The sequence below is a fragment of the Lycorma delicatula genome, chromosome 1 (assembly GCF_047948215.1).
Source record: "Lycorma delicatula isolate Av1 chromosome 1, ASM4794821v1, whole genome shotgun sequence".
In the NCBI taxonomy this organism is placed as follows: Eukaryota; Metazoa; Arthropoda; class Insecta; order Hemiptera; family Fulgoridae; genus Lycorma; species Lycorma delicatula.
Window position 1 is genome coordinate 103,063,468 of NC_134455.1, and position 288,358 is coordinate 103,351,825.

Here is a 288,358-nt window from a genome sequence, read left to right on the forward strand (position 1 = left end):
TTTTTCATGATGATGATTTTTTTGTCTATAATTGTTGACAGTGAAAGTGATAATTTTTTTACAATGAAATGAAGCAAAAAACTTACATGCAATGAAAATTTCACACTCACACCAACATTTTTATGACACTCAGCTATTAACAGCGACTAGCATAACTCTTATGAAATTGTTATATTAGAGTCCTGAGCAATTTTTAATTAGAATATCAACAGGTATATTTTGTTTCACTGACATATATATTTTTCTACTTATGACAACCAAATAATACTATACAAATTATTTTTAAAATAAAATTTCTTACTTTAACTTAAAAAAGATTAAATTAAATAAGAAATCAATACTCCAACGCTGCTCAAAAAATTTCATTTTAAATGCGCTCATCTGAATATTAATTTCAGTAAAATGGAGAAAATTATATTAATTTTTTAAACAAATCAAATTATTTAGGCTAAATGTAATGTAAAAATTTTATATTAACTTAACTTCTTAATCGTATTTTATTACAATAAATTAAAATATAATACCAACAAAAATTATTTTCTTTTAATATTTAATATTAAAAGTTACATTTTTGAGCAAAATAAAACAAATATATTAATTATTACTTAATATTTGATTTAAGTGTTATTTTCTACCATTCCTAGCATTATCTCTCTAACATTCATAGTTGATGTGTTTTGGAGGACCTCCATTCTTAACTACTTCTAGCATAGTGCTAAAAGTAGGAAGGGCAGAAAATAACCCTCAAAACTAATTTTGATACTCCTAGCAGAAATATAAAATATTGTGAAAGTATTACTCAATATATTTATGAATTTTACATTACTTTAATTAGTTCACATTTTATTTTTCTACACTTTGAAAAAGTTTACTAATTATCATTAAAAAAAAATAGGGTATATTATATATAAAATAAATATTATTTCATTGAACACTTCAGAATGAAAAAGATGACAAATGCAGCATGAAAAATAACAAAAAGCAAAAGCATAGAAAAATAATTATTGAAAAATACATTGAATCTAAAACAATGAAGCTATAAAAAAAAATTAATTTTTTTAACTGGTAAAAAAGTGAAATGCCAAAGTCTATTACACATTTATCACATAATATATGGTGTAAATAATTTATTTTAAACAAGCAAATAATTTTTATTACGTATTATAAATACAATCATATTTAAAAATAGGTAAATAGAAAAATTGTTATTTAAATCTTGTGCTTGAGAAAAAAGAATTAAAATTTTAAAAAACAGATAGCAATATAGAAATTCATCAAACTGAATGTAGGAATACACAAGAATTTTACTGTAACATAATAGAATTTACAATCAAATTTTATATAGAAACAAATACTGACAGAGAAAAACAATCTAAAACTTTATTTATCAAGATAAATCATATAGATCAGCAATCGTTATCAATTTATTGTGCTTCTCAAAGTTTAATGAATGAAAATATACTGTTAAAAGCTACATTCAGAAAGGATATTTTAAAAATTTCCAATTTGAAAAATATTGTTTGCACATAAATACATCATAGGCCAACGACGAATTTTTTTTCCAGATCATATTTAATGAGATTCTTTACCCTTAAAAAACAGAAATAAAAGAAGTTGACAAATAAGTGTTAATAAAGATGACAAATTTAAGATGAGGTCACAATTGAATAAATAAACAAAGGAAATGTATCATTTTTTAAAGAATTTATAAACTGTCATTTTTTTTAGTGAATAATTTAATGAAAGGTAGAAAAAATAAATTTCTGATATAAATCATACTAATAAGAGTTATGACGACTACAGGTGGAAGAAAAATATTTTAATACTTGAATAAAACAAACTGTAACAAACATAAAGATAAAATAATGGTAATAATTTACCACATAAATTCTTATCATTATGTAACAAACAAATGATGGAATATAACTGCTGTAATAATCTGAACAAGAAATGAGGACACTTAATAAATTTAGGTAAATGATGCACAGAAGGCAAGATTCTTTGTCAGCTGTTTCCTTCCATTGTTGAAATGATCAAATCACACTAGTTCAGTGCGCCAAAAATTAATTAAGAGTGCATTGACAAGCTGCTAAAAAGAAGCTTTCAGTGAATTTGGTAAAATGGAGAAAAAAAAAGTTCATGTAGTCATACAATTCTACATTGCAATCTGTTCATTTGTTCTTGGTGCACTGTCATTTAAAACTGTTCATACATGGGTTGTAAGTTCAAATGTGGTCAAATGGGCTGCATGCTTGACCAGGCTGACACTGATAAATACTGGAGTGGACATCCTAATGAAGTGACAACCAAAGAAATGATCACAAAAATTTGTAAAATTGTTTTGGCAGATCTCAGACCTGATGGGTGTATGCTCATACTCTATCAAAAAATTGTTCTCCTGGACACTTCATCCCAGAGTTTAGAGCATTTTAAACAAAACTACAAGAATTTTTTTTTCCATTTCATAACTGTTAATAAAATCTTTGTTCGTCATTACATATACGAGTCAATAATCAAAATAGTGGACACCAGGAGGCAAAATATATTGAAGAAGGTAAAGTTCCTTCTGAAAAGGTCATGGCCAGTTTTTTTTTTGGTTGTGAAAGACATAATTTTTTCATCTACTATCTTATAAAAAATAAAACAATCAATGGGCTAGTATTATGCCATTTTGTTACAATAATTGATTGACGAGATCATGAAAACCAAACCACAACTGGCAAAAAAAGAAGTGCTGTTTCACTACCAGTTCACACTTCAGCCTAATTGGATGTTAGAACTGCATGTGGTTAAAATTATCCTACTTATCAGAATTGTCTCTCTATCAATTCCACCTACTCCCAGACCTAAAAAACTGGCTGAGAAAAAAATTTTTGTTGTAAAAGTAATCAATTGACTGCAGTCTTCTAGATTTGGATAAATCGTTTTATACAATTTTTTAATGGCCCTGAACATCATTCAGAATCATTTTCAAGCTAAAAGATTGTATTGAAAAATAAATATAATTCAATCTAAAAAATGATTGTTTCCTTTTTCATTTAATTTACTTATCAAACCAGCCACAAAGGTTTCACCAGTTAAGTAAGGTAAATGAGGTAAATCATTTGTAAAATAGTTTATTAAAAAGTTTGATTTAAAAAATTTTTCTAAGACTGTGTGTATAGTAAACTAATGTTCGAGTACAATGATCTGCTCTACAAATTATTCAATTAAAATATGTTATTACATCACAGTTGACTACATCAATATATAGCATCAAAGTTAGCATATAATTAATAATGATTTTATTAAATATTTCCAAATCAAATTTGAATAAAAATGTCAAATTCAAAAGTTTATTTGACAGATATGAATAAATAATATGATTAAAATATTTAGTCTTTTTTAATATTAATAAATACAACACACATTATAGCCTACTAAAATAATGTTAAAATTCAAAACATATCATTGACAAAAAAAGAAGAAAAAAATAAAACTTGAACTATCTGTTAATACTCATTATAATTGGCACATCAATCAATTTTTGAGAATGTTTTTTCTTAAATTTAAATATACACCTCAAACACCATTTGCACAAATCCAAGTAAAAAAACAAAATCACCTGGTTCAAATTAAATTCAGATATGTAATGTATAGATTTTTTTTGTAATTTATACAATAAATAAATAACTGGATAGATAGTTAAACAATAAATAACATATATGTATATAAAAAGTACCAAACAAGCAAGAGATTCTTAATAATAAGATTCTTTCATAATATAAAAAGAAAATAATCATGTGCAATGGATCATGAACTTAGTTCAATTAAATAAAAACACATGGAAAATTTGAAATCATTTAAAATTTTTACTATTGTGATAAAACTTGATGTTGAATTGACTGTTAAATAATATATTTATTCAACAGTTAAAGTAAAAACAAATTAGTCTGTAAGAGGCTATAGAGATCTTATATATATGATTATATCAGAACAATTTCTACCATAAACATATTACAAATGTTTGAAATTAAGTTCTCTGATTCACTCATATTATTTCTACATTAAAATTTAAGTAGAATCTAATTTAGTTTCTACAGTCAATAGATGAAGTACTGGAAATGATGACCCTGTTCCATATTGTTTGTAAATTCAAACATATGAAAAAAATTAACTTGAAATAGAAACCTTATTTAATAATAAAACAGTTTAAATAGGAAAAAATTCCTCTGTTACTATTAATATTTGAAGCTAATTATAAGTTACAAGGATCTTTTGTTTGCACTTTTGGAACAAACTTTATAATTTTTGCTTCTTTATAAAGATTGTATAAATAATAACCATCTATATCTTAAGTGATGTCATGTATTAAATTTATTTTGAGAAAATTTATTAAGTTTACTTTAAGTGTATTAACTAAACTTTATTCTGTATTTACTATGTTATAAAACTAAACATAGTAAACATTAAATTTGGATTTGTATGTTTTTGAATAATTTAGGCCTACAAAAACAGCAGATATTAGGGGGAAGGGGTGCTCATGTTTTTCTAAGCACATAAAAACAATTTTCTCATCAACTGATAGCTTATATCCATTACAGTATTACTTGCTAGATAAAGGCTAGCTCTCTACATGTTAAGACAAACTTTGGATAAATGACTGCTATAAATTCATCATTAAGTATTCACTTCATGATTTTAAATGTTTTTCTAAGCTACTTTACACCTCAAAAAAAGGAAGTATTGCAAAGCTTTATGATAGAGAAACATGGATAGTAGGACAATTAGAAAGAAAAATAATACAAGTCCTTGAAAAGTAGCGTTACAAAAGGGAATTGAAGATTAGATGGGTCAATGAAATATGAAATGAAAATCTTAGAATCTATATTATGAGTAGAAAAGGAGAAAAATTTGAGGTAGAATCTTGTAGATATGAAACAAGCAATTTGGTTGTATACTAAGACACCTAGTTTTGGTGGTAGTACAGGACAAAAATTGGAATAATGTAAAACAAATAAGTGAGGTTCTATGATGTAATAATTATGCTAATGTTAAAAGAAATAACATACAAAAAAGGAATCAAGAATACCCATCATATTGGTCAACTCTACTCTATTTTAATTAGAATTTAACAAGTAAATGATTTACATAATGGCAAAATAATTCTCAATCATAAACAAAGGAAAGTAAACAAAAATTTCTAAAAAAAGTAACTAGGTTTAATGCGATGGAATAGTACGATGTGGTAAAATATTACAGAATGATTCTAAAGAATTTTGCAGACTAAAAATATAAGCTAGATATTATGTTTAGAAAAAACTGCATACAAAATTACACTTAAGAATAAGTTGCCTGATGAAGAATAGTGTACTCATTAATATGGAGGTTATGCTAAATTTATTGTTAAAAATTACTTATACCTTCTAGGAATGGTTGTTCCAGAATTTATATAAATGCTGTGAAGAGAACCAAAATTAAATATCTGTTTAAATGAGTAAAATTCCTGGTTGGATAGCATTATCATGGTTAAAGCTATATTAATAGATGTTTTGTTAAGTGACACAGAATCCACTTCAAATCCAAATATAGGTTCTGTAATTTTTACTTGGATCTGATTGATCATGTTATCGATATATGGTTTTTGGCATTTAATCAATAGCCCTGTTTAGAAATGGGTGGCCTACTGAGAGAACAACTCAAAACCATAATTGGACTGTCATGATAAAACATTATATTGTTATAGAATTATTCCAGATTCTAAGGTTCAATTTTCAATGTATGCAAACACAAAATTAAATAAACTATAAAATATATCACAGATTTAACTTATTTCCTTAACTACAACTGAAATATTAAAGTAACCATCAGAAAAAACCTACAAAGAAACAGGAATTGTCTAATCTGAACAAGCAGTTTAAAATCAATATAACACATCATATAAATACATTATCTTTAAATGAAGTTCATAATATGAATACAGAAAGCCATTTAAGATTCAACTGTTATTCTTTAAATATGAATTTACAGAATATACTTGCTTGTTTGGTATAAGTAACAACCTATATAACAAAACTAAATGAGCAAATATAATCAACTTTATAAATATTATAATAATAAACTAAGTGTAAAACATGTAGTATAAACATGATTAATTACAATACAAAAAAAAAAATCTAACATCAGTTATTTTAATATACCATTAACGCGAGGAAGCATACAGAATACTGATACTAATTCATAATTTTTTTATTTTTCTAAATTATTTTTAATACTGTATTATATATATAATCTTTTTCTATCTAACTTTCACACTAATTAAAGGATAGTTAATCAAATAATTTGTTATAGACAGATAATATCAGACAATCTAAACTCACAAATCATTATAAAAATGCCATGTAATTAATTTTAGTAAATTTATACAAAGTAATTATTAATTATAGAATTTTGAAACAAATTAATATAAATGAGCATTTACTTTTATAATAATTAAAAAAAGATAAATAAATACAAATAGTAAAGTGAGATGATAAACTAGAAAGAATATTAATTACATAATCATATATTTTAGTATTTAATCTGATAAGATGGTATATATTTTAATATAATCAAGATTTAACATACCATCTAATTTATAGAATAAATAAATCAATTTATAGGTCTCAAGGTATAAATGTGCCTCTCATTAAATAACATGAAATAATAATTATTCCAAGTACATTGTTCATGGTTTTATCTTTTAGATATAATTCTCAAAATTTAACCAAATCTTTTAACAAATATCACACAGTTACTGTATTAAATAATAATATAAAAATGCTTTCAGAACTTTAAACTATATAAAATCTAATTTAAAAAATTATTTTTTAATCTAGTAGAATTATCATATAATTAAAAAATTAATGCATAAATAGGGTCTTTACCAAAAAAATTTTAAAATGTATTTTTCCCACTTTAAAATGTATACATTTTAAAATAGGGGAAAAATTGTTTATACATTTTATAAAATTTACTTTAGCATCATTCATGAAACTTGTGTAATAGTATAAACACTAGTAAACAATACACCTAATTCTTAAGTTAAAAATTATCAATGAAATAATTTTCAGATGAAGTTTGGTTGATAAAAATATCAATGTAAAAGGTCATAGGATGCCTGTCTGACAGATATCAATATAATTTGGGATTTTTCAAAATTTTAAGGTATTCAAAAATTTAAGCTGTATTTATAAATTATGGGTATCTTTACAATTCTTACAAGTAAGAATGATGAAATAATTATTTTGTTTTTGAATCTTTAAATTTCCTATTGCTGTTTTGTCAATTTTAACTATAATTTAGAAAATGTAAGTTAATTTTAACACCTAAAGGTTAGGACAATAAAAAACCATCTATTTTATCAATTTATCCACTTATCACTTTTGCTATGACAAGAAATTTAGAGTTTTTCTTAACTGAAGGTAGCTGGACTGTAGTGCTGCTATTAATGTCAGCCCTACAACTGATTTTATTATATAAGTAGATTAAATAAACTTATTAACTTTAATTTAAAAAATTGGAATATAATAAATGTATTAACATTCATACGATCTTTGTTAGTAAAACAATGATCAAGATATGTGGGGTGGGAAGGAAAAATATTTACCTGATTTTAATTACTTATTTATACAGCAACAACAGGCTTATGCCCACTTACAGTTACTGATGGATGATAATGAATTTTGTAGGGTGCGAAAAATGGCATGCCTGACTGGGATTCCAGATGAAAGGCCATCATGCTTCCACTCAGCCACAGAGTTCGGCAGAGATCTTCTATTATAAGGTCTTATTAAATCTTCTATAACAAGAAAATAATTCCACTAAGTAAAAATGATAAATTATTGGTTTTGGCATTTTTGGTTTTGATTAAATAATAAAACTACTGAATTTTTACCTTACTTGTATTTTAATACTTAATTTTTAAAGTATAAAACAAATTAATCATTATCTTAAATGCAATTTTTTTTTGAAAATTTGTATAAAAGTGATCAAATAAATGGTAAATAACAGAGAAAGCATGAACAAAAAAGGAAGAACAAAAAATGACTGCAACATATTTATCTACCTTCACGAAAACAATGAATATAAATTGTTCAAAATTATTCTTCAATTTTTATTAATAGTTAAATGTTAATTTAGTAGAATCAATAGTAACAGTTTTATTTGATAAAAACAATTAAATGAATAAAAACTATTAAAATAATTTATCCTGAAAGCAAATATATGGAATAATACATTATATTCTCTTTTGTCAATATTAGAGCAATCATAAAAAAAAGATTAAAGCAAGTTAAAAAAAATTGAAAAACAGCATGGTCAAAAAATTCCAGTTTTGTAGCAGAGAACCTAATTAATACTTGATTGGAGAAAATTCATACTGATCAATCCTATCCATTTATAAACATTATTTCAGACCTGAAAACTAACCTCATAACATTGCATTTATATGATTTAAAATACATCAATTGGTAGTTGCCATAGTTTTTGAACCATTAAACACTACTAAATATACTCAATGCCATGAAACAAAAGTTTTAATGTTGTTTTAGTATTTTGAAAGTAAAGAAGTTCAATTAACAGTGTTGTATCAGTCAGGGCCAGTAGGAATGGGAGAAAATGGTAGATGAGTCAAGCTTATGGTTTTCTGCAAGGCAGTATAATCTCAAAAACTAAACATAACATACTGTCCTGTAACCTTTCAATAAAAAAATTCTAACTGTAAAACATTGTATGCTACTTTTATTCATGAAGCAAATCAAATAAAATATTTTTGGTAAAGTAGACATTTTTATATACACTTTTGAATGAATTACCAAACTGAAAGAATTTTGTTTCACCAATTTAATAAAAAGAAGCAAGAAACAAATAATCAGACTATACAAACACATATATAAAAAAAATAGATAATGCATATAATCATTTATCCTCATATATATAATACACATTTGAAAAAATTATTTAGAATGGCAGTCAAGTAAACATATCTAATTTCTTGTTGTGATAGTATAACTGATCCTTACAAGTTAGTATTATATAACTGTTAAATTAAAAATACAGCATATACATAAATATATATATGTATCAGTCATTTATTACTTTCAAACAATAATTTTATTTGAAAAATGAAAACAATAAAATAATGCTTGTTAAAGAAAGAAAAATTAAGAATGAATTATTTTCAAACCAAAAGTCAGCTAAGGTATGGTATGCTCTCTTCACATTCACAATTACCTAAGGATACTGCAATAATTTTCTTCAATTTACTTGACTAATTTGATGAGCAAAGCATGCCACCAAAATAATCACCACCATCATAACTGGCATGGCTACGACAGTTATCACCATACAGGTATACAGCGTACCATACGCTGTATACCTTCAGTCAATTCATTGCTGAGAAAAGGCAATGAATTGTTTTGGAATCTTTCCACTTTAACACCTGTAGTACCATTCTAAATCATGATATCTACTGTTATACGGATGTCTGCTCAATCTGAATCATGGCCTACATAATTGTTTTCTACTGTTTGTTCATTTTATTAGTGATCTGGAACATTTACCAAGGGTTGGCCATTCTCGGTTAATCTCAAAAATAAGTAATGGATAATTCAAGGAAGAAATATTTGATATGTCACCACATACATCAGCCAGAAAGGTATAAAAAATGATAGAAGCTGCAGAAGAATAATAAAATGTTAAAGGATGAAACTACAGTCTATGCTGCTACAATTCTGAGAAAACTTACTGTGGTATAATCACTAGTAAGGAATGTTAGGTAGTCTTTTAAGATGTTTATGTTGACCATTCCAGAAAGAAGAAGGAGAAAGGTATAAAAAATGATAGAAGCTGCAGAAGAATAATAAAATGTTGAAGGATGAAACTACAGTCTATGCTGCTACAATTCTGAGAAAACTTACTGTGGTACAATCACTAGTAAGGAATGTTAGGTAGTCTTTTAAGATGTTTATGTTGACCATTCCAGAAAGAAGAAGGAGAATTAAGCTTCATATCAGATAGTAAAATTCTAATGCACAGATTAAACATGAGCAACGTAGGACCCAGAGCTGCGCAAATAACAATGGTTGTAATGTTGAAAAGAAATGTATGTTAAAAAAAGGTTGATACAACAGTTCTTCATCACTGTTATCATAAAAATGTTTGTCTACTGCTGCATTAAAAATGTATCACTATAAAAAAGAAAAACCAATTAGTGATGCAGTTAGGTTGTGACATCAAGTGGAGCAGTCTGACCTGTTACACACACATATAAATCGTCAGAGAAGAGATTAAAAAAGGATCTTCTAATTCCTTTTTATAAATTATTTTTTAATAGTACTAAAACAATTTAAAAATTTGGTGAATCAACCTAATCATTCTTCAGCAAGAATATAGCAATAAAACTTTAAAATTTAAAGTTTGTAATTATTCATATATAGCTATCACAACACAATTATTTGTTTTTTGTTTCAATTTATTATAAAAGTTGATTCAACAAGCACTACTTAATGTAATACTAAGATTGTATAAATCCTGACAGCACATAAACTAGCAAAAGATAAAATTGTATTTTTTAATAGCATATATAAGCGACCTGGGTTCTATACTATAAACAATTCAAAATTTCATAAAAAAAGTACAACAACGAATGTGCTACAATCACGGAATGTAATATAAACAAAACTTTATTTTTAAACTGAAATATATAATTTTTTAATAATACAGTTAAAATGCATTCAGTCAAAAACATTTATAGAAGTATGGATATTTAAAATAACTGAAATTTGAAAATAACTTATATATATATATAAATTTTATAATTTTTTGTATATTAATTTTACGAATAATCATTAATTATTCAATTGAACCAGTTATGAAATTAGCACATTCTCAAAATTTTTATTATATTACACATAATAAATTGATTAAACTTTATACACCAAAAAATCATTTAAATTAAATTATTCCTCCATATTGGAGATTTTTGAGGTTTTTCAATTAACTGTTTATCATTTTTTCTGTAAATAAACATTTCTCCTGCAATTTAGTTGCAATAACAAATCTGAAAATTGTAAATTAAATTATGACTATAAATAATATGAAATAAGGATATTAAAATATTACTCCTCATTTAATCTTTATCAAGTCTTTTCTGATAGAAAATAAGTTTAATTATATTACACACACACACACACACATATATATATATATATATATATATGTGTGTGTGTGTGTGTTTATATGTATAAATTAAGGTTATTGCAGTCAATCTGGGCTCCACTAGTATTTTACGTGCACTAAATTTAATAAAAATAGCAGTATAAAAATTATACTCAATTATCTTCAACTTTTAATTCATAACCATGATTTGACAGGAATTACAACACTGATATTATTAATCAGATTAACTCATCATACCTATAAAGAAATTTACAATGTGAACAACATTTTTAAAATCAATAGTAATCAAGATTTGTATAAAAATTAATAGAACGTAAAATGTGTAAATTCCACTGAAGTACTTTGAATAATTAGGTGTACCAAATTGATTTTTGGTATTATATGGTAGTTTTAATTAAATATATTTTAAAGTTGTTAGAAATATAAATATTGAATTATAATTTTTTTAAACTTTGGAAATTTGATGTCAGAATATAAGACTGTAAAAACTTCAAATAAATGAAGTATTTAATTATAGACAAAATTTTCAAAAAAATAAGAAAAACTGAAAATTATATATATATATATATAAGTTTAGGATCAGTGTAATGCCTGGTACAATTTATGCAATGGTAACTAAGATACAAAAAAAAGGTGTGTACAACTGTTTCAAAACTTAACAGTCCCTCAGTCTCTCATGTTTAACTATTAAAATAAGTTTACTAAAAAAAATGTATAAAAAAAGTGATAGCATATAAAGTAACTTACTACAGTTACATATATTGAAAAAAATAACAAAAGATTTTCCTAAGGACTCTTTTAGGAAATATTAGAATAAATTATTTGCATGTTTTCTTATGGTCTGCTCTACCTACACAAATCAATAAGGCTATTTACATTCTTATTAATGTCAAAGTTGTAGTCTCTTATTTTATTTAGTACTAAGAGTTAGAGGGAAAACCAATAAAAATATAACTGAATGAAAAATATATAATAATAATCAACCTTAAATGATCTATATGGATAGAGTAGATTATGTTTTTAACAATATTATTTAAAAAAAGAACAAAACGTTTGTGTGCTGCTAGGAAAACTAACAAAAAATAAAAGCAATTTTATAAATTTGTTAACAGTTACAATCTATATAATATTTATAAAAAAAAACTAATATGAATTTATAAATACAAAATACCAGTATCAAATTTATAAAATTATAAGAAACTATCAATGTATACGACAATCTGCTCACAATCAGTGACTAATTATCATTTAACACAGTAAACTTCATGTGACATTTATACTTATGAGTCACTAATGGCTTAGTAAAACAACATACCATAATCAAGTTCAGGATTTGGTTTGGGGCTAAAATGACAGTTGTAACCTGGACATGAAGCTAGCTTCCAGCTGTTGTGCATCAGCTGTTCACCTCTTCCACCTTTGAATTTGCCTTCAAATAATGATCTGCTATAGGTATTGGCCTTGTTCGAGAATTCTGTTTCTTCTAAGACAAAGAAAAAGTATGTTATAAAACTAAAAGAATGTGCAGTAATATGCTAATATACAGTAATTGCAATATGCTAATCATTTATTAAATTTATTTATTTAATGTAAATGTTTTTCTTAATAAAAAAAGAAGATATAAGGATACATAGATTATGACTGTATGAGGTCTGTTCAGAAAATAACCGAACATTTTTAAATACACACCAATGGAGATATTTAGTGATGAGGAGATACTTTTTTGATAGCATTGCTTCTAAGCTCCTCTGTAACCATGTATTCTTGAATTGTTGATATCTCGTTTTGTTTTCATGTTATTGTTATTTCAGTGCAATATGTTTTAGTGTTCATAGTGATGTTTGTAATGTGCAATTTTTCATTACAACATAAAATTTTGCGTACTTTCACAGAGACGTTTCAACTTTTGAAACAAGCTTACGGAGATCTGGTCTGGGTTGTATGCAATGTTATGAATGGTTTTTACGATTTAAAAGTGGTTGTTAGTCAATCAAAGATGACCCTCAAGCAGGAAGGCCTTTGACTTCAACTGATGACACCCATGTTCAAAAAATCAATGACCTGGTTCAAATCACTGACTGAGTGTTGGAGAACTTGCAGAAGAGATTAGCATCTCAATTGTATCATGCCATGACATTTTGACTGAAAAATTGAACATGCATAAAGTTATAGCAAAGTTTGTTTCACGTTTGATGCCGGAACAGCAGAAAGAACATCGAGTGCATATTTGTCGCCAACATCTTGAACAAGTCGATGAAGATGAAACAGTCATGTAAAGGATCATAATGGAAGATGAAAGCTGGGTTTACGGCAACAACATCAAGAAAAAAGTTCAATCATCACAATGATTTGGCAAAGGATCTCCACGTCCCAAGAGAGCACGTAAGTCTCAATCCAATATCAAGGTGATGCTCCTCGTTTTCTTTGATTTTAATGGAATTGTGCATTTTAGATTCTTGCCTAAGGTGAACCGTGAACTGTGTGTCAAGGCGTTTTACAACCGTTACGTGAAAAAATCTGCATAGTTGAGAAAACTCAAGACTCATGGTTCTTTCACCAAGTCAATGCGCCCGCACACTCAGCTTTCTTGATTTGTCAGTTTTGTGCCAAAAATCAGATGAGTGTCCTCCCTCAGCCACACTACTCACAAATCTCAAGGAGACCTGGTTCCTTGCGATGTTTTCTTATTTTTGAAATTAAAATCAGTGATGAAAGGATGCCATTTTGAGACTATTGATGACATCAAAGCAAATTCATCATGGAACTTAAAGGCCACTTCAAGTGAAGCTAGACAACACTGCTTCATGAAGTGGAAACACCGCTGGGAAAAGTGTGTGAGTAGTGGTGGAGAGTACTTTAAAGGGAAAAAGGACCAATAATCTGTAAAATTAACAATAGAGATTAAAAAAAAAAAAAAGTTCGGTTATTTTCTGAACAGATCTCATATATGGTGCCATAACCAAATGATAATAGGTGACTTAACATAAGCCGCCTAACAACTCCTATTGACTTGGCAATAGTTACCAGAAGGCTAATAATAACAACAACCTCTCTCTCTACCAATTAAATAAAAATTAATAAAATCTAACCTACTGAAAAGCTGAAGTATCATATTAGAACAGAACAATATAGAACAACTTAACTTATCATAATCATTGATAATTAACATTATTAATGTGTAAAACAAAAATCAAACTACATCTATGGACTTAAAATAACAATAAGATTAGAACTGTTTTATGCTAACCATTACATATTTTTAAATACTGTCATTCGCAAAAGAGAAAAATTATTTTTATGAAACCACAATAAAAAAAAATTATGGACCTGGCAAATGACTGCTTTAAACTAAATACGTTCAGTAATCTTTGATGAATGGTTTGTGCAGTTTATGCAGAACTTAGGATCAATACCAGCCATTCAAAAATGGTTAAAAAATCTTTAACTGATAACTAAATAGTTCTGTTCAACTCTGGCTGAACAAAGTGGTTAGTCTCAGGGTTCATTAATTCAAAAATTTGGGAATGAAACTTGTTTTTGTAAAATTTGTTCCTTGTTTTTGAGAAAAGAATAAAAAAATTTTTTGAATGTTTTTCATAAATTAAGGGAATGAGTTTTAAAATTTGTCTTCAGTGATTTGCACTAATTTACAGTTGATTCAAAATTTATGGCTGCAGATAAAGCATGATGCTACGGTTTCAAACTAAAATCAAACAAGGATCAAGGCAGTGAAAAAAGCTGGATTTACCAAAACCCAAGGAAAACCACAAAGGTTTGATTTATTACTGAGACTAGCTGATTTGTTTTTTGATGTTGATAGAACTGTGAACAGAGAATTTGTTCCTCCAATTCAAATTTTAAATTAAAAACTTTATTTGAAGTGTTGAAATATGATACTGATTAAGGAAATGACCAAGCATAGGTAGCAGCAATGGATCCTTCACAATAACACTGCTAACATGTCTGTCTATCTGTGTGTGTGTGTATTGCATTTTGGAAGGGAAAATACAAGGATTCTCCCTCATCCTCCCTTATTCACTTGATCTCACTTAATGCAATTTTTATGTTCCCTTGTATGTAATGTTAAATAAAAGGTTTGTTCATATACAATGAAAAATGCTGACATAAATACTTAACTAATGGCATAAATACTTGACTTGCATAAATATTTACAATTTTAAAGTAGGGGAAAACATTGGGATATGAGTATAAATTCAAAAGGAACAAAAGAAAAGCACTTTGAAGGACCAAAGTGGTATTATAAAACTTATTAAATATAAAAAAAGAATTCTGGGAGTTTTTACATCTACCCTTGTTAAGTGTTATTAATATATATACATCTCGAATAGCAGTATAATCAAATGCAGTAAACAATTCATATATTTTTATTACCTACCTTCCTTCTACACGGAAAACAGCTTTTCTTTTCTGGCTCTGGTACAGCATCAAGTATAAGATCTGCTGAACGCGTGTTACCTGGACCAAATACATTCAACTCTTTATAACACTCTGTTTCAATCATCTAAAAAAAAAAAAGATTATGATGCTGTAAATATTTGAAACATAAATTATTAAATAGCACTTAAAAATAAATCTAACACTTAGAAATCCATATCCATAAAACACTTATTTCTTACATGATTAGCAGGTAATGTTAGCAGGTATATTAGCATTAGCAGGTAAGAAAAACATTACTTGCCAAGTTCTTGCTAAATCTGAAGAATGTGTATTTTCTATCGTTACACATAAAAAATGGTTTGATGAAAAATTCTGTAAAGCAATGGATCTTAATGGCCAAGGTTTTTTATACCTTTAAGAGCAAGTTCCCCAGGATTAGTAAGATAAAAATCAGACTAGGAATATTTGTTAGACCACAGATACATAAGCTAATGAAGGATTTACACTTTGAATGAATCTGAAAAAGCCGCATGGATGTCATTTCAAAACATTGTTAAATCACTCCTGGACAAAAAGAAGGCTGAGGATTGTATATAATTAATGGGTGAACTTGAAAAATAAAAAACTGGGATACAATGTCTCTCTCTAAAAACTACACATGTAGCAATCATATTTAGACTTTTTTCCAGCTAACCTGGGTGATGTCACTTTCACTAGGATATGCCAATGATGGAAACTCACTAACAGGTAAAAGAGAGCTTGACTATGATTGCCGATTACTGCTGGAGACTGAAAAGGGACATCCCAGAGGCTGAATACAGGACAAATTTAAGAAAATATTATGTAAGATAATATTATACTACACACTATGTAATTCCTCAAAAGATTAGATTTTCTTTAAATCCATAGTAAAAAATCATGCCTTCCATTCAATCTTGGTTTGCAGATCTAAAACAGTTAAAAAAAATACTATAAGACACATCCTTCTAGAATGCAAGTAAACAGAAAATCATCCTAGACCAGTATAATTAATAGTTGCATAATGTTTAAAGAAAGAATCAATAAAAAATAAAACTTCTTAATTCTAAACTTAGATGATTCAATTTTTACTAATTAAAAATAATTCAGACATTTATAATCACTTACTAATGCTTAATTATCTTATTATTAAAAAAAAAGAAAAAAATGAACACAAAAATAAAACATTAATTCTACCTTAGCCTATGTTGAGAATGAGAAGAGAGCAGGGTTACTTAATAGGCCTGCCCATCTATTAAACTTTCAATAGCAACTACTGAACTATCATACAGCACATTCTATCTAATGGGAGTTTTATTTTTAATAATTAAAAAAATCAAACCGATATTGATTTTTTTTAGGTTAATTCAAAATAAATTTCACTAATAAGTGAATTTAAAAAAAATTTTAATTTTAATTTACCTTCTTTTGAACACATCTGATTGTGCAAAAAATCTAACCTAAAGAACTAAAACTAATTGTGCAAAAACTAAACCTAATCTCTCTTAAGTTACAGGTATGCACATGTATAAAACCTACAACTAAACAATGAAATGATATCTTACCTCGGTCTGCCATGGAATAGATACAGAACCCGTATTAAACTTGCTGTAGAATGTATCGTCAGTTGCATCTAAATTAACACCTTTAACAGTTGAAAACTGTTCTATGTCTAGGACATCCTTGGCATATACAGCATGGGGCTGTAACAAACAGAATTTATCTCTAAAAAAATATATTTCAATTGAATAATCAATTTGCACGATTGGGGAATGTATGCCAGAACTGGTACACAATTATTTTTTTATTTGACATTTTATTTACACAAATGGGAAGCTATCATTGGTCATAAAATCTAAGATAATTATAAAACAGATATTGGTAAGGTGATACAGTATTTAAATATTTCAAATGTAATCAATTATTTAGATTAATATAAATTTAGTTTCCTTGGAGAGGAGGGTAATTTGATACTTTTATCGAGATTTTTTTCTAATAAAACCATTTATCAAATTAATTCCAAACATGTTTTTATCAAAAGCCCTTTCATCATACTTCGTATATATTGGATAGCCATCACAACTGTGTCAGCTGCCAATCAACTGAATTATGCTGGCACCTTCTATTAGCCATGTGGGTAACTGCTTTTTATATAAGAATTAGTAAGGTTAGCGACTTGATTTTTTTTACCCAGCAATGCATAAAATGCCTAACTAGTAACTGAATAAAAAACCCTACTAGAACTGTCTTGTTTGTATTACTAGAAAATTTAAAAATAGTTGGCAAATGCTGTGCTCTTAAAAGGTATGCACAGTGGTTTGTGCTACAGTTGCACCTATCAATAAAATGAAAACAGATTATACTATAAAGAGGAAATAAAAAATAAAAGATGATACAAATTATTCTTTTAAAAACCAAATGAAGTTATTTTTTATCAGTTCAACACACATATAGTACAACTAAAAAGGCTCTCAATGAAATTTTCTTTAAACAAAATATTTTCATGAACATTAAACACAAATTGCAATTGCCTACTTTTTTTACATGATTGGTACATTTTGTAAAATTATACTTTCAACTTATGAGTTTCTTATACTCAAATTTCATATGAAAATCTTTTAAAAACCAAATTTAACATCTAGCTAGCAGCACAAACAATTGCGTGTTTGCCACTAGATTGAAAGTTGAGTTTTCTATCAACAGCTAGGGGTCTGGGAATAATGAGTTAATTTTAATAAATAAAGGGATTAAATTTTAAATAAACACAATATTGTGGTCATAGATGATTCTATTTATATTACATATGCCATAAATATTGTTGCTTAATATCAAAATAAAAATACTGCACGGCATTTGTGATTGATGGGATTAACATAATGTAAAAAGAAACTTAATATCTTAAGTATTATATATTTTGGAGAAAAAGTTAACCTATGTCGATAGGTTAATAATCATTTTATAGTTATATAACTATAATATAGTTAGAATTATTTCATAAATTTATGTTTAAATTCAATTCTGTTAGAAACTAAATCACCTTTAATATAAAACAAATAGTGGAGAAATGTCAGATCTGTAATATAGCTGAAAATTTCTGCTTTCTATCTACCTAGAAAATTTTATAAAATGTAAAGAGCTTTAACATGCAGGCTTACTCATGCATGCATTTATAAATTATTTATTGCAGTTATACTTATATCTACTTTATATGCATTTATTTTTTACTCATTAGTAATAAAATCTGACCAATTCATCTGATATTAATGACAATATTAAAAAAAATGCTTCTACATGAAGCGTATGGTAATTTTTCATCCCTTGAGAGAATTCAGAAAAAATCTCCCATTTTAGGTTACACTATAAAATTGTACAATTTTATTACAAAATCAACATTTATTTTCTGCCGAACTGAATTTTTAGATTCACACTTATGAAAAAAATTATAAGATATTTTTGTTAATCATATTTAGTTAACATTTAAGCAATATGTATCAATTCTGATAACATTTTTGTTTTTTTTACTTTTTAAAAATTTATGTTAGCTCTTGGTGGTCCATTAAGGTTGATCCACTCTTAAGCAAAAATATTTTTTGTATCATGTAAATGATCTTAAGAAACATCATTAAATACTGTAAAAGAATAACATTAACTGTTCTATTTTATACAACCAGTTCAAACTACTGTTGATGATGAGAAGAAGCTATTTTCAAAAATTCAATGGACTTAAATAGAATTTCTGTATTGGAAATAAACAGCCTGTTTATTTCCAATACAGAAACTTAATGGAGTCTCTCTCTGTCGTTTGACGTTTCCTTTTATTAGGGTAAATTTTCTAAGAATAAACCAATTCAAATGAAGTATAAAGGTTTTGGTAGGCCAACAACTACCTTTTTTTTTAATTTTAAATGTTTGATGGATCATTATAGTGAATGAACAGCATGGTCTCAGGAAAGGAAAGTCTGTATTAGAGGACATTAGCTTCTTTTGCAAGAAACTAAAATTGCTTCTTTTTAGAAGAAACTAAAAGTATAGAAGTGAGAAAAGAATAATTTCTGAATCTTATCTTATTCAATTAACTTTTTTTTGTCAACTGCAAACACATATTTCACAATGTATGAGAAATTTGAAGTTATAGGTGTCAGGTATATTATACCATTTTTTTTTATGGTGGGATCTTAGGTTACACAGTAACCTTTAAAATACAGAGCTGTTAAAGATGAAAAGTTAGTACAAGTTTCTAAGAGAAACTAAATATTTCATAATTCTGCTATAAGATGCTACTTTCTTTGAGCAATTTGAAGCACAGTACTTTCATTTACATATATTGATGATGCATCAATCATCCAAATTTACAATAAACCTGGAGTACCTAGTTAAAGTAGATGGATATGAAATAAAAAAAAGGAAAATTGTAAAGAATATTAAAATACATCCAAAACTAAAGTATATTTGTGAGTTCTGATGGTAATTTAAAATGAAATGCAATGTAATATGGATGTCGCATAAACTACTGCAATCATTGAAGAGAAAACAAGAATGCAATGCTGTCTATAACATGAACACTGATCACAAATTGAATCAATTTATGAAACTATTTCCTTCTATTATTTCAAACTAAAGATGCTGGTTCTAGGAACTAGTTAATCTCATTTTGTAATTTTTCTCTAAAAGTGGTTCAAATACCAGTTAATTTTTTTTTTTTTTTTTTTACTTAAATGTTAGCATCAATCTCAATTAGAAAAATCATTTATATATCTTCTTATAAAATTTGTTTAATATATTTGAACTAAAATATTCTTAATAAGAAGATATTTTAGTTCAAATATATTAAACAAATTTTATGAGTTAAAAGTAAAATAAAAAACACCAATTCAAGCAAAAGTAATGTATATTTAAAAATCAAAATATGATGTTTAAAGTAACAATGTTTTGTAATAATTTGTATACATTATTAAATTTCACTTTAACATTTTTTCTCCATTTTGCTAATAACATATTTCTTTATTTAGTTTTTTTTTTCATTTTCCTATTATCCAGTTTTACTGTTACCTAAATTCTGCTGAGTTCACGTATGAAGAAACATATACTACTTACTTTCATCACATGGATCTACCTTCTTTCTTCTACCTTTGCATGGATCTTCTTTCTTTGGTTTTACGTCATCACACACTTTGCCAAAATTATAATTTTCAAGTATACAGCATGCCTTCTTCTTACTTTTCTTTTCACCTACCTTCCTGGAAGGACAAGCCATCAATGGTTTGGTGCATGGTGGTTTGCAGTAGCCCAGATCATACGGTGGTATGGGAGGCTTTGTCAAATTGAGAGGAGGACAAACATTTTCAGTTTTTATTGGACATTTTATTAAATCGTCATTCTTCTTCTTACTTGCATAATTTCTAACATTTACAGCATATGGTCCTGTTCTACTTATGATGTCACTCTTCAGAGTTTGAAGAGATTTTACAAGAATTCGTAAACTGTGCATGATGAAATTTGTGTTTTTTGTAAAATGTACTAAATAAAATTTAACTTGTTAATGTCTTGAAAATGATTTTATGATTAAAGAATTGAAAGTATGGTTAATTTCCTAGCAACCAGACACTACAATATTAAATTGTTTTTATTTCATTATTGTAGAAATAAATTTTTCCTAGCAACGGAATGCAATATGAACATTGTACAGAGCAAAGATTGTTCTAGAGATAATTTGCTTTTTGTTGTTGAAGTGGTTATATTTATATTCAATTTATTAAAGATTTTACAGGGTCTGAAAAGAGGTTCATACAGAATGAATTTTTAATTCCTACGTTCTGTCTTTCCAACATTAGATAATAGAAAATTATAGACTAATTCAAACAAAATATTTTGTACAATATTTTTTATACAGCCAGTTGTAGATCTTTGTAATCGTATAATTTTTTACTGATTACTGCTTCTAGTAACAAGATATATACACTTTAAAAAATGTCTAACAAATTATTAAATTATAGTAATATCAAAATTACAAAAACAAATACATCATTTAATTTATAAAAACACTTCAAAAATACATGTTTCATAAATGATGTCAATCTTATAACTAGGTTTTTGAGTTGTAATCAATTAATTACATGAACTGGAAAACATTTTAAGAATTTATTCTGTTCAGATTGTTAATTCAAAATAAGAGAGGAAAGTAGAAATAGTTATAAATTTTACATCATTCTACTGAAAAAAAAATAATTTGGTAGCAAAAAAGTATTTCAAGTTGGGATAAATCAAACCTTCCTCCATCACTTATAAAATAACTTCATCCCAAGTGTACAAAAATGTCTAATGCATTACAAGAAAGATAAAATTTATTAAAAAAAGGGTTCACTGAATTTACATGCACCTATCTTTACTAAATTTTAACTGTTATTTAGAATTACTAATTTTAATAATTTAGACATGTCTTTGAAGTAGAACAAGCAATTTTTTCCAGAAAAAAGTATCAAGTAGCTGTAATGCTAATTGTTTATATACAAATAAAATAAATACATTTGAATTTATATATACCCTAAAATTTCATAAGTTAAATTTGTTACTTTAACACCTGTGTAGGATGTGAACATGACTACATTACTTAAATTTATATTTACACATATAATTTCTAGAAAGAATTCTTTTTTTATTTAGCTAAGTTGATTATGAAGCTAACAGAGCAGATTCATAGTTTAAATATAGTCAGATTATAGAATAAATTAGGTTTTAAGACACTGATGTTAAAAAGAATCAACACAGAATGTGCTGTTTTTCAATGATTTGTTAAGTGTTTCACTTGATACATTGTAGTGAATCTTTTGTTCTTTACATGCAAAATTGATAGTTCTCATGATAAGCTAATCAAAGATTCTGATCCAGAAATGAAAAATTGTAACGATGATGTATATACTTTAAGAAACAGATTCAAGAGTTGAATCATTTAGGTTAGTAATTATGATAATGGACGAAGCAGGAGCGATATAAAATGCCGAATAGCACAAGCGAAACGAGCCTTCAGTCAGAAATATAATTTGTTTACATCAAAAATTAATTTAAATGTCAGGAAAAGACTTTTGAAAGTATATGTTTGGATTGTCGCTTTATATGGAAGTGAAACTTGGATAATCGGAGTATCTGAGAAGAAAAGATTAGAAGCTTTTGAAATGTGATGCTATAGGAGAATGTTAAAAATCAGATGGGTGGATAAAGTGACAAATGAAGAGGTATTGCGGCAAATAGATGAAGAAAGAAGCATTTGGAAAAATATAGTTAAAAGAAGAGACAGACTTATAGGCCATATACTAAGACATCTTGGAATAGTCGCTTTAATATTGGAAGGACAGGTAGAAGGAAAAAATTGTGTAGGCAGGCCACGTTTGGAATATGTAAAACAAATTGTTAGGGATGTAGGATGTAGGGAGTATACCGAAATGAAACGACTAGCACTAGATAGGGAATCTTGGAGAGCTGCAACAAACCAGTCAAATGACTGGACAAAAAAAAAATTATGATACTCTTTTTTTATTATATTGTTTAGTATATTACATTGTATTCATATTATATCTTTAGTATATTACAATTATTTTTATTTATAAGATATCACAAATATTCATACAGGGTTCCCACTGAATTCTAAGTTTAGTTTTTCCTGACTTTTACTGACCAATTTAGTAAAAATTTCCTGACTCTCATAATGTTATGCTACTGCCATTTACTCTGCAAAATATATACACATTTTATTGCAGTCTCCACCATCCCCACAGCTGCCCAACTTGTCTTTTTTCTATTATTTATTATTACATTCGTTTTTAAATTTTAGTTTTTAATGATTTTTTACAATACATATTTAAAATTAGGCTATTTTTTGTGATAAATTGTTTCAGTAAATTACTTGCAAAGTACAAAAAAAAAAACAAACAAAACAATATTTAATAAGTTTTTTGCATAAAAATGATGATGGTAATTAACAGTAACACAGATAAGAAATAAAAACTAACTAAAAATAACTAACTAAAGCAATTTTAAAAATAACTGGCTTGCACCTAAGACTGCTTAAAAATTTTTCACAAAAACTAGCCTACATTATTTTGCAAAGTAAAAAGAAAAACAATATTTAATCACTTGGTTTGCAAAAAAATGCTAAGAAACATAGATTCCATTTAAACAAAGAATATATGTATGGTTACAACTTAAAGAAAAACTAAAATCACTGTGACTAAACGTAATACAGATAAGAAAACTAGAACAGAACACCTTATTTTGTACAGAAAACAAACATTATAACCATTTACTTGAAAAATATTTTGTCATTATTATTCTAATGTATACCAAAATATTAAAATAATAATGAGATGTATTTATTATTATGTAGGTATAAAACACAGGGTAACTTTCTTCTATATCTTTAAGTTACTGGTGGTTTGTCCTTTTCTAAAAGTTTAATTTTGGTAAATATTTGTTCTTCTTCTGCCAAGATTGTAGCTCTTAACTCTTTCCTTTCTTCCTCCAGTTTTTTAATTTCTGCTTGAATTTTCATTTTCAGGGCTCTATTCTGTTCTTCTTGAGAGAAGTTTTTTCTTTTTTCTAAAAGACATTCTTCATACCGTCTTCTAGAGCTTCTCACTGCAGTAAGCATTTTTTTGGTAATGAAAATATTCTCCTTGCTCCCAGCATCTACAATTGATAAAATCTTTTCACTGATAAATTATCGTTTCTTCGTACAAATTCTCCACAAGAAGAAATTTGTTAATGGAAAACCCACCTTTAGCTGTTGCATTTCCATGTGAAAAAAATTAGGCATAGTTTTAATATTCCCACAGGTTCACAAATTTTGGATTTTTTTGCTAAAATAGATAAAAATAATTTATCCAACTACCTCTTATCTTTCAATTCTTTACTGTCATCATTTTCAGTATCTGGTGAAATTATTTTGAACTAGCTAATCAGGGCTCCTTTAGCATCTACGTGTAGCGTAGAACAACATCGTTTTTTAGCTTTTTCGGCTACATTTTCAGTAAATTTATTAGCTTCATATAATGGTGCCAATACACACTTTGTTTAGTCACAACCAAGTTCAGGCTCATGAAGGATCACAGCTGGATCTAATGATGATAGACCTCTCACAACTTTATATTTTAAAGGACTTCAGTCCAACAAATCAACATTAGCTTTAAGTTTGGCACTTTCTACGAAACCCCAATTCATTACCTTCTGATGTTTTTATTTCTTTCACATATTTAGTAGTTTGAAATCCAAGATTAATTTTCTTTAATTCATGTAAATTTTCTAAGTTAGTAAGATCAGTGAATTATGTTTCAAAGAAGTGTTTGCAGCAACTATATTACTTAATTTTATTGTATGGTTAAGAAGCACTTTTGAGCAAGAGGATCTGGGCTCTGAAACTGCGTTAATACAAGGGGTTCACAGTCAGACGAAATCAATTTGTAAAATACCAATTTACATTTTAGGAATTTGTCTTCACAATACTCAACAACAATGGAGTATGGCTTAGATTGAAGTTTCTTTGATTTGTCAATAAATTTCTTCACATCATCCAAAATTAGCAAGGCTCGTTCTAAGCATTTCACATTATCTAACCATCTAGTCGTGCAGTATTTTAAAGGAAATTTATTATTTCCTGTGATTGAGGTAAATTCAGCACATTGGGCTATCATTAAACAAAAAGTAAAGATCTCTTAAAAAGGCTATGAATATTTCATTTGAGATTCAATCCCTGTTTTCATGGCTCCATTTACAACTTATACACCTCAAACACAAATATTCACTAGAAAAACAAAAATAGTAATGATTTATATCTGTCCTAAAATCTACAAATCAGCAGCCTTGATTCATCTTTGAAATTGCAAAAATGACAGAAAAAAGGTAAGAATGAAAATGAATTATATTAGTATTAGAGAATTCAAAACTTGTTTATTTACTTAAGTAAATTAACTACAAACTGTGCGAATAGAAAACAATAACATACAACTAGAGGTTAAAGATTAAACATACTTTAAACTTATTATCTATGTGATATTATGTTACAAACATATTTATGGATCCAAAGAGATTAAATAGTGAAGAAGATGAGCTCTTTGGAAAGTTTTTTTTTTATGGGCACATAATTAAGTGTCATCATCGCACCCAGATACGATATTTATATTGTAAATAAATAAATATTAAAAACTGACAATTAAACACTAAAACCCAGTAACATAAAAAACACAGCATAAATGGAAAATGCCAATTTTGTTAAAAGCAAAATAAAACCGCAATGAAATATTACATAAATAATCTAAATTAAAACAATGAAATTACCATCTGCTATACGCCAAGTGATATAAAAAGCTCAAATGCACTACAAAAAACTTAAATATTTGAATATAAGTAGATGACCTTAAGAAAATATAACATCATTTCATTATTCCCAAACATATTTCGCATGTTAGCCTCTAGTAAACTTGTGATACAATGTCATATAACAGACACAATCCACAAGGATGTGGTGAACAGTTAATTGGAAGTCAAAGCACGCACAAATAGGTGCATCTGCTTGAGTCATCCGATATCTATCATTAAGCCTAGTGTGCTCTGTTTGCAAACAGAAAATAATAACCTCCTTTTGACGGTTATTCCTGCACAGATCTAAAAAAATTGGGGCACCACCTCAATACTAATTGAAAGTGTTGAAAAAATTACTCTAGCTACTTTCAGGGTTACAAAACCAGCTTACCGGACTAATTGATTTAATAAAATTTCATTGTACATCACAATTTATAATAAATGCATGAACCTTATGCAGTATTTTTGAAATTACTGGTTAGTTAACAACAAAGTATAAAAAAAATTGCTTAACATGTTCACTGCTACATAATTTTTAGCACATATAATTCCATGTTGAAAGTTTTTTTTATGCTTTTTCTATAATAAAGTATAATTTTAATTTTTGTAGAAAGAGTATATTGCAACAAAGAAAATACATATATTACATATTTATTCTTTTGTCCTATAACTTCCTTTTTCCAAAAAAGTTATAAATGCTGCAAATAAATGAAAAATACCTATTACTATCAAATTCCTATAAGATGAATTTTCATTTCTCATGAAGTGTAAATAGTACAAATAATACATTTTAAGGACTGAAAAAAGTCCTTTTGTTCCTTGAAAGTTTTAAATAAATGACTCAATAAAAGATTTTTGCATTGTAATAGAAGTAAAGTTGAATTATTGTTGTATTGTTTACAGAAACATCTTGCTGCTGCAAATAAAATACTAATTTTTTGAAAAACCATGTTCACCTTTGTTATTAATATATACTAATTTTTATTTACTGCACAAAAAAACTATTTAAACTGAGTTCCATTTCCTACAAATATTGCAATTAAGGGAAGAGATGTCACCACACTGAATAAAGCAAAGACAAGTACTTACATCAACTCAGTCTGCCCTCACAACAAAAAATTGGTATTGTAGATTTCCTATGGCTGAATGTTCTTACAAGTGCAGCAGCCTAATGACGATGATGATTGATGATGACTATTAATATTTTCTTGACACATCAGAAAAAACTTTTATTGAAAATCTCACTAACCCAAAGTGAACAAGTAAATAAAATTTTTTGATGTGTGACCTTGCTTTTCAAAATAAATAAGGTTAAAATAAATAAATAAATTTACAATACCTTCTAACAAATATATCAAAATAACCATCATTCTCATTTTTACTAGATGTAATGTTAAAATCCTACACAGAAAATCTAAGTTGTAACAGTGCCTGGTGTATCTATTCATGATTACAAGACTTAACTTAAAAAAAGGAGGAAAATAATACTTTACTAATAGATAAGTATCAAATTAAATAGCTACAAAATATCACAAAACAACATAAAATGAATACAATATGTACAGAGTTTATCATAATAAAAAAAAGTTATAATTACACTATGGGATTGTGTTGAAAATATTCACATATTTTCAGTCAGGACAAAATTAAATATACTTCATTATAATAAAAACAAAAATAAATATAGTTTTAGACCTAAGTTATACTTCAAGAGAAAAAAAATGATATCTAAAAGAAAGCGATTTATAAACAGAAAATAATCTTTTAAGATATTATTAAAAAGACACAACACATAAATATTATATATGATTTTAAAACATCCGAGAAACTAAATTAGTTTAGTTAAATTCTAAAAACTAAATCTGAAAAACAACACAAACTATACATAAAAACCATAAAATGCATATTATGGAAAATAATGATATCTGATAGATAAATTTTAAGAAATTACAGAAAAGAACTTTAAATAGTTTTAAAAACAAATAAACCAAGTATACACACTCTTCCTGCATACTAAGTTGCCTTGATACAAGTGCTTACTGGGAGATGTCCTAATCAGGCCAATGAAAGGGTGTCAGAGGAGAAGGGGCTACCTGACGAGGAGGATCCCCAACCCAAGGTTTACATCCTGGACCTAACTGGAGATAAACGGACCCCCTTCACGACTCATGTTAGTGGGGTCTGCCCTGGGGCAAGGCTGAAGCTCAACAAGAGTGCTTTAGCCCCTGGTTCTGTCATTCGCAGCGTGGAGATACTTACCTAGTATACTAGGCTAGTAGAGATATTAGGTGAAGAACTCACTTCGGTTGGCGATACCTTTGTTTTGGCAGTGGGTGGTGAAGGAGAAGACATCGTCGACAGTCTTCTGCTGGGCCTTAATAAGATTTATGCTGTGGAGAATCGCCCGTTGACTTTCTCTAAAACTTAAGGGAAACTAGGGGCAATCGTTAAGAAGACATTGGAGTATTGGGCCAGACGATGATTGATTGACTGTACGCTGTACCTCACCAGAAAACCGGATAAGTCTGCTAGACATGATCAACCTAGAGCTACCACTTGGTTGTAAGACAGGAAGGAATTAGTTATGCTGATTTATTACACAAGGTTAAAACTTCTGTTGGGGATGCTATGGGTAAGAGTATACTCTCAGTACGCCAAAAAGAGGGTGAAGATATTGAAGTCCGGCTGGTTGAAGGACACAAGGCGAATGCCAACCTTAAGGAAAAGATTGCTGCTCAGACTCCAGACGTCAAGTTCATTGATAAAGGACTCTTAACCAGGAGAGTGATAGTGTATGTAAAAGATTTGGACGCTGAGGCGTCCGAAGAGGAAGTACTGTTGGCCGTGAATAAGAAATTGGGTGGTGACTCTACTGCGAGAGTTGCCTCATTGAGACCTGCCTTTGGCAGAACCCAGCAGGTGACAGTGATACTGTCGTCTGCTGAGGCAGCCAAATTGACTGCTGGTTCCTGTATCCTGGTGGGCTGGCAGTCCTGCTGAGTTGATTTGTGGAGGCCTTCTACCCATTGCTACCGATGCTGGGAGGGTGGCCACATCGCCTCCCAGTGCAAAGGGCCTGACAGAAGTAATAAATGCTATAATTGCAGTGGTCACGGTCATCAAAAAGTGAATTGCTGTGCGTCCTCCAGATGTGTTGCTTGTGGTATGGTCGATCATTGGATTGGGAGTAGGGACTGCCAGCACTCTCGCAAATGAAAATAATGCAGATCAACGCCAACAGGAGTACCATAGCTCACGATCTCATTTGGAGGTCATTGTTAGACCAAGATGTTGATTTCCTTACGGTGGCTGAACCCAATGTGAGAAGAGTGGCTGTGCTACTATGGGTAGTGAACATAGATTCGGATGCGGCGATTCTCAATGTGTTAGGTAGATATGCGACATCTCATATTACTAGATGTAATGGTAGAATTTGCGGACTTTAGCCTAGTCTCAGGCTACATCTCCCAAATTCTGGAAATGAGAGGTTTCAGCAATTTATTGATGACTTACAGGCCTGTATATGCAGTTCTAGGAAGCCTGTGGTACTTACTAGAGATTATAACTCCGAATGTCAAGAGTTAGGCAGTATGAGATCTACTCCAAGAGGCTACATACTTGCTGCCATGTTTAATGCGGCTGATCTTGTGATGCATAATACTTGGTCCTCGCCCACCTTCACTGGCAGGGGGCGAGGCTCAGTTGTGGATGTTACAGCATCCTCTGATGGGATTGCCCTTTGGATGAAGGACTGGCGGATTTCCGAGGAAGAGCTGGTGAGTGACCACTTGGCTATTATGTTCACGGTAGAATGTAGAAGGTCGGGAACCCCTGCCCATAGTCAAAGGTGGCGGCCCTCAGAATTTCAGGACAAATGTATTGTGGATAGGGTGTCTGATCGGTTGGATCCTGCTCGGGCGATCACACCTGAAGGGCTTATGGAGGTACTGTGTGATGAGTACAGTTGAGGTGGATGACCTGAGAGGCCGGCAAAGAGAAGAGTCCATTGGTGGACTGATGAGATTGCTACCAGGAGAGCAACTACAATTGCTGCTAGAAGGAAACTTCAGAAAGCAACGAGGAGAGCTTCTAATGATGTAGACGAGTTACTTGTTGCATACCAATAATAAGCAAGAACGTCCCTTTGTGCGGCCTTTAAGGAGACCAAGGCGAAAGCCTGGGCGATGTTGGTAGCAGATAATCCGTGGGGGTGTGTATAAAATTGTCATGAACAAGTATGGCGCTCCCATATCCCTTCTATCTTGAGAGACAACACTTTGGGGGTTGTCAAGGGGCTGTAACCAGTAGCTGAAGCCCCGTGGAATGAGATAGCCACGGAGCATGAGCAAAGATTCTCCATTGAGGAGCTGAGACTGGCGGCCAAGCGAATTAGTGCAGATAAGAGTCCGGGGTTGGACAAGGTCCCTGGATCGCTCGTTAAATTAATGGTGACAAGACATCCTTGGGTCATACTGGACGCCTATAATACAGCTTTGGAGAGCTGTCGCTTTCCTTCCTGTTGGAAGGAAGCACGGTTGGTCCTGGTGCCAAAGAAGAGAGACATGCTTGGGAGTGGTGTCTCATATCGTCTGATATGCTTGCTCAGCACCCTGGGTAAGCTGTTGGAGAGACTTATCGTTGATAAGCTCTGGTGCGAGGTGGAAGCGAAGGGTGGCTTTCCCCTGATCAATATGACTTTGTTAGGGGGAAGTCCACAATTGACATGTTGAAACGTATAACTGAATGGGCTAGAGATCGAAGTAGTGGCACTGGTCGTCAACAGAGGATCCTGTTAGTGGTCCTCCTAGATGTTAGGATCGCCTTTGGTAGTCTCGAGTGGCCGATGATTATTGATGTACTGGGAGAGGAGAATATAAGAAGGTATCTCCTTGGCATAATTAACAGTTACCTTGATTGCAGAAGGCTTAAAACCCCCACAGAAAATGGTGAGTTGGTTTTTGACGTGTTTGGTGGGGTTCCGCAGGGGTCGGTTCTCGGCCCACTCTTGTGGAACCTCACTTTTGAGACTTGAATTTGATGGGGACATTGAACTTGTTGCATATGCAGATGATTTGGCCCTCCTCGTGGCTGAACACACTGAAGCAAAAGTGGAGGAGGCAAAAGTGTGAAGCAAATGCGGTCTGGCGAATAAGTTGTTGGCTTGAGGTGAGAGGACTACAGTCAGCACCTAATAAAAGCTCCATGGTAGCGTTGGTCAGGAGAAGAAGTTTGTGAGAAATGCAAATTAATGTTGCTGGGACCAGTATTCCCACGTCGGGGTGCGTTAAGTACCTCGGCGTGTGGTTGGAGAGGAGCTGAAACTACAACGTCCACGTTCAGCAGACCTTGGCACGTGCTGAGACGTGCTGTTGTTGATAATCTCAGTAAGCTTATGCGTAACCACAGAGGTCCTCATGCTTCTAGACGACGTATAATACTGACAGTGGCTTCTTCTATCATATTTTATGCCGTCCCTGTGTGGGTAGAGGCTCTTGAAAAGAAAAGGAATGTAGATAAAATATCATCACTTCAAAGACGTGCTGCGTTGAACATTGTGGCTGCATACCGCACGGTTTCGCAAAATGCTATTGAGGTCATCTCCGGGATTCCCCTGGTGTGGCAGCATGCATTGGTGCTCTGGCGGTTTATCTTGGAATGACTAAGACCGAGGCTAAGGACTTACTTCTGGCCAAGCGGTAGGAGGCCTGGAACACCTCATCTACTGGTGTATAGACGCGTAAATTAATTCTGAGAATAGATGTATGGGTGCAGAGAGGACTGGGTGAGGTAGGTTTCTATATAACGCAGCTCTTTTCTGACATGGTGAATTTGAAGCCTACCTGCATCGATTTGGCAGGAGAGGGTCTCCTCTATGCAGGTAATGCGATCTTAAGGATACCGTTGAGCACACCATCTACCAAAGCCAGCGGTGGGATGTGGTCAGACAAGATGTCGGGTTAAGCTGGCTTTCCCTGAAAGAAACAGTTCCATACATGTTGACAGGAAGAACGGAATGGGACAAGGTAGTACACCTAGCAAATAGTTTCCTGAAAACTAAAGCGAGAGAAGCATGAGAATGGGATAGAGCCTGATTCAGGACCCAGATCAGTAAGAGGACTGAAGATAACCAGCAAGGAATCAGAGTTCCATACACAAGACCTGAGACTCAGACGAAGAAAGTGATGAAGGTGAAGGGGCGAAGGACAGCCTCTGTGGAGCCGTCGTGCATCTGCACTTGTGTGGATGGGCGATGGTGATGAAGGATGGGGACTCTGGACCCCTGGACCCTAATGGCACCTCCTGGGCCTGCACAATGTTTAAACTGCAGGATTGACTCCGGAGGAAGAGAAAAGGTGAGATACGAGTTTTAGTCGGTAGGGTGCAGGTACAATAGGCTCTTAATAATATCTAGCCGAACCCATGCGAGTCCGACACTCCCCCGCACCCTATTTATGGGGGGTGCGTAAATGGCATTTCTCAGACTCATCTATAACAAAAAAAAAAAAAAGTTGCCTTGATGATACTTAAAACACCAAAACTGCCTTGACATAACATGTGGAAGTTTGGAATGAGCATATCCACCTGTTCCACGTAAATCATAATACTAAAAGAGAAAGTAAATTTGAATTTGCATAAGCTCAGGAATTAATCTTTAATTAATGATATGACGAAAAAATAAGAGTGATACATCTTTAAATACATTTTTCCTAGTTAAAGAGATTTAATTTCAGATACTTCATAATTTCTTAACTTATATAAAGTATACCTACATCAGGTACAAAAGGAGGCTCCCACATTCCAGCTTCTAAGCGCTTCCAATTCAGGCACTTAAAGAAGTCCTGTTGTTTAACATCAAGTGCTCCAAAACGACCACTGTGGCAACCCAATCGTGTTTTTGGAGACTTTCTCAATAACTGAACAAAAAACAAAACTTGCATATATATATATATTTTTTTTTTTTTTGAAATTCAATTAATTCATTTAATATATTGACCACTGTGCTAATAGAATTTAATATTAAATGAAATATAAACCACCAAAACATAGTAAATAGATAAGTTAAACTTATATTAATTCCAAAAATCAATTTTCACAGGATCTGCATCTTCATAAATAAATATTTTAATGTAATTATAGAATTTAATAACAAGTGAAGATGTAGTGATCCTGTGAAAATTGACTCATAAATATGTTAAGTTTAATTGTATAAATTAAATTTCCACTTACCAACAATCTTCAAATATATTTCCAAGTACTTTCGGAGTCGCTACTTCATCATCAGGGATTTCTTATAAGATGTTAATTCAAAATTCATATGTCTTAAGTATAATTACATTTAAAATTGTTACGTTCATAATAGTTGGTCGTCAAGAAATAAAACATAATTTATACGTCAATAAGACTGTAACATCATGTCCATAAGATGTTTATGATTATATCTTAGAAAATTAAACGGTAAGTTTAATTTATCTATTTAGTGAGTTTTGGTAGTTAAAGCCACAATCAAAAGTGTATTTCTGTTGATCATAATGAGACTGGTAACATTTTTATCAATAAATTTAAATTATGAGGGATGGCTTAATGCAATGCATACTAGGATACAACAGGAGAACAAAATGTTCACAAAGCTACAAGTGCTGTCACCATAGTTTCATTCCTCTAATACTAACATTTCAAAACTTGTAGACCCATGCCCTCTCATTTTCTGTCAGCCACCATTGCTATAGTTGAGTATGTCTGTTCCCCAAAGCCGAAAAAGTGTAAGCAATCTCCATACTCGAGTCAAAAAATGTTGGCTACTGTTTTTTGGGACGAAAAGGGCATCACTTAGATTGATTTCATGGAAAGTGGATCAACAATTACAGCTGATGTGTACTGTGAAATGCTCACCACAGTGAGACATGTGACTCAAAAGTCGATGACGCAGGAAACTGTCGTCTGGTGTAATCCTCCTTCACGACATCACGCATCCTCACACCGCTGCCTTACCAAGAAGATTCAAGATTTTCATTGGTAACTTTTTGACCACATCCATATAATCCCAACCTTGCATCTAGTGACTACTTCCTATTTTTGCATTTGAAAATGTGGCTTGGTGGACAACTTCTTGAAAAAGACAAGGAACTCAAGACTGCCGTTGTCAACTGGTTCAATTCCGAGGCGACAAACTTCTATGCAGAGGGGTTAAAGAAACTGGTGCAGTTACGAAAAGTGCTTAGAACTGAATAGTGATTATGTGAAAAAGTGAAGCAGATATGTAGTAAAGTAAAACTGTGAGTAAGAACCTTTTCTCACGAATTAATTTTTTTTAATGACCAAACTGCCCTTACTTTATGAATATGCCTCGTATGATGAACTGTTCATCGTAGTACAGTAGTAGATGGGCAATAAAATTTTATGCATCAGAATCTGGTAAAGTGAATATTGAGAATGAACATTGCAGTGGATAACCAGTCTCTGTGACTGATGTGAAGCACTAAAAGGAGGTAGATGGACTGAACTGATTCAAAATAACTGTCACATCATATAAAAATACATCACCACTCAGACAGAAATATTGAAAAACTAAGTAGAAGACATTATTGCACAACTAGGTAACATAAAATCTGTTCACAATGGGTGTCATACAAACTCACAGAAGAGAACAAACAACGAAAGAAATGTTAACAGGCACTGAAATATTATCATAACAAGAAAGATGAGTTCTTTTCAATACTGTGACAGGAGACAAAACTTGGATTCATCATTACAACCCAATAGAAAAAATGCAGAGCATGTAATATTGGTACTATGGTTCACCACAATCAAAATTGAAAACAACTCCCTGCAAAAAAATTCTTTGCATTCTGGGATTCCAAATACATGTCCATGACTGACTGTTGATTCCTTGCAATACATAGAACACATTACGAGACACACATGTTGTGTTCAAGAATCCACAGAGCTGCTAATGCTGCAACATGATAAGGATTGGGCACACATTTTGTGCAACTGCCAAGGGTCTTGTGATGTTAAATTTTAACCTACTCCACATATTCCATACTTACTAGATTTGGCATCCTGCAATTTTTACTTCTTTCTACAATTATAGAGGAATATAAGGGTATTTATTACATCACATATTATAAACTGAGGGATGCAGTTAGGCTCTGGATCAAGGAAAGACCATCAGCATTCTTCATTGATGGAATGAGAAAACTTGTTTACTGTTAGCAGGAATGTGTAGCTATATGAGGTCAAACTATCCGAACTGTAGAGGTTTCCAGTATGATGGTGACTAGGTAAAAAATAAATTAAGCTTTTGTGGCAAATAAAATGCACTTTTTTTACCAAATTTGTTTCATTTGTGAGTTATTAATAACTGTGCATCATATTTCAGCCACTGCTCAGTCATACATGACTTTTTTCCTTTCAGAGCTCATTTCACAGCTCCTCTTCAGCCGAGTTATCTGAAACAATGTTGGCAGTTGTGTCTTTTTCAAAATTGCAGAAATCCCTTTATTAAATAAAAAAATAATATTTTTGATATGTATTTTTATGTATTTTAATAATAAAAACATATGTGTAAATATATTGCACAATTAAAATATATATACATATGTACATTTTGCAGTTACAAATACTGAAAAAATCTTCTTTATTAATTTAAAAATAAACAAAACTAATATAATGGGGAATATAATTTTTTTTCTTAAAAATGAATATTGAGGATTTCATTTTTTACAATATCTCTCAAATGAAGAGTACAGTGTTGATTGAAAACTAGAATCAAAGAGCAAATGGACAGTTTAAGTTTAGTTGTATATATGGCTGTCGATTTTCCGCTGGACAGGGCACTCGTAAAGATGGTGACTACTGAACAGAAAGCCTTCTGTATTTTTGCAGTTTGCTTAACATTAATTTGTAGCTACAGTTCAATGGGCATTCCACAGAAAGTTTAATTGTGATTTTCCAAGTGACAGTAACATTCGTTGAGGCATAATCTGTTTGAAATGACTGGATGTCGGCAAAAAGGCAAGAGTACAGAAAGAACAAGGTTGTCTGAGGAAAATGCTGAATGTGTTAAGGAGTCTTTCTACGCAGACCTAAAAGTTCTGATAGGAAGGCCAGTTGTGAACTAGGAAAGTCACTGATAATAATGAGTTATGTAATGCTTATATAAGTGTCCGTATCACTCACAGCTGTTTGGTTAACAGCTGTTACAGGCTTTGAAGCCTACAAACTACACTGTGCACAACAACTTTGCAATCGAAGATTATGACTTTCTTAATCGTATTGTGTTTAGTGATGAGTCAACATTTCATCTTATTGGAAAACTTCATATGTGGGGATCAAAAATCATCTTGAACTCCTACAATGTGAAACAGACACCTCAATATAACATTTTTTCTGCACAATATCCTGGTGACAAGTTTATGGGCCATTCTTTTTACTGAAGCAAACTTAATGAGAGTTGTTAATTTGAATATGCTGTGTACACGGCTCTTTCTTCAAATGCAAGATAGATCAGAGAATTTTATTCAGTAGTACAATGGTGTGCCTCCTCAATGGCATAACTGCACAGGATAGATTGAATGATGCTTTCCCCAACCACTGGCATAGACACAAGGATAGTGCTTGTTTGCAGTGGTCTCCAAGGTCAACTAATCTGAGGCCATGTGATTCTTTCCTTTAGAATTTTATAAAGGATCTTGTGTACGTGCCTCTGGTACCTAGTGATCTACTTGATTTAAGACACAGGATTGAAGCAGCTGTTGCTTGCATTACTCCAATCATGCTGGTTATACGAGGGTAAGTAAATTATTATCAGAAATTTATTTATATTTTTGTTTATGTTGGTAGTACTGTCGTGTTGCGTAGATGACGCATGCGTGGTTTAATTGTTGTTATGTTGGTGCAGGTTTGATGCTGTAGGTTAGTTCCATTATCGCTGCCCAGCCATTAGCCATGGCTGCTCCGCTTTCTGTTTGCACCAAAGAAAAGCAATGTTCAGTGATCCGTTTTTTGTTGTCAGAAGGTGTATCAGGGGCCGAAATTCATCGAAGACTTTCAGTACAGTATGGGAACAGTGTGTTGCTGCAACAGAGTGTCTACGAATGGATTGAAAAATTAAAAAATGGTCACACAAGTATTATGCACGACGAAGAAGCCGGATGATCGTTTACCACCATAAATGAGGAAAACATTTATGGTGGATGAAAACCATGTGCACGTGACATGGTTTTCTTAGACAGACGAGTAACTATTGATGAAGTGGCACATCGTCTGTAAATTAGTCACGGTTCTGCCTACGAAATCATCCACAACAGACTTGGGTTTCATAAAGTCTGTGCAAGATGTGTCCAAAACAACTCACACAGTTGCATAAACAAACACGCTTGGACATCTGCCAAAAACATTTGGATCGCTATGGTAACAAATGGGAATCTTCTTAGACAGAATCATCACTGGTGACAAAACATGGATCCACCATTATGAGCCGGAGAGTAAATGGCAGAGTATGGAATGGAAACATCCATATTTGCTCCGCAAAAAAAAGTTCAAGACCCAACCATCTGCAGGAAAACTGATGCTTACAGTCTTTTGGGACTCACAAGGCCCAGTAATGGAACGTTATGAGGAAAGGGGCAAAACAATAAACAGTGTGCATTACAGTGAGATGCTAACTGCCAAGCTGAAGCCTGCAATTCAAAGCAAACACCAAGGACTGCTGTCGAAAGGTGTTGTGTTGTTGCACAACAATGGCTGTCTACATACTGCTGCCCACACTGCTGTAACGCTCCAGAAACTCAACTTTAAGGTACTGGCTCATCCTCTGTATAGTCCAATCTTGCCCCTTTTGACTATCACTTGTTTAACCCACTCAAAAAGGCATTAATTGAAGTTGATTTACCTCTGATAAAAAGGTGAAAGAGGTGGTACATTTCTGGCTTGCAGCTCAACCGAAAACCTTCTTTTATGAGGGCATCAGGAAGCTTGTGCAACGATGGACCAAGTGCGTTGAAATGGAAGGGGAATATGTTGAAAAATGATGTACAAGTAAGTTTCCTATTTGTATAGCAATAAAATTTATAACTACATTACAGATAATAACTGACTTACTCTTGTAGTATGGGATGAACATCCTATTAGTTGGATGTGTGCTGCATATCAAAAGTGAGCACAGTGAAGAATCCAAGGGAAAAGCTATTACAGTTACTCTTTCATTTTATTTATGTCTATTAAATTAAATTCAAGTTAATTGATTTTTTTTTCTTCAGTCATTTGACTGGTTTGATGCAACTCTCCAAGATTTCCTATCTAGTGCTAGTTGTTTCATTTTGGTATACACCCTACATCTTTAACAACTTGTTTTACATTTTCCAAACATTGCCTGCTTCCACAATTTTTTCCTTCTACCTGTCCTTCCAATATTAAAGCGACTATTCCAGGATGCCTTAATATGCGACCTATAAGTCTTTCTCTTCTTTTAACTATATTTTTTCCAAATGCTTCTTTCTTCATCTGTTTGCTGCAACACCTCTTCATTTGTCACTTTATTCAACCATCTGATTTTTTACATTCTCCTATAGCACCACATTTTAAAATCTTCTATTCTTTTCTTCTCAGGTACTCTGATTGTCCAAGTTTCACTTCCATATGAAGCTACGCTTCAAACATATACTTTCAAAAATGTTTTCCTGACATTTAAATTAATTTTTGATTTAAACAAATTATATTTCTGACTGAAGGCTCATTCGCCTGTGCTATTCGGCATTTTATATAGTTCCTGCTTTGTCTATCTTTAGTAATTCTACTTCCCAAATAACAAAATTCTTCAACCTCCATAATCATTTCTCTTCCTATTTTTACATTCAGTGGTCCATCTTCATTATTTTTACTACATTTCATTACTTAGGTTTTGTTCTTTTTTATTTTCATTCGGTTGTTCTTGCGTAGGATTTCATCCATGCCATTCACTATTTCTTCTAAATATTTTTTATTCTCAGCCAGAATTACTATATAATCAGAAAATCGTAGCATCTTTATCTTTTCACCTTGTACTAAATTGTTTTTCCGGATCTAAATTGTTCTTTAACATCATTAACTGCTAGTTCTTTTGGTATTAAATAGCTTTTAAACTTCAATAATTATTTTTTTTACACTTTGTAGAAAATTTTTGTAATAAAGGGAACCCTACAACTTAAGAGGATTGAATTAATATCAGTGTCTTTAAATCTACACAGAAGGATATGCGTAATTAACTATGAAAAGATCTTCTGAAAGAACAATGTTTATGTGATTTAAAAGCAAATCATTAATATTTTTAATAGTTTTAACAAGGATTAAACTTAAAATTATTTCTCAATAATTTCACTTTAAAATTACACAATTCATTTTTTTTTATCAAAGCTCTTAGCAGTTTTTCACATGAAAGCCAATCTAGCATCTAAACCTTCATTAATTTATCACTCAGAGCTCTTTGAATGGACTAAATATTTAATATAACATGGTAAAAATCAAAACTGCTATTTAAATGTGGACGCATTTCCTAGTCAATTTCCATCGTGCTTAATATGTCAGTAACATAATCAATGAGAAAGTGCTGTGATGTAGCAGAACCATACTCTTCTTTCTTGATGCTTCTGACTTAAGCAGAAAGTTACAAAAGAATTGCATTTTTCATATCCCATATCTAAATAATAAACTCTTTTATCTGGAGAGCTTTTATTTGGAATTAAAAGGCAAAATTAAGAAGAACAAATATTTCAATCTTTGTCTGTTTAATCCAGAATTATAATAGTGTAAAGTTTTATTTTGGTAATAGCTGAAGTGATATATTCAACAGTTTGTGCTTTTCAGGGACTTTTCATAACTTTAAAGATTTGGAGAATCTCTACGATTCACGATTCGATCCTGAATGAAATGTGTTCTTTAAATGTTAATTGATAATTCAAATTTTGTAACTGAATCTAGTGCAACTTTCAAAACAGAGTTGTACCAATGATCACAGCTTGGGCATAAGTTACAGTTTTATAGTTACTATCCCACTAAGCCTACCAATTTAATCTTAATATTATCATGAAGTTGTAAACCTGGATTGGTTTTTCAGTTTTATATTCACTTTCTATTCTAAGCCATCTATCTTTGAAATGACTACAAACTTTTATGTTTTTCTGAGGTTCAAATAAGACTATCTAAAATGAGCTTGTATATATTACTGATATTTAGTAATGAAAATATGCTAACAGAAACTATAAATTAGGTGTACATCTTACAGTTATACTTCAATCAATTAAGAATTATACTTATAGTACAATAAAAAGTCAAGTAACAATTACTGAAATTACTACATAAAAAAATATTATTTAATAACATAACTATAATTAAAGAATTCTATTAAAGCCAAAAAGAAGTGGAGCTTAATAATGAGGGATCAGGACAGAGTGCATTGATTTGATAATAGACTTGATTATTTCATTAGGTAGTTATTGACTATTTTTAGCAGTTTTTTATTGTTTACTTTTTCATATAAGTAAGTAAATATTAATAACTGTAATAATAACTAACCAGCAGTTGTGAAATCCAACCTGCGATTTGATTTTTCATTACTTACAAGGCGAGCATTTAATGAAATTACAAATGTTTATAAAAGAGAAGTCAAGGCTTAATTATCAGACAAATAATTCTGTGAACAGGTGAATGTAAAAAAGTAAAAATCAAAACATTCCGATCAATTTTATGAAGCTAAGAAACAACAATAAATGAGTAGATGTAATGTGAGATTGCTTTCAAAATGGACATTGTTTGGTATCATTGATGTGTAAGAGTGTGAATGCATGTCAAATTGCAGATTCACGTTTGTTGCATGCTGATGTATGTTGATGTGTGTGTGTGGGGTAGTGGGGATTCCTTTGTGCGGGTCACTGCGCGGCGAGATATTGTGAAAGACGGATGTGTGTGGCATCTTAAGTGTATAATTAGCAGTAATAAGTCATTCATTACAATAAAATGTTATACAGTCCACTATTGTGTGTGTATTGATCATTTATCAAACAATCATTGTTCATTTAGTGAAAAAACAAAACAATTGGACAATATTATATAGCACGCTGGTGAGAGGAACTATTTTCATGGGAGTGTGGGATGCATGCCTATACTATTTTGTTGTGATTTTGAATTATATATTTTTGATGTGATAAAAAAAAATGTGATAGGAATTTATTGATCATGCTCCTTAAAGCCCAGATTTCACAACTATTTTTTTTCTATTTCTTCATTCCTAGTAAAACCAAGCCACTAGTTATGGCTTGATTTTGAAGCCACTAAAAACCAAGAAGAAGGAATTCATCTTTAAAAAGAGATAAATTAAAACCTATGTTAAAGTTGCAAAGTGGAATAAAGACCTATGGTTTCTTTTTTATAACAGCATGCCATGTTAAGTTGTTTTTAAACAAAGTTGTTATTGTATTACAGATCTGTCAAGAGAAAGTATTTTTCTCAGTTATCCTACAAAACAGTATTGTGGATTTTATTCCATTTTTGACCAAATGTTTAACTAACTTAAAAAAAAAAGAGAGAAGTTTTTCTTAATAATATATACACATGTACACCAAATAATATTGCAAACCATATTTCCAATAGTATGTAAAGAACAGTAAATAAATGTGATGCTCTAGAAATGTTCAGGCAACGTTTAAAATTTTTTTTTGAAAATGTTTTTATTCTACTGATACTGCAAAACACACTATTGAGGTGTACAGCTTTAAAACTCACTTACAAGGTTGAATATCACTTACATTTCACTGAGCTTAGCATGCTAATACGAAACAGTATATTTGGCTCAGTGAAGAAGGCAATGAGGAACAGCTTCACACTTTTGTTAGAGTATATCTACCATGGTGTGTTGGTTATTAAAGGGAATGGCTAAACCATTTTCAAAAGTAACTTATTTTTCTTATCAGATTGCCTATAACTGTCCAGTTACACTAAATTACACAAATCATACAAATAATGTTTTTAAGTACAGTAAATATTTTAAAACCTTCATTTCAATTTTCTTATATATTCTGCAATGGTTAACAGTAACTTAAATTTAAAAATCATCTTGCATCCATTCTTTTATCTTCCAGATTACTAGGGTAGATTATTTCAAGCTTGTGCAAGGGATTATGATGTTGAATTTTAGCTTGTAAAAAATGTCTGGCAAGACAGATTCAAATTCAAAACTTTCTAAATGAATGGCAAAGCTACCACCAACTTCATCACAGAAATTGGCATAGTTCATTGAATACAATTTTAAACTAATAATCAACATGCTAATTAATAATGAATATATTTTTTCTTCTTTAATATTATGTTGCTTTTCACTAGACTGAAAGCTCACAGTTCAGCAACAAGTCTACTCTAGTCTTAGGCTGACCAATCCTGAGACAGTACCTTTATTTGAATTCTACTGACGGCAAAAAAAAAAAAAATGTTAACAGGAATTAAAATCTTTTAACTGGTTTTAAACCAAGCTGGTTACTTTGGTAAAAAGTTTATTAATAAAAATCTACGAAGAAAGTGAAATACATTTTATTAAATTACCTGCTTGCAAAGAGCTCTAGCTTCTTCAGTAAATTTATGTGAATACTTCTCTTGGTCCTCTTTAACTCGCCTGTCCACTTCTTCTCGTTTCACCTATAATATGGAAAAATAAATTTAAATCATATACAATGAAAAAATATTCAACTAAGTAATTTCAAAAGTGGTTGGCAGGACTACATTCATATATATATATATATATACTAGCATCCCTGTTGCAGCTTTGCCTGCACTATGTGGTTACTTGCACTTTCCTATCACAGTTAAGGGATGTTTAGACTATAAGGGCTAAACACCCTTTTTGTCTGGACTTCCTGGTGTTGATTAAACTCATACTTATGAGAATAATAATGATAAATAATAATTAAAGCCTGTTCAATTTATAAAAACTATCACTGTATTGTAATTTCTTCAGAGTAACAGTTTGGTCAGTACAAGATCCACTAATTGGTTTTTAGATTTCCTATCACCGCTTTGTTTGCCAAATACATAATCAGAACTGCAAACATAAATTACCATCACAATTTTAAATTTCATAAAAGATTGATTCAATAGCAGTATCATAAAATGTAAAAAAAAATCTTTGTTTTTAACTCCTTAAAATATTAAAATTCAAAAAACCTGAAAATGGTCTTTAGATATCTAACTGAAGACTATTTGCAAGCCCAATTCGAGTGAATATCTCATTTATTATAGTTGGAAATAGAGAAAATTTGCAATTGTTCAAAATTTTTTTACCTTCACCTCTTTCAAGGTCGAATTTAAAAAAAATCTAGAAACTGGTTTTCAGATATTCAAATAATGATTACTCAACAAAAATGAAGTTGATATCTTCATTAGTTACAAAGAAATTAAAGCGTAAAATTTAATGTTACCTCATTTTAATCTTTAAATTTGGAATTTCAAACATCTATAAACTGGTTTTTAGATATTCACATGCCAAAAATATGTTAATTTCTTCATTTGTTACAGAAATTCAGGAAATAGCTAGGTTTCAAAAAAATTCAAATTCCATTCTAACCTTTAAACTTGGAATTTCAAAATCTAGAAATTGTATTTTAGATATTCACATGAACATTACAAACAACAAAAATAAAGTTGGTATCTTCATTTGTTAAGGAAAAAAAAATAAATTTCATTGTTACTCCATTTTAATCCTTACATTCAGAATTTCAAAAAATCCTTTCTTAGAGTGCATTTACACCATAAGAAGAACGTGTATACACATTTTCATCAATTTATCTTCAGTGGTTTTTGCTGGATATTCATTATGAATCGCTCACAAAATGTTTTATGTATATAGATCTCTATCATGTATAGAAAGGAAGAATTTTTATGATATCTTTACTGAATTTAAACTTTATGGTTTTTTGAAATTTTTTAACGTTTGAATGCTATCTATCACAGGCTGAAGAATTCTTTGTTGACTGAGGTCAAGTACAATTAATTTTGATAATTTTATTATTGGTGTTAGTATAAAGAGTGTATCATGAAGTTCTCCTGGGACTTTAATAACCTATTCTACTCGTGAAAATAATGGAAAAAGTTCTATTAACATAAAACCAATAAATTAAAACCTAAAACCAATAAATTGGGGGTAAAAACTCTTTTTTTTATGTTTGACGTACAACATTGTTAAATGTGTAAAATACAATTAAAATTTTTAAACAAAACTTTTAGAGAATTTAATTCTGAACAAAATGGTGTAAGATAAACTGAATAAAAAACAAAGAAAAGTTATAAAAAATTCAAATTTTATTTAGAAACAATACATTCCTACATTTGTCAGAAAAATACTTATTTAATATAAGCAAAAAACCAATTCTTTTTTGGTAATGTGAAAAATTTTTGAAAACAAAATTTACTGTTAAAAAATTAAAAAAAAAAAAACTGGAAATTACATAACTGAAAAATAAAAATTATTTAAATAACTTTTTTATTAATGAGAGAATTACGATAAATTATTTCAAAGTTAGCAATAAAATTAACACAGCTGATCAACAATGTACAATACTGTATTAGTATTTAAATCATTCTGTAAGGTACATTAAGTATATCAGGTATTGTGAACTGTGGTGTCGTTAGCAAAGGTTTTCGGTGAATTTTAGTTTGAACGATCAGTTTGCCATTGAAGTATTGTTGTACTTCTTTACAACAGAGGAATATGCTGATATGGAATTTATTTTGGATGTGTGTAGTGGTAATGCTACAGCTGCTGCAGTAGAATATGAAATATGTTTTCCGAATTGCACAATTCAGATCCCAAAACAATTAGTGAGATTTTTTGCAATCTTCAGGAAACAGGTTCGTTACCTAGTATTTGTTCCAGATATGAACAATCTGTCCAACATGACTTTATTATTGATGCAGTTCAGCGCAGTCCAGGCGTCAGTACACGATGTCTTTCTAAACGAATAAGTTTCAGATTCGATGTTTGGAGGACGCTTAAACAAAACAAGTTTTATTCTTATCATAAACAGTCAGTTCAACACCTACACTCAGAAGACACTCTGATTCGCTTGGAGTTCTGCAACTGGTGGAATGCAAAACGACAATTCTACAAGTATGTTTTATTTATCAACAAGGCAAATTTCACTTGAGATGGCTTCAACAACTTATACGATGACCATACATGGGCAGAAGTAAATCCTCATGATATAGTGGAAGGCAATTTTCAACACTAATTTAATGTTAATGTACAGTGCAGCCTTCTTTACAATCAGCTGTTTAGACCATTCATATTACCTGACCCCTTAAATGCTGAGGTCTACTTGCAATTTCTTCAAGAAAAATTTCTGCAGCTGCTTGAAGATGTTTTTCTAGCACTGAGATGCAAAGTATACTTCCAGCATGATGACACACCTTCCCACTTCTCTTGTGCAGTTTCACTCGTTTAAATCCCCTGAGAATGAATTCCCTGAGAAATGGATTGGTCATGGAGTTTCACATTTCTGGCCATCAACAAAGCCTAATCTAACACCTTTAGATTTTTGCGTTTGGGGATGAATGAAAAATATTGCATATAAAAACAAAATACATATTCATAAGGAATTAATTATCCACATTATGGATGTGGCTGAGCAACTTAACGACGACCTTGAAGAACTAAAAAGAACAACAAAAGCAATACGGAAGTGAACCAAGAAATGAGTTGAAAGTGGGGGTGGGGGCATTTTTGAACATTTATTATAAACTGGTATGTATAATGCACTTCAGTGTAGTATTTCTAAATAAAATTCAAATTTTTATAACTTTTCTTTCTTTTATTCAATTTATCTTAAACCATTTTGTTCAGAATTAAACTCTTTAAAAGTTTTGTTTAAAATTTCTATGTCTTTATTACCAACTTAACAAAGTTATTGTACGTTAAACATAAAAACAAGGTTTTTACCCCAATTTATTAGTTTTCACCCAAGATCTCTCAAAAACTACTGCAGTTATGGTTCTGTAATCTTTCTTTCATTTTTCCTGTTTAGCCTCCGGTAACTACCGTTTAGATAATTCTTCAGAGGATGAATGAGGATGATATGTATGAGTGTAAATGAAGTGTAGCCTTGTACATTCTCAGTTTGACCATTCCTGAGACATGTGGTTAATTGAAACCCAACCACCAAAGAACACCGGCGGTATCCACGATCTAGTATTCAAATCCGTGTAAAAATAACTGGCTTTACTAGGACTTGACCGCTGTAACTCTCGACTTCCAAATCATCTGATTTGGGAATTCGCGTTAACCACTAGACCAACCCGGTGGGTTATGATTCTGTAACCTAATTTATTCATCCTTTTCTGGTTGTAACTCACAAAGGAAGCATTTTAGGACATTTGTTTATATGAACTTATTCCATTATTTTCATGAGTACAATAGGTTATGAAAGTTCCTGGAGAACATCATGATACACTATGTATAAAATGTTAATCATAATGTATGTTTCTAAATTTGGAGTGATATAGATTTTATTTGCCAGTATAGTTAAGGTGTTGCAATATTACAGATAGACAGAAAATCAAACAGAGAGCCTACTGTTCTTTATTGACTTTATCAGTTGTTCTTCCTTAAAATTCACATTAATTGTTAAATATTTTAAGTTATCCATAAACATAAAATAAAATTATAGTCTAAGCACATAAACAGCAAATTTTAATAAGTAATTTATTTAAAATAATTCATTTTAATAAATACTAATAAATCTTTTGATTATCTTTTCCCATAATAAAATCAACTGGTTTTTAATGGGCCACCCAACCATTCTTATTCCTAGGAGCATTCTTTATTCTAATGAATAAATATGAAATATAAGTTACTTTATTTAATTTATTACAGAGATTGCTGGTACAGAAACGGGTACAATTAAAATATTGGAAAAATTAGTGACAGCTGAGTAAAAAAACCTGTATTATACAATATAGCTTTTAATCAGGCAGAATTAATACAGTTAATGTCTGAAATACTTTGCTCTTGGTACCAGCTACTAAGGAGGATCTTCTGGATCTCAAATGTATGATGGAAGGGCTTATACAGGAAAATAATGAATTGATGAGACTTACAAACCTGAAAAAGATGAATAAAGTATAAATTAGTTGATGTTGAACACAAAAGTAAGGGTAACCGTGTTATTCTTATGGTATTAGTTATATGAAATAGAAAATATAAAGGTGACTGAAATGTTTCTGTACACAGTATTTGAATATTAGAAATGAATATGGATAGATCACAGGTTCTTGGTGTTGGTGCATCAGGATACAAGAAACCAATTATAATATAATGCACATATCTAATGATGATGGCATTTTATATATTTTTAGTAATACTAACAATGTAAAGGGAACCAACTTCGTTCAATATCAAGATTTTTCTCAAGAAACAAGTGAACTGTCTTGAATAAAATAAAGAAAGATGTTTAAAAGTCCAGTTGGGAGAAGAAAACATGAGGGAGACTGGTAGCTGGATTTAAACTAAAATTTAACAATTATATTAAGTCTATAAAAATGACATGTTTATCTCTTGCTAACATAAATTCCATGTCATACTGCTGGTTTATCCCAGTTTAAGTGAATGGGTATGCTGGACATCAGTGGGAGCTGGATCTCACTATTTTAGCGGATATTTTAGAAGTGATTGAAAAAAATTCTCAGTTATATTAATAGGGAATTTAAACAGTAGAATATCAGTCTGGCTACGCTGGAAGAAATTTATTTGGGTAGGGGGGAATGGTATTGCATATTGTAAAATGTTTAAAGAATGCTTATATAAAAAGAAAAAGAGTTAAAATAAATCATTGAGCTATGCATATTTTAATCTTTTAATATTGAATGAGTGAAAAGAGGGAAGATATAGAATGAATACACATTGGGTAAAGGGAAAGAGTTTGTTAGCTATTGATTTAGGTTTTGTTTCTAATAATACAAGGCATAATATTCAGGATTTTAAAAATAGGAACAAATCTTTTTTTCAGATCATAAGCCCATAGTAATTTAATGATGGCTCATTTTGATAGAGAACTATTTTTAATAATGAACTCTATACTTTTCCACCTTAGTTAATATGAGATATATATATATATATATATAAAGATTATAAAATATTGTGAAATGGGAAAAGAGTAGGCAGCTGTTCCAAAAACCTATCTGATATATTCCAGTATGCTAAACATTCAAAGACACTTTAGAAGCAAGCTAAATATTTTAACTTTAATGATATATTTAAAAGTTTGGGCATAATGTTTAGGATCAGACTATGTAACTTTCTCCAAAATAACAACTTAACAAAAGTGGACTGAGGCTCCTTGAGGTGCACCTGGATACATCCAAAACAAACAGGAGAAATCTGTCTGGTGAACTGAATCTAAACAAACTTCACAGCTTCATTTATCACCAAATCACACCTTGCTAGATCACATTTAGAGTTGTAACTTGAGATGTAGTCCCACCACAGGTGACCCCTTGACAGTCAACTGTGAAAGATCTTTTAAGAAATACTCCACTGGCTGAACCATGCAACACTAGAGTTCAGAGAAGGCAGCATACGAATACAGTGGGCTGTCACTTACAAGATAACATGCAGTCGGAAGAATTGAAATGCCCCAAAACTACACACACAAACAAGAAAAATCCAAAATCAAACCAAAGTAAATCACCTACATTTCCACACAATGTAAACTCGCTTATGTAGACCAGTAGCCTAAAAATAATAAGATTGGCCTAATAGACAAACAAAATTCTCAGTATGGGTCTGCAGGAAATAAGAAACACAAACCAAGATGCCATGGAATCTCAAAGACTCTACAAAGGTGTACCTGGGAAGAGAGTGAAGAAAAATGTTCCAGTTTGGAACAGGCTATTTAGTCAGCTCAAAATAATAAACTCCATACAAGAATTCAAGTTACACTTCCCAAGAATCTCAACAATCGCTCTAAAAGCATCTAATAAAATCTACACTATAATAAACGCCCATGCACTCCGTAATAAAAATACTATCACTAGTAATAAAAATAACTCTCCAGAAGACCATAAAGAAACAGAAACATTTTGGGATCTACCGAGCTGACTATAAATAACATATCCAAAAACCATGTTAACAATTAATTGGAGACTTCAACGCTCAAATAGGCAAAGAAAGAAGATACGATGAAATCATCAGAAAATGGCCCACCCAAAAGAAAACAAACAAAAATGGACAGATTTCTGCAGAAACCACAATCTAATCTCAAAATCCACATATTTCATGAGGAAACATCAAAACTCAAAACCTGGAAACACCCAGACCACACTAAAGGAGAATGGCAACTATAACATGTCTTCATGGACAAACACCACCACAAAAAGATCTACAATGTAAAAGTCCTCCGCAACAAAACCAACGCAACAAAACCAAGCCACTATAAAAGAAAAACAGACCCTACCCAAATAATCAAGAATGAAAATTACCAAAAAGAAACTGAAAAAAAAACAATCATGGATAAACTTCAAGATCTAGTCAACAACCTTAAACAAATCGCAGAAGAATTAGCCCCAATAAAATCCTATAAAACCATCACTGGTGAAACAGTGAATATGAAGAAACAGTAGAAAAAATACATCAAGCATGGTTACTTCACTAATCCAAAAAATCAGAAACATCGTTTAAAATCTAGTAAAACAAAGAAACGAAACCACCTGAATCCTAAAGAGAATAAAAATGCAACCATAAAGACACACTGAAATCAACACAAGAAGAATTGAATAAAAAACAGTCAAGAGACTAGAACAAAACCTTCAAATATCAGCTCTAAAAATATGAACCCCCAACCCTAGTAATAAAGTATGAAAACAGTAAACTGGCCAAAACAACATGGAAATCCTAGTTAAATATTTAATCAAACTCCTAAATTGGGAAGAAACGACAGAATTCCTAAACTTCCAACACCACCAGAAAACATCTACCCTCCCACAATAAAAGAAGTCTAATACTGAAAAAGAAACAGACATGGTGATAACAATTGTAGATTTCAAGAAAGCTTATTACTGCATCCACAGAGAATCCCTTCTAAAAATTCTATAATACTTCAAACTACATATCAAATTAGTAAACATGATAAAACTGACCCTCACAATCACTAAGTCAAAGGTAAAATTCAGAGGTGAGCTCTTGGAACCATTTGAGATCAAAACAGGACTGTGCCAAGATGATGGGTTCTCACCACTATTATTCAACTGCGCTCTAGAAGTGGTAATGAGGAAATTGGTCAAAAAATGTTCCCAAATGTAAAAATAGGCCGAAAAATTAAAACAAACAGTCTTGGTTTCGCCGGCGACATGGCACTGCTAACAAATGACAACGACAAATCTAAATCACAAATATTAGAACTTCAAAACACTGCAAATAAAACTGGCCTCAAAATTTCATTCAAAAAGACAGAAATTATCCCCCAAAAACCAATGCGATTAAAAAAAAGTAAACATAAATGGTAATAAAATCAAAATAGAAACCCAATTTAAATACTTTGGAGAAACTGAACAAACAATTTAAACGAAAAAACCTCGATCCAAATAAAAAGTAACAAACTAGCTAAGGCTCAAATTTTAACCTGGTACACTTACAATAAAAAACATCTATCAATAAATGCAAATATAAGACACTACAACACAGTTATAAAAATTGGAAGAAACTGCATCAATAAAAAGTACCAGAAAGACGGGCAGTGGCGGATTGGATTGTGCCCAACAAAGTTGTGTATAAAGAGTTAGAGCCCATCACTGAAACCATATGTAAGAGGAGATTACAATTCTTTGGACATATCACGAGGATGCAAGATTCAAGATTTCTGAAACAGGTAGTACAGTACAATCTTGACTCGAAAAACACCAAGACAGGATGCAGATGGATCAGAGAAATAAGAGAGGATCTGAAGGAAATTGGCCTTGCACCAGTAGACACCATAGATAAGATAGAATTAAACAAGAAAATCAAGAACAAAAACAGTCGCTTCACACTCACAAAAAAATACTACTAACACGAACATTTTCAACTCTGGAAAGGGCACAAAGATCAAAACATATGAAAAAGTATGGGAGGATCGCACGGCTGAAACAGTTCCATTGAAGGGACTTGGATAATGGACTGACTAAAGTGATCCTATGCGGACATAAAATATAATAATAATTTAAAATTTATTTAGTATTAAAGTAAGGGATTGCAAATTTTAGTGAGCAATTATCTAGTGAAAAAGACTTTGTAACTCTACTGGCTGACCCCAAGAAAAAATTGGGGAATTGTAATGTACTGGCTGGGGTGTAGTCTTTGCAATTATCTAGTAGTGATTTAAGTTAGTGTTGCTGCTCATGTATTCCCTACATAGCAGACAAGAACGACTATGATTAGTGGTGACATCAGCTAAAGCAGTACAACCTCTGGCTTAGACACAAACTCTTAGAAATTTACAAGGAAGTTCCCAGTGAATTCTTAGATTCAGTTGTTGTTTAATTTAATTATGAAAACAGGGATTGTACAAATTTCCTATAAGAAATCTATTATACTTCTTTTGTATAAAAAGGGGTCCAGATGATGTGGGTAAGTATAAGGAGATTCATTTTTAAATGTTCTGTTGAAATTAAGATTCATGTTTATGAAATAAGGTTCATTTTGAAATAAAAACTGAAAAATATGAACAAACTTTATTACTTATGGATAAGAACTAAATTTATTTACTATTTTTCTACACAGCTGCCTTCAACTTCAATGAGTTTTTCTTGTTTCACAAGCTTCTTAATTCTTTCTTCAAGAAATTACATTGACAGTAACTCAAACCAAGCAGTAACACCATTTTTCAATTCGTCGACATTGTCAAACTTTTATGATGCAAGCAATCATTTAAAGTGATGAAAAAGAAATAATCGCTGGGAGCTTCAGGGTCTGATTTGCTACCTGAGGTTTGGAATGATCATGCAAAAACAAAATCCTGCAGTATAGCATCCCGCATAATTTATTTTTTATAGTACTACATCATATGTTTTTTATAAGATTTTTAAACATTTTTCAATATGTATCGGCATTCACAGTTGTTCCACGATCACTAAATTTGACAAGCAAGACATCTTTTTGTCCCAAAAAACAGTAACCATAAACTTCTTCATAAAATCTCTTGTTTAAACTTCTTCAGCCAAAGAGATAATGAATACCGTCATCGCAATGACTGCTGCTTTATCTCAATGTTTGAATAAGAAATCCAGGTCTGCAATTCATCACCTTCATTTTCATAATGCTACAAACATTCATGCTGTACAGCACGATTTTTCCCTGCATGTTCTGGTTAACATATTTGGTACCTATCTGGCAAAAAATTTTTAAAGCCCAAATTTTCATCAAAACTTAAAAATCAATGATCGTGAAACATCAAAGACAATTGTAACATGGTGAAGTGCAGGTTCTCAAATTTTTTTGCTAACTTTTTCTATCAAATCATCCATTATCACACTGGCTGGCAGCTATTTTTCACTGTGAACATTTGTTTGCCCTTCTTGAAATGAATAGCAGTAGTGTTTTACTTTAGTATCACTCATAATATTTGGCCCATAAATGCTACAAATTTTCCCTGAGAATTTCGGCCACAGAATTGATATTTCTATAAAAAATCAAACTACCTTGTACTTCACACTGCTGAGGATCATGAACTGTAGCAGTCATTATAAATGGGTGAACACAAAAAAAAATGACTAAACTATTGTTAACAGCTGACTATTGATTGACGTAACTCAGCTACACAATCACCACCTGTTTATACTGTGTATAAACAGTTGGTGATTCAAAAACAGACCTTATTTTAAAAACATGCCTCATATTTAAAAGGATGTCTTTGAATACAAAGTTGGTTTTCAACAAAATTGAATACAAAGTTGGTTTTCAACAAAATTGAATACAAAGTTGGTATGGCAACAATTGAGTAGTTTCTAAAATTGCATAAATGGAGGTAACAGTACTTCTGATGCAGAGAATAGAAACGAGTTTCGGCACAAACCGTATTCTATAAGTTTCTATCAATTTATAGCCATATTTCAATGTTTCTATGGAATATACAGCTTGGAGTGACCCAACTCCTTTCCAATATCTTCTGGACTGAGGCTAGACTATTTTCTCTATCGGTTGTTAATTGCCTTGTATCTAAATGATCTATATGATGGAATGGATGAAACTTTGGAACAGGAACTTAAATGCTCTATGCTGATAAATTTAAGTTAGTAGATGATATTAATGTTTAGATGTGCAAGAATGTGGAAGGCAACTGAAAGACGATGTGGTGAAAGAGGTAGTTAATAGTTATAAATATTTAGGGTACTTCTTAACGCCTTGATATTAATGGCCAAGTTTAAGGAAAAAGCAGTAGTGGTGGTTAACCATGCCATAAACAGCATGAGTAAAAATCCTTTTTAAAGAACGATGTGTCTAATTTGTTAAAAAGAGCCATAGTGTAGCTCTATTGTTTTATATGGAGTACAAGTTCAGGGGTATAACAGAAGGGAAAAGATAGAAAAGTTTGTAAAGATTTTTTTTTTTAAAAAGTGGTTGGGTTCTGAAGTGCACAAATTAAGTCTTGAATTTAGAGACTAAATCTAACCTTGCCTCTCATCTGGCAGTAAGAATGTACCTTGATTTATGTTTAATAGCATTAGCACTTCCAGATAACATTGCTAAAAATTTTGAGAAAACTGAAAGTAATTTCTTCAGTTAACAGTAATGTTAACTGGTGCTAGAACTGGAATGATATAACTAGGAATTCTGGATAAAATGTTGAGTTTGAATTAGAATATAACAATAACAGTAAATCTCTCACTAGTGTTGTGGTTGTTGGGGTGCACAACACTATAGAGAGATTTGGATCTTCAGAGATAATCATTCAGGCCTAACATTATTCCATCTACTCAAAATTAAACCTGGACTTAAGAATAGAAAGGTTTATTATAAATAATAATAACAGATTTTATGAATATTATTTTTTGAAACAAAGAAGGGCTATTTGGCATTGAATATTATCCCAACATGGGAAATGGTGAAGAGAATATACTACTCCATTTGTATCAACAGAGAGGAGGAGGACATTGTGCATGTTTGGGAGAACTGTGGGATAGCAGGGAGAATTTGGTATTATTGGTTTGGAAAGTATTATGGAGAACAAGAAAATCATTTTTTTTTTAATGAGGAAGATTGAGTAAATGGATAATTTTAGGGATGGATTAAAACGTTAAGTACAAGTAATGAGTAATATATATATATATATATATATATATATATATATTTTTATTGATAACAAATTTTATACATTTTTTTGATTAAAAAAAATCCAATGTGGTCACCACATAACTTCCTTGTACGTCTATTAAATACATATACACATTTTTGCTGTACTTCATTAAAATTTATTTCATTTTATTAACATCAAATATTTATACAATTATTAATTCAACAATCTTACCTAAAATATTAGGTTAGAGTAAAAGTCCCTTGATTACTCTTTAAATAAATTGTTTACCAAATAATCCAATAATAAAAACTGATTATTCTACACTGTAAGGTCAAAATTAATATTTGTAACCAGTATACAGGAGTTTACTAAACGGAATAGTTTAATTATTATTAACTTTTATTTATATGACGCACCATAAATCTGAAATACACACCACAAATCTTGTGTATATTATGCACAAGTAAAAAAAGTTTTCAACAATCACTTTAAATTTAATACAATTCAAAAATGTATTTTATTTTTCTGTCAAATAATTAAATAAAATGATTTTTTAAAAATAAATATACAATTTTTATAAAAATTTGTTAAGATAATCAAAATATAATACGATTCTAAACTGTAATTTTCAATTAATATTAAATAATCCGATACTTCACTAAATCTATTATTTTTATTTTACTTCTAATTTTATTTCACTAATAATTTTTTTCATTTTTTTTATTATCAATGAATTATTATTTATTGTAAAACTTTTTTTATAATCACAGGTTAATAATTATTAAATCAATATATTTAAATTAAAAAAAAAAAAAGTTAAAAAACAAAAGGAGATGAAGTCTGATTTGAACCAATGTGCGATCCAAATATTTCATAAAGTTTTTATTTTATTTCGATTGCAATCAAAAAGGGGGGGGGGGGGGTGCACAACTAGGTGTTACAACAGTGCTAAATCCAAAATTTCAACATCCTACAGCTAATAGTTTTTGAGTTGTGTGAGATACATACGCACATACATTAATACATATGTATGTATATACGTCACGCTGAAACTGGTCAAAATGGATTCAGTGATGGTCAAAATGGATATTTCCGTTGAAATATGAAAACTGAAATGTTTCGCTATCACAATACTTCCTTTACTTTGTACAAGGCAGTAAGAAACCACTTTCTTGTAAAATTTTGGTTTTCAGATCCCAATGAAAATATGCATTTTGACCATATCTGAATCCATTTTGACTAGTTCTTGCCTGACGTCTGTATGCATGTATGTATGTATGTACATACGTATGAATCTCGCATAATTCAAAAATGATTAAGGTAGGATGTTAACATTTTGCATTTAGGACTGTTGTAACATCTAGTTGTGCACCTCCCTTTTTGATTGCAATCGACTGAACCAAAAGTGTCCAAAAAAGCCCAAAATCCAAAAAAATTGGATTTTGACCTTTTTCTTAACTGCAGTAAGCTTTTCAATGATGTATCGTAAGTGGTACTTATTTTCATTGGTTCCAGAGTTATTGTGAAACAAAATTTTAATTAATGAAATATTTGGATCTTAGAAGGGGGGAAGGCACATCGGCTCAAATCAGACTTCATCTCCTTTTTTTAAAGTTTTTTTTTCAATTTAAATATAATGATTTATTAATAATTATTAACCTCTGTAAAAAAAGTTTTTTACGATAAAAAATAATTCAATAATAATAAAAAAAAATTAAAAAACTTCAGGTATTAATGAAATAAAATTTTATGTACTTTTCATTTTGAAAAAAATATGTATATGTAATTTAATAGCTGACAAGGAAGTCATGTGGTGCCCACATCAGATCTTTTATTAATACTGAAACATAAATATGCCATTAAAAAAAGAAATAAATTATTTCATTAATAATTATTAGAAGTGATATCCTTTTTATTTCTTGCCAACCTGGAGGTTACGCTCATAATGAGGTTTTTCCTTTTTTAATTCATTTTTCTTTTTATCTGATTATGTATTAATTTAATGTCAAAAGAGAGCACATCTGTAATTATCATCTTAATTCCAAAACTTCTAATTTTAGTTACTGTTAAGGATTATCCAGTGAGGGAATTTCATTTTTAAATACTACTGCTATAGCACCATCAACATAATGGTGTCAAGGTTGTTAATTTGTTTGGAAGACAGTAGTGCCATTTCTTTACATTTGTGTGTACTTACACTTCATAGTGTGTAAATCAAATCAAACAAATTCAGGGACCTGCTACATGTGAAATTCAGCCGTGAATCATTTCTTGATTGCAAGGAACACTAACTGGTTGAAATTCACAGTCAAATTTTTGATATGGAGCATATGTAATGAGTGATTCAATGCTAGAGAAGTGGTGGTGACGTTTTAATGAAAGCTGCAAAAATGTGTGTGAAGATAATGGAGTAGGTGACTGTTTTGATGTAAAATGATAAATTAGGTATGTGCAGTAGTAGAAGAGAAGATTAGAAAGCAGAAGCAATTCACTGTAACATAACTTTCTATGCATTTTTTAGAAAATTTCATATTCATGTCTTCATGAATTGTGTCTGAAAAATTTAACTATTGGAAACTGTTTACATGCTGGATGCTGAAGGTGATACAGAATAGCACAAAATGAAATGGGATAGTGGAATGGTATCGTCACAGAAGTTAACACCTGTTTAGCAAAATACAAAGTGAGATCATCTAATAAAACATAATTATAAAATATTTAAAAAGCTTTTTATACAAGTATGTGAAGAGAAAACATGATAAAACTTTCAATCAGATGGCATGCACACTTTATGAGCAGGTAGTTAAACATTTGATCTACATTGTGGAGAGAAAAGGCTTTAATGAATTGAATGTAAAATTATTTAATTTTTGCACCAAACAAGGAAGCACAAAAAAAAATTTAATCACTGATTCTGATATCTAAAATATTAGAAAACAATATGTTAACATAAATTCTAATTCACATTAATATAAATTAAAGATTTATCTACAATGAAAGAAAATGATTAAGACAAATAAGCTTAAATCTAGTGAATATTATTACAAAGAGTATTATGAATAAACATCTTACACATGCAATAATTCCAGTATAAATCAGAATGTAAGCACTCCTTAGATCTTGTTTGAGAAATATATCTAATTAATAAGTAAGCTATAAAAATAAAACAACAATGAAAAATTACTTCACATTTGATTTTTGTATAAAAGAAAAGAGAAAGATAACAAGGTAAATTAAAAGAGAATAACACTGATTAATCACAATTTTAAAATCTCAATTCCTTGAACTTTAAGAAAGTGGTCTCAAGTTTACCTTTTCTTTTCTGGCTCTAAAAGGTGCCTGCCCTTCAATCATTTCATATATTAGACATCCAAAACTGAACCAGTCAGGACTGAATGTGTATTTCTCATTGTCAATAACTTCAGGAGCTGAACATAAAACAGACATGCACACAATTCAGATAAATAATAAATATTCCAATTACAGTGTTGTAATTTCGTAATTCAGTATTTACATGGATGTAAAACAAGAAAATCATAACAACAGCTGATATAACAGTTGAGGAGAGTAATCTTTACAACAGTTGGAAACAGTAAGGAAAAGCAGTAATCCGTGCAAAACTATGGCATAAATATGCATAAGCAGTAGCTATGTGAAGAAATATGTTGAAAGGTATAATACAATAAATAAAAGAAGTAAGGGGCAAATAACATGATCATTATTAATGAAAAAATTTGGGGCTTAGTAAGAATCATTCTGTGTAATAAATAGAGGGAAAAACTGATAGATAAACATTAAAAAGAAAAAGTTTACATAGTGTATATTTTCTGTCGTACTTTCAGAAATGCTAACTTATTATTCATTCTTTTAGCGATTACAAGCTTATGCCCAATTACAAACACTTTACTATATTAATTTTTTTATTTTTTTACAAAGATGAGATGAATTTTTTAGTGTGATAAAAATGCCAAGCCTGGGATTTTTACACAGCAACTTCTATAAGAAATCATAGACATTACTTGTTCTGTCACGGGGAGTCAGTAAGGAAACAGAATCTCTAACAGAAAACTAGTTTTTTATAAGGATTAATTACATTTTGGGGAAAATGAAAAACTAATATTTAAAAAGAAAAAATGAATTACTAAAATGACTTGGCACATTTTTTTAATCTGTCTCGACTATTATATATAATGAGTAATATACAATCACAAACCAAAATAAAAATAACATCTAAAATCAGCCAAATCAGTGATAAGCAATGTAATATGAAGTCCCATAAAAATTATTAAAGGACGTCACTACACATAACATATGAGAATAATTAAAACATAGTCTTGCTGGAATCTACAAAAAATTGATACATCTAAAATGTAGTTGTCATCCTCAGACTTACAAATGAACAAAAATACCTTCAGACTTTCAGCACAATTGCTGACAAATATTCACTATTGATATAGTAATAGCACAATGAATCTGTAGCACTCTTTGTTCTAACATAAGCAAAGAGTGTCACGGACAAGATGGTAAATTACCTTGACCTTCCTCCTGAAGATCAATTCTTCAAAGAACTGCCTAAGAATTAGTCTGGGGCTTCATTTATTATCCAGAGGTTGCACTAAGAGCCCAGACTGCAGCTGAAATTGACAATCACTTAGGCAATCTTCTAACTCTTCATCTGATGAAAATCTAAATCTAATTTTCAAAAATGGCAAAGATCTTTTTCCAACTTTTTAAGCTATCATCATTAAAATGAACAAATTAGTGAATAATAGCTGAAAAGTAAAAAGAATGTATAAGGTAAATAAATAATTTCTTCTGAATGTGTAACTAATATTTTTTTCAGCCATTTGCCTGTTTTGACTTACTTTCTTTTCTTATTTAAAATCTTAACTTTAACTTAAATGTTTATTAAAAAGGTTCACACTATGAATATTAAATTTAAAATAGTTGGATCTCAAAAAATATTCAATTTGTATCTTTCAATTTTTTTTTTTATTCATTAAATATAGTAATCTTCCATTACAATTTTAATGCTTAATGGAAGCAAGCATATTATATTTCTACATTTTCAAATTAACTGGTTCCAGATGCCTTAATATGTAACCCAATACAACCTCTTATAAGATTTCTTCTATGTTCAAATTCATCAAAAGAGCCTCCTTTAATTTTGAGCTTTATTTGATCACATTTTACAATAACACTTCATCTCTGTCACTGTTATATACTTTTTTATAAAAGTATAAAGTTTTATAACTTAAACGGATGTAGTCAAAATAGGCATTTTTAAGAATGTCTTTCTCATTCTTCTTAAGTTCATGATTTACAAAAATTCATATCTTACCAGAAAAACTCCTTTTACAAATGTTGATGTCTTTTTAAATTAATTTACAGTAAAAAATTAATGAAATTAAGTCGGATGAAGAAATTAAAATATCAAAATTTTATTCTAAAAAGAACTGGATATTATTTACGTTTTAACTGAATAAAAGGACTTGAAGACATGAATTTAATAAAAAAAAAAAAAAACACCTAAATTTGAAAAAAAATCAATGTTTAATGTTTTCACTAAACTATTCATAAGGTAAGCAGAATACATATCTAACAACAGGAAAAATTAAGATAAGAAAATATTTACCATTAACTGAAAAGTGAAGGAAAAATTGTATTTTTTTTATTAAAAGAAAAGTATTAAAGACTAAAAGACAAATTATTTTCAATGAATTGTATTTATTTTTCAAAAGAAAAACATCAGATTCTAAAATAAAGAGCTTAGAAATTCATATGAATTTTTTTTTTTAGTTTTAAAGCATGAATCAAACCAGGCAGGTTTTTGCCTAAAAATGGCCTTAATAGTAATAACATTTTTTTTTGTAATTACAAAAAGTAAAAATTATACATGGTGTATATAATAAGACCAAGGATGAAACTGACATAAATGGATCCCCACAAAGGGAAATAAACAATAATTTTTTTTAATGTCATCAGTTCCAGCCATAATAACATGCAATCCTATAGCATTAAAAAACATATTTACCACTTACTCTTTTAATTAAAGATTAGAAAACCAGTTAAATGAGGCCATGTGAAAAATATAGAATAAAATAAATATTGTGTTAAAAATACAACAGAATAGAAAATAGAATAAGCAGTAAATAAGAATTTACTCAGTAACAGTCCAATTTTTTTTTTATACATACTACTAGTACCAAAGAGTTAAAAGGTAAAAAACAGACCTGTTACCTTAAACCCTTCATTTTTTTATTTTGGGCCCAAAATTTAAAAAAAAAAAAAAAAAAAAATTGTAAACGTAACTTCAGTAAACATAAGATTTGGTTATGTAACAAAATGAATTTTGAGTACACTAAGATGAAGTTCCATCTTTACTCTTTCCAAAATGCCTTTTTTGACCCTCTGTACAATGTAAAATAAGAATGCTACAGCTCAAGGAAAAAGTGACGAAAATGGCTGTTTTTATCTGTTTGCAACTTAGAAAATAGTCTATTACTCAAGAAATTTTTTTTAAATGTAAAAAAAATATTTTTTGGCCACTACAAGGTGGGTAGTTATCATATACCTCATATCATTAAAATCAAATCATAGTAATGCAATAAAATTTTTGAAAATTTGTTGAATTAAAATGGAATACCCCTTTGCACTCTTACGCAAAATGGAATGGTAGGACGACATCTGGTCACTCTGTACTCCATTTTTTGCTCTATTATAATGAATAACATAACTTGGTTTCTTCACTGGTTCACCTTTTCTGTTGGTCTTTCCTGTGTTAACTAATTTTGTGTCATCGGAATACACTGTTGTGAACATCAATACAAGGCCATTTGTCTTGCCACTTTATGGCTTTAATTTTTTTCTTTTCTAGACCGAAGATTTCCCCACGTTTTAATTTCAATTGTCTCATTTCTTTGGGGTACTTTTCTACTACTTCGCAAGGTACCACAGTATGCAATTTTCATGTTTAATAATTTTTCTGTCAGAGATATAACAGAATAAATATTGTCAGTGTGTATGGCCACTGACAATTGCAGAAATAAGCAATTATGCAATTTATTAATCAGAACCATAAGAATTTTTTTTACCATTAGGCCTAACCAGATACTGATTATTATTCAAACAAATAATCTTGACAACAAATAGGAAATAACCAAATTATTTGGCGTTCATAATTTATAAAAAAGCTTAAATTAAATAGTTAATGCATCTTTACCCCAGAGGTAGGAATCGCAACTAATTAAGGTGTCGTAACCACAGTGCGTTTCATACAGCCGGCGACTGAAAGGTAAATATTTACAAAAAACCTTTAAGATGGCTTATTTGTTGCTTTAACATTTTATAGAATTGAAAAAATCACGTTATAGAAAAAAAAAGCAGCCACACTGAGGTGAGTTTTCAGTCAAACCCAGCTGCACTAAATGCAAGGTAGGTTCCATTCTCCAGGGGCCAGGATAGCACTCGGTAAAATGCAATTAAAATAATTCTGTGGTGAACATGTTAATACTGCCATTGCATTGGTGTTGCTTTGTTTCGATGTTTGAATAAGTGAAATCCAGATTTCATCTCTGGAAAAAATGTGATCAAACAATTTATCACCTCCATTTTTATAACATCACAAAAATTCATGCACTAAAGCAAGCTGTTTTTCTTGTATGTGTTGGTTAACATCTTCGACACCCATTTGGCACACAATTTTTTATAGCCCAATTTTCCAGTCAAAGATCATAAAACATCAAAGACAATTATGACATGGTTAAGTGCTAGTTTTTCAAATATTTTCGTCAACTTTTTCAGTTGAATCTACAGTTATTATAGAAGCTCGGTCGTTATGTTCTTTATAATGCACGTTCATTCACTCTTCTCAAAATGAATGACACCACTGTCTCTTTAGTATCACTCATAATATTTGGCCTGTAAATGTCACAAATTTGCCATTGAATTTCAGCTGCAAGACTGTTTTTTTCCATCAAAAATCTTGAAGTACTTCACACCTGTTGAGCATGAATTTTAGCACTCATTATAAATGGATGAATATAAACAATTAAGAAAAAAATGACTAAACTACTATTGAAAACAGCTGACTATCGATTCACATAACTGAGCTATATAAGTGCTGATATTCAAGTGCCATCTGTTTACAACACACATATAGGGGGCAAATTCAAAATGGACCATACCTTAAAAACAAGTCTTGTACAATACCCTGAATATGACAAACGTTTTTTAAATCTTTTTAAAATAACTACTTTTACAAGTACAATAAACATGTAATAATTACCCATATATCCAACAGTTCCAACTCTGCCACGAACCATTTCATCTTCTGGTATTTCTACAGCAAGGCCAAGATCGGATATTCGGACATGACCCGTATCATCCAACAGAATATTCTCTGGTTTACAATCTCTGTACACAAGCCCTTGATAATGAAGATGTTCTAATCCACACAATACCTAAAACGTTTTTTTTTTTAAATTTCAATCTCAATCTTTGTTCACTTGGAATAAAGAAAAGTAATCTAAATGCAGTAATATTAAAGACAGCCCACCAGGCTAACTCATCATCGCAAATCGACTGATTTTGAAGTAGAGAGTTTTAAGGTTCAAATCCTAGTAAAGGAAGTTACTTTTAAATGAATTTGAATACTAGATCAGGATACTGATGTTCTTTGGAGGTTGGGTTTCAATTTACCATGCATCTAAAGAATGGTTCTGAGACTGTACAAGACTACATTTCACTTACATTCATACATATCATCCTCATTCATCCTCTGAAGTATGGTTGCTCAAGAGGCTAAATGGAAAAATGAAAGAAAAAAGAGAGAAAGTATTATTAAAGATCTTACATCATAAAAAAAATCCAACTTATATGTCAGCAGATATTTTTAAATCCAATCACTTTTAGGATTCAGAAGGAAAATTTCAAATTCTTTAGAAGTGTGTTTGATTACAAAAATAACAATCTAAATCAACCACATACAGCTTTAAGATGAATACTAAAATACAATCAGAAAGATGTTAATTTGTTACTTTATATAAAAGCAATAATTTGAAATCTGAAAGGTCATTCTATTGTAGAGAATCACTAAAAAAAAATCTGAAAGATCAGGAAATAATAATACACACCCCTTTTAACCAATACATACAATGAATGTAGCTTAAGAAACATTACACAGTTGGTGTCACTTAGGTTGACAACATGTGCTAAAATATTTAACTACTAATTTTCATAGACTTTTCATGGTGTTCTGAATGGTCACTAATAAGCAAATTATACAGAAATTCTAGTGGACGTTCCATAGGCATGAAATGGACTTTGTCATAACTATAGTACATGCCAGGCATCTCATTTTCCACTTCACAGCATTACAATATTGACAGTTGTATAACTCATAGTGCCGTTGTTTTCATAAGTCATATCAGGATCATAAGTCAAACCTGAGATAACCTTATTTTTCAATGAGGGGAAGCAACATAATGATAGTTTTCCAGGATTATTTTTCTCATATTGATCCTGTGCATCTGTGTACTTTGAATGAGACTGTCGGTATGTGGCTGCTGCTACTAGATGAATTTCCAGATATTTTTGTTGGTATTTATCAACTCTGCTCTGTTCACTTCTGGGTGTTTCTGTTGATATTGGCTACTGCTGTTTTATTTACTGTGGGATTACTTTGCACGCATTTTTTCAAAGCTTGCCTAATTTGTTTTTGTCTTGTAAAGTCTATATATCTAGCAAAACAGTTTTTAGAACTTTTTTTGGCCTTCAATGAAGCTAATAAGTTTGGATAGTCTATTTGAGAAGTAGGCACCTTAGGAAATATGCCCAGTAAAACATAATCTTTTCACTGGGTGAACAGCTGAACCAAATTTTGTGTAAAATTGATTATTGTGATACACTTGAAATAAAAATGCAGTTTACCAGTCTCTAACTCCCGTATGTAATTGGTGGAACTTGAATAATTTTCACTGTTTTCATCATGAGATGAATAAGAATCATTTCAATTATCAGCGAGATAAGTTATGATTGTTTCGCACACCTCTCTATTCAGTACTTTAGTATTGTACTCTACACAGTACTTTAGTATTATTCTCTGTAGATAGGAAAGAGAATAAAAGTAGCAGGTTCCATCTCCTTTCATCAGAATGACTTTATGGGGTATCAATCGATACTCCCATCGATTTGATGTACCCCACTGACATATTTAAATTATATCAAACTTAACATGACCCCCAGCACTGTTAAACATAACACTAATATTAAAAAGAAAAACAATGTATTGCAATTAATGAACACCTGATAAGCATCTTTTTTTTATTTAGTCTTTTATACTTTATTTTATTTATATTTAATTTTATTTCTAAATAATTTTTTTTCTGTTTATTTTGATCATTTTATTTTTTTTTAAATAGGAGTGGTAAGGATGTTTGGCTGGTGTTATTAATAATATCATGTTAATAATAACAGGTGATTTTAATATTCTTAAAGTGTATCATAATTTACAGCCCAGATAAACATGAGAGAATGAATAAAATTATAATATAAGGAATATTGTGATAAAACTGACTATATAATTTTGATATATGACTGATATAAACGAAGTATTTTGATATAAACTGAATCATTAATTTTAGAGGATTCAATGATATTTTTAAATTTACACCATCACATTTCACTCCCTTTTACCCAATCTCAACACAGATATTGTTTTTTTGATATTTATTTGAAAAAAATGTTTACTGAAGTTCAAACTGATATCTCAATTTGTTCTGAAAATTTTTGCAAAAAGGCCAAATTAAATTATTATTTCACCCCCTAGAAAAATTGAATTATGCAAATTCCAAAATTGGTTTTTAATATTCATCTCAGAAATATTCATGAGCTATAACTGATTGAATAAATTATTAATTTTAGAAGATATCTACAATTTTAAAAAATTTTTGTCTGATCACATTTCACCCTCTTTCGACCCCTGAGATGCAACATATCAAAAAATGCAGAAATTTATTTTTAGATATTTTTACACACCTCTAGTATATTAAATAAACATTCACTCAAAATTTTGTGTCTCAAAATAACTATAATAGTTTAGGATTGGTGTTGATGAGTGAATAAATCAGTCAGTAAGGATCTCTTCTTTTATATATAAGATATGTATATATAAATGATCACTATCAGGTAACTACAATATACTTTAGTTATGATTTTAGAAGTAATTCATAAGCAAATTTTTGTACTTTTGGGTAAGTTTATTGATGATATTAGTCTAAATAATAAATGTTCATCATATTTTCAATGTACAATTAAAAAAGCTCTTTAATTAAAAATTAAAGTAATGAGTTCAAAAAGTTATGCAAATTTCTAGAAAATAATTGATTAAATAAATAGTTATACATCTCAACTGCTGATTCGGGGTTACTAAATCATACTGATTAAATAATTAGTTTTCCTCATAATAATCCAACTGGCTCCCTCTCCCAATGAAGACAAAATAGATTATTGAAATGAATATGAGGCATAGTATCTATATGCATGAGTGTCTTTTTTATAAAAGGTGAAGAAAAGCTTTGCAACTGCTAGAAATGAATGAACCTATCAATATGTGCTTTCAAGATAACAATGAATAGTAAGGTTTAACAATGAACACTGTTAGTAAGAATATTAGTCCCTTTACAAGCTATTGTAGGTGAAAAGATGAAATTACATCTTTTATCATCAGAAATGGAGTATGGAGTATAATACAATTGCTAACAACTAAACAATGAAAAAGTTAAGACATCGCCATCAAATAGAGGCTTTCCTCCTTTTAGTAAGGGTAAAAATTAAAATTATAACAGTGATTTATCAAGAGATTATAGAAAGTGATTTACAAAGAGTAAAATTTTGAGGTCAATATTCTGTCACTGTTTTTTTAAATTTCTGAAAAAATTATAATAGACAGATTAAGTGAATAAACATAATATTCTAGATAGTGAGCAGTAGGTTTTAGAAAATTAAACTCCACTCTGATGGCATTAATATCTTTTGTAAAAAAAAAAAAAAAACTGTTAAGAGGTTTAAAGAATCAAAAAATTAAAGTTTCAGCATGAAGGATTTGACTGCATAAATTTTGATATTATGAGATAGGATTAAACAAATGTTAAAATTATAAACAACATAACGACCTGAAAAGCCATTTCAAATGAAGCTACCCAGGACTGCTTCGCAAAGTAGAAACACAGCTGGGGAAAAGTGTGTGAATAGAGGAGAGGAGTACTTTTAATGGGACAAGGACCAATTATTTGTAAAATTAATAATAAAGATTAATGAAATAAAGTTTGGTGATTTTCTGAACAGACCTCGTATTAAGTCTAAAGAGCGCTCTCTCTCTCTCTTTTTCTTGCTATCAATCCTCAAATGGTTTGCAGCAACTTTCCAGCCTTTACCTTGAGATTCACTTGTAGTACCTTGTGCTGTTAATGTCATACAATATTCAACTGATAATTTAAGCCTACTTCTGCTGCCGTGGTTATTCTGCCTAACAGTCTTTCAAAAATGATTTCCACAAAAATTATACCTAAATGTGTGACCATTAATGATTCGCCCTTTTATGAGCATGTTCAAAAAAGTATTTCTATCTGTTACACATTGTAATTACTTCACCATTAGTGATTCTATTACCATAATCTGATTTAAAGCATCCAACAATACCACTGCAGTCAAAAACTTAAAATTACCTTCTTTCTTAAAATTTCTGTCACTTCCATATAATGAAAAACTTAAAAAAAAAAAGTTTTAATAAACTATTTTCTCATAAAAGGTAGTCACAGAGACCTGACCATGTTTTTCTAAAGCACAGTCTACATCATGCATCTACCTTGAAAGAAACCAAACTGATTATGTGATTTTATTCTCATGTACCGTTACTTGTTTGTACATCTTTAGCAATTTTTAAACAAATGCTTCATCATCTATAGTGGGCATTCATTCACATTCATCTCTCTTTTACTTTATAACCTCCTCCTTCAATCCTTTTCCTTTCCAATCATATAATTAAGTTTTCTCCATTTCATGGTTTATTGTTATTATGGATGCAAATCATATTTGAATCCTTTCAATTTATGCTATTCAAAAAGCAGTTTTAGGTATTAATTTTGTTAAAATACAAAAAAAATGTTGATTTGATTAGTTTTATTCTAATTATTAAAATACCTGAGTCATATTGCAATTGTAAAACAAGTAAGTTAATTTGTTTATTACTGTTAAATTAATATTATTAATAATTCCACTTGCTTTGCAAGTTTTTTCCAGTGATCTTGGAAGCCTTCTTGTAGGGAATTATATAATTTCAGTAATTAGACACTGATCAACAGTAGGAATAGCGATTGGACAGCACTACTGCTGTACATTCATATGACTACGTAATGACAAACTATGAACTAACTATATTTAAACTGGAAAACTGAAGCAGCGTTTAACTAGATGGGATTAAAAAAAAATCTAGTCAAAGAGAATATTTATTTATTAATGGGAGATTTTATATGAATCTAAGTATATAAGTAGCTTGGAATACTTTTTATACGCAAAAGACAGTGGTAATTGCCAGAGATGGATGCCTTACCCTTGTCTCAAGTCTGCAGCACTTGAAAACAAGACAACTGGGGATAAATTTGGAATTGAAAGGTCTATCTTTGGCAGAATTAACGGCTATCACCTGATGTGATGTGGCAATGTTAGCAGATGTTAGATACCAGATGGTGTAAGAAAGCAGAAGAGTAGTACCTAGATGATCGCTGACTAAAAGATAAGAGTTCTTTTTTGGATGCTTGATGCGGGATCTGATGAAGAGGCTGTAGGAAATCTAGCTTAATTAAAAGGTCTGATATCTGCTTTGACTAAAACAGAGCATACATTTTTATCAAAGAATGAATAAAAGAACTATTTAACATATCAGATACCACAAAAGTCTGGCAAAGCAGAATATAGTGAGATGTATTGATAGCATTTCACTCAACATAAGTTCATCATACTGAGATAAAAAATATCTAAAGAAGACTTTAAATGTATATCTGCTACGTTGAAAGTTAATTGTTTAAATGAAAAGGAGTTTTTGATACCAAATTTTCAAGTGAAATTTAATGAAAAATTGAATGAGTAAAGGCAGTTTTTAATATCTCGTATTGTTAAGAATCTGCAGTCTGTTGAAATTTAAAAAGAGATTAAAAAAAACATTTTATTTAATATTACTTTTGACTCCACTGATTGGGGGTAACAACAAATCTTCTAAGAATATTTAAATAAAACTACATGCTTTGGAAATTTTTTAATTACTATGTCTTTACATATTTTTGCGCAAAAATGGTAGCAAGAATTGATTTTGTGAATATGTATTTTTAAAGTGCATTTCAAAGCACATTCTCCATCGTTACGCAGCTAAAACCTTATTTATTTACATTTTCAAACAACTAACCGCTCAATTAGAAATGAATTTTTGCATATGTAAGAAATGTCAAGCCTCAATGGGATTCAAATCCATGACCTACCAGATGAATTGCAGAAATGCTACCACTCTGCCACACAGGTCGGCAATATGTTAATTTAAGATTTATATTAATAAAAATGCCTACATCCTGTAAGTACAATAACTTATTCAATTTTATTTTTTAATGTAAAATTTATGAACACAAAAAAATGATATCAACCTTAACAGAAATTTTTATTATTTATGTAACATATAAATCTTTAACTGATGATGAACAATGTGCTTTGGAATGCTTTTTAGTAAATAGAAATCAACTGGAATTTCTACAGGTTTCATATTTAAAAAAGAGAGTTTTGCTATTTATAAATGACCATACAAATGGTCATAACAATGCGGTTTATTAAATGACCATACAATGTGGAGTATAATGATATTATACTTCATACATCAATGTTGATCTTTCCTTAAGAAATATTCTAAGTATTTGGACAATGTTAATCTGTGCAGTTTTTATTAATTATCATTTTCAATAATCTGTGTAATTTAACACTGGTTAATGATCACACTTCTTGAGCATATTCATTTTACATTACAACAGCAATCATACAGTCATATAAGTGCCAGTTTATGGAATTACAATTATAATTGTATAAACTAATGGTTAAATATATAACTGTAATATTAAATAATGCTTTGAAATATAAAATGTATTATTACATAATTATTAAAATGAAAATAAAGCGGGGTTATGTGTTTTTTCATATAAAAATTTAAAACATTTTTATGATTTTTAAAATTACTATTATTGGTAATTTATTTACTTTTACTGAACAACAGATGAAATGTAATTTCACTTTACAAAGATATTAAAAAATCCAAGGTGATTATCATTCATGATTTTTTTAGCTACAGTAAGCTATCCCCAAATTTTGTAATTTGTTTGCCGTCCAGCAAGCAAAACTATAGAATCACTTGTATAATATACAATTAAATATATAAAAATTTCAAGGCCATGTAAACATGATGGCAAAAACTTGTTTATCAATTTTGATGTGAAAATACCTAATAAAAAATTTACAAGTAGCCCTGTATAATGAGTAACAATTGTTTATACACAATGCTTTAGTTTACATCATTTGTAAAATACATTACAAGAAAACACTGAAAACAATTTAGATCATACTTAAATCTCATAAAAACCATGCTAAAAGTATACAAATGTAATATACCTCAGCAGAATAAAATCGAGCTCTCTGCATATCAAATCCTGGTTCTCCACCCATATTATATATATGGAATTTAAGGTCACCTCCATTCATGATTGTCAGAACAAGGCAAAGAGCATCCTTTGTCTCATATGCATAAGCCAGACTCACCTGCAGCAAAAGGGAAACAGGAATAAAAAATTACTTAACAAGAATACAATGAAATGTTCAGAAAAAATACAGCAATAAAAGCTTTTTACAGGTAAATATTAGTCTGCAACCAAGGTTAAAAATAACCATTACACAAGATGTTTATTTCTATATGCAATTAGCTTTTTCTGTATATCCAATTTTCAATTTCACAAAATTAATTTTCTATCAGCTGGTGAAAAAAACTGTTAGATGAAAATGTAGATGTAGCAGGAATTAGTGAAGTTCAGTGGGAAGAGGAAAACGACTTTAGGTTAGGTGATTTTAGAATAATTAACTCAGCTTCAAATAATGGGTAGGCAGGAGTAGCTTTTGTAATGAACAAGAAGATAGGGAAGAGAGTGGAGTATTTCAAAATTCATAGCGATAGAATCATTGTAATAAGGATAAAATCAAAACCTAAACAGACAACGATTGTTAACATCTATATGCCTACAAGCGCCCATGATGATGACGACGTAGTGTGTATACAAAGAAATTGATGAAGCAATTAAACACAAAAAAGGAGATGAAAATTTAATAATAGTTGGAGAATGGAATGCAAGCACTGGAAAAGGCAAGGAAGGAAATATAGTGGGCGAATATGGGCTGGGCAAAAGGAATGACCGACTTATAGAGTTTTGCACAAAGTATAATTTAGTAATTGCCAACACCCAGTTTAAAAATCATAATAGAATATACACTTGGAAAAAGCCAGGCGATACTGCAAGGTATCAGATAGATTATATCATGGTTAAACAAAGATTTAGAAATCGACTTGTTGACTGCAAAACTAACCCTGGAGCAGACATTGATAGCGACCATAATTTAGTGATAATGAAATGTAGATTGGGGTTTAAAAACCTGAAGAAAAGGTGTCAGATGAATTGGTGGAATTTAGAGAAGCTTGAGGAAGAGGAGGTAAATAAGATTTTTGAGGAGGACATCGCAAGACGTCTGATTAAAAAAGATAAGGTAGGAAATGTAGAAGAAGAATGGGAGAATGTTAAAAATGAAATTCCTAAATCAGCAGAAGCGAACTTAGGCGGAACAAAGAGAACTGGTAGAAAACCTTGGGTTTCAAACGATATATTGCAGCTGATGGATGAACATAGAAAATATAAGAATGCTAATGAGGAAGAAAGTAAAAGGAACTATCAACAATTAAGAAATACTATAAACAGAAAGTGCAAACTAGCGAAAGAAGAGTGGATTAAAGAAAAGTGTTCAGAGAAAGAGAATTGAACATTGGTAAAATAGACGGAGTATACAGGAAAGTTAAGGAAAATTTTGGGGTAAATAAATTAAAATCCAATAATGTGTTAAAAATAGATGGTACACCGCTTTATAATACGAAAGGTAAAGTCGATAGGTGGGTGGAATATATTGCAGAGTTATACGGAGGAAATGAATTAGAAAATGATGTTACAGAGGAAGAAGAGGAAATTGAAGAGGATGAAATGGGAGAAACAACAATACTGAGATCTGAATTTAAGAGAACATTAAAAGATCTGAATGGCAGAAAGTCTCCTGGAATAGATGGAATACCTGTAGAATTAATGCGCAGCACAGGTTATGGAAGCTATTGATAGATTATACACACTGGTGTGTAATATTATATATTACTGGTGTGTAATGTATATATATTTTTTTTATGGAAAAGGGCAAGTTCCGTCAGACTTCAAAAAAAGTGTTATAGTCATGATACCAAAGAAAGCAGGAGCAGATAAATGTGAAGAATATAGAACAATTAACTTAACTACTCATGCATCAGTAGAATTTTGTAGAGAAGAATTGAAAGGAGAGTGGAAGAAGTGTTAGGAGAAGACAAATTTGATTTCAGGAAAAGTATAGGTAAAGTAAATTGCAAGGGAAGCAATTTTAGGCCTCAGATTAATAGTAGAAAGAAGATTAAAGAAAAACAAACCAACATACTTGGCATTTATAGACCTAGAAAAGGCATTAACGTAAACTGGGATAAAATGTTCAGCATTTAAAAAAATTAGGGTTCAAATATAGAGATAGAAGAAAAATTGCTAACATTTACAGGAACCAAACAGCAACAGTAATAATTGAAGAACATAAGAAAGAAGCCATAATGAAGAAAGGGAGTCCGACAAGGATGTTCCCTATCCCCGTTACTTTTTACTCTTTACATAGAACTAGCAGTTAATTATGTTAAAGAACAATTTAGATTCGACGTAACAGTACAAGGTGAAAAGATAACGATTCTACGATCTGCTGATGATATAGTAATTCTAGCCGAGAGTAAAAAGGATTTAGAAGAAACAATGAATGGCATGGATGAAGTCCAACGCAAGAACTACCGCATGAAAATAAACAAGAACAAAACGAAAGTAATGAAATGTAGTAGAAATAATGAAGATGGACCACTGTGAAATGATGGACAATGTGAAAATAGGAGTAGAAAAGATTATGGTGGTAGAAGAATTTTGTTATTTGGGAAGTAGAATTACTGAAGATGGATGAAGCACGAGTGACATAAAATGCCAAATAGAACAGGCAAAACGAGCCTTCAATCAGAAATATAATTTGTTTACATCAAAAATTAATTTAAATGTCAGGAAAAGATTTTTGAAAGTATACGTTTGGAGTGTCACTTTATATGGAAGTTAAACTTGAACGATCGGAGTATCCGGGAAGAAAAGATTAGAAGCTTTTGAAATGCGGTGCTGTAGGAGAATGTTAAACATCAAATGGGTGTATACAGTGACTAATGGAGAGGTGTTGCAGTAAATAGATGAAGAAAGAAGCATTTGGAAAAATATAGCTAAAAGAAGAGACAGACTTATAGGCCATATATTAAGGCATCCTGGAAAAATCGCTTTAATATTGGAGGGACGGGTAGAAGGAAAAAAATTGTGTAGGCAGGCTACATTTTCAAATATGTAAAACAAATTGCTAGGGATGTAGGATGTAGGGGGTATACTGAAATAAAACGACTAGCACTAGATAGGGAATCTTGGAGAGCTGCATCAAACCAGTCAAATGATTGAAAACAAAAAAAAAGAAAGATGAAAATGCTATTTATACTGGAGACATAAAATGAATCAAAATCAAGTAATAAGCAACATCTTATTACAATCCAGCAGAGAAATTTGATGGTTTTAGATTGGTTATAATTGCAAGATTCACCACTTCACGTGGGTGATGGAGTTCTGCTCGACACACGTTGGCATTTCAGTCACCATACAATGGTAGAATGCAGCACAGCATGCTTTTGTCATACAGAAGTTTTTTTAAGTGCGATTCAATTGTTAAAATGCAAAATGTTGCATTTTAATATAAGGTGACAGGAGACAGTTCTATATTATGGATAAAAAACTTTACAGCCACCAGTTTTGTATTGAAAAGGAAACTGCCCATAGGGGTAAGGACAGGTTGCACATCAGAGAACAATCAGGCTGTTAGAAACCAGTTTCTGTTATTCAGCAACAAGACATACAGATTTCAAATTGAAGTATATAGGGAAACTTCTGCACTAGGAGCTGTACAAAATATTCTTACAAAATAATGATTAAGCAGCAGTTAAAGACAAGTGATTGAGAAAAGCTTGTAAAAATTTTGCTAAAGCCACGCACGAATTGTAACAATGACAATGTGATTGTAAGATGGCAAGTGCATTTTCAGTCATTTATGGGGACTTTTTCTTTTTTATCAAATTATAAATTTATATTACCAATTTAACATTTATTAGGTTTCTCTCTACACACACACACACACACACACGCACACACACACCACATTAAAAGGTTTTAGTAAGTGGGTGATCTCATGGTAGCATAAAAAATTATTTCTAAATATCTAATGGAATTTACAAGATAAATGCAAAATGACTAACTGCAATGTTTTGTTCCATCAATATAATAACATATTGAATATCTAGTGAGGAAGGAAATTTCAGTAAATGAGAAGCATGAAAAAAGGTTTAATTCCATCGATACGGAAAGAAAAGCATGAGTTCCAACAGTACAAGAAGAATGTGAAATGTTATGAAGATTGTAATAGCACCATCATCCAAGACCAATTTCCTAGACATCCTTGAACTGCCTCAATTGATCACATTAAGAAAAAGTTTAATACATCACAATGGAAAATGGAAGTGTATTAATTAGGAACATGAAACTAGGTTTACGTGATGATTAAAAGCTTAAAATATAATATTTGAGATTATTAGAAATCATGATTACTGAATCATGACCACAAAACTCAATGCTTACTTGGCAGATACTTGAAAGATATAGATAGATATAAGGGAAAAATTGTTTCATTACTTTGAATGAAAGGAGGCAAATCTGGAATGGCATGATTGGCATTCCAATGTAAAGGAGAAACCAAAAACAGTGCTGTTAGTAGAAAAAAGATATTGAGAGTTTCTGGAATATAATGGGAGACATCATATTGAAAAATTTCTGGAGTCTGGAGATGCTGTAATTATGTTCAGATATTAAGAAAACTTTACCATAGTCTGCATAAAAGTAATCTGGCTAGAACATCCTGACAATATTAATCTTCATGTTTTTCATATCACCGAAAGTGAATTTGAGAAAACTAGGTGAGAACCTTTTGTTTCCATCCTGTAATTCTGAATGGGCAAATAAACATTGTTATCTCTTCAGCTTTCATAAAGACCAGATGTGACACAAACACTGTAAGATCACAACTTCAATCCAGCATTGAGCTGTCCATAAGAGTTACAGGAAGTATACTTCTATCACAAGGTTATTTTTAATCTTTAGAACAATAGGAGGTACAAATAATGTAGCTATGTGAAAACTAAGTGAAAATTTTGATTTGTAAACTCATGTTGTTCAATCCTTTCATACTCGAAGAAGGCCTGTTTGTACTCCTTTCACACTCGAAGGCAGTGAAAGGTAAATCTACTTGAAAAGATAGTGTTAACTTTATGTAGCAATTACATAAAATTTATTATCGTTAACAGAATCACAAGTAAAAATCAATTAATCATTACCAAATAGGTATGTAATACGACTAGGTATATACTATTGCATAGAGGACATCATAGAAATTATACATATTGAGAAATGCTCACTTCATGGGAATAATGAAGTAGACATAAAAAACACTAACCACGAATTTGGAGTTGATCTTTTGTAAAATTTGTTTTTCAATAAGCACCATTGCTTCTCCTTTCCTTTTTTTTATTCGTTTCTTTTCTAATTTCTTACACGCATACATTTTACCAGTAGCTCGAACTTGACATGCACAGACTTCACCAAAACCTCCTTTACCAAGCACCCGGTACATACGGAACGTCTTATATGTCACAGGCTGGCTGTAAAAGATTTTAATTTATCAGTATAACATACACATAACATAATTAAAATTTTTTTTAACTCATTCACTATGATTGAACCTCTATCACCTTAATGAATGAAATAAGGTATTTATTACAATTCATATAAATCTCATGTAACATTTGCATTCTGTTTCAAAGCTTACAATTAATTTATTTATATAATGGTAACCTTGTTTATTCAGTGTTAAATATAATCTGATAAAACATTTATCACATTATAAAGAATCATCTGTGTTTGTGTATGTAAAAAAAAAATTAAAAACAAAATTAACATAGAAATCTGAAGCAGAGACCTCTAGATTATGAGAGTGCAATGCATGCTTTGCTTCTACCACTATTGTGACTGCAAATATACAATTAAGCTACTTGAATTCTTGAACTGCTCGAAAATCTTTAAATGAAGTTTACTCAGAAATGGAGTCAAGTTGGAATAGACTAATAATTTGGATTTAAAGGAGGAACTCCCTTCCTACCACCCACCAAAGAGAGACTAGATGGATCAAGAAAAATTTGATAAATCTTGATCAGAACAGCATCAAAAAGTACAATTCTTTCTACAAAGTAGAAAAAAATTGTTTAACTACATAGCAGTAAAAAATAGATTCTGTTATAAGCTGACTGCTAGCCCTTGTGAAGAAAATAAATGATGACGGTTCACAAATTATAAAAGGCACTTAAGTTTTTCTTGTTCCATCTAGTCATGCTGGGTGATACCTTTTTTCATTTCTAAAATAGCACACTTATCCACTCATGATATGATTATGTACTGACCAGAATAAAGTATCTATTTTCTATGCATGATTTGTGGGAAAAAGCTGCACAAAAAAAATTATTTAAAAATTCACTAAACATTATTACAAAATCTTGAATCTACAGTTTTTTGAAGACTATTTTTTATTATTATTAGTATTCTCATTATTATAAAACCACAAAAACATTAACTGAAATGATAAAATTTAAAAAAACTGACTTCAATAAGGAATAAACAATAATATAAATGAAAAATCTAGCAATCAATTGCTGAACTTTCAATACTCTCCCAGCAATAAACAGTAGATTAAACAGTAAAAAGTAAAAACATCTCTCTACAACTATATCTTTTAAGAGAGCTTTTTTGAAAATGTTCAGTTGTTACTTTGAATATTTCTGATATTATTTATAAATTTTTAGTAAGCACAAATGTAATCATGCATAAAATTTTCATAATGATAAATTCTCTGAGATACTAGAACCTATTTTACGCTTATAACCTTTTCTCAAACAGAGCATTATATGAATTTTTCAAAATTTTACTAGAAACTTTTTTTATCGTGTACTGCGTAAGCTACTAAATAAAATTTTATGACGGTAAGTTTAGTTTTTTAAAAATAAAAAGTATGAATTCTTTACGCAGGCAAATACAACATTTTTAAGCTTAGATATTCAATTTAGCTGTTTAAAAATTATAAAACTAATTTTTACTTATTTTTCTTAAAGATTCCTTTTTTATTAATCCATCTAAGTTTTGCCAGTAAAATATATAGACAGGAACATACTCTTTTTCACTCCTTTGAGAAGATTGAAAAATCCCTTTGTTGCAAGTAGCTTATTGCAAGTGGGAAACAAAGATTTCAGGTACAGTTTACTTTTTACAGCTTCAGAGAAGAGGTGGAAAAGGGTCAACCCACATCAAATCAACCAATTTAATTTGTAAAGGTTGCTGTCAAAACTTATTAATTTTTTATTTTTTTTTTACCTAAGTTTGTAATTACTAATTTGTGCTAGAGTTGAAACAGGTAATCATTAATTTTTTTAATGTTTTTTTTGAGCGGCCATTTTGTATTGGTGTGTCAGCCTATTTTTCATTTGACAAAGGTTTGTGTTAAATGCTGTAGCTTCTTGGTTTTTAAAGATATTCAGTTCAAACAAAAACTATGTTAAAGAGCATAAAATGTGCAATATTTTCTGCCCAGTATATATATTTAGGCCTACTTAACTGTAAATAAACAAAAAAATTGATAATGTTAATGTTTTCAAACTAAAAACCTTCTCTTTTAAAATTAAAAATATTAAAGATCAAACTAAGACTCACCTTCAATCTTTTTTCTGGATATAGTCTTTATAGTATATTACTTCCCTAAAAAGTTTCAGGCCTTAGAGTTACATCCTATTTTTAATGGTCTTCAAGTATTGTGATTTTTTTTTAAATCGGGTATTTTCAATCTGAACTATCTCAGAAGGTACACACATAAAAAAATTCAAAATTTTCAGGTAATATTCTTTCATTTGGTTGTAATAAGTGTTTAAAATTTCATCACTGAGACTTCATAAGCTTTTTAGTTACAGTTTTAAATACAGTTAAAATTACAGATATTTCACTGCTTGTAGTAAAAATTGAAATAACATATAAGTAATATTAAGAAATTCTTTGTTAACTTATAGTTCACAATCTAGAGTATATATATATATATATATACACACACATATCTGAATGCATTAGCAGTGGTGGGGAGTCTACAAGTTCAGACCTGAATGCATTAATTGGTACAGTATGCATTACTTGCAGAATTACTAGTATGCATTAATTATTAGTATGCATTAATTGGTTGTACAGTATCAAGCAGCTGCATTCAGGTCTGAACTTGTAAGAATACCCACCACTGCCAATGCATTCAGGTCTGGAAAAGCAGACTTCCCGCCAAACAATTAGGGTAGAGACCTTAAGGATTCACAGCTGCTTTATTGTGCAAATCAACTGTTGTAGAGTTAACTTGTGAAATATTAATGTTTTGTTTTTCAGGTTATGTGACATTTTTTATTATTACGGAGTGCTCTGTAGGATTATTAACTAGTGAATTGTGTCATATACCTGATTACCAGCCTTTTTCTAATATATAAATTAAGTGATTTGAAGGAGAGTGAACAATTATTATTGGAACTTTGATTATGAAATGAATTAGAAACTATTTGTAACTAACATAAAATTAAGTACCTATATATTTGGAAGAAATTGTAGTGATCCTCTAAGTATTCATATAAAGCCTATAAGAAGAGGTTTAAGAGAAATATTTTTTGAAAATTTACAAAAACAGCAAAATGTTCCTGTTAATTTAATCCCTGGTAATTCACTTTGTCCTAAATGTAAGAAAAAAATTTTTGGTGTACTTATAGAAGAAAAGACAAGTGACATCGACATAGATTACCAACCTGAAACAGACATTGAAAAATCCTTGGTTGGCGAAGGTAGTAGTTTAAATGTAACAAATACAGTTTGCAAAACATTTAATCTGTCCCTTGCATCCAAAATAATAAAACTGAGTAAAAGAAAACGTCAGACAGCAGTAAAAACTAAAACAGAAAAAATAAGTTCAGGTGTCAAAAGAAAATTGGCTTCTTTCAATGAGAGTTTGAAAAGAAGGGAAAAAGATAAAGGTGAAGATTTGTCAAATGAATATAAGAAACTGATTGAACAGTTAAAAGAAAAATGAAAATTATCTAAAAAAGAAAAAAATAAAGATCATCAGACTTTTACCAAGCTCTTGGTCTAAACAAAGAATATGCAAAGAATTTAATGTAATGTAATAAGTTCCGTTATCACGGAACTTATTGAAAACTCAAAATGTGTTGCCAGAAAAAAGAAGGCTAGCATCAAATTAAGTGATGAAGTTGTTACTGATTTCATTAAGTTTTATGAAGATGATGATAATAGTCGATTGTGCCCCAGAAAAAAGGAAAAAGTCACGAAGTTTACAAACAAAAAGGCAAATATTTTACTCTCTGAATGAGTTATTTGTCAGTTTAAACAAAAATACCATGATCATAAAATTGGTAGACCAGCTTCTTGCTGCTTAAGGTCTAAGTGGTGTGTGTTACCTGGATCAGCTGGTACACACAATGTATGTATATGTAAGTACCACAAAAATGTTAAAACTTATGCTTGCAGGGGCAAAAATGAATACAGATTACAAAGACTTAATTGATTTACTGGTTTGTGACTCTAAGTATAATGATTGTATGTTCGATAATTGTCATTTTGCCCAGGAAAATAATTTCTTCTTCAGCTTTTAAGGGCGAATCAATCTTCCTGATGACTTTACTTATAATATGCAGTGGATTAGTACTGATCAAGCTGAGCTAATAACTCTGGTTATGCTTATTGATGATTTTTTTGGGACTTAGTTGAAAAGCTGTTAATATTAAAGAAACTTTACTTCATTTCAAAAGTACAGTCAAAATACTTGAAAGAATACAAGGAAAATTTATCAAAACTTGTTTGTATAATGCTATGTGATTTCACAGAAAACTTCACATTTATTCTACAAGATGAAATTCAAAGTTTCATTGGTCTAATCCACAAGCAACCTTACATCCTTTTGTGTTTTACTACAGAAAAGATGAAGACAAGATTTACTACAAGAGCTTATGTGTTACAAATGACAACTTGTAGTACAACACTGCTACTGTACACATTTTCAAAAATACTTCATTGAAGAAGTTAAGAAAGTAGCACCAGAAGTAAGAAAAAAAAACTATTTTAGTGATGGAGCCAGTAGTCAATATAAAAACTTAAATAATATATATAATAAAATATAAAGACTTAATTTGATCTAGAAGTTGAGTGGAACTTTTTTGCTTCCTCACATGGCAAGAACACCTGTGATGGAATCAGTGGCTTCACAAAAAGAGCTGTGACCAAGGCTAGCATGCAGCGACCATACAGCAATCAAAATTTAATAGCTGAAAATATGTACAGATTTTGTCTTGATAATGTATCAGGCATAAATTTTATTTATGTAACATCAGAAGAAGTTCAATCAAACAGCATGAAATTACAGAAAAGGTTTGATAGTTGCATAAAAAATACCAAATACAAGGTCATATCGTACATTTGTACCTCTAAGTCAAACACAGATCAGATGTTCTATGTATTCAGAACCAGAAAAATTTAGTGATTGCAGCACTTCAGTACTTCCAGGCAGTGTATTTTCATTTGAAAAAAAAAAATGATACAGTAGCATGCATTTATGACAATAAATGGTAGATCAAGAGAATTCAGAAAACAGCACAGGAAGACAACGACCTCTTCATTCACTTCTTCCATTCACATGGTCCAAGAACCTTTTTCCAAGCCTCTAAAAATGACAAAGTGTGGGTTCCACAATCAGTAAGGTACTATGAAAACTTATGCCAACAGAATTCACAACTGTTAACAGGTCGTAGTTTCAACATAAGTGAAAAACTGTGTATAAAAATTAATCAACTTTTTATGACGATTTCTTAGGAGCAGCTATCAAATGACAATATATAACACACTGTGTCTTTTCTTTTGTTAAGATTGTAAACAGCAAAAGTATAACAATGTAAATAAAAATAATGTGTTTTTTAGATTTTTACTATATCTGCACTTAAAGGGGGGGTCCTGTAATTTTAGCTTAATTTAAAAATTTATAACTAAATAGCTAACAGACTCAGTGATGAAATTTTAAATACTTATACAACCAAATGAAAGAATGTTTCCTAAAAATTTTGGATTTTTTAGGTGTGTCCCTTTTGAGATATTTCAAATTAAAAATATCCGATTTTAGAAAAATCACTATATTTGAAGACCCATTAAAAAAAAGGATGTAACTCTATGGCCAGACACACCAATACAAAATGGCTACTCAAAAAATCTGAACATCTAAAATTATTAATGAATATACCTGTTTTCAATTCTCTGAACAAATTTAGGTAAAAAAATAAATAAATTTTGTCAGCAACCATCATTGGTTGATTTAATACGGATTGACTCAAAACTGTGATCTGATTTAATTCCCAAACAGGGATTATTGATTTAATTGTAAGAGGATTACTGTTCATTAGAATAATTTTTGCTTACTTTTTTAAATATTTCTAGGAACAATGGTGCCAACATTCATCAATCGAGTTTTCCAGAAAACAGATAGTTATTGATAAGTGAATTAGTAAGCTTTCGCATTCATATACATATGTATGGTGTTTGATAAAAAAACACATGGAGTTTTGTTTTTTCAGAAAATCTTTATTTATTCATCAATATTGATTTTGTCAAAGTACTCCTTTTAAGATATAATACATTTGTGCTAGTACTTTTCCAAACTTTGAAGCACTCTGGAATGTAATTTCCAGTTTAGCATTTAGCTCCTTCAGTGATTCTGTCTATCTCTTCAATGTTGGCAAAATATCATCTTTCATGGTTCTTTTCAGCCTGGGGAATAGGAAGAAGTCACAGGTGGCCAAGTGTGGTGAATACGGAGGCCGCATCATAACGTAGTTGTTTCTGGCCAAAAATTCAGAAACAAGCAGTGAAGTGTGACCAGGCGCATTATCATGGTGCGATGGCCATGAATTGTTTTGCTACAAATTTGGACATTTTCTTCATGTCGCTTCATGCAAACAGCATAAAACTTCCAGGTAGTAATCCATATTGACTGTTCATTAGTGATTGTCGATTGTTGATGTACTGGGATGTCACTCATCATCTTTTTGTTTTCACAGCCCTCTTGGAAATTTTTTTACATGCCTGTTTTATTCATTGAAGAATTGCCAAAAGCAACATTTAACATTTTCCAAATTGGTGCTGCACTTTAATCCATTCTTAAAGCAAAATTTAATGGAAATTCTTTATTCCATTTTTTCCACAAGTTAAAAATCACCAATCATACCAAAACATGTGAAACCTTTTCGACAGCCAGCAACAAATTAAGCATCCAATATTGCTGCCAATGTTAACATACGTTAGGGACAAGTGTACCAACACAAAAAAAAAACTGTGACAACTGAACTTATAGAGCCTGGGAAATTAAAAAATTCCATGTTCTTTTTTTTTTTATCAAACCTCATACAAACAAGATATTCATTTATACAGAACTTAGAAATTAAGATACACAATTATAATACATTCAGAAAAAACTAACAAAAATTAAAATGCATCAAATTTGGAAAAAAAGGATTTTTACAAAATTATTCTCCCCTGAATATAAAAAAAAACTACTATTATTATATTTTCAATTTGTTCTAACAATTATACCTCGATTTATTGCCTCCAACAAATATGTGCTGCTGAGGAACCATACCAAAGTGCAATTAGATATTTCCACTAGTATATATTAAAGAAAAACTTAATGATATATATACAGGTCTCCCCCCTGCCGGCTGTATGTATGGCATGTGAGGTCACTGGGTCGCAGTTTTTTTTTGCTGTTATGCGCCCATTTTCCTCTGTTGTGTGGAAAGGCGAAGCCCAGCCTTCCAATGTTGTCCGTGGGGTGTTATCTGTATGTTGGGTGATTACTGCTCTGTATTATTCGACTTAACAACGGTTGTTCGTGTGTGTCAATATTTGTTTTTGCCGCCTCCTGTCTGTGTCTATCAGTCGAACCAATCCTGGCTTTCTTCTTCTTTCATTTTGAGGATCTGCGTAACATACCAATGTTTTGTCAGCCAGTTTTTCTGGTTTCTTACCATGTGAGATACTATGTTTTGTGACATTAAATGATGTATATTCAAGGCGGTCTGAGGTTCTGCCCAGCTTGCGCAATCAAAGAATGTGTGTTCTAGGCTATCTAGCTCTCCACAGTATATACAATTTGGGATAGCCATCATGTGATCCGGTGGAGATTGGTGCTGAACTCATCATTTCCTGTTAGGAATCATGTCATGTAATACGATACTTTGCCATGTCGTCTGTCCAGCCACATGTCCATTCGAGGTATCAGGGTATGTGTCCATGGTCCCTTCATCGATACCAACCACTCCTCCTGCCATTCTTGTTTGAGTAACCTCTTAGCTGCTATTCTGTCCATACCTTCATATGAGCGTTTATGGTTTCTCGCTTGTAGGTGTACAGGTGGAGTGTTTGCCACGTTTGTCACCTCTTTCGAAATTGTTCTGTATCTAGATATTATATGTAGTGCTGTTCTCCTCTGCAGTGCTGATAGTTTTTGGATATTCCTCTTTACGTTTACTACTGAGAACCAGGCAGGCACAGCATACATTATTATAGCCATGATTGCTGACATTAACAGCTTCCTCTTAGATGTTCGGGGGCCTCTGGTTGTTTTCCTGAGCTTGGCCAGGGTGTGCGTGACCCACCCGGTCTTGTTGCAGACTTCCGAAAGGCGTTTTGTGAACTTGCCAGAGCATTCTTCCACACGCCTAGGTATTTGATATGTGGGGACTCTGCCACTTGCACTCCGTCTACCATGACGGAGAGTTGCCGTAGTCTCCTCCATCTGGCGATTGTTAAGTTTTGTGTGTCGCCAGTTAAAGTCCTTTCTGCCTCAGCCATTTGCTTACCTGCTGTATGGCTTGGGTGGCTGTTGCTTCCACTTTGCCCTCTGTGTATCCTGCGGTCATCATCATTAGGTCGTTTGCATAAGTAATGAGCGACACATTGGCCGGGAAGGCAAGTCGGAGGACCCTGTCAAAGGCTATGTCTCACAGCACTGGGCTAAGGACGGATCTCTGGGTCTCCCCTCTCTGCACATGGCAGCTCACGTCCCCTTCTTCAGTGTGAGTTAATAGCTCTCTGCCCCATAGAAAGTCAATTAAGACCGTTCTCAGGCCATTGTGAATGCCTTGTCTGAGGAGTTCTTCATCTATGACCTTCCAGGGAATGCTGCCAAATGTGTTCTTTCTAAGAGAACCAGGAGAGGGATCTTCCTGGTCCTCCACGTGCAGGTTCATTTGTCCGCTACCCACTGCGTCACTGGCATCTATAATCGATTTGCCCCTGACGAAACCATGTTATGAGGGGTATTGCCTGCCTGTCCTGAGTCATTCCCATAGATGTTCTGACAGCATTTTTTCGTACAAATTGCTCAATATCAGTAGCAGGCATATCGACCGATAGCTTTATTCCTGTCTTTCTGCCATTGGTTTTGGTATAAGTAATAGCACACCTTTCTTCCACCCCTCTGGCATCTTCCCCTCTCTGAGAATTTTGTTGAAGTGTCCAGTATAATTTGTGGGTGGCCCCTTTCCAGCACTTTCACTAGTGTTCCGGGTATTCCGTCTGGGCCTGGGCTCTGTTTGTGGATTATTTGCACCATAGCCTGTCTTAGTTCTACTGTGGTGAACTCTAGTAGGTCAGGGGTGACGAGTGTGTATGTTTCATCCCCATCCCCATCAGTGTCTTGATTGCTCTTTCTGCCTCTGCCTTTGTTAGGAAGAGGGTGTGATGCACTTCCTATCAAAGGGGGGGGGAACGAATCACTTCATGATAATCTTGTATGCCCACCCCCACATCGTCATCGAGTTCCCATATGCACCTCTGCCAAGCATTCCACTTTGATCGATTCCTTTATCTTCCCACAAAGCACCTTTTTTGCTGCCTTATATGCCATCTCTGCTTCCTGCTTCTTCTGGGTGGTTGCGTCTGGCTTGTTGTAGTTTCTGTTTGGTTCTTCGAGCTGCTTTACACAAATCCACTCTCCTCCGTCATCACTGTCAGTAGATCTTCTCGTGCTCTGCTTTCTGATCTCCTTATTCTTTCTTTCACAGTGTCAACGAAGAATTTTTTCCTGCTGCCCATTCAGAGTCCATCTTTTGCAGGAAGGCAGGCGGTTGTTGCTGTCCTCTGAGGTTTACTGTGAACAGTATCGCTAGGTGGTCACTGAGGAATACATGCTCTAGGATCTGCCATGTGGGGTTATTGCCAGAGTCCCTGTTATTGCTGTTATATCCAGAACTGAGCCTGAACCACATCCGGTGAAAGTGTGGGCTTACTTTAAGTTCACTTAATCTGACCCTGTGCAATTTTTCCTTTGAGAATTTATAAAGATTTTGTGTATGCGCCTCTGCAACTTACTGATTTGAGGCACAGGAATGAAGCAGCAATTTCTTTGCTTCCATTACTCCAGACACGCTGGTTAAAATATGGGAAGAACTCTCCTATCAGTTGGATGTGTGTTATGTGATGAAAGGTGCTCACATTGAACACTTGTAGTGAAAAACTGCAAGAGTTATTCTTTCACTTTATTTGTGATTCATTACTGTAAGTCAATGTTAACAGATATTAAATTTTAAACCCCAATATTGTTTTTTTACACACTGTATTTAAAAAAATCACTGTTAATAAAATGAAAACAAATGAAGATAACTATTTGAAACACTGCATATTCACACAAGATAAATTTTTTAATTTAAAATTCATCAGTCATGTAATCATGTTAACAATTATATACTATATAAATCAGCAAGATCAGTATTCATTATTACCTATATTATATATATATGTAAATATATTAAAAATAGTGTAAAGAATAAGAAACAAATATACATATAAAAAATATTAAAAACAAAACTAATTAACTATTAGAAAATTGAATCTGTTGTGCAAGTGTGCATGTGTATATATAATATATAACTAACAGTCAATAACAATCTCTCCTAAAATATCGAAAGAATAAAAAATTTCAATTGCAATTTAAAATTAAATAAGATAGTGCACTTAATTAATAATATAAAAAGATTCTACACAAAATACTGTCACAAAAAGTTTAAAAAGTAAAAATTAACCAGCTTGTTTTAACTGAAGTACTTTGCTAATACAAAAGAATTGCACTTAACTTCAGTATATAACATGAAGATGAGAAAAAGGATTAGAAAATTTATTACAAATAAGCTTTTGACAAAATAACAGCATACAGAGTGGCATATTTTTAAAGGTTAGTTTAGATTAAACTTTTGTATGCTTCCATAGAAAACATCTTTTAAATACATTAAAAACTAATTTATGAAATATAAAACTAACAAACAGTGAACTTTTGCTAAAGTGCATTAAACTACATAATATTACGTAATATGAACATAATAGGAAAATAATTTACATAATATGAAAAATTACTAATCATCAAGTACGATAAAATTTGATTTAAATGTCACAGAATGTTCATCATAAGATCCTCACACAAAAAAAATCTGATATACAAACATTACAGAAACCTATAAGAATAAATTCAACATATCTTAACATCAAACACTGATTTTTCAAACAGAATTACTCAAGTACAATAAAAACTCCGGCTTCAACACCATATAACCAAAATTGTAATAAATATCATTTATTTATGTGTTTTAATTCTAGTGAAATAATTATGTTTTTGAGTAAAACTAACAAGAATGTATTACATATATAACTCATTTACTGTTTAATATTACTAATTAAATATTAAGTGAATATGATTACTTTAACATATCTGGACCACGTTTTACATAAGATTCGTAATATTATTATTCAAACTAAAATTAAAAAAAAAAATTAAATGTAATGTTAATAAACAATTCAGATATTAATGACTGTCAACTCATTCAAGTTAAAATGTGTTTGTTTGTTTGTTTGTGTGTGTGTGTGTGTGTGTGTGTGTGTGTGTGTGTGTGTGTACACGCATGTGTATGATACACAATAACTCTTCCATCACATTAAATGACAGAATCACATACTATTAACTAATTTCACTTATTCATCATATTAGAATCAAAGGAAAAGCATAATTATTTTAATCATTCACAAGTAAAATAGAGTATTTACCTCATTAAATAACTTGAATAATAACAACAATGAACAATTTAATCATATTAATAATCTGCATAGAAATAAATCTGATAATTATTAGGAATTATATTTATATGCATAATGACTATGTGCTGTTATCTCATTACAATAATTGTGATAGGATGAAAGTGAATAACTTTGTTTTCAAGAGTAAATAACTGGTAAATGATACAGTATTTCGCTCTTTACTGAGGAAAAAACAATATGAGACTAGTTCATTACTTACAAAAAGGTTTCCTACCTTCTAACAATAACTAAGAAAATCTGCCTAATTCCTTATTTAACATAAATAAGAAACAATTATACTTAGAAAATAAAAAATCCTTTTGTTACAATCTAATAAATCAATAACTTGTAATAAGACAAAAAACTTTATTAATATTCAGTGGATTTCATTCATAATTTTAGTTCTTCAAAATTGACCCATTATATATATATAAAATAATTTTGTCACATAAGTTTAAGACAATCTAAAAGTCTGAGAATAATCTATTCAACAAATTCACTTAAACACAGCTCCTCACAAAGTAGATTTTAAATCCATAATTTAAATTTCAACATCCAGCTGAATGTGATTTAGCTGAACCATATAAAGATTAGTTCAATACTAGCTGTTCAGCCAGGCTTCACAGTCATGTATTGCTATGCTCTGCTCTTTGGGGTGTAAAATAAGATTTGGTTTTTGAAAACTGATTTATTTATTGTAATCACGAGGTTGCTTTCCCCTTGTTAGGTGACTAAACTGATCGACTTATTTGGGTGTAGGTCTGAATTTCTATGTTGCGTAAAACATAATTTGATTGATATGAGTGTAGCACTAATTTAGCTTTAAACTCGTTCATTTTCTGAGGCATTCACAGTTACGAATGGTGTTGTCAAATCTGTACTAGGCACAGGGTTCGCGCTTCCATGATGTCAGTTAGTTAGGTTGAGGGAATCATATTAGGTTAGATGTGAAGATGTCTGTTTGAAGCCTACGTGAAGGTGAAATTTCATATGTATTTACTGATGCAAATGTCTGCCGAGGCATTTACATCGGTGGCATCGTGACTGAGGCCTGGCTGATGACTGAGATGTAATCAGTTAGAGGGTCTAAAGACAAACTCCGGTTAAGCCCCTCAAGGTTTGGAATGGAGGTGGGGTATGGCAACTGATAACATCACAAGGTGGGTGTCTTCCCCCTATGGGGTTGGGATTGCTCTTTGGGGTGTAAAATGAGATTTGGTTTCTGAAAACTGATTTATTTAATGTAATCGTGTAAAAATACATTACTTTAATTTGTTAAAAAATTCACTAAAATTTTACAAAATAATTGTAACTGTTTTCCATACAACCCATGAGGTACAGCCAAATGTGCGTTGTTTTTTTTTATAGTCTTGAAAATGTTTTAAGACACAACTCACTTCTGTGTACCTCACATTAATTGCGTATTATGAAAAATTACTGTAATTATTTAATTTATGTGATTGTTTTCACTTATTAATATTATATTATTATATATAAATTATTTGATTTTATTATTTATTATTATTATTATTATTTGATTTATCAGTACTTTAATTATTTATTTTGATTCATTATTTCTATTTCATAAATTTAACATTAGCCCTTGTACTGCTAGCAAATACGCTGTTTGAATTTTTAAAATTGTTCACATCATTCCGGAGATATAAGTAGATTTCAGAAAAATAACAGATAACCGAATGATCCAACATATATCCTTTTTATGTAAATGTTAGCACTCAACGTGGTAAAAATTAAGCCATTTCAATTTTTTAAATTGGTCATAGAGTCTTGTAAATATAACTGAATTTTGGAGTAAGATAATATCCAGACAAAAACAACCGGATAATCAAGAGTATAAGATAAAAACATAAAAACCATCCTTGCAATAAATAGAAACTTTTTGCTAAATGAGATTTCTTTGTATACCTATAGGGTCCTTAATCTTGCATTTCAAAGATATCAACTCCTTTTTATATATATAGATTAATGACCATTGTTTTTTTACAAAAAAGATTATTTAGGGGCAAGTATGACTTTATCTACATGAAACTACGAAAAATTCTATATTCAACTCTATGCAAAAAATGAAATCAAAACACATTCTGTCAAGCTTAAATTTTCATTCCATCATTTTCCTACTACATGATGTTTCTTTTATATTTCAATATAGGACATTATTTTCTAAATACAACTCTATGCCTCAACATACTTATGTTGAACTAATATTTTTTTCAAACCGTTTATATATTACATATCAACGAAAGAGATGTGATGAACAAAATGTATCATAGTTTATTTTTATATAGTAGTCTTAATAGTGTTTTGTGTCTTACTGAATTCATCCTGTAGAATTATAAGTAGGATAAAAACAATATATCTTGTATTAAAATACGATCCCTATAGAAAAAAATTAAACCAAGTAACCCACTTTGTTAATTGATTTTTCTCAATTGAAAACACATAGAACTTTGACCACACTTGACTGGTCTTATTTATTATTTAACATGTATACACCTGACCACCAAGAAACATGTACTAACGAATCAGGATTTTTTGCTAGTGATCGGTACATTCCGGTGCCAAGCTAACGAGGACAAACACACACACACACACAAACAAAAAAAAATAGTCGGGTAGGATAATCCCTACAATGAATGCATAAGCGCACAAACCAGTTACATAAGAAGACAATGAAAAACACCCTATACCCTAAAAAGCGAACCAGCTCGCTATTTTTCGATTTAACAATTTTAAATCCTGAGTACCTCCTCAGTCACATCATTCCAATCCTTATTTTTATTTTTAAAAAAAGCTGAAAGAAAGATGCTTCAGTATAGCTAAAGCATAAAAAGAAGATGGCTGCTAAACTAAATAAAATTTGCACAAGGGAAGAAACTTTTCTTTTATGAGAAGTGTCTTTTTTAGCAACTTCTTTTTGACTTTTTAGACTCTTTTCATAAATCAATCATTGACCTCAATGATCACCAAAATGAAATATGATTGAAACTTTTAAATAATTTAAAAAAAACAATGTGCTGACTTACTGACAACAATGACTTTCATAAAAGCATAAGTACAATAAAGATTGATTAATAAGTAGAGAGTGTTTAATAAAATTAATGATTATTTATGGCAGATGTTTCAAATTCAATTTTTAAGCTAAATCAATTTCTTTTGTACCTTCTTTTTACAATATAAATAGTTCACTACATAAATATATGTGTTGCTTTAATAACTACCAAAATACTGAAAAGAAAACTGGATTTCTTATCAACATAAAAAGATAAAATTACATCACATATAGTCATTACTTTACATTTTAAGAAGAAATTATTTTCTAGTAAACCAACTTTTTTAATTTTATAAAACAAAATTTATATTAAAAAAAGAAGATTATTTCAAATCAACATTAACTGTAACTTAACATATTAACAAAAATTGCAAAAAACCATTTAGAAACTGAAGAACACAGAGTTAATGAGACATCTAGGTTTCAATTATAAAACAACCCAGAAGCTGTCTGACTCTGTAAATGAGGTTGTAGAAATGTTAATATGAAGATTGTCTGAATCTAGAAAGTACTTAGGCAATATAGAATTAAGGTAACTTAAGCAATCCGATGTTAACGTAAATGTATGATCAAAACTGATAAATGAATAAATATCAATTCATTCCTGTTATCATCTGAATACTAAATCTCAACCCATAATTCATGTTTTCACTATTCAAAAAGTAATAATAAAATATAAAATGTAGGAAGAAGAAAGTTATCTCAATTAATCACTACTTCTCATATTTTAAAATGTTTTTATTTCTTTGTTTACTATCCTTTAATTAGGCGCAAACTTAAAAAAGCTGAGTTTAAATAACTAAAAAAGTATCATTTTTAATTTTTCAGGGTGGTTTTTATTAAATTTTTGGTTTATATTTAATTTTTCAGTTTATTTAAAATGTGATTTTTTTTTAGGCAATGATAATGAAAAAATAATACTTCACATTGTCTGGTAGTCTAAAAAAAAATCTTCCCCTTACATTACCTGAAAAATTTACAATATGAACACCACAGGAACTTCGTTAAAAAAAAGAAACATGTATGTTGGATTGAGATTCTCCTTCTTTTTTGAAATTAGGTAAAAATAAACATAAACCTTAGGCTAGAGAACAAAACAGGATTTTCTAAACAATTTACTAGTAACCTACTTCTAAATTAGTTCATTTTTTGGATAATAAATACTTTTCTAAGAACTAATGATATTTATAAATTGGAAGAACATGATACACAATATTTTACTTTTATTTTAAGCCTGTACATAATATTTTAAAATTATAAAAAATGAAAAGTAGATACATAAATCAGTAGAGAAAAATGGAATGAAAGTACATTATACAAAATAAATTTACTTACATAAAAAATAATTTTAAATAAAAACTAAAATATTAATTAAAAACTCTTTTTCTATAAATATGAATATAAAAAAAAATACTTGTATATATAGAAAAATAATATTGTATTGCACTGCAAAAGATTCTCTTTATAAATTAATTAAAATATTGTAATATGAATATTGTCCACTGACATACTTTTTACATTAATTTATTACAAAAGAAAATATTTTTTACTTAAACCAATCACATTAATTTAATTATAACAATGGGCATCAATACTGAGACATATGTAACAATGCATAATTTTCAAAATATCTTATAATCCTTTGCATTAGTCTGTGACCATTCTTTGACAGATTCTTTTATTCTGTCATCATTCCTTAACAGGAACTCTTCAATATTTTGAACAAGCAACAGTCAAACAGTCACTGGAGCACTGGACTTCAAAACAAGTAACTAAAAACAAATTTCTACAATAAAAATCTTATACTGTAAATATTTCTATCCATCACTTGTTTTGAGTAGCATGGTACAAGTCATGGAGTTTCACAATAAGCCATGTTCCTAGTGGTATACAGTTGGCTCTCGATAATCTGACTTTCTTTAGCTCGACACGTTCAGCAATCTGACACTTTTTGTCTAACTGCTGTTGTTTTTGTCTAACTGCATGCCATCACAATTGATGACAACAGAAAGATGACACAGTAGTGAATATGATGTTTTAAGTGAGTAGGCCATGGTTACATGGATAAAGTATTCCATAAAATACAATTCAGTACTTCTATTGTCACCAACAACGTCATTAACTGTGTCTGCAGTTGAATGCATGGCGCCACCAGCTGGCAACCTGTATAGTACCAGGGTTTACAGCTGGCATTAAACTTCTTTCAATATCTTACTACAGATCTCAGTATCAAATGATTGTGCGCCATGTTTAATTGTCTTATTCATTTTAACACGTCTAGTTTTCCTTAAACATATCTGAACTTGGTTGTTTTTAGTTTTGAAAATGGCGAAACCAAAAAGATATAAGAACATCATGCTAAGTTTATCTCAAAATGCAGAAATTCTTAAAAGAATTGACAAAGGCAAAAAATTGGTGACAGCTTCACTGAACAGAATTGGGCGTGCAACAATTATGACTTGCAAAAAATCTAGTAAGAATAAAAAAATCCGTAAAAGATAATGTCAATGGTAAAAGTGATTGGAAAACATTAAAAATCTAACCATAAATGGAAGATGCACTTTATGCTTGGTTTATCCAGGAACATTCCAAACATACTCTTCTTTCTGGTGAAATCAAAGAAAAAGCTAAGCTTTCCTATAAAGAAATGATGAAGAATGAAGATTTCCATGCAAGTGAAGGGTGGTTCGACAAATTCAAGAAGCGCTATGGAATCCGTTTACTAATCACCACAGATAAGAAACTTTCTTGTGATTTTACTGCTGTCGAGCTGTATAAAAAATATTTATAAAGACAGTTCAAGAGTTTGGTCTTGGTACTGACCAGGTTTATAATGCTGATAAGACTAGGTTATTTTGGAGGCAGCTACTGAAAATAAACATTCATCCATTGACTGAAAAGAGTACTCCAGGCCACAAAATATAGAAAAACAGATTTATATTCATGCCTTGTTCAAATGCGAGTGGTACCCATAAACTTAAACTGCTTGTTATAGCGCAAAAATCCTAGGGCTTTTAAAAAGTAAAACTTCCTGTAAAATACAAAAATCAAAGCTAAGCATGGATGACCAGGGAGTACTTTTTGAATGATTTAATGAACAGTTCGTGTCATCAGTAAAAATATTCCTTAAACAAAGACAGTTACCATAAAATGCATTGTTATGTTTAGACAACTGTACAGAAAACTTAGAAAGTAAAGATGGATTTATTCATTGTCTTATTTCTTCTACCAAATATTATGGCTACCATTCAGCTGTTGGATCAAAATGTAATGCAGATGGTTAAAACAAATTCCAAAAAGAAATGTACAGTGTAATGAATAAATAAGAAAATACACCTACTTTAAAATGTTTGAGAGAAATAAGTCTTAAAGATGTTGTGTTTGATCCCATACAAACATGGGAAAATATTCCTGCCAAGAAAAAATAGTGTGCTCTTGGAAAACTTATGGCCAATCCTCTATTACATATATATGAAAAACACAAAAAAAAAACAGTGGAAAATGAACAAATACCAATGTAGTAGTGATTTCAGTCCTGATGCTGAAATAAACGACATTAGGGAGTTGCTAGTCAACTGTGTAGTCAGGATGTCTCAGAAGAACTGACACAAGATGACTGGGAGATAATCAAAGAAATGCTGGACCTGGACAAAGACAATGATGACAGCAAAAACGTGACACCTTCGCCATGGATTAGTACCGTAGGTCACAAAAATGCTTTGAGTGCATTTAATGTGTGCATCAAGTAGGCTGAAGAAAATTAAGTGGCAGCTGCCAATATTTTAATATTAAAACATTTACAAAAAAATAATTTTAAACTGTCCATTAAAGCAAAAAAAAACAAAAAACTATTGACCAGTACTTTTCTGTTAAGCAAGTAGAGTTAGTTGCATTTATTTTATTAATCAAATTACATCAGTTATTCACATTATTAAATGCATATGAAAGTACGTAATGTTTTCTATTGGTTATTACTTTGAAATTAGAGTGATTCCAGTAATCTGACACCAGGACTACCCAATATGTTGGTTTATCGAGAGCCTACTGTATAAAATTTTTATAAGTATAATCAGTTCTAGCATATCCTTTGAAAATATCTTAAATACCTTCCTTAGATCAGCAGATTTTTACTAAGTTTAGGATAGAACAGGTAAGATTTTATTCAATGAAAAATTTGTTTAGTATATATCAGAAAAAACATGGCGATGGCAGTTTGCTATTACACAAAAAGTATGGGTTTAAGATAATATTTATATAACAACAATCTTCACAAGCTGCAAATTAGTAAATTTTATAACAATTACATTTCTTTATATTAATTTTAAAATGTGACTTTAAAAAACCCAATCAGATAATAAAATTTGACTTTTATCAAACGCAATGATAAAGTAAATAATCATTCATGGCTATTTATAATGTTAACTTTAAGAAACAATAATTTAGCACAATGTGTAAGGATCAATTAATCATAATCAGGAAAATCTATTAGTGAATCATAATCAATCAGTTCTGATGTACACAATATTCTGTGATGCCCAGTGAGCATCACAGAATATCAATTTCAATAATTCTACTATAAAGTTAGCGGCAACATTCTATAGTTCTTAACTACACAGACTCAATAATTAACACAATAAGGTAGCAGTTCTGAGTGAGAAAGCATATACATTAAGAGAAGTTTTTAAATGCTGGATTTATAGATCAAGGAATTTTTTCTACTAAGTTCTAATCTTAATTTCCATGTTTTCCATATCACACATTTCAGAATTAAAAGTTTACAAGAAGAACAGATTCATTATTACAAAATCACTGTACTTATCATCTACATTTAAGACTGAGTACATTACTACCCAAAGGAAAAAGCATGTTCTACAAAACATATATGGTAAATATGTCAATCAACTAAATACTTGTAAATTAACACTCACCAAAACATAAAAACACAATTAAAAATGTGTTACAATTATAATTCACATGAAAACCATAATAAACAACTGCTACAAGTCGTTAAACAAACACAATATCATTGACAAAAACAATACAACCGAGCACAATTAATAGCTACTAAAGATAAAGAAACACAATAACCATTTAATTTTTAAGAGGTAGACTGAAAATGAGAGAGCTACTGGAAGCAGAAGATTGGATAAGTAAATAAAGTAAAACAAAAATAATTCATCACAGGAAAAAGAAAAGAACAAAAGAAATTGACATACTGAAAAATAGAAGGGACGACCTAGCATACCAAGATTTACCCTCAGAGGAAGAATAACAAAATTAATAATATTATATCAATGATATAATACTATTTTATTGTTGTTGTTATTGTAATTAATACAAAATTAATTTTGAAATTATACCCCAAAGAATCATAATAACCCACTCTCTTAAGTTTATGGTAATTTTTTTTTTTTTTTTTTTTGTCTTCAGTCATTTGACTGGTTTGATGCAGCTCTCCAAGATTCCCTATCTAGTGCTAGTCGTTTCATTTCAGTATACCCTCTACATCCTACATCCCCAACAATTTGTTTTACATACTCCAAACGTGGCCTGCCTACATAATTTTTCCCTTCTACCTGTCCTTCCAATATTAAAGCGACTATTCCAGGATGCCTTAGTATGTGGCCTATAAGTCTGTCTCTTCTTTTAACTATATTCTTCCAAATGCTTCTTTCTTCATCTATTTGCCGCAATACCTCTTCATTTGTCACTTTATCCACCCATCTGATTTTTAACATTCTCCTATAGCACCACATTTCAAAAGCTTCTAATCTTTTCTTCTCAGATACTCCGATTGTCCAAGTTTCACTTCCATATAAAGCGACACTCCAAACATACACTTTCAAAAATCTTTATGGTAAGAGTTTATGGTAAGTTTATGGTAAGAGCTCACAATTTTGACTAACATGACAACTACAATTTTATTATCAAAACTTTCACGAATTGTCAGGCTTCAATTAAAAAAAATCACTTCTCCATCTTTTTCCAATTTATCAGTGTATCAATTAACAATCTACAAAATGATGTTAAAACCTATAATTATTTAAGGACTGTATTATTTCATTTCAAAAACAATAATTATAACAAATTATTGTTTTATATAAAACAGAAACAGTAGAAAAATCAATTATAGTAAAATATAAAATTTTCTAGTAAAATATAAAATTGACACATTTATATTTGTACTTTGTGTGCTTAAAAAAAAAAATTTGCAAAAGATCACTGCACACTCCTTACATTTTGTTCTGATTTTTGCTGAATAAGATTATGCATATTTTCTTCTATTCTTGAAACTTACTGAACTTAGCAAGGAGACATCACCCTTTTGACACTGCAATAAGAATATGAGTACTGCAAATTTATGAGGGATAATTTTGTTTTATTAACCAGTTTTTTTTAAGAGAAATCCTATGCCTTGTTGAAGGCTGTTAAAATCAGTATTGGTAAGGACAAACTTGGTGAGGTCTGTTCTATGAGGAAGGGAAAGGATGACGACCTTAGGAACAGTGTATAAGATACCGGAGATTCTGCTAACATATTAAAGAATACACTAATATTCAAAGTACAGAGTACGACAGTTGCAGAACACAGTAAGGAAGGCAGACCTGTCCACCTGCATGTAAAGGATCTTAAGCAAGACTTGACTGCTGAAGACATAGTAGCAGACATTAGACTGCAGCTGAGAGATGTGGAGGCCAAAGACATAAAAATCACATCCATCAGACCAGCATACAGCAGCACCAATAATGCTATGGAACTGGTTCCTGCTAAGGCAGCCAATTTGCTTACCACTAAGGGACAAATAAAGATTGGATGGGTCCATTGCAGGGTCCAATATAAGACAGATGGGAAGAATTAGTACTGCTACTGGGGTACTGGCCACAAGGCAAGCAGTTGCACTGCCCCAGACAGAAGAAGAATGTGTTTTAATTGTGGGGAGTTGGGCCACAAAAAGGAAGGATGTAAGGAGGCAGTCATGTACGTGCTCTGTGGGGACAGTGCCACAGAGCGGGTAGCAGGACTTATCCTAAACAGGTATCGCGGAAGTTCTCCAAATCAATACTAACAGCAGCAGGGGCTCTCATGATGCAATCAATGAAATAGCTGTGCAGTTGAGCATAGACCTCCTCCTGATTGGATAATCTAACTGGCAGCTGATTACAGCTTGACATCACATATTGACACAACAAGTGATACTGTGATTGTCGACAGGTCTAACGTATATCATGTCACTAATAGCTACCGGAATGAAGGTTTTTCCTGGGCTGAGGTTGGGGATGTTACTTTCTTCAGTGTTTACGCTTTGCCCAACATCCCCATCAAGACTTTTACTGAACTGTTAGACAGGATGATAGCCATGGTCACAAAAAGAGGACCCAGGGTTGTCGTAGTGATGACTTTAATGTCAAGGACAATACCAAGAATAACTGGGATGGCAGCATCACCAAGACCAGAGGTGTTATTCTGGGGGATGTGATTAGTGGACTAAGATTCCACCCTGTCGATGAAGGAGAGATGCCAACCTTCGTTACAAAAGACTCGCTCCTGGCTAAACATCACCTTTTCAGAGAGACTTTTTTCCTGTTACGCCTACAGGTATTACTTCCAGAGGATTTCACGGAGAGACTTGTGACACTTTACTAGGCAAAGCAAAGGGTTGGAAGACCCTTTTGGAGGAAGAGTCACTAAATGATCATGGAGAAATCATGTTTGAGGATGGGAACCTGTGCCCGAGAGGAGAGCCTATAACCCCTATTCCTTCAGCTTGTTAGCACTTGATGAAGTCACAGTAGTCTGCAGATGTAGACTGAGAGGTCTGATGCAGGTGCCTCCCCCAAGGAAATAGCTGACATTACAAGAGAGACCTGTTTGAAGATATTAAATAAGAAAAGGGCTTCCTACTGACAGGGTGTATTGGTGGAGCCAAGAGATGGCCAAAGCTAGAACAGCTTGGTTAAAAGTCAGAAGACGACAACAAAGGGCAAATCACCGAGGGAAAGAAGAGGCCCAGCAAAGGCTGGAAGAACAATTAAAGAATACCAGAAAGGATTACAGGAGGGCGATTTGAGAGGCTAAGAGACAGAGGTGGAAGGAGCTGTGTAAGTTGCTGAGGATAATATCTGGGCAATGCTTATCACATTGTCACAGGAAAGCTCAGACGACGCCTTCCCATACTACTGGCTAAGCAGCTTTTTAGGGACTTTTTGTTCGGCTGCTGTTCGTGGACAGAGAACACTACAGGAGGAAGGAGATTGTGGTCAAGAATATCCCTCTCTTCACTCTGGATAAGCTGCACAAAGCACATGTAGGTATGAAATGTGGTAAAATCCCTGGACCCTGGGCCTGATAGGATACTGATTGAGCTGGTCAAGGCTGTGGTTGAGGTCGAACCCTGGGAAGTGCTGAATGTTTTCAACTTTACGCTGCCTGCCATGGGAGATCTTCTTTTGTGAGCTAAAGTCCTGGGATATCAGTCCCATCTCCGATGAACCATACAGACCTAACTTGATAGATAGGCCATAGGGGTCAGAGCTAACAGTGAAGTCAAGGTCTCCATGAGCTGCAGAGTTTCACAAAGCTCTGTCATGAGGCTATCATTTGGAATTTTGCAGATTGCCTATACAGACGACTTGGCCTTGACCATAGTCGGGAGAAGTAAGGCGGAGGTTATGGCTATGGGCAATGTTGCAAAAGAACTAGTGAAAACATGGCTTGTGAGAAATGGACTTCAACTTGCGGTCAAAAAGACTCAGACAACTGTACTCTTTGGAAGAAGGTGACTGTTGTCAATTTGGGTACTGTGTGGGCAACCTGTGTGTCCATATGTCTCAGGAGGTCAAATACCGGGGTATTTGGGTGGACAGACTTTAATCCCTTCTCCCAGGCTGAGACTCCATATAAGACCAAGAAAGCCCTTCAGGTGATGGGAAGGTTGCATGTATGGTGACTGCCATCCTATCAATTGAACCGATGGAGATTGGGTTGGGTGAGCACTGGGGAGATCCTTAGCGGCGATCCGGATGAACAGCTGATGCTTGGATGGCAAGGACCACCAAGCATCACCAAGCTCCACGTGGTCCCACAGGCTGATACAAATGGGCCCCTTTTACATCCGAGGAAGGCGTTTGTCAGCCATATGAATTTATTGCGGCCAATGTGATATACAGGATCACACAATTTTTAGCTGCAGCCAATGGGCCTTTCAAAGAGAGAGGTGTGTGGAATTTGGGACAGATAACTGCTGTCAACATTGTCACCAAGTTACTCCACAGTCCACATAATTGGTCATCCGTAATGAAAATGGTGACCTAAATCATGAAGATGAAGTCAGAAAGAGATACCAACATAGGCTGCAGTGCTAGTAGGTAGGTGTCCATGCTTGCGAGGTTAGCTGATGGCTGCAGGACTCCTGCGGCTAGTCCTTGATGATACACTGCAATGGAGTCAGTCATATATTCATGATGGTGAGGGGGAGGGATTTTAGTCGATAAGAGCCCAACACTACTGTATGTATGAGCATATGGTGGTTGGTAGAGCTTTCCCCAACTCAGATGAAAAAAAAAAATTAAAAATGGAAAAAATGTAATGAACATAATTCTACGTTTAAGATGTTTTCTAGTTTGATACTTTATCCTATAGTCAGAATTACTTATTGTATTGTATAAAGATTAAATAAAAATAAAAAAAGCAAAGTAGATTTTTTTTTTTTTTTTAAAGATGTTTCATTTAGCAAAGCAACTACACTATTTTAAAATTATTTCTGATTGAATTTTTAGCAGAAGTATATCTTTCTATTTTACTATACAAGAAAAACTTACAGAGGTTTGAATTACGAAACAGTAATTCCTGATGACTAAACAGCAACCATTCTAAAAGTGTGAGGTTAGAGAACTTCTTCAAGTGAGAACAAGCAAGAACAAAACCAACAGTTCAGCGCAACTCAAAGGAGAAACCAAAAAGGTTTAACAGTTGTAAATAAAAAATAAATTTTAAAGATATTTTAAAAAAGGCCGGATTAATCTAGAACAAAAGGGAATATAACATTTTTTCAATGAAAGAAAGCTGTAAAAGATTAGTCACAAAAAAGCAAGCACTAGAAAAATTACTATTCTAAAACAAAAAAAAAAAAAAAAAAACAAGAGAAAGGGAAAGGAAAATCTATACCTGTAAAAGGAAAACAGCTAAATCCTAGTGAAGTAACTTGAGAAGAAATGTTTTCATGAAAAATAAATTTTAATAAAATTAAGAGGAAAAAAGTCTAAAAAAAAACCTTTAGAGAAAACAGAATAATTAAAAGGAACAAGGCAAAAAATAGGAAAATCACAAGAAACACGTCAAAACTGTAATATAATAGAGGTATTTACATAAATTAAACGAGTAAAGGAAGTATAAAAAAATCTTATTTTTTATTTCTTCTCAAATTTCTTTTTTAACACTATTTTCATGTTTAATGCCTTCTAAAATATAGGAATTCACAAAATTTGGACTCATTTTTTTTCTTATTTTTGAAAGAATAATAAAAATGTAAAAATTGATATAACTTTAAAACTACTAAATAGAGGAAATTGATGAATTTGGGCTCATTTCAGAGCCCTTAAACAGTACTAAAAAACTGGGTATACCTAACATTATATCTTTCTCCTTCAAGTTATAAAACTAATAAACAAGTAAAAAATCATCAAAATAATTCTACTTGAATCAAACAATGGCCTCTCATTCTAAAAAGTAGCAGACACTTCATTATACCAAAAACATTCATTATAACACTAAAAACAAGTGGGAAAAGCTTCAAAGCTCTATCACAAATAGTTTTTGAGATATATATATATATATTAAATTTTACATTTGAAAAAGGGAAAGTCCAATCTTTGGAAAACAGCATTCATAGTTTTACTTATATTGTTGGTCAATACAAGATCACTTATACACTTTTAAATCACTTATTTTTTTATTTACTACAAACAACTTATATTTGCACTTGACTGTATCTACACTATATAAAACATAATTCTATAAATTACTAGGTTATTCTATGAATACATGGCACATGGAAATCCTAACTTTAGAAAATATTGTAAAAGGACAATTATAACAAACTAAAGAACAGGTTTTTTCCACTTATAAAATAAAGAAGAATCTAGAAGGAAATAAACGGCATTTTTTTTCTTAGAATAATGGATCCATTTAACAATTTGTTCATTGTAATATAAACAATGGGACCTCCAAAAGCTCTTGTTCGACCAAAAGGATTACCAGATCTGAATAGGAACTTATAGAAAAACGTAAAGGTGCAGACAATAAAAATTATTATGCTTCAGCAATTAAAGGGATGTGTCGGGTACTGGTTCAGCAAGCCAGGGGTATAAATACTACCAGGAACCAGCGAACAGAGTCAGTGTAGTTCTGCAAAGCCATGTTCAGCGCATTCATAATATCAGCGATATTAGTAAGCGTGGTAACAACAATGAAGAGTATATCACAAGTATTCCAGTTTGGACAGTGGGTGAATACAAGAAGTTATTCGGTAAGATACTGGTAAACATAGTGAAAGTGACAGTAATCTATTCATTCATAAAGAGTAGGGTAGTTCTTATACAAACAGTAAAAGCAATATTTGCAAAAAGTGGACTGCATGAATTTTGAACTGTTCTGTTGTGATGTTGTTGTTAATGCAATATTAGTTTCTATTAGTCATTAAAACATTTTTAATAGATTGAACTGTGTTTGGTATTTATTAGTTTAACTGCCATATTAAACAAATCTTGTCGTATGGAATTCTTTTTGAATTAATATTTTTGTGATATGTATGGTTATTATTATTATTACTATTGTTATTATAACTATTATTTTTATTATTTATTTTGTTTAAATTAAGTAATTGTTTTAAGAGTAATAAATTGTATTTATAATAAATTTTTAGTTAGCTCTATAAATTCTAAGAAGGTTTTCTAGTTTATGTTTTTAAAATTCTCCTGCTCCCTATGACCTTCAGCTTTTTTCTGTGTATTTCATATTTTTAAACACTTACGAGCTTTAGCTAGTCATAATCTCTTATCAAATTGTTAAGTTATTTTAGCTGTACTCACCTCAGCAGTTTTTTGAAAAGTGGCTAAGGTCTTTAAAAATCCAGTATTATACTAATATAAAACTTCATATAAACCAGTTTCTAACTGTAGTTTTGAAGTGAATACAGTTTTTAGACAATTGATCCAGATGACATTATTGGTGCTAATCTTTGATATAAAGGTAGAAAAATTCTACTTAAAACTTTCTGTTAGAGGAGTTTTTAATCTGTCTTTATGAAATTCAGGGATTTTATTTCTCATTATTGCTTTGAAAGAAACACCAAGAATCCTCTCCTACAGGATATTTTCCATGATCTGGTTGTTCATCAGTAGACTGACAGTGAGAAAGGGTGGCAAATGCCGCATTTTTTATGTCATCAATATTGCAATATTTTGAATACTTTCTATATAAGCAGTTAATTTTTTTATGACAGTTTCTGTCAAATTTCTGTGCATTCTTCCTCCCACTTTGCATTGGTACCTACGATATCTTTTACAATTTTCCTTAGGCTTGTTCTCTTTTTGCTGTATGACTCGGATATTCGCTTTTTCTTTATTTCAGTATCACCATCTTAACTAATGTTGTATAATGAAACCAACTATTTTGATGGTGACCATATTCTTTCAGCCGCCACCATCACCATGGCAGGAAAAAGAAATTGTAGTTACTGTCACATTTGTGTTTGTGGGTTTCATCCACACTATATTGTATGCTTCTGAATCATTAGTGAATTCTGTTTTCTTTTTTCACATATACAGCAGTATTTTGAAAATAATTCAAAATATATGACAAGAAGTCACAACTTCAGCATCCAACACCGTAATTAGATATAAAACTATGTTTTACATTTTTCATGCTATCATCTGATTTCCAATTAACTTTATTTTAAAAATACAAATATAAATAATTAATATTATATTTATAGCCATGAATATGTACCCACATTGCTTAAACAGGAATTCTTTTATTATTTACTTAAAAGAAAGAACTTAAACTTTCAAGAATATTTAAATCTAGTTACCTGCAGAAGAGAAAAATTCAATTGTGAAAATTTTTCACAACAGAATTCCTCAGGGGTGAGAAGCTGTCATTATTCTTAAAGAAAAGCTGTTTAAAATGTGGCAGGTCTACTTATGATATTTCCTGATTAAATAATAATAATTAGTATTATTTTTTAAATACATTTTTTGAAAAAAAAAAAGAACAACTTTTACATTCCCATGAGAACTCAATTCCTTTAGAAAGAAAAAAATCACTTCTGACAGATTTAGGCTCCTAAATGAACTAGCTAGCCCAACTATGGAGGATGTAAATGTTGGAATTATTTAGCTAACTTTAAATTCAAGCTAGACCTCTATTGGAGGTGTTCTTCCTTAAGACTGAAAACCCAAAAATATACTTACAAACATACGTTTCTAAAAGAAAGGAAGAATTTTATTAGGTAAATAATTAATACACTGTATAAATTTGAAGCTGTGTGAAAGAATAGACATGAAAATTTTGTAATGAAAGAAAATCCCATTGGATCTGAATCCAAGATCTTCCAGATGAAAGGTTCAGATGTCACCATTCTGCCATGGAATTTACAAAATATGTTCAATGATGATGGTGATTTGTACTAGCTTCATAAAGAGTTGTCAGTTGATCATAATCATCCAGCTTCATATGCATTTGTTATTTGTTTTGGATCAGGTACAGTTCTAATAAGTTTGTTTATTACTCACAATCACTCAGTAACATTTATTCTGTGTATATCTTGCAACAATTTCAATATACCTTTTTAAATATTTTTATGGTGACAAGTGGTTCAGTTTAAGTGTTCATTTTGATGATATCCATATTTGAGAAAGGACATAAATTCTTTGTAATATATAACTTTCCTTCAGTAATTAACAAGTATATTTATATGACACGATTACCTTTCAGGCTAGGAAAGCTCACAGTTGTCCAAAAAAAAAAAAAAAACCAGAATTCTATCAGTTTCAAATTCAAATATTATCAAAAACATTCATTGAAAATTTTATCACTTTTCAGCAGCAGTAAAAGTGCTAAAGCACACAATCATATAATTTTAGACAAATGCTTTATCCATTTAACACACTCACTTTTTACAAGTGAGGACTTAATTATCTAGGTTTAAGCATGTAGTAGCAATTTTTCAATTATATATATATAAATTAAAATAAATTTTAAAGACAGTAAGAGAACATGATTTTAACCATGTAATGTTTATGAATTATACCTGCATAGATTTACATTTTATAAAACACAAGAAGTCAAGGAAATAAAAAATACAGTTATAAAGTATTAAAAAAATATTAAACTTCATACAAACACACATTTATCACAAAATGTTTATTTTGGAATATTTATAATACTTAACTTTAATGGATGACATTTTGCTGATACTGATATTAATTTACATTTAACTGTACAAAATTAAATTCATGGCTAAAGAAATAAATGTCGCAAGAAACTGCCTCATGTACAGAAGTAATCTGATCAAGTTTGGTCAAAATCAGTCTAGTAGTTCAGGAGATATAAGATGAGAAACATCGAACACACATACAGATGAACATTTCCATCTGGTTTTTGTATTTTCTGGGTTCCTTAGGTGTCAAAACATAAAGAGCCGGTGAAAACTGCTTATGCTCAAAATGAGCTGATTACAATACTTTCCCTTCTACAGTTATAGTACTGCTACAGGCGGGAAAGTAAAACTGTAAAAATATCACTAATGGTACTTTTGGGAACTCCATAATCTGTTTTTTAAAATCATGAAGTATATAAGTACATTAAAAAAAAAAAACAACTATGCTTTACAGATGATGAGATCAAAAACCAAACAATGTAACTTACATGATGAGTACAAAATAAATTAATTAAAATAGTCATGATTTTTAACATTTATTTTGGATCTGATTGGGGGATATGCAAGGAAAATTAAATAATTTAAGCGACAAACTTGCTGATCAAAATAATGTGAAGGAACTATGTTCCTTCACAAACAGCAATGTAGCATTGCTGTTTAAAATATGTTTAATGAATTAACTACACAAGAATATTATTTATTTCATTGTGAAAGTTTATTGCTTATTTATAATATTATGGACAAAATTTGAAATCAATGCACCTTGACATTGGTAAGGAAAAATTAAAGTCAAAATAACTCTAGCTGTACTTATAAAGCTCATCACATTTTTTTTACTTTCTATAAGGATCGTAAAACAGTAAATGGAGAATATAGGTCTAATTTACACTTATCTAAGGTTAAGTTTTTTATCATTTCAAATGCATTGAAGAAGACAGAGTGAAAGTGGGATTCTAATGTTGAAAATCCATATCCCACTATAACCAACACAGTATACTAACAGAAATCAGCTGTAAAATGGTTCACATCAAATTTAGTCCAAATTTATCACAGTATAATTCCCAATTCTTGGTCTACTCAAACAAACTGGTATGTGAAAAACTGACTAATGAAAATTCAGCTACATGAATCACTTCAACATCAAAACAAAGAATTCTTTGCTACTGAAATGAGCTAGGTAAAAAATTTGAAAAACTTAAATAATTTTAAATTAGACTATATAAAGAAATAACTTAAATTTAATTCTTGATGTAATAAATAAATAACACAATTACTTACTGAGTTTGTCTTAAAAATCATTAAATGAGACTAAAACTGATTTTATAAACATGTACAACCACAAGCAATAAACTTAAAAATATTTAATTAATATATTTACTACATCATACCATTATCACATTATGTTACTTTCAATACTACAAAAAATGCATCCAGTTTATATGTTTCACCTTATTATAATTACATATATTTTTTATTCCAAAATGTAAAAAAATACCACTTATAGTAAACTGTAATAAATCAAGAATTCTACAAAAAAATTTCATGAACTAAATACATTACATATCTACTATTAACATTACTCTTGTGTTTCAAGCGTTTTACAATGTACAATGTACAAAGTGTTCAATCTGAATAATTAACTGAGTTTTACATAAAAAAAAAAAAACATTCTTTCTTACCAGTTGAAGGCTTATGCAGCATCTTTGAGTCTCTCACTCTCAATGTTAATATTTATTCAACAGTTCTTACATTCTGTAAAAAATACTGAATGAATGAAATGTGAGGTAAAGCCAAAGATAACAAACATTTTTACTTTAAATACGAAATTACTGTACTTCATGTACGATTATAATTCATAAAGTTCTTTCTATCTGGGAAGATTAAAATTTTACAATATCATTTTTTTAATATCAATGTAATAGGAAAAATTCTAAAAAAAATTAATTTATTTTTCACCTCTTTTTCTTCTTCAATTTATATAATCTAAAACCAATTATATTTTTAGAGAATTACTAAATCTAATTTTATAAGCGTATGTATTTTTGATATAAATCTAATTATACAATTCAAATGTAATTTTAATATATTGTTCAGCCATCATTTTAATATTTAAAAATGGAATACAATACATGTTGCTGTCCTATGGATTATTATAAGAGGTATAATAAGAATACCAAATCAAGACAAAAATAAAGTTTAGTCAGAAAAATTATATCTCACGATTCTTTGTTAACAGATTTTAAATATAATGTAGTAGCTGTTTAAAAAAGCAATTTCATTTCTATTCTTTTATAAATTTTTATATATTTTCTTTTACATGCTCTAAAAAAACCAATAATAATGATAGTAACTATACTCTCAATTTCAGTTTCTCATCAGTGGATATTGGATATTCATTTCCATTCTGGATATTATATTCAATTTTTTTTTTTAACGCAAAATCAAGCTTATAATTAATCAGCTTGATATATAAGCCAAAAAATAAAAATATGTCAAATTTTCAAGTCATACACAGTTCAATCTAATTGTAACTATTATTTTTTATTAAAAACTGTAAAACATTATTGTTCATTTATAGCTAGAAAACAATTTAATTTATTCCCAAAGTTAAGTATTATTGGTAAACATGTGGACTGTAAATATATTCTGGAATTGTATGTAAGAGATGGAAGAGAAAAAAGAGAAGCTTAAGAGTAGTAATAAAAATAAGAGTATTTGTTCTCTTACATTTGAAAGCTACTGCAAAGATTTTGTAAAACATCACAGAATGCACAATTAAAGGTCACAAAAACTGTGAAATTACTTCAATTGACAAATGAAAATTTTAAAGAAAGTCAAGGATAGCTACATCATTTCATTAAAAGCATAGAATATCAATAAAAAAAAAAAATATATATATATACATTTGTTTTCTAATCTTTGGTGGGTACCTACCTATTAAAAAAATTATTGCCTTTTTATAGATACAGTTTAATTTTAATGTGGCAAACAAGAAAAGCCGATCAAACCCTGGTCTAATCTGATTTGTGAGCAGATTCAACAATAAAAGCAGTCAGGGATAAAACATTCACTTACAAATTGCAGTTATGAAAAACAGTGACATACAGTCATGCTGAAAATACTTTATGATAGTAAAAAACTTGAGTGATTTTTTACTTTTAAAAAAATTATTAAAAAACAATTTGTGAGTGATGGACAATTTCCATGGATATCTAACAGATGGTTTAAAGCAAAAGCAAAAGAAAGTAAAACAGAGCAAACTTTATATTCTGCTGGAATGTCATCCTTACTTCAGACACTCACGATAGTTATTAATTTGGTCTTTTAAAACTTATTTTAATCATTTTTATTTGGAGTAGATATATTTCCAGAATTATTATGAAAATAATTAACACAGGTTAATTATTTTTTTGAGCAGGTGTTGAGAAGAGTCTTTTTAATGTAAGATGGCCACAGATACTGGTCATAGATTTAATTTTAGAGTTAAATTTTTTGGTAGATGTAACTTTTCTTGGTTTTTTTTCTAGCTCCAGAATCACCTTGAGATACAAATTTCCTAACATAAATTTTTTCTCTCATGTTGATATATAAATAATATATTACTCATCTAACAGGCTTATAAATCAATGATGCTTATTTTTAAACTAATTTAAATAACTAAGTAGTTGGCTGGAGTAGCAGCAGCTGGAAGACCAAAAATGGTCGAATAAAGAAATTAATTCAAATACAATATTTAAACAAACACAACTACAACCCATTAATATACCTGTATTTAAAGGTAATGTGTTAAGAGTGGCAGCACTATTTTATATATTTATTTATTTAATACATAATAGAGATGATTTAATTAATATTAAAAAAATTACACTATCTACATTCTTCTTTGAACGATGAAGCCTTAGCTATTATTAACACACAGATTAACCAACAAACAAAATTATAGCGATCCTAACAATTATAAACTATTTATTTATTCCATTCCAACAACAAGCTTTCACCTAATTACCAAATATGTGACACAGCTGGTGACAAGTTCTTCTTCTATTTTTTTTCTCATTAAGATAAGAAATGAAAACTTTGCACCGCAACAACATGCCACTCATGATCAGGCTTTGAACCTAGTATCTTCCAGATGATAAATGTACCTAAATATTTTATATATACTAAAATTTAATACTAGAATCATCATAGCACTGCAATATATTTGTTTTAAATAGTTTTTTAAATAGCATTGTAATCAAATAAATAATTTACATAAAAATACATCACATAATTAACCTTACATATACCACTGAAATTTATTTACAGTTTATTATTTATGGTACTTTATTATTTTTTTTGTTAATAAATTTTGAACTTTATAACAGTAAAGTTTTTCAAATTTTTGTTCGGAAGCCAGTATTTTTATATAAAATACCATAACCTATAGATGTTTTCACAGGACACAGGATATATATTAGAATAATGTATAATTTCATACTTGTTTAGTCGTGTTTCTGACTTCAGTTTACTTATGATGAAATGTTTTAAAAAGGTTTGAACAGTTAAAAAAACAAAAAAAGGAAGACTAGGAGAGAAAGTTAATGCAGTAAAACTGCAAGTTATACTGCAAGTATTTTTTCGGGTCTTTCAGAAATTAAAATTTTAAAAGTCAGTGTCAAATTAACTTGTCGGTAGTAACCTAACGTTATTAACCTAAAGTTATTAACCTTTAACTTAGCACAGATTTCTAAAAGTTTAATTTAACAATTTTCTAAAAATGTATAATTTTTAGTGCAGTTTTTCTTTAAAAAAATTAATTTTATTTTACACTTTGTTTCATTTTTACCAAAAATATCTTTACAAAAAATGCTGCCTGTATGAAAAAAAATTTCCAAGAAACAAAAAAAAGAGAAATCTCATTCTGGTAAAAATTTTAATTGATGAGAAGTTATGTAAAGAGACTGCTGCTGAGTGATCTCAAAGAGCTAAAAGCTTTTTGAAGTTTAACAATATTCTTCTTTTACAGTTTCTTGATAAATAAAAGAAAAGGACTTTACAGAAGCAACATATAAAAAACAAATGCCAAATTAGAATTTCTGGAATGCAGAAAAATAAAATTGTTTTTATCATAGGTTTTCAAACTAATTTACTTAACTTTTAACTTGTATATATCTTGGATAGTAGAACAACACTAAGCTATATTTATCATCACATTATAACAACTTAATATCAATCAATAACATCAATAAAAATAAAAATATTTTCAGACTGCATACGTAGGTAATGCCCTTATTTCACTGAAAGAATCATCCATTTCAGTTATTCAGAAAAACTAACAATTTCTGTTTAAAACCAAATGGGTACATCCCCAACAAAATAAAAAAAGAATCATCAAAACTAATCTATCATTTCAAAATGAGTAAAATGTTAAGATAAATAAAATACAGCAGGCTAAATTTAAAGATACTTGTCAATGGATTACTTTATTTATGGTTTTACTAAATATTCAGTTTACAGACAATTTTTCTGATTTATATAATTATTTTTTCTGAGTACCAAAAAGCATTACAACAGTTTATATTTTTGTATAATTATATGTACATATAATTAGCCTATGCTTTTACATTTTTTATAAACTAAAAATTCATGTTCTTATGGTTACAATACTACAATTTCTAATATTCATTGTAAATAACATAGTTTATAAAATTTTACTGCATTCAACCTCAGAACTAAATCAATCACTAGAGAAATTATTAAACAATATAAGACAAGATTTATATTATGAAACAGCTGTTGTTTTTTCAAATCACTTATTTTGAAACAAAACCACACCAACCTCTGAAAAATATGTTACAGTTTTACCCGTATGTTGGAGGACAGAGAGAGATCAGCTCTAGGAAGATTTAACATATAATTTTAACAGTTGATGTTTTGTGATGAGTACTCCACAAAAAACATTTTTACTTAACACACAACTAGCAGGCAATTTAGTTCACCTGATTATAGACAAATAAAATTACATTAATTAGATAAATATAATGTTACCTATTAAACAAACCTTCATGCAATTTCGAATTATTGTTCATAAGTTTCAATACTCAAAAAGTAAAGAAGATAAAAGAAAAAGTTCATGCTTATGCAACAATAATTGCAGTAATAAAGTACTTAGACAAAACAAATATTTTTACTTAATGTGGTTTCAATTTTAAAAACGACTTCACAAAATCATTCACATTAATATAACAATCTACATAAAATACTACAAACTCCAAGAATAAAATTAATGCAGACTACCAAAATGATTTTAATAAATTTGATATATAAAATGTTTAATGGAATTTGACAAAAATATTTAACAGTGAAAAAAAACTCAGAATAATTTTACAGAGATAATTACAGTTGCTACTGTTTTGTTAAATTTTTGCATTCCTATTCTCAAACATTCAAGCATACTGTTTGTTTTTGTCAGGTTATACTCATATTTGTTGTAGGTAAAGAGTATTATGGTCACTAAACTAAACAAAGAGCTAGTCAGAGACCAAACAGAAATGATGAATATGAATGTGTAGTATCATCTCTAACACTGAAATAACTTACAGAATAATAAGGATTATTAAAACATGAAAACTATATTCTAATCAAGTTAATTTTTTTATATGCTATCTTACAAAGAATAAAACACTTTTTATATTTAAGATTATGTTTTTTTAGAATGTCCACAATTAGCATGCAACAATCCATAAAATAAAATATTTTTCAATTTACAAAGTCATCACAGTTAACCAATTTATGACTTCAATAACGTTAAAATAATTGCATTGAACCAGTAAACTATTATGTACTCATTTCCAAAATTTATTCACAAAATGTTTCAAGAAACATTTTACATAGAGACTAACACATATACAAGATGTGGTGAGAAACACATTTTTGACATTTTGTTGTTTTTCTAATAAATTATTGGAGAAAAAAAACAGTATTGAAATTACTACAACTGAAAATATCTTAATCTGATTCCAATAAATAGTGTGATAATGATTACACTAGGCACATGATATCTTTGTTAATGTGTTTTAACATTTACAGCATAACAATAATAAGGAAGCAAGTGGTCATATTTTATTTTACAATCAGTTTTCCAAGAAGCTATAAAATTTCATTTCATTTCTAAAAACTACCTTTATAAAAAACTGAAGAAAAAATTAAAAAACTTGGCTGTTTTTTTATTATTGAATTTTAAATATAATTTCAGCCCTTGTAAAATCTGAAAAAATTCTAAAAATATGCCTATAACTATGTTTTCTCACTGTATTCATTCAACCTGGGCATTCTTTAACTAATGATTTTCCAGTTTTTGACCACTTTTCAAGTTTTCTATTTCATTTAGAAACAATTTTTTTAATTAAAAAATTGGTGTATTCATTCTGATAAAGTAACATTTTTAAAAAAATAGTATATTAATAAAAACTTATTGCAATGTAGATGTACTGAAATTAAAAAATAAAATGTGATTAAATATTTTACATATGTAAAATCAGTGGGATATATCTCTCATAAAAACATATTGCCTTATAAGAATTCCAGAATGGCAGTATGGTTTTAAAATTAGAACATGTTCACTGGAATACAGTTTACTCTCTGCAGTAATTATTCTAAATACCATATCAATAATTACTGAGTAATTGTTATTTCTAATTGCAATTCAAATTTTCTTATTCCGCTTCTGAAAAGAATAGTTTTTTATTAATTATTAAAAACAACTAGTATTCCCCACTGAAAGAGCTATTATCTGAAATGGCTTAGGTAGTCAATAGAACATATTCTAAAAAAATATTTTGGTGCATTTCACTCAGGTATAAATTTGGGTTAAGTTAAAAAGAGCTTGATTGAAAATTTACACTATTTAAGAAAAATTTCAATGCTGAAATGAAACTTTGCTACTTAACAGAAATACTGGCAAATAAAATAAACTTCATATATCTTTTTATCATTATTACGCTTCAAACTCATCAGCAAAGGTGCAGTGCAACAAGTAAAGATGCTATTCTGACAAAAGACTATTAAAATATAACACAATTATAAAGTCAAATATTTCTAGCAACTAATCACAAAAGATACAAAGAGAAACAATGATAACATATCACCTTTATACAACCAAAATTTCCAGACTTAATAGTTTTTAATTTGTATATTATACAGCAAACTAAGACAATTTAAAAAAACACAAACAGGCGGCAGTGCCAAAATTTTGATGTAAAAGTGACAGGGTTATAATACTAAACAATAAGTTTATTAAAAGAAATTTAAAATTGGTAGTTATTACCTTTCTAGCCACTTCCATTGGAGATAGCGATGAAAGTACATCGAATTCTCAAACTCTGAAAATGGTGTGCCAGCTAGATATGTCTTGACAGCAGCACTACAATCATTAAACAATTCTCGATTTCCTGATGTCAGCTGATCATGACACTGTTCAATAATTTCTGGACTAAGCATATCAACAGCTTCCGGTCCCTACATGCAATTAATATTTGAAAATCTGAATTAACAAAAACATAGTTAAATATTAAGGAGATACAAGTATGTAACAAAAACAAAGAACTTCCTCAGTATTATTAGAATTATAACACAACAATGTGATAACTCTCTTACAACCCCCAAAAAATTAAAATAATTGTAAATTCTGGATACAAAAATTAATTAAACTAAGTTCCTGAAATTACAATATTCAATTATAATGCTCAAATACAAGGTGCTACCCAAACGTTCGGGGAATTTTACCATAAAAATAAAATAGCTTACCATAACTTATAATTTCCACTGTTTCCTTCAAAGTAATCTCCTTGGGCATTGATACAGTAATCCCAGCGTTTTTCCCATGATTCCATGCATCCCTGGAAGTCTGCAGGTGTAAGTGTTCGAAGCACATTCTGCGTTTCTTCCTGAATCTCCTCAATTGTGTTAAAACGACGGCCTTTCAATTGAGATTTTATTTACGGAAAGAGAAAAAAGTCGTACGGGGCAAGGTCAGGCGAATAGGATAGGTAGGGAATCACTACCGTCTTTTTGGAAGCCAAGAAATTCTGAACAGATAGTGATGTGTGCGTGGGCACGTTGTCATGGTGCAGAACTCAGCTGTTGTTAACCCACAGATCTGAACGTTTGCGCCTAATGCTTTTACGTAACCGTCAAAACTTCACAATAGAACATCCCATTGACAGTTTGACCAAGAGGAACAAACTCCTTATGGATAATGCCTTTGATGTCAAAAAAACAATCATCATGGACTTCACGTTGCTGCGAACTTGACGTACTTTTTTTGGCTGCGGTGAACTTGGCGACAACTGCTGCTTAGTGTCAGGATCATACCCATACACCCATGTCTCATCACCGGTTATGATGTTGGAGATGAAGTTAGGGTCATCTCTTGCTGAATTTTTCAATTCACTACAGACAGCTACGTGATTTTGTTTCTGGTTGCTGTTTAACAGTCTCGATACGAATTTTGCAGCAATGCGTCTCATGTTCAAATTGTCCGACAAGATGCATTGCACGGACCGTATGACATTTGTATGATTGCACAAACATCATGGATCGTTTGTTTACGATTTGCACCAATAGCCTCTCGCACTTTTGCAATGTTTTCCGGTGTTGCCCCTGTTGATGGTCTTCCTGAACGCTCATCATCATCGACTGTCGTTCATCCATCTTTGAATCGTTTGTACCACAAAAAAAGTTTTACTTTTACTCATAGCATTACCACCAAATGCTTCCGCAAGCATGCGATAGGTTTCTGCACCAGTTTTTTTAAGCATGAAGCAAAATTTGATGCAAGTTCTTTGCTCTTTAAAATCTGCCATTTAGAACTTCGCCAAAGCAGTAAAACACAATGTTATACAACTGTATGAAAGTTAACAATGCAGCCTCTCACCGTCACAGCTGTTGGAACACTGATTCACAAAGAGTACTGTTAGTCACATCTAGCGGCAGCAGGTCGTACCAGCAATGGTTCGCGCGTGAAATTCAAATTCCCCGAACTTTTGGGTAGCACCTTGTACATACACGATGATGTATAAAGTATTTTTATATTTTTTTACATTTTTAATTATGATATGTTTCCTAGAACATTTGTTTGTTCCATGCAAACACATACAAAATTAAGATAAAATTGCTCTATATACAGCTGCTAAAAAAAAAAGAACAATAATCTACCACAACTGAGTAATCCTGCCCTACCTCTTTGTTTGTGGCCAACTTGAATTAACAGTATATGTGTAAAATAAATGAATCCATTTGTTATGCAGTATTCCAGAGATTAATATGTAATGTACATAATAAACCGCATAAGTTTTTAACTTTTCTCCAACAGTCTATTTTTTTTACAACTATCATTATCAGCCATTAAATAAATACCAACTGCATATACTGTGACTGCAACATTATTTAAAGTTAGTTAACTAAGAAACTGGTTTATTAAATGTTGCTTCCATACTGGGGATTTATCCTTACATTAAAACATTAAATTGTAGGTTGCTATTACCCGAGATGTTTCAGGTGTTACTTTTACAAAACAATTTTTATTTCTGTTAGCTATAATTTAGGTTCAGTTGTAGGAAACTTTTTTCTGCATAGTTAAGTTAGTATTATAATCATTTTTTTAATGTTACATACTACTACTTTTAGTGTATATTTTTTTTTAATATAAATAAAAAAAATAATAAATTTTATTCTTTATTAGTCAAAATGTCAACTCCAACCGGTTTTGCTGACACAGAGACATGCAGTATAAATACCTGCAATAGAAATCAAAGTCTGGAATGATTATGTTATAACAATTGTAACAATTTTAATATTTTAAGTTTAATAGTACTTTTAAAAGACAATGAGATTAATTTAGCCATGCTTTTTTACATTCAACAATTAAACAAACCAACTAAAAAAAAAAGATATATTGAAAAGAATTAATAAAAATAATATGACTGAAAAATCCCCACATGAATTTTTAGTAAATAATTGAAAGTAAAAAAGTTATTTTCATTAGAAAAAATTAGAAGAAAGCTACTTTAAAATATTTTTAATGAGATTCTCTGCCTCTAAGGTAGCTTTGGAGGTTCCACAAATATTGATTCCATTTTTAACCTACTGTACAGGCATATCTATGAGAAAATCCCATTTATTGTGCACCAGTTTTTCAGAATTGATTTAATAATCTTAAAGTAAGTTCGGCTAAATTATGCTTCTCAAGAAGTTTTCATCTAAAAACGTGAAAATTTTATATGTGATAGTAAGGGGATGAAGGTAAGTGCAAAAAATTTTAAGTGAACCTTTGACTTTTTGGCCAAAAATCATTAACTCTTACAAAATACTGTACAATTGCAGGACATGTATTTTACAATGTAAAATATTCTCAATGATACATTCAATGAATTATTTAATGCTACTGAAAAAAATTTTCTATGAATACTACCTAAATTATATTCTATAAATATGCGACTGAATTTTTGTTCTGATAATGTATGTATTATGTAAATTACAATATATATAAATATTACATGGTAACAAAGAATGACAACCCTTAAATAACGTTTCAACAGTTAAACAGAAAAATAAAACTTAGCAAATGCTCCTACCTCAAAATGATTATTTTTCAGTATGAGAATACCAGATCCTAAGCATTCGGTAGGACCCTATAAGGATTCAACTCACAAATTTAAAATGTAAAATGGAAATAGCACATTAGAAAAGGAATTGGAAAATCAAAAATTCTGACATAAAATACTTTTAGCTATTAAAATCATAACCAAAATGGCAGCCATTTAATGTTAATCACATAAAATTTCAAAGCTGGCTTACAGTAGTGATCTTATACTGGAAAATGTCTGTTTGAGGTAGGAACATATGCTAAACTTAAATTTTTTTAGAGTTTCATTGCTGCGCAGCCATTTAAGAGATTCTGTTTATTTTAGAGATGTTAGGACTTCAAACTAATTTATATAGTTGATCACTAAATTGGTTTCAACAGACATGCAAATCTTTTTTTCAGGGTTTATTATTAATCATGGAAAAAAGGTACTTGCGTATTAACGCCACCGCAGCTACAGCTTTATTTAAAAACAAAGTAGTCAATCGGATTTCGGTGGAAAATGGGCCGATATAGAGTTTAACATAGATTCAAAACAGTCTTTATTAATTTTAATAAATGGTTATTTATATTTATTTTATAAATATAATTTAACCAAACTTAACCTATGCTCGCTTCGCTTGCTAACCTTGACTAATTAACAGGAGTGTTTTGATTATTTAAATAATAAATAATTGCAATAATTACTGAATTTATTAAATAAATACTCAAAAAATTACGGTGTTAATTAGTCAAGGTTAGCGAGCGAAGCGAGTGTAGGTTAAGTTTGGTTAAATTATATTTATAAAATAAATAAATATAAATAACCATTTATTAAAATTAATAAAGAGACTGTTCATTTTCCACCGAAATCCGATTAAATAAAGCTGTAAAGTAAGTACCGAAAAAATTTCAATAAACATACTTTTCTTTTCCTTTTTTCTTTCAGAAAAAAGGATTTTCAGTGATTAACCTAAAAGAATTAAAATAATTTGTAGTGATTAAATTTAAATTACCTACTCATATAACTAATATTCATATCTACAAATTGATTAAATTATTATATTTCCAAAATTATTTCAGATAAATTTTACACCTCTTTACTTTTATAACCTTTTTTTATTCATAATATTGTTTTTGGACTACTAATTTGATTAATTTTTTTAATCTACTTTACAGACACTTTTATTTGATATCTCACTTTGAAAGTTAAAATGAATTGGTTTGACCAACTGGAGAAAATGTCATCTACAAATCCCCATTTTCTTTTTTTCAAATTGTTACATCCCAATGTTACTTGTTAGTTTAGGACAAATAATTTGATATCTAATTCATGAAAATTAGATATCTATAACTATTCAGAAGTCACAACGCATGCATAAAACCAACACAATACCCTCATCTTGAAGAAGTATGTTATAATTTATTAAAAATTATGTAAAAATAATATAGAATACTTATGTAAAATAATAATGGTTCAGCTCCAAATTAACATAAATGTTTTCCTTCTCATGAATAAAATATTCTACAAATTAAACCATTTAATTATCACCCAACATATTCTAAGGAAATTTTAATACAAGATCTATTGACTCATAGACTCATTCTAATTTCCTCGACTAACTCCCCGACCCTTCTGTCTCACAAAGTGATCACAAAGTGCAATCAGTAATGAATCCCTTACTTTTCACTAATTAATAACTTTCTGATTATATAATATTTTTCATCAACCTTCCTTAAAAGATAAACCTTCTTTTTACATGTTAATTTAACTACCATTGAGCTAAAAATCTTTGATACAATATATTTACTTATTACAGAGTCAAATTTTAAAAGATGATAAACCCAATATCATTTTAGAAGTAATTTAAAGCAGCACAGTGGCTGTTATTACACCATTCACTCATTAGTAATGTTACCAAGAGCAAAACAGCATTCAATTACTATCTTTAACTTATTTAAAAATCATTTGTGAACTCACTTGCACTAATTTCTTTTAATTATAAATATTTTATTTAAACCAATAAATAATAATAATAATTAAATAAGCAAATCAAACAAAAATTCAAAGAAATATTTTAAAAAGAAGCAAATTTATAAAAATAAAATAATAAATAAAATGAATTGAGAATTTATTTAAAGAATATATTAAATAAAGCTTTGTTATAATAATAAACCTATCAACCTTAACAGTATCACCTATTAAAACAAAACTTCCTGTTTATTATAGTTTTATGATTAATGAATAATTGTGTTGTTTTTAAGCTACAAATAGGAATAAGTAGATATGATAAATTTTATCACCATATTAGTCACTGCATTGCAAATTGAAGTAAAACTTGCATCATAAACACAACTTCATATTAAAAGATTCTAATTACTGCCACTTCATATCAAGATTTTAACAAAACTATTTCTTACAATGTTTTATGGATGTATAAAAAAAAACAATCAGGAAGATTTTACTGATTAATAAAAGTTACTTTATAATGAAATTATGAATGATTATGTCATGAACTTGCAATCATAACATTTACACTCTTGTAATAACTAATTATTTTTGATAACATACATACAACTTTACAATAAAAATTAATTACTACTTTTTAACAATTCTATAAAAAAAAAGCTACACTCAGCCATTACTTTTATTGTTATTATACTTTTTTAACTGTCAAGGTAATATAAATTAACTCACTTTACAAAAAACTTTTTTCTCTTTTTTCTCACACAGTTATTCCATATAGCAACTGTTCATACAGCCTTGAACCTAATACACTGACCACATTAATCAATGCATCATTTTATGTTTTATTTCAGTATTCCTAATATTAAGCTTAGTTTTGCCGAAGAAAAAGATAAAATTGTTTAATTTTCTATGATCTTACAACAAATCAAAATGAAATTATAACTTTGAAATAGAATAAAAGCTACAAAACTCAGAAACTGAACAAAATTATTGTTTGGTAAATACTTCTTTACATGAAAACTGATGAATTAAATTAATGAATAATATTTATTTAAAAATGAATAAGACAAAGTGTTACACATCATAAAAAGTGTAATTATTTCTTTAGTATCTTTGGGAGTTTATTGTTGTAACACCATGCCAGCTTATGTTGTAACTTTCTTCTCAACCAATGATGGGTGTAGATATCCATTAAAATATAAAAACTGTACCTTAAAGTAAAACTTGAAATGGACATTTTTGAATAAATCGTAAAAATATTGCTGTTTAGAAATCTTTGAAGAACAATATATTGTTATGCATTAAAAATAGTTAACTTCTCCAAGGATTATAATGGATGTTTATATTTTCATTTACTAAATTGATATTACTTACATCTCGTTGAATGTGACGTTGGAATAATGCTTCAGCAACATCTGCTCTATTTTCATCACTTTCGACTTCATAATGTTCCTGAAAGAACCAATTTATTATATCAATCAGCATACCAGTGACCATGTACAATTTTATTAACTTTTTATTTAATAAATTTTCTACAATATTAATAAGGAACATCTAAGACCATGAATGACGACAATCAAAGTTGTAAACTACCAAAAACAAACCACTAGTGCTAGCATTGTTTTGGGATCAATTAAAACACCTTTTTTGTCTGTCCGTCAAACAGAAAAGGTATGAGCACACACACACACACACTGCTTACACTCTTACATGTTAAATATACAGTGTTTGGAAAGTTGCTGTGAACTGGAATTATGGAAATGTAATGATGAAATTTTCTTAATTATTACTTTATACTTCATTATTTTATAGAAACGGATATTACAGTAATTAGAATAATTCATAAAAGGTGTTGAAAATGATATCCTCTAATATCATTATAACACTATACACATTTTAATTTGTTTTCAAACACTTCAACCAGCTGATGTACTGGAATATCTCATACATACTGCTGCATTAACCAAACAACTTGTAAATGAATTTGATTTTCTAGTCAAAATTTAATTGCAATACAATCCTGTGAAAAAAAAAATACTGGACTCAATTGTATAAATACTCATAAAGCATTAATGAGTTTAGAATGTATCTGTAAACAGAAAACAATGTAATGTAATGGCTCGGTTTCTTTGAATAAACACATGAACCTACATCAACAGAAGTATATGTCTGTATTTTTATTAATACATATTATATTTTTTACTACATTTTTTTCACCAAAGTTTACCAGTCACTCTATTATGTGCATCACAATGTAATTTCCCTGATGTAGTTGCAAAGCTTCAGTACATTTCAACCATATAATTTAATAAGATTATTGAACATTTTTGTATTTTTTAATATTAAAATATTTTTACAATGTCTTCGAATAAAGAAAAGAATGGTATTAATAATAAATTAAAAACCTAAAATTACACTTCATCTAAAGAAAAAAACAATTAGCACTTAAGACTTCCAGATTTAATGTCACTAAATCAATGATTGCAAATATTAAAAATGAGAACTATGTTAATGGTAATTAGAATGTAAAGAAAAAGGTACTTCCAGAAAACCAATATAAATGACAGATAATTACAAATTAGGTATGTCTATACCTAATTTTGTAACAAAGAAGTAATGCAAACTTTGAGTCAATTACAAGGGCAAGTCAAAAAGTAAGGTGAAATTGAAAAAAAACAATATGTTTATTTGTATTTACATAAATGATAGATGCATTATCTTCAACATAATCCCCTCCTACTTCTATGCAATTAGCCCATCTTTTAACAAGTTTTTGAATTCCTTCCTGGAAGAAAGTTTTCAGTCTGGTGTGCAGAAACGTTTTCAGCGCTTCTGTGGCCTCTTTTATCAGAATGAATTCTCGTAACTCTTTTTTTAATAGGGCAAAATGATGAAAATCACTTGGAGCCAGGTCCGGACTGAATGGAGGGTGGTCCAGCAGCTCAAAACCGAGATATTGAGTCAAAGGACAGTTTTTTTGGCCGTATGAGGTCAAACGTTATCCTGAAGCAAAATCATGCATTAAGAAAGTTTACCATGCCTTGGGACTTGATTTTTTGCTTTTACTGCATTTTTAAAAGTCAAAACTCAGATGTCTGCAGTAAAGGTGATATGATAATATTCTGGGATGTAGAAGGATTACTTTGGTTTACTTCCACACCTAAAGGTCAATCAGTAAACAGTGACAACTACTGTGAGTTACTGCATTTACTGCAATAAATGCAGTAACTCACATACTCGGTTTGATGTACAATAACTCTTTAAATTCCCAGTAAATGAATAAAAATTTCCAACTACATTTGTTAATTCTGAAAAAATTACATATGTAGCAATAATTGAACGTGAAGTTTAAGCAACATGATTTTTATTAAAAACTAATGTGGATTTTAAACAAAAGTGAATAAAGACCAAAACAACATCATTTCAGTATTGAAAAATATCTAGAAAGAAAATGAATAATCAAAGACAAACAAATATAAATGTATTATAAACTTACCATCACAATATTTTTTTAATATTCTTCATGTGCCTCTTCAGGCTTGTTTCATACAATTTCAACTGCATTGAAAATTCTTATCACTAAGTCGTCTTTTCTAATTACTTTTTGTAAACTTACCATTTTAAATGATGCTGCGGATAGTAATATATTGGCATAAGGTCAGCTGACCTTTAAGGCCAACTAATTTGTCCGTCTTCTCCAATTCAGTTCTTATATTCATACAATCCTAACTTCTGGTCAAAAATGAGCAGGACCTTTGTCATGGTGGAAATTATTTCTTGACTGATTAACAATAGAATATCTTCTAAAAGAGGGAGAGATTATAGTCTAAGAGATTTAAGTATGCATTTTTCAAAAATAAATAGTCCAATAATATCCTTGTCAATAATACCACCTCAAAAATTAACATAATATCTGTATTCAAACTACTTTCTATTGAGTAATTGTAATTTAAAAACTCCAATGATGATTATTTCACTAATTATTAACTCTCTTGAAAAATATTACTTCATCAGTAAATAAAACAGAACTTAATTTGTGATGGCTATCTTGAAACCAGTGACAGAAATTTAGATGTACTGGAAACTCTCCAGACAGTAAATTTTAAAGTTTCCAACAACTGGTATGGATAGAGATCTTTTCAAATAATAATGATAGAGATCTTTTCAAACTAACAATAATGAGACAAACTGATGGGATTTGAAATTCATCTAGTACTGAGCTCTGGGCTACATTAAATTTGCCAAATTAGATTCTGCTGTCCCCCACATGTTGTTCTAGACATTCTACAAAATATGAACGTGATGGAAAATAGCCAATAGCCAAAAGTATTTGAACACTAAAATACTGAAGCAAAGGTTTTTGGATTTAGAATCTTTCTATAAGGAAATCTTACTTGATAATCACAATGTGTAGCTAGTGCTCATCATGACAATATCAATAAATAAAAATTATGTCTGCATATTCGTCATTTGAAAACTGAAAAAGAGTTTTTAAAAAGTGATAATCGAACACTCAAGTTTCTTCAATTTTGAAGTCATACAATTCAAATACAATACAGAGATTTAAATTGTTGATCAGTTGTTAATACTGCTAATAAAATAAACCATTTATCAATTTACTTTTTAAAATGATTTCTAAATAAACTACTTTGACCTACTTAATTTCTCTTTTTATTTATTTTTAATAATTTAATCTGTTTCTAGATATTTTCCAAAACTGAAATGATTTCTATTTTGATTTAAAATCATAATGATTTTGAGTAAAATCAGGTAGTTCAGCTTGTATTATAAGTCTGTTCAAAAAATAATCATAGTTTTTTTAATTACGCGCCAATGAAGACATTCAGTGATATGCAGCTGGCAACATTGTATTCCTTATAACCTCCACTCTAACCAAATGTTCTTGGATTGTTGATATCTCATTTAGTTTTCGTGTTATTGCTGTTTGAATGCAACATGTTTAAGTGTTAGTAGATTTTTGTAAAGTGTGTTTTTCAGGAACAACTATACAACGTAAAATTTTGCGTAAAACTGGAGAAAACTTTCACAGAAACTTTTGAAACAAGCTTATGGAGATGATGCTCTGGGTTTTATGCAATGCTGTGAATGGTTTTCATGATTTAAAAGTGATTGTCAGTCAACTGAAGATGACCCTCGACCAAGAAGGCCTTCGATTTCAACTGACACACACGTTCAGAAAACCAACGATCTGGTGCATGGAAATCACCAATTGACTGTCAGCGACAGTCAATCAGTAGCTGATTGACTGTCAGAGGACTGAAAGAGATCTCGATTGGATCATGCCATGACAGTTTGATCGAAAAATTTAACATGAATCCAGTTACAACAAAGTTTGTTCCCCGTTCGATGACTGAACAACAGAAAGAACATCAAGTGGACAATTGCTGGCAACTCCTTGAACAAGCCGATGATGATGAAACATTTATGCAAAGAATCATAACGGGAGACAAAAGCTGGGGTTATGGCTATGATATTGAGACAAAAGTTCAATCATCAAAAATCATACATTACAAAAATTGCTACTAACACTTAAACATGTTGTACTCAAACAACAATAACACAAAGACTTAACAAGATATCAAGAATCCAAGAAAATTTGGTTACAGAGAAGGTTATGTGAAACACAATGCTGCCAACCACATGTCACTAAATATCTCCGTTGGCGTATAATGAAAAAAGTTTTTTGAACAGACCTCATATATATACACAACACTTCATACACGAGATAATGATCAAGAACTGATTCAAGAATTATAGAAAACAAGCAGCTACAATTAAGACTAATTTATAATGTTAAAAATATTTTATCACTAAAAAAACAAAATAAGCAAAATCCGACTGGAGTACATTACATATATAATCACAAAAATTGTATGTGTGCAATGATTTTGAATTTTAACTTGCCATAATTTTTAACCTAATAAATTAGAAGTTCATCTTAATATCAATACTCTCAAATGTGTAGGTGTATATATATATATACACACACACACACACACACACACACACACACGTGACTTGACAATATGTAAGTTAAATAACTTTTTTCATAACAAAATTGGTTTTTAAATAATAGTATAATGCGGATCATAAGAAAAACTGCATACTTACAATAGAATCAAGGAACACATTGTACTTGTGATAAGCTGGTTTAGAGGTTTCACAAAATTGTCTGAACAGCAGTCGCCCAATGGGCTGCTGATCCACAACATAACTATATCTCACATCTAAAAAAAAAAAAAATGTCAAAAAAAAATGTAATAAAAATTAACATAAAATGTTATGTTTAATAGATTATATGAACAACTTCATCATTAACAATCAAACTAAAACCAAAAGAAAATTTTCTTTAAATTCATACCTATTTTGTTTTTTAAATCGATACATTGTGATATGTGAGGGAACTGAAGGATCTTTTTCCATTTTTTACTTTTCCCTTTGTTACTATCTGCACCACCTGTAACAAATTAGCAAATGCAATTTCAAATTTTATAAACATAATAAAAAAATAAATTGATTCAAAAACCATTTAAAATTAAACAGCTTATTTCAATAATTATTTCATCACAAAATAATACTTGGATTCATATGTTTATAAAAGGTTAAACTAGTAATACTTCTTTGAATATTAAAATAATACAAAAAAAAATAGAACTTTTGAACTACTTATTTTGAAAGAAAATTATAATTGGATTTCAGTAATTTATAACCAAAGGAATATTAGAAGAAACAAATAAAATAAGTGAAAAAATTTTGAATTATGGGATTTTGTCAGAACAATTTTAAGTGTCTGACACTATTATGACCATGACTACACATCTATCTGAAAAATGTTGCTTTAATAACATTATTGCTCTCTAATTAACTGATAAAGCAGAGACAATTTTCTTAAAGATTAACTTAAAATTAAATTCTATATATTGTAGACATTATTACGATACCATATATCCCTGGCTGAAAAGAACACTGTTAGGTTTTTCAACACTTATCTGTAAACTTTCTTCTATGCTTCCAGTACAGTCAAAAAGTATTTTCTTCGTCAATACTTTATAGAGCTTACAAGAATGAATATAAGCTACATAAAATTTTACAATGAATCTGATTTCAAGCACAGGAATATGCCATCTTTTTCAACAATTATTTCTTTCTTTCTCTTGCACTGTACCTTCAAAAAATCTTTTTTACCCTAATCATTAGTAAAAATCATAAAGTCATACAAAAAGGCAGTACAAAGAAAAAACACAGTATGTTAGTTAATTTATTTCATATACATTTATTTCAGCATTTTTATAATTTGGTTAGCAATTATTTCATTTTTAACATCTTTCCAAATTTTTAAAACGATCAACTAATGTGACAACAAATAACCAACAAACTGGTGTCATCTTATGGTGCTCTTCAATTACTACTTGTGAACTCCATTTTGAATTCTATTTAATCTGCACTTTAGATTTAATACACATATAAGTTTGAATCATTTCATCTTAAATAAAGTTCAACATATGATTCTGTTTTATGATAACATTGGTTATTAGCTATCATTTAAGAAAACATTTTTTGAGATAAAACTTATTTCTTCTCATAAATTTAACCCTATATGAAATAGTATAATTATGAGGCCAATTTTTTTAAATAAATGGGAATTAAAATTATATTGGTTCAGCTTTCTGCAGTTTCATGGTAAATCATTAAAATTATCTTGCAACACATGATATACCAGTTAAAATAGTTATTTTTCATTTATGTTTTCTTTTTTCAACACTGTACACTGTAATATGCAGAAAATAAAACTCGAATAATTCCTTTCTGAAAAATAATGCCTTATAACTTACAACAGATCAACTAAATTGTAACTGTACCAAAATGAAGTAGGTGAAATAAAGAGTTTTAACATTTTCTTATTTTTGTATGTTTCAATCTGTTCTAGATTAAGGTTGCATTTTTAAATTATAGTTTTAGATTAATGGTTATCCATATAGATTATGGGATTTTCCACAAAGAAAAATATTAATACATTTTTTGTTGGACATAAAATAGCCATCACAACTGCATGAAATGTAAGAGATTGTCAAACAGCTAAAACAGGCAGAGTTAGTTCAAAAGTTAGGGAATGATCTGCGCATGCGTTGAAAGATACCCACTAAAATTTCAGACACTTTGGACGGTCAGTTGTTGTTTGATAATCATTTGAGTAAGTCATAGTGAGTGTTTTTGCGAAAATGGAAAAAATTGAATATCGTGCCGTGATTAAATACTAGCATTTGAAAGGCAATACGCCTATGCAAATTAAAACCGAGTTGGACACTGTTGACAGGGACTCTTCTCCTCATTTGCCACCCTAAAAAGATGGGCAGCTGAAATTAAACATGGTCATACCAGCTTGGTTGATGATGAGCGTTTGGGACCGCCAGAAACTGCAACCACCACCGATATGATCGAAAAAGTTCACCAATGGTACTGTACGACCGAAAATTATGGTTAGAGAGATAGCAAAGGCTATAATATTGAAAGAAGTTGCTGAAGATTGGATATGAATAGGCTATCCGCACGTTGGGTGCTGTGTTTGCTCACTTTGGGCCAAAAAACATATTTAAGTGAACATTTCCAAGGCACGGCTGGAACAGTTTAAGCAAAACGAGTCAGATTTTTTGCTCGATTTATAAATTTAGGTGAAAGGTGGATCCATTACTAAACTCCTGAGACGAAACAACAGTCAAAACAGTGGACTGCAAAGGGTGAACCAGCTTCAAAAAAGGCGAAGACGGTTTCATCAGCCAGAAAGGTGATGGTGACTGTTTTTTGGGATAGTAACGGAATCTTGTTTTTTAATTATCTTCAAAAAAGTTAAAACAATAATGGGACAGTATTACGCATCATTACTTGACAAGCTGAAGGCAGAAATTAAAAAAAAAACCAACCACATTTGAAGAAGAAAGTGCTTTTCCATCAGGGCAATGCGCCTACTCACACTTTGATGGTCGCCATGGCTAAAATTCACAAATTACTTTTTGAATTGGTTGACGACTTAACATATTCACCAGATCTGACCCCAAGCGACGTTTTCTTGTTTCTTAACCTTAAAGTTTCACTTGGAGGAAAGAGATTTTTCATCAGCCGAGAAGGTTATCGCATATGTAAATCCCTATTTTGCAGAGGAAGATGACAGCTACAATTTGGAAGGGTTAAAGAGATTAGAGTATCACTGGAAAAAATGTAACAACTTGAAAGGAAACTTTATTGAAGAATAAAACTATATTTGACAGAAAAAATATGTTTTTCTATGTTAGACTCAAAACTTTTCAGACAACCCTCGTATATCTTTATATATTTATTTATACCTATTATTAAATATACATATACTAATAAATAATAAATAATTTGTGGATAGGATCTAATTACAGGATATAAATGTTCTGTAAATAGAATCTAACCACACTAGAAAAAAAAAAAAAATTTTAACATTAGAAGAATCAATTCCTCCTCTTCTTCGACCCTGAACATTTGAACACTACTATCACAATCAATAAAGCACACAAAAATGAATTATTTTTCAAAAAGAATTTATTTATATTTCTATACTGATATTGTCTTCTTACGTAGTATCCCACAGATGCGACACATGCCAGCATTTCTTTCAATTCCCAAAACATACGTAAAGAGGATTTTTTGATACAGCCCAAGTTCAGTTAGCAATCTTTTCTTCATTTCATCTATCATTGTAAATTGTTGTCCTTTTACTTGTAATCTTCTTTTAATCAGTGGGAACAAGAAAAAGCCCCACAGTGCCATGTCTAGAGAATATAAAGGTTACAGCATCAGTATGGTGTTATTTTTAGCTAAATTATCACAAATTAATAGTGAAGTATGAGCTAAAGTGTTATCATGGTGCTAAATCCAAGAACTGTTTTATCCAAATGTGTGTATATTTTCTTTGGATTGCCTCACATAAATGGCATAAAACTGCTAAATAATACTGTTTGTTGACTGATCAACATTGTGGTAATAATTCATAATTGAAGATGCCATTGTAAAATAAAAAAGAACATTAAGGAGAAATTTAATATTTGATCAAACTTTGAGTGCTTTTTTCAATCTTGTTTCTTCAGAAAGATAAATTGGGATGACTGGACCATTGTTTCAATATCATAACCCACATTTTGTACCTTACAACTCACTTGAGTAGTTCTGAGTCATCAGTGATGTCAGTTAACAATTGTTCTTCGATGTTGATTTTGTTGAAAATTCTACAGTTTAAATTTTGTTGCTACTCATTTCATATCCCATAATGTCACTCAAAATTATTTACTGCATCCCATAAGAGATTTCCGCCTTTTCTGTAACTTATCTAATAGTGATTTGACAATTGTTGATCACAATATCCTTTCTTTTAACAATATTTTCATCAGTTCATGTGTTAGGATGTCATACCCTTTTTTATCTTCACAGCCTTCTTGAAACTGTTTCTACTCATAAACCCTTATCAACATAACAGCCTTGTCAATAGCCTTCTCCAAAATCTTACCACCTTACTACACTTTACTTTATTTTTAATGTAAAATTTAATGAAAATCCTTTGTTCCATCATTTTCATTATTAATAAAATACATCCAAATTACTCAGCTGCCAATTTTAACTATGCATCTAATGTGGCTGAAAATATTGATATCAATTACAAATGCTGTAGCCAATGTGTGGAAAAGACATAGCGTGCAGGATTAAAAACTTTTTTTATATTTTTTTACCACATCTCATATACAGTTACAATGAGAAATTAAATCAATAGAAATAACAACAGATATTTTGTGATATAAAAGGTGTCAATTGCTACAATCCATGATTTTTTTTTACTAAACATTTTTTAATAGATTCCCTTTTTATTTTTACTCTGTCAACTACCAAAATAAAACTTGTAGTTATGGCATTATTATTGAAATGTCAATTTTAACAATTTAGGATAAGTGTAAAAATATTACAAAAAGTGTAAAGTTCTTGATTTTCTTCTGCATGCAGGAGTCTGCTAACAGATTACAAAGAGTTAATCCATATGTTGATGAATTTAATATAGTTCTGAATGGATAACATTTTTTTGCAAAAACCTAATGCAAAATTCCAACTGTAACGGGTATTTAATGATTTTTCTCTGGGTGCAAAACAAAGAGTTATTATCAGCACCCAAACATTATATTTATATAGTAAACAAATAGATAATTAGAAATTAATTAAAAAACTAAACAACAGTAATATAAAAAATACACACCAAAAACCTGTCCTGTGGGACAGGTGGGAAAAATATGATATGTTTATAGCAGTAAGTACATCTTATGTAATTTAAAACCATTTAACATTTATTTTGTTACTCAAAGTGGTTGACGAGTAATGAAGCCATCAAAAATCACTAAAAACACTGTTCCTTCTGAACAATATATCCAAAAAATTCACACCATGTATTTTTTCAAATAATAATGTAACTCTACTACACAAAATATTTTGATATGTTTATAATGAAATAGCTTATATTCTACATAGTTGTTACCTAAAGTATGACTCATATACAAAAACTCATGTTTAAACACGAAAGTAAATAGACTTGCATGGACATGAATGTTTGCATAATCCTGAATGTAAACATTGTAGAAGGCTCAGTTACTGCTTTGATTTCAATGTGAAATGTTGTATAGTTGCTAGAATTAATTCTGTGGTTGATTTTATGTACACTTGTTTATAAAGTAATTTTATTAGCAGTCAACTTCTCTTTTATGTGATATCTTTTATTTTTTATTTTATTAACTACAGAAATTTTTATTTTAGCTATAGAGAAACTGGGATAAGATAAAATGAGGTGCAATTGGTAGTTTTATAATTTATACTAATTGTATTGTTATTGAACAACCCTTGCATTTTATAAAAATGGTTTATGGAGTGTTCAATTGCATTCACACTGAAACAGAGTCACAAATTGACTTCAATAGATCTTCAGTACTGCACTATATTTTAGAGTTTACTGAACAAATGACATTGATATCTTTAAGAAGTGGATGTACTGAAACAAAAAATATCTGTACTTTTCATAAAACCGAATATTTAGATAAATATTTTCATATTAATGGGAAACGTTGCTGTGACGCATTTAGCTGTCACACTAAAACGGTTAAGAAATCTCTTTGAGAAATATCTTTCACACTTTCTACAAGCAATCTATATTTAAAATAAATTTCAGGCAGAGCACTGTGTACAAAATGCTTAACCAAAATACAAAAACCACAAGATGGTACAGAAAGCGAACCAAAATGTCAAGATATATTTGAACCTCAATGTGTTATAGTCGAGTCAGTGAATAAAGCTCGTTCAGCACTTGGTATTTCATCCATTGAGGTTCAAAAATTAACAAGCAGTGCAAAGGAACCAATCTAAAAAAAATAAAGTTACAAAAATAGCCAAATCAGTTACCAGTAAATTAAAGATGCCTTTGATTTAAGTATTTCTACTGAAAAAACCAGTTTAGTACCACAAAATTATGCTGATTTAGGTAGGGAATATGAAAAATTAATCATTAAAATAAGAGATAAAATGAAAACAGAAACGACATCAACCCAGAAAAAATTAATATTTTAAGTTTATTACCAAGCAATTGGAGCATTCAAAATGAGTTTAATGTTAATCAGTATTTAGCCTGTCAATCCAAACAATTAGTTAAAACAAGTGGAATTTTGCCACAAATCAGCAAAAAGAAACCCAGTCATGTAATTGATGAAAATGTTATTAAATGTGTCCAAGATTTTTACCAGAATGATGAGCACAGCTGAATGATGCCAGGCAAGAAGGATTGTGTATCTGTAAGACATGCTGATGGGAAGAAAATTAATATTCAAATATGACTTATTTTATGTAACTTAAAAGAACTGTACACAGTCTTCAAAGATAAACATAATTTAAAGACCAGTTTTTCAAAATTTGCTAATTTAAGACCTAAATTTTGTGTTCTGGCTGGTGGGTCAGGTACTCACTCTGTGTGTGTCACCCACCAAAATGTAAAACCCATGTTATCTGTACTAAAAATGAAATTTGATTATAAAATTTTCCTTTTAATGGTATGTGATACAGAAAATGAAACATGCACGATGTCACAGCGTTAAAAATGTCCAGGCACTAATGAAGTGCTCAGATTACTGCAAAAGAGCTGGGATGATTTTGATTCTGAAATTATCTTCAAACATTGGGTTTCTGTTGACCATTGTGAACTAACTACACAAATTCTTCCATTTCAAAAGTACTTAGATAAACTTACTGAAAATGTAAATAATCTAAAAAGGCATCATTTTGTTTCAAAGAAACTGACTAATCTCTTCAACATTAAAAAGTAAAATTTGTTGGAGGGTGAATGTACTGTAATGGGAGACTTCTCTCAAAATTTTTCTTTTGTAATACAGGATAAGTCCAGTCATACCACTGGTCAAAACCATATGCTCCAATATTTCAACCATATATATAAACCATTTCTCATATATTTTGAAAAAGAAGGAAAGTTACAAAGCCAAAGCTACTGTGTGATTAGTGAGTACTACAAGCACAATACTACATTGTTGTTCTGCTTCTAAAAGCAAGTTATCAATAGCGTAAAAACACTGTTACCACAAGTTAAACAATTTTTTAATTTTTCTGATGGCTCCTCGGCCCAGTAAAAAAAAACTTCATAAATTTGTGCATAGATTTTGAAACTGCAGCTGAATGGCATTTTTTGCCTCATACCGTTGAAAAGGACCATGTGATGGTATTGGTGGAACTGTGAAAAGGACTGTGACTAAAGGAAGCCTTCAAAGGACAGTTAACAATCAAATTGTTACACCTTCTGAAATGTACAATTACTGCAAAGACAATATTAAAAATATAACATTAATTTTCTGCTCTAATAAAAATGGACACAAAATTACACCAAAGATGAATGTAGACTTATCAGTTCTACTCAATAAAAAAATGGCAGGAGCACTAAGTTAAGTTTGTTATCAAAAAGTGCAAGATTTATTCATAACTTCCATTAGCAGTAGTAAAATAAGGTAAAAATGAATTGAACTACTTGTTAATGTATTTGAATTGTTATCATTTTGTAATTGACTATTTATTAATTATCAATTTATTCATTCTGATGAAGTTAGTTGTACCTTTTATAATCTTAAAAAATACAAAACATCAGTATTTTTGTATACATTGTTTACGGTTAGAAGGAACATTGTTTTTAGTGGTTTAGTTGGCTTCATTACTCATCAACACCTTTGAGTACTAAAATAAATTTTACATGTTTTTTAAAGTACATAAAAAGACTTACTACTGTGAAAATTTCTGATTTTTGCCACCTGTCCCGCATGTGGTTTTAGACCAAAAAATGAGAAATTTTTAAAATCTTATGATTTGGCGGCCATTTTTTTTACTGAAGGACACTCGGTAATAGTCCAATTTTTTTATAAGTACTACTACTAACTAAGAGTTAAAAGGTAAAAAACAGCCCTATTACCCTGAACCCTTCATTATTTATTTTGGGCCCAAAATTTAAAGAAAAACAATTTGTAAACGTAACTTCAGTAAACATTACAAGATTTAGTTATTAACAGAATGGATTTTGAGTACACTAAGATGAAGTTCCATCTTTACTCTTTTCAAAAAAACCTTTTTGACCCCCTCTACAATATAAAATAAGAATGCTACAGCTCATGAAAAAAGTGACGAAAATGGCCGCTTTTACCTGTTAGTGAATTAGAAAATAGTCTATTACTCAACAAAAAATTTTTTTTTAAATATAAAAAATATTTTTTGGTCACTACAAGGTGGGTAGTTATCATATACCAAAATCATAAAAATAAAAAATACTGATACACTGATCATTTGTTGAATTAAAATGGAACTGAATTACAAGCTAGATAAAAACCTACTAATAATTAATATTCTCTCTCTCTTTTACAAATGAAAAATTATTATCTGCCTGTTTACAGGAAAAATAAAAAGATTTTTACACTGATACAGCTGGTAGCTAAGATACAGGGCCACAGAATTACATATAATAAAAATAATATTTCCTGAAATCAGATTTGAATGATATTTTATGAAACAACTAAGCAACAAAAAATAGATCCATTTAAGAAGTGATAAAAATTAGCACAAAAGAAAATAATTAAAGTAAATGAGCTGTACAGAAAAGCACAATAAAACTTTTAAGAAAAATGAAGAATTAGTAAAAAGGCGTGATTCTTCTGCTGTTAAAGAAAGAGGAAATGTTAATAGGTGTTAAGGAATAAATACACAGAGGAAAATAATTTCCTCTGTGAAATTTATTAATATTAATAATTCAATTATATTAAATTATTAATATAATTTGATGAAGATTCCAAAGATTGTAATAGGATCAGAAACTATTACAGCTCTAAAGATTTAACCAACGCACAGCAGTAGGAGCACACAATTTACAATCAGAACTATTATGCTAAGGATTGAATAAGCATAAATAAATACTAAGCCAGAATATACAAATCTTTCACAAAGAAAAAAATGATTAATTTACATTTCAAGAAAGTAATGAGGTTAAAAATCTGAAGAAAATACAAGGCAAATTTCATTAAAGTTAATCTTTTAGCATGTGGTAAATATTTTGAGATAAAATGCACAGTTCAGAAATGGATGGAAACATGCATCAAAGAAGGTAAGTAGATGATTTAAAAAATAACACTTAATTTATCATGTGAAGATGTGAAAAAAAAAAAAAAAAATATATATATATATATATATATATATATATCATAAAAGAAAATACACACTATTATAAATAACATAACAGCAAAAAAAAAAAAAAGAAATGAAATCCCATTCTGTTTCTAATACATTAAAATATACAACTGAACAGATGTTTCTGTTTTCAGTATATTTAATCTAATACCAATGATTACATATAAACATAAACAAAACTGCTCAGTCACACTAAATATTCATCCATAGTACGCATTATACAAGTGCTTTATACTCAATAGATTGAACTGATAACTATTGTTAGTAAACAAATATTTCTTTCGCCATTGATATTTCTATAGTGAAATCTAGGCACAAAGAAACAGTATAATACACTTTAACATATTCATTCATTATTCTCTCCTACTTGTTCTCAACTAATATCATTCCTGTACTTCAATTCTGGTTTAAGCCTAATATTAAAGGGATCCAGTTAATGTAATTTATTAGCTACCAGAATTTTAAATAGTCACTTAATTAAAAAATTATGTGTAATTTCAATCTATTTCAGACTTCAACTAAAATTTATTTCACTGTTTTTACTATTATGTGTATCAGAAATTCCTTTTAAATACAATAATATATATAATTCCTTTTTAATACAATAATGTATAAGAGAAAGCCACATTACTGTAACTGCTTAATGCCAGAGTTTAAAAAAATACATTTTCTTTAAAATTTTATATCAGAAATGAATTGTCCCTAAATACTTTTTATTAGATTCAAAAATTCATACATCAAAATACATAAGATGAAACTTTATTTCAAGTGAAGCAGTTCATAATAAAGCATTAAGAATAAATAACATGGATAACAAAATTATATGTAAAAACCACTCACAAAAAAAATAATTACTTAAAAAAATCTAAACCTAAACGATCATTTTTACTATTAAACAATCACCATTAGTATACTGATAAAAAAGTGTAAATAAAAAAAAGGAAGAAATAATGATAGCAAATATCAATTAACAAATAATCAGTACTTATGAAACAAAATAGATTATATCATGGTTAAGCAAAGATTTAGAAATCAACTCGTTGACTGCAAAACTTACCCTGAGCATACATTGATAGCGACCATCAGTGGTAATGAAATGTAGATTGGGGTTTAAAAGCCTGAAGAAAAGGTGTCAGATGATTGGTGGAATTTAGAGAAGCTTGAGGAAGAAGAGATAAAGAAGATTTTTAAGAAGGACATCGCAAGAGGTTTGAGTAAAAAAGATAAGGTAGAAAATGTAGAAGAAGAATGGGAGAATGTTAAAAAGAAAATTCTTTAATCAGCAGAAGTGAACTTAGGCGGAACAAAGAGAACTGGTAGAAAACTTTGGGTTTCAGACGATATATTACACCTGATGGATGAACGTAGAAAATATAAGAAAGCTAGTGACGAAGAAAGTAAAAGGAACTATCAACAATTAAGAAATACTATAAACAGGAAGTGCAAACTAATGAAAGAAGAGAAGATTAAAGAAAAGTGTTCAGAAGTGGAAAGAGAAATGAACATTGGTAAAATAGACGGAGCATACAGGAAAGTTAAGGAAAATTTTGGGGTACATAAATTAAAATTTAATAATGTGTTAAAGAAAGTTGGTAAACCGATTTATAATATGAAAGGTAAAGTCGATAGGTGGGTGGAATATATTGAAGAGTTATACGGAGGAAATGAATTAGAAAATGGTGTTATAGAGGAAGAAGAAGAAGTCGAAGAGGATGAAATGGGAGAAACAATACTGAGATCTGAATTTAAGAGAGCATTAAAAGATTTGAATGGCAGAAAGGCTCCTGGAATAGACGGAATACCTGTAGAATTACTGCCCAGTGCAGGTGAGGAAGCGATTTATAGATTATACACACTGGTGTGTAATATTTATAGAAAAGGGGAAGTTCCATCAGACTTCAAAAAAAGTGTTATAGTCATGATACCAAAGAAAGCAGGAGCAGATAAATGTGAAGAATACAGAAAAATTAGCTTAACTAGTCATGCATCAAAAATCTTAACTAGAATTCTGTATAGAAGAATTGAGAGGAGAGTGGAAGAAGTGTTAGGAGAAGACCAATTTGGTTTCAGGAAATGTATTGGGACAAGGGAAGCAATTTTAGGCCTCAGATTAATAGTAGAAGGAAGATTAAAGAAAAACAAACCGACATACTTGGCATTTATAGACCTTGAAAAGGCATTTGATAACGTAGACTGGAATAAAATGTTCAGCATTTAAAAAAAATTAGGGTTCAAATATAGAGATAGAAGAACAATTGCTAACATTTACAGGAACCAAACAGCAACAGTAATAATTGAAGAACATAAGAAAGAAGCCATAATAAGAAAAGGAGTCCGACAAGGATGTTCCCTATCCCCATTACTTTTTAATCTTTACATAGAACTAGCAGTTAATGATGTTAAAGAACAATTTAGATTCGAAGTAACAGTACAAGATGAAAAGATAAAGATGCTATGATCTGCTGATGATATATAATTCTAGCCGAGAGTAAAAAGGATTTAGACGAAACAATAAATGCCATGGATGAAGTCCAACGCAAGAACTACCGCATGAAAATAAACAAGAACAAAACGAAAGTAATGAAATGTAGTAGAAATAATGAAGATGGACCACTGAATGTGAAAATAGGAGTAGAAAAGATTATGGAGTTAGAAGAATTTTGTTATTTGGGAAGTAGAATTACTAAAGATGGACGAAGCACAAGTGACATAAAATGCCAAATAGAACAGGCAAAACGAGCCTTCAATCAGAAATATAATTTGTTTACATCAAAAATTAATTTAAATGTCAGGAAAAGATTTTTGAAAGTATACATTTGGAGTGTCGCTTTATATGGAAGTGAAACTTGAACGATCGGAGTATCTGAGAAGAAAAGATTAGAAGCTTTTGAAATGTGATGCTGTAGGAGAATGTTAAAAATCATTAGGGTGGATACAGTGACAAATGGAGAGATGTTGCAGTAAATAGATGAAGAAAGAAGCATTTGGAAAAATATAGCTAAAAGAAGAGACAGACTTATAGGCCACATATTAAGGCATCCTGGAATAGTCGCTTTAATATTAGAGGGACAGGTAGAAGGAAAAAATTGTATAGGCAAGCAATGTTTGGAATATGTAAAACAAATTTTTAGGGATATAGGATGTAGGGGGGGGGGGTATACCGAAATGAAATGACTAGCACTCGATAGGGAATCTTGGAGAGCTGCATTAAACCAGTCAAATGACTGAAGACAAAAAAAATGAAACAAAATAAAATATCTGTTGTAATACAAACAACTGTTGTTCTAGGCAATCCCAATAAAAGTATAAATTTAATAATTAATTACTGGAACATTTATGCTTCCAATTCAGATTGCCCACCATAACTTAATGCATGCCTCTTATATACTAGTAATTCAAATATATAAAATTTATTTAATCTATTAGAAAAAAAAAGATTATTAACACAGCATGAATCTTAACCCAAGCAAAAGAGATTTCTCTGCCCACTAACAAAATTTAAGAGATGGATAACAGTCTACTTTTTTACGATTGAAAACTTTCACGAAAGGATTCTTAACAAATTTGCAATTCAAAACATCTGTTAGATATTAATTTATTATAGTTTTTCAACAATTAAGGTTTGCTTCACCATTGTAAAAGTTTCCTATTATTTATATTTAATTCATGTGTTTCTGCACATTTTTTTTTTAAATATGTGTTCCAATAAATTAATCTTTTTATCAGTTTCCAGACAATTTTGGGCTATAGCCAACTTCTCTAATTTTCTATATTCATAAGACAGATTGTCCTTTATTCTAGTTTTAACCTCTTTAATTTTCCCCATGTACCCTAAATTAAAATTATTTTTACAAATCAATTTATTTACCCACTCTTTCAGTGGGTTTAGTTTATCTTCAGGATTTTTCAAGGCATAGGTCAACTTTCTAGATGTAGCCACTGTAACATTTCAAAGGGATTTTTAAAGACATTTTTATCTCGTTGCTCTATGGAAGGAAAGTTTCATCATGTATATGTACACTGTGCATAATAGGTGCCCAATACAATGTATTCAAATGGAAAAGCTTATGATAAAAAAATAATTGAAAATTATAAATTTATTTCAACTGATTTTACGGTATGATTAATGTAGTGGTACCGTTCTCAAGTATGAACAATATAATTATGTTTCTTTAAAGTTAAGAAGGAAGCTGATTATGATTTTGTATCGTTTTATTGAAATTTTCTATATTAAATGTTGAGATATGTTGGGGCCTTGGACTGTAATGTAATATATGTAAAATATTCAAATTATAAGGGTAACAATCCTCATTTCATATTTTCTAATTCTAAAGATCGCCTAAGCCTTCCCTACTAATATTAGTTTTGTTGTACTTCTGCTCTGTAAATAAACATATCTAAGCAAGCAGTGTAATATTCAACGTGTGGGTAATAAAATACTGTGTGTATAAATACTGTGTGGGTAATATTTATCAATGAAAAAGCCACAAACATGACCACAAATCTGTAATAGGAATCATTTCCTACAAGTTATCTGATTATAGAATTAAAATTGCTATGCAGAAGGTTTACAATAAAATCTTTACAGAATTTACAAATGATTAAAAAATGTTTAAAATATTCTGTACTTCAAACAAATTCATATTCAAACTAAACTGTTTTAATCAGAAAACTAATAAATGCTAAGTTTAATCAAAAAAGAATTATTTTTAGTATGGAGAAGTCAAAAAATGTCAGTTAAACCATCAGCATACTTTATTTAATTTGCTAATCCATAATGGCAACATAACAGATTAACACCCATTTAAAATTACTCTATATTAATCCCAATTCAAGTCAATAATATGAATATTATAGTGTAAGGAAAATGCCAAACCTGACCAACATTTGAACTCAAAACCTTCAGGATAAAACACAGAGACATAGTACTCTACCCTTAGGGGTTGGGAAATTAGTAAAATATACATCATGTTGAAAAAGATTCAATGAGAGGAAGTTTTGCACCAAGTAAAAAAAAATATACATAAACATATATATATGTTTATGTGCATTTTTTAAATATATATATATAAAAATAGAAGAAAAAATTTAATGCTGTGGTAACAAAGTAATTTTTAGTCACACTGTTGTTATTTTTTATTATTACTTTAATTTGAAACATCACAATACTCATTGTGTTTTAGGTCAGATTAATATAGGAATGCTGTTCTTTATACATATTTTATTTTTTAAATTAAATGTTTTTATTGCATAGCAAAATGACTCTCTACTAATGAACCTAACTACTAAATATAGTAGTTAGGTTCATAGAGAGATTCATAGTTAGGTTCATACTCAGACACACTAAATAAATAATAAATATTTATAAATAATCCATTATATCACATTGAAACACAGCACAGAAAAAATATTAATTAAATATTAGAATTTTAATTAATTTCAATAAATTAAGAGTCTTATTCTATTTCGATTAAATCACTTACTTTTAATAAAAATTTTTTAAAAAGTTAACACTTCTATAAACATTCAATTATGATAATGAATAGAGGAGTAAACATCAAATCAGAAAAGATAATTGTCAATCTAAAAAAAAAGCCTTTATAAAAGTCATGTAAACAAATAAACCGGTCTTCTATTATTACACACACACACACACACACACACACACACTGTGTGTGTAATACATACATATACACACACACTGTGTATGTGTGTGTGTATGTGAAGGTAAAATAAGAGAAGAATTACACACATGTGCGTAACAAGGTATAATAAAAAAATAGATAAAATTACAACTATATAAAGATTACATCCTAACTTACAAATCATTCATACAAAATACTCATTGATTAAAAAATAATTCCAAATTATAATTTTCACCATGGGAATGGAAAGAAATAGTAATAAAGAACAAGAGAATAATTTGTTGCAATCTGTTTCAAACAATAGTAAATTTCAAGTTATCTATGTATATTTCTAAAAGAAGTACTGAGGTTAATAACAGAATAAGACTGTGAACACTATATTAATTATACTTCAAACAAAAATTTTGACTGCTCAATTCAAAAATGTTTAAATGGTTATTTAATTAAACATCAACTATATTTTTTTTAACAGATCAGTAGTTAAAAAAATAAAATAAGCTGACCATATGAATAGCAAAATTAGGAAAAAATTCATGATATATGATAATATCATAAAATGGTGAATAAAATAGAAATTATCCTTTCCAAATTGTAGGCATATAAATGCCTGTTTGTGTGTGCATGTGCATGTGTGAGCACATGCATGCATGAGATATTCATCACATAATTTATACCTCTATTTCAGTAGGCATGTTTAATAGTATATGATCTCCCTACTAGTTTAATGTACTATTAATAACAGTCCAAACAGAACACGCCCATAAGTGTTCCCCTCAGGCCCATCACTGTCATATCATAAAAATTAAAAAAAAAATATATTACCATATAAATATATATATATTTATATAACAAAATTTTCCTTATCACTAACTTTCAGCAATTTAAAAGAACTTTAACTTTTGTGTTTAAAAGAAAAGTTTTTTCCTTAAAGATATAAACTGCATAACTACAATGGCTTCATGACAATAGGGAGATTAAACACTGCTACTATAATGACTACATTTACCAGATAGCAATCCATAAATCGTAACAGATGAAAACAAAAGTCATTCAATACTTACAATTACAACAAAACTGTTTTCAAATTAAATATCATGAAATTTTTTTTTTTTGAAGGGCAAATAGGAGAGGTTATTTTCATCTGGGAACCACAAATAACAGAATACTGCACAGCTTTAAATATGAAAAACTTTAAAGAGATTTTGAGGAAAGGTTATAAAAGATAAAAATGTAACAAACTTTCAAATTATAGTAAAGATTAAATTTTTTAAATACGTGAGACAAATATTCAAGTATGTCTTTACTGCATTACAATATGTGAAAGGAATTCATCGGATTTTTCAGGAAAAGAATAAAAAAAAAAGGTAACCAATTTGGAAAAGAAAATTGGGCAGTCAAAGAAAAGATGATTGTCAATCAACAGAATTGAGAAAATGGAAAAAACGTTTTACAAAAGTTTTACATAAGAAAGATTAATATTTATAAAGTATTGCAACTGTAAACATCTGATTTCAAGTTTTCATCTTACCTAACATTTTGGGGACTCCAGGTTTAAAAACGTTATTTAAATATTTTAGTATCTAAAGGTTTTAGCCATTAAAATATAAATTATTTTAATTTACGTTTAGTGCTACAGGACATAAAAGATACATCCCTTAGTATTTATCTTTAAATCAAGTTTTCCTTACATAACTCATTTACATAAAATATTTTTAATGATCATAATCGACTTTATGCATTCAAAGAACACATAAAAATATGTTTTACACTATTATGAATAAAACCAAATTAATAAAAACTGTCTCTTATCATGCTAACCAGACCAGTGAAGATATTTTCAAGGATATCTTTAGATAATTTACCACTGATGCCAACTTAAATAGGTTATAGCTTTCATATTCTGTCTGGTGGTTCATTAATTAATTTTTATTTTTTATTGAGTGAATATGAAATTTTTTAAGGTTAATTTTTCACCATTGTTACAAGCTTCAATAATATATCAATTATTTTCAAACTTGATATTGAGCTTATATTTCAATAGATTTTATACCACACTGTTTCATTATTATTTTTTAAGGTATTCAAATGTCCACTGTATCTGGTTTACATGACCTGTTTTTCTTTAAGAATATGTATTTAAAGCAATTTTACAATAGTTTTTCAAAGGTCAAACAAACATATCTTTTAAAACCAGATATAATGAATATTTTAGAGATAATATTTTGAAAATTATAATGTAAAAACTTCATCCCCTGCAAATAAGGCAATGTATATAGTGCTTAATTTTATAACAGAAGTACATTAAACTGTTCCTACTTCCAATTTTTCTTACAACTGTGGCACAAGTTAAGTGTTACAAGAGTTAAGAGTACAAGAGATATTAGTCAGGTTGATTTTTTCTGATGATTTTCACCATTCTTAGCTGGTAACAGAGTGAATTTGTAGGATTGAACATTTCCTGAACTTTAGTGGAGGATCAACTGCATCATGAGTTAAATGAGACAGATAAGAAAAATGTATTTATTATTCTGTTTGGGTGTTTCAAACAGATATACAATCAGCTTTTAATATTGCTTACATATTTACAGCATTGACTACACTTAAAGCAAGAAGTTTGTTTAAGTACTACCAAACTGTTTATTACATATACGCAATAAAAACTCCTAGTATATGTTATTCTCAAGATAAGGGGCAAAAGCACTCTTTCAGGAAGCTACAGCCTGTTTTAGGATGGTGACTCTTTAATCTGTAGAGTAAACAAATTCTTTTGGTGCATTCAAACCTGTGATTTGAAGTCTGTAATAATTGAAGTCAATAATGTAATTTCCTATTCTGGACAGACTTCTTCAATCTCCCTAATAATTACAGGTAGGATAAGTGTTTGCTTCTGATGTCATTTTAATTCTTCAGGAACAACATATTTAAATTTCAGAAAAATATTCAGAAAAAAAGATATAGGTACTAATTGGTCTGTTAAGAAATAGACTCAAATAAATTTACTGATGGCTTTCTGGGAAATAACATTACGGTTGACATAAAATATATGCTATAAACATTATTTTCATTACAGTAGGTATTACAAAAGGTATACTTTTCATATTTTATAATTTTCTTAGTGTAATAATTTTATTTTCAATAATCACATTGCTATTTTAGATAACATTTTATATATGTTTAAAAAGAAGTTATTATTACATTAAAACACTTATTCATTATTTTCACATAATGTATTAAAGCTTTCTTTACTTTTAAATAAGTTTTAGTTCTCAGGGTAACAATGATTTTTAATTTTAGAAAATGGGGAAAACATATCAGATTAGAGCAAAATTAAACATGTCCAAGACAAAAGTTTGACATTCACTAAAGAAGCTGTAAAATTAACTAATGAGAAAAAAATTAAATAGTATAATATGATTCCAACAAGAAGAATTAGGTTTAATCATGAAGCTAGTTTGCTATTTTGTTTATGAGTTATAGAGAACATGAGGAAAATCACATTTTTTTGTTAATGATCAAAAAAAGAAAAACAAATTTACTAAAGCCAAAGAAATTGACAAAACTAAAATATGATCTGATAGAGACAGTATACAGGGTTTGGCTTACTGATTAAGATATTTTAATGAAATGGATTTTCACAGGTAGTAATTAGTACTTGTGCTATACAAATGTGCTGTACAATACAATTACATTTCATGGTTTTTTCTGTTTTTTTTTTTAAGAAGTAAGATAAACATTCAGAATGTATAGATATAATAAATAAATGGCAAACTGTAGTAAACAGCTGATGAAGCTGAATTTTGCTACTACCCTCATACACGGTATAGTCACTTTGAAAATTTTATTACCAACAAAGCTTGAAAGACTTTAAATAAGATCTGCAGACTGACTATTGACTACAATAACTCTGATCAATTATGAGTACCAAAACACAGTCGCATTACTAATTAGATAGTAAGTATTAAATGATGCAGTACTGATACAAATATATTCTACAGAGATGAACATTTATTGTTCACAGATAAATACATATAAATCTCCAACTTTCTGAAAAATTTTGAATCTTTTGAATCTCAGAGATTTCTTAAGCATTTGCTTTGCACAATTTCTTAACCTTAATGCTTTGAATTTATCAAAGCGGATGGATTATGAGGCGATAAACCATATCTGACTGTTGGAAAATTATAATCCTTTCAAATAATATAACAGCAAAATACACTCAAACAGCTTTCATAAAACAACCATAAAGAAACTACAAGTTAATCTCAGATTTTTTTAAATTTCTACCAAGATCAACGTAAAGAGAATAGCTGATTTTAGACTATTTTTGGTTGTCATTCAGAAATAATGTGTAAAATTTGTAAAAAAAAACGAGTTTACCAATTTCACATTATTTCTGAATGAAGACCAAAAATTGTAAATAAAATGAACACAAAAGAACTTTCAATCAACAATAAGCTTTTGTTGGAACAAACAAAACATAATAAAGTGAGTCAGTGTGTTGCACTACCTAGTTTACATTATTTTACATTTTCTTTTACAAAACAGTTAAATATTTATGTAGAATAACAACCCTAATTGTGGTTAGGATTTGATCTTGAAAAAAAAATATATATATGTGTGTGTGTGATGCATTAACATTAATTTTTTTTAATGTCGCTTTCTTACGTATAAAAAAAAACCGCCAAAACCAAAAATACTTCATACCTTATAAACCAGTTATTTGTTTAATAAGTATTATAAATGTCACTAGTATCAGCTACGAAGCATATATACAAAAATTTATTAAGGCTTTTTAATCTAAAAAAAAAATTCCTATCTAATAACAGACACCTGATGCCATGTACCATAACACTTAACCTGTGTTTAATATAAAATTTAGCTTAATTTAATTTGTTGATATCAGATTTAATATAGCCTCAACAAAATCAATTAGATTAGAATAATATATTACACTAAACAGCAAATATTAAAGATGAAAATTTATTTCTATTCAATTCCTTAGAGAAAAAAAAACAACAGAAATCAGATGATGCAACAGAAATAAACTATTTTAAGTGGTTTTGGGTTTTTTTTATTTTAATACAAATAAGCTGGTTGTTTTCCTCGACACCATGCTGCTATACAATTACTGCCTATAGTCGGACAGGCAGATCTAAAACTGTACACTCATAAACATCCACAATAATTTTACATTGAAATATTAGTTTTACTTTATGATCAGTTTATCTAGTTTCAGACAAAGATTTGGCATCTTTCACTAATCTCAACTCCCTCATAATAATATATTTGATGAATATCCAGTATTATAATGATAAAATTATATATTCATCTTTTATTAAACTTACAATATCCAATATGATGTACACTGTAAGACGTGCTGGATACCAGCACGTGGGGTTTGACAACTAGATTCAACTGCATTGGATTATAATAAATAATAATTTTATGTAATTAGCAGCTGCTAGCCCTTCATTATACTTGAACTTATAATTAAAAATTACATCTGTGAATAGAGATTAGATAAAAACTAGATAACAAAATAAAAGAAACTAGTCCACTGGGCATCTCTACTGTTGTATGATGGGGATTTTGATTGGTTTTTTAGGGAGGTAAGGAGGCTCAGCTTTACCTCATAGGCACCAATCATTAGATTTATTGTTTGACTAAAAGAAAGTAATAGATTGGACAGCAGGCAGGCAGCTCTCCAGATCAAATTAAAAATGAATGCACTGAATCTACAGCTTCCAGCATCTGTGGAATGGACCATGCAGGACAAGACCGAAAATAAAGAATAAGAGATCAAGGATAAGGAAAAGGAATAAATGATCTATCCATGGAGGGAGGAACCGTAGCCTAACAAACAGCTTACCCAGAGAATAACTGAAGGCCTTTTCTAGGCAGCAAATGTCCATCACGTTCATCACTCCTGTGAAGATCGGGTTATCTTATACAGAATGGGAGCAACATATTATTGACCAACAACTGTGAATTGCCCAGTTTAAATAAATTATGTAAAAAAATTTATTTACCACTGTACATTAAAAAGCCATTAGAGAACAGATTTAGGTTTCTTTGGAAACAACCTCCTAGATCTTCAATTGTGAAGCATGTGGAGATATCAAAGATAACTACAAGACATTAACCACTCCCACCTTTTTTCTTGTGTGAGTAATACAAGAAAAAGCCTATGAAATACAATGAACCAAATGATAAACACTTCAGAAAGTCTAACAAATAACAGAAGTAAAGAAACAAATGCAGAATGGATGAAGTTGGATGAGACAGCAGAGTGACAGAGGATAAAAACCAAAAATTATTATTAAATATTGATACACTGTACACAAAAGAAGTACCAAAATCTTTTCTCTTTTTTTTATTTCAAAGTTGCACAACCGAAAATTTCACAAGTCTTACCAACAATCACAGTAAACTTCAGCAGCTCATATTGATTACTCCTGACGTAATACCATAAATTTAATTCCAAAAAACCAAATAAATCTTGATAAACATGGGCATTTGAAACTGATAAAAAATAACTATTTTTTTTTTTTTTTTAATACTGAAGAGTCTAAGATCTGGCTAATTCCCTTTCATCAGTGCAGCAGTGCTGATCATATTTCAATCCTTCTTGTTCAGCAGGACTGGAATAAGGAATAGATAATGAAGAATAAGAAGAAAAATACCAATATTTTTAACTAGATTTGGAACTGTAGTCCTGCATTTTAACAGAAAACTTGTAAAACATTTGATTGAAAATATAATGCTGGATATTCACTACCTGACTTATTATGATCAGGTGGTGTCTTGGTTAGCAAGGTGGTTTATAAATTTACTGGTCTGGGGTTTGATTCCTCAAACGGGAGGAATACCCTTAATTTCTAGATATTTCAACCTGTTATTCCAACTACCTCATTCTGCTTATAGATAAGCAGAAAAGCATATAAAAATGTCCAACAAGCTTATTTTTTCAATCAAAAACAACAAACTTTTTTTCTACATTTATTTAATAAATGAAGAGTTATTTTTCAGAATAGAAAATATACAGAATGATGCACTAATTTTGAAATTTCCAAAAATGTATTTAAGTATGTATTAGTGTAAAGTACCTTATCTATTCATACACACATACTAAAATTTGATTTTAAATCATATTAAACAATTTAAAGTAACACAATTAGCAATTACATTTTTTTCATGAAATGAATAATATTTAGAATTAAATATAGCATTTTTTTTACTGATTATCTTTATAAACATGATTACCTTTTTTCTGGCTGTTTAAGATGCAACTGAATTAAATAAATGAATTATTTCTGCACAAAATTTGGTCACTAATAATGAAGTTATAACTGGTAATAATAATAAATTCTAGTGGCATTAATATATTTAATGATACCCATACTCTGCCATGTGAAGAGACTGGAATGAAGTTCTTGGTCCATGTGAATGGAAGAAGTGCATTTTATTATGTGAATGGAAGAAGTGCAGCAAGTCATTTTTAATTTTTTGCCTTTATTTTCCCAATCCTCCATACATCATAAAAAATAATTTCATTGTTTTGAAATGAAAATATACGTTACTTGAGAATAAATGAAGTGTTCTAATAACTGACCATTGCACTTTGAATACATATAATATCTAATTTTTATAGGGCTGAGGTACAAATAATAAGATAAGATAAGATCTTGTTTTTGGAGTTTTTTATAAGCATCATATTACTTCTCCAGTTTCAAGCAGTTTGTACCTCGTTTGTCAAGATATAAAGAGGTAGCTATCCTTCAGATACTGTCGCAGCAAAACTTGAGCCAAGTAAAATTCCTACTTCATCTTCAAGTTCTAATAGTTGTTCGACAATCATTCATCATCATTTGTCGAACTTGCTCAATTTTTTCAGGATTTTTGGTGGTGGAAGGTTTTTTCACTTTTGACAGATGTTCAGCCATCTTGGAAATTCTGATATTACTCTTTAATTTGTGTATTACCCACAGCTTAATCACCAAAAGCTTCCTTATTCCCGCTAATTGTGTGTCACCAAGTTTCTGATAGAATTTAATACAGATTCTCTGCTAACCCATTCAGTAATTTTGAATGGCAATGAAAACATAATAAGAATAAGTTACATGTTTTTCTTTCAAAACTGCTAAGCAGCGACTGGCTGTAATGGCAGCAAAACGGTGAATCAATACGACGAATCAAGATCACATTCCACAAGGTCTCCCATGCCACAACTGGTTACCACAATAAAAAATAAGGTCAGACAGTTCTTGATCACCTTGTACTTTACCACCCACTGAAACAGTATTAATTAATTTATTACCATTCCCTTTTTCTATGTTTGGAAGTATGGCTTTTTTTAAGATATCTTCTATTATGCAAAGATTAAATCCCTGATTAATCTTACCAAGTAATCTGTTACAATAAATTCTTCAGAGTTTCTTCAGTGACTTTCAGCTAGAAAAAGGATTTTTTACTAATTTTCTCTTCTTTGCTAGCTATAACACACATTTCTTTCAAATTTCTAATTATATTTTCAAACTAATTACGTCTGTATAATAGGTATAACAATCAACAATCATCTATTCAACTGATTTTAGAAGTGATTTCAATGTTTTCATTTTACCTAGGTTTACATTTTCATTAAAGAATGATTCTAATTTTATTTTTATAATTTTTTTAAGGCTGACTGATGTTGTGCCTTATTTAATTTTAGTACTTTAGAAGCTGGAGATAAATGCAAAGATTCAAACATTCTCTGCACTAAATTCTTTTTCTGAACCACTTCTTTAATTCTAGTATGACATTTACGTAAATTTCATCTGTCCTTTTTTTTTCAGTATCAAATATCTCTTTTGCATCTGAGGCATAATAAGTGTAAGTTTCCATGGTGTTCTTCAGAGCAGCCCCAAATCAAGCTAATTCCTGCAATTTCATTGTTTTTTCAGAGCACAAAATGAAGTATTGTCATCAGCGCCAATTAACAATTAACTTAAAAACTAAAACCCACAGCAAATAAGGAAATTTAATATAAAAACACAGCAAACATGAAAAAAGCCTATGACATATGATAAAAAAGAAAAGTCTCAATGAAATATTATATTTATAATCTAAATGAAAACAATAAAATTACAATCTGCCATTTGGCAAATGGCATGACTTGGTGAAAGATAATATATAAAAATCAAATATCAATATAAATGGATGGCCCTAAGAAATCATAAAACAGTTGATAACATCATCTCACTGTTTCCTTACATATTTTGGAAGTTAGCCCCCTAGTTTAAACTTCCAGTGCAATGCCACAAAACAGACACAATCCACAAGGATGTGGTGTACAATCAGTTGCAGTGTACATAAACAGATGCATCAGTCTGAGTCATGAGAATCCATCAGTGAGCCTAGTGTGCCCTATTCGCAAACAGAAAATAATAACCTCCTCTCGATAGTTATTCCTGCATGAGGAGTCCAAGGTGATATAGTGTTCTTAACAGGACAAAGTTTATTTTTGATGGTATTTGCCACTCTGCCACTCATCATGGATCGCCTTCTTCAGAATACAAGCAAGACCATCAGAAACAACATGATCAGTGAAAGGAGGCTAGAAACAAGTCTCTTTTGCTGCACTCTCAGTGCGCTCATTGCCTGAAATTTGGATATGGCTGGGGGATCCAGCAAAAGCTAACAGCTGTGTTACGTTGAGTCATTTGAGAAATAACACACTGAATCTCACTGAGAAAGAGATCTGGAGTACATTTCACTAATTGCCTATAAGGCACTCATGGAATCTGAACAGATAAGTACATGTTCAAATGTGGGCTAATTATATTAAGGCCTTATTAACAGCACACAGCTCTGTAACAAAAACACCGACAATACTGTGAAGTCCAAACATGTACATCCTATTGCCACCAAAAGCACAACGAACAGAATTAAATGTTTTTAGAGCCATCCATATAGTAATACAATATTATAACATGTTTCTCGTTATATAACCAGATTTGCATTCTTTTTATGATACAGACAAAGAGTAAAGAATTTTCAAATCAGATACCTACCATTCCTGTGAGTTAAAATTTTTACCACTCTGAGCAAAAGTGTTGATTTATTCACTTTGAATTCAAAGCACTTTATCATGAAGAAAATTATTTTGATTCTGTTATGTTGTTAATTCTCTTAGAAAAAAAAGAACACGGTTGCTTAAAGTGACAACTCTGAAATTAATATTCATTTTTATTTATTATACGATGGATTCCGTTCTGATACACTGTACAACTCTACAGGGTTCTCTATGCTACAGGGTTAAACCTCAAAAAAAAGAAAAACGTTAAATCTCAACTTTCAATTTCTAAAAATGATATGACAACCAGAAAGAAAAATTCTTACATTCTATTACGTAAATACTTAAATATGGAAATTTGCATTTAAGAAGCACTAAAGCTGTTTAGATGATCAAAGGAAAACAAATTACTTAAAAAAAAATGATCGGACATTAATTCAAGTACATATAAAATAACTCTCTAAATATTAATGATCATTTCATAAAAGACATAAAATTACAAAAATGTACAAAATTTAGTAATAGGGATAATTTTCTCTTAGTATTACAGTGATGATATTACCATCACACAAATGATATTTCTATTTCATAATGGATTTCTCAGGTTGTATAGTTTTATTGGTAATAAAAGCTAATAAAATAATTCATTAATCATTTGAGAGATCCGAACAATATTTTCATAAATTATAGAATAAATAAAAAATAAGTTTAAAATTGTATCATATCTGTTACTAAGTTTCAAAATCTTCCACAACAATGCTTTCTGCAGTTAAGACTATCAACAAATTGTAATTATTGTTAATAGCAAGTCAACTTGCATTTGGTTAGTGTACAACACAGTTATTTATGTGCAAATAAAATCTTTACTTTTGAGATTTATTGTCCCCAATGAAGTTCATGCTCAAAATGATTAACCATATGACTAAAATACAATAACCATTAATATGAATCACATCTTCCATTAGTCAGAATTTTGCATATCGAATGAAGAGGAAAAATCTTTTAAAAAAATGTCTAACTCTCACTTATATGAATTTCTGTAGTAAAACAAAATTTACTAATTATTAAATTTTAAAAATAAAGTAAATTGATTATTTCAAAATGTGTTAATGATATTACAAATGCCAGTTTTAAATAGCTTTACTAGTAGCAGTGACTTGTTCATGTTGCTGACTGATTTGCTCCTGTCTCGCTTTAGATTTATTTAGATCATGTTCTGAACAGTTATGATTTTAACAGTTTCTTAAACCACTAACTCATGATTTAAAAACACTATCATTTTCAAAATTGCAACCGTGTAAAAACTGAAATTAATTTATAGATATATGTTTATTGTTCTTTAATATGTTTCTGTTTATCAGTGCAAGTTCTGAAGAAGAAAAAAAAATAGAATATGTAGCACAAATATTTACTAAATATATTTTAGTTAATGGGGGGAAATGCTAATTGAGACTAGTACTGCACCTCTTTCCTGAATTAATGACAATTTTTTATAAAACCCTGAGTAAAACAAATTGTTAGGGATGTAGGATGTAGGTGGTATACCGAAATGAAACGACTAGCACTAGATAGGGAATCTTGGAGAGCTGCATCAAATCAGTCAAATGACTGAAGACAAAAAATCCCTGTAGTATCAACTACTAAAATGATCCACTAATCACAATACAAAAATGTTTAAGAGAATTTTAATACAAACTTTACATCATCCTGAATACAATTAAATGTTCTTTTCAATTTGTTATGATAAATCAAAGAATTGGATTTTACTTTACAAGAAGGTGGAAAATAATTCAATTTTCTACAGTACACGACTGATTTTATAAAAAATAAATAAATAAAAACAAAAGCAAATGAATATACTTATCACTTAAACCAAAATATTTAAATTTCACCCAAGAATTACCACAATTGTAAATGATGAGCAAATTTCACTATTTAAGAAAAAAAAAATATTGAGCAACTTCTTTACACTACTAAACATTTAGCAATTTCATAATACATATTCAAATCTGACAGAATAAGTTACTGTATTAATCATTATACTAACTAAATAAATTATTTAATTAGAAAATAACCAAAACTTAATATCTAGTTTAAAAAATTAAATAATTATTGATAAAACTTATTCATAATTCAAAAAATAATTAATATTAATCCTCCTAATGGAAAAATTAGTAGTCTTTATATCTTGTGATATGAATATCTGCATAAGATTAAATAATATCAGAAAATTAACCAAATATAAGAAAATCTGATAACAATTTCCATACAATCCAGTGAAAGTATAATTTTTTACTTGTCCTCATAAGAACATAAGTAAATTTATGGATTTATTAAGACCATAAAACAATCTCACTTCCAATACTTTCACCTTTCTCCATTATAAGAGGATATGTAAAACATTATCAACACTTTTTGTTCTACAATTTATCTACACAAAGGTAGAGGTCCAACATATACACAATTTTTCTAAATAGTCACCTTCCTTATCAATGCACTTGGTGCAGCGGTTCACAAGCTTGCATATTCTTCCTCTTCCAAGAAGGTTTCAGTTGGTTGCGAAACCACTTTCGCACTGCTTCCTGCACATGTGTGTGGTAAGTCGACAACCTCAAAAAGCATCCTTGAGCGGTTCAAACAGACTGGGGGGACCAAGATCTGGGCTGTAGGGAGGGTATCCCAGTACCTCAAAATTCAACTTGTTGTTGGTTTGAACAGTATGGTGAGCTGTGTGCGGGCGGGTATTGTCATGTAACAACAAACTTTCTTTGACAGTAAATGTTAGTGAAGTCAAGTTCATCATGGATGATTTGATAGGCAGAACCATGATTGATGGTCAAAGATGTTACCTCATTGATTGTAACTTGCCTATTTGTCAGAATCATCTCAAACTTGCTGAATCTTGTCGTATATGGATGTTAATGGGTGTCTTCCTCCTCAAGTGACACACTCATCCAACCACTTTTAAACTTCTCAAGTCACAAAAAATCACTATTACATGATAAAGCACTGCCTTGTATTGTGATAAAAGTCTATGATGAATTTTTGCCCCTTTCACACTTTCTGACCAGAGAAATCTTATCACTGCCCATTATACCTCCTTAGTGCAAACTGCTAGTGAGGCATACATGTTTACACTGTAATAGCCAAAAGCAATGAGACATCAGGATCAAATTTTCACACACATGACTGAACTTGTATCAACTTTAAGTACGCATGCACAGAAGGCAATATGACAACCTTGAAGATTTTTTATGGTGAAAGTGTAATTTTTTACTTGTCCTCATAATAATATAAGTAAATTTATGGATTTACTAATGCTATAAAACAATCTCACCTCCAATCTTAAATAAAATTATGATATGATACAATTGCTATGATACAACATACACTGCTGCAAATAACTCCTTAAAATAAATAAGTGGTGGCTTTTAACAGAAAATCAGATCATATAGTGTTACCCTGAAATTTTATATACTACCACAATAAATGTAAAATAATATATGTATTTTACAAGCAATTTCATACAGTTTTTAACAGAAGAGTAACAACACAAAATGTTTTGACAATGTTAACATTTTACAAATTGTTTTAATAGTATTGCAACCCACACTTCTACAAAACAGAAAAACACAAAAAAAAAATAAGCAACAGCAATATTTTTAAGAGTGCAATAGTTACTTTTTAACTGTATACACATTCAACTCATTACCATTTTTATATTAGTGAGAAGATATGCTTTTTTTCAAAGCTTTATTTAATATTAAAAACAAATGGATTTAACAATCTAATATTAAAATAAAACATTTAACTGAAAAATACTGAAATATTAAAACTTACAGCACGGAGAAACATTTTGATGGAAATTGGCAAATTAACAACTCACACTGTTGATGCGTTTTTCTAGACATGATAGTATAGTATGTTGTAGCAATCCAATGTAATGTCATTGCCTAATATCTTTATGATAAATAATTATTCAATATACAAAAAGTGCAGATGAATTTTTCATAAGGACTAACAAGCACAGTAGGAAAAATATAATGATTTACCAGAAACTAAAATAAAATTTCCACTTAAAAGAAGTTAACTTACAAGGCAACTTTAAAGCAATTCTGCAGAACTTATCTCATGAAACATAGTTTGGCAAAACACCTAAGAAAATTTATATCGATGAGTAATTCATAACCTATATAACAAGCAACTGCTTCATGCAACACAATAATATTTTAATGCATGGCTATTAGACACTTACTTAATTTACAAAATAAATTGAATGCTGATATTTTCCCTCAAGACATTTAGGGCTAAAAATCACGAAGTAAAAAATTCTGATAAGCTGCTATTATAAATATTTCAAAACAAAAAAGAAACTCCAAAAACTTGAAAATGATTAAAACTGCATGAAAAATTTCTCTCTGCTCTATTCAACAAGTTACAGACAACACCCGAAACTTCATCACCTGCATCAGTACATTTTTAAAAAACTAATGAAGTATAAATGCTTAAAAACTAAAACAATCACAAAGTAGTACTAAATAATAATTAAATAGTTTTTATTACTTCAAATAACATTTTAACACATAATTCATCATGATGACAATTCAATTTTAAAATGAAACCTGCACTTATTAATGTAATAATTTTGGATAAAACTTCAATGAAAAATATTTTATTTTCTAAAATAACCTAACAGAAATTTATAAATTTTAATACAACGTGGGTAATAAAATTACAGTAAGATAGGGTAATTTCGACAAATAACAATTCAAAAAATTCACTAACTGCCTACTAAGGCCTAGGCTTTTAAATATGCCAGTATTGATTTCTCCAGGTCAACCAAAACTGAAGGATATATGAACACAGAAACTGTTATAAAAAATAGTATTACCTTCTCTTGCTTTTAGATAAACAGTGTTCGCAACAATATTCTCCAATTCCATGAGTTCCAGTTTGCTCGATTTCCCGTCTCCCGGGCCGATGTCGACCCTTTCCCATGTAAGATGTTTACTTCAATATAGAACGGACGGGGTGTGGTGGAGTGGGAAAATGGCGTTTTCTAGGCGATTTCAGTGCTAAATACCTCCCGAATACAATAAAAACTCAAAAACATTTTTTCTGGTTGCCTAAACCAAAAACAATACATACACTATGAATAACCGACAAAAAAATTAAACCATAACACCAATCACAAATTAATTAGCACAATGTCAACCGCTCAACTGACAGTTTGTCGTCCGCTATGATGCTAACCAATGCCCTTACAATAGTTAACATCAAGGTACATTTAATTTTTTTAAATTTGTAAACTTGTAGAATTCATTAATTTAAAAAAAACCGTAATCTATTCAATAAATGCAAAACATTTCTGTATAAGTATTTTAAGATATTCTAATAATGTAACAAATGTTCAAAAATCGTTATTTAAATGGGGCGTATTAACCCAGTCAACTCATGAAGATCTATTAGACGAAAGTTAAACTCATCTCAATTTTTTAATTGCTAAAAAATTTAATATTTCTAATAAGGAATTCTTCACCGGAAGAAAATTAAAAAAAATATATTCAACTTGTACAAATATCGATTTTCATGCAGCTGGGTAAAGTTAGCCGACATTTAATTTTCAAAAGAGGTTGTAGAAAGATATTATACCGGATATTCTGGGAAACTTTAAAAGCCTAATTTGTATTTAAGAATATCAATAAATAAAAAACTACAAGTGGTCTACCATTATTGTTTTGCTCATTAATGAATCATTCACTATAGTTACCGTTGTGATCCTCAAAAATAGGCAAAATCGTGAATTTTAAAGAAAAGCCATGGCAAATCTTCCCCGTGTGGATATAACTAAACCAAAATGGGATCAATCAACATACATCGGAAGAGCAAAACATTTTTTTGTTCTCACGAATCCCCTGAACATTCTGGCTACTTCTTCACAATTAAATCATGCGAAAGAGATTTATGACAATTACAGGTATGTATTTTTGATTTTTTTTTACATAAGTTATTAATTTGTTTAAAAAACATATAAAACGAATATATTGTTTTTTTTTTATTCAAAATATCCCAATTATTTAGTGATGATTTTTTCAAATGAGGGGAATTCCCCTTATTTTACATAATAAATTAATTACTGTATAAATTGCTAATATTAGTTTTGTCAAAGATCATTGAAAAAAAACAAATACTGATTTTAGTAACACTATCACTGAAAATGTCTGCCAGTATTACACGATTGTTGAAAGTTTGATAGCCCAAAGTATAAATAATTAAAAAATACAGAGAAAATAAGTGTATAATTAGTTATCATCATTAGTGTTGTGCTATTTAGCAAGTTCTTATACAGCATTGGTTCTCCATTACTTTATGTTTTCAGTTATCCTTTTTGTATGACCATAACTTCTTTCTACCTTAATATCATTGAGCTATTTCCATCTTCCTCTCCTTTCTTTAATACCTCATCATTACTAATGTCCACTTTATCTTTTCCATCCTCTTCCAGGTCCTCATTTCAAAAGCTTCTAATATTCTCTTATCTTCCTTGCATAAAGTCCATATCTCTGCCCTACATGATCCTTACACTCCATACAAAATATTTGGCAAGTCTTTTCCTCTGATGTTTGACAAGCTTCTCTTTTTATTGAAATGCTGGTTTTTATTTCCTTTGTGCATCTCATATTATCACAGATAATGCTTCCAAGATATTTAAAATATTTTACCTTCTAGGTTAACTAACATTCTAGGTTAAGATTCTTCCCCTTCTAGATTAACTAACATTCTTTTCTTATCCTTGCTAATCGTCATACATTTACTTTTCTTACTATTGATTTTCTTATCAAAGTCCTTGCATACTCTTATCTAAGTTCTCCAGAATTCCTATAAAATCTTGATATTTTCTTCTAGCAATACCATCTCATCAGCAAATCTGATGCATTCTACCCTCTTCCCACCAAAACACACACCTCCCTTAACTTTCATGCTCTTTCCTATGATCTCCTCAAGGTAAATTTTAAACAGTGTAGCTGTAAGACAGCATCCCTGTCTAACACCTATTCCAATCTTATCTTCCTCCATTAAGTCATTTCCTACTTCAACTTTTTTCCTGTTTAAGGTACAAATTACACTGGTCAACATTAAATTTGGAACTGAAAAGGGAGTAGGTGTTCTGCATAGTATTTTATATGCTAAATCTGAATATGTATTCTGAAACAACCAATCTTGTAACATTCTTAAATTATAACCCCTTAAGAATGTTCCATCCTTTGTGAAACAGACAATACAAATAAGTTAGTATGTCTTGTATGTTTCCTTATTGATAACTGATTTATATTGCGATACATGTTGTAGACCTATTTTAATACATAACAGTCGGAACGTCATTTCATGTCAAGGCAGAGATGTATAGACATGTCAGAGTAATTCAATGAGATGAAATTTTCTTCAGTATGAGTTCAACTCTTGGTATGACTTGTTTGTTCTTTAGTTATGGTAGTGGTTTTATCAAATACATATTATAAAGATTATTTCATAAGTGATACTTTAAATTTACTGAAAGATTTTTATGTCAGAACAACTTTTGGTATTATTTTATTGAGCTGTTAAGCTCTCTCTCTCTCTCTCTGTATGTGTGTGTGTGTGTAAAACTTTAAACTTCAGTGACAGGTTCCACAAAGATATATTGCAGATTGAACAATGTTATCAAGGCAGATGGGATGAATCTATGATGAGTACTGCTGGATGATAAAAACAGAAGACTTCATTGAACACAAATGGAAAATAAGAAAAAAGGAAATAAGATAAATGTAAATGTATACAAAATAGATGTAGGAATTTTAATTGATATTATTTTTATTCTATTATTTAAGAAGTTTCTTAATATTTTAAAGGGTCATGACTAAAAATCTGACGATGATAAAGAAAAACTGCTTTCATTTTAAGATTCGGCTAAAAAATATATTCTAATTCATCTACTTTTATTTCAGTTGCAAATTATTATTTTTTTTGTTGACCTGTTAGCCTTCTTCTTTCCTTCCAGTCAACACCCTTATTTTTTAGAATGGTCATTAGTTTATCTTACTACCCTGTCCAAAGCCTTTTCACGATCTCTGAAAACTATGTACATGTGTCTTCCTTTCTCAATGTATCTTTCACCAATAGTTTTCTGTAATCCAGTAGCATGTTGTGAACTCGTGAACTCCTTTCTTTCATAAAACGAAACTGTTCTTTAGCAGTTGATTTAGAAAGTCTGCTAGATATCCCCTCTTTCGTAACCCTCAGAAGCACTGTAGCTACATGGGACAACAAACTTATAGTTCTCTCACTTAAATTCCTCACATTTGGTTGCAATCTTTTTCTTCTCAATTGATATCTTCACAGTTGATAAGAAGTCTCTTGGCCATTTACCTTTCTCATAAATCTCGTTACACAAATATATAACTTCCTTCCTTTACTTTCTAAACTTTTTAGAATTTCTATCAGTGATTTATCAAGCCCACAGGCTTCTTTATTCACATTTCATTCTTAATGCACTTGCTTTTCCTTGAAAACATATATGTTGGCTTCTGTATATCATATTAAATTTTCCTTCTCTCTACAACTGTTATTTCATCACACTTGTTACTCATCCATTTCTCTCTTGCCTTCTCAACTTCCCTCCTTAACAAATTATTTAACTCCTATAACTTTTTCTCCCTTCACTACTGTGACTATTTTTCCATTTCCTTCTTTCTTCCATCTTTTGCACCATGCGTTCATTAACTAACTCTTTCTTTGTTCTATTATTTTCTTAAACCCTTACTGCTTCCTAGCACCCGTTTTCAGACTCTCTTTCATCCTGATACATTTTCCATCTGTCCACATTAAAATCCCTCTCTGTCAGTAATTCATGAATATTCCTTCTAATTCTCTACCTTGTGATTCCTTCTTGAAAGCTTCTATATTAAACTTTGCGGCTAACCTCTCATAACTCTTTGCAATTCCATGGGTACTTCCGCCCTGCCAGGTTATGGCCAGAGTTAAAATTTACTCCTGAATACACTTTTGTATTTTTAAGACAATTTATGTACCTGTTCTGTAGTAATATGTAGTCAATCTGGTACTTCTTTCCCTTAGAGGAGGAAGGGGTTCAAGTATATCTTCTTCTTTTTCGATTCTCAAAGAGCGTTTTCAACTATCAAACAGTTTTCTTTACAAACTTCTTCCATTTCAGCTTCCTTGCCTTCTCTGACCATTGCATTCCAATCACCCATTACAATAAAACCTCTCCTTTCTTTTTCCATGACTTCTAATAAATTATAGCATACTTCAATTTCTTCATTAGGGTGTTGGCTTGTTGGCATATAACCTTTATTTTCAAAGTCATGACTCTACTGTTTATATAATCCTTAATTATAAAATCCTGTTTATAAAACTTATTTATTTTATTCTTCAGTTTTCGTAACTACAAATGCAACATATCATATGGCTATATAATGTATAGATGGTGCATTACATTAATAACAGTTATTACTGTCATGTAATTACAATAATTATAGAAATATAAAGTCATAAAATTACTTCTTTGTACTCTGAATTATATCATCCTAATGATAGGTTTAAGTAAATTAAGAATTTATTTTCAATTGTCATTAATGCAATGTTTTTAAATGGCATTTCTCTTTCTTATAAGTTCTTTTATAAAATACATGTGTGTAATAAAAATAAGATTTATTACCAGATAAATACAATAGTATGAGCTACAAAATAAACTTCTTCATTGCCAAATGTTTATCTTTTTTATTTTATGTGAAAATGTTTATAAAAACCACTAATGTACCACCAATTTATATAATTAAACCAAGTATTCCTACCATGGTTTATCTTTACTATGGTTTCTCTATGCACAAATACAGACTATGTTGAAGAAATAAATATATTTTTTTTTATATATTATTAATTTAAGACTGAAAATGTCGGTGTCTTAATGATCTTATGTTGATGTACTTTATTTTTGTAAGTATAAATGTTTTAAGCTAATTGCAGTAAATACATTTAAGCATAAATCTTAGGCTTATCTTCAATTTTGTTTAAAATCAAATAAATATTCAAGTCAGTTATTATTTTTTTCTATTGTTATGTATATAATGATGTTATTTTGTAATAATATTATTTCAAAATACTGTATTCTTATAAATATTTTAATTGTCCTGAAAAATAGTAACACCATGTACTACTACTAACTAGTGGAGAAGGAGAACTACTGATTATTGTGTTTGAAGGAGACCATATTTTGAGGCAATCATAGAAAAAGAAGCAAAAGGTAAAAGTTAGGAAAAAAAGATATGGCTGCAGAAATTGTAGGATCTGGAGATTAAGAAAAATTATCGTTAATTTTTATGAGATCGTAAAATTAACAAATAAAGAGAAAGTGTTGAAGGATGGTAAGAAAGAGGAAATCTCATAGTTAAAGTTTACAAAGATGTTTAGAAAAAAGCAATACTGCAGTTAATTAAAAATTTAAATTAAGGATGGTATTAGATAAGAATGAGAGAAATTTTTATTAGGTGATAACAGTATTTTGATTAAATAGAACAAGAAATATGCTGAAGAATTTAGAAAATGGAGGAATTGATGAAATAAAAGTTTAAGAAAAGAGTTGAGAAGGATTTGGTGTATGAGACAACAATGATTGATTTGGAGAAAGCTATATGTAAAATAATGAGTTTTCTTTTGGAGTTAGTTATTTGCTTCACAGTGGAACACACAATAACACTGTCGCTAACCTTCCTATCTCAAAAAATATTAGAAACCCCTTAAGTATGTAAATGAATAATATATATATTCTATGTTGTGGTTCATTCAATATGTTCTTTTCAAATTTAGTGTGTTTGTTAATTTTATATCTTGGTTTTTATGAGCTATATATAACATTTGCATGTTGTGGTACATCTTAGAATGTGTATTGTTAAGCGACTGCAAATATTTTTTTTTGTGTGTGTTTTGCATTGTGCATGCATGTGTTCCTTGTATTTGTGTGTGAATGTGCATCCAGTCTGCCTGATTTAGTTTAATCATCGCGGTTTTAATTTGTATTCTCCCAAGTTGTCATGCTTTATTAATTTAGCCATTATATTTATATTGCATAAAATGATATAAAAAATGTTTAAAAATACAGAACACAATGAAAAAATATTATTTTTTTTATTGTAGTAAAATTAGTCAAATATAGTTTTAAATCATATCTTGTTGAATTAACAAATCAGCTATACATTTATTATTTTTATACATATTTATTTATTTTATTTTATTATAGACAACTTAAATGGTAATTGAAAATTGGTTAATGTTAATACTTCATGAGATTTTTATCTTTTAGAAATATTGTAGAATGATCAGTTTTATGCCATCATGTAGTAATATAATAACTATAAATACTAAAGACATCTTTGGTAATTGCAGTTTGTTATTGATTAAACAAATATTCATTAAATCAAACAATAGTACAAAACACTCTTTTCTTTTAGTTTTTGTGCTAGGGTTGTCTTGTATTTAATTTAACACTGTTCTACTTGTAAACTCAAATAATTGTAATCATTAATGAAATTCAACTTCTATTAGTTTTTTCTTTTAGACAAAATTTCTGTTCAACTAGGTTAAGTAAATTTCCTTTTCTTTGTAGAAAACAAGACAAATTGCAAACTTCTAAATAGTTCAATATCCACAATTCCCATTTACTTTCCAATTGTATGTTTCAGATGATTACCAAGATAGGCTCTAAGAGAGTCAAAATTTTTAAATAATTTTGAATTCAAAACCCTTTTTCCAGAAAAAAATATACATAAAAATAATTACTCGTAAGTGAAATATTTTTTTTAATATTAAAAAAATATTAACAATCCACATTCAACATTAAATTGAGTTACAATTCCAGAAGTAAAACGTCTGCTTTCTTTTGAGCAAATTTTATAACAACTTTAGTGGATTTAACTATGGTACTATCTTTAAACTCCCCCACTCATAATGGCTGCCAAATCCCTAAATCCCTGCTTCTTAAGCAGGATAGAATAAGTATTTAATACTGTAAACTTTAAATAATACAAATTTAATAAAAAAAAAAACATATTTAGTAAATACATAATTTAAAAAATTTTGTTCATAATATTTTATGTATCCTGTGAACACACCTTCACTGAGTGATGCTGCTGTTCTCGTCTTGTGGCATCTACTGTTGTCACAATATTGCACATCATGCTGTTGCCATGAATGCTGCTGTTACAGCATATGTTGTGGCATCTGCTGCTGTTTTTGAGTTAAGCAGATACATACTGTGAATTTGGAGTGTGTTAGATTTGATTAAAGTCTACTCAATTATATTGTTGCTCTGTGTTTTTATATTCGATTATGCTCAAGTATATTAAGTCATTTTTATGAGTACGTAGAATATAAAGATTGTTTTGAATTTTGATGGATTTGTTATTTCCAGTTAATGAGATAATTGACTCTTAGTTGTTCCAGACTGAACAGTTCAGTTTGTATATTCCAGAGGAATTGGTGTGTTTGGTGATTGTGTACTGTGTTTAATGCTTGCTTATTGTTCCAAAGATTAGAGAAATTTGTTTTTTATTTTGATTTGAATGTCAGTGGATTTGGTGTTATATCAATTTGTGTGTGTGTATTTTGTAGGGTTGAGTTTTTATATTTGGCATTCAAGTAATGTACATTTGTTGAATTGTCTGTGGATCATACAGTTCATAAGGTTATAAGGTTAGGTAATTTGATTTGTTCTGAATTAAATTCTCCAGTCATTGCTGGTTTTTTGATTACTTTGAAGTGTGTTTTTGTGACAGAGAGGTCAAGAAAACTAATTTTTGAAATTTGTTTGTATTCAATTTTTCTGTGAAAAATTTTCACAAAACGTTTTGTAATAAATTTAAAATTCTGAAAGACTATTAAATAATGACCCCTTGTCATTATTGAACTATAAATTTTTCCATCATAAGTTAAGTTTCCCAGCTGTCCAGACTTGTTTTTAAACAAGGTTTCTGTAACCTACTTTATGACCAGTATACAGGTAATATTTTACGAAGGCCAATTTCTCAGGTCTGAGAACTGATAGGGTTGTTTAGAAAGTTCATGGGCTGACCGTGAAAACATAAGATTATTCAGAAATTTATATTTTTCAACTTCTGCAACTACTGCAGGACACCTTACAATACCATACATTTAGAATAACTTTACAACAACTTTTATTACCCTCAGTGTAATGGGATTTGTCCAAGTCTGACCTCATCAAGTAAATCATCTTCTCTTCACTTTTTAAAGATGAAGTAATCATTGGAAGCCAATTATGACTTATGTGGAAGCACTTTGAATCACAGCTTGTAAAGTTTTGTAACAATTATCTGACATGTGTGCGTGTGCATGCACAGGTATATTATCATGGTAAAAAAGCACCCTCTTTTTGGCCAGATATAGACATATAACCTGAATAGCATTCTTTCAATTGGTCCAGCAATGAAATGTAATGTTTTCCAGTGATCGTCCTGCCTTTTTACAGTCTATGAGCACTACACCATGAGAATCCCAAAAAACCATAGCCATGACTTTTCCTGCAGATGGAACCACTTTTGCTTTCTTTGGTATACTCTAACATGCTCCCACATACTCTTTGGTCTCTGATGAACTCATGGTGTGATGGTGAATCCACCACTACTATTATAAAATATTGAAGAAACCAGAAGATTTGCATTTAGAAGTGTTCAGTTGATTGAATTTTTGAACAACTATTAATAAATGTGGCACCAATTGCTGTTTTGCAGTTTTTGGATGTTCTGAGCACTCATCAATGAATGTATGACCATGTTTAAATTAAGCAGTTCATTTTTTTCAGACGAAAATTTAGTGGAAGAATCATATAAAGTGAAATCTAGCTCTTTCTGTATGCCTGTAAAAGGATTAAACCTTTTAGAACAAAGTACTTTATAACTGCTTGAACTTCAAAGCTATCTATTTTTAACAAAATTTAAAGACTTCTTTGCTTAACTTGTTTGACACAAACTGATAAACACACATGTCAGAAACTTCACAGCATGCCATCTAAAGACTGAAATGTACAGGATGATGGTAGTTGATATATACATAGCACTGATAAACATAATTTTTGTTTCCTAACATGCAATACATGATTTTAATCTGTTTTTTGGTGCTGAAAATGAATATGAACTCAAAATCTATCGCCCACCATTTTTGAAAAATTTTTAAATTTTAATTAAAGGATTTTTTCATTTTTCACTGTATAGTTAGCATTTTAAGCTGGAGTAGCGGGTGACGCCTCCCGGTGCAACGGCCACGACGACCAGGATCATCCTCAAGCTATGTCCATACTTACTTAATGGTGGCAGCAGTAACGGTCTACGTGTTGCGCATGCGCGGCCGCTTTGATTCCGACCTGCTGTGTATTTATACCTCTAATTATTTTCAATTGTTTTTCCAATCTATAAAATTTAAAGAAATAATTTTTAGTGTTACCATTTATTTGTTGCAAATAAATTTGTAAGATAATTCTATTATATATAAATGTACTTTTCGTACAATAATTTATAGAATTATTTAAATAAACTTATTAACACTGTATGAACTGAAGGTTTTTATTTCTTATTCGATTAAATAAAACTAAAAAAAATAGTATGTACTATAAATTTGTCTTCTGTTACAGTGATACATGTTATATATCACTTTTATATTAGATGTGAGGGCGTTAAGAGACATTTTTGCGTAACTGTTGCAATTAATTGTTGCAAACTTTGTGTTCATCATTTACATTTAATTCCTGGGTGTCAGCTGGGTAGTGGGTGTATTTTACTGCTTTATTTGTAATAATACAAAGTAAGAGTGTAGTTTGTTGCGTGACGCTACTGCCGATCGTAGGAATCTTTTAACACACACACCTCCTAGATATTTTATATATTTTTCTTTTATATACGGGCATCATATAGACAATGTCTTAATGCTGAATGAATGTTTTCGCGATATATTAGTGGAAGTTTACGAACACACAGAGTGAGAGAGGGTTTTGCATTACGATAATTTAGCACACTCCTATGTTTGTGATCAGTGTTAAGTTTTAATTTACCTGTAGGCTCGTGACTGCAGCGGTGGTGGCGGTGGCGGTGGTGGTGGTGTTGGGTGCCCCAGTAACTTTCTACGTGTAGCGCATGCGCGGTCGCTTTGAATCCGGCGCTGCGATTGGTCGGTAGGGTGTGGCGCTTTCGCGCCTACCACTTTAACGGCCGTTTAAAATAGGACGTTCAACCTTAGGCCATTTTCGTCAGCTGTTCTTCAGTCGCGCGCCACACCTGGCACAGTCAACAATCCGTGCCGCTACATCAACGCACGCACGCGAACACACGCAGCCGCTGCCTCCTGGTGCACGAGCCACGTCGGGGTCCTGGAGTGGCGGATGACGCTTCCCTGTCTCAATAATACGACGACCAGGATCATCCCCGAGGTACATCTAAATTTTTATTCACATACACGCACCCACGCACACATTTCATTTTTCTCACGCGCGCAACTTATATACAACATTTTTCATTCAATACAAAAAAGGAAAAGGGAAATTTCCGCAGGTGAAAAGGGTAAAAGGGAAATTCCTACATGGAAGGAGGGAAAGGGGAAATTCTCGCAGGGAAAATTGGGAAATGGAATTTCCCACGGGGAATTTCCCACAGGGAAAAGGGACATTTTCATGGGTGCCCGTATGCCTATTTCTTTACTACTCGTGTGTCCTGGAAGGGTTTGGTGGAACCGCGTGGACATCGTCATTGTGCTGGTTCACATGAAACAGACATAAAAAAGAGGCATGTTCTGTATTGCAAGAAACACACCTCGTTTAGGACAAAAAATTTCTCATGTTTCAACCTACCGACTTAAATTTTTATAAAATTTTAATTTTTGTTTTTTTATTTTTATGAATCGCGGCAATATCGCTTTTAATTTTCTCGCTCGAGCGCGCAAAAAAACCTAATAATATTGATAAATATTAATTTAGATAGTAGGCGCTTAGGTTCAGATGTTTCAATAAAATTTGAAAGTTAACCTTTACAAAGACAATGGATTTGATATTAAGGATTTAAGTATATTTTATTTTGTTTATTTAACTGAAGACTTTCACTAACTTAACCGTAGACAGTGAAAAAGGGTCCTGACAGGTAGCAACGCCCTATCTATTTCCTGTTGAGAACACCTTTGTAGTATAATACAACAAAAACATGTGTTCAATTATTATTAAGCTCTCGTTAGAACAATAGATTTTATCTTTATCTATATTGTTGTAGGATATTATAACGGGGTAGATTCAATTAATTTCGGTAACTGTATTTATTTTAAATTTGATTTGAATAAAATACAACCCAACTAAATGTTTAATTATTTGTAGCACTAGTAAGGATGTTACATTGAAGTAAATAAAATAGATTTAATTTTGATAAATTTAATTTAATTTTGTATAGACCGTATGTCGTCTATACATTTATGAACTGTAACAACTTTACGCGCACATCTTTTTTAATGACCTCGCAATAAAGACCGTCAATCATTTGTGGGAGTTCCCTGTTGGCTCACCCGATGTAGAAGCCTGGTTTATCATACACAAACCCTCGTCCCGCCTTTTCACGGTGGTTCATGTAACACGGCGGAGGCCTTTTCCTCACATATTATAGTGTAGGGTCCTCTCGGAAAATGTCCCTGAGTTGGCTATTCTCGGATACGGCCGCTCTCCCAAACAGTCCGCGCGCCTGTGCTACGCCCACATCCGACACAGCTTTGTCTGCGTCGTAGCGAAGTGTGGCGTTTATGACAAACCACGGCGCTCCGAAAATCGTCCGCAGCACCACGTTTTGGACGGCCTCTAGCTTTTTCTGGAACATAGAGCACAACAGAGTCCCCCCCATGCCGGGTAGGCGTATGTCAGAATTGGCAAGACCGAGACTCTATGAATGAGTCTTAGTCGCCAGCGGAATGGGGCAGGCTCGATTAAGCACTGGGTATAAGGAAGTCCTGGCGGCCTTTGCCCTCTGGGTAACATAATTTACATGTTCCCCTAAGGTAAGTCGTTTATCCAGACCTACTCCCAGATATTTAACTTTTGTCTCAAAGAGTATTTTTTCCCCTGGGTTTTCCAGCTGTCTGGCCGGAGCGCGTCGCTTGCATGTGAATAGCACGGCCACAGACTTTTACCCATTGACCCTGATTCTCTACTTATGAAGCCTCGGCTCTACTAAATCCAGTTGGCGTTGGGAGTCTCTCGACTGCGTAATCCATATTTCGGGATGCGTAGTAATATGCCGTATCATCGGCGTATAAAGCGGTGTTGACGCCTTCCGACAACGGCGTATCGTTTGTATATGCAATGTACAGAATCTGAGATCGGCCTGTAATTCCGGGGAGAATATAGACATTTCCCCGGCTTGGGCAGAAATAATACCTCTTCGCCGTTTTCCAGTATTCTGGAAAATATCCAACGTATAAAATAGACGTGAAAAGGGTGGCCATGGTCGCTGTGAGAGCGGGGGAATGTTCCGGTATGCTCGGGCCTTGATTCCTTACACCCCTGGGGTCTTAATGGGGCTTGTGGAGGCCGGCGGGGTTTGGAGTGAACTGTTCCTCCAGTGTGTCCGTGAAGACCTCCGCCCGATCCGACTCCGAACAAGCCAAGAAACCTCGTCGTCCCAGCACCGGGTGGCGAGGCATCTTTCCTTCGCGTAGCCGTTTATTCAACCTGAACACCAAAGAGATATCATCCTATATCGAGACCAGATAACCTGCACAAGATTTTTAGCGATGTTTTGCCAGCAACACTTTCACCTTGTCCGTTTGTCTGTAAAATTCCCGCTTGTCGTTGGAGGACCGGGTAAAGTGATATCTCCTTAGCCGGCGTTTTTTCAAGATTGCCTCGGAGATGTAAGGTGGGAGATCGTTACGGAGGGGCCGTACGGCCTTTTCTTGTAGTGCTATAAGACACAGCCTCGTTTATGGACGACGTGACGCGATCGACCGTGTCGTCGATGTCCTTCGGTGTTGTCAGGAGTTCTGGATCTACCGGTTTAAAATCCAGTTGGAGAGCTTCATGGAATTTTCTCCATTTCACTGACCTTCGGAGAGTCTGTGGTGGATCGCGCCCGGCCTCTGCTAGGCCCAACTCCAGTAAGACCGGAGAATGGTCCGAGCTGAGGTCCTCGATCGTTTCTATTGCAAACGGCATTTTTACCGCCCTCAGAATCACGATGTCGATCAATTAGCACTCACGAAGGTGAGCACTTCAGGGCCTGCGACGACTATCCTGCGGGCTCTCGCTTCTTCGCATAACAACCTGCCATTAGCATTTATTACGTGGCTATTCCAAGACATGAGCTTAGAATTGAGATCGCCCATGAGTATGAAGAGACCATCCCAATTTTCCAGCACGGCATCTAGGTCAGCGCCAGGTACAGCTGAGTTCGCCCTATTATATGCCGAGACCAATCTGTATAATGCGCCTAGATGTTGCACATGTGTGCAGGTCTGTTCCATGTCATCGGTGTGGATCTCGATCCGCATATGCGTGATTGGTTTGTGGACTAAAATAGGCGTTCCGCCTCTAGCGGGGCTTCGGCGAGGCACTACCCTGTCGGTTCTGTAAATGAAATAGTTCCGTAGGGTCAGTGATTTGTCCGGCTTGAGGTGCATTTCTGCTAACAGTATCACATCAATTTGTAGGTCATCGGCCAGACGGCATAGCTCCGCCGTCTTGCCTGCTACGGAACGCGCATTCCACTGCAGCAGTTGCAAAGTTTGCCTAGCCATATCGGGTGAGTAAGGTATTAAATCAAGGACTGGAGTAGGTCCCTAATAGATTTCGCCTGCAGCAGGTGGCAATACAGTCAAAATTACGGATAGAACATCCTTTATTGACATCCTCGCCAGAAAGTCGTTCTCGAGCTCTCCTTCAAGGACGCGGTTTCCGGCTTTTTCCCGTTGGTGCGGCGGGATATTTTTGACGCCACCTTTGGTGGGCATCGAGCCTCGGGAGCTCGTATGGGTTTTGCCACAGTTTGAGTTTTGGTTATCATCCGCTGTGGTTTTCCCGAATTTTTGGTTTCTTTTATGGCCTGTGGGGTAGTCTGAATTTTGGTTTTGTTCAATTTTGTGGCCGCGACCTTCTCGGTCGCCGAAACCTTATCATGAACGGACCTTCACACCGCAAAAGCCCAAACGGACCTTATCGGTCCGTTGGGGCTTTTGCGGTGTGGGAGGAAGTGGCGCCTCTTTTTCCTCCAGGGTAGCCGCGGGCTGAAACTCTTGCGGCTGGGTTTTTGGTACCTCCGTAGCGACCCGCGCCCGGCTACGCCCGTCAGTGATCACAGACTTTTGTGGTGTGCCCTTCTGTCTGCCAAGTGCTCCTTATTATAAGGGTACCCCTTATAATAAGGCCCTTTGCAATTCGCGCACGATGCCGGCTCTTTTCGCGACTTTAGGTAAGCCGTCGTTTCGAGATCCCCACCACTTTTGACGCAGAGATGTGTTCTGCAGCAATAGTTTGACGAATTGCCTAACGTTTGGCATCTGTGGCATTGAGGGGGACCCCCTCTTAATACATAGCCGTTGCTGTTATTTTACAGTAAAACATACTGTTGGTCGAAGATGCCCCTGGTGGCTGGCGTTCTTTTAAGTGCTACAAGGCACGTAAGGGTTTCCCTACCGTGTCTTGTGGTCAGCTTTTTCTCTGACGCCACGTCATAGCCTAGTGATGAGAGCTCCTCTCCCACTTCTTTGCAGGCGGTCCCAAAGGGGATACCTCGGACCATGACTTTAAGCTCCCTCTCCTTAGGGAGCTTGTAAGTGTGAAAGGCGATGCCCTTCGAGCACAGAAAGCTCTACACTTCCCAGAAATCGCCTTCGCTCCTTAATTGCAGCCTTATTGAGTTATTGAGAGCCCGGTTCTTTTTGCGACCAGGCGCCCGCGGACTACGGCAGATGTGGCTCTCGCCAACGTGGACCACTCCCTAGGGCATCCCAACCCCGTAGGGGGAAGACACCCACCTTGTGACTGTACCAGTCGCCATATCACCCCCTCCGTTCCAAGCCCTGAGGGGCTTTATCGGAGTTCTTCTTTAGATCCTCTATCTGATTACGTCTCAGTCATCAGCCAGGCCTCGGTCGGGATGCCATCGATGTAAATGCCTCAACAGACATTTGCATTAGTAAATACATATCAAATTTCGCCTTCACGTAGGTCTCAAATGGACATCTTCACATCCAACCAAAAATGATTCCCTCAAACTAACTGACCGAAACCGCAGAAGCGCGAACCCCTTGCCTAGTACAGACTTAACACCGTTCGTGACTGTGAATGCCTCAGAAAACGAACGAGTTTAAAGTTAAATCAATGCTACATTTATACCAATCAAAATTGTGTTTTACGCAACATACAAATTTCAGACCTACACCTAAATAAGTCGACCGATTTAGGTCACCTAACAAGGGGAACGCAACCTCATTCCGGTCCACGCAGAAGCCGGGGACCAACCCCGCACTCCCACCTGATCCCATCATGGTGTCTCGCGAGGCATTACCAAGTCACGATCAGGACCGCCACCGGTGGAGGGAAACCACGCCACCGGTCGCACGAGCACCATACCCCGGCAGCACAGCCACCCCTACCAGCGGGAGCCCCAAATCGAATCACAAACAATACCAATATTACCGTGGCACGATGCCAATACGCCTACTTCCAACCAATCCAATGCCTAAGCCGGAACCCTAGCCACCCGGGATTCTACCATGATCGAGTACCTCGATTAAATTCCCTCTGCAGACCTACACACCGCAAGAACGCGAAGAAAATCAGCCACTATAGACCAATCCTTGCAGGTCATCCAGTTGATAGGGAGATCCAGAAAGGAATGTATTCTCTCAAGTACCCTAACAGCTCGTGAACGTTCGACCTCAATTCGGGGACAGACGTAGAGGACGTGGTCAACTGGTTCCATCAGACCCGCAATCCGGGAATAGACTCGAATCCACCAAATGAAATCTAGCCAAACTCGTCCGAAAGACACCATGCCCGGAAAGAAACTGTATGATATACCGTTTGGGGGAGACCCATATAATCGCACCTAAATTTGACACTGTAGGAAATATGCCATGTGTAGCGATCTGTGGGGAATTCGTTCCACCTGACCTGCCAAAACGCAAGGTCTCTGACTTCAATCTCCTGCTTTCGTTCTGACGTCAATAGGTTATTTACCTTGGAAATGTAGCGTCCCTTACGCTTATTAGCTTATCTATTTGTTTGACTCCGGCTATAACACATACTTCCTCCCGCGAGACTGTTTTGTAACTGCCTATAACAGCCAGCAAGAGGAGTTGCTGGGCCCGCAGTAAAATACCTAAAAGCCATGCGGTGAGCCCAGACAGGCGCAGCATACAGCATAATAGCTTTGCTGACACCTTTGTAAAGGATACGCATAGTACAGTAATTCAACCCCCAATAGGGATGAATGACTCTGCGGATTCCATAAAAAGCATCAGCAGCCTTTTTTGCCACATACTTTAGATGTTCCTTGAACCAAAAATTCTCCTCAAGGATAAAACACAGGTATTTTTGAGTCGTAACGTACCAAATGGGAAGTCCAGCCATCCGAACCCGGGTTCATCGGGAAGCAGCCAAGTGGCCCTTAAGCAACATCATTGTGGTTTTTCTGGCTGAAAATTATCTTATGTTGGAGACTCCACAGTCGGAGTGACTCACAAGCACGAGCAGCTCGGAATTCCACCTTGTTACGTGAATCCCCTTCAATCAGTAGCAGCGCGTCGTCATTAAGCGATTGCACGACAATCACATGGCAACCTTAAACGCAACATCGAATCGAATTCTATGATCCAAAGAAGGAAACAGAACACTGGCCTGAGGGCTTACGAACCTCCGAGCCGCCATCATGCAGGGAAACGGTCCGATGGCTGAAATAACTTGAGAGTACTTTTAGTTCATTTCGTGTACGCTTCTTCATTTGAAGTAGGGGAGAGGTCCATCATAAGTAGTTAAATGTCTCGGATATATCCAGAAAAATCCCTAATACATATTTACATGGACTAGAGGAAGCTATATCCATCAACTTTAGTGTGGCATCCTCAGTGCTTTTGCCCGGTCGGAAACCACACAGGTTGTCAATTAGCAAATGATCAGTGGCTAAACTAACATTTTTACGCAAATATAGGACCTACTCAAAAACTTTGCCGATCACTGGTAAGAGCGTTAGTGGACGGTAAGAAGAACTAACATTAGGATCTTTGTCGCCACCTTTGAACAACAATACCAGATCTCCACGCTTCCAACACGCCGGAAAGTGGCCGGAGAAGAGCAGTTTATTATATATTCTAGTTAAGAGGACCAAAAACAACTGGAAGCGCCCGGACTAGGAGCTCCACTATGATACAATCATATCCGGGGGCCTTGTGCCGTGCTATGCTACAAGTCACCTAGCGCACTTCCGCCTCAGTGATCTCAGAAGATTGAAATGTCGGTCTCGAAAATCACGACTTCCCGCCTGACACGCCGGTGGTATGAAACCTCACCCACCATAGTTTCATCTTGGAGAAAATCATTCAGCAAAAAAATGACATGGTCCCTATCAATTACCACACCCTCGCGATTTGACAAAGCTGACAGGAGGACATCTTTCCTGCGCTTATGTCCAAGGACTCTATACACAACGCCCCAAGGGTCTTTATTCCCTTGCTCCTGAACGAAGGATCGCCAGGAATTACGCTTGGAGAACCTAATGCTGTGAAAGTACCTAGCCCTCGCTCTGCGGTAATCTGCAGTTAGGGCCGCACGCCGATCGGGATCACCCTCTCGTTGCGCAGCGCTTTTGAGTCGGTTCACAGACTGCTTCATTGCTGTCAGATTCCAAAACCACCAAACAGATATACGTTCTCGGTCAGTGCCTCTAGGAATGGCGACTTCAGCCGCTGCCACTACCGCAGAAGTGAAATTTTCTGCCAGAACATCTAATGGCAGGCCGTCAAGGTCTCGAGAAAAAATCTCCAGTCTAGACTCCAACAAAGAAGAGAATTTCGGCCAGTCCGCCTTCCTATGCAGGAAGCGCCCCCGGTAAACAGGAAAGTGTCCCCCATGGCCATCGCGCAACTCATCCACTATTTCGAATAGTATCAACCGATGATCGCTAGAACAGTCATCGGCCACTGACCAGTCAAGGACCCTGCCAGTAATGTCCCTACCAATGGTGATGTCAATATTTGTACCTGAAAAGGTTCGTCGTCCTAAATCGATAAATAGTCTGCCTTCTTTCAAAAATAGACGTAAATTTTTGAAAGAGACTAGAACTTACCTCGAAGACTCCACATATTTCTGGGTATCACACCCGTTAAAGACCAACCTGCAGACCCGCCGGAAGGCGGCTTCATTCAAATCAGTGTTCTGCTCCCTAATGAGGGACAAGACAATTTTCGTCGGTCAGGTTACAGTCAATATCATAGAATATAATACAGGATTTACGCGTTTTTTCGGGTCTATTTTTACATTCAACCGCTTAACCGCTGCGGAATCTGTAATTGCCCGAATGGTCTCCATATAATCCGCTACCAAAACTAACCCGTTGCCGGTCTCTTAATTGTAACTAATTTTAAGACCTTTCCGGTCATCCCGAAGGGCAACCTGGAGGTCTTTCTTCAGCTGACTGCTGGACATAGGTCGAGCCCTCCGCCCTGTTAACAAACGCAACCTCAGGTTTCTTAGGCTGGTTGTTTCCATGTCTGTCCCTGACCATCTCAGCATACCTACGCGGGGTTGCATCGGAGCCGGGGCCGGTTTCCCAGCTACAGTTACTTCTTCAGGCCGTGAGGCAAGATTTTCGAACCCCCTCGACGAGAGCTGTGAAAGCCGTTGGACTCCCTAGGGCAGCCCAACATTATGGGCGGGATTTTCTCCTTCTCGACCGGTGTTTGTAAGAGAGTATTTCCCTTGTAACTTCCATGGTGGCGGCTGCCGTTTCCGGACCGCTCTCGGTTGTGGTTGGCTGCGTGGACTCAATGTCCACAGCTACCAACGCTTCGCGCTTTCCGGGCTCCCAAAGTTACAAACTCTCCGCCAGAAATTTCCGGTGATGGAGAAGGAGGAGGTGGTGGGCGATTAGTCGCCATTAACCTAAATTAATGAAAAAAAATTATATCTATTTTTTAACACTAGTATAAGTTTAAAATGTCAAAAATAATAAATTAACTTATTTAAAAAGAAAAAAGAAAAATTAAGTGGATAACGGCTTATATTAGCGTAAATTGCTAATACAAGATTGTGGTTAAACCTGGAAAAGTCTCTGTCAGTAAATGACTAAATAAAATTTAAGTAAAAATTATTTACTTAATACTAATCACTACTTAATTTATAAAATAGTTTGAAAGTATATTGTTAGACACTTATTTAAAATAAAATAAAACAAAAGATATAACGCTATCGCTGGCTGGACTGGGTGTCCTAACGTAACGGTATGTTGTTGACGACACTGGAAATGTTATTCAGGTACACATACACAACACAAAGCACTAGAAAACACGTACTATCACAACCACTGCTAAACAGAGACTCTTTGATATTTAAGAGGGTGGCTGAAAGATACACGGAAAGCTTGGCCATTTGTTGTACCTATGGTTTGGCATGAACCAAAGGATCATGTAACAGATTGTTACTTTTGTTTAACAAGTGTGACTGGAATTTATAAAAAATCTAAAAATTCTGTAAGATATAATTCATTGCAATCTGCAGTCAGGCCTGTACCTCACAGTGAAATTATCCCAGTTCCTTAGCCACATGAAAATGTATGTTTTGAAAGCAGTGATGAAGAATCAGGCAACAATGATTTTGATTTTGAATTATCTTCCAGTAAGCCACATCTTATATCACAAGGTGAATTAAATGATTTGGTTAGCGATTTAAATTTATAAAATATCAAGCTGAACTGTTAGGATTAAGACTGCAAGGTTAGAATTTACTTTAAAAAAATACAAAAATTTCAGGCTTTCGAAACTAACAAAAAGAACTTTCACAGTACTGGATGAAAATAATTTTGTTTATTGCACAAATAATCATGAGCTTTTGTTACACTTAGGACAAGTTCATTAACCTGAGAGTTGGCACCTTTTCATAGATTCATCCAAGTATAGTTTAAGATTCTACTACACAACGGTACCCCTTCGATAGCAATTGCTTATAGTATTAATTTGAAAGTGACATACGATGTGATTAGGATGTTCTTGAAAAAATAAATTATAAAAAACATATCTGTAACATATGTTGTAGTGATTTGAAAGTTGTAGCCATTTTGTTAGACATGCAGTTAGGCCATACTATGTACATGTGTTTTCTTTGCGAATGGGACAGCCGAGCTACGGATAAACATTATGTTATCAAAGAGTGGAAGAAACGAGACAACTTAATTCCAAATGGAAAAATGTTATTCATAAGCCCTTAGTTGAACCCAAAAAAATATTTGTACCCCCCTTTCACCATATCAAGCTAGGACTACTGAAAAAGTTTGTAAAAGCAATGAAGGATAGTCCCAAATTTGTGTGCATCAGGCAGAAATTTCCGAATGTAAGTGAAGGAAAAATTAATGGAAGGAATCAAAATATCTTCTATTCAACAACATTACTGAAGCAGGTTAGATTTGGTAGGTACTCTACCATTAGGTGTTGAGAACATAGACTTAGTGAGAATCGAATAGTAATACTAATGTTATTAATTTATTAATGATTATTGAGTCATCGAAAAAGGCTGCAGCAATAAAACGTGGTATGTTTACGGATGCAGTGAGTTTTCATGACATTGGTCTAATTCTTCCATGTCTGAACACTGGGTAATTTATTTGGTGACTAAATTAGCCACCAGATCTTAATTTAACCACATTCTGTAAATCACAAAAAAATGTCCCCTTAAGATAGCAGAAGAAACCCATAACAATTTTAAAATTCAGAAAAATTTGTGTGAAACTTGATGTTTTATGTTTTAATTCTTATCATTAATATTTTTTTACTAAAATTTATCGTAGGTATATAAATTGAAAAGTTTTGATAAAAAGGGAAGGTTTAATTTTTTGATCTTTTACTTTTTAACTGTTTTCTTAGCTTGTAAATGCTGGAAATCTATTTTCTGTGAATGGAGAAGATTCTACCGTAGTAGAAATATGTCAAGTTAAGAAATAGCAGACTTAGATAAGAATTAATTATTGTCACTTTACTTGAATGGAGGAAGACCTTGAATGTTGGAGGGCTAAGAAAAGTAATTTATTACATTAAATCTTGCTGGTCAAGGTACTGGGGTTGATTCACCAGCAGGCAGTAAGAATTACTGCAGAGATTGTCAGGGGTGAGATGGCCAAGCTTCTATCTGTTTAATCCTGATTCATTATCATCTTCCTCTTCTTGAGAATTCTGTGTTTTCCCTGATGGCACTCTTGTTAGTAGTGATGGAAGACTTGTGATTGGTTGGGTCAGCATAATGATCATTCTGATGTGTCATACTGTCATGATTCCTTCATACTATTGGCCAAATTACAAGTCTCTCAACTGGCTGCTTCGTATGAGGCAGGTAACACATCTAAAATAATACTGACATTAATGACAAATCCTCTACAGTCAAACAGCCTCTCCTACTCATGGACTACATGTGATGCTCAGTCCTTTGAAGGTTTCCGTGTGTCATTAAAACAGTAAAGCAAACTTCATTGTAGCCAAGAAGTTGAATCCTTGATTTCTTATCTCTGTCTCTTATATCGTAGTTTTATTTTATAGAAAAAGATTTGGGATTGCTCTGAAAATAGTTTATTATCAGGGGTTAAAATATTATTTTCACTCCTTGACTTGTTCCATATTTGATGCTAATTCAGTTATTTTAAGAAATGCTTAAGGTTTATATCCACAGATAAAACAACTGTTTTCAGAGCGAAACAGATGGATCGAAACAGAATGATACTGTTGGAAGCTTATTTATTCTTAATAGCAGACTATATATATATTTGGTCTGCGTAATATCACAGGTATATTTACTGCTGAACTGGTACGCTATTAATAAGGCACTGAATATCGTTAATCCAAAATACCGCCATATCCTTATTTGTAGAGACTCCAAGCTTTAGAAAATGTTTACTCAAGACATCTGTTGGTCACTGAAATCATAGCTGAATTGAATCATCGCAACTCACAGTGAATTTCTGTTGGATTCATAGCCACGTGGGAATTCCAGGTAATGAAAGTGCAGATTCCGTTGCTAAAGAGGCTTGTAATCAACCTCCCTTCACCACTTGTGTTGCTACTTCGGACTTTATTAATTACGTAAAACAGTCTCTTAAAGCAAAATGGCAAGGTGACTGGATGGTCACCGTTGATAACAAACTCCGGCAGATTAAAGATTCTGTGATGACATGGGACTTCTTATGCAGAAAAATTCGTCGTGAGAAAAAGTGGTCCTCTGTCGATTGTGATTAGGACATACCAGAATAACATACAAGTATTTGATATCAGCAGGATACGCATCACAATGCGCGCGATGCAACTACCGCATGACTGTGCACCACATGCTTATGGACTGCACGTTATGTGGCGTTGCGTCGTAAATTTAAATTGCCCAGAAATGTACGTCAACTTTTGGGCAATGATAATGAATTTTTAGACCGGCTGTTTCTGTTTTTGCATCTTGTTGGTCTTATATCTAAAATTTGATATTGTATAGTATTTGTTTTGGAAAAGATTTTAATGTGTCTGTTTTTTTCTTTAATTTTTATATTGGGTTTTTATTCTGTTATCCGAGAAGGGGTCCTTTACACCACCCCTCTCGGGTATTGTGAAATTCTATGTTTATGTAAATTTTATGTTTTTTGTTTTTATTTTTCTTTTAAATAAATTTTATCGTATTTAAGATTCCGACTGTGATATTAGTTATACGTTTTTAGTGATATTAGTTTTTAAGTTTTATTTAATTTTAATATTATGTTAGGTATAGTTTTTATGTTAGTTATAGTTTTTATGTTAGTTCTTAGTATTTATGTTATCAGAGAAGGGAGGGACCCTTTCCACCCCGTCACGGATTTTGTAAAGTTTTTATTTTTAGTTGAATTTTATATATTTTTACTAGCATCCCCGTCGCGGCTTCGCTCGCTAAATATGTTTGCTTACCTTTCCCGTCGCAGTCAATTGTTTTTTATTTTATGGTTTTTAGTTAAGTAACCCAGAGGTTGGTGCAGCCAGTCGTGTCACATATACAGTAATAATGGCAGGAGCTGTGTTGGTAAGAGTCATTGTCGCACTTCTTAAAAAATTAAAACCCGAACACGGTAAATAGATATTTTGTCGCAGACGTTCATCTCGCTGTTCTCGAGATTCTTGTCTACGAATTTCTGCTGTTCTGATTCATTGAGCTGCGTTTCTTGCTGCAATTTGTTCTACCGATTCATGAGCTCTCTTAACACGCATGTATCGTACATCTTTGCTACACGCATTGTTAAGGTTAGATTTTTCCGCGGCATTATACTGAAATTGGAAAAAAAAAATTGATAATATTTATTATTTATTTAAATAATAAATATTATCAATTTTATTAATATTTTCATTAATTAGATCAAAATTAATGAATGAATTAATTAACAATTAACAGATTAAAAAATCAAAATAAAATACAAAAAAAAAAAATAAATAAATAAAAAGGTGAGGTGGTATGAAGATTAATAGACAAAAAAGTTATCTATAAAGTTTGTTATTATTTTTCTGTTAAAAATTATAATAATATCCAAACGATACACTGCACAATTATAACACAATACACAGTATAATTATAAAAATCATTCACGAAAAATTAAAATAGTACGGTTATATGTCGTGAACATAAACAAATATGACGTCGAATAGAATGTATTACCTAAAAATCGAAACAACGCCATCTACCGGATGACTTCGCAACCTAGATGTCAAAAGATGTTAGAGAGTTGTTTCGATGAATTAACTTACACCGCCGTCTATTAGGAATTCATAGAACTAACCAATAAATACACACTATTGTCATATAATAAACATTTAATTTACAATAACAAATATTGAGGTCAATAATTGAGTTTAAAACTATCGTATCTTTTAAGTTGGACCAAATTACAGATGTTACGAAATTTGAACAAAATCGGTTCAGTAGTTTCGGAGTTGATTCCCAACATACATCGTGACACGAGATTTTTATATATAAGATTTCTTTAATTTTTTTTTTTATTATATTACGCTTATTTTAATTCCGTATGAGACCTTTTTATTCCGGGCGATGATAACGCGAAAGCGTTTTTCCCCTTCAAAATAAAAAAGAGACGTTTTGCTTTGCTTGAACTTCTACAGTTAATGGAATAAAAATTGACAATTCAAGTAAGTTTTGTTTAACTACAAGGCAAATTTCATTCGAGTTGGCGCCAACAATCTAACGCAATGAGCATACACGGACAGAAGGCTTAGTCCATTTGAAGTGACCCAAGGATGGTTGCTTGCCCAATTCAAAAAATGAAACTTACCTACTTGTTTCCTACATGTCTCAGGACCTTAAAACTATTTTTCTTAAATCTTTTATTTAAGCAGTTTACCTGTAGCGCCCATACGGTATGCACACCTATTTTTGTGATTGTAAGGGTTTAGGGAATAAATCATATCTAAAGAACTATTGGTCCTGGAAGGGCTTGTAAATATTCTCCAAATATTTCTTTTTACGTTTGCGAACAATTCACCACGAAAACTCATCGAAAACCAGTATCGAATCTGCTGGAAACTGTTTAAAAACACTATTTTGACTGTCCCTTGGGAGACCAAGATAAATCCTGGGCTCCACATGTATCACGCATCAAGTGCTGTGTTAAATTAACTCAGTAATTAAAAGGAAAAAAGAGCATTTACCTTTGGTGTACCTATGATTTGGCTAACCGTTATGATGACTACAATTTTTCTTAACGAATGTTACTGGTTTCAATTCAAACAATAAACGCAATATTGCATACCCAAATGTTCGTTCAGCTACGAGACCAGTACTTCATGAGTTGATTTACCGATTCCAATTTCTCCAACTTCTTGTAAAGAAATTTCTGATTCCCCAGCAAGCTCACCTCATCACAAACAGAACTGAGCGACCTAATTCGTGACTTATATTTGTCGAAACTACTTTCCTAGGTTCACGTCTTAATAAATGAAATTTAATGAACAAGGATTCTAAAATTTCAGTGTATAGAAATTGAAAAGAAAATATTACTGAAATACTTTAGAAGAGATGGTTTAATTTGTTCCTGCCATGATGTTACAGGACTAATGCCTGAACTGGACATTGAATATGTTACTCATAATTGGCATTTAATTATAGATTCATCAAATAGAAGCTTAAAGGCAGTGTTGTATAATTTGAATAAGTTTTCTTTTCTACCGGTCGCACAGGCTGTAGAAATGAAAGAAACTTATGAAAATATGTCAAAAATTCTAAAAGCTATTAAGTATGATGAACACTCACGGCGAATCATTGCTGACCTGAAAGTGACTTTGTACATCCTGAGGTGAATCATTCCAGAGATTTGTGGTTAATTGAAACCCAACCACCAAAGAACACCGGTTTCCACGATGTAGTATTTATGGTGCGTATACCTATTAGGTAGATTTCATAAGAAAGCTACCTATTGTAGTGGGTACCATGATTTGACTTCCGGAAAATTTCAACATATCTTTGCGTTTTACATCCCCCAGACCCCAAAACTACCATCAGTTGAAAAGTTATATGTTCTTGTTGACACGATAGTGCCTTAATTTTGGGTCAATCACTTTCAAATCGGTCGATTTCGTTAATGGGCAAAATCAAACCATTGGGGCGGTAATGGTGGAGGGGGGGTTCTTAAAAAAAACAAAACTATAACTTTTTTATTTCGTAAAATATCGAATTCGTTTAAAGTTCCTATTTTTCTTTGGATAAGGACCTAAAACTTATGTAAGTAAAGTTTTCTGATATCACTAAACACTGCCCCAGGGCATGGAAAAAATAGGATTTCGAAGACAAAAAAAATCGTACCTCCCTTAATAGGCACAGTAACGAATCGGTTTAAAGTGGTCGTTAGTCCTCTAAACATTACCTAAAACTTTTGTCTGAATCAGTTTTTGATATGACCAATCCTTACAGCAAGGGATGACCAAAATATTGCTGGAATTGTAAGAAGATGGGGCTTATCGTACGCTAAACATGTGAAATTTTTTCACATGCAACCATTATAATATTGAGTAAATTTGAAGTTTTTCTTAACATTAAGGTAGGAATCTTTTTTATCTCCTACTTAGTACCGATGAAATATACTTCCGCCTTCCGGCGTGCCGAAAGCGAAAGGGATTTTTTTGTGATTATAAGGGTTTACAGAAAAAATCATAACTAAAGACCTATTGGTCGTGGAAGGATAAAACAAAAAGCAATTTATTCATATTTTCTCAAGATAAAAGACTGGTTCAGTGGTTTATTTACTCATCTCTCTTCTTTTTATGAGAAAATTACCGATAAAGTTGAACATGAAACACTGTGAAATTACACTTACAGTAATTTTTTTCAAGAAGCAGACATGGTATACACAGTTTGAACATATATTTTATATGTACATATGTGCTAGTAGTTTTACCATAAATAATATTTCTGGTAATGTTATTATGCCTGAAAGTTTATGAATTATTGAAAATAATTTTTTTTTAAAAATTCAAATTTTGGCTTCAAATAACTCTGGTTGGGGGGGGGGGGTGATCAAAATCTCAAATTTGCACATCTTAGTGTTTTTGTAGATGTTTATGGCAAAATAAAAAGTTTTCTTGTGTATTGTACTAATAAAAAAGTTATAACCTCTCAAAAATCATGAAAAACCTGTTAAAAAGCGATACCATTTTGACTCACTAAGTGCTCCAAGGTGGTTTCTTGTCTTCATGACACTTTAATATTTTTATACTTATTGTTATAGTTGAAATAGACTTGTTTGAACCATTGAACTGCAGTGTTCATGTTATAATAGGTGCTTGAAGTCATTTCCAGTCGTCAGGAAAATTCATGTTGCAACATGCTCATTTATGCTTGTTGTATCATTTAGCTTTGCAGTTACAGACTGGTCAGTCTGACGTTAGTCAGTGACCTGTTCACATCTTTACAGAGTATCTTAAATTTCATCCTGTGTTTGTAAGTTTTTATTAAATAGATAAGTTTTACTTAATAATATTATATTTGCAAATTTTAAAATCAGTTTAAGAACAATGTTCCATAGGAATTTATGTGAATGAAGAGTCTCATAAAACAGTGTGTGGTACAGTGCCAAATAAACTCATTAAAATTTGTGAATTTAGTGATGAAAACCCAAAAATTTTGTTTTTACATGTTAATCCAGATGTCGCTTATGTTTGAAAATATCATGAAAAAACGTTTTGGTCAAAATTCAGTCCCCGGTATGATTGTATTAAGTTCACTTAATTGTGAAAAAACCCCAGCTTAATATTTAAAGCCATCTCCATCTTCATCTAATGCTTTTACAAAATTCTTCATCCCCTAGTTTTAACTACCTCTACTAACCACCTCTCACCTCTTTACTACCTCTAGTAACTAGTTTTAATAAGTCTACAATTATTTTTTTATATGTTAATTCAAATGTTACTAGTGCTTGTAAATATCATGAAAAAACTTTTTGTCAAAATTCAGTCACTTGTATGAATGGTTCTGTTGTGACCCTTTGAGATTTCATTTAAAAACTACTAACTTAAGACAAATAACAGTAGAGCAAGCTCTTAAAGAACACATTTTTCCAAATTAAAATTTAGTTCATGGAAAATCTCAGTTCATGTTAACTGTTTCTCAGTTATTTTTTCTCAGCAGAATAAAGAACTGTATGAATGCAAAGATCAAGAGCAATACATTGCTCCGCATCATAATATTTTGAACAATTAGATGTTGCTTGCAGCATTTTGGATGTATCAGCTCCATCAAATTGGAAAAAAAAAGTATGCATTGATCAAAGGACATCAGCATTAAAATTAAAAATAAATAAGGTATCTGAAAAATTAAAAAAGAATCTTGAATTGTGTTTTGACTCAAAAGTTTCTGAAAATAAAAATCCAGCTCAATCTTCTTCACATGAATATGATGATTTATTTCATAAAATGAGAGGTGGCAAAGGCCATTAAACAGTCAGATAATAAACACTGATGAAATGTATTAATTTTGTAATTAAAAACTGATAAACATTTGATTAAATCAGATGTGATAGCTAAGATTTCAGAAAAAAAATAAAAAAACATTTTGACTGCTGCGAAAGAGTTGTTGATACTAGAAGCTATCACAAATATGTTCCTGTGTCAGAAGGCATTGTAAGATGTTACTTTACTTCAGACTCCAAGGACTATGAAGACAATCCTGTGTAAAGTATTGTACCACTTTCATTAAGGAAAAAGACTCTATTGCTTGTGTATGACGGATAGAAGTGGATAGAATTATTACAGTGGTGGATAGAAGTGGTAGATATTAGCCTCGAAAATGATGCGCAGGTCCATTTTTTCCACCCAGCTGGACTATGTAAATCATTTAAAAATGACGTAGGTTCCAATCTGCAAAGTCCTGAGATAGTTGCTATCATTTGGACTAACTACAGTGATGGGGTCGTTCTCACACAATCTCAAGAATTGTCAGAAGAGATCACAGCTGTTAGTTAAATCACACTAAATAATAATCTTTCATTGCTACAAAAACAGTCATAATTAAAATTTTTCTACAATTTATTTTCTCTTTGGTAGTGTTTACAAAAATAAATCAATGTAAAAATAAAAATGAATTCTTGAAAAAATATGTAGGCTATTCATTGAAATCTCAGTTTTGGTAAGTTTTACTAGGATTTTTGAATCAAAGTTGTATTAGGTTACTGGTATTGGTTAAGTTATAATTAAATTACGACCTGTCATTAATAATTAAAAAAAACTATTTTTAAAATATTGAAAACGTCAACTTCAACAACATAATTGCTAAATATGAAAAATGAAAATGGCAAAGAAGACAAGATGTCTTCCTAACAACATCTGTCTTCCCGTCAGATGTTGTCCTGTCATACCTTCTTTCTTTTTCCCGTTTAGCCTCCGGTAACTACCGTTTAGATAATACTTCAGAGGATGAATGAGGATGATATGTATGAGTGTAAATGAAGTGTAGTCTTGTAACATTCTCAGTTCGACCGTTCCTGAGATGTGTGGTTAATTGAAACCCAACCACCAAAGAACACCGGTATCCACGATCTAGCATTCAAATCCATGTAAAAATAACTGGCTTTACTAGGACTTGAACGCTGGAACTCTCGGCTGTCCTGTCATACCTATAATCATTCAATTCGAACAGGAAAAAAATTAAAAATAAAACTTATTTCCAAAGCATAATGTTTATTGTAAAGTACGACAATATTCAATTTATTTTAGATCATTATGTATTTTTAGTCATTTTATCGAAAAAAGTCTGACAATTCAAGTTTTCGATTGAATGCTATTTATTGAAGTGCTTTTGGATACACAATATTTTTTTATTTTTCCTTCTGGTGTGTACACAAATAAATTAGGTTTTCCGTCGCGTGAGCAGGCCGCATACGGCTGTCCATGTGAGAAGCATGGATTTTCCAAATTCAGTCCACACACTTGTAGCGATTGATGGTCATTGCAAAGGCGAATCGCATCGGAAACTGCATACGTTTGAATTCGAATGGAATCAGTTAAAAATTCTGTTGGATAATTGACAACTTCCTCTTGATTCATTACAGTACCGATGGACTTGTACGTTGTCGTGTCACCTGGGATTTTGTTTTGAATGTTGAAATTGATTGTATTGACATCGTTGTTTTTGGCTGCTAATTCAGCCCGTACACTTGATGATTTCTGTAATTTTGTGCTATATTTGGGAAAACTTTGTCAATTCTCGTCGGTGGTTGCTGTGATTTTACAGAAATTTGTTGGCAGTGTAATGCATTGTGTTGATTCATCGATGGCCATTTTCCCATTCCCAATATCCAACAATTGTTTTGCGAAACGATCGGCGGATGCACCATTTTGTAGTTGTACACGCATATTGGTCTTCAAGTTCAATTTATGTACGTGTTGCCATAAAACTGATGATTTGAGACATGCATTGAGTTCATCAGCTGGTGTTGAACGTGATATTACTGGTAGAGTTTGTCGAAAACCACCTTACAATAAAATACTTGCGCCACCGAAGAGCAGTTGATTTTCTCTTAAATCATTTAGTGTACGATCAAGTGCTTCTAATGCTTTGTGCGTCATAGTACACTCGTCCCATATAATGAGTTTACACGTTTGGAGTATTTTACCCATTCCGGAATTTTTGGTGATATTGCATGTTGGTCTTTCAGTGATTTGGATATTCAACGGCAGTTTCAGTGCTGAATGCGCTGTTCGATCTCCATCCAGAAGAGTTGCTGCAATGCCTGATGATGCGATTGCCAGTGCAGTATCATTTCGTGATCGTATGTTTGCCAAAATAAGTGAAATGAGAAAAGTTTTTCCTGTTCCTCCGGGCGCATCCAGGAAATACAACCCACTGCTTTTGCTTGTGATAGCATGCTTAATTCTGTCGCTATGCGTTGTTCTAGAACCAAATTTCGAAGAGTCATTTGAATAAATTTACTTAATTCGTCAACGTCAAAGTATGTTTCTTGTTGCAAATCACGATCGAAAAGGCTGTTTGCGGATCGATTCCCAGTTTGCGCAGGCATTCCCAGTTGTACCAGTGCTTTGTTAACGATTGCCAAACACATGTCCTCAATCGCAACCAATGCCTCATTATACACGTTTGGTGAAAATTGAATGTCTGGATTTTGATTCGTTGTACGCAAACGATGCAAAATGTCTTCACTCATGTAGTCTTTGTAATTTTCCCAAAGATCTTTCGGATTTGATCCGAAAGATCAAATATTATTATTTGATCAATATTATTATTTCCTATAGATCACACGTTGTCAATATTATCGCAAATAAAGTGCGTATTTGCTGTGTCAAGCAGTAGTCGAAGTGTCTGCGAGTGAAGTGTCCCAATGTGCATCGTTTTCAAGAAGATTTAATTCTTGGCAAGCTTCACGATATGTGGCCCAAACTTGGCCGTTCAGTGTTCTCAATTGTTCGAAGGATGTCGGTTCACGTACGTTGATTAACAGTAATCGCAAATAAAAGCATTCTGCATTGCTTGGATGAACAGTGTACAGACGGCCTAACGCGTCGGTCAAATATAAATTGGGATGTCCTTCAACTGCTTTGCCTTGTTTGCGGCGTTGAAACTTTTCCGCTGATGCATTCCATGTGTAATATAATGGCACTTCAGAGTAAAGTATCGTTTTTGCAAATACATCTTCGCTGCTCAGTGAGAAAAATTCAATTAACGTTGTTACTGGTGGTGACAATGCTCTTGTACGTACATTTTCTGTCCTGAAGTGCACGTGCTGGCCATTTTCAAGGTGCACTGCCAAATGAACAACTGTTGGATGTCGTTCATGGATTGGAAATTATAAAATGCGCCATACTGCTTCATTACTACTGAAGTAGCGTCCCAGTTGATATTGATTGATTTCATCGATAGATCTAGTTGTTTTTCCCAAACCAAAAACTGCCATATCGCTTCCTTTGTTGATATATTTGCAAATGTACTTGATCGATTTCACCGAATTGCAATACTCGACATTGATATGTGCTTTGAACGTCTTCGAGAGTAACGGTGAATACGGTACAACCCAACGATTATCGATTTCAACATCATTGTTCCGTACTTTTAAAGTGATGGATTTGCCGCTATCTTCAGTTGATCGTCGACGATAAGAGTGGATATCCGTCATTTCCAATGATAGTCTCGGCAATTAAAGCTCTTTGGTATCGTTTTATGCATTTCCCATCAGACATGCATGGTGAATGGTTGTTAAGTACACCACATGGGCCATGAATCATGTTTTTTGTGACGACTTCAAATAAGTCTGGATCGCTGTTGGCATCCGGTATTTCTGCTGAGATGACCTGATCAATTTGATCTGGTGTGAGTTTTGTGATCAACCAAATTAAAATGTATGCATGTGGCAATCCTCGTTTTTGCCACTCATTGGAATACACCCAACAGCGTGTCTACCTGATGCTTAACAAAGAAATCTATTAAAGATTTCAATTTTTGTTTGAACACACGTGCGGTAATATCATGACGATCCGAAGATGATGTAAAGATAACAAAAGTTCTTTAATTTCTTCCCACGTAGGATTGCATGTGAATGTAATAAACAGATCTGGACGGCCATATGCGCGAACATATGTCATTGCATCTTGTGCGTATTCATGCATGTGCCATGAGCTCCCTGTGAATGTAGCCGGCAGAATGACCATTTTTCCCAATTCGGTTGGGATTCACATTGCCATCATTAACAATTGCATCACGTAAATGAATGTATTCTTCTGAACGCAACTTTGTTTGATTCAATCGAATGTGGAGAAGTCGTTCGGTTTCGATTTTCGCATGCATATCGACAATATATTGATGGAACAATTGTCGACATTTCAATATATGATTTTCAGAGTTTTCACGAATCATCAAACTATAGGAATCAAACTATAGGAATAGTAATTCATGGCACTGACTTTCTTGTTCGTTTCCTCACCTGTTTGTGGATTTCTCATTTTGATATTCAAATGATATCCATCTTCACCTTTACAAAATATAATCGGATATTGCAATCCGTCGTTTGAGCGATGTGTTTCTGTGACTCTCTGAACATACCATTTCTGTGATGAAGAATTATATCACATGGGTTAATTCTTCGTCAACTATAACGATCGCCACTTCATCAATTGTTGGTGCATTGTATCGTCTTTCGTGTTGGCCAAGAGGTGTTTTGTCTGCTCTGATCGATTTGTTCATCAGTGTTTCCCATGAAATAAATTTGCTCGTGTTGCCTTTTTCTTTTGTGCTTGAGACGTAGAACGACCGATCGCTCGTTTTTTGGGAGTCATACCTGCACAATAATGGCGTTGCAATTGGTTGAAAATGAAAATGTCGGAATGCAATGTTCACAACTATCGAAAGTTTTGTGTTTTAATTTTCAAAATAACAGATTTAAATTAATTACGCTATCATTTTTAAAAATATCAAATCACCTTTATCTTACAGTTCTATGTCTGATACCTTTATATGAACTCCAGATTTTTAAAGTACAATATTATTTTTAAAAATATCACATTTTATCATAATCCAAGTATAGTAATTGTAGGAGTTATTGGGAAAATTTCGGAAAACCTCGTATTTTACTAATTCAGAAACCTTCCCTGGCATGCGTCCAACCATTCCCCAAAGTTTCATCACTATGGGATGAACATACAGACAGACAAACATTCATTTTTATATATATACATTAATTCAGCAATCTTACCGGAAATATTAGGATAGAGTAAAAGTTCCTTGATTACTCTTTAAATAAATTGTTTACCAAATAATCCAATGATAAAAACTTATTATTCTACACCGTGAGGCCAAAATTAATATTTGTAACCAGTATACAGGAGTTCACAAAACGGAATAGTTTATTATCGCTGCTTTCGAAACATGCATTTACAGGTGGCTCACTACTGGAATAATTTCACTGTGAAGTTTATTTTACAGTATGTTTAGATTTTTTAGAAATTCCAGACAGACCTGTTAATTAAAAGTAACAATCGGTTACATGATCCTTTGATTTACGCCAAACCATAGGTACATATCTCATAATATGTGACTATGATATAATTCTTTGTCTAGTATTGTTTATTTATAGCTTACAAATTATGTTAACAAAGTTAAACAATAAAAAATGAGATAACAAAATACAATATAAGAGCTTAAAATGTACAAGATGCTAACTGTACATTAAAAATGAAAAAAAATTATAATTTTTTTCATAAAAAAATGTGTGGGTGATAGAAAGATTCTGAGTTCATATTCGTTTTCAGCACCAAAAAACTGATTAAAATCATCTATCCCGTGTTAATAAACAAAAATTATGTTTATCAGTGTAATTTTTTAATGTTTTTCTTTTTATTATCATTGAATAATTATTTATTGTGAAAATGTTTTTGCAATCACGGTTTAATAATTATTAAATCAATATATCTAAATTTAAAAAAAGGAGAGTTAAAAAAAAATAAAGTAAAAAAAAAACAAAAGGAGTCTGATTCGAACCGATGTACCTCCCTTTAAGATCCAAATATTTCATTAATTAGAATTTTAATTTTAATTTCGATTGAAATAAAAAAAGGAGGTGCACAACTACATGTTACAACAGTGCTAGATCCAAAATTTCAGCATCCTACGGCTAATCGTTTTTAAGTTATGCGGGATACATACGTACGTGCAGATGTCACGTCGGAACTAGTTAAAATGGATTCAGGGATGGTTAAAATGGATATTTCCTTTGAAATATGAAAACCAAAATGTTTCGCAATTACAACACTTCCTTTAGTTCGTACAAGGAAGTAAAAAAAAGAAAAAAGGATATGAAATCTGGAGACCGAAATTATTCGCGATCACAATACTTCCTTTACTTCTTACAAGGAAGTAAAAAGGTTTTTTTTACCCCAATGTATTGGTTTTCACCCTAGATTTCTCAAACTCTACTGCCTATACGATTGTGGGAGTTATTTTATTCAATTTTTCAAGTGAAAAAACATATGAAATAATTCTGCCCATAATTAACGCCCTAAAAATTTTAGTATAACCACATTTCACAGGGTTAGCTGAAATCCGAGCGAAATCTTCCACGAGCCATAACTCGCAAACGGAGCATTTTAAGACAAATGTTTATATAAACTTTTTCCATTATTTTCACTAGTAAAATAGGTTATGAAAGTCCTGGGAGAACTTGTGATGTTTTTCAACATCTCAGAATGCTTTTTAAAAAAATTTTGCAATGTATGTTTTTAACAAATTTTAATGAAGTTATTTTTCTGTATATTAAAGTATAGATATATCCTAAATTTTAAGTTTACTATTCCCATCACTTAACCCATTTCTTATGGAAATGTCTTAACTGTAGTTTGCTTTTAAATTTCATTTATGAACAAAACATTAAGTAAGCAGATATTCTGAAGGGTATGGAATTATAATTTTTTTAAACATTTTGAGGATTGTTATAATTAGATACAACATTTTTTTAAATTAATAATTACTTCATATAAATAAACTAACGTAGTAGTACCATAAACCTTGATTATAGAAATATATTTATTTGGTGTTAAGTAATCACTTTTTAAAATAATTATTTAAAGGGCCGGAAAATCTTTACAGTCAGGTACCACCATGGATGATGTATGGAGAGCAAAATACCTGTATGATTCTGCATTTCACCCAGATACAGGAGAAAAAATGTTACTTATTGGTCGAATGGCAGCGCAGATGCCGTTGAATACATTTATTACTGCAGGAATGATGACTTTCTATAAGTAAGTATTATTATGTTATGTTATGTTATCTATTATGTTATATTACCTTACCTATTATGTTAAGATTATTTGATATATTTACAAAGAAGTATGTGGTTCCTTTATTAAACCCACTGCTGATGTTTCAAGCTTCATTTTTTCTGTCATTTTAATTAAAGAAGTTTTTTTTAATTATTGTTTCTGAATTTCTTCTAAAGTTTTTTTCCAGAATATGTCTTAATGACCAATATCTAGGTCTTAAATATCAGACCTAGCTTTAAATCTTTCAGATTCTGTATCTTAAATTGCTGAAATAACTCAACTGCCAATGATTTTCTATGAATATTTATCTTAGCTCATTACGCTTTGTATCTTTGCAATTGGTTTATGTTTTTATCAAAGTATTATTATGGTTTTAGAAGTCGGGAGTCAGTCAAATGTGTAGTTGTAAACTGCTCAGGAGAAGGATAAGGCTGCACAAAAACATTGGGTTCCTGACTCCAAGTAATTATCTTTGCCACTTATTATTTATTTCAAAATGATTCTTGATGAGATGAATCAGTTGTTACAGAACCTGGTTAGAGATGCATTTTACAATCTTGTCTGAAACATTAACATCCTTTGATAAATGATCAATTAAAATAATACATTTTACATTTTATATAATTATAGCAGTAAATACAGATTTTCTTATATAACAAATATTTTAAACACAGAAAGATACACTTAAACAAATAATTAATAATACTAACATTATTTATAAAAAATTTTAATCACAAATTTAAAAATTCATGTTAATTTATCATAATTAGTGGAGCATACAAAAATTTATATTCGTGATTTCCAAACTGTGCTCCATAGTGCCCCGAGGAGTTACAACCTCTTAACAGGGGTGTTGCAAAATATTGTAAAAGCTTCATAATTAATTGAACCAAGACATTTATAATTATTATTTTATTGTTAATAAATTAAAAAAATAATGAAGATACATTAGTTTTATTTATTTTTATCTCTTACAAGTAGTCATACTTTACTTATGATAGGGCACCATAGAAAAAAATTGAAAAAGGGCACCGTGACAAAGAAAGGGCTTGGAAAAGTTTAGGAACCATTGATTTACATAATAAATTAGAATATTATGAACATTATTAAACTATACACATTAAATATCTATAATGATGAATCTATTAATATCATGAAAAATTTATTTGTAGTAGAAAATATTTTTTAAATTCAAATATCAGCAAAAACTGCAAAGATATGTTATTTCCATTTGTAGTTATTTGAATAATGTAAATGTGCATGATGCAGTACTATTTATAAACCTAATGTGCATATGTTTTGTTATTTGCTATATCTAAGCAGTTGTAGGCAACCTGACATGAGACAAAAATCAATCCTGAATTTGAAATAGCCAGCTAAAGAATGGGTTGTATCAGGATTACTAGGGAAAGTAAAGAGTGAAGTGATTTACAAATGTATTTTTCACCCAGCCAAACATATGTCACAAACAGCATACAAAGCATTCTGAAAAGAAGGTGATATTCCACTCAATAACTAAATTCTTTGTTACTCTAGTTTCTGCACACCATTACTCTAAAAGAAAGCAATTCTGATTGAGTTGGCACAACTGTAAGTAAGACTAGGACAAATAAGTGAAGCACCAAATTAATGGATACTTTACATTGAGAGCCAGTGCAACATATACAGTGCCTCTAATCATTAGAGGAAAAAGTAAAGTTCTTGTTATTGTATAAATGCCCAGAGATAACTACTGAAAGTCAGACATTTGAAAGAATCATGCTGTTAATCTTTATTGGTTGGAACTTTGTTATTTATTATTATTTTATATTTATTATGTTCTGTAGAAATTCTTTGTTCTTCTGTTTCAGATCAAATGCAGCAGTTACATTCTGGCAATGGTTCAATCAGTCTTGCATGGCCTTGGTTAACTATACTAATCGCAGTGGTGATGAACCTATTACACTTCAGTGAGTAAATTTTTAATAAGCACATCTAGATATAAGGAGCTGGGATATGGAATTATAAGAAAGAAAGCAGCTGAAAGCTGGAGCTAAAGCGTTGAATTTTTACTGATAAAATATATAAATATGATTTTCTGTCATTTGGTAACTATATTCAGATGCTAATATCCCATATAATTTGTTGCACCATTGTTATTAATTGCTGAAGGCATTGATAGTTTTTTATTACACACCTGACTTCTGATAGCCATTCTTCTGAGGTCAAATAATAATTTATTCTCTCATTGAATTGTCTTTTTGTAATTATGTGGAATGGGTGAATGGTCATTAGCAATAAAGTTACCGTTTGAAAAAATTCTTTTATGTAAGATCCTGAGACTTTTTCTAAGTATTACAGTCTTTTAATTATAATTTACAATGTAAATCATATTTTTCTCCTTTGATATATTCTTTTTTAAAAATTAGAAGCATGTCTTTTCCTTGAACACGTTTTTTTCTACCAGTTTCATGTCATTTATGGGAATTCTTCTTAACACTGCAGATACATACTGCTGACTATCATAGGAACTGAAAATAACAGGGTTTCAGCTACTTAACTACGTAAGGGGATCTCATAATGTTATACTGGCTAATATTAACCTTATGAATTTAAGTAAAATGTGTTTTAAACATCACCTTTCTTATATTTAAACATGAGATCTTTTTTGTACCAATTTATTTCTACAGTTACTTGCTTAATTTATGATGTTTAAAAATTAATAGTTTTATATATATTATATTATATATATTTAAAATTAAAGGTTATTAACGCTTTTGTTAGTTATTAGTTTTTGTTTCTAAAATGACTTATTTTCTACATTCAGTATACTGTTTGGTAAATAAATGTAGTCTCAGTTTGTTGCTGTAATATATGTTGCTAGTGGTTTGATTACATCTTGGCCAGTGAAACTATTTTTCCTCTTCCCTTTAACCACCAACTTACCTGCCTTCTTTTACTTGGCTTTGTGTGCTTCCTTGTTTATCATTTCCCTTGACACCCACTGCAAGCTATATGTAATGCATAAATCTCTTCATATAAATTCTGTTTATGTATTTATTAATTTCACTTTTAGCTTTAACAGTTGCTGTCTCGTAAACATTTTACTCTAGAGCGAGTGTGAGGAATATAAAAATGATGCTCTTAGAGCTCATAAATACATGCCGCATGATGTGGATTCCACATAAATTATATTCTTCATTTTAATGGTATTTGCGACAAGATCTAGGTCAGAGTTAGCAGTTATTTATAATCTTATACAACTAAGCATATTTATTTTCTAAAATTGCCATCGCATATTATTTTTTTTTTAATTATAAAGAAATTAGCTGTATAAAATTTATACAATACACTTGTGTAAATAGAAACTAAATAAAATAAAATCTCAGCGCTAATTTCCCAAAAAGTACTTTCAAATATTATAAACATAAGTTTAAAAATATAAATTTTTTGTTCACAAACTTTTTTGATGGGGTACATAAGTGTTTGAAAATATTATATTATCAAAAATGCTGATTAAATTGATTCTACAGTTTAAAATTGAACAAAAATATATTAATAGTGAGTGTAGAATGCTTCTTGCCTATCAAAACCGCATGTGAAAATGGTAAAATCTCAACGCTTTCAAAACATTCTCTGAAGTTTTGATTCAATTATTGTAACAATATGTTCCTTCTGACTGGCAAATAGAAATAACCCATCTAAATCCTTGTCTAGTAGGGTTACTTTTCGTAAGTTTACTTTATCTCTGTTTCATGGCAGATTTTTCACACTTATCATGGAATTATATCATTAACAACTTCCAGCTCTCTTAAGTCTGACATTCTGTCTCTTTATTATTCCTTAATAAATAATCATTATAAAGTTTGTTTTAATATAATCTTGTGATTTCTGGTTAACTAATGACTAGGGAAATTAATTAAATCTTGACTTCTCTGAAGTTGTACTTCAAGAATATCCAGGTAATACTTTCACTTTGAAAAGAAAAACATATTTCATTGCCAGATATTGAAGATTATTTTATTTTTACCTATCTCTTACCTCTGATCTTTATTTTATCCTTTATTTTTAGGATATTATTTGATTCCTTATTCTCAGTCATCAGCTATCTGTAAGTAATTTTGAATATTATTTACAGGCAGCTGGGAATATCCTATGTGTTGGCAACTGGAGGTGCATTGGTAACAGCATTAACTCTCAACAGACAGGCTAAGGTAGGCTCTTAAATTTTATTGTTGTGGTGTTTACAGGCATTATGTACATAAAAAACATGAACACATATATATTTAATATAGATGATATATAATTTCTTTTTAACAAAGTCATATTCTATGTTTCATAAACAAGGTTGGCTGATATGAACAAAGTTTCTGTCTTATAATAATATCACAGATATTTTTAATTTCTGCTCTGAATTCCAAATACGCTGAAAAATTATTATTGTAATTCAAGCACTTGCAGCTGAAAAATGTAAGTTTATGATATGTTAAATAAGTAAATGGTATTGAAGAGTTTAATGCTGAAAAGTATTATAACTTCAGTAATGTGTAATAAATTCCCTCTTCCAAAACATTCTCAGCAATTTTTTAAACTCAGTATGCACACACTTACATGCACCATATTTATATGACTGTACTTCACACTTTTGGTAGAACATTTTATTTGATATGAAGTATTTTTATGGTGCACTGAAATAAATTCAAGTATTTTTATTAAGAATTGCAAATTTGCAACTATTGGATTAGGTAGCAGAAGAGAAATACAAGTAGTTTTAAAATTAATTATGTGTATATAAATAAAGAGGGGGTTAAATAAATGAATAATGTATATTCACATTTACAATTTACTTTTCAGAAAGTGAACTTTCCTCATAACGTCTTTAAAATAATGTATAGTTCTGTTTATTTGTAGTAAAGGAACTTTTCACAAGAAAAAATCAGCTCACAAGTATAAATAAGTATGAAAAAGTACATATTTGTATAATTAAAATTTATTATAATACTCTTAAGTAAAATATGCAAACCCAACATTCCTAAATGCCCCATTGGAAGTTACTATCCATAAACTTCACTGATACAAAAATAAGATCATCAGAAAGCACATGAATGTATAACACATGCATGAGAAACAAACAGCACAGATCTCATTAAAAAAAAAAAATAAATAAATATCAGCTCATCACATAACTCAACATTGCCATCATTTTGTGCAAATATCTCTGAAGCAGAACCACTTTCCATTGTTAGAAAAATAAAACTAAAAGTCAATAAAGTACTACATGAACATCTCTAGAAATCAAAATGTTATAAAACCCAAAAATTTCTTTACATTTCAAAACAAGTATTAAACACAAATTTGTAGACTTCTTGTTATTGGTTTTCCTATAAATAGTATTCTAACTGAAAACTTTTAACATGTAGAACAGACACACATTTTTGTAGTAAATAAACACTATCACATTTATGTCAATAACACCACCTTGTTCTGTCAAGGCAATGCAAAATAATGTGAAAAAACTATTAATTTGAATAATCAAAATAAGTTAATTAAATTTTACAGCTGAATATTAATGCAATTAACAAGTACATTTTCTTAATCTCATCATTACAAAAAATAACCAATAAGAACACATTTAAAAATATACACCAAGCAAACAATGAGAGACACTGCCATTCATACCTGAAACCAACCAATTTCACACTAACTGTCTGCAGATTACTCAACACATCTGTATCACCTGAAGATTGCATACAAGAACTCAGTAGTATAAGACACCTAACATACACAGATAAGTACAAACAGCAAACTAATGTGTGCTGTAATAATATACATACAGCACTATGTGTACTATGCACACTAATGTGTGCATATACAGATAGTGTTGCATTAATGAATGTGCTCCTACACAAAATTAATAAAAAGAAACACAAACAAAATAAATAATACATCATTTTGACATACATAAACAAAGAATCAGAGAAAATAGTTCACAAATTTTTAAAATCTGGATACGGTGTAGTCTAGAGAGCAACAAATAAAGTAAAACAAATCATTACACGCAGTACACAATTACTAAAGAAAGTTTAGACACTTCTAGACTATATAAACTAAATTTCTCTGATTGTGCATTGTTCTACATTGGTTGAATAGGATGCAATTTTAAACAAACTTACAATAAACATAGAAAGTTCTCAATAACAACCCATAGTCAATATTTGCTAAACATCTCGTAGACATAAATCCACCAACGTTGACAACAATCTATATTCTAAACATATGCAAGATAGGTTAAAATCATACTTTTGTTTTTGGTGAGTCAGAGGAGCCCCATTTATGGGCAGATTGTGAGGCTCATTACATGTTCCACAAGATGTTCTTAAGTGTTTATGTGTGCCTGCGCCTATAAAAAAATGGGCTGGACCCCTTCTTCACCAGCTTCCCTCCCAGGGCTGGACCGACAATTAAGCATTACACAGCCCTGGGTGATCTCTTCAACCTTGCGAGATTAGGAGTGCCCGAGTTTCATCACTGATGCCCATCCGCCCAAGTGTGGATGAACGTCAGCTCCACAGGGGCTGTGTGTCACCCCTTCACTCTCCAGCTTTGTTTTCTTCTAGGATTCACTTCTCAAGGTCACGCTAATCCTACCTAATCCTGGGTTCTTGTTTTTTAGTTTTCAGTATTTTGACAACCAGGTTGTCCACAGTGTCCCATTCCATCTTTCCTTTGAACATGTGTATGATGTTGTCTCATTACAACCATCCCAGTCCAAGTCCTTTCCTCATCTGTATCCATCTTGGACATACAAAGAAGATGTGGTTGGGGTTATCCTCCTTCCCGTAATAGGTGCATGATGGGGAGCTCCTTCTTACAAACTTATAAAGGTATGTGGAGAACACACTATGCCCCAGACAGGAGTTGGGTGAGATGGAACCCCACTTCACCATGGTCTCTTTCCAGCCAGGGTTCTATCCTGGGTATAAGCACCCTCATCCATCAACCTCTGTTTGTACCTCCCCATTCTTTCCACTCATGCATCAGCTGTTCTTTGGCCTCGATTGAGTTAAGGCCCTTGCACACCCTCTGCAGTTGATTTACACGAGTATGTATTAGAGAGACACCCCCACAATCACCTCCACTGCCATACACGAGATGGTTCTGTATGCAGCTGTTATTTTAATTGCCACCCTTCTCTGCAGCGTGGCCATCTGTCTAACATGTTGATTGATACTGAAGGCTTCAGCCCAGGCTGGCACAGCATAAAGGAGGATCGACATGGCCGCAGAGAAGATGATTTCCCTATCAGTTGGCCTCGGCCCCCATCTAGCTCCTATGAGTTGCCCAAGGGTTGCAATGACTTTTTCAGTCTTGTCAATTGTTTCTCGTATACGCTTGTTGAACCTTCCAGCCTTATCGATCCATAAGCTCAGGTATTTTATGCTGTTGGTTGCCTCAACCCTTACATCGTTGACAACAACACTAATCTGCCTTATGTTCCTCTGACCAGTCATGGCAACCATGGAGGTCTTACTGGGAGTGAGGTTCATCTCCTTCTCCTTCAACTATGAGCTTATCCTGTCCATGGCCTCTGTCGCAGTGTCTTCAACATCAACCTTGGTACACCCAGCCACTAAAAGAGCAAGGTCGTCTGCATATGCTATTGCCACTGCATCCCCCGGGAGTTCTAGTTCTAACAAGTCATCAGATATCAGGTCCCAGAGGATGGGGCCCAGCAGGAAGCCTTGGGGGATACCACCATATATGGAAAATTTCACTACCCACCCTGTCCTCTGTCCTAGCCTTCAGTTCTCTGTCACACAGGTAGTTGCATAGAGTAGCCGTGATATAAATGCTGAGATTCCTATTTCTGATTGTGTCAGCAACCACCGGTCATGGTACATTATTAAAAGCGTTTTTGACATCCAGTAATATTATTAGCAGAATGCTTCTGGTCCTTTGGGTCCCAGCCGCTCTGTCCGTAGCCCAGCTCAACACATGACAAATAGCATCCAAAGTAGATCTTCCTCTGATGCAACCATATTGCCAAGGAGAGAATCCACTCTTTCCTCAACCTCAGCTCAAAGTTTCTCTGCTATCATTCTTTCATATAGTTTAGCTGTAGCCTTGAGCAGACAAATTGGTCTGTATATCAAATTATGCGTATCTGCACCTCTTTTGGATATCATACCTTGCCTATTGTTATCAAACTGTTAAAGTTTAATTTTCTTTGTAAGAATATCCATATGTCAGAAGATATTCACTCAGTCCCTTACTCTAATTATGTTTAGAGTCTGACTCTTTTACGAAGATGGTGACACCATAGTCCTAGCCTCTGCAGCTTTTCTTCCCACTACATATAGAGCTGCTGAATCTTTTACACCATACACAAGCACAACACCAAGAGCATTACACAATTACAACATATACTCTTACAGAACAACATAATAACATCTTGCATTACAATTCTTCTTACACTTATACTTGGTGGTGTTGTGACACCTTACGATACATAACCATAACCCAAGATGGAACTATTGTACCGATGATGGGTATTTGGCTCTACATAGTGAGTCTCTAATGATGTCCTCTGGGCACCTGGGTGAACCCATTTGTCTTTAGCTATATCCTCTGTGTGTGTGGGTTCTGCAGAGGTGGTCCTGTATTTTCCCAGTACTCAACTGGCAAACCCATTTGTGTTTAACTCTAGCTCCAGTAAACATGTGCTCTTCTGAAGTGCTCCGTTATATAGCTGGTAACTGTATGTCCATCCCAATAAATTCTTTTACAGTGGTTGTTGGGCGTCTTGAAAAAACCAACAAAAATGGAGTTTTGAAGAGACTTCAACCAACGTTGTTGGCTGATGATTTAATGAGTGAGAAGGAAACTAGAAATGTTATGGAGATTGATAAAGTTTCTTGTTTTAAGATATGACTAGGAAGGTATATCCTTTCAAAAAATTTCACCCTTCATAATAAATAGGACCATTGTAACAGCTTTTGTGGGTCTTCAAAAACTGTTAAAAAACTCAGAAGTGGCCCTTTGCTTGTTATTAAAGTTATAACAAAGAATGCCGAAAACTGCCACCCCTTAGGTTTATGGGGACAGACTGAGTGATAGTAGAGTCCCATACAACACTAAATTTTAGGAAAGGAGTAAAGGAAGATGACAACACAGTCAGTCACCTCTGTGCAGCAGATTATGAGAAGGGAGATTGGTATCGATGTACCAACAACATCGCTAGTTCTGACTTTTTCCAGTTTGATCATTCCTGACCGAATAAAGGTTTGTTACTATTCTGTTCTTATGCGACTATATGTAACAAATCCCAGATTCTGCTTCCAATGTCAGGGTTTTGGTCACACCAAATTTGTTGCAAAAAGGAACAGGTTTGTGCACGTTGCAGCCATACAAAACATGATGATAGCACATGCGCTGAGGAAGAAAAATGCATAAACTGTACAGGTCTACTACACATGGCAAGGTCTTGGGAATGCCCCTTGCACAAGGAAGAAAAAGCCATGTTAAAAGCCATGTACTGAGCAGAAAAGTATCCTTTCTGGCGGCATATTGGGAATACAGAAAATCCCTGCATGAAGAATCCCTTACTGCCTGGTATTAGTTTCATAGAAACCCTCTCAAAAAAATGTACAAAAAGAGAGAGAATGCACATCGTGTAAAGAACTGACAAAATTGGCAGAAACTTTGTCAGAACAGGTAAAGTCTTGTCACAGCTGCTATATCAGCATTAAGTACTTGCAAAAAAGTTACTTCTCCCAGGAAAATCAATGGTGGTCAACCTAAATCCACATCAATCATTACAGCAATACATAAAGTTCCTGCTGCACCATCAACACAGCAAATAACCAAGATCCGTGTGAAGGGATCTATTAAAACAACATTGTCTGAACGGCCTCTCCATCCTCCCTGGCTTCCAAGTCCCCTCAACCATCTCAACGTTATGATGAGGAAATGGTGGCAAATGAAGTGCCCGAAGAAGTAGAGCACTTATTAATAGTCATCAAATCCAAAAAGAAAAACCAGATAGTATTTAAGTAATTTGCATGCAGAATTTTTATGTATAACAGGAAATAGAATTACTTTTTGGCAACAAATATTATTCAGTTGAATGTTTGTGGTCTCCCACTGTAAGGATATTGAATTCCTAATAAAGGAAGAAAATCCTTTAATACTGTGTCTACAGGAGACAATCATCAGTCCCCAAGACGATGTGTCCTTTTGTGGATACGTTTGCGAAAGATATGACTATCAAAATGAGAACAGTGGACAAGAAGGTGTGGTGGATTTACTAAAAAAATATAGTGTTAGCTACACAGATACCACTGGATATAAACATCCCTGCAGTCTCAGTGAAGATATTAGTGCCATTCTATATTAATATCTCCAACTTATATCTTCCTCTGAATTCCAACATCAGTGATTTTAATGCCCATCCATCACCACTCTTGGTACTCATTGTCATGTTCATCCTGGAGAAGAATAGTTGATCGACTGAGGCAGAAATTTTAGATCTCTGCCTATTGAATGATGGATCATGCATGTGCATCAATCTGTCATTGTGTTCATCATTTCTAAATAGGGATCCTGACCATCTCTATTTAAATTTAAACAAATGTTCATTGTTTCATTGTAACGAATGTTACAAAGGAGGCTTGTTCCCTGCCTCCTTTCACCAATGCATGAGGAGCTCCACTCCTCATGCAGAAATAATTGTTGAGACGAGGTTATCTGCTGTTTGTGAATAGGGGATTCTAGGCTCACTCATGGATAACTGATGACTCAGACGCATCAGTTTGTGCTCTCTGCAGTTGCCAACTAACAGTGCATCCTTGCAGATTGTATCTGTTATGCGTCATTGTGCCGCAAGTTTAATCTAGGCGCTAACATGCGAACTATTTAGGGGATAATGAAATGTTGTCTTATGTTTTATGATCTCTTAGGACCATTTATATACAGGTATTTGAATTACTGTGTGCTCCAGCTATTCATGCTATTTGCCGCAAAGCAGATTGTATTTTTATTACTTTAATTGATTTATATATAATGTGATATATATTTGTTTATTATATGTGGTGTTCGGGCGATGATAATGCGAAACCGTTTTTTGCCCAGAAAATCCCCCCAAAATAAAAGTTCCTTGGTGGGATGAAGATTGCAAGTGTGCACCAAGAGATCGTTGCAGAGCTTTGGGTAATTTCAGTCAAAGGCCTACGACTGAATTGCTCTGTGCCTTCTGCAATGTGAGGGCTGGTTGCTGGCAAGCGTTTCATTGCATGAAACGGAAATTTTGGCGGAAATTTCGGTTGAGTTATGTCACTTCAATTTCACAGACAACACCATCACCCGTTGCTTGGAGAAACGTTTGGGCCATATGTGGATCATGACAATCTCTGCAGCTGACTGGACTGGAATAATGACACCTATTGATGTGGAAAATAGATTTGGAGATATTTTTGTCAGTTTCACTGACGAAATCATTAAACGAGGGTTATTTTTTTTTCAAGGTCCGATCGGTTGCGAAATAAAAACCCGCGCAAAAATTGGATGAATTTTGCGCATATGTGTTGCGCAGCGTCTCTAGTATGGCCTTCAATCACGCCGCGTAACTTCGTTTAGTTCTGAACACGCAGCTAGCACGTAAACATGTCTACAACAATAGCATCTCCCAAGTGTGAAGTGCGGATGGTAATTCGATTTCTTCAGGCTGCGGGGTGTAACTGCAGCTGAAATTCATCGACGAATAAGTAATGTATATGGTGAAACTTCAATGAGTGACAGCAAAGTGCGATAATGGTGCAGGAACTTTAAAGCAGGACGTGCAGATGTTCAAGATGCAGGCGGTTCAAGAAGGAAGCGAGTGTCAACCGATGATCTCGTTGAGCGACTGGATGAGGCAATTCGAGAAAATCGTCGGTTCACAATTTCTGTATTGAATGATTAGTTAACTGAAATTTCAAGGTCAGCTCTCTACACCATTGTGAGTGAGAGACTTCAATACCGCAAACTGTGTGCGAGATGGGTTCCCAAGATGATGTCCGTCCATCACAAAACAATGAGAATGGACGCCTCCCTAATGTTTCACGATACCACAATGAAGGAGAAGATTTTTGAACAAAATTGTCACATGGGACGAGACATGGGTCCATTTTGAAACTGAAGAAACAAAAGAACAATCCAAACAGTGGATGCATTCTCATTCTCCCAGTAAACCAAAGAAGTTCAAGCGAACCTTCTCCAACAGAAAGGACCATCACTGCAGCCTCACTTTGCGTGACTCTCAACGTCTACGAATAGCAATTCAGAATAAGCGGAGAGGAATGTTGTCATCAGGCATTGTCTTTCTCCATGACAATGCTTGGCCGCACACTGCAGCTGTAACAAAAAAGCTCCTGCAGCGTTTTTGTTGGGAAGTGTTTGATCACCCACCATACAGCCCAGACTTGGCTCCATCCGCGCTGGCTAGGAGGACAACATTTTGGCACAGACATCGAGCTGCAGACCAGCGTAGAAACATGGCTGAAACACAGGCGGCTTCGTTCTATGATGAGGGTATTGGAAAGTTGGTACCACGCTAGAACAAATGTCTAAATCGGAGTGGCGACTATGTAGAGAAATAGCGTAACTATTTTATTATAGATTTTTTCAATGGAGATTGTTTTAAATTGCATTTTATCTACTTTAAAAATATCCTGGTGTGATGATTCACATTTTAAAAACATTTATGATAAATTTACGTACAAAGTTTTCTTTTAGATACCAGTATTGTTTTCACTTGAATTATTGTTTACTTTTCACTTTAAATTTACTTGATTGATTAGCAGTGGAGTTATACAAGATATTTCATGAAAAAGCAATTATATTTAATTATAAAAATAATTTTATTTCACAATGAACAAATTATTTTTTTTACTTAAATACTAAACATATATCATAAATATATTTACTTACTCCTGCATAAAATTAACTACAGTAAACAACATAAAAACAAGTAAACAAAAGTATAAAATAGTTTTCAACACATTTACTTATAAACGAAGGCTTAATTTATTAAAAATACATGATGTAAAACAATAATAAAAAAATTATGCACTAAATAATATATATTGCTTCAAAGTTCAGTGCCCTATTCAGAATCCTTGGCATCAGCCTCCCCTCTCCTCTTCTTCATCCTTTGAATACCTTCTTTCAACCCTTTCACCATTCTCATCCTTATCGTCATCATCATCATCATCATCATTTACCTTTGTAATAATCTCTTCTGAATGAAGGTTTGGTGCGCCTTGCAGTAGAGGTTCTCTGAATTTATTACAGCTGAAGGACTTCTCTCTGAATCCTGTTATAATATTTCTTACATCTTTGCCCAATTTTAACAAGATTCAAAGAGAATGTTTTTTGTATCTCTACCACCGTAATAGAGCCTTGTATCTTGCATCTGCCTTCTGATAGTCATAATTTAATAAAAGTTGTGAGCAATTATTTTTAAAAAATTTTACTAATATAGATATTCAATCATAATAGTCTTAATTTAGGCATCTATCCGAAGTTGAATGACAACTTTTTATATTATACTTTGCACATGTAACATCTGCAGCCATTTACATCACACTTACACTTCCATCAATTTCTCTTCCATTCTCTCTCTAATATTATTATTCAGTTCAGAAATTGCTTCCTAATTTCTGTCAAGATTTAAACTACCAATTTTTGTAATTGTAACCAATGATGGTAATGTTTTTATTCTCTCCTCATGTTATTAAAGAATCAGTATCCCAAGTAAGCAGACACTAATTTTCAAATAAGTAAGATAAGTACTTTCCTTAGCACAAAGTACTGAACTATTTCTAAATCTTTAAAATTTTTTATTTAATTTTGAATTTCATTATATAAATGAACTGAAGACTAAATCATTAGAAAATAATGGTTTTTATTCTCCTGTGTTATCTGTTTATTTTTTTGTTTTTTTTTTTTATGTATTGTTTTAATCCATAAAACTAATGTTTTATGTGAAATTGCAGTTACAAGACCAACAGAGTTAACTGAGTTTTATCAAAATTTTATTAAAAAAGTGTATAAATCCACTGGTAAAAATATCTTAGTTATTTGAATGAAGCCTTTTAATTTAGCATTTTAATTTATTTAATTATCATTTTTGTTTTCATCTTTTTTTTTTACAGAAATTTCCACCAATAATTGGCCGTTGGGTACCATTTGTAGCAATAGCAGCTGCCAATTGCATAAACATTCCTTGTATGCGTATGAGGTATTTTGTGGAAAATTTTATTTTTATCAATTAAATAAATAAATATATAATATTTATATTTAAGTAATAATAATAATAGTAATAATAATTTTGTTTGAATTTCTGAGCTTCCCCTATCTGTTTTACTGGTGGGTGATTTTAATGCTCATAATTCTCTTTGGGGATCGGATCGAGCAGATCCCCGCGGAAGAGAATTGGAAAGGTTCCTGATGAATTCTGAACTTATTCTTTTAAACGACGGGTGTCAGGAACCTTTTTCAATGCCAGAGATGGATCGACGTCCTGTATAGATCTTGCTCTCATTAGCGGATCGATAGCACCGAGGTACAGCTTCCATGTTTTAGACGAGCGATCATTTTTTGTTTAGAGGAAGCGATCATTTCCCGGTGCAAATTGTAACTGATGTTACAAGAAAAAACATACCCCATCTCTAAAAGATGGTTGTTTGATAAGGCAGATTGGACGAGCTTCACACCTAGAACGATACTCCCTGAAACAACTGGAGTTATCGGTGACGATGTCGACGCTATAACTAATGCGATACTTGAGTCGGCTTCGAGATACATTCCCAAAACATCTGGGAAACTTACGATTCGACCCGTTCCATGGTGGAACGATGAAATAAGTGAAGCTATAAAAAGAAAGAAAAGAGCGTATAACACCTTTAAGAAACTATAGATAATCTTATTGCTTTTAAAAAATACAGGGCGTATGCAAAACGACTCATGATAGATTCAAAGAAACGATCCTGGCAGCAATACGTGTCATTCATTGACAGAACTACTACTGCATCAGACATTTGGAGGAAAGTGAAGGCGATTTGTGGGCGTAAAAACTTTGCTCCCATAACTAGCCTTCAAGATGAATATGAAATTAAGGACACTCCAAACAAAATCGCAGAGTTATTATCCAATCACTTCGAGAAGGCCAGCAAAACGACTAACTACGAAGAAGATTTTCGGACGAAAAAAGAAGAACTTGAAGGTCTACTAAATTTCAGAACTGAGTATAATGTACCATTTAAAATGGAAGAATTCGTGAAAGCAGGCAACACAGCTCCTGGTCCGAATGAAATCCATTATAATATGATCAGGCAGCTGAATACCACTGCAAAACTCAGATTATTAGAACTGTATAATCAAATATGGCGGGATGGAATGTACCCGCAGCAGTGGAAAAAAGCACATGTTCCAGTACCGAAGAAAAATAAAAATTTAACAGATCCCAATAGCTATCGTCATCCTATTTCTTTGACGTGCGCTATGGGAAAAATACTCGAAAAAAGTGATTAATAATCGACTCGTTTGGGTTTTAGAAAAAGAAAACCTGATATCACCATATCAAGCAGGTTTTCGGCAATACCATTCTACCACCGATCAAATGATCAACTTAGAGAATATTATATGCAACAGCTTTATCACAAGGAAGCATTGTGTCTTCTTCGATCTGCAGAAGGCTTTTGATATGACCTGGCGACATGGAGTAATGCTCCAGATACATGAATGGGGCAGTCGTGGCAATCTGCCAGTATTGCTCTGCAACTATATGAATGACCGTACCTACCAAGTACGGGTCAACAATGAATATTCATCTGAAAAAATCTTGGAGAATGGCATACCACAAGGTTCACCGCTGAGCGGTTGTTTACCATCGCCATTAATAAATTAATATTAGCCCTTCCAGTAGAAATCAGCAAAAGCGTCTCAGTTGATGATTTGGCAATTGTGTATGCCAGCAACAAGACAGCTATGGTGAAATACAAATTACAACGGGCGATTGACGCTTTAAACGAAGTTGCGAGGAATAATGGATTCCAATTTTCACCAGAAAAAACGTGCTGTGTACACTTCTATAGAAAGAGAATTGCTCACAAAAGTCCTACGTTGACAATTGGCAATAATCCAATACAATATAAGGACAATGTGAGATTTTTAGGACTAGTATTGGATAAATCCCTTACGTGGGGATTATATATACAGGACGAGTGATAGATGCAAAAAAGCCCTAAACATTAATTGGGGCTCAGATAAAGAGATATTATTGAGATTGTGTAAGGCATTGGTTCAATCGAAACTAAACTACGGATGTATTGTATATTCATCCGCTAGGAAGTAGCATTTAAGAAAGTTAGACGTAATTCATAATAGCGGATTAAGATATGCAACAGGCGCTTTCCGCACAATTCCGGCGACTAGCCTAATGTCCGAAGCCGGAATAATACCACTACATTATAAAAGAAGAGATCCTTTTGTTAAGATATGCAGCAAACGTATGGGCTTTTCCTGCTCATATAAATAACAAACTTTTTACGAATCATCCTATGGTTGCATTATATGAACATCGTGCTACATATTCCAGATCAGCCGGAATTAGGTACCACGAATTAAGAAGAAAACATGAAATTGCTATTCCTGAGACACTAGCAATTTCCACGAGAGAAATACCGCCATGGCTCTTGCCAGCGGAAAATACAAGGTTGGATATCTCTCAGGGAGAAATAAAAAAGGAAGCCAGCAGTGATCATCCAACAGGAATTTTTAGCAACCGTCAGTAACTATGAAGAACATATCAGAATTTATACTGACGGCTCTAAAACTGAACATGGTGTAGGATGCTCCATATATGTAAATGGAGAAGCCCACTTTTGGAAACTGCCAGATATGCCCAGTGTCTACACGGCAGAACTTACTGCCATACAGCAAGCTCTTCGGTACACAGAACATTATTGCGAAGAGAGAGTGCTAATAAGTACCGATTCTCTAAGTGCACTTGTTGCAATTCGGAACAAGAACATTAAGGATGTCCTAATTTCAAACATCCCGTACATTTTATACGTTTTAAATCAACGAGGACAGCGATGCGTATTTGTATGGACTCCAGGGCATCTTGGTATTACAGGTAACGAAAGCGCAGACGAAGCTGTCAGAAAGGTAACAGTCTGCGATGTTTTGGATGCATTTCCTATAAGAGTGGCAGATGTTAAAAATTGTCTAACTAACGTAGTAAGAAACAAGTGGAATACTGATTAGAGGAGTTTAAATACAAAATTAAACTCAGTAAAAACTTCTCCATATAAATGGAAAAGCGACATGAAGTTGACTCGCCGAGAACAAGTAGCTGTGACCAGACTTAGAATCGGCTACACGCGATTAACAAATTCATATTTGTTAACCGGCGAAGAGAGACCAATGTACGGTGTTTGTAATAAAACATTGACAATTAAGCATCTAATAGAAGAGTGTACCATATATGAGGACCTCAGAAAGAGGTTTCTGCTATGATATTACTGCTGATTTAGATAATGGAAATGAAAGGAAAATAGTTGCATATTTACACGCCAGTGGACTTCTTAAAAGTCTATAAAAATGAAAATTTAAAGCTGTGATAAATAAACTCTAAGAGGTAGTTTTATATATATATATATATATATATAAGGGAGTCTCGAAGCGTGGCACGTATAGTGACCCTAGGCAAGAGAGTAGCCCTCTTGCCTAGGCCACCCTGGTTCACCTGCATTCAAGATCAGTGAGTCGGGGTGTGTCCAATGATGGCATGGGGGACCCTCAAGGGTGGACTGAGGGCGCGAGGCTATGGTTAAGCGCAATGCATGCCTGAAGCCAAGTAGGTCAGGACCCGGAAGGGTAGCCTCCCCACCGAGGAGCTTTTTGGCCGTCCTGAACAGGTGGTCAGATTGCTCTTATTACGCTGGGAGGACCCCGATGGGTTACGTCCTACGGGACTGTTTATAGGGGGAGTCAACTGCCACGGCAACCTGGGGCTACTGATTTACTGCTTAACGGCAGTTCAGGTCACCCCGAAGGTGCTTAAACAAATTAATAAACGAGATAGGTAGAAGAAGAAAATGATATTGTATAGACATATATTCTTAATTTCATGTTCTTTGAGAATTTTATCTCAAATTTTAAGATCGGGGCCTTTTACACCCCATAAGTGTTGTTTTGTTGTTGTGTTTTAATGTTTCTGTGTAGTTTGTGCTTTTAAATAAAATGTAAGGGCCCTTTACACCCTTACATATGACGACCCTGATGGTGATAATAATCTCTTTTTAAGAATGTGACGAGGGCTAATGACCTTAAAGTCGATGCCCGTAAAAATACAAAAAAAAAAAAAATAATAATGTAATAATATTAATAATAATAATAAATGCCTTTTTTTCTCTTTTTTTTTTGACCCTCCTCCCCTGGGCCGGTCCGACTGGTTGGTATTGCGCCACCCAGGGGAGTGCCTGTTGTACTCAAATGGGCCTTCCCAACTACCGGCTGTATGTCCGGCATTGCAGGTCGGCCCACCGGTCAGTTCTTTTGAGTCTATTGATATGCCCATCTATATATATCGCCACGCCATACCATGATTGTCTTGACGTGACGATTGGGTCTTTTCTTTGATCTTTCCTATCAAGAAAACCCTTGGAGTCCCCAGTGGCTCATCGAAACTGGCACACCTCAGTATGCCAGTCCTCACCACTGGGGCTATCCGCCCTACCCTATACTAAGATCAGAACCCCAATCTCCTCTCGTCCTCATTTTTCTGCGTTAATATTTTCTTAATAGCTGAATCAACCCTCTTCCAGGCATCTTCACTCTGCAACATGTGATTAATTAAGCTGCCGTTACCATCAGATGATAGATCGATGTCTACTAATTCTTCTCTCCATTTATGGCAGTCAGTAAATGTGTGCTCAACATCATCTTCGCGATCGCAATACATACATTCCGTCGATGCTCTTCTACCGATTCTGTGCAAGTAAAAATTAAAGTTGCCATGCCCTGTAAAGTATTGTGACAGGTGAAAATTCATTTCCCCATGCTTCCTATATATCCAGCTTTTAATATCGGGGATGAGTCTCTTTGTTCTACCTCCAGGGCCATTCTCATTCCACCTGTCCTGCCACTTTGCCATTAGCCGCTGCCTTGATTCGTGAATTCCAACTCCCTGGTCTCTTTCAACTCTTAAAAGTGCCAATAAATCAATCGGTGGGACTCCAGCGAGCACACACAAAGCCTCATAGGAGACCGTCCTATATGCAGAAATCACTCCAAGCAACAGTCTCCTATGGGTCCTGATCATACGTGCCAGGTTTTTCTTTACTTGCACTGAAATCCACCAAACCGGTACCGCATAAAGCATGGACGATATTACCGAAGACGCTATGACCCTTCTCTTTGACACCTTAGGTGCTCTTTGGTTCGTCATAATGATATTTAAAGATTTTATAATTCTGTCAGCCCTGTTACAAACTTCGTTTATATGTTCAGTGAAGGAATCGTTCCTCTGAAAGGTAACGCCTAGGTACTTCAGCTTATCAGTTTCTGCTATTGGTTCACCATTGATCCTGATATCCAGCCGATCAATGATCCTTCTTCCAGTGAAAGTGATAAATTTGCATTTATCAATGTTCAGCACAAAATTTTTATTACATAGCCAGTTTTCTATCATCTGTAATGCCAAATTGGCCTTATTTTGTACTTCCAGTGCATGTCTATCACTCGCAAAGATCACCAGGTCATCTGCATAAGCAATGACCTCGACTCCTGCAGGATAATCCAAATTCAGGATTCCGTCAAAAGTTAAAACCCACAATAACGGGCCCAAAACGGAGCCCTGGGGAACTCCACCGTGTATGTTGACTTCCAAATGTCTACTTTGCGTTGCAATTCTGCACGATCTGTCAGAGAGGTATCTCCTCACCTGTCTTCTAAGATATGGGCTTACGTTCTTAGCCAATAATGCACTGTGAATATGGCTCCATTTGATGGAGCCAAAAGCATTCTTAACGTCTAGGGAGACAAGTAACGGAATCCCTCTTGTTCTCCAAGTATCTCTTCTGACATCTGCTATCCAAGTAGTTACTTTCTACGCTGCCAACACGGTGGAGCGTCCCTTCCAGAACCCGAATTGATTGACGCTTATACCCACGCCTTCTTCAATTTTGCATACAATTCTGTTGGCAAGCATCTTCTCTACCGCTTTGCCCAAGTTATTTAAGAGACTCAGCGGTCTAAATCGAGACAGACCTTGATCATCACCGCCTTTAGGGAGGAAGACCACCCTGGCCTCTCTCCAACATCGCGGGAATGAATCATTCTCCAAGCCATAATTAGCTATATCAGTCATCTCCCAGGGAAGCTGTTTTACAAGGCCTTTGAGTATTGCAGCAGGGATTCTATCAGTGCCGGGACTATTTTTATTACCGAGTTGTCCGATAGCGTTACTTAGCTCAGCAGGGGTAAACCTCCTCAGCTCATATTCAGGCAAGATGTCAGCTGCCTCTGCTGGACATGGAAATAATTCGTCAAACTGTGCCATAGCCTGCCGTTCACTCAACACAGGCAGACGCCTGCCAAACCTCTTAGTAACTATCTTGCAGGCTTGGCCCCAGGGATCATTGTCCAATTCCTCACAGAGTTTGAACCAATGATAACTTTTTGATCTCTTAATGGCCCTGTTCAAGTCGCGTCTAGCCTCTATATATAGTTTGGCTGCAGTATCAAACTCAGCACCACCTCTGATCCTCAGTCTTTGTTTCCTTCTCCTAGCCTGCTGTAAGTTATCGCGTAAGCGTGCTATCTCATTTGACCACAAGTAGACTTGTCGTCTGCCCCCAGTGGCCCTTAATTCCTTATCCATTTCTTGCTGTATTACCGAGGTAAGAGTATCTGGCGTCAACTCAATCATATTACGTAGCCTTTGAGCTACTTTATCAACTATGTTGTCAACCTGACGGGCTGCAGGTCTTGTAACAAAAGGTCTTTCAACTACAAAGTCATTGCCTTCCTTTATGATCAGATGTAGCGGAAGGTGATCACTGGAAATATCGCTATCCATCACTGTTAGCTCTAGCTGATCCATTGACCATCTATTATCAGCAATGACCAGATCTAAAACAGAGTAGTGGCCCCGAGCCTCGTAAGTTGGAGTACCATCATTTAAACAGCGACCTCCGAGGGATTCCATCAGTTCTTCAATTAGCTCTCCTCTCCTATTACTGCGGGAGAAACCAGCCAAAGTCGTCTTACAGTTTAAATCACCCAACAACCCGAATTTCTTGCTCTATCTGGACAGAATTCGATATATACTGTCTAAAAACCTGTCATAATCCGCAATCGTGATGTTGGGCGAGACATAAGCTGTTACAATTATTGTAGACTCCAGTTTAGTCACTATGACTCCCTCTGCTCTCTCCTTGAAACTCAGAGCCACCCTATTACTGACTTCCTAATAATGACATCACCCGCAGTATCCGTCTTCCATCCGGACTTCGCCGACTCATGTATGTTGGGTTCAGTGATTGCCAACAAGTCAATCACACTCAATAGAAAGTCTATACAGCAAATCATGCGATAACACGCTTCTGTTCACGTTGGCTAGGAGAAGCTTAATCATGCTTGTCAGAGCACGCCCAAGCACCAGTCCTGTGCTCACCGCTACCGCAGTCGAGACAACTCTTTGGTTCCTTCCATTCGGCAATCATATGACCTCGCCCTCCACAGTTAAAGTAGAGGTCCCTCCTATCTGGCCCCTTTCATTCCTGCCGCCGATGTCCGGTGCTCCAACATCTTAAACACCTATCCCCATCGTCTCGGATAAAAGCCCGGCAGTTGACCCATCCTATTCGTATCCTATCCTCTACGAGTTTACAGGCAGCCCTATACGTTGTGATTACTGTAATGTTCTGCGTCTCGGCGTAACCTTTTCTAATTGACGATATCTTGATGTCCTCATCAGTACCTACTCTTGCAGTAATTGCAGCAAGAATTTCTGTCTCAGTGGTGTCATATTCTACATCCCTGATGTGAACTATTGTGCGCCTTCTCGCTCTTGTACGCAGGTCAACATGCAGATCTGCCGCCTTATCTCGTAGGTTACTTGTAAACTCTGCAGCTTTCTGCGCTCCCTGAATTCTCACGTGGAGTTCTTCATTCCTGCCCTTACGTAAGGAGATGACCTCTTTTGAATCTTCGCTACTTACTGCAGACTTCATCGTTTTAAATAAAAAGGAATAGGATTTTCCAGCTGCTTTTATAACCACAGTACGACTGTCAACTGCCGGTGGTGTCGACCTTTTAATATGGGCTTGTCCAGGCTTGCCTTGTATAGCTTTACCTTCAACTGGGATCGTAAGCACTTTAACCGTTACTTCCTCGTCTCCCCGCAAATAAGATATCATTTCTTCATATAGTTTCCAATATTATTATTGGGGACGACAAAAACTAAATTACCAGCCTGAGGAATAATCTTCCTTAAAGCCCTCAATATAGCTCTCATTGTGTTCTTCTCAGTAGCATTACGATCATGGTAGATTTTGTATTTACTTTTCTTAATGTCGTCACAGTCTCCAAGAATTGATTGTACATCTTTACGAATGTCGCCTACTTTGTATTTGGTACTAATAGCTTCTTTTTCATCCCCTTGACTTGATTTACTTAAATCACTAACAGTACAAGAGTCCACCACCTCAGAAGGCAACTCATTAATCAAACTAATTTTGAAACTTTTTGGGATTGATTTATAACTTGGGATGAGGGATGTAGGACGAGTGGTTCAGAAATTATTAAGGAACAAAGAATTCCCTAATAAAAACTAGTCTAAGAACTCTTAGAAAAATTTCACTCGTATAACTACTAATATACGAAAAATTTCCTAAGTCCTTGTTTACCGTTAATTTCCGACTGGTATTAGCCTGTCGAATAACTTAGAATAATTTGCTATTATAAGCTCTATTATAACCTCAAAAAACGGTTAAAAAGTTATTGCACAATAAGTTTACTCACTTTTTATACACACTGGTAGTCTTTTCGTTATTGATAAAAGTCACCAACACTTTAACACACTATAATATCTAAGATTTAGCGAGTAAAAAGCACAAAAATATTGATCTCACTAATGAGAACAAAAAACTATAAAAAACTGATAAATCCGTAACCAAATAACTCAAAAATGATAGTCCGTATTCCTTGTCCAATCCACTTAAAGCACCAGTTCCATAATAAATGCCCTGAGGTACGTAATCCCCACGTCCGGAACACAACATCTACGTTCCACGTCCAGGGCGGAAACAGCTGTTCTTTCGTACAATACTTATAGCTGGCTAACGGGGCTACGAGTAAATTCCTCGGATATGGTACTCTTTTTAGACCTGTTTCCATCTTCAGGTCACCAGACGGATTGGATTTTTCGGCCACCTGTAGGATACGAACAATTAATCGATTAGGAATTGGACACATATCATGTTTAGAGCTGGCGATGTGGCGGCCAGGGTCAATGTTATTGCAGGTGTAACGGGGACCCTTCCGTTGTCCACATGCCCCCTGCGATGGCAAGCATGTAGTAATGGTGCCCATGTATGTTGGTGCATGGGAGCTGTGAAAGCTTCGGTGAGTAGGAGCCTGGAGTCAGTGCAGAGATTGCGCATCCGCTCAGGACATATGCCGGTTCCACCGGATTACCGGATCGGACCTCCAAGGTTAGAAGCCCTGGAGTGGGGGTGTACCCCGGCGGCTAGCCTTGCTACGGAAGGAACAAACTCAAATGAACATACTTGAACAAACAAACGTGGCAAAGGGTGCACGTAAACACCCTCGTTTAGAAACCTCCGATTCGCCACAAGCGAAGAGGAAAAAGTAAGGAGAGTGATAAGATAAGAAAAGATGCTGTTAAAGTCAGTAGAGTTTTAAGAAGAGCTTTGTTTGGAAATAATGTTCCCAAACCAAGATTTTTGGTCATTAAGGAAGAGAATGGTAACTTCCAAAAGGTTAGTCCATTCTTAATCGCTAGAGAGATTGCTAATTGTGCTGGTGGTCCTGTCAAGGAAATCCGAAAGACTTTTAATGGATTGCACGTCGAAACTATCAACGACATGCAAGGCCAGAAAGTCCAGGCGTTGAAGAAGATCGGTGAATTTGCGGTTTCTGTCCAACCGCATAGTACACTTAACACATCCAGAGAAGTTGTTGTTTGCCGTGATCTTCTTAACTGTACAGAAAATGAAATAGTACAGGAAATGTCTAGTCAGGGAGTGACACATTGTCGCAGACTCACTATGAGAAGAAATGGTGAGATTCTTCCTTCGGCCTCGCATGTTTTGACATTCAATAGGCTGAATCTTTCTGAAAAGGTACGAGCTGGCATCCATCGGCTTGATGTACGGACATTCATTCTGCAGCCGATGAGATGTTTTAAGTGTCAACGTTTCGGACACACTGCAACTAGATGTGAAGCGCAGGAAATATGTATATGTGGAGTAAAAACACATGAGGGTGATCCATGTAAAGTACCCTCAAATCTGTATTAACTGTAAAAGGCACCACAACTGCCGTTCAAGGAACTGCGCCCTATATATAAATTAGAAACTGCTATTCAGGAAGTCAAAACGCTTCAAAAAGTTAGTTACTCTGAAGTGAAGAAAATTGTCAACTCTCGTACACCTCGACCATCGACTACATATGCAGAACCGGCTACTGCTCCTTCCACATCTAAAATGAATGTGCAGCAGTTGCTTAATACGATGGCACCAAGTCTTGCGACAATGATAGAAAGAATCATTGATTCCAAGATTGAGTCGACTCATCAGACAGAAGAAAGTAAACATGAGAAGGCTCATTCCCGGACTGATGTCGTTGACATAAGACACGTATCAGCGCAACCGAAAAAAAACCAGCAAAACCTGCGATTATAATGCCATCAATTGAAGTAATGAATAAAAATTTTGATTTATCTGGCAAAGACAAAATGATCACTCCGTCGTCGAGTAAGAAGGCTAAAAAAACCTTGACAAAAGTACAGGAAAAATCTGTGTCTACCGAAATGGAGGTGCAAGTCATTATTGAGAAAGCATCAGACACAGATGATATAAAAACTGCAACAATGGAGCCTCCAAAAGCTCAAGAGAGCAGCTACAGTGAGAGCATCTATGTCAGCCGGCCCAAGCACAGCCTTAGAGATTGAATCCAGCTAATCAGCCGCTGAAAGTGCATCGCTTCCTAGTTTAGATTCCATAGTAACGATGCTTACAGCACCAATGAAGCTTTCATCACCTGATGTAAGCCGGCGAACGTCATTGGCATCAGAAAGAGAAGAGGATGCCATGTCCGAGGCCTCAGATACACTCTCATCAGGAGTTGAGGCCGTTCGCAGAATGGAAAAACAGTGCAAGATAGGATGGCCGAAAGGAAAGCCTAGACGGTAAACTTTGGATTCGAAAGTTGTATTAGAAATTGAAATTGTGAACCTTTTTTTTTAATTTTTTTTTGAAGTGGGACGGGGCTAATTACCAAAGCAGTCGATGCCTCAAAAAAAAATAAATAAAATAAAAGTATTCAAGAGTGTTTTCATAGATTGCTCACATCATCTTGTCTTAAATTGTTGCATAAAACACATTGAAATATTTTGATGTAATAAATCTGGATATTAGGGCTTGATGAACGTAATTGAAGCATATTTTATGATGAAACATTTTGAATAAAACTATTTTAATGTTGTGTTTATAATAAATTTAAATTAATCTATCTTGGTGATTCACAGAAGCGTTGCATTTTCCAGTCTATAGATACTTATAAAGAATTCAGAATTTTTAAAGTCCTCATTTTTAATCCAAAATTGACTTTTCCAAGTATTTTTAGTTACTGCATCTTATAGATCAAGGTCAGTATGTATAGCTTTATTTTAGGATATCTAGTTTTTGATACCAGAAGACAAAATGTAAAGAAACAGTTGCAGTTTTATTATGTTAAAATACAAAACTTTGAGAAGAAATAGTTAAAGTTTACAAATGGATAAATAAGAGGTAAGTGGTGCGTAGTGATTTACTGATGTTATTTCATTGCCTGACTAGATGTTAAGATGAATTTAGAACATTAATTTCATGTACATAATTAGTTACTTGGTGTCAATTATTTTGAGAATGCAGTAGAAGTTGAGCAATATAAAGTAATTTTGTATCGCTAGTATGTATACTGTAACATTTAAAAAAATTTTTTTGTCTTTACAATTGTAATTTTTATATATATATATATATATATCTTTTAGGGAGGTAAGAGAAGGTGTTGTAATATTTGACAGCAACAACAACAGGCTCGGTAATTCAAAGAAAGCAGCAAGAGAAGGTATCATAGCTGTTATCTGCAGCAGAGTTTCCATGGCTATACCCACAATGAGTAATGAAAAAACTTTATTCTATTTATAATATTATAATTACAAAAACATTGTTTCAACTGGTGTAAGGAATTTTTTTATATTTTAGAAATTTGTTGAATAAGATGGATAAAAATCAATATTTATCACTGATTTTGATCTGATTAGATTGATTGATTTTAACAAAATTTATGGAATGTGTTTTTCTTGGCAGCTGGTATTAAAATACTAGGTCATATCACATATTAATTTTTTCACAAAACTTTGCACTTATTTTGGTAAAAAGCAATTCTCACTAAAGATACATTTTAGAAAAAAAAATGTTCTAATTAAATTTAAAAAAAATAGTTTCTACTAGCTTTTATCAAGATTTTAAGTTGTGGAAAATAGCTCAATGCCAAAAAAAATGTTATTTTTCATGTGGTTCCTTGAAAGCTACAACCTATAGAAAAGACTTTTAAGAATAATACAGTTCATATAATTAAAGCTCAATAAATCCCAATTATCTTTTAAAAATTAATTATCCAAAAGTAATATTTAATTATTTAGAAAGTAACAATTTTACTTTTTATCTATCTTTTATCTTTTATCTTTTTATCTTTTAATTTTTATCTATCTTAATCTTGTAATACAAATCTTTCTTTACATTATATTACATCACTGTTCAAAGTAAATTTTATAATGTTATTGATCGCTAGTCCATTAATTAATAATACATGATTGAATTGTAATTTGGGCACTGGAATCTGTAGGTGCTCTGCTTCTGTATGACTAAATGGGTTCATGGATCACTGTTGTTGAGGTTCATATACAGTGTTGTTTCATGGTTTTATGAATTGCATTGGACCTTCATAGAAAATTCAGGACTAATCATCACAGTATACCATCTAAGAAATGGTATACTATAATGCATAGTAAAATTTCTTGAAACACGGCTCTATATCCTGGTCAGTATGTTGGTTCAGCTGAAACCTCCAGTTGCAGATGAGAAGATGATTAACGAGAAGAGATTAACAATGATAATGAGAAGATGATTATTAACTATATTCGCCAACTTGTAACTGAGTATTTCATTTTTACTGCTATATTTTACAAGATTTTGAAGAAATATTGGCAATTTAAGCTGTAATGATTACAGTTGACATGATTACAGTCTTGATTGGTTGTGATGAAGAAATATGACAATGAATTTTATATTGATATAACTGAAGAGCGATAACTGATGAAAACTTAATTTTATAAACTTGCCCTTATAGATGAAACAGCTTTCAATCTGAGTGATGCAGTAAATTTTCGTAATATTGTGAATTGCAAACATCCACATGAGTTAGTGAAATACGTGTAAGTATAAAAATCGTACTTGTCGCATAAAGTAGAAGTACATGTCGCACAAAAATCTGCTGCTACCAAGCATATGCTGTTTACAATAACTGCAGTTGAGCTTTGGAGTAAAAAATTAAATCACTCCTTGTATTTAGTTTGGAAAATTTTTGTGCAATATTGAACAATATACTTTATACTTTTATATTGCTACAATTCTTGCTCTATTAAAACCCAGATGTTCTTACAGTGGTAGTAAATAGGAACAATGTTAATATGGTTGGGTGTGGTAAATATGGCTTGGATTTTGTGGTTAATTTATCAATTTAAATAAGGTCTAACAGTGTGACATAAAAATCTAATAAACTGGTGTCAAGCCAGCCTGGTGAACAGGCTTAACAGTTTTGAAAAAATTGAACCAAATAATATTCTAATACTGTACACTGAATAGATTTAACTTTAAATAGTTTTCTGCCTTAGTTATTCTTAAAATCTTGTTGTACTGTTTCTGTCTTCAGTTGCCATACCAATACTTGTGGATCGCCTTGAGAAGCGTGGAACTTTCAAGACATTTCCCAGAGGTCCAGTTGTAGTTAATACCGTGATGTGTGCTGTTATCCTTACATTTTCCACTCCACTGGGCTGTGCCATTTTCTCTCAGACAGTTCCTGTTAAACTAGATCGCCTAGAAAAAAATATTCAGGTAAAATGATTTATTCTAAATAGATATTTCCTTCTGAATAGAGAAAAAAAAATGTGTGTAATGGATTGTTGATGATATAAAAGGGCATGTTGGTATACAGCAATTCATTAAACTCAAAGAAGAAATCGACAAAAAACTATTTCACTCCTCTTCTCCGCAGTAAGTTTGGCATAGAATATTCATACTCATACATGGTTAATACCACTTTTGTAAGTGACTCGAAGTTACCCACAATGTTAGATTTTGGCACCACACAGAAAACCTTTTCAAGTATATCTAATCAGAATACTTCTTTATAATGGACATAACATTTCATTAAAGCTTGGTAGATTGGTTGTCTGTATTACTAAATTTTTTCAAAGTTGAGGTTAGATGTTTTGAAATGGAATCTAATTGAATAAGACTAATTTATTGTAATTCAAATTTATTGTATTACATCTAATTATTTTTATATTTTAAAATGTATTTTGAAGCTCACACTTTAATTTAGTTCTAAATTATTTAAGTTAGTGTCTTCAGTGTATACTACCTAAATAAAATTTTATTTTACTTTTTATAAAATATTGTTGGCGTGTTCCGTTAATAAAATTATCCCAAAAAGTAGAAATTTTCAACTTATTGGTGAAATTTTAAAAATTATTTCATCCTACGGTGAATATTATGATGTTCCAAACTTGGCAAATTCTGCCTTGATTATTTTAACATTACTTATCAAAGTTTGTTCAGCAGGTGTTTCCTTTAGTTAAACCATTTCTCTGGTGACTGTGATGGACCAATTGCTCTCAGGTTATTATGTTATCAAACGTTTAAAAATTTCTAATAAAACTTTTAGATCACTTGCAACCTGTAGGATCCCTGAGGACTACTGGCACAGCTCTTGGATGCATATTTGAAGTGTGTGTATGTCTGTCAGAAGTATATGATTTTGATTAATTGCTGTTATTTTTTCTGAACTTATTTTAAAAATTTGCATTTAGCTCTATTCCGAAGTGGTAACAAAATTGTATTCCAAATGGTAGAAACAAGAAATAGAAGTTGAAATTACTAACTTTTTCTTTTGTTTCAAGTACATGTATGTAATTTTTATTTACATGAAATATTTATACACAGAATCATAGTTTTGAGTTTAAATTTTGTAGAAATTTTAACTTACATTAAGGATTTGTATATTTTTAACTTATATATAAGATATTTTTAACTCGTATAAAGATAAGAAAAAAATTCTTAGAGACTACCATTTTGAGATTTCAGTAATACAGCTATTAACATTTTATTTTAAAAAATAGTTTTGATATTTAAAAAAATATGAGAACAAAATTATTCATTAGATTGACACATAAAATATACTTTTTGCAAATGTTCTGTGAATTTTTATGAAGCAATTCAGATAAATTGTTATTTGCCTTGCCTAACTGAGTCACCTCTCCTTTCTTTTGTCACTAAATTACAACTTCTACATTTTTGAATTATACTTATGTTTCTTTTACCTTTCTCATCTGTTTTAATTAATCTATGATTGCTTGTTATTCCAGCTTGGAATAGTAAAGTTATCTTAATGTTCAGTTAACCTTGAGATCTAAAATCAGTTATCTGTATTTTATTTTTTATAATTTGTTTGCAAATTACTAAAATATTTATTTGTAGGTATTTTCATCAAAGCTGTTAGGGCAATTTAAGAACTGTAAACTGTAAGGGGTAATTTATAGAACCACCGAATCCTTGGTTAAAATGCTGAGAGCAGGCTAAGAAATTGTCATTTATACCTTTATACCACCTTTTTCAACTCTTATCACTAATATATTACATGTGTTGCATTGTTGCATTCAAAGGCAAATGGGAATGACACACACACACACACACACACACATATATATATATATATATACACACACACACACACACGTGCGCGCACGCATATAACTTGCTTATATGATTGCTATAAAAACTTAATATATATCAGTATTTTATTATACAATAAATTTTTTATAGTGTAACACAAATTGTTAGACAACAACGTTGTAACAACCGTAAAAGTATTACAATTGTTATAACAAATGAATAATGCCAGTTATATAATGATAAAAATCATATGTGTTACAAATATAATTTATACATGTGGAATAACTTAGATCTAAAAATATATAAACTACCTATTTTCATAAAAATGTAATGGTAATAAAAATTGATTTTTGCATATTTTTAGAGGTAATGATTTAATAAACTTTTGTAAATTAATTAAAGTTTAATATTTAGTAAAGTTTTAGAACTGATAAATTGATGTAGTTTGATCTTGATATTCATTCAATGATGTGTCTTAAGTTATCAATACAAAACTCATCGGGTTTATTTTGCAGACATGTACTCCACTAATAGTATAAATTTTAAGAGTACAGTATGTAATCTCATTGTAGACGAAAATGGTATTTGATATTTTTATTAATTCACTTATTTACTTGATACTTGACATAAATTGATATCTGGTATACATTCAAACTCATAAAATGATAAACTACAAGTAACCTGTTAAAGTAGGGCAAAAAAAGCCAGAAGCATGTAGGTTTTTAATAGATCTGAAAACAATTGCCAAAAAAATTTCAGCTGCAGCTGAGGGGATCTATATCTGTAATGTGGTAAATTAAGAAAGAATCTATAGAAACATGTTTATCTTGATGAATGTTTATTTTCGAGCACTCCTAAGAAAAATATATCAAATGCTGTGGCTAATGTAAATTTCTTTGACAGATCAGTCTACATTCATCTGTCATTAATTTTTATATAAAAGATATTGTGCTCATTCTTTAGTGATGTGTGGTCTTTAGTTTATGTGGTGCATTCTGTTCTTTCAGTGTTAGCTTGGTTGCCCTGTGTTTGTTGGGCATTGCTCAGTAATAAACCAAGATGTCAGTTGTTGAGTTGTGTTTGAACATGCTTCGTTTTATTTCACGATGTTTTGTTTATTGGATTCAATAGTTGCAAAAAAAAAAAATAATGGTTATTTTGGTAGAGGAACACATTTTTCTTATTGTACATGTCTTTCATGAAGGTGACAAGTATAAAAAAAAATTCCAAATACTCCTGTTCCTCACCACAATGCAGTTAAAACTTACCAAAAATTTCAGGCAAGACGCTGATCTAAGTGGAAGACCACCTAAACTAAATGAACAGAAGCTGCTGAATATTTCAGATGATATTTTCGAAAGTCCATGCAAGCTGTAATAAAAGCACTGAAACTTTTTCTCCTACGAAGTAATGTGTGTTCAAGAACACACCAAAATAAAATCTTTTCGAACAAGAAAAACCTGGCAGTTCACCGGACATAAAATATAGATACTAGAAGAAAACAACATCCAACCCCCTACATATGGTGAACTCTCCAAGTCCAATCTGTGCATTGTAAGCATTGTGGGCATTAAATTGTGCAATCTTAACTTGTCTGATGATATTGAATTGTAATACATTGTGATAAACCTCTGATAACAAGCACAATCCTTACTATTCACAAAGTGCTTATGGTCCTTCCGAAGAGGTCTGCAGTTAACACAAGACTTTTTAGGACACTTCTCTTGTTGTATACCTCATCCCCTCAGTGGGAGCACACTACCATCAGATGTTTGCACAGTTCAGCTGTGTGTCCAAACTGGCAGCTCTTGAAACAACTTGAACATCTATATTCTTTGAAACAATGCTGAACATATTCTTTGGTCTTAGATGAATAGAAGTCAATAAACAACCTGCCCTCTGACACAAAGCCTTTAAATACTTCAGAACTCACCTCGAACCTAGGTAGGTGTGAGGGCTCACCTCAAACCTACCTGTTTTGAATAACAATCGACAATCAGCCTTGAGGGCTGCCTCAGCCATCTTGTGTATTCTACTCCCGTATGAGAGTCATTGACTCCTCCTCAGATAGATGTCGATCAATATCATACAATATGACCTTTAGGACACCTCTTCCTTTTAGGGGTGACTTTCATTTCTGTTTAACCAATCTCAAGGGAGTCAGACATAACTTTAAATAATTTGTCCTTTATTTCCTTGTTAAATTTCACCGATACCCCTTCCTTTAAATTAATGAAAACAACCTCAGGCTGCTTTTGAGACAGACTGGCCTCTCGCATCTATGAAACGTTCAGTTACATTTTTCATTTGTTATGGGTTATACAGTGAATAACACCAGAGATGTAGCAATATATTTTGAATAGCTAACTTGTATAACATTTTTTAAGTGTACATATACTTCAAAATAAATCTTTTACAGGTAAATAGCATGTGCAATCATTATTTTAAATGGATTAAATAATTAATAATAAATGTGATTAATTTATAAAAATAATAAATTTGAGTTGTTTTTTTTTTTTATATATACAGGAAGCAGCTAAGAAACTGAGTCTACCACCTACAATAGGGTATTATAATAAGGGCCTGTAGTATAATATCTTAATGGGTATATGTATAACATAAATTATAGTTTTGTGCTCAATGATTATAAGATTGGTGCGATAGGAGAATAAATTACAAAATTACAAAATAATCTTCTTTGATTATTATAGAGTTCAAGTGAATGCAATAAATAAAAATGTGCAATATTATTAGATGTATGAAAAAAGATGTATTCAGGTGCAATATTATAATTATGTATCTGCATGTAATGATTTCTAATACAGACTTAAATGATTTGTCATTATAGTGTCTATTTATTCTAGTTTAATAAACTGATTCAAATATAATTCAGTTGTATGAATTAATAATTCACGTAAACTGAAGTTTTATTATTAATTAAAAATTTAGTCTGTAGCATTATCCAGTTGTAAGAGAACTCTTTTGGATCAGGGAAAGTGAAAATACTGATCCTGATCAAAATAAGCTAGTAAACAATTTTTTTTTCAATTATATACTATAATAAAGCTTTTTAAATTATTGGTTTTTCATTAACAGAATGGATGGTTTTTTCTAATAAACTGAAATGTATTTTTTTTAAGTCTCTTTTTTAAGTAATTCATTTCTTTTATGATCAGAATTTTTTAATGAAATTTTTTATAATTTGATCATTAATCAATGTACATTTATAGTACTTGAGCAAAGCACTATTAAGCAATAATAGAATAACTAATGTAAACTACTACAATGCAGTAAAATGAGTTATTCATACAATAAAATATAAAATTAATAAATTTTATACTTTGTTTTAATAACAAATTACCAGTTAGTAATTTCATAGCATACAGGAAAAAAATGATAAATTGAAACCAGTTTATTAAAAACTACTTCAGCCACTGGCATTTTAATCTTATTTTCAAACAATTCAGAGGTATTACTCCCTGAGATGTCACACTGTTTGTATAATCTTGAGGTTGAAAGGAATGCAGTTTACCATCTTACTCAGGACCACTGTAAGATTATTGTTTAAATACCCTTTCTTTTAAAAAATGTAATTTTTTAGTTGTTAATTACATCACATATGTTTCACTTTATTGTATATATCAAAATATAATGAACTATACTCATTGACTGTAATGAAAAATTTTATCTTTTTTGACAGATATTAGAAAAATGAAAACTTTCTTTTGATTCACATTTAGTATGTGTGTTTTGCTGATTCTTTTTTAGATTAAATTTTAATTTAATTTAGTTTAATTTCTTTTTATATAATTTTATTATTTGTACTTGATAAATTTTGGATAAAATTTTTATATTATTTTTTGGATTTTGGATCGTAAATAAATTTTACCCACCACCATTTCAGGTACAGACATCATACCAACTTTTTATTTATACCATTTTTCTTACCTTAAAGAGACCTTTAAAATGATGTATCATGCAAAGGGTGCTGCTATTTAAAGTATTTGAGTTATAACCCCTGGGCCACCTTCCAAGAAGGGGTTGAAATTCTATTTCTCATCAAAAGATAAAATAGTTGACCAATACTTTATCCTGAAAGCTACAGTGTTCTACCTGGAATGGTTTTAAAGTTGTTGAAGGGTTTCCATGCTTTTGACTCTCTCTGCATATTCTTTTTATTGTCATATGTTCATGATTCGACCAGGATATTGAAACTAACAAACTAAAAGTTTCTTATAAATATAATTTATGAATGAATATAATACTGTCACTTTTTCACTATTGTTTATCAACAACTTACCAAACGACTTCTGCATTCACCAACCCCCTGTCCATAATGGAATGCTTGTGATGTACTCTTCACTTGTTACCACACGAGTGTTTCGTGTGGTAACACTTGTTACCACATATATCGCTGTATCGACAGCAATATCAGTATATAACGCTGTCACCACAATTGTGTCGAACATGGCCTCCCAGAACTACTGTCTTTCTCCACTGGTTCCTGACAGTATTTATACCTGACCTGCAGAACTAGTACCCACCTCATCCCTTAACTGTTGAAGGATAATGATCTCTCACCAAATGTTGTTGGTTTGCAGGACACCTCTTGGGTGCACCCTAATAAATGTGTGATGCAATTTCTTTCTGGCCATTGTGCTTTTAGGGACAGACTGCAGAAATTCAGCCTGGTAGATTCTGGGATGTCCTCAGTGTGGACAATTGGATGAGACCTGCCATGTTCTTTATGAGTGCTCAAAGTACGAGTTAATGCATACGGAAACCACCTGCCGGCTTGATGTTATCCAGTCGGTGTTGCATCTCCGTATAAACTGGAGGAGCCAGGGTAAATGGGTAATAGTAGAGAGTTTTAGTGTACTTAGAAAAGGAAAGGATTGCTGAGGAGATCTACAGCTCTGCTTGGATTTCTCTTTTATTCTATTTTTGTTGATGTTTTGTTTTATAAATTATGTTTTTGTTCTTGTTCTTGTCCTTTGTTTTGTTTCAATGCCACTGAGTTGTTATTGTTCCGTGTAATATTTTTATGTTTCATGTTGTGTGTTGAAATCATTATTACCTTTTACGGGTGGGTAGTTCAATTCCTTTGTTTTGTTAGGCAATTTCAGTCTTGCTTAAGACTCTGTGAGTTATGTTTTTTTTTGAGTTCATTAAATAGTAGTACACCAATGGGAAGTCACTCATGGCATTCGCATCAGTGGCATCCTAGCCGAGGCAGACTGGAATATGTCAAAAGCTGAGGTTTTGAAGGTGACCTCCGGTAAAGCCCATAAGTGCTCAGAATGGAGGGGTTGGTGGAGGGTGTCTTCCCCTATGGGGTCAGGATGCTGAAGCATAATAATTTTCATCATCTGTGTTCTTACAATTTTCCGTTTTGCAGGATCCTGCATCTTCAATAAATAAATAAATATTTTTTAATATAATTACAGAATTTAATAACTTAAGATCCTGCAAAAATCAATTCTTGGAATTAATATGGTAAGTTTAATTATTTAATTATTTGTTGTTTTGGTGGTTTATATCTCATTTTACTAGCACAGTGGTCGATTTGTTAATAAATTATTTGAATATATATATATATGTATGTATAAAATAATGATTCAAAAATAACTGAAAGGATCTTATCTTATCCTCTATCTTATAATGAAAGGATTTTAATTTTAAAAGGATTTAATCTTTTGTATAGAAAATTTATTATGAAGTTACATGGTTTTGCTATGGCATAAATTTGAATAATAATTTTTATAAAGACAAAGTTTTCTTATAGGTTTTTATTAAGATGAAATATGTTAAAATCAGTATAAGCTAACATTTTTATAGGTCTATAATTTTTGCAATCATTGTTAATATTGCAGTTGTTAAAAATTTTATCAATAAATGTATAACTGTTATTAGATTCATTATTATATCATTCTTTTCCCTTCTCTGTATTAATTGAAAAGTTAGTTTATGTACAAAAATGTGAAATGATGAAAATTCAAAACCTTCTTATAGGTGAAAGCAAATCAGTTATCAGTTTAACCCATTTTTTACCACTGTCATATAAACAAGATACATCAATTTTGCATGTTAATAATAAATAACAATTAGTTACCACTATTATTTCTTTCACAATCATTAATTTAAACTCTATGCTGTACAAATACTATATAAATTTTAAATGAGAGTGTACAGTGGGATAAGCGATTTAAGGTCAGACCATTAATAAAAGTGGTTAACAACTCTCTTCCAGTTCAGTGTTTCAGATGAGAAATTATCTGTTCACAAGATGATTATTAAATATTTTGGGCACAGTCGTTTGAAGCAGTTTATTCGTGGCAAATCTGTGTGGTTTGCCTATAAATTTTGAGCGTTATGTGGTGAGAGCAGCTACTGTTACAGCTTTGATTTGAATTGTGAGAAAGAATTTGGTTTGAATGATGATATTGCTTTAGGCACAAGAGTTGTTGAATCCCTTCTTGTTGTAGCAGAAGATCATTGAGCCATGCTAGTTTTGAGTTATTAAAAGAAATGTTTGAAATTGGTTTTAGAGTGCTGGGTACAATTAGAGAAAATCATTTAAAACAGTGTTCATTGGTAAATAGCAGAGATTTTTTTTATTTTGTTTTAAACATTTGATTCGTTTGATGCTACCCTCAATTCTTTTTCGTACTGTGACATTCTTTTAACATTGAGTTGTTTAATATTTACTACATTCTTTAATCTTAAATATCTACTTCATATATTCTAATTTTTGTCTTCATCTAAAATTTTTACCTTGTATCCAACCTTCTATTATCAAAATAACCAAACATGGATGTCTTAATATCTGAATTACTCTTCATATATATATATACAATATCAATAATTAGGAGAGTAATATAAGGAAAAATTTTTAACTTTTTGGAAATTTTTCATTTTTTCAATTTTTAACAATGCCTTATTTTTTAGAATTGCATAAATAACAAGTGGTAAATATTAAAAATTAAAAAACACGTCAGCTGAAAAAAAAAACTGCTAACACACATGGCTCTTTTTGTTTTGGTTTTGATACCATCATGGTTTTTGTAATATGTTAGCAAACAGCCCGTTTAAATTTTGAAAATCGGAAGATTGGTTGCGAAGATACTATAAGAACACCTGACTGCATCTCCAAAAACAGCGTCACAAAGCCATCCCATTTGTTATTAAGGAGATATTAAGAAATCCCGAATTCAAAATGCTTTTAATATAACGGTTAATTATTATTTTTTTAATATTATTCATTCGATTGATTCAAATCAATCAGTTTAAACTCAGTTCACACAGTTATAGAGGCTCACAGTTCATTAATTCAATTCATTAAAGTTTGTGCTTCAACCGGCAAATCCACACTACTACAACACTGCTCTTTTGATTCGTTCTGATGAAAAAAAAAATATATTTATGGTACAATGACACAACAGTAGTGTTGTTACTGAAGCAACCAACTACAATTCTGTTGAGCCATTAGTGTCAGTAAGTAGACACTGCAAAGAACAAACAAAGAAGGTGTCAGTGCCTATACTAAAATCAATATAGAGGTAAATAAGTGAATAAGTGTTGACCTACACGACTGGCTAGCATCAAAACATTCTATCAATATTAGAGGTAAAAAATTGTATTGGCCTATAATAATAAGAATTTTAGATATGACTGTCATAAATGCTTGGATTATTCATAAAAAGTTAACAATGAAAAGGCAGTGTGTCTTTGTTGAATTTCCAAAGATGCATTACAGTAACTTATTTGTGATCATCCAACTCCAGGGAAAAGTTGGTTGTGCAATGAGGTGATTAAAGCAAGTGCTCAGATATCAAGTCTTTTGATGATATAACAAAGTAGACACCAAATGAAAAACTGCAAATCAAAACCACTGACATACTGCAAAAAATGTAACGTGACCCTTTGTGAAAAATGTTCTGGACCATACCATTCTAAATAAATTAAATAAAACACTGTTTTAAATTGCATATGAAAATGTAAGTTTAAAAAAAAATAAAAGTTTTCATGTTTCATTCTTGAAGATATTTATTTAAAAAATTACTCTGGTATTTATGCATAATAAAAGAAATATTATTGAAAAGTATTTTACAGTACTGTTTCATTTTTAGTAAGAGGCAGTTTTTTCAAAACAAATACAATTACTTACCATATGACTGGCATTTTTGGGGCTTAGGGTTAAAGTTATTGAATTATGTTGAACATACCACTAATTTAGGACTATGGCAAGGCAACTACAAAAATTTTTACTTACAGATGAAAAAATAATAATTTGGTAAAAAATGATGGTTGGTTAATCACAACTTGATTTGCTAAGACAGTATGATTTCTTCTTTCTTTTAGGATCATTCTGTTTATGAGCTTCCAACAATCGAATGGATTGTTGATATTAAAAATCAGATCCAGTTAGAATTGAGAATATTTTCAATAGTGGATGAATTTCCAGAGTGGATGATCAGTATTCAGGTTAAGCTGGTCAGTCCTGCCATTCTTCCTAATGCATTTTGGATCATTATGTCTATGAGCTTTCAACAATCTGGACTGAGAGAGATAACAAGAACAATTAAAAAAATAATATAAATAAAAATGTTGTATTAAATATAAACTTTCTTTGAATTATTATTTACAAATTAAAAATTTTGTCACTCAATTTATCAGTTTTGTTGCTCAGTATACACATATGCAAACTTTTAAATCTCAGTGATTTTGCCTTCTATTAGAGGATGCATATATTGCTCAGAATAAACATATGCAAACTTCTTCTTAATATGCAAACTTGATATTCCCTTATACTGGAGGATGTATAAGCAGTAAATTAGAATAATAATTATTTAACATGGACACCAGTATGGATATATTTTGAAGTAAACATATATTGTTCAGTTGTAAAGCTTAATACTTTGTGTGAAAATTGGAAACACTATTCTTCACTTTTCCTAGAAACAATACATAATTAAAATAAATTACTAGCTGAGGTTAGTTTAAAAACAGCAACACCAGTCAGTGAAGATGGTCACAAGAGCAACTGAAAATATTAAAAATTTTTTTTATAAAAGTGATTTTGTGTGTTGTTGAGAAGTATATAATAGGAATTTAAATTAGCAGAAGAAGGGAGATGAATTCACCTTTAGAAACCTTTTGATTAATTTATATTAATATACACCTATCTTGAGGTAGTACCATAGTTCCAGTATTATTGAGCTCTATGAAAAGATCTAGCCAACTCAAACTAATAGAACTATGTTGTAGTAACTGATTAAACATTATTATAAAGCCATTCATAAAAACAAAAAATGAGTTTTGTAAAACAAGCTCTTATACAGACAGATAAATTTTTAATTATTCAGTAAAAATTAATACTTTCAAACTAAGCCATCAATTTTTAGAAAAACTTGGGGAAGAACATTAAACATTGATATTCTGTACTGTTGTTCAAAGACAGAATTGTAATGTTGTAAAAATGTTGATTTCAGTAGTAACAGTGAACAGTTAATATTTTTAAAAAAATACAAAATAAAAAAAAAAAAATTACAAAAATATATTTGATTACATATTAAATTTTTTTTTTTTAAAAAGCTTTTATTTAATTAATATTAACATTAATAAAAAAAGGAAACAAATTAGAAAAACCACTAAAAAGTAAAAAAAAGAATTAAATCAAGTTGAGAATTAAAAAAAAATATATATTAACAAATATAAAAATGCACTGAAAAGTAAAAAATAAATTATATAAATATCTAATAAATAAAAAATAAATAAATTTAATAATTATTAATTTTTAAGATTAAAAAATATTTAGTTAAATAAAAGCGTGGCGCAGTTTTTATAATTTATTTAAAACAACACAACATTTATTTTTACAACAATTAATCTTCATTTTCATTTTCAATAACGACGCGAGGAGGCGGAAAGATCTGCTGGAACCTCTCCAGTTGAGACTGACTAGCTACAAGTAACAATCTGGGAAAATGTACCCACTCGCTTTCTTTGTACGTGTTCTCACATAGTGGAAGTTCATCTTCGAATTCTGCTTGTAATCTAAGCCAAATTGAACGCACTCTTTTCGCTAAAAGTTTCATTTTAATTAATTATGAATTTTTATTTAATGAATTCATAATTACGATTACAATTATAATAATTAATAATTTTTCAGATTACCGTCAAAATGTAATAACTTTGTGCAAGATTTCTAAACTTAATTTTTATTTTTAATCTTATTAACCCTTAAAGTTCATCTCGGTGCAAATTTGAATCATCAAAGAATTAAAACTTGAGTTATTTTATTACAGATAAATAAAGTATATACATATACTAAATAATCTCATTAAACAAAAAATATATTTTAAAAGACAGCAAATGTCTATACTTATTCTAAAACATTGTTTGTTATAAAAACTGCGCCACGCTTTTATTTAACTAAATATTTTCATTACTTTTAATTTTAAAATTTAATAATTATTACATTTAATTATTGATTATTTATTAGATATTTATATAATTTATTTTTTACTTTTCAGTGCATTTTTATATTTGTTAATATATTATATTATTTTGTTTAAAATTCACAATTTGATTTAATTCTTATTTTTTACTTTTTCGAGGGTTTTTCTAATTTGTTTCCTTTTTTATTAATGTTAATATTAATATTAGTTAAACAAAAACAAAACAAAACAAAAGTTACATACGTGTACCAAATTTCATTGATTTTCATACGATAGATCAAAAGATATAGCAGTTGCAAGATTTGATTATTCCTAAAGCGAGTTAAATAAAAGTTTTTATTAATAGAGTTTTATTTTAAATTGAAAAAATTGAAATAGAAACATTGAAGTATACAATTCTTCGACATTGTCAGTAGAACTCATGATTGAATCAAGTTTATAATTGCTACACATTATCACCAAATGTATTTTCTGAGGCAGCATACTCCATTCTACGTAATGGAAAAACTCATTCTATAAAATATTACTTTTTAAGACTTTGGGGGTTGGTATCCGCATGGCCCTAGCCTCTGCAGCTTTCTCCCACTACACACTAAGCTACTGAACCTTTTATACCATACACATACACCACAACACAAACGCTACAAAAAATGGTAACGTATACCTTTGCACAGCAGCACGTCATCTTACACTGTCTCTTCTTAGATTTAGTCGTAGTGGTGTTGCAACATCTTATGAAACCCGAGATGGAAAGTATCGTGCCGATGGGTGGATGGCTGGCTGTACTTGAAGGTATTACTTGAACGTACTTGTACGTGATCTAAAATAAGTCCTGTGGGCACCAGGGTGAACCCAGTTGTATGAAGCCGTAGCTCCAATACACGCGCGCTCTACTGGAGTTTTCCGTTTTATCGCCGGTACTCTTGGGAACCGTACAGCAGTCACAAATAATAATTTTTCAGCGGTTGGTTGGTCCACTTGAAAGATCTAACAAATCTGGGAATTATAAGATACTTCGACCGACTTTGTTAGACGAAGATTTATCTAGTGGTGAGGAAACAAAAATCGTTCGGAGAGAGTGACATTTTTCTGTACAAGGTTTCTTATGATGAGATACAGTGAAGAAGGTAAAAACTTTGGTAAGGTCTCTTTCTCCCTTCGTAATAAATAAGAGCATCGTAACTGATTGTGGGTCTCCAAAATCTGTTACAAAGCTCAGGAGTAACAAGTAACGAAGAGCAGTGCCGGAAACCTTTTCTTTTTTCTGTTTTTCTGTTTACCCTGTGGAACTATAAGGTATTACTTACAGGGTGAATGAGGATGATATGTATGAATGTAAATGAAGTGTAATCTTGTACAGTCTCAGGAGTGATTAATTGAAACCCAACCACTAAAGAACACCGTTATCCACGATTTAGTACTAAAAGTGCCGGAAACTGCTAATCCTTAAGTATATAGGGAAAGATGGAATGGTAGTAGAACCCTATAAGACGCTGAATTTCAGCAAGGGAATGTTTTTTTGGCGTGTGACTTGGCTAATGTAGAGTTATATGAAATAACAGAAGAATTGTCACCGTAATCAATCACGTCAGTACAGAGAATAATGAGACAGGAGAATGGTGTTGATGTATCGTATCTTCGTTTTAAATTTTTCAATCCGTCCGTTTCTGATAAAGTAAAAGTAGGTACCTTTCTATCCGTGTGCGACAATATATACCTAACCCCAGGCGCTGCTTCCACTGTCAAGGTTTTGGTCACAATAAAGATGGTTGTCCGAAAGAACAACTTTGCGTTGCGGCTGTACGGGGCACGATGACATCACATCCGCTGAGGTAGAAAAAAGTGAAAATTTTAAAGGGCCACACTCGGCAAGGTCTCGATAATTCCCCATTTACAAAGAAGAAAAAGCAATTTTGAAGCTTTTCTGTTCTGAAAAAAGTGCTCTTTTCTGTGGTTCGTCGGGAGTGCAGAAAGAGCCTCAGCATGAGGAATTCCGTACAACCTGTGTTAGTTGTGTTCAGGCTCTCTCTTCTAACAATATAAAAAAAAAAAGCGAATGCAAATCTTACAAAGAACTGACCAAATTGGTAGAAGCCTTATGAGATCAAGTAAAGTCCATTATGGCTGCATTTATAGCTATGAGTACTGGCAAGAAAGTAATTTCTGCTGCCAGAAAGATCGATAGTGGTTTACCTAAAACCACTAAGATCGGTACACTAACACATAAAGTTGTTGCTGCACCGATTACGCAGCCAACTACCAAGATCCCTGTGAAGGGATCTATAAAAACATGATCATCTGGCATGGCATCCCAGGTTCCAAGTCCCTTCCACCATCTCGACTGGGATATGGTGGCGGAGTCTGTGTGTAGTCAGTCGTTCAATGCAATTAAGTGATTAGCACGTTTTGTAAACATAACAGATATTGAGTCGTAATAAATATATATTTATATAGACGGATTTCTGAACGGATATTTTAAACTGTGAATATTGTTCATATTCATAAAACTTTATTTATATTGCAGCGCATATTTTTTTATTTTTTGTGAATATTTTGTATCAAAATTTGAGGATTTATTTATTTAAGTATTATTTTTTATGAGTAAAATTATAATTTTTAATGACAGAAAATTTCATACATCAGATAAATTTTTGATTTTGCATAAATAATTTAAATTTACCAAAAACAAAATTTTGGATAAAATACACTATTATAAAATAAAAATATTTGTATCATATTTTTCATCAGTCGCTGATAACCCTCGTCCGCCTATTCAATTGTCATCCGAAGAATTAATGAAACTTAACTAATCGAAATATATTCGATGAACTTTGTTTTATATGATAAAGTCTTCAGTACTTTTTAAACTGTATAAAAAAACTGTGTAATAAATGTTATTTAATTTAATTTGTTATTTATTCAAACTTTTATTCATGGTATTTAATGTTGCCTATTGATCGTTTGATTCAGTTCAAATTTGTTTGAATGCGTAAAAAATTATTTTTTTATTCATGCCAAAAAGTATAACTTCTTACGTGCGTACATAGTACACACGAGCTTTTTTTATGAGAAATTTAATCAATGTTGACTCAGATGTTGTTATTGAGTGCTTTTATTTGTTTCTTCTTATTTTAAAAAATCTGTATCCCGTTGTCTTATGCAGAAATTTTATGTAGTCAGATCTACATCTTTAATATTTTAATAGTACGAGTACTTCGTTTATTCCTGATATGAGATACTATACTTGTCTGGTGAGTTTGTTCTACGAATGAAATTTTTTTTACATGTAAGGTTCATTTATTTACATGTAAAATTTTATTTATTTTATTCAAGTTTATTTTACTTTTTCTTATTTATTGCATACGGTACCTGCTTTTTGTTATGTGACCAAACATTTTAAACGGCACTTTTTAATTACTCAAAAAAATATGATGTAGAGACATTTTTAAAGAATTGTGCAAAGGTTTTTGTTTTTTATGAAAAAAATCATTCTGAATTAAAAAAAATTGTTCTGAAAAACAACAAATTAATTTTTTCTGGATGGTTTTTTCCATTCAGAAAAAAACAGGAAAAAATACTGTGCGTTTCAATAACTCTTAAAAAATCTTTTACTTCCATATTCTAACAAATAAAAAACAGAAAAGTAGTGCTGTGTCAGTTATTTCAATGATTTCACTTACGAGTTATGAAGACAGATAAAAGGTTTTCTAATGGATTTTCAAATTTTGGGTAATGTGTATGTTGTACAGAAAATTATGTGTTGTTATTTCATTAATTTGAACGATATTTACTAAACATAATAACTAGACTGGTAAATTTATTGGCTTCAATTGGACTCTGAAACATTCACTGAGAGATTTTCATTTTTAAAATACTTGACGTATATTAAACAATAATTTTAAATAAGGAGGAAGTAGATCTAAAACCTTTTCATGGTACACACGTATATGAATTCACTTCACTTTTTTATAAACTTATTTACATCCTTAACAAAATCGTATAAGTATATTAAAAACCCAATAACCCGGACTAGATGGGAACGAACTTAATCCAGATTATCAAAAGTTTAGATTAACTAATACGTAATGATCGGTTTTAATTATGATTTTAGAATTCAAACGTTTAACCAGATCAGTACTAATAAAATGTTTCGGAGTTTAGAAAACTTATGCGTACAAAAAGTTTAGGATAATTTACGAACTTTGTATACCAAATCTTTGTATCTTCGCCGCTCTACTAAATCGCCTACCGTCTCACTAATCCAGATTATAGCATTAAAAGACATGGCTTGACTGTAATCATCCACAAAATATAAGGGGATATGTTTTATATGTTGTTAGAAGAAACGGAACAAGATTTAGTGATACTCATACATTGACATTTCCAGAAGTAAATTAAGGTTACATGTACGTACTCAGCGTGCCCGACCGAAGATACTTCGAATCAGCAACGGATTTTATCAGGGCTAAAACATTTTTTCCTGTTTAGCCTCCGGAACTACAGTCAGGTATTACTTCAGAGGATGAACGAGGATGATATTTATGAATGTAAATGAAGTGTAGTCTTGTACAGTCTCAGTCGACCATTTCTGAGATGTGTGATTAATTGAAATCCAACCATTAAAGAACACCGGTATCTACGATCTAATATTCAGTCATGGATCGTGGATTTACACTCATACATATCATCCTCTGAAGTAATATCTGACTGTGAGTCCGGAGACTAAACTGGAAAAATGTTTTATCAGGGATAAAACTACCCGAGGCCTACCGTACGTTTCAGACACAGCCTAAACCAGGTACGGATACCAATCAACTTATTGCGCCCAAAAACCGCTCCGCCTATTAGAAAACGGTTAAAGGAGTCTAGCCCGGCCCAGACCGGTATAATGCACATCACCGGGAGGGAAGCCCTAATCTGATCTGTACAGATAAAAAGCAACAGCTCCACGGCCTCTATCAGCAAGTCAGTTCGAGACGTCACCGGCAAAGCGAGCTCACTCCGAATTTGAAAGAACAGCTTTCAAATCCAGCAGAGTAAAAGACAATGCTTTATAATTAACTAGATATACGACACGATCAGGTTGTCTGCCAGGTCGGCTCACCTAAACACAAATGTAATTTCTCTTATATTAACTAAGCAATTAAAAGAAATGTAATAGATGATCTCATTAAAAAATAGCTGCTACAATTTAACGCAGCCCGAAAGTACTTCGCTAAGCTAATCCATTGCTCTCAATTTAATATATTTATTACTTCTTGTATCCCCAGAATCCCACTAACATTTGTTTATTTTCACTGAGGATTAATATGATTCTAAATACGGCTTACAGAGAACTAAACGAATCGGTTTCAGAAAATTCATGTTTCGCTCTCCAGTAACTTGTTAACATCTCGTCAGAAAACTAGCTTTAATAATTTTAAATCTGATAAATTTCATTCATAAGAGAGTTATTTCTGTTTGTAATTTTGGCCCTCAAAATGGTCGGTAAAGTTTTGTGTATGCCTGATACAGATAATCAGAAGTACACTTAATGAGAACGTACTGTATTTTATGCGTAGAATTGTCCTCTTTTTATGTTGCTTCATAATTCTTCGTAAGATAGCAGCACCAGTCCACCTAATCTAATCTTTTGTTTTTCTTGAGAGCAACCAGTAACCGCCTAGAAGACGTTACTTCGGTCGGTGCCAAGTGACATTGCTGAAGACTAGCCCCCCTTAGTGCAGCTTGAAGCTGATCTCCCGATGGGGTCCGTCTTGGATCAATAAGACATCACGGCATCCCTTCCGGTTGCCATGGTGATTCTCCCCAAGAGTACTACCCTTCCGTTCCCCGTTACTAGTCTGAGTCCGGGTATGCAGCCCACGCATAGCCCCCCCTTGAATCACGCGCCCACCCCACAAATCTCGAGGGCCCTCCTCAATGCGTCATCAGAACGTCCTGATCCAGCCATCTGCTGGACCCGAACGCCCTCAGCAAAGAGGCTGCTTCCCTGTCCCTGCACGTGTCCACGATTCGATCCCCTGGCGACAGAATCTTTTTCGCCAGTTCCCCCCGAAATTGTTTTTTTAAATTCACATTAGTGGAGTTTGACATCCACACAGTATAGTTTCATTAGCTCCAGTCAGTCGAAGATATAGGTCATTGCCCTTCAGTGAGATGAGGTATAGCATCTCACTTATATGAGTAGCAAGATTTTTTTACCAACACAATTCAGTATACATACAACTAAGTCACTTAACATTACAAAATGAATGAAATACAATTATTAAATACATTAAATTTATTTTACATATTTACAATAACACAGCTCTATTAGTAGATCATACTACAACACATGTAGTAATGACTTTGCCCCATAAATGGTGCACACCAACATATGTAGCACAATAAAACAATATAATAACAGTACAATGTAGTGATGATACAAATAATAATATAACAACAGCAACATTAATGAACAATGATAGGTACCTAGACCAGCCCAGACAGTAAATCCTAATTACTCGCCAACAAGCACAATACAACTTACAAGAAACATAATAATAACACGATAAAAAATCAATAAACAAGATACAATATACAACATCTTCATTACAAAGTATAAAGTGTAGGGGCACTCGTCCCTGATTCATACGTCTGCGCCTATCCATATAGCATTTCATGTCAGGATGCAACAGCACATCATTTATGTACAATATATACAGCAACAAATTCCAATAAGCATATAACAAAGAGTAATTATACAAAACATCAGTAACAAAATAGGTAGGATCCTTAAAACTACAACAAATCGAAGAACGCATAGATGTATATATTACCCAATTTTACACTAAACATAACAGTAATATAAGTAACATGATAGAAAGTGCCCAACAAGGTACGGCACAATATATACATTTCATAACAAAGTAAAGGGGTTTAAACATTTGTTCATAGACACGATACATGCTATGTAGTGAGCTTCATTTCACCAAAATTCTATAGTACATTTTTATACACAACAGAAACAGTAGTAGATCCAATAAACATAGGATGACAAGTTACAAGATACAAGAAGATATGTCTCGAGAATTAATATACAAAATTATAAAATACACATGGACGAAGTCAGTATTTATAAGTTAATCTTCATATTTACAAATTTCCTTCTCCGAGTACCTGGCAGACTTGATGGTTATCTTGCAGTCAGATGTTCTACTCGTCAGTCTCCTCCCCATAGTTCTGCCTCTCTCGCTTTCGTAGTCAAGATGCAGGAGGCCAGTGATGCAACCTCTGCCCATTGCCGTCGGTAGCTACCGTTTAGATAATTCTTCAGAGGATGAATGAGGATGATATGTATGAGTGTAGATGAAGTGTAGTCAGTACATTCTCAGTTCGACCATTCCTGAGATGTGTGGTTAATTGAAACCCAACCACCAAAGAACACCGGTATCCACGATCTAGTATTCAAATCCATGTAAAAATAACTGGCTTTACTAGGACTTGAACGCTGTAACTCTCGACTTCCAAATCAGCTGATTTGGGAAGACGCGTTAACCACTAGACCATCCCGGCGGGTTAAGTTATCACCACCTAATCTAATCTACTACTAATCGATGTAACTAATTTTTGATTAAAAAAAAAAGGTAAAAATGTCCTGCCCCTTTTATACTGGCATTTTTGAATAAATAGTGTATATCGTCAATCGTATTATTATCATAATCATTGGAAAATAAGGTTACAAAATTGATTTTAATTATATAATTATATATATATATATATATACACACGAGTATATTAGTAATAGCCCAATAATATTTACGACGATGAATTTGAAGTTCAGTAAAGAAATATTTCTGAATATTAAAAAATCAGTTCAAAGAATTTAAATAAATGTTAATGTCTCAGTAAAACGCTGTAAAAATTGTTCATGAAATGTATTAAATAGACCAATAAACTAAGAACGTGATTAAAGTATACCTTTTATACCGTTTATTTATTCAGTACAAACACTTTTTATCTACAGTATAGAATTTTTAATAATATTTTTTTAGTAAATATTAATGAACCATATAAAAAAATAACTATCTGTTGAATAATTCTTTACCCGGTTACAGAGATACAGTTGTTAAGCTGCTTTATTGTTGTAGATAAATAGAATGTATTTGTTTTCCTGTTTCTTAAACTTGTTATGCAATCTTAAGAAACAGAGGATTCTTACATTTTATTTACGTTGAAAATATTGTTGATGTTAACTGATTTCCAGAAAGACAGCTTGATAGTTAGAAATCGTATTATTACCAGAAGCTGTTTAAAATTCAAATAATTTTTTTGCATAGTTTCCTGCTCTGTTCAGCATACTTATTTAAACGATTAAAATAAAGAAAAAACTGCTGAATAAAAATTAAAAATAATTATTAGAGTTCAAGAACTGTAATGTTAAAAATATTATTATTATATCTCAATTATTATTAAACAATTAATTAAATATTAGTATTTTTTTAAGAATCCTAATGAAGTATTTATTAACTGCTAATAAAGTAAGATTTCGTACAGTTATCTATATGAATAAATGGAACGGTTAGTGTTTTTAATGTCATCCCGTGATCAATTAGTACAGAGGGATGAGCAGAAAAGAACTTATCGTTTTACTTGTACTGCAGCGGGACATTAGCCGATGAATTTAGCTTTAATTAATTAGCTTTGAGAAGCATTCAAGCAAAACCAAACACGTTCATCGAATCAAGTTTTCAGGAAATAAGAAAAAATCATTCTTTGTAAATTTTACTTAATTTAATTTAAATAAATGTTTAAAATGTTATTTTAACATAGTAACAGATTTTATTAAACAAAAAATAAATATAATTTTGGCAGGAGACAGCATGAAACCTAATCAACTTAAACGACATTTCGAAACGCTTCATAGTGAGTACGTGAACAAGTTCCGAGAATTCTTCGAATTAAAATTCAAATCCTATGAAAAGCAAACATCATTTTTTAAAAAAAACTTTGTGAATGAAAAAGGGTTACTTGCCTCCTACAAAGTTTCATATAAAATAGCCAGACGTAAAACGCCTCACTCACACCATTGGCAAAGAGTTTATTTTGCCAGTTGCAACTGAGATTATAAAAACTACGTTTGGAGGTAATTTTTCCAAACAACTGCAGAGGACTGCAGTTGTTTGGAGTTCCTCTATAGAATCTTACCTCTATCAACTGATAGTGTTGGCGAATTGGACGACAACTTGGTAGCAAGCTACTAGTGGATTATTTCAAAATACTATAGGGATCCATTTCAAAATACTCCCGAGGGGCTCTCAACTGCCGAAGAAGAAATCTTCATAAACTTCGCGACAAGTAACAAAATCAAAAGACAATTTAGTAATAAATCACTCTTTGAATTTTGGGCAGGGGTGGATGATAGGTTTTCTGTACTGAAAACAAGAGTATTTCTTATACAATTATAATTTTCAACATCCTACCATTTCGAAATTGGATTTTCTGCGGTGGCTGCTTTGAAGACAAAATATATATGTCTCAGCTAAAAGTAGAAAAAGAACTCAGAGTATTTATTTCTAATATTAAAACTCCCTTCCAAAAATTCTGCTCTGCAAGACAGGCTCAAGGGAGTCGCTAATAATTATTAAATTTGTTTTTAATTTAGTTTTTTTGATGTTAATTTTTAAATACATTGTGCAGTACTGATAGAATCCTACTTATAAGTGTATTATATCAGTTTAAATGTGTACTTTATTATTTATAATGTCAGAATGTATTTTGTTTTGCTTTCCTTTCAGTAAATTAATACATTTTTTAATAATATTTTCTTTTCGATATGATCGCACCCCCCATTTAGCGTTATCACGCCCCCCTAGGGAGGCACACCCCACAGGTTGAGAAATACTTCCCTAACATAATAAATATTATACACAATACATCATCCTCAGTCAACTTATTCCACATTGAATGCGTAAACTTCGTATAACATTACAAAAACCTTATAGTTACCTTGTTTTTTCTCTCTATTTCTCCAGGTCGGACCAAATTGGTAGGTATAACTCCTCCACCTGAAGGAGTGTCTGATTACTCTAATGAGCCTTCCCATCTACCGGCTGTGTATCCGGCATGGTAGGTCGGCTCACCGGTAAGCTCTTTTGAGGAATCTTTTGTGTGCTTTTTTGACGCCGTGCCCGGACAATTCTGCCAAACACGGCGCCAGCTCTTTTCCCTTAGTGTTCAGCCTACTAAATATTGTACGACTTTAAGATGGTTTAAGTTGTGTTATAACACGTTTGTTTTTTAATATAATCTGAAGGCGAATCATAAAAATTTACACAGTTGCTAAAAACTGTTCGTTTTTCCTCGTTTTATTTCTTGCGCGACTTTTGCATTTCAGTAATTTTAATTGCTGATATCTCAAAAAATAAGAGTAGTATCGAAAAACAGGTTTCACCATCTTTTCGGTCGTCCAGAATTTTACATGAAAATTACATACCATATGACCACCTTGGTTCTTAAAAGATAAAATTTCAAATTAAGTCTGTAGATTGTAGATGACAGAAATGTCAAACTAAGAGGTAGATTTTAGAGCGAGGTTGGACTGTATATGTTCATAGGTGAAGAATGAAGCCAACACTTTGTTGATTATTGAATAATGGTTTAATGATTCGTCTTCTTGACAGTTAATGAAATGTGTAATTGAACTTGATACATATCTTTACATATATAATTAAATTAAATAACATATAACTTATACTAATAAACTAAACGTTCATCTGAACATGTCCATCCGGACTGAAAGTGTATACGACCGCTCTGGATCGGATTCTGACGAAGAATGCTAGTAACTATGAATAACACTGATTATCCATCCGGACGAAATGAAAAATTCGACCGTCTTGCGCGGGATTCTTACGCAGAAAGCTAGTACGAGCTAACTTTCTGGCGAGCGCTAGCACCCACTAGATCGCAGCACCGGACGGCTCGACGTGGAACGAAACACTAAGTAAAAGTAATATTTTTGCAGCTGTATGTACATATATCACTCTTTATATTGGGACACTTACACTGTATTATGATTTAAATTTCCTACAAGTTTTGGTAATAAAGTTTACGGATTTATTAGTCATATAATAAAGTTATTACATTTTAAACCTAATAAAACGAATTTTTCTTTTTTCATTGAATATCATGAAAACTACAGGAGATATACTTCTGGAATCTAATTTTTTAGATTTCTCTGGTCAAAAGCCGAAAGAAACCATGAAGTTTACCACTTATATAACGTCTTAAAAGTTTCAGTATGTTCTCATTTCATCGTAGTAACTGAAATTCTTACGAAACTTTTCGCTAGCCTTAACTCGATAGCAAAGCGTTTTCGGACATAAGAACGTTTTTCCTTATTTCAAGCTCTAGAATCAGTTCCCACAAGGTAGGGACTATGTACACACTACAGTATGTTACGGTAAATTTGATTAATCCGGTGATTACCGCGTAAGTAACGGTTAATCTAATTATAATTGCCTGGTATGTTTGAGAATTTAAAAAATATACAGCAATAAACATATAATTTGTACATTTAACGTTAATTAGAGAGGTTAACGTGCTATGCGAGCGTAGATTTTGTTTGTTTAACAAAAGTGATTATTATTTTTCACATTTTTTCAATAACATGACATTTGATATTTCGGTAGAATAAAATGAGATCTTTCTTTAGGAATAAATACAATTAAATAGTGAAAAAATTAAATTATTGAAGAAAATGAGATCCTCTAAATTCTAAATGCAATGATCTCTTAATTCAAAACGATTTATTAAGCTGCAAAGACATAAAACGTCTATAATTTGTTTCACGAAAGCTTGCAGCAAACCAAAAGATAACTTTATGATGATTCTAATTTAATTTAATTTGCCGGCCTCCGTGGCACGAGTGATAGAGTCTTGGCCTTTCATCCGGAGGCCCCGGGTTCGAATCCCGGTCAGGCATGGCACCTTCACACGAGCTACAAATCATTCATCTCATCCTCTGAAGCAATATCTAACTGGTCGTCCCAGAGGTTAAAAAAAAAAAAAAAAAAAAAAACATCAGCGCAATCCATCAGAAATTCTCTTTACTTTTAACAAAAATTAAGTAAAAATAACATATAAAAATTAGAAAATTGTGAAAAAATGATACATTTATCTTAAAAATCAAAATCTTAAGAAACAAATTTTTTTATCACTTAACTTAAATGATGTATTATTACTCACAATGTAGCCTTTGATTTGTGTTCATATCAATTCTATCAAGTTAAAATTGTAATTTTGAGGAGGAAGACGCAACACGATTTTGGTAGACTTTAATTTTGGTATTTGAACTATTTTATATTGAATGTATTTCTGTTTACTGATTTTACTAATCGAATAAGTTCCATTTTTAACATATCTTTGGTATGCGCGATTTTCTTCGATTTTAGCCATTTCGCAATTTACGATTTTCAGGCGTTTGGAATTTTTTCAGTTTTCAGCCAATGGTACGGCGCATTATCCATTACTATAACGCATCCCTCAGCAACAATGTCGACAATTTTTTTAAACCACTGTATAAAATGATCACTACTCATTTCATCGTGATACACTTGGGAAGATCTGGATTTAAATACCCATTTTCACTTCCTAGTGCGTTACTATCAATCATTTATCTTTGCAAGCCGGGGTTTTTATCCCAGTTGACAAACCTTTCATAAAAGCGTTTACGCTCATATTTCTTTATCCACTCACGCATTTTCCCGTACACGTCCCTCATTAACCCGAATTTCGTCTAGATAATAAACTGTCTTCACGAAATCGTTTAATTTCTCTTAAATATTCTTAAGTCATGAAATAATATTTTCACGTTCAATCATTAAAGAATTACCTTTTCTGGAAATGAAACGAAAATTCATTGATTTTAAAACACAATGTAATGTACTTCTAGAAAAGGTCGGCAGTTCAGAATCTGTATTCACGGCTTTTAATATTTTATTCAAGTTAGGAAACTCGAACTTTTTTTCAGATAGCGGTTTCAGTAAAATCGTCTAACTTTTCAACCATTTTCACACGCTTTCGAGTCTTTTTTAGGGCTAACACATTTGCTATCAATTTTGTGTTTCTTTATTATATTAAAAATTGATCTTTCGCTAACGCACTACTTGCTTTCCGAGCAATGTCTCTGCAGTTTCAGGGTTATCTTGTTTTAAGGTTATGTATATTTTGCTGATTACTTTTTTCGGAACTACTTCAGGGTTTGCTGGTTAATTTTTCTCGACAGACTCACTCATTATTAAACACGATTGGCACAAAACCACAGGGTAATTTAAAATAACACCGAATAAAACTTTTATAAAAAAGAACTATAAAACTGTATCGTACAGTATGGAGCAACACGAAAACACAAATTGAAATACTTTCTTTCACTGAATTGAAAAATGGTGTGAAGCATTACAAATGATGTTATCGTTATTAAACATCAATAACAAAGAATTAACAGAATTTTTAATTGCTTATCATCGGCATGCTACGGCGCCAGAAAAATGATGGCTTGCAGATACATTATTATACATATAAAGTAATAATTGTACTGGTACGTGGAAGTGACAGAATGATTCAGTTAAAACTACTGAGGTATAACATGCTGATTTCATATTTATATCTGCTGTACCGTTTCGTGACTTAAGAATTAGTAAAATATCATGTAAGTATATCCGATGTTTACCGATCATTGCATTTGTATTTACTCCGATATTATAAACGTTATACAATGTTTCTTATCAAAATGATCTTTGGTATTTCCTTCTACACTGCAAAATTTTACACTAAATTAATTAAATACGTTTAAATTAATTTTAATACGTATATAATATGACAGAAATGTTAATCGGTTTTAATTCGTTACATATTCCTCATAATACTATAATTTTAATAAAAATAGTTATCAATTAAGGACTAAAGGGAAGCAGTGTATTAGCTAGTAACATTTTCTATAAATCGTAATTTTATTAAGTCAATTTTATATATATATATATTTTTTTTATAATTAAATATTATTTTTACAATATGTTGAATTATTTTTCAAATATTAGAGTAAAGTATGTTTAGATAGTACTAGGAAAAACAACAAACAAAAATCTAGAGGGGGATTGTGGTATTTCCACTATCGGAGAATAACAGAAATAAGTTTTTTTTATGTATGTAGTAATAGATAACCTCCATTGTAATTAATTTCTGACACTTATACTTGATGATATTAGTAAATCATATTTTAATTGCTCTTGAAAGCAATTATTTACAAAACAAATATAAATTTTCCCACTATTGTGATAAAATAGATAAAAAAATTGTGCAAAAATATTGTTTCTTTCAGTTTTTACTACCCGTTTTTTTCTTTAATTATGATTTTCTGTTAAATAACTAATTTTTCAAAAGGAATTTTTATTTTAAAATTTATTCTTTTATATTTCAACTTATATTTTATGAAATAAATTTTTTTTATTTGTACCCTTGCTGTATCCTTTTGTTATTAAGTTACGGCTAGCGAAGAATTTCGTCCGGATTTCAGTTCCCCGGGTGAAATGAGGTCATACAGATATTTTTAAGGTTATATAAGGAGTAAACTCTCCTACAGAGGTCAGGATGAGAGATCTCTTATGTTTTTTGACCTGAAAAATCAAATAAAACAGGTCCCAGAACAGTATCTCCCGAGTTTTTATCATATCTAACGTAAAACAGAAAACTTTGATGACAAAAACTCGTTTATTTAGATTTGAAGTGCAATAACTTTGTGTAATGACCAACAAATGGGTAAATTTTATTATCAAAACATGTAGAGAATTTATTTCTGAGAAAATCAGTGGAAAAAATTAAGTTTTATTATTAAAACTAAAACAGAACAAAAGTTAACAGAAAAATGTAATGAATTTGTAAAAACTAAAAACAGCAGTTTTTAGTACAATAAATTTAGATATCTGAAATTAAAATACTTTAAATCTACTTTTTAAAAAAATCCCTTTCAGCACGCCGGAAGTAGATTTTACCGGTGCTAAGTAGGAGATAAAAAAGATTTCCACTTTAAAGTTAGGAAAAACTTCATATTTATTCAATACGACAATGGTTGGTTGCATGTGAAAAAATTTTCACATGTTTAGAATACAAGTCGCATCTTACAATTCCAGCAATATTTTATCATCCTTTGCCGTAAGGGTTGATCATATCAAAAATTGTTTGAGACAAAAGTTTTAGGTACTATTTAGAGAGCTAACGACCACTTTAAACCGATTCGATACTGTGCCTATTAAGGGAGATATGATTTTTTTTTTTATCTTCAAAACCCCATTTTTCTCCATCCCCTAGGTCAATGGTTGGCAATATCAAAAAACTTTACTTAGATAAGTTTTAGGACCTTATCCAAAAAGTAGTAGAAACTTTAAACGAATTCAATATTTTACTTAAGAAAGTTATAGTGATATTTTGTTTTTTCGAAAAAGCTCCCCACCCCCATGTTCCGATTTTGGCCGTTAACGAATTCAACCGAGATTTTAGAACGAGTTATTTTTAAGGAACAATTTGAAAGTTATTAGCGCAAAATTACGGCAGTTATTGTGTCCACAAGGAAGTGAAATATAATATATATTCCCCAGACCCCAAAACTACCGTCAGCTCAAAATTTTGTTTATATATATATATATATAAGGTATATATACAAACCTTTGAGCTGACTGTAGTTTTGGGGTCTGGGTAATGTGAAACACAAAAATACGTCGAAATTTTTCGGATGTCGAATTATGGCACCCATTACAATAGGTAGCTTTCTTATGAAATCTACCTAAAATACTCACGGGGTTTACACGTTTCAAAAACTCCACAATTTATATCGATGCACTTTTCAAATCGTTTCTGAAACATTATCCATCGCCCAATAACTTTTGATTAGAACAGCATCATGATCGAAATGATGCTCTTATTAACTTCTTTTTGTTTCGAAATAATTATTATTTTTATTTCGACACGTTATCTCCGAACTATTTCCTGAACGCATTCTCAAGAATTATTTCACAATATGTTTCTGTGCAAGATAGAGCACATCAAATAAATTAAGTTATAAAACGTTTTCCCGATAGTTTTCATAAAAATGGTAGGACAGGAGATAATGCATACCATACAATTTTTCAGTGCTATCGATCGAAGTTGCTGATCAAATTAAAAAACCGACTCCTTTAGTCTCCTGGAAAAGCAGTCAGTTTAGTCTAAATTATCATCTCAGGTCAGAATATCTAAAACGACACCTTTTAAGAACAATTCTAGGCCTAATTACTGTTCAATTTTTTGTTAAGGTCACAGACACAACGTTGTTCGAGAAACCACAGTTTTGCCGATTTCGCAATAACGGGCTAGGGTTTGTCAACAAATCAGTGAATGATACAATATAACCCAAGGTTGTTTATTATTACAATTCTGACCTGTATGCGAATGCCGATATCAGCTGTTTGTCGGTCAGTTCTCTGTGTGCGTTGGGTGTGTTAGCTTCGGTGCTGTGTACATTGTTCTTTTGTTGTCAATAAATCGTCGCGTCAAGCGCTTTGTATGATTTAAGTTATCTAAAGACTTTATTTAATTTTTACTTTCTGCTCACGGCTGTTTCTGTATTGTCGGAAAAGCTAGAATTAGATTATTTTTTAAATGAAATGTTTTGCTCGGTAAGACTGGTCGTGCTATGTGTTTTCGTACTGTAAGTTAATTATGTGTTTGAACTCCTGTTTTTTATTTTTATTTTGTGAATGTAATGTTTATTCAGTTATTCTCAGTTAAGTCTTCTGTTCTTGAAACACAAATGTTATTTACCATATTGTTTTCCTTTATTACAGTTGATGGATAAACTCTTCTTGCGTTTCTGGTATAATTATAAATTAAACAAACTTTAAATAATGTTGATGTGCTGTTTGATTTTTTCTCTCTTTCGTAATCCAGACCATCAGATCCTCTCAGAACAATTACTAAAAAATCAGTATAGTTCAAAAATTTAATGAACTAGATTAAGCAAACCGATTAATTACTCCCAATCGTTTCAATCAGTAAACAGAAATACGCAGGTAATGTTTATTTCGTTGAAGAATCGTGGTTAAGTCTAATCGGTCACTTTAACTCACAGAATAGTCGAATTTGAAACAGTATAAATGCGAGTTTCAAGAATATTATAGTGAAAACATTATATAGGGATAACACTTTATAGTGTGATATTTGCGAAAGAAAAATATTGGAATGATTTATTTTTTTAACAGTACTGTAACTAAACGTGCTTACCAAAACATTATAATTAAATTTATTGCCCTTTTACAGCCTGAATATATGTATTGTTACATTAAACCGCAATCGAATGGGGAAAGTTAATACCCCGTAGTGCTAATACTGTGAAAGAGGAAATGATGATGCTTGTCATATCTTTTCATAAGCATCCAGTATTCCCTGGCGCTATATTGAAGGGACTTGAAACTCAATATCGGATTATGTCGAACAGGTCATGAGACGTAAGAAAGAAGAGGGATGCTTAGCAGATTCCTTGATGGCTAGAAAGGTGGTAAGAATAGGAGGGTTGCTCTAAGGCAACAAAAAGCACACCCCGGATTGAAGTAATGCGAATACGGTCCCGGCCCGGGAAAAACGTGGCGATACCACCCCGCCCAGTGGCTTTCGAAGGTTTTCTGCTCTTATCAAAAAAAATAATAAATAAATAAATAATAGGTATTCGTACTAAATAATAATTAATAATAGTAATTATTTTTTTTTATTGTTATTATTATCGATAATCCTGAGCCTCAATCTTTGTAACGCCGTCTACAACGGCTTGCTAAGGCTGGAGATTCCAGAAGAGTCAGTCTTGGTTGGAAACGCTGATGACGTTGCGCTGTTTGTTGCAACGTTACCGCGATTTGGAGTATGCTCAACTGAGGCTCAGCCGGGTGATGTACAGGGTTAGTCCGGACGACCATAGGTTGTCTCTAGCCCTAGGCAAGACGGAGATTGTTGTTCTAACGAAGAAGCGTATTAGACCCTCTTCCCCTTGCGGCTCGGGGATGAGGTTGTCGATGCCATGCCGGCCGCGAAGTACCTCGGTATGATGATTGACTGGAAACTCAGCTTTGCTGAGCTGCGACGGAGAGCAGGCTGTAACGGTCCTCAGCTGGCTCATGGAAAATGTTTGCAACTACGGATGTCTACGGTGCATTCCATCTTGTTGTATTGGAAGTGTGAGCCTAGGTGCTAAGATTTGAGAGAAAGCAGAAGCAGCTCGCCCAGTTACAATGCACCGCTGCCTTGCGAGTCGCTTCCGCACGAACGGTTATCGAGTCATTCTGATGTTCGGTGGTTCATACCCATCGCTCTTTTGGCAAAGAAACGTCAGGCGTTCTACCGAAGGTGGCAGGCAGGCGAAGATCGGCCGGGGAGGAACGGATCTGCACGTTCCTCGCCTGGCAAGAGACCTGGGACTGCGAGAACAGAGGAAGACAGGCCGAAAGGCTCATCCCTCTGGTCAGACCGGAAAGAGCGGCATTATGGAGTGGTGGAGTACTACGTGACCCAATTTTTAACGGCTGAGGGTACTTCCGCGCTTATCTCCATGCCGTAGGGAAAACGCCGTCTATTGTTCCGGTGTACGGGACGACGTCTTCGCATTTTTTCGTGTGTGCTTGGTGGACGGCAGATGGAGGGACTCTAGACACGGATCTCGGAACACTGAGCCCCTAAAATTTGGTTGCGGTGATGCTCCGGGATCTTAGCGGCTGTGAGAGTGTGGTCCGATTCGTCGGGGGCATTCTCAGATCCAAGAAGGGCTCTTCTACGGAGCTTACAGGGCCTGGATTGCCCTGAGCTAGGTGGAAATTAAGTGGTCGCCTTCTCAGGCTAGATAGGAGGACTCAGCCCGAAGTAATGTGTAAAACGGTTCCGGACCGAAGGCCGAGTTCTGGTTGAGGGAGTGGTTTTAGCCAGTAGTCAACTGGCGGCGGTTTGATAAGACCGCCAGCGAGGGCCCGCACTCCGTGCGTGAATTACACTTTCACCTCCTTCACAAAAGAAAAATACTATTATAAGTTCATATTTTTACTTAAAACACTCAAACAAATTTACTTCTTATGGTTTTAAAGTAATGAATAAAAACGCACCGGGTTGGTCTAGTGGTGAATTCGTCATCGCAAATTAGCAGATCTCGAACTCGACAGTTATAAGGTTCAAATTCTAGTAAAGGCAATTACTTTTATATGGATCTGAATTCTAGATCGTGGATACCGGTGTTCTTTGATGTATGGTTTCAGTGAACCACACATCTCAGGAATCGTCGACTTGAGACTGTACAAGATTACACTTCATTTACATTCATTCATTCATATCACTCTCATTCATTCTCTGAAGTAATACTTTACGGTGGTTCCGAAGACTAATCAGAAAAAGAAAGAAAGTAATACATATAAGTCTACAGTAAACTGGGGGTAAATATTATCCTTCTAGAAATCATAATAAACATTATTTATCAACGTTATGAAAATTCATATGATTTAATTCCAACACTATTATTTATAACACTTGCAGCACTATTTCTTTGTTTTTCTCTTTGTTTTAATTATTATTTTATTAATCCGACCTCGTTGTAGAGTTTAATTTGTAAGCTCCGTATAATTAAGTATAAAATGGCCGACGTCTAATGTACAGACTAGTTTAGAGTACGGATGTTTATAAATAAATGATGAATACAGGTATTAACAAATAAATTCTAAAGAAACAAAGCCAAAAATTAGTGTTTTTTTTAATTTAAAGTAATATATACACGGAAATAAAGTAAAAAGAATGCTACCGAGTGTAAGGTTATCTCTCTGGAACGTCGGATTATATATTTCATATAAGTACCTAAGTTTATCTCAGTTTTCTAATTCTTTTCCTCGCCAAAATCCTTCTAATATCAGAATGATATCAAGTTACCTATCATTACTCAAAAAGTTTTAAACAATCCTATAATAGTACAATAGTCAATGATTACGAAAAGTTTTTAAATATCTTCGAAACGTCTATGTAGATAATGTAATTTTTCACTTAACGCTTTCATTTGTGTTAACCAGAAAAACTTACAACCTGAGGAAATTTGTCGGCAAAGTTTTAATGAATCATTGAATCGAGTTCATTCGGTGAAGAGTAAGACTTGGACATAAATTAAAAATATATTTATATGCATAAAACAGGTCGAATTTAAAACTTTCCCTTTTTTTGAAATCGGCAAAAGATTTAGGATTAACTTGCTAAGTACATGTAATTGTGCTTTTCAGTAACATCATTATATTCTTTTTTAGCGATTTTTGATAATAACGACATCTATAATAATATGGTGAAGTGATTAGAAAACCAATTTTAGGGCAAAACTTTTGTATTTTTATATAAGTTTCGTTTGGAGATTTTTACCAACTTTATGTAAATGTTTTAAACGTTTTTTGTTACTAGTTGAATTTTTGATTTTGTTCTATATTGTGTATTTTAAGTTGTAGCTCTAAAGAATAAAATAAATACATATATTTAATCCGTTTAATGTTTATATATATATATATATATAAGCTTAAATGTAATTAGAATTAAATATAATAAAAAGAGATATTTTACTTAAAAATATACCCTTTATTAATTTCTTGGGTAAGCAATCAACTATACAAACTTATAAATTAAATACACAACATTTCACTTAGAATTCTCTAAGCTTCCTCAGGTGACAATACACATTCAAACACACATCATACAAAATTCTCTTAGATACTAAGAAATTAACTGGTCTACCCATCCTAGAAAACAATATTTTATTCCCATCCTTGTTGTAATAGATCCCTCTACTCATACCTTCTTTTTTTTCCTGTTTAGCCTCCGGTAATTACCTTTCAGATAATACTTCAGAGGATGAATGAGGATGATATGTATGAGGTGTATGAATGAAGTGTATCGACCATTCCTGAGATGTGTGGTTAATTGAAACCCAACCACCAAAGAACACCAGTATCCACAATCTAGTATTCAAATCCGTGTGAAAATAACTGGCTTTATTAGGACTTGAACGCTTGAACTTTTGACTTCTAAATCAGCTGATTTAGGAAGATGCGTTCACCACTAGACCAAACCGGTGTGTTCCCTACTCATATCTAACTTATCTTATCTTTAGATCTCTTTACACAACCTGATTGCTATTTCCTGCGTATTGAAACCTTTCCAATGCACATATTTTTCTCAAAAATTACAAACATTAAACATTATTTTCCTTAAAACTAAATTTACAATATAAATATGACATTTTAAATTAAATTAACATATATGTTGCTTAATCTCGCTATGTCCGTTCTATTGTTGACAGCGTTTGTATTTTTCTTGATGTATATAATTTCTAGAGTGGTTTTTTATATGTATTTTGTTCTTTGTCTAATATTTTGGTGCTGTTGAAATCGAACGAGTGTTAATGTTCTATTGTATGTTTTGTGAGCGCAGTCACATCCTTTCTTCTATATTTATGAGCTTCTATTCTTTTTTTAAGGTATTGAGACGTTTGTCCCATTTATAACGCGTTACGATCTTTACAAGGAATGCTGTATACTACGTTGACTTGTTGATCTATTTCTATCGGCGATTTTAATTTAAAAACCATACTATTCAGACTGTTGTAATTTTGATGGGCTATTGCGAAATCCTTTTGTAGTAATTTTTAATATTTTCTGACAGGTCTGCGACAAACGTTAATGCAACATAATTCTCACTCTTATTATTTTTATTAGGATGGTTGGATATTATTGTAGTGTTTATGAATTGTATTTTGAATTATTTTATTTATGATATTTTTCGAATAACTACTCGTATTATTTATTAATAGATATTTTGCTTTTTTATACATTACGTATATCTTTGGGGTTTGTAAATTTTATTACTCTGCAAGATTCTTGGTTACTGATTTTTTATGTGATAATGGTTGTGTTGGTAGGAAATTTAGGTATCTGCCTGAAGGTGTTGGTTTTATACACCATTTTGTTGATATTTTAATTTCCAAACGAGTGACTGTTAAATCCAAAAAGTTTATACTAATGTAAATTTCAACTTCCTTTGTAAATTGTATATCTTCATTAAATAGTTTAAATTCTTTTGATATTAAATCAATATCCTTTTCATGTGCACATACTACAATATCATCTACTTATATTTTATAGAATGAGATCTTACTGTTTAACCTCTCTTATACTTTATTTTCTAAATATTTCATAGTAAGGTTTGCTAAGCAGGCTGAGATTGGTGACCCCATCGCTAAACTACGGCACTGTTCATATAATTTATTTTTAAATTTAAAATACATATTATCTATGCAAATATTTATGTATTCTAAAAATTGTAAGTGAAACGTTGTGTATTTAATGTATAAGTTTGTATAGTTGATTGGTTAACCCAAAAAATTAATAAAGGGAAATTAATAAATTAATTTATTTTAAGACAGGTAACTTTCAGTCAGGTTTTTTATTTATTTACATGAGGTCCAACAAGCAGACTAAGAATATTTCCTTTACTACTTTCCTAGTCATATTAAAAAAAAACAACATAGATTTAAACAGAAAATTAAAATACAAATTTCCAGGAACGATAAATTTACAAGACCAAACAACAAATAAACAAGAATAACAGACTGAGTAAAAAAACAGTAACAATAATAAAATGATAAAAATATTAATCAACTAAAACTTGGCATCATGAAGAAAACACGTATAGCGGAGCCGTTCTAGCAACGCGCTTCCTCTACTTTTTTCCCTCTTTAGCCTCCGGGAATCACCGTCAGGTATTACTTCAGAAGATGAATGATATGTATGAGTATAAGTGAGGTGTAGTTTTGTACAGTCTCAGGTCGATCATTCCTGAGATGTGTGGTTAATTGAAACTCAACCTCCAAAGAACACCGGTATCCACAATCTAGTATTCAAAACCGTATAAAAGTAACTGCTTTTACTAGTATTTGAATGTTGGAACTCTCGACTTCGAAATCTGCTGATTTGCAAAGACGGATTCACCACTACACCAACCTGGTGGATCCTCTCTACTTACAGCCATAGATCTACTCCCCTTTGCAAGCGCCTTCCTGTAACTACTCGTCTATACAAGCCGACAAAGCGAAGTTCATATTTGTGGAGGAGCGCAGCACTGTTTTTTGTTTGGGTATAGACAGAAATTTAGTTATAACACAATAGTAAAGTATGGGCTTACTACTGAACAACTGACATGCTTGTCAATCCGTTCTAAACAAGAAATGTTGTCCTTTTAAAATAGGTTACTGAATTTTATCAGTAACAACACTCTAAAAATTACGTAATCCTTTTAACTGCAAGACTATTTTACACTTTTAACCCATAATTGTCTGGCTCACGCGTCTCTGTTCGTTATTATCATTATTTAAACCAAAACAATTGATATAAGCAAATTATACTTTATTTACTACATTTTTTGTTGTCTTCAGTCATTTGACTGGTTTGATGCAGTTATCCAAGATTCCCTATCTAGTGCTAGTCGTTTCATTTCGGTACAACCCCTACATCCTTCATCTCTAACAATTTTATTTACATATTTTAAACGCTGCCTGCTGCACAATTTTTTCCTTCTACCTGTCCCTCCAATAATAAAGCGACTACTCCAGGATGCCTTAATATGTAGCCTATAAGTCTGTCTCTTCTTTTAACTGTATTTTTCCAAATGCTTCTTTCTTCATCGATTTACCGCAACATCTCTCCATTTGTAACTTTATCCACCCATCTGAATTTTAACATTCTCCTATAGCACCACATTTCAAAAGCTTCTAAACGTTTCTTCTCAGGTACTCCGATCGTCCAGTTTCACTTCCATATAAAGCTACGCTCCAAACATACACTTTCAAAAATCTTTTCCTGACATTTAAATTAATTTTTTATGGAAACAAATTATATTCCTGACTGAAGGCTCGTTTCGCCTGTGCTATTCGGCATTTTATATCGCTCCTGCTTCGTCCATCTTCAGTAATTCTACTTCCCAAATAACAAAATTCTTCTACCGCCATAATCTTTTCTCTTCCTATTTTTACATTCAGTGGTCCATATTCATTATTTCTACTACATTTAATTACTTTCGTTTTGTTCTTGTTTGTTTTCATGCGGAAGTTCTTTCGTAGACTTCATCCATATCGTTCATTGTTTCTTCTAAATCCTTTTTACTCTCAGCTAGAATTACTACATAATCAGCAAATCGTAGCATCTTTATCTTTTCACCTTGTACTGTTACTCCGGATCTAAATTATTCTTTAACATCACTAAGTGCTAGTTCTATGTAAAGATTAAAAAGTAATGGGGATAGGAACATGCTTGTCGGACTCCCATTTTTATTACGGCTTCTTTTTTATGTTCTTTAATTATTACTGTTGCTGTTTGGTTCCTGTAAATGTTAGCAACATACACATTCTGTAAATATACGTCCAGGCAATAATGTTTATAACAGCAATCTAATCTCACGGCAGAAGTCGCACTTACTTTACTAGTACCACTGAAACGTGACTGTACACAGTAGTAGTTCATAAACGTCCGAATAGGTACTTCGCTTTGTTTACTTTGATACTTCAAGTAAATGTCGTTAAAGTATTATTAAAGTAATAATACTGGTTTTTTATATGAATGCAAATTAGCTTGACAGACGGGACTCTGCCTATTTGACACCCGGTAGTATCGGACCCCTAAAGTAATAATACTATATTATTATTAATTGCTTTTATTAAAGTAATAATGCGTATGGATGCAGAAGTATCTGCAGCCACACGCATACATAGCAGTCATTAATTTAAAAAAGTACAGATGCTAATTTATTTATTTTATAATTCCTACACCTTTACAAACTTGGAAAAGATTTTTAAATTTAGTAAAATTACTACAGTTCAATCTGTGAATTCCTGGCTTATATTGTTTTAGTTTATATTTTGTTTTTGAAAGGACGCCTACTTTCCTTTTATTCTTAATTTAACGGTCGATTCACGTTAATACGTTTTATGTTACTGAGCTTGTTTTTGATTTTGTTGTATATTTTATTTATTAAGTCGTCTCCAAGTGTTTGCGAGTAGCCAATAACATATCCAAGATATTTTATAGTGTCTCGCAAATTTAAATAAAAAATACGAAAGGAAACCGATTAAAATTAAATTTCAAGTCGACGATCACGTTCGTATAAGCAAACATAAAAAGATGTTCGACAAGGGTTATTTGCCCAATTGGTCGAATGAAATATTCAAAATACATACTGTTCATTCGGAATCTCGACCCGTTACGTATGAATTGATTGATTCCAGAAATGAAATCCTAAAAGGCCGTTTTTATCAACACGAATTGCAAAAAACAAAACACAAAGACCTGTATCAAATTGAGATAATTCTCAAACGAAAAGGCGACAAAGCCTACGTAAAATGGTTAGATTTGATAAATCTTACAATTCATGGATAGATTTAAATGATGTTGTAGTGTGAATAATTTATTTTTGTACATTTTTAATGTTTTTATATATAGATAAGTTATATATCACTTCGTAATGAAATTGATGGTGATTTTTCAACTTATTTAAGAGATAAATACGATTTTCCTTCAGAAGATATTAAGTTAAATATTCACTCCCAGATCAAGATAAATATAGTCAAATAGAGATAGAATCTAAAATTAAATCCATAATTGAATCGTTGTATTCTATTTTTAATGATTTAGATAGTGATTGCTTCGCAATAAATTTGAAGATAGATTATCACAACCATGACAAAAGCATCACTGTTTTAGATAAATGTTATCCGTATGAATTTGATGACGTAAAATCATTTAGAAACGAATCTCACAATGATTTTTGAAAGTTTTATATAGTCACCGAAATTGATGTAAATTTAATAAACTACAATATTTTTTTAAGTACAAGAGAGATGTGAAGGAAGTAAAACAGAAAACAAAATTTCCCATCATCATGAACGTAATGAAGGGATACGGATTCGAAAAACGAAGTAAGCACGGTTCCCCCTTGCCAAACACTATCAGATGTATTGTATGCAGGCCATCGAATTGCAGTAAAACAAATGTTGTTTTCAATCTTTTAATTCAAGAAAACGAAGTACACTTTCAGAACTTGTACATTTTCTCTAAACCCCTCCACCAACCTCTATATAGAATGCTATCAAACCTGATGATGTTGAATCCAGAATTGGGTTACTATGAATTCAGTGAAAACGATCAGGTTCCACAACCGGAAGCGATTCAACCCTATTCGATAATGGTGTTCAATGATGTAATCAAAGAAAAGCAAAACAATATCGGTGATTATTTTACGAAAGGTCGTCACAATAAAATTGATTGTTTTTATCTAGCGCAAACGTATTCGAAAATACCAAAACAACTCGTTCGGGATAACTGCAATTTTCTAATTCTGTTCAGGCAAGACGGTTTAAATTTACAACACATTTACGATGAACACGTAAACGATGACATGTCCTTTATCGATTTTAAATCTTTATGCGAACATATTTAGAACGCGAAAGGGTATGCTTTTCTAGTTACTGATAGAGAGCGATAAAAATAAGGGTCGCTATCGGAATGGTATCGATAAATTTATCATCATTGACTGAATGCAGTGTTGAACGCAGCGATGCCACATTAAATGTGGCGATAGATTCCTCCGATATTACGAATAGACTAATGTTTTAAATTTTTATTCTTTTATATATAGAACAATGTATAAGAAGGAGAAACAAATGGTGGAAATTGATAGGTTGAATAAAGATTTTAAAAGTAAACATGAGGCTTTCGTGTTGGGTTTAGCCGAAGAGGATGCTTTATTTGCTAAACGTTTCAAACCTAAAAGAGATGCTATAAAAGAAAAAATAGATAAACCAAAACAACCTCCGACCGATGGAGAAATTGATATAGATAGAGTAGAACGCGAATTGGGTGATAGATGGTTTCCTCATTCAAAAAGACACCAAGATAGGTGCGAACAGAGTTTGTTGGAACAAGATTTAGAAATTTCAGATGATGATAAAGAAGAAAATATAGATAGAGTAGGTCGCGAATTGGGTGATAGACTGTTGGCTCATTCAAAAAGACACCAAGATAGGTGTGGACAGAGTTTGTTGGAAATTTCAGATAATGATGAAAACGAAGAAGAAGTAGGTGGGGTAGGCCATTCAACCATGTTATCTGAACAAACAACTATACCAGCAGAACAAACTCAAAGCGAATATGAAGACCAAGAATCTATTAAATATACAAAATATACACCTATACTGGAAGACACTACATTTACACAATCTTCTGACATAACGACACCATATTTAGAAATGTTGAGAGTAGGTCCAAAAGTATCTCTGGATCATAAAATTGGTGTGAAATATGATAAAAATACAGGTACGAGCACATTAGGTAATACAGAAATTAAATTTATAGATGATAAAATCTATTTGGGGAAAATCCGTGTATTCTGCTACACCAAGTCTTTCAGAGTTGTTAGTTTATAAAAATCCAGACCTGAAAAAGGTGCACACAGCAGATATGCAGACTTATGGTGAAATGTTGAGGCATACCGGTGCGCACTTGAGTAATGGCGGTGCCGTAAAAATGAATAAATTCTTCAAATACAACGAAGTCATCAGAAAGCTGTTCCCTTCAAAAAGACCGTCAGATCGATTTCCCCGTATAAAACACCATCAACATCGTTCAGCGGCACCAGGCTGTTACACGCTCAATTTAATTACGACCTCGTCTATTTATATTGGCACGATCCAAACGATCTGGTACCTAGATTGAATACTTTTGTAGGCAAATATGATGCCGGAAACAAGGGCGTTTCTAACGAAATGATATCCATAATTAAAGAATTGAAAAACGTTGAATAAATTATTTGTTTTTAATTTTTATTTCTTGCAGTATAGAAATGTTACGATTAAGATTAGGCAATAAAGGACGTCAAGCAGCGGGAAAAAGAGACATTCCTGGGGTAGGTTTTTCGTTGACTGGTGATGAAAATTATGATATAAATCACCATAGATTGTGAAACGTGTCCGACCCTATCGATGATTCGGATGCGGTGAATTTGAAACATGCCAAACAAATGTCATCGGGTTTCTCCATCACAACCGATGGAAATTATGATATGAAAAATCATAGGTTGTGTAACGTATCTGATCCTATCGTTGACGCGGATGCGTTGAATCTGCGTCGAATCAAAAGTATGTTTGATGAATACACAATCAATCTTTACGAAATGTTTATAGATTTAGAAAATTAAATGTATATGATGAGGATATTAAAAAACACATAGAAGATGAAATGGAAAAGTTTGCTAGGGGTACTTTACAATTTATATATGATGAAAATATCAAGCTTAAAAAAAGTTGATAGATATATAGATGATGCGATAGAGACAGTCATTAAGAAAATTTCGGAAGCGATTTATAAAAACAATAATGACATAAAAATAAATTTGGTTCGTCATGATGAAAAATAATATGAATAATATATTTGAATGAAAAAAAAAATTTTTATATATAGATATGAAGGTGAAGAAGAAAAATAGGGGACGTGGTGTAATAGGGCCAGTAATCAATAAGGCTGTAGATTTATTACCGTTTGAAGCTCATCTTCCAGGTTACAATTATTGCGGTCCGGGCACGAACTTGGATAAGAGGTTGAAGCGTGGTGATAGAGGTATAAATAAATTAGATGAGGCATGTAAACTGCACGATATAGGTTATTCGAAATATTCAGATAATAAAACAAGCTCAAGCCGATAAAGCGTTTGCTGAAAGAGCTTGGGAACGTGTAATCGCACCGGATAGCGGCTTAACCGAAAGAGCGGCCGCCTACGCGGTAACTAACGCGATGAAACTTAAATATAAATTTGGCGGTAGATTGAAACTTAAGAAAAGCGGTGGTAGATTAAAATTAAAAAAAAAAACAGCAGTAAAAAATAAAATAATAGATTCAATACCCAAACGCGCTTTATACGATCATGAGTCGATTAAGTACGCGAAACAGTTGAAGATTCCACACTTTCGCGATGTTTTTATGTTGGACGCTTTACCGAAAAAGATTAGGAAAAATGAATGCGCTGTAATTAGTTTAGGCACTTCAAACGGTCGCGGTAAGCATTGGGTTTGTTTTCGAAAAATCTATAAAAATGCATATTATTTTGATAGCATAGGCGATGTGCATCCACCTCCAGAATTGATGAATTATTTCAGAAAATATTTACGTAACGTACAATTACAATAGATATCATACTGATGACGATGTAATTTGCGGTCGATTATGTTTACATTTTTATCTGAATAAATTATACGTTTTTGTTTTTTTATTTTTTCTAAATAGATATGTCATGTCTATTATCGATTGACGGTAATAGTTCGATGTATAAAAAATCATTTTTTTCCACCGATCGACCTTTCATAAGGTCAACACGAATTAGGTCTGAAATGGATAATGACTGCCAACACTATTCCAAACGTTGAAAATAATAAATTGTGTTTTGCGTTCGACATGGATGTAAATAATAATTATGAATTTACAAAGAAAAATTATATAACAATACCGACGGGTAGTTATGAAATTGAAGATATCAGTGAATATATAGAGTGAAATGGAAAAAAATAATCAAACCATCACATTGCAAGCAAACACTAATATGTTACAATGTGAAATTAAAAGCACTGTATGGATAGATTTTTCGGATACAGATTCTAGTATCGGCAATCTGTTGGGTTACGGAGCGAGAATTCTTAAACCGAATGTAACGCATCTTTCAGATCGAATAATAAATATCGCTCCTGCAAATGTAATAAGTGTAAAATGTAATAATATTTCAGGCAGTTTTAGGAATGAAGATCAAGATCGTATTTTATACGAGTTTCCGTTGAGTGTAGATCCTGGTGATATGATTGAAGAATATCCATTTTATATTGAATTTCTACCGGTAAATGTGAGCGAAATTTATGATTTAGTTATATCGTTGACCGATGAAAATGATAATTTATTAAATCTACGCGGCGAACGAATAAACATGTTGTTGGTTTTGAAAGAATCTAAATAATTTTACACGCTAAATTCAAAATTCAAATAATCAAATGGATTTTTTGGTCCATCGGAATTCCGAGTAGCCAAAGTTTCTGAATAGAATATTGTAATTTGGATTTTTATTTTTGTTATTATAGTTATTCCGGTATTTGCTGATGAAATTGATGTTAAAAAACGTTTCAAATTGACGGAGAAAAACATTGAAATATTAAAATCTCTAGGTTTTGAGATCGTTGACGGGAACCTTAAAAGCATTAATACGTTATTGAAATGAAAATTTAAATTTTGTATATAGTGATGAATTATTTAACGAATTAATAAAGTAGCGCGTTCAGATGAGTCCGTAACATATAATCAATTTCACAGTCATTATTCCTTAGCGAATAAAATCGAAAAGGAGATTAAAATCCCTATAATCAACCGGACATGTATACCGTTTTGGGTGAAATTTATTTGATTGTATCCGACAAACTCGTCGGAGCAGACGGAAAAAATCTACTACATAATTATTTAATTTTGCTGTGACCTTTTTATTCCAGGATAGACGATATCTTATTAACATGCAAGAAGTAGCTTCGGTGAGAAATGTAGGCGTGACAACTGTTATGAAAAATGCTCTTTCAATGACTAATTCTCTTTTGACATTGCCGAAATAGCGATTGGTCAGTGCAAAAAATAAAGTCGCTTTAGATGAAAATGGTAATTTCAATTTATGCATACCGTTATCGATGCTGTTGGGTTTCGCTGAAGACTATAAAAAAATACTCATAAACAATAGACAGGAATTAGTGTTGAGACGTTTTGATAGCGATGTAAAAGCGATACGCGCTACGGTTACCCGACCACAAATCTAAGATAGAATTAACAGACATAGTGTGGGTTGTCCCATATTTAAAAGTCGTACCCGAATATAAATTGGAATTAGCTAAAATGAGAAATCAAAATAAATATGTGCGTATGGCGTTCAGAGCGTGGGATCTTCATGAAAATAAAGCGGTTCCTCAAACGAATTCTTTTGTATGGAATGTGACAACGTTGTCGCAAATAGATAAACCGCGCTTTGTTATTGTAGGTTTTCAAACTTTTAGGAAAGATAAAGCCGTGAAGGACGCGTCAGAATTCGATTCTTGTAACGTTAAAAATATTTGTGTAATGATTAATTCGAATAAATATCCGTATGAAGATTTACAGGAGAATCAAGCGTTGATGTATAAAATGTTTATTAATTTTAAAAAATCATATAAAAATATAAATTCACCGTACACGTTTTCAGACTACAAAACCAAATATCCTTTATATGTGATCGACTGCTAGCGTCAAAATGAATCCGTAAAGATTGGTATAATTGATTTGAAGATTAAAGTTGAAGTGGAAGAGAATTTTAAACCAAATACAGTAGCGTATTGTTTATTAATTTACGAAAATGTAATTGCGTATTTTCCGCTGACGAGTAAAGTGGTAAAGCAAGAATAATAAGTGAAAGGTCGCAGAAATTTTTATTTTTTTTTTATGCTCAATAGATTATTAGTTTTGTATTATTTGTTTTCCAATATAGATATTTAAGTTTTTAAAATTAAGAAATTTAATAATTTCGTTGATTTTCCTAAATATGCTACCGAACAAAGCGCCGGTTTAGATTTAGTTTCAACAATCGATACGACTTTAAAACCGGGCAAAATAAAAATAATCGCCACCGGCTTTGCTATATCGCTGCCAAAAAAGTATGAAGCGCAAATAAGACCTAGATCGGTGATGGCGATGAGCTATGGCATTACAGTTGTGAATTCACCGGGCACGGTCGATGCTGATTATCGCGGTGAAATTAAAGTCGGTCTTATTAATTTGGGTGATGAAGATTTTACAGTGCAGAGGGGGATGAGAACAGCGTAAATGGTAATATCCAAATACAAACGCATATCGTGGACGGAAAGCGAAACATTAGATGAAACTGAACGTAATTATAATAGTTTTGGTTCGACCGGTGAAAAAATAATCTGTGTCGATAAATTTATTGTTTGTTTTTTTTGCTGAAATATGCTGCTGCACATGCGCGAACAAAACCGCGATTTACAGTGCTATAGCGGGGGATTCCCCATGACGTTAAATCGTTAAACAGCCTAAAAAGTCCAACAAAGAATTTGACGGTTGAACCTGGACATTATATACTTATCTTCATTATTTTTTTACTTTATTAACATTAAATTAATAATTATGAACGTCTTGCTTCAATTAATTATGAACCTCTTAAAATATTTCGCGGTTTCCCTGTGAAGAGGCCGCGGCACACAGTTTGGGAATCACGTATTAGACGATTCAACTTGCTTCAAAACGTCGCTTTTTTGAGTAATGCAAGGAAATTAGATCCGCTGTTGATTAGCATGCCAGTTGTAGGAAATAAGATTTCAACATATTTTGAAAGTACACTTGTCTATTCCTGATACGATAAAGTCAAGAAATTTGAGTTTCTGTTTTATTTATGTTCTTCAGCCAGCAATAAATTTAAATATAATTTGTTAACAAAAATAAACCGTATAATATCGTAATTTTTCTTTTGTATAGGATTATGATGTCATCAGTGAAGCAGTGCCAGTTTTACATGTTTGGCATTGCATATTACAAATTTATTTTTCAGCCGAGTTGCTAGGAACGAATGAACTCCTTTAGATCTGAAGGAATTTACAAGGCAGCTAGAAAAAGATCTTTAAAAAAATTTCCATTATTTCAAAATGGGATCTCTTTTTTAATGTTTAGTATTAGAATTGAAGTGTTTTTTAATGATAAATAAAGTTTGTTCACGTTTCTGCTGATAAATAAAAGATTATCACGGCCGAGACGAATTTTCTGCTAAGGCCAGAACAGTGATGTGAAGTGAGCCCCAGTTCAGCATTTTGTATAAAACACAAATTTAAATACACATTAAATTTGTAATTTGTAATTGCAAAAATCTTTTCAGCCTTCTTTCAAGAGAGTTATTTCCAGTAATAATTTTTTTTAAATATTACTTTCTAATGGTAAATAATTCTTTTTTTTCTTTACTGGACGGTTGTCGTACGTCTTTACAATAGGAGTACAGTTCTTACGGTTCGGACTGGTTATACCCAACCCACCGGGTTGATCTGGTGGTGAACGCGTCTTCCAAAATCAGCTGATTTGGAAGTCGAGAGTTCCAGCGTTCAAATCCTAGTAAAGCCACTTATTTTTACTCGGATTTGAATACTAGATCGTGGGTGGATACCAGTGTTCTTTGGTGGTTGGGCTTCAATTAACCACACATCTCAGGAATGGTCGAACTGAGATTGTACAAGACTACACAACCGTTTAGCACGACAGGAAAAAGGACTGGTTATACAGAGGTTTTAGCACGTACGATGCGTGTTGACAACACGCACATGCGAGTCAAAATATTTACAGGAAATAAATCAGAACTTTGAAAAATTAATTTTTTATCAGATTATTAATCATAAACCACTTACGATTAATTGGAAATCAGGAAATCAATAAATATTTCACGTCAATAAAAAATAAAATTATATTAAAGATGGAACATAACAAGAGCTCGAGTTAACATGAGGTCAACTTAACGAGAATTTACATTAGCACAATTTTACGTAACGTAATGCACTACTTTTTAAATTCATTATCAAATATTATTCCGTGTTTATTGCACAACGATGACAAAAATCTATTATTTTATATCGAATTAGGAAATGCGACCGACTTAATTGATATCTATTTCGATGATTAACCGTTGAGGAAAATAGTGTTCTTTATTGTTAATAGCATCGGGAATTTAATGATTCCAAGAATAGACCTACTGCTTATCGAACTGTTAATTTGTTTGATTCGTAGGTCATTTATCTTTTATTTAGAACTTCCTATCCTATCCTATTATTTAAAACCTCAAGGATTTCTGTAATGTATATTTTATATTTGATTACCGCATTTGATTTATCCTACACTTAAGTTTCAGTTATAATGTTTCTATAAATCGACTATTAGCCGATGACTATTGTCTTTAACGATGAGTTCAAAGCCAGTCAATATAACTACATGACTACAAATAATGGTCATTGTTGTGTCGACGACTATTGAAATATTTATCGATAATTAAATTATAAAATAGTCAGTCGTAAAAATATCAGTCCCAATTCCGTTTTTAAATATAAAACGCTTACTATTCTAGCTATTGTGCAATAGTCATGAAGTAGCTTTGTGACACTCTGCTGCTACTTGCGACCGTGCAAACACAACCACTTGAATCCAAGTAAACATATGTGCCCTCTTTCTTTTTATTCTGGGGTTTTAAATTTATCGGGAAAGGGGAGCGATGCCGTTTTAACTATCTGAAATCTGTTTCGAGAAAACAACTTGTTCACGAAGTATTAAGAACCGGTTAGTTTATTTTGTACTTTGAGTTGGAATTATGCCAAAATGACCCTTAGATCAATAAAATAATCCTGTCCAAAAAAAAGTATATAAATATTCTCAGGAATGGTCGAACTGAGAATGTACAAGACTACACTTCATTTACACTCATACATATCATCCTCATTCATCCTCTGAAGAATTAGCTAAACGGTAGTTTCCGGAGGCTAAACAGGAAAAGAAAGAAATATGCTGGACCAATTACCTATAATTGGTTTATAATATCGCACTCGCGTAAAAACTTTAGTCTGGAAGCATGATTTCTAGAAGAATCCGTTGGAAGTTTCTTCTGACAACAATGAAAAACTTAAAATGTAACTACATTATTTGATTACCTCCGTAATGTTTAGTTATAATAATGATTTTATTCATATCAACCACCTGTGAATTTTATTTATCAAAATTTTTTAAGTCTGTGAATAAAACTTGACAAATGACACTATTTTACCAAGAAGGAGTAAAAATTGTTTGAGGTTTAAAACATTGTATTTGCTAGACTACAGTAATTTTTTTTCTATTTTTTGTTAATCTAAATTTTAAGAAAACTTAATTTAGTAAGTAATGTTATATTGAAAAAATTAAAGTTAATGGAAAATGTAAATAAAAATTTTTTTTAATGAAAATAATTTTATTTAACATGCAAATTATTTAATTTTCATTACAAAAAAAAATACATAATGCTTAAATCTAACAAAAATAGTAATTAAAAAACCCCAAAAAAGGAAAAATCTGACTTTGGTACTATTTTAATGGATAATGGCTAATTTAATTTATACCATAAATTTCATGTATATATAGTGTTAACAAAGTAATACAACTCTTAAATAATTCTGCAGTAGTTGAACGTAGAAAAATTAAATTTAGTAAATAACTCCTACCTCAAAACTATTTATTTTTCAGTATGAGACTATCGCAACCCCAAAGCCCCTACCAGGGAACAACTCAAACATTTTAAAATAAAAAGCGTAGAACGGAAATTTAAATATATTTAAAGGGTGGTTTATAATACAGAAATGGCATGTTGTAATTTGTTAGTCATTATAGACTTAAAATTTTTTAATAAATTCAAATAAATTATAACAAAGCGCAATATGCGATTTATTACAACAATTTTAGTAAAGTTAGAAATTATCGATAATGCATAAATGCAAGCAACCAATCACAGCATCCTTTTGTGGTGTCTAAAAAAATAATGCCAAGGCAATATGTAATTTTTGTACATACACTATCTCAACGGTTTCTCCTGTAAAACCATTCAAATCAGTTGTACGTATCTTTAATAAAATTCATTAATCTGGTATAAGCTTCTTAATCGAGTATCATCTGATTTGCTCTGTAAACATTATGGTGGTATGTTATATTACATGGAATGAAAAAATCTTTCTTATGTACCTATCCTAAAAAGGTATAATTTTTGGATATATAAGCGATCTTGTTCGCTTTACAGATTAATTTTAAATCAGAATACGGTAACACCTATTTACTTGTAGTTTAATAAGTAAATTTTGTATTTTCGTTAGTTCAGTGTATTTTTTAAACATTTTCTATGCGATGAGAAATGTCAAATACAGAAAAAAAATAACACCCACATATCTCAACTGGTGGGAATCAGTTGGAATATATTAATATGTCTTTTATGCTAAAAGTTAATAATTTTGTTATATTTGACAATTCTAATTCTAAAACTTATTATTACTCTCTTTATAAACAATAATAAAGTAAATATGAACCTCTTAATCTCTAAAACGAATATTATAATATTTAATTAATCGATATATATATAAGAATAGATATAACATTTTTATACACAACTTACTACTATGGTAAGAGGGAGAAATGCTTGAAATTGCAAAAAAAAACTTTTTTTTTACTATTCATTTTGACTGTTATTTTTACCTTGGATTTGAATAAAAACTCAATAATGTATCAATACGAAATCTTTCAACAATATTTCTGTTATCATAAGCAATGTACTGGATAAAGTTAAACTGAAAAACTGACTTTTTCAAAGATTATATGAAAATTGCCCTCAGTGTTAAAAATAAACACATGCATTTAGCATTTTTTATTAACATACATATTACAAATTTTCGATATCTTAAAAACTATGAAAAATGTTTGAGATATTCAATTTAAAATTCTAAAATCTTTAAGAAGTATAAAAATAAAATTATTTTTCAATATTTTTTGTGAAAATCAGCTGCAGATTTTAAAAATATATTTGTCACAAAATACTCTACTAAACAAAAACAAACGCTTTAAAATTTTATAAAAATTTTACCAAGCTTTTTGTCAATTCAGCATTTAAATATAAAAGTTTTACTCCTAGAAACAGCAGATGTTTTTTATTTTTTAAGACACAATCTCAAGTGTCTTATAATCTTGATACCATTACATTTGGTATTTTTTTGAGAATTAAACGTTCCAAAACTTAAGTCATCGTAAACTTTCCGGTAGGGGCCTGAAGAAAAGAAGATAGATCTGTATCATACCTAAAATTATAAAAAGAAATATAATATTATTGTTTTAACACATAAGTCATACCAGCTCTATTAAATAACAACGCATATTAACGATCGAACACGAGCTATTTTCGTCGGTGGGATAATCGAAACTGAAAGCTGAAAATTTATCGATCGCAGTTAGATCGCTGAAAGATTTCAGCAAAGCGGCCTATGGTTCCCAGAAATTGAGAGAAAGGTTATAGTATAAGTGAAAATTCGGTTCCAAAGTTTGAATACTATGAAGAACGCACAGGAAAGAAATGTCATGCAAGAAGTAAGAAATCGTCAAAGACAACAGTTTAAATGGTGTCAAAGTAATTTGAGAGTCGCCTTAAGAATTTTACGGAATCGGTCAAACGTAGTTCATCAGACTGATGTTAGTGAATAATGTGATGGAGCAGATTCAAAGCCTTCACGTTATTCTCAAACTGATTAAATCAACGTTAAACATTTGGAATTGGATACGGTTTTGTGATTACTTATAAACTTGATTTTACGCATATTGTGTCTTGGTGTGACAGACCAGAGACCGATCTACAAAATAATAGGAACTGGCCACTCGCTTTGAACAATAATCCAGATGATTAATATTAATTAATATTACCAGAACTTTTTAAATAAAAAAAAAACTCGGTTGCCTTAGAGTATTCGTTTGATTGACAGAAAAGAAAAGTAGATTACCAAAAATAAAATAAACGGTGGAACAGTGAATATTTCAGAAATTTTCAGAAATCTGTTTTGCAATAGACCGTGATTCCTTTTTACTTCCTTGTACGAAGTAAAGGAAGTATTGTGATCGCGAAAAATTTCGGTTTTCAGATTTCAACGGAAATATCCATTTCAATCATCCTTGAATCCATTTTGACTAGTTTCGGCGTGATGTCTGTACATACGTATGTACGTAAAATCTCGCGTAACTCAAAAACGATTAGCCATAGGATGTTGAAATTTTTGATTTAATACTGTTGTTACATCTAGTTGTGCACCTCCCCTTTTGATTGCAATCACTGGACCAAAAGTGTCCAAAAAAGCCGAAAATCCAAAGAATTTGGATTTTGGAATTTTTCTTAGCTGCAGTAATAAGTCCTCATTGAGAGGTTTTTAACGATATATCTCATAAGTAGTACTTATTTTCATTGGTTCTAGAGTTACAGCCAAATGAAATCTTAATTAATGAAATATTTTGATCTTAAAAGGGTAAGGGACATTGGTTCGAATCAAACTTCATCTTCTTTTTTTAACAATTTTTTTTTTTTAATTTAAATATATTGATTGACTAATAATTATTAATTTCTGATTGTAAAAAATCATTACGATAAAAAATAAATCAATAACAAAAAAAAAGAAAAAATATCAGAAGTTATTAATGAAATAAAATTTTATGTACTTTGTATTTAAAAAAAATATGTTTATATTATTTAATAGGCGTACAAGGAAGACATGTGGTGTCCATATCAGATTTTTTACAAGATGTCAATAATATCATCATCGATTTGAAGGAGAATTTCGAAAAATAGTAACCGTTTCAGTACAATGGAATCTGATTTGTAATCTATCGATTAGAATTTAACTAGGCATTTTACTACTTTTTTTTTGTTAAATCTCTGATGAAAACCAAAGAAAATAATGACCGGTATTCTTGATGACTCTAAATATTGTAATTATGCCATTAATTGGAATACGAATCTTTTTGAATAATTATTATGTTCTTATCCTAAGCCGGACGATGGTCACAACTCATAATAATAAAATTAAAATAAAATGTCATTAACATAGTAGTTTCATATACATCTAAATATACTAGCCGGTCAGGGCTCGCTTCGCTCGCCCGACTGCTAGCCAGGGGGTTCTGCCCCCTGGACCCTCTAAGTGTTGTATTCTCATATTTGTGAGAATATTAAAAATTTTATAAATATTCATTAAAGAAAAAAGATTAGTAATTTTACTTACTTATATTTCTGTTGAAATGGTGACAGAAATATAATGAAGTAAAGAATTATTGCATTTATACATTATATATATATAATATATATGGAACGGAAGAATGCAAGAATGGCGGGAGTTTCAGTATTTCTCCCTACAGATCGCAGAACCTGGACAATGTCCCTTGTTGCTCTATCTTCCTATTATCGGGCGGATTTCATCAGTTATTTAGTGGCGGTTATAAATTTTAAGTTTTATTTATGGAGAGATTTGGTAATTTGCGTTCCTATCCGTATGGACCATCGTGAAATTTATTTACTGGTTCTGACCGTGAGAGACTAAGCTTTTGAGCCTAGTAATCCCGGCGTGATTCCCTTTCAGCCCATCCGCTGAAGTCCTTTCGGTACCAGCACCTATGGGCTAGCAGAAGTGCGCCTACCGGAGCCCTAGTTATTTGGAGGGAGAAATGCGCCCCGTCTTCGGAGGGAGTCGCATATGTTGACTAAATGAAATTGTGGTCTCTTCGTGGGACGGTGTGGGGTGTTGTCTATATATATGTATATATATATATATATCGTTCGTATCAAGAAGCATTGTGCTTCTATACTTATTTATTTTTATAAAATTTCAAAAAACTTTTGCCTAAAATAGTTTTTAAAAAAAATGTAAAAAAATAATAAGCTTAATAAATGTTAATGTAAAAATGTACTGTTTATATACAGCTGTAGTTCAATTTTTTTTCGCTAGATGGTAGCGCTTCAATAAAAATAAAAATGTGAGCACATACAGCAAACAAAACAACGCACCATGCTTCTTGATACGAACTATATATTTATTTATTAACTAACAAATAATATATTATTGATGTATTTATTAAGTATTTATAAAGATAGTCTCAATTAGATAATAATGAAAAGTAGTTTAATTGTAAATTTTTTTTTAATAACTTCCTGAGGACCTTTTTAGGGCTACCAGTATATAATAATAAATATTTACCTTTGTTTCATATATAAACTGTAGTTTCAGAGATACATTTTAAAACATACCATTTTAAAAGTTTACTGCTGTAGCTATAAAAGGTTAGGATATAAATCATTTAACAATTCTGTTTTAATTTTTATTTTATAGCGGGTAATAACAAACTAATAAAAGGGAATTATTAAAATATAATAATAAAACGAGAGTAACAAAAATAATATCTTTTAAAAATAAAAAAAAAACAAGATATTTAAATTTTTCTTTAGCGTTTTATCTATTTTTAAAGCTATTTCAATATTTGTAATGCTTTATGTTTTCCGCTTGTATTGTGCATTGATCTTAATTACGTGTACTTGACCTACTACAAATGCCTATGCGTATATTTATGACGTAACTTTAGAAGAAATATTATTCTCAGAAAGGAAAATACAGCGTAAATTCCCTAACTTTAACCAATCAGATTTCACTCCTTGAACATATATAAGAGTGGATTTGAAGAACCTTTTATATTATTAAATAGGACTTAAATAGAGAAGACACTCGCACTTCAACGCTTACGCAACATCTACAGTACGTAAGTAAAACCTGATATTGTGTATTAATAATAACAATTATTATTATTATTAAAATATTATTTGAATTAGGAAAGGGAAAAATACGCTTAATTTATAAACTTTTGATGGAGATGGTTAAAAAAAATTCGCATGCTTATATTATTGTTGGTAAAAAAACTTATACAGTATCTTATGGTGACTATTTGTAAAGCTTGTGCAAAAAAAAAATTTATTACAAATATTTTTTAGCAGTTTTTTTTTAAATTGTAGGAAAACCTGCACTATTGTGGGAAAACACTATCAACTAGAAATGTTTTTTTTTATGGTCATACCTTGTACGAACATTTTTCTAAAGATTAAGGAACCCAAAAAAGAAATAACCCCCCCAAAATAAAAATGAGTTTGAAGTTACTTAACTCTAAATAAAGAAACAATTTTACCATGGGAATCATGATTTTTAGAATTGTTGACCTGTTTTGTGTAAAAACTAACAATTTCATGATTTTTGGCACGAAATTGATAAATTGTAGTCAAATTTGTAAAATTAAGTTTTTTAGAACTGTCAGTACACAAATCACTATCAGATTGAAAATTTCTAAGTTTCCGATCAATTTCACTCGGTGTTCGAAATACACTGCTCATTATGCGTGTTACAGCAACTCGCTAATAAATGTTGCCGAAAAAAAGAAAGCAAAACAATAAGATGAAATAAGTATAATATTATTAACAACAACAAACGTAACATCTATCAAACGGCTTGCCATGTCCGCTCATAATTATTATTATAAATAATAATATTATTTATTATTTTATTATTATAATTTTTAATTCCTTCTGAATTACCCAACGTTCCTCCAGTTATCGGTTTATAATTACTAGGTAATTATCACCCGGATAAGCCCAGGACAATTTTCAGAAAAATATTTCCTAGAAAAAGTTGTTTTAAATTTTGATTTAATTCTTGTTCTATTACTTACATTCGTAAAATGCAGCCTTATAAATTAAATTTTAAAAAATTTAGCCAACAAAATATGGTTTTTCATGCAATTATTTCTGAATTAATCTATTTTAATTGGAAAACAATATAAAAAAAACCTTTTTTAATGAGTATTTTCAACAAAATTTTGTTAAATTTCTCTTTGAATTAATGTTGTACCTCTATACATTTTTCTAAAGATATTAAAAATGTTATATCAATTCATTTTTCTGTGTGAATATCTTTGCTAAATAACTCCATCATAAATGTAAAGATAAAAAAATCTGATATGGACACCATGACTTCTTTGTACACCTATTAAATTACGTATACACATTTTTAAAAGTACATAAAATGTTATTTCACTAATACCTTCTGATTTTTTTCATATTTTGTTTTTTTTTATTGTTATTATTGAATAATTATTTATTGTAAACATTTTTTTATAATCAGAGGTTAATCAATATATATTAATAAATCAATATATTTAAATTAAAAAAAAAGTTAAAAAAAGGAAGAAATGATACAAATCAAAAAAAAAAAATAATAAACAAGAAGAAAATGTTGCAAACAAAGAAGAATAAAAAGATTAAGAGAAGATGATAAATTAAAGAGGAAGAAACCGTTACGACCAAGGAGAGAATATAAAAATTAAAAGAGGATGATGAATGTAAAAAGAGAGAAAGTATGAAAACTAGAGAACGTGTACACAAATTAAGATCAGAAGAATTTTATCAAACCAAAGACCGATTAAATGATTGGCAACAAGAAACAAATAAACGAAATGAAGATCAACTCCTACCCGGGAGAACATTGTCCGACAATATCTGAGGAGTAATGAACTAAAAGATAAGAATTTTTTGCAATTTATCAAAGATCGGGCATGTATGCCTCAGTGTACATGTTCTTGTGAGGGTCTATTTTTCAGTTACTCTGTAGTTAACTTTAATGCAGATAAAATTAAACAGAAATTCCAGAATAATTAAATAAGATTAAACAGAAATTAAACTAGAAAATCCAAAAATAATAGGATTATAAATTATAATTTTCAATTAATATTAAAAAATCAGATTTTTCACCAAATATATTTCATATACACATATATAATAATGCCTGTTAAATTAAAATACACATTTTTAAAAGTACATAACAATTTTATTTCACTAATAACTTCTGATTTTTTTTCATAACTTTTTTTTATTGTTATTACTGAATAATTATTTGTGGTAAAATCAGGGCTTGTTACTGCAGTTAAGAAAAAATCCAAAATTCAAATTCTTTGAATTTTCGCCTTTTTTGGACCCTTTTGGTCTAGTCGATTGCAATCAAAAGGGTAGTTGGTACACAACTAGATGTTAGTACAGTCCTAAATCAAAATTTCAACATACTACGGCTATTAATTTTTGAATTATGCGAGATACATACATACATACATGCATACGTTCGTACAGACGCCACGCTTAAACTAGTCAAAATGGATTCAGGAATGGTCAAAATGGATATTTCCGTTGAAATCTGAAAATCGAAATTTTTCGTGATCACAGTACTTCCTTTACTTCTTACAAAGAAGTAAAAAGGATAGTTTCCAAGCAAAGGTCACAAATCCTATTTGAGATTTTAAATAACATTTCCTATAAATTTACATTCTGTTAAGTTGCCGCTTATGAAACTTCACGGGCTCTGACACTATTACTTGGGAGATCTCCGGGCTGAGTGTTAACGTTTCAGCTTTCATTCTAATTGTTACCGATTCAAATCCAAATAAGGTTTGATATTTTCAGATGTAAAAAAATTTAGAAAACATACTTTCATCCTCGAAATTTTTGACAACTGGTGAATTATTCGTAAAAAAATAACTCTACATTATGTTTATTAAATTTATGTATATTTATTTATTTTGTGACCTTAACATGCTTTTTGGAATGTATTTTAACAAGATGAAATGATTTTTCCATGGATAAAATTTTATGTATAATCATATTTAATATGGTACGTACCACAAAATGCAGTATAAGTTTTTACAGTTGGATTAGTGTAATTATAAATATTAACAAATGAAGAGATGCTAAGAAAGAAATACTTGAAGTAAAAAAAAGGTGGCAATGCATTGCATGACTTTTTCATTTTTTAATAACAAAAATTATTAGAGCCAAAAAAAAAAAACATGTTTATACTTTTTTTAGAGGTGTGGAATAAATGTTAAGAAAACTTTTTCTAAAAATATTCATATATATATATATATATAGCTTAAGTTCAACAAATTTGCTTAAGTAAAATTTTCTCTAAATCTAACATCCCCTTCAATAAAGGCTAAAATAAGAAAACGAACATTTTCAAAAAACTAGATCGGGTTGGTAATCTAAAAAACAATTATAGAAATTTCTTGATAGCGTTATATATGAAGTATGAAGTTTCAAAAATGTTTTGAAAACTATTTAGCTGAAGGGAGATAGAGCAAAAAACAAAAACACAAAAAACGCTACTTAAAATAGAAATATATGTATTTTTAAGAGATGGAGTTGATTTTTTTAAATTTTGGATTATTTTTTTAATATTAAGATAACAAATTTACTACTTTAATAATGTTTTCTCTAACATTCCTCTGAAGAAAATAAAAATTGGTTTTATTACAATATCCCCCACCACCTTAACAAATTTTGAAAAAATAATATGATCAATACCCCATAATAGAAATATTTGAGCCAAATTTGAAGAAAATCTGTTCAATCAATCCTGAAATAGTGAAAATTAACTTTAAGACATACTTTGGTTAAGTTATGTATTTTCAACTTTATACTCACTTTTGTAACATCACTATATTCATCAGAATACATCTCAGTTATTATTGATAAATTATTTTCATTTTTGGAAAATTTTATTGTTTATTCCTCTACATGTAAAAATATATATTAAAAATATTTATCCCAGTAAGTATTTATTTTCGATGTACAAAACAGTAAATTTAAAAATTACATTTTTTCCCTTATAATGTGGTCAAATTACAAATATTTATTATTGCGATTAATTACTTTAACATTTTTTTACATAAAAATTAACAAAAACTCTACATCACTTTTTAGCCAAAAAATACAATAAATAAAATGAAACTGCTACTCATTATTTATCCTTTCATGTTAGTGAGAAAAATCTATCTAAATCAATTAAATTAACATTATTAGTAATTAATGTGCAAGTTTCCTTATGTTTAATGGACATACACTCTTCAATAGCTAAAAAGTATAATTAAGATTAAAAATACATTAAATCGTTAACAAAATACAATATTGTGATGATAATGATGATTAAGCTTAAAAGAAATACCCGATACTGTTTTCAGTTAAAATATCTAGATCTTTTTTATATTGTAAAAAAAACTAAAGCTAAAAATATTCATTACATGGAACATTGGCTGTACAAGAATTTTTACATTCATACTTAATGATGCATGTAGACCTGCACATAAATTATTAATTTCATGAAAAATTTGACTATAATTTATTATTGTTACATTATTTTAGTGATTCTTTGTTTGTAGGTTACAACCATGAAGCTGGCTATTGAAATTGGATTATTATTTACAATTTTATCGTATGGGTATAGTAAACCATTCCCTCAATCATTGGAATTATCAACAAAGCGAAGTAAAACTTCATTTAATGATCTTTCACAGGCATGTGAAACTCTTAGTCCAGTTCATGGACTTCACCAACCGCAAACTGGTCCATTTCCATATGTCATAACTACAAATACAGATTCAGTTGAACCTTTAGGCAAAATAGAAGTTCGTATTGCTGGAAAAAATGATGAAAAGTTTAAAGGATTTATGGTACAAGCTAGAATCGGAGATAAAATAGTTAATGGAAAATTTGAAAGTTCTGATAATGTTGGGCTCATTGACTGTTTTGATGGCAAAGAGGTATGTAAAATTCAGTGTCTGTGTATGTGTTATATTTACTTTTTTGTATTTAAATATTTCACATTCTTATATTTTATATATATATATATATATATATTTTACTGAAATTATTCTTTTTAAGATTTCTCCGTACTGTTAAATTACATATAAATTGTATTAAATAAACCATCTAATACAGAATATTAAGATAAGAGATGTCTTGCCTTAATTTTTCATGAAAGTACTTTCGTGAGAAACCGCATCCTCAGTTATGATTGAAATATTGGAATTATATATTATATTATGGCAATATATATATATATATATATATATATATAGTGCTGCAGTGGTTAAAAGTCAATTTTAATAACCTCTAACTTCTACCCTACATGTGCTATGCTAATTTTTCAACCTTAACTTATTTACTACAGCCTTGGTTATCTATTTTATTTATACTAGATCTATCTCTTAATCACCAGATCAATTAAACCTGGATATTTTAACACATAACCTACCGACTTAGTTTATCTACAAGATTCTTTAATTTATCTATAACAGTAGTAACTCATTCATATTAATACACGACTTTCTTGAAATTTCCCAAATGATTTAGCTGTTGATATAATTACAAACTTCAATCCTGTTTTTTTTTTCAAAATGTATATTTTCTGTCTTTGAACTTCACTAGTCCATATTATTTGCTATTATGTACAGAAACAGTTTTTACTTGAAAATATTCAGAACTTTGATTTATATCATCATACAGAAACATTCAAATGAAAAGTTTTCAACTTTAATTCCTCTTAGCATTATTTAACAATGCAACTTTTTCAGATATTTACATTTATTGATGTGCTTTTATGCTTTAAAAAAAAATTGAAGGATTTCTAAAAAAATATAATACATACTTCTATCAAACAGGCTCATTACTAGTTTCATGTAAAATGGTACAATACTTCTACTTATGAAAAAAAGGGTAAATTATGTTGTTTTTTTTGTTTTTTTTTGCTGTATTTAGCAATCCCTTCAAAAGAACTTCCTATTAAATTATCTAAAATAAAATTAAAAGATTTTCTTTTCAGAATCAATATTAGTTTATTGATAAATTTTTTAGAAATACTAATAAAAAAAAAACAACACCTGAATTTTCTGCATTCTTACAAAAAGTGCTACTTCGTTATACTCAAGTAATTTCATTTAATATTATTAACTTACTAATCATAATTGCAAACATAATTTCAATTAACTTCTAATTATTATTTCATATCGATTTTATGTATTAATTATTCATATATTTGATTTATTATCATTTCATATATTTTTAGTTGTTGTCCATTAATATAGATTCAATTACTTCTGTGTTTTATTATTAATTTTGTATTTTATAATGGTATTCTACTTAAAGTTTCTCTTGATTCTTCTAAGCAAATTCTGGGACAGTTCAATTAATCCATGTGCTAACATACCTCAATTACCCATTTCTGACATGATATACATAATATATAACTATAGACTAATTTGAATAAAATATTATTTCTTAATTTCAGAATACAGCGAGTAACAAAGTTCATCCAGATCGTGTTGATAAAGATGAAATAAAATTGACTTGGGTTGCACCAAAAGATCTACAAGAGGATTTTAAGTTTGTGTAAGTAATTATTTTTTTTACCTATCCTTTTTATCCATAATTTACCTGAGAAATGAGAGTACTCTATTACTTTATTCCTGCAGTAATGCATCATTAATTTTATAATATATATTATGTTTATGACAATTCGATTGATACAGTTTTATCCAGCAATGATTCATTGTTGTATTTTAATAAATTTTAAGGGCAGTGAGTGCTATGATCATTAACACTAAACACTAATAAAGACTTCTGCTGATCTTTATTAGATATTAGAATATCAATTTTATTAATGTAATCTAATAAAAATCATATTCATTACATCAATAAAGTTGTTGCAATCAATATAATATTTCATGTAACAAAATACCAAAATTGAATTTTTTACATGGCGGAATAATAGTATCTTCACCTTTCATTTGGAAGGATTCTGGATTCAAATTCTAGTCAGGTCTTCATATTTTTTGATAATGTATAAAATTATTTTCTCATTTTCATTATAAATAAAATAGATTTATTTTTTATTTTAAAGCACATTTATTAAAAGGAAAAAAAACACTAATAAGGAAAAAGTAATTTTTGTAACATATCACAGTAAGTTAAGATTTAATATCATTTAAATAAATTTGCTACAGTAAATTAGGATTCTTTTCAAACTGTCATCAAATTAAAGGTTTTTTGCATTACTGTTTTTATTACATTTTTTATGGCAGTTTCAGATTTAATTACACTTGTAATAAAAATGTGTGGAAACTCTAACAATAAAATATAATAACTGAAGATCTCTGTGCCAGAATGGTAGCATCTCGGTCTTTCATTTGAAGGTTCTGGGTTTGAATAATGGTCAAGCATGAATTTTTCATATGCTACAAATTTCCCATTTCATATTCCCATGCACAAACTTCAAGCTTATAAAGTAATTAATCCAAAAAAAAAAAAAAATTAGTTACTATGAACTATAAAATTTTCATCAAGAGAAGCATCATTAACATTTGTCTCATTAAGAATGCAGCAGCACTAGAATTTCATATAATAATAAAATGGATGAGTAAATTTTTGAAATACTTCACCCATTACAGAAAATACATTTCATTCTTTCAGAGGTCTTGATGGTCAAATAATCAAGCCTAAAACTACCAAAGCTGTTAATGAAGTATGATATTAAGATTTAAAATTATAATTATGACGGATGCTTTTATTACTAGTGACACTAAATCTGAAATTATTGTGATTTAGTAATTGCCAATTTGTTTTCCATACTCATTAATTTGAAGTGTTCTTTGACAATGATACTCTAGAATCCTATAGTTTATTGTAAATAATATTAAATCTTAAGGTACTATGATAAGTTCAAAAATAATTTTTTCCTTTTAAGTGAATTTTTTCCCCCAATTTTTTTTAATAAAAGTGATATAAAGTTTTTTATTTTGTTTTACCTCTTACAGTTAATTTTTTTGGTCCAAATTTTAACCCACTTTTTCAATTAATGAAGTATTTCTTACTTCACATAAAGATTTATTTTTAAATTTAAATATTTATTAGATCTTGGCCTTCTGAGAATATTTTTGATCCCATGTAAACAACTGCACGATCAACAATGCTGCCTAGCATTTTGTTCACAATTGATTCCCTTGATATGACTAAAAATAATTTTAGTCTGTTTAAGTCAAGTGATATGATTAAATCAGATTGTTATTAAATGAACAGTTTGTCTGTTATTAATCACTAACAGACTCAATTTATTAAATCATAATATCACTATTATTTTTATTATACTAAAGTTTTTTCCTTATAATTTTATTTTTGTGTGATAATACTTGCATTTTGTGCTTTCAAGATTTGTATTCAATTCGTGAAAGCAAATTTTTTTTATATGGGGTTTACGGTATTCATACCTTTGAACAAAGATACTAATGATTAGCAGTAAGCTCAGATAAGAAGAACATTCATTATTTACAACTTGTGCTTTATTTACAACTATATCAAAGTATAATTTTACTCCTCAGGGTTAGATCCAGTGTTGAAAGTTAGAGAATTTTTTTTATTTATGAACTGTGGTGTTTTCAGCCACAGAATATTATTCTTCTATAATAAATGTAATAATATTTCAGAGAATATTATTCTTCTATAGCCTCATACCTTATAAAATATATTAATATTAGCAAAAAGTAATTAATTTTCACTGCAAATTATGGATTGTGATGTATTTTTGCATCACAATCCATTGAAATAAAAACTGAGCATATACACAAAATATTTAATTAGCCTTTTAACTTATCAGGAAATGATTTAAAGTTTGATTATAAAATGTTCATTGTATTGACAGATGGGTGAATTAAATAAAAGCAAATAAAAAAAAGAAAAAAAAACTTTAGTTGAGTATCAGCCATTGTTAAGAGTAGGTAAACAAATTTTTAATTCATTATTCATCAGCCTATTTTGGCAATGAAATAAGTAAAACTGGAATAACATTTTTAAATAAGTACTATCCTTGCCAAAATGTCCTATTCTTTAAAAAACGGGCCAAATCATTTTTAGAACATTCCACTTATCATTATGTTTGTAACACAATTATGTAATTAGTGTTGCAAACCTGAGAATATCCTATTGGTGTTTTGCTATAAACTTAAGGTTTATGTTAGATCTTGCTAAATGCTACAATGGCATGAAAGCATTGATGGCATGCATACCACATAAAGATCATTTGAACTCCTACCTCCTAAAAATTATTTATTGTCAACCTTACTTACTTCCAAAACTGTAAAACATGGTATCACACCACAAGCATTCAAAGAAATATTATTATATTTCTAAATTCTTTTGTTTATCTTCTATAGTTCCATTATTCACAATAATTTAATCCAGGCTGTCTTAGATTATTCACCAGTATAAAAATACCCGATTCTACAGAACAGTTTTAAAACTAACTTTTATATAATAATGGAAGTTGAAGTAGAAGTTGTTATAAATACTTTACCAAATTTTAAGCAACTTTTCTCTCTAATTTAGACCAAAAGCACTTTCACATTTAGATAACATTTTTATACTTTTACCTAAAAAACAATGTGCATTATACTCCGCTTAAAATTGTTCAATATATTTTAAACATGATATGATAGGATACCAAAATTTAATGCTGTTGATTGTACAGAGTGGCATACAAAATGATCCAATATTTGGTTTTATTAAAAAATATTTATTTGAATCGCAGTACTCAAAAGTAAAATACAACATGTTTATGTATATCCGGAAATTATATTCTGCTTATCACATGTTCAATATGACCACTATCACGTCTAGCAACTTCTTCAACATGAACTCCTATGTTGTTAATAACTCGACGGCCATATCCTCGGTTTTCTCATTGCATGCCTCAATGATCAGCACTCTCAGTTCCATCACTACACAAGGATGTTTAGGGAAAATCTTTTCCTTCAGAAATCCCCAAAGAAAATCACACGAACTAAAATCAGGACTGTTCGGTTGTCAGATATGTCCACACGAAAAACGATTAGGAAATCGGTTTGAAATGACATTTGCATCAAAAGTTTCACGGAGAAAGTCTAAAACAACATTAACTATATGTGGTCTGACTGCATCCTGCATGAACCATTCGTTTTCTAACTGAAACCTTTTTGAAAGGAGCTGAGGAACAACATCATTACACAGCATGTCCAGATAACGTTCACTGTCTGTTCAAAAAAGAATGGGCCATTACCCCATAACTTGATATAGCGGCCCATACTGTAATTCTTGGATCGAGATGCACCTGTTCATGAAGCACGTGTGGATTTTCAGAAGCCTAAAAACATACATTTTGTTAATTACCAACCTCATCTAGGTGAAAATGCCTCATCTGAAAACCAAACATTGTTCAACAATACATTTTGGTTAAGTGAATGGCATTCTTTGATGTTTGTTGTCAACCATCAATTTAGGCAACACTGTTTTTTTTACGGATACAAATACAAATCAGTTTTTAAAATTCGCTGCACAGATCGCCTAGAAAAACAAAAATGTGCTGATGCTTTTCTTGTTGATTTACTCGAGATCCTCAGCATCATTGCTCTGACATCTACGATATTCTGTGTAGAACGAAAAATCTAACAACAAAGTTCTTATATTTTCTTGGCATTAGTTATTTATTATTACATAGTGGAAAAATAATGATAGATGAACAAAGTTTAAAGGACTCAAAAAATTAATATTTTTTAAATGTTTTTTATTCCCCATTCCCAAAATCACCTTCCAAGAAGGCTTCCTTGATTTGACTATGTTTACTATTTTAAATGGAAGAAACTGAAAAGACTCTTTTTTTTGGGGGTGGGGGTGAATTATGATTAAATTTTATAGTTATATTATTAATACAAATTTAAATAATCAAAAAATGTTTTAAAAATATTCCAAAAATCGTTATTTTTAAACTTTGACCGGATCCCTACTCCCAATTTTGCTCCAAAGTATTATTATTTTATTTTTTTGTACTAATACTACTACTACTACTACTACTACTACTATTATAGTTGGGAAGAAATAAAAAAAATTGGTTTAAAAAATATGCATAAATAAAAAGATAACTTTTTTCAATTTTTAGGGAAGGGGAGAATTTGGAGGCATATTTTTTTTTTAAATGGTAAGATAAGCATGTATGCATATACTGAGCTTAATATAAAGTGGGGTTATGTTTGCAAAATTTTGAGAAAACTGATCTCAAAGAAACTATCTACTCCATCCCTGGAGATATTGACCCCAAACATTTACCAAAAAATTACCTCATATACCCTGAGTGTCTGTGCTAAATTTAATCAAAATCAGTTTATCCACTCCAAAGTTATTAAGCTCCAGTCATGCCAAGGCATATACATATTTATGATCATTACCCCACTATTTTTTTTGTTTTTTGGGGACCCTGGGTCATGAAACATTGATAAATGTAAAAAATCCTACCCAATTTTTGGACTGATTATATATACAATACTTACCTTCTTTTAGCATAGTTCTAGAACTATGATGCCAGAAAGTAAAATATTTGAATACAATTATATTTTTTTGTCTAATAGCAATCAAAATAATAAATATAAACATATTTTCTAGTGTCACTGTGGTAAAGGACTTTAAAACATTCTGGGTTCGACAGACATCTGACACCATCAAAGTTAAAAAACAATAAGCTGTTTAAATGGATTAAAACAATAATCTACAGTAAATGGTATGTATTGTTTCACAAAGTATGAATTATGCTAAGTAGTAACTAACATAAAATAACATAGCAAATGCTCAAGAACCATTTGTTTTAAGTCAAAATTTATAACTAAATGTACATTTCAGATGTTTATCAATAATCAACAATTACAAAGGAATTATTGAGAATGAACATAAATACAAAAAAAAAAAAAAAACATAAAATAAATAAGATTTAATGGCTTAATAATATTAAAAATGTTTAGATGTATTTACAAATATAGTTTGCTATTTGCAAACTGTTCTCAAAAATTCTATTTGTTATTTGATGTATCATTTAATTCACCTATTCAGTGTTATCAGAAGATGAATGTGTAAATTATTTAAGAGTTGTCACTGATTGAACTGCTAATAATAAATAACTTACAATGTCACATAAGCAGAACTCATATCTTATTGTTATTAAACATTAATTTTATTCTGTTGTATCCTTGTTCACTTTCAGTACATGGGGTTATGTTTGCAAAATTTTGAGAAAACTGATCTCAAAGAAACTACCTATTCCATCCCTGGAGATATTGACCCCAAACATTTGCCAAAAAATTGCCTCATATATCCTGAGTATCTGTGCTAAATTTAATCAAAATCAGTTTATCCACAAACAAACATACAATGTTATTTTAAATTAAGTGGCTGTTGACCCAATCATGTTCTTTTTTCTTTCTTTCTTTCTTTTTCCTGTTTTTAGCCTCCGGTAACTACCGTTCAGATAATTCTTCAGAGGATGAATGAGGATGATATGTATGAGTGTAAATGAAGTATAGTCTTGTACATTCTCAGTTCGACCATTCCTGAGATGTGTGGTTAATTGAAACCCAACCACCAAAGAACACAGGTATCCACGATCTAGTATTCAAATCCGTATAAAAATAACTGGCTTTAGTAGGACTTGAACGCTGTAACTCTCGACTTCCAAATCAGCTGATTTGGGAAGATGCATTAACCACTAGATCAACCCGGTGGGTTGACCCAATCATATTATACTCATAAAAATTTACTCTTAACTACTAAATTCATAGCAACAGTAAGGTTATACAAAAATTGCATGAAAAAGTTGTAAATAAAAATAAAATCTCTTCACCATAATATACTCGTACTCAAAATAATACAACATAAAGTAGTTAAGTTTTCCCTATTACTCACTCTGATCACAAACACTTACATAATTTATCAAATTTAAAGTATAAAGCAGGTCCAAGTATAAGATAATCAAAACAAAATATACATTTACCTAATATTGTTTGTTCAAACAACAAGTGTAATCTTTGAAGTGTTTGCAAATTCAAATACAGTACTATCCATGTTTGTTAATAACTCGAACTTGAAAGACATTTCCCACACATTACTCACAACAGTGTTTGAAACATAATAAAGTATCTAACACTGTAATTCACTTCATGTGAATAAATTACATCTTCCCAAATATGAAAATATTTTTATGCTTAATACTTATTAATTAAAAAAATATACATGAAAAAAATTAAAAATTATACAAATATACATAAAAAAAATATTTTCATATTTGTGAAGATGTAATTTCTTCACAAGCGTACCACAAGAGTAAGTTCAACTCAATTTTGTAACAAAATTAACTTTCATGTATTACTTCAGCCAGACAATTTAAACAGCCTGCTTCTCTTTCAATTATCCTAAATTCTTATTCCCTGCTTATTAATACTTTCATAATTTCTACGTATAGCTTAAAAGAACATTGTGTTCGTGTAATGAAGACTAATAAGAAAAATTACAGCATGAAATAATTGTTGGCACACTATAGTTGGTTTTTCTTTACTGTATTATACTTGTATTCTAAATTCTTTTTAAAAATTAAAACAAGAAGAAAAATATCGAGTAATTCATTAAACATATATAAATATTTATTTTGCAGTACCATTATGACAAAAAGAAATTGTAGGTATTGAGATGATGTGTTAAATGAATTACGAAATTAAATGTTAGTAGATCTGTTTTACTGAAGCAAAAGTATGTTATGGCATCAGCATTATAAAGGCTGTCACACATAGATTTTGGTACTTATTAAAATTAAAATTGAACTGCATGAAATTAAAATAATAACTGAGATTTATATGAATCACACATTAACATTTATTTTTTTCTTTTCAGACAAATTGCATTCAAAAGTATGCAGTTCATTTTTATCACAAATCCAGTCTTAATTAGTTTTCACAAAGCACTACTTCAGAAGTCAGCCTTAACTTTGTGTATTAAAAGAGAAGACATGCTAAAGATATTGTTCTTAATTTTTTTAAAGATATTGTTTTTTTATTTGTTTCAATTAAAAGTTGTTTTTAATTATTCTTCACAATAACAAAATAATTGATGATTCTTTTTTGTAGAATTTTTTTACATAATTTGTTCTGAAATATTTACAATGTTTTTTAAATTTATTTTGTGAAATAAAATTAAGAATTAGAACAGAATAAATAAAGAATCACTTGAAAACAAATGTTTTTCAATAAATAAAATAAAATTTCTAATTTTTCTTACTTTTTCTTAATTTAAATCTTCAACTACGCTTTTCACAAACACCAACAAACCCACTGAACCCATCCTCTGAAATAACCTTCTGAGAAATTGGAATGACAAATCAAACTGAAAATACAATAGTACAATTTAATTGGCCCTTTTTTAATAAACTGTCAATAAAATAGAAATTAAAATTCAGTGATAAAGTGATAAAGATCATAATATTAAATTAATTTGTGTAAACTTTCAATTTGAAATAATTACTTCCTTAAAATGGAAAGGAAATATTCTATAGAAAAAGGTAAGAAGACAAAGTGCAGTCCTAGAGGAAGAAGTAATGAAGAGGAGGAATAAGGAAGTAACTGCTACCACTTCATATGTGCATATATCATTGTAATTGTTAAAAAGATGTAGTGGTGTAATGAAATCTGAAAAATAAACTGGAATACAGCTGTCAAACGATTAAATAGAATTTAAAGAAATTTTGTCGATAAAATTTTATGTGGTATGATATAAATGGCCAGTCAATAAGCAATGTAGGTTTACTGGTATTCTCTTTAGTTCTATTTTCCTTCTTTCTCCTTTTAAAGGAAAAACTTAAATTTTTTTTTCTTGAGGTTTTGGAGGCATCAACTGCTATGGTCATTAGCCCCTTCCACATCAAAAAATAATAAGAAAAAATTTACTTTTCCCTTCCAATAAAACACAAGTGACATAGTCAGTAAACTAGTCTTATCAATATAGATCTGTTAATAAGTAAACTTGTCATGGGTTTTAAACCCCAAAGAAACACAAGCGGTTCTTGCCACTTTAAAACACAAACCATTTCTAATGAAACGCCAAATATTCAAATCTACTTCAAATTACCACATAATGACAAGGGTGTAAAGGGCCCTTGCTACTTAAAAACACACAGACCACTTCAATCAAAGTTTTAAAGAATTTTTCATATCACGCAAAAAGTAAAATATTCATCCTTTCATTAAAATTTATCAAAGCATGTAAAACGAACTTCATCTTAATGCCTATCGCCTAGGTATTTCCTTTGGCCATCCTTTTTTGTTTCTCTTCTCCATCTTTCTGAAGGCCTTGATGTCAAATTCTGAAGTATCTGAGGCCTCTGTGAACGATCCTTCAGTTCCTCTGGTGAAAATATGCCGGTGTAGAAGATCCTTAGCCGGAAGGATCTTCTACTGCCGGCATAAGATGACACCGGCTCATGTGGCCTGGTAAGAAGTACATCACAGTCCACACTGGATCCACTCACCGCTAGAACATGTTGGCGTCCAAAGTCTCACTCTGCTAAAGGAGATTTTAGGTGCTCCATTTTCGTTTTTCCTAAATCTTCTTTTTCTAAGATTTTCACCTTTACCTTGTCACTTCCCTGCACGGGGATTTTAGTAATTTCGACTTTTTGTTCAGGCTTCTTTTCTTGCCTGCATTCACTGTCCTTCGTTTTCAAAGGTTCATTTCACAAAGGAGACAAACTCTTTTAACAGCTAGTTCCTTAACAGCTGGTGTTTTCTTCTCTCATTTTAAGCTACCATCTCTAGTCGGATGATTTCTAAGTTTGTTAAAGACGATACTTGCTAACGTTGGAGCCAGTTCCGCAATCATATCGTTTGCACTGAAGGAAGCTGCATGAGATGGCAGAGCTTGTGCATATAACATTGCCTTCGGCGATCTATTTTTTACAATTCTCTTCACTTCTACATAGGTCGCCTTTTGAATGGTCTTAATCTCTTGGATGGCTACCTCTTTTTTAATTATTGGACAATTTCTGGACCTCGCTGAATGATTCCCAACAATTGACGCAGACAAGTGGATCCCTGCATGGATTGTCAAGATGGAGCAGTTCACCACAAACACAGATCTGTTTCCCAGTGCAACATGACGCTGTATGTCCATACCACTGACATCCAAAGCATCGCGGAGGGTTGTACTTTTCCACTGCGGCGAGTGTTCAATCGACGACGAGCTATAATTTCCTGTTCACTGAGTTCATCGACGATCTCCTCTTCGGTGCAGTACAGCAAGTCCCTTCACACAACTACACTCTTTGACGTATTTAGTGTTCCGTATGTCTCATTTATTTAGTGTAATTATTATTATTTATTTTATTGTAATTTATTTAGAGTAGTCTTCAACGTCTAATAATCCAATCTTCTTCGCCTTTAACAACCGTGAGGATTGTAAATCATTGCCGTTTCAACGAAGAGTTCTACTGCAGTCTTCCTTACATCCCTTATCGGTTCACCAGCAGCTTTCGTGATGCCATGAGCTATCACGAAAGAGCTGGTTTTCGAAACATCGCCATCCTTCTCCTTTATGACTGAATATTTTGGTACTGAACCACTATTTTTTCTCTAAGCTTACCAGTTTCCTTCTTCTTTTCTAGATCTATAACCTCTTATTTACCAATAAATTCTACACTCTTCGTGTTCTTCGCCTGCGAAGACAAAGGCTCTCCAGAACGAGGATTTTTACGTGAACCCGCTGCCACAGATGTTGTGGAAGTTGAAAATTCCATAGCCTATATTTTCACCAGTCGACATGTCACAAGGTGCGGGCGGAGAGATGGTTGGGCGTGCCCCGGAACATAGACTCTGCCTAAGTTCCCCGAGTCCGCCGCCTCCCATAAATTTAATCCAGGCCGGGGATTCAGGTACTTATTATTAGGTACTTAGGTATTATCAAGTAATTAGGTATGTATTATTATTTTTTGGGTTATACAGGCATCGACTTCTACGGTCATTAGCCTTCGTCACATTCGTTAAAAGAAGTTTAAATCACC

At 31.6% G+C, this 288,358-nt stretch overlaps 3 protein-coding genes across 5 annotated transcripts; 2 read left to right on the plus strand and 1 right to left on the minus strand.

Annotated features, from left to right (window-relative positions):
- Nucleotides 1-12,397: 12,397 nt before the first annotated feature.
- Gprk2 (G protein-coupled receptor kinase 2) lies at nt 12,398-154,811 on the minus strand. Its single transcript, XM_075354696.1, has 14 exons — nt 154,468-154,811; nt 124,471-124,566; nt 124,221-124,336; nt 119,463-119,540; nt 112,823-113,013; nt 75,219-75,423; nt 69,942-70,088; nt 62,530-62,704; nt 57,555-57,670; nt 42,532-42,624; nt 32,733-32,876; nt 17,181-17,318; nt 15,596-15,721; nt 12,398-12,682 (listed from the first exon to the last, which is right to left on the minus strand). Exons 1-14 carry the CDS (start codon nt 154,517-154,519, stop codon nt 12,596-12,598), a joined length of 1,764 nt encoding a protein of 587 aa, XP_075210811.1. The 5' UTR covers nt 154,520-154,811; the 3' UTR covers nt 12,398-12,595.
- A 381-nt stretch (nt 154,812-155,192) lies between these two features.
- On the plus strand, nt 155,193-224,089 carry LOC142318152 (sideroflexin-1-3-like). The gene is made up of 8 exons (XM_075354697.1): nt 155,193-155,553; nt 189,936-190,109; nt 191,981-192,079; nt 194,248-194,323; nt 204,302-204,387; nt 216,433-216,560; nt 218,376-218,560; nt 222,929-224,089. The coding sequence occupies exons 1-8, from the start codon at nt 155,396-155,398 to the stop codon at nt 222,986-222,988; spliced, it is 966 nt and encodes a 321-aa protein (XP_075210812.1). The 5' UTR covers nt 155,193-155,395; the 3' UTR covers nt 222,989-224,089.
- Nucleotides 224,090-271,201: 47,112 nt separating this feature from the next.
- On the plus strand, nt 271,202-285,584 carry LOC142320617 (putative defense protein 3). Of its 3 annotated transcripts, none has more exons than XM_075358612.1 (5): nt 271,202-271,358; nt 275,850-276,230; nt 277,757-277,857; nt 282,931-283,045; nt 285,202-285,584. In XM_075358612.1, exons 2-4 carry the CDS (start codon nt 275,859-275,861, stop codon nt 283,004-283,006), a joined length of 549 nt encoding a protein of 182 aa, XP_075214727.1. In that variant the 5' UTR covers nt 271,202-271,358; nt 275,850-275,858; the 3' UTR covers nt 283,007-283,045; nt 285,202-285,584. The 3 variants fall into 3 exon arrangements, with proteins under 3 accessions (XP_075214727.1, XP_075214736.1, XP_075214746.1); XM_075358621.1 differs by having other exon boundaries at nt 271,205-271,354; XM_075358631.1 differs by lacking the exon at nt 271,202-271,358 and having other exon boundaries at nt 275,833-276,230.
- Nucleotides 285,585-288,358: the final 2,774 nt, after the last annotated feature.

Coding starts and splice junctions, on each gene's coding strand:
- LOC142320617 (XM_075358612.1), top strand. CDS start 275,859: ATGAAGCTGGCTATTGAAATTGGATTATTATTTACAATTTTATCGTAT. Junction 276,231..277,756: donor ACTGTTTTGATGGCAAAGAG/GTATGTAAAATT, acceptor TCTTAATTTCAG/AATACAGCGAGTAACAAAGT. Junction 277,858..282,930: donor CAAGAGGATTTTAAGTTTGT/GTAAGTAATTAT, acceptor CATATTTTCTAG/TGTCACTGTGGTAAAGGACT.
- Gprk2 (XM_075354696.1), bottom strand. CDS start 154,519: ATGGAATTGGAGAATATTGTTGCGAACACTGTTTATCTAAAAGCAAGA. Junction 42,625..57,554: donor TTAGAGCCAGAAAAGAAAAG/GTAAACTTGAGA, acceptor TCCATATTATAG/GTGAAACGAGAAGAAGTGGA. Junction 32,877..42,531: donor CTAGAGCTCTTTGCAAGCAG/GTAATTTAATAA, acceptor TTTTTTGTTCAG/TTATTGAGAAAGTCTCCAAA.
- LOC142318152 (XM_075354697.1), top strand. CDS start 155,396: ATGGCAAATCTTCCCCGTGTGGATATAACTAAACCAAAATGGGATCAA. Junction 192,080..194,247: donor GATGAACCTATTACACTTCA/GTGAGTAAATTT, acceptor TATTATTTACAG/GCAGCTGGGAATATCCTATG. Junction 216,561..218,375: donor CATGGCTATACCCACAATGA/GTAATGAAAAAA, acceptor TTCTGTCTTCAG/TTGCCATACCAATACTTGTG.